Source organism: Oncorhynchus nerka, linkage group LG28, assembly GCF_034236695.1.
Source record: "Oncorhynchus nerka isolate Pitt River linkage group LG28, Oner_Uvic_2.0, whole genome shotgun sequence".
NCBI classification, from domain to species: domain Eukaryota; kingdom Metazoa; phylum Chordata; class Actinopteri; order Salmoniformes; family Salmonidae; genus Oncorhynchus; species Oncorhynchus nerka.
The window spans coordinates 6,212,287-6,500,644 of NC_088423.1; the positions used below are offsets into that span (position 1 = coordinate 6,212,287).

General features: G+C 47.5%; 2 protein-coding genes and 1 long non-coding RNA gene across 4 annotated transcripts; 1 reads left to right on the top strand and 2 right to left on the bottom strand.

The window, feature by feature from the left end:
* Window positions 1-37,831: 37,831 nt before the first annotated feature.
* On the bottom strand, window positions 37,832-45,850 carry dync2li1 (dynein, cytoplasmic 2, light intermediate chain 1). 2 transcript variants are annotated; one of them, XM_029648459.2, is made up of 13 exons: window positions 45,711-45,850; window positions 45,357-45,489; window positions 44,661-44,695; window positions 44,497-44,566; window positions 44,325-44,413; window positions 44,001-44,196; window positions 43,827-43,895; window positions 41,817-41,894; window positions 40,329-40,408; window positions 40,102-40,172; window positions 39,873-39,970; window positions 39,678-39,773; window positions 37,832-38,878 (listed from the first exon to the last, which is right to left on the bottom strand). In XM_029648459.2, the coding sequence occupies exons 1-13, from the start codon at window positions 45,722-45,724 to the stop codon at window positions 38,816-38,818; spliced, it is 1,092 nt and encodes a 363-aa protein (XP_029504319.1). In that variant the 5' UTR covers window positions 45,725-45,850; the 3' UTR covers window positions 37,832-38,815. The 2 variants fall into 2 exon arrangements, with proteins under 2 accessions (XP_029504319.1, XP_029504318.1); XM_029648458.2 differs by having other exon boundaries at window positions 45,357-45,492.
* A 6,124-nt stretch (window positions 45,851-51,974) lies between these two features.
* Window positions 51,975-151,431, bottom strand: LOC115119609 (centrosomal protein of 170 kDa-like). The gene is made up of 18 exons (XM_029648457.2): window positions 151,259-151,431; window positions 125,502-125,641; window positions 120,807-120,896; window positions 115,547-115,625; window positions 115,242-115,300; window positions 111,668-111,851; window positions 95,003-95,140; window positions 90,383-90,847; window positions 75,731-76,320; window positions 73,181-73,315; window positions 67,857-67,992; window positions 66,140-67,690; window positions 57,173-57,431; window positions 56,235-56,436; window positions 54,781-55,031; window positions 54,579-54,672; window positions 54,385-54,436; window positions 51,975-54,217 (listed from the first exon to the last, which is right to left on the bottom strand). The coding sequence occupies exons 2-18, from the start codon at window positions 125,631-125,633 to the stop codon at window positions 53,961-53,963; spliced, it is 4,674 nt and encodes a 1,557-aa protein (XP_029504317.1). The 5' UTR covers window positions 125,634-125,641; window positions 151,259-151,431; the 3' UTR covers window positions 51,975-53,960.
* Window positions 151,432-151,783: 352 nt separating this feature from the next.
* LOC115119611 (uncharacterized) lies at window positions 151,784-155,290 on the top strand. Its single transcript, XR_003862011.2, has 3 exons — window positions 151,784-151,991; window positions 152,256-152,377; window positions 154,329-155,290. It is a non-coding gene; the product is annotated as an uncharacterized LOC115119611 (long non-coding RNA).
* Window positions 155,291-288,358: the final 133,068 nt, after the last annotated feature.

Below are 288,358 nucleotides of genomic sequence, written 5' to 3' on the forward strand. Positions count from 1 at the left end.
ATGTATTTGGCTAAGGTGTATATAAACTTCTGACTTCAACTGTATATATGATATTTCAGTTTGGGGTCTGAATACTTTCCGAATGCACTGTGTCTTCCTTCTCTGGTCAGCTCTTTGTGTCTTTCCATATGTCTCTATATCTTCCTTCTCTTGTCTTCTGTCTCTTTTCAGCTCTTCTATGATATGTGTATTTACTGTCAGGGCGGAAGTGTAGTCGTCTCACACTGGAGAGCTATGGCTCTAATGACTCACATGTATGACGTTCAGGGTGAAGTTGCCGATGAAAACTGGGTACTTGAGGCCCCTGAACTGGACTTGCAGCATTCCCTCAATGCCCCAGTGCATGACTGAGGCATGGGAGAACCAGGATGACCACTGAGGAAAGTGACACGGGTCAGAGTTCACAGATGTTGAAGAACCATATTATACGCGAGGAAGGGTCACATATTGTCATTCTCATGGAAACTGTCATGTTTCTGAGGGATTGGGATTGCTAGTATTGCATGTTGCACCACAGAATCGCATGACAAAAAAAGGTCTAAAACGCGCCCGATGTATGAAGACTACAGCAGAGACTTGTCCTCCTCTCTCACCTCACCACATGTTCTCCAGGCAGAGGATGAAGCCTCCAGTGAGGTAGAACACAGTGAACAGAGCATTGCCCATGAAGGCTGACGTCTGCAGGGCAGGGCTGCAGCCACAAACAGCCATGCTGCAGTACACCATGAGCCAATCCAGCAGGAAGTTGTGCAGGAAGCGGTCCGGAGGGAGTGGTGTGAGGGAGGAGTGGTGTGAGTGGGGAGTGGTGTGAGGAGGGAGTGGTGTGAGGGTGGAGTGGTGTTAGGGAGGAGTGGTGTTAGGGAGGAGTGGTGTTAGGGAGGAGTGGTGTTAGGGAGGAGTGGTGGGGGTGATGGGGGAGTGGTGTGAGGAAGGAGTGGTGTGAGAGAGGAGTGGTGTGAGGGAGGAGTGGTGTGAGAGAGGAGTGGTGTGAGGGAGGAGTGGTGTGAGGGAGGAGTGGTGTGAGGGAGGAGTGGTGTGAGGGGGAGTGGTGTGAGGGAGGAGTGGTGTGAGAGGGAGTGGTGTGAGGGAGGAGGGTGTGAGGGAGGAGTGGTGTGAGGGAGGAGTGGTGTTAGGGGGAGTGGTGTTAGGGAGGAGTGGTGGGGGGTGAGGGGGAGGTGTGGTGTTAGGGGGAGAGTGGTGTGAGGGGGACTGGTGCGAGGGGAGTGGTGTGGTAGGGAGGAGTGGTGTTAGGGGGAGTGGTGTTAGGGAGGGGGAGTGGTGGGGGGGAGGAGTGGTGGGGGGTGAGGGGGAGTGGTGTGAGGAGAGAGTGGTGTGAGGGGGGAGTGGTGTGAGGAGGGAGGAGTGGTGCGAGGGGGGAGTGGTGCGAGAGGGGAAGTGGTGCAATATCCCCAGTGCATCATCATCTTACCTGATGGTGAACTGGTGTAGTCGGCCTGTCAAGCGGTCCCTGTGTTTGGATATAGTGATCACTTTCTCCTGCGGTGTGGACTGATGTGTGGCGGACAGACAAACATAATTACTTGGTCGTTACAATGATGTAAAGGCAGAAGAAGAGGTTTAATACAATGCATTGAAAGGGGCACATTGAAGAAAAAAATAACATCTCTGAGAAGGTTTTAGAAATATAACTTTTTTTAGGCACTCACCTCATGACAGCCTCCAGGGTTGTACTTGGCTCTTCACCTGTCCCTCTTACCTGCTCCACAAACTTGGCTGACAGCCCCCTAGTCCTCTTCAGACACTCAGCCTCTCTCTCAGGGCTCAGATCTACTGAGGGGATAGACACACACATGATCAGAGACACACACTCTGACACATACACTGACACACCCACATGATCAGAGACACACACTGTGACAAACATACAGTATATCCCTTCTCCCAACCTACCATAGATGTCAGAGGGGTTGCAGTAGCAGGGGTAAACCAGGGCTGTGAAGTTTGGTACCATGTCTTTAGCAGCCCACAGTAGACAGCTGAGCCAGAGGAGAGGAGCACCACCAGATCAAAGAGCTGGAAGATGTCTGAGCATGGCTGGTGGACAGACAGCGGTACCAGCCAGTTCCCTCGGGCCAGCCGGGACAGAGTGATCACCAGGTTATGGGCCGTGAAGCTGTCCAGTGGCTCGTACAGGATCAGGATACCTGCACACAGAGAAAGAGATAAGATTTACTGTGTTCAATACAGGGCTCTGGGTACAGTGATAAACTGAAGTGGTACAGTAACATTGCATAATGGAACCAATATTAATTACAGTGCTGAAGGGAAACATATCCCCCCTGTGGATTATATCAACTCATATAAAATAAGTCCTATTGCTATATTAATGTTTTGCAATCCCTTACTCCAGCTCCCACCAGGGGTCCAGAGCAGCTGCACAGCGATGTTGACCCTCCTCCTCTCTCCCCCAGACACCCCTCTCACGTACTTATTACTAATCTGGGTGTGGGCACAATGACATCATCCACCTAAACAGGATAGCTTAAAAGAGCTGACTAGAGATGGAAGATATGGAGACATATGGATGGACACAAAGAGCTGACCAGAGAAGGAAGACACAGTGCATTCGGGAAGTATTCAGACCCTAAACTGAAATATCACATATTCAGTTGAAGTTGGAAGTTTACATACACAAATTATTCAGCCCCTTTACTTTCAGTGCAGCAAACTCTCTCCAGAAGTTCAGTGAGGATCTCTGAATGATCCAATGTTGACCTAAATGACTAATGATGATAAATACAATCCACCTGTTTGTAATCAAGTCTCCGTATAAATGCACCTGCACTGTGATAGTCTCAGAGGTCCGTTAAAAGCGCAGAGAGCATCATGAAGAACAAGGAACACACCAGGCAGGTCCGAGATACTGTTGTGAAGAAGTTTAAAGCCGGATTTGGATACAAAAAGATTTCCCAAGCTTTAAACATCCCAAGGAGCACTGTGCAAGCGATAATATTGAAATGGAAGGAGTATCAGACCACTGCAAATCTACCAAGACCTGGCCGTCCCTCTAAACTTTCAGCTCATACAAGGAGAAGACTGATCAGAGATGCAGCCAAGAGGCCCATGATCACTCTGGATGAACTGCAGAGATCTACAGCTGAGGTGGGAGACTCTGTCCATAGGACGACAATAGTCGTATATTGCACAAATCTGGCCTTTATGGAAGAGTGGCTAGAAGAAAGCCATTTCTTAAATATATCCATAAAAAGTGTTGTTTAAAGTTTCCCACAAGCCACCTGGGAGACACACCAAACATGTGGAAGAAGGTGCTCTGGTCAGATGAAACCAAAATTGAACTTTTTGGCAACAATGCAAAACGTTATGTTTGGCGTAAAAGCAACACAGCCCATCACCCTGAACACACCATCCCCACTGTCAAACATGGTGTTGGCAGCATCATGGTTTGGGCCTGCTTTTCTTCAGCAGGGACAGGGAAGATGGTTAAAATTGATGGGAAGATGGATGGAGCCAAATACAGGACCATTCTGGAAGAAAACCTGATGGAGCCTGCAAAAGACCTGAGACTGGGACGGAGATGTGTCTTCCAACAAGACAATGATCCAAAACATAAAGCAAAATCTACAATGGAATGGTTAAAAAATAAACATATCCAGGTGTTAGAATGGCCAAGTCAAAGTCCAGACCTGAATCCAATCGAGAATCTGTGGAAAGAACTGAAAACTGCTGTTCACAAATGCTCTCCATCCAACCTCACTGAGCTCGAGCTGTTTTGCAAGGAGGAATGGGAAAAAATGTCAGTCTCTCGATGTGCAAAACTGATAGAGACATACCCCAAGCGACTTACAGCTGTAATCGCAGCAAAAGGTGGCGCTACAAAGTATTAACTTAAGGGGGCTGAATAATTTTGCACGCCCAATTTTTCAGTTTTTGATTTGTTAAAAAAGTTTGAAATATCCAATAAATGTCGTTCCACTTCATGATTGTGTCCCACTTGTTGTTGATTCTTCACAAAAAAATACAGTTTTATATCTTTATGTTTGAAGCCTGAAATGTGGCAAAAGGTCGCAAAGTTCAAGGGGGCCGAATACTTTCGCAAGGCACTGTACATACACAATACATGGACTACTGATATTTATACATTAATGGAATATCTACATAGGCGTACAGAGGCCCATTATCAGCAACCATCACTCCTGTGTTCCAATGGTACGTTGTGTTAGCTAATCCAAGTTTATATATTTGAAAGACTAATTGATCATTAGAAAAACATTTTGTTTCTGGCCATTTTGAGCCTGTAATCGAACCCACAAATGCTGATGCTCCGCATACTCTAAAGAAGGCCAGTTTTATTGCTTCCTTAAATCAGGACAACAGTTCTCTCTTTATCCCTGGCTTTCTGTCTTCCCTCTGTAGAGTGACAACCTGCTGAGTTACCTGACAGTGGATGAGACTCTGGCTTTCTGTCTTCCCTCTGTAGAGTGACAACCTGCTTAGTTACCTGACAGTGGATGAGACTCTGGCTTTCTGTCTTCCCTCTGTAGAATGATAACCTGCTTAGTTACCTGACAGTGGAGGAGATATACAGAGACAGTCAGTAGATGTCATCCACAAGAAGGTGTGAATCGTACAGATTAGAGATAACCTCTAGACCAGGGCTGGCCTACAACAGATACAGACTAGAGATAACCTCTAGACCAGGGCTCGCCTACAACAGATACAGACTAGAGATAACCTCTAGATCAGAGCTGGCCTACAACAGATACAGACTAGAGATAACCTCTAGACCAGGGCTGGCCTACAACAGATACAGACTAAAGATAACCTCTAGGCCAGGGCTCGCCTACAACAGATACAGACTAGAGATAACCTCTAGACCAGGGCTGGTATACAACATATACAGACTAGAGATGACTTCTAAACCAGGACTGGCTTACAACAGATACAGAATAGACCTCTAGCCCAGGGCTCGCCTACAACAGATACAGACTAGAGATAACCTCTAGATCAGGGCTCGCATACAACTGATACAGACTAGAGATAACCTCTAGATCAGGGCTCGCCTACAACAGATACAGACTAGAGATAACCTCTAGATCAGGGCTGGTATACAACAGATACAGACTAGAGATAACCTCTAGATCAGGGCTGGCATACAACTGATACAGACTAGAGATAACCTCTAGACCAGGGCTGGTATACAACATATACAGACTAGAGATGACTTCTAAACCAGGACTGGCTTACAACAGATACAGAATAGACCTCTAGCCCAGGGCTCGCCTACAACAGATACAGACTAGAGATAACCTCTAGATCAGGGCTCGCATACAACTGATACAGACTAGAGATAACCTCTAGATCAGGGCTCGCCTACAACAGATACAGACTAGAGATAACCTCTAGATCAGGGCTGGTATACAACTGATACAGACTAGAGATAACCTCTAGATCAGGGCTGGTATACAACAGATACAGACTAGAGATAACCTCTAGATCAGGGCTGGTATACAACTGATACAGACTAGAGATAACCTCTAGATCAGGGCTGGTATACAACAGATACAGACTAGAGATAACCTCTAGATCAGGGCTGGCCTACAACAGATACAGACTAGAGATAACCTCTAGATCAGGGCTGGTATACAACTGATACAGACTAGAGATAACCTCTAGATCAGGGCTCGCCTACAACAGATACAGACTAGAGATAACCTCTAGATCAGGGCTCGCCTACAACAGATACAGACTAGAGATAACCTCTAGATCAGGGCTGGTATACAACTGATACAGACTAGAGATAACCTCTAGATCAGGGCTCGCCTACAACAGATACAGACTAGAGATAACCTCTAGATCAGGGCTCGCCTACAACAGATACAGACTAGAGATAACCTCTAGATCAGGGCTGACATACAACAGACACACATGAAAGAAGATACACTAGATTTTTTCGAGATTATGGTGTCAACTGTGATAAATTGTTGACACCTGACCTCTTGGCCTGCAGGTGATGGCGGAGCTGAGTCTAGGTCACGTGACCCATAGTGTGATAGGAGGATGCATCTTTGCAGGATCTCTATGGGAGAGAGGAGGAGGGTGTCCATTGCCATGCAGTTCCTTCAGTACCATAGTGAGGACGAAGAAGCTCTTTGATCATTGTCTGTGCACAATGTCAGGAGGCAAAGCATGTAAACGTTCGTTAAACAATCACATAGCTAGCTATATCATACATGACCAAAATATGTGAAGACAAATACAGAATGTTTTACAAAACAAATAATACTCATTTTCAACATCATGGATTATACTGTTCATTGTTAGGATAAGAGTATTTCACCTTGAGCGGAGGAAAACGTTGATCATCAAAAGTCCCCACAAAGTTCAACCACTAACAAAGAGACTTGTGTCTAATAATAGACCGGAAACAGAGAGGAATTGACAGAGGGAGGAAGAGAGAGGGAGAGATGGAGGACGGGGGGCTAATGAAAGGCAGGGTTATCATACACTCTGGATTAAGCTGAGTGAATCCTTTGGGGGGTCCCAGGTGGAGTTTATCAGGGCCTGTGAACACCCAGGGGGGTGAGGGGGTTTTAGGCCTCATTCGGATTAGACGAACCACTCTCCACCCAAACACTGGGCCACATTAATGAAGGGTTCCTGTCCGCTGCCTCGCCAATCAACCAGGAAATTAATAAATCATCACACAATTAATGTATCTGTTAATTCCAGTCATCCTTTACAAAGAAGCAATCTTTTAATTGTGTTAATTGGAGAAATTAACGGAAAAGAACACACTTATCTTAAAGAGTTGTCCCTTAGAGAGCGACTTTGCCAAAGTTCAACTTAGTTTTTAACATTTATACAAATTAATTTGGATTTTATATGTTTTTTCTATGTTAGATATTCCCTGATGTGTGACTTTGCGACATGTGATGTCGTTACAGAGGTCATCCTTCTGGACGAGCCAACCACGAGCCTCGACAGCATGACGGCCAATCAGATTGTTGTTTTACTGGCTGAGCTGACCAGAAGGGACCGCATCTTCATAATGACCATTCACCAGCCAGTGAGGGAACAAGAACGAAGCTACTCAGTGTTATGTTCGTATATTCAGTGGTTATGTCAATCTTCAGACTGTTTTCATCCATGAGAATAGTCAAATAAATCAAATAAAATTTTATTTGTCACATACACATGGTTAGTAGATGTTAATGCGAGTGTAGCGAAATGCTTGTGCTTCTAGTTATATTCTGTTGTTGTTGAGTTATGTTAATGGTGAGGACTAACTCCAGCCCTGTGTGTTCCTCATCTCTTCAGTAGAATAGCCATAATGAGTAAAGGAGATCGGGTGTTCTGTGGCCGGCATGGGGAGATGGTGAACGTTTTCAGCACCTTTGGCTACAAGTATCCAGAATAGTAGATCCCCTTTGATATCTATGATACAGTACTATATTAACTTCACACAATGTATTCATGTACCGCCCCTATCTCTCTATTGACCCTCCCTGCAGTGAGAGAGACCACCACCTACAGTGGATCTGACGTCAGAGGACACGCGCTGCAGTGAGAGAGACCACCACCTACAGTGGATCTGACGTCAGAGGACACGCGCTGCAGTGAGAGACCACCACCTACAGTGGATCTGACGTCAGAGGACACGCTCTGCAGTGAGAGAGACCACCACCTACAGTGGATCTGACGTCAGAGGACACGCTCTGCAGTGAGAGAGACCACCACCTACAGTGGATCTGACGTCAGAGGACACGCGCTGCAGTGAGAGAGACCACCACCTACAGTGGATCTGACATCAGAGGACACGCGCTGCAGTGAGAGAGACCACCACCTACAGTGGATCTGACATCAGAGGACACGCGCTGCAGTGAGAGAGACCACCACCTACAGTGGATCTGACGTCAGAGGACACGCGCTGCAGTGAGAGAGACCACCACCTACAGTGGATCTGACATCAGAGGACACGCGCTGCAATGAGAGAGACCAACACCTACAGTGGATCTGACGTCAGAGGACACGCGCTGCAGTGAGAGAGACCACCACCTACAGTGGATCTGACGTCAGAGGACACGCGCTGCAGTGAGAGAGACCACCACCTACAGTGGATCTGACATCAGAGGACACGCGCTGCAGTGAGAGAGACCACCACCTACAGTGGATCTGACATCAGAGGACACGCGCTGCAGTGAGAGAGACCACCACCTACAGTGGATCTGACGTCAGAGGACACGCGCTGCAGTGAGAGAGACCACCACCTACAGTGGATCTGACATCAGAGGACACGCGCTGCAATGAGAGAGACCAACACCTACAGTGGATCTGACGTCAGAGGACACGCGCTGCAGTGAGAGAGACCACCACCTACAGTGGATCTGACGTCAGAGGACACGCGCTGCAGTTAGAGAGACCACCACCTACAGTGGATCTGACATCAGAGGACACGCGCTGCAGTGAGATACAGCCACCTACAGTGGATCTGACATCAGAGGACACACGCTGCAGTGAGAGAGACCACCCCTACAGTGGATCTGACATCAGAGGACACGCGCTCCAGTGAGATACAGCCACCTACAGTGGATCTGACGTCAGAGGACACGCGCTGCAGTGAGAGAGACCACCCCTACAGTGGATCTGACGTCAGAGGACACGCGCTGCAGTGAGAGAGACCACCACCTACAGTGGATCTGACGTCAGAGGACACGCGCTGCAGTGAGAGAGACCACCACCTACAGTGGATCTGACGTCAGAGGACACACGCTGCAGTTAGAGAGACCACCACCTACAGTGGTGATCTCATTTCCGGTCACAACTTGCAGGCTTGTTTTCGAGTTGCTGTGCGTTTTGTTGCCAACCTATTTTACCTATTTTGCTACCTGACAACTTTACGGTTTTCACTTTTTAATTACCGTTCATATATTTATTTATTTTTTCCTCAACTTTTTCACTCCGGACGCTTTATCTGGACACGATTCGTCAGGACCTCCAACAGCCGAAGCTAAGTAGTAACATTAACATGATGCCTTCTAATTGCAGCCGCTGTGCTCGCCTTACGGCGAGGATAGCTGTACTGCAAGCCCAGCTTCAGACGCAATCGTTAGGCAAGGGTAATTTTAGTGTAGGAAAGGATGAAACAGCGTCTGTGCCACCAGTAAGTACAGATAGTAGTATAAATCCCCTGGCACAGTCCCCGCAGCCGGACAATTTTCTTCGCTCATTCAGCCGACAGAAACTTTCAACCGGTTTTCCCCATTAAGCAGCGGGTCGGTGTCAGAGGCCGAGTCTTCTCTGGTCTCTACTCCTCCCGTTACGGGGTCTGAGACGCCGAAGCTTCCCACCATTAGCTCTGACAAATTGAAAACTCTAGTCATTGGCGACTCCATTACCCGCAGTATTAGACTTAAAGCGAATCATCCAGCGATCATACACTGTTTACCCGGGGGCAGGGCTACCGACGTTAAGGCTAATCTGAAGATGGTGCTGGCTAAAGCTAAAACTGGCGAGTGTAGAGAGTATAGAGATATTGTTATCCACGTCGGCACCAACGATGTTAGGATGAAACAGTCAGAGATCACCAAGCGCAACATAGCTTCTGCGTGCATATCAGCTAGAAAGATGTGTCGGCATCGAGTAATTGTCTCTGGCCCCCTCCCAGTTAGGGGGAGTGATGAGCTCTACAGCAGTCTCACAACTCAATCGCTGGTTGAAAACTGTTTTCTGCCCCTCCCAAAAGATAGAATTTGTAGATAATTGGCCCTCTTTCTGGGACTCACCCACAAACAGGACCAAGCCTGACCTGCTGAGGAGTGACGGACTCCATCCTAGCTGGAGGGGTGCTCTCATCTTATCTACCAACATAGACAGGGCTCTAACTCCTCTAGCTCCACAATGAAATAGGGTGCAGGCCAGGCAGCAGGCTATTAGCCAGCCTGCCAGCATAGTGGAGTCTGCCACTAGCATAGTCAGTGTAGTCAGCTCAGCTATCACCATTGAGACCGTGTCTGTGCCTCGACCTAGGTTGGGCAAAACTAAACATGGCGGTGTTCGCCTTAGCAATCTCACTAGGATAAAGACCACCTCCATTCCTGTCATTACTGAAAGAGATCATGATACCTCACTTCTCAAAATAGGGCTACTTAATGTTAGATCCCTTACTTCAAAGGCAATTATAGTCAATGAACTAATCACTGATCATAATCTTGATGTGATTGGCCTGACTGAAACATGGCTTAAGCCTGATGAATTTACTGTGTTAAATGAGGCCTCACCTCCTGGCTACACTAGTGACCATATCCCCGTGCATCCCGCAAAGGCGGAGGTGTTGCTAACATTTACGATAGCAAATTTCAATTTACAAAAAAAAAAATGACGTTTTACGTCTTTTGAGCTTCTAGTCATGAAATCTATGCAGCCTACTCAATCACTTTTTATAGCTACTGTTTACAGGCCTCCTGGGCCATATACAGCGTTTCTCACTGAGTTCCTGAATTCCTATCGGACCTTGTAGTCATTGCAGATAATATTCTAATCTTTGGTGACTTTAATATTCACATGGAAAAGTCCACAGACCCACTCCAAAAGGCTTTCGGAGCCATCATCGACTCAGTGGGTTTTGTCCAACATGTCTCTGGACCCACTCACTGTCACAGTCATACGCTGGACCTAGTTTTGTCCCATGGAATAAATGTTGTGGATCTTAATGTTTTCCTCATAATCCTGGACTATCGGACCACCATTTTATTACGTTTGCAATTGCAACAAATAATCTGCTCAGACCCCAACCAAGGAACATCAAAAGTCGTGCTATAAATTCACAGACAACACAAAGATTCCTTGATGCCCTTCCAGACTCCCTCTGCCTACCCAAGGACGCCAGAGGACAAAAATCCGTTAACCACCTAACTGAGTATCTCAATTTAACCTTGCGCAATACCCTAGATGCAGTTGCACCCCTAAAAACTAAAAAAAAAAAAAATGTCTCATAAGAAACTAGCTCCCTGGTACACAGAAAATACCCGAGCTCTGAAGCAAGCTTCCAGAAAATTGGAACGGAAATGGCGCCACACCAAACTGGAAGTCTTCCGACTAGCTTGGAAGGACGGAACCGTGCAGTACCGAAGAGCCCTTACTGCTGCTCGATCATCCTATTTTTCTAACTTAATTGAGGAAAATAAGAACAATCCGAAATTCCTTTTTGATACTGTCGCAAAGCTAACTAAAAAGCAGCATTCCCCAAGAGAGGATGACTTTCACTTTAGCAGTGATAAATTCATGAACTTCTTTGAGGAAAAGATTATGATTATTAGAAAGCAAATTACGGACTCCTCTTTAAACCTGCGTATTCCTCCAAACCTCAGTTGTCCTGAGTCTGCACAACTCTGCCAGGACCTAGGATCAAGAGAGACGCTCAAGTCTTTTAGTACTATATCTCTTGACACAATGATGAAAATAATCATGGCCTCTAAACCTTCAAGCTGCATACTGGACCCTATTCCAACTAAACTACTGAAAGAGCTGCTTCCTGTGCTTGGCCCTCCTATGTTGAACATAATAAACGGCTCTCTATCCACTGGATGTGTACCAAACTCACTAAAAGTGGCAGTAATAAAGCCTCTCTTGAAAAAGCCAAACCTTTTCCCAGAAAATATAAAAAACTATCGGCCTATATCGAATCTTCCATTCCTCTCAAAATTTTAGAGAAGGCTGTTGCGCAGCAACTCACTGCCTTCCTGAAGACAAACAATGTATACGAAATGCTTCAGTCTGGTTTTAGACCCCATCATAGCACTGAGACGGCACTTGTGAAGGTGGTAAATGACATTTTAATGGCAACGGACCGAGGCTCTGCATCTGTCCTCGTGCTCTAGACCTTAGTGCTGCTTTTGATACCATCGATCACCACATTCTTTTGGAGAGATTGGAAACCCAAATTGGTCTACACGGACATGTTCTGGCCTGGTTTAGATCTTATCTGTCGGAAAGATATCAGTTTGTCTCTGTGAATGGTTTGTCCTCTGACAAATCAACTGTAAATTTCGGTGTTCCTCAAGGTTCTGTTTTAGGACCACTATTGTTTTCACTATATATTTTACCTCTTGGGGATGTTATTCAAAACATAATGTAAACTTTCACTGCTATGCGGATGACACACAGCTGTACATTTCAATGAAACATGGTGAAGCCCCAAAATTGCCCTCGCTAGAAGCATGTGTTTCAGACATAAGGAAGTGGATGGCTGCAAACTTTCTACTATTAAACTCGGACAAAACAGAGATGCTTGTTCTAGGTCCCAAGAAACAAAGAGATCTTCTGTTGAATCTGACAATTAATCTTAATGGCTGTACAGTCGTCTCAAATAAAACTGTGAAGGACCTCAGCGTTACTCTGGACCCTGATCTCTCTTTTGAAGAACATATCAAGACCATTTCGAGGACAGCTTTTTCCATCTACGTAACATTGCAAAAATCAGAAACTTTCTGTCCAAAATGATGCAGAAAAATTAATCCATGCTTTTGTCACTTCTAGGTTAGACTACTGCAATGCTCTATTTTCCGGCTACCCGGATAAAGCACTAAATAAACTTCAGTTAGTGCTGAATACGGCTGCTAGAATCCTGACTAGAACCAAAAATTTGATCATATTACTCCAGTGCTAGCCTCTCTACACTGGCTTCCTGTCAAAGCAAGGGCTGATTTCAAGGTTTTACTGCTAACCTACAAAGCATTACATGGGCTTGCTCCTACCTATCTCTCTGATTTGGTCCTGCCGTACATACCTACACGTACGCTACGGTCACAAGACGCAGGCCTCCTAATTGTCCCTAGAATTTCTAAGCAAATAGCTGGAGGCAGGGCTTTCTCCTATAGAGCTCCATTTTTATGGAACGGTCTGCCTACCCATGTCAGAGACGCAAACTCGGTCTCAACCTTTAAGTCTTTACTGAAGACTCATCTCTTCAGTGGGTCATATGATTGAGTGTAGTCTGGCCCAGGAGTGGGAAGGTGAACGGAAAGGCTCTGGAGCAACGAACCGCCCTTGCTGTCTCTGCCTGGCCGATTCCCTCTTTCCACTGGGATTCTCTGCCTCTACCCTGTTACGGGGCTGAGTCACTGGCTTACTGGGGCTCTCTCATGCCGTCCCTGGGGGGGGTGCGTCACCTGGGTGGGTTGATTCACTGTTGTGGTCGGCCTGTCTGGGTTGGCGCCACCCCTTGGGTTGTGCCGTGGCGGAGATCTTTGTGGGCTATACTCGGCCTTGTCTCAGGATGGTAAGTTGGTGGTTGAAGATATCCCTCTAGTGGTGTGGGGCTGTGCTTTGGCAAAGTGGGTGGGGTTATATCCTTCCTGTTTGGCCCTGTCCGGGGTGTCCTCGGATGGGGCCACAGTGTCTCCGGACCCCTCCTGTCTCAGCCTCCAGTATTTATGCTGCATTAGTTTATGTGTCGGGGGGCTAGGGTCAGTTTGTTATATCTGGAGTACTTCTCCTGTCCTATTCGGTGTCCTGTGTGAATCTAAGTGTGCGTTCTCTAATTCTCTCCTTCTCTCTTTCTTTCTCTCTCTCGGAGGACCTGAGCCCTAGGACCATGCCCCAGGACTACCTGACATGATGACTCCTTGCTGTCCCCAGTCCACCTGGCCATGCTGCTGCTCCAGTTTCAACTGTTCTGCCTTACTATTATTCAACCATGCTGGTCATTTATGAACATTTGAACATCTTGGCCACGTTCTGTTATAATCTCCACCCGGCACAGCCAGAAGAGGACTGGCCACCCCACATAGCCTGGTTCCTCTCTAGGTTTCTTCCTAGGTTTTGGCCTTTCTAGGGAGTTTTTCCTAGCCACCGTGCTTTTACACCTGCATTGTTTGCTGTTTGGGGTTTTAGGCTGGGTTTCTGTACAGCACTTTGAGATATCAGCTGATGTACGAAGGGCTATATAAATAAATTTGATTTGATTTGATTTTGATTTGATTTGATCTGACATCAGAGGACACGCGCTGCAGTGAGATACAGCCACCTACAGTGGATCTGACATCAGAGGACACACGCTGCAGTGAGAGAGACCACCCCTACAGTGGATCTGACGTCAGAGGACACACGCTGCAGTGAGAGAGACCACCACCTACAGTGGATCTGACATCAGAGGACACGCGCTGCAGTGAGAGAGACCACCACCTACAGTGGATATGACATCAGAGGACACGCGCTGCAGTGAGAGAGACCACCACCTACAGTGGATCTGACATCAGAGGACACGCGCTGCAGTGAGATACAGCCACCTACAGTGGATCTGACATCAGAGGACACGCGCTCCAGTGAGATACAGCCACCTACAGTGGATCTCACATCAGAGGACACGCGCTCCAGTGAGATACAGCCACCTACAGTGGATCTGACGTCAGAGGACACGCGCTGCAGTGAGAGAGACCACCCCTACAGTGGATCTGACATCAGAGGACACGCGCTGCAGTGAGAGAGACCACCATCTACAGTGGATCTGACGTCAGAGGACACACGCTGCAGTGAGAGAGACCACCACCTACAGTGGATCTGACGTCAGAGGACACGCGCTGCAGTGAGAGACAGCCATCTACAGTGGATCTGACATCAGAGGACACACGCTGCAGTGAGAGAGACCACCACCTACAGTGGATCTGACGTCAGAGGACACACACTGCAGTGAGAGAGACCACCACCTACAGTGGATCTGACGTCAGAGGACACGCGCTGCAGTGAGAGAGACCACCACCTACAGTGGGATCTGACGTCAGACGACACGCGCTGCAGTGAGAGAGACCACCACCTACAGTGGATCTGACATCAGAGGACAAACGCTGCAGTAAGAGAGACCACCACCTACAGTGGATCTGACATCAGAGGACACACGCTGCAGTGAGAGAGAGACTACATTTGGTTTGTCTGAACAGGCACCCTATTCCCTGTACCAGTGCACTACATTTGGTTTGTCTGAACAGGCACCCTATTCCCTGTACCAGTGCACTACATTTGGTTTGTCTGACCAGGCACCCTATTCCCTGTACCAGTGCACTACATTTGGTTTGTCTGAACAGGCACCCTATTCCCTGTACCAGTGCACTACATTTGGTTTGTCTGAACAGGCACCCTATTCCCTGTACCAGTGCACTACATTTGGTTTGTCTGAACAGGCACCCTATTCCCTGTACCAGTGCACTACATTTGGTTTGTCTGAACAGGCACCCTATTCCCTGTACCAGTGCACTACATTTGGTTTGTCTGAACAGGCACCCTATTCCCTGTACCAGTGCACTACATTTGGTCTGAACAGGCACCCTATTCCCTGTACCAGTGCACTACATTTGGTTTGTCTGAACAGGCACCCTATTCCCTGCAACAGTGCACTACATTTGGTATGAACAGGCGCCCTATTCCCTGTAACAGTGCACTACATTTGGTCTGAACAGGCACCCTATTCCCTGTACCAGTGCACTAGATTTGGTCTGAACAGGCACCCTATTCCCTGTACCAGTGCACTACATTTGGTCTGAACAGGCACCCTATTCCCTGTTCCAGTGCACTACATTTGGTTTGTCTTAACAGACACCCTATTCCCTGTACCAGTGCACTACATTTGGTTTGTCTGAACAGGCACCCTATTCCCTGTACCAGTGCACTACATTTGGTTTGTCTGAACAGGCACCCTATTCCCTGTACCAGTGCACTACATTTGGTTTGTCTGAACAGGCACCCTATTCCCTGTAACAGTGCACTACATTTGGTTTGTCTGTACAGGCACCCTATTCTCTGTAACAGTGCACTACATTTGGTTTGTCTGAACAGGCACCCTATTCCCTGTAACAGTGCACTACATTTGGTCTGAACAGGCACCCTATTTCCATTTGGTCTGTAACAGGCACTATTTCCTGTACAGTGCACTACATTTGGTTTGTCTGAACAGGCACCCTATTCCCTGTAACAGTGCACTACATTTGGTTTGTCTGAACAGGCACCCTATTCCCTGTAACAGTGCACTACATTTGGTTTGTCTGAACAGGCACCCTATTCCCTGTACCAGTGCACTACATTTAGTTTGTCTGAACAGGCATCCTATTCCCTGTACAAGTGCACTACATTTGGTTTGTCTGAACAGGCACATTATGCCCTGTACCAGTGCACTACATTTGGTTTGTCTGAACAGGCACCCTATTCCCTGTACCAGTGCACTACATTTGGTTTGTCTGAACAGGCACCCTATTCCCTGTACCAGTGCACTACATTTGGTCTGAACAGGCACCCTATTCCCTGTACCAGTGCACTACATTTGGTTTGTCTGAACAGGCACCCTATTCCCTGTAACAGTGCACTACATTTGGTTTGTCTGAACAGGCACCCTATTCCCTGTAACAGTGCACTACATTTGGTTTGTCTGAACAGGCACCCTATTCCCTGTACAAGTGCACTACATTTGGTTTGTCTGAACAGGCGCCCTATTCCCTGTACAAGTGCACTACATTTGGTTTGTCTGAACAGGCACCCTATTCCCTGTACCAGTGCACTACATTTGGTCTGAACAGGCGCCCTATTCCCTGTACCAGTGCACTACATTTGGTCTGAACAGGCACCCTATTCCCTGTACCAGTGTACTACATTTGGTCTGAACAGGCACCCTATTCCCTGCAACAGTGCACTACATTTGGTCTGAACAGGCACCCTATTCCCTGTACCAGTGCACTACATTTGGTCTGAACAGGCACCCTATTCCCTGTAACAGTGCACTACATTTGGTCTGAACAGGCACCCTATTCCCTGTACCAGTGCACTACATTTGGTCTGAACAGGCACCCTATTCCCTGTACCAGTGCACTACATTTGGTTTGTCTGAACAGGCACCCTATTCCCTGTACCAGTGCACTACATTTGGTTTGTCTGAACATGCACCCTATTCCCAGTGTACTAGTGCACTACCCTATTTGGTTTTGTCTGAACAGGCACCCTATTCCCTGTACCAGTGCACTACATTTGGTTTGTCTGAACAGGCACCCTATTCCCTGTACCAGTGCACTACATTTGGTTTGTCTGAACAGGCACCCTATTCCCTGTACCAGTGCACTACATTTGGTTTGTCTGAACAGGCACCTATTCCCTGTACCAGTGCACTACATTTGGTTTGTCTGAACAGGCAACCTATTCCCTGTACCAGTGCACTACATTTGGTTTGTCTGAACAGGCACCCTATTCCCTGTACCAGTGCACTACATTTGGTTTGTCTGAACAGGCACCCTATTCCCTGTACCAGTATTCCCAGGCACCCTATTCCCTGTACCAGTGCACTACATTTGGTTTGTCTGAACAGGCACCCTATTCCCTGTACCAGTGCACTACATTTGGTTTGTCTGAACAGGCACCCTATTCCATGTAACAGTGCACTACATTTGGTTTTGTCTGAACAGGCACCCTATTCCCTGTAACAGTGCACTACATTTGGTTTGTCTGAACAGGCACCCTATTCCCTGTAACAGTGCACTACATTTGGTTTGTCTGAACAGGCACCCTATTCCCTGTACCAGTGCACTACATTTGGTTTGTCTGAACAGGCACCCTATTCCCTGTACCAGTGCACTACATTTGGTTTGTCTGAACAGGCACCCTATTCCCTGTACCAGTGCACTACATTTGGTTTGTCTGAACAGGCACCCTATTCCCTGCAACAGTGCACTACATTTGGTCTGAACAGGCACCCTATTCCCTGCAACAGTGCACTACATTTGGTCTGAACAGGCACCCTATTCCCTGTACCAGTGCACTACATTTGGTCTGAACAGGCACCCTATTCCCTGTACCAGTGCACTACATTTGGTCTGAACAGGCACCCTATTCCCTGTACCAGTGCACTACATTTGGTCTGAACAGGCACCCTATTCCCTGTACCAGTGCACTACATTTGGTCTGAACAGGCACCCTATTCCCTGTACCAGTGCACTACATTTGGTTTGTCTGAACAGGCACCCTATTCCCTGTAACAGTGCACTACATTTGGTTTGTCTGAACAGGCACCCTATTCCCTGTACCAGTGCACTACATTTGGTTTGTCTGAACAGGCACCCTATTCCCTGTACCAGTGCACTACATTTGGTTTGTCTGAACAGGCACCCTATTCCCTGTACCAGTGCACTACATTTGGTTTGTCTGAACAGGCACCCTATTCCCTGTACCAGTGCACTACATTTGGTTTGTCTGAACAGGCACCTATTCCCTGTACCAGTGCACTACATTTGGTTTGTCTGAACAGGCACCCTATTCCCTGTACCAGTGCACTACATTTGGTTTGTCTGAACAGGCACCCTATTCCCTGTACCAGTGCACTACATTTGGTTTGTCTGAACAGGCACCCTATTCCCTGTACCAGTGCACTACATTTGGTTTGTCTGAACAGGCACCCTATTCCCTGTAACAGTGCACTACATTTGGTTTGTCTGAACAGGCACCCTATTCCCTGTAACAGTGCACTACATTTGGTTTGTCTGAACAGGCACCCTATTCCCTGTAACAGTGCACTACATTTGGTTTGTCTGAACAGGCACCCTATTCCCTGTACCAGTGCACTACATTTGGTTTGTCTGAACAGGCACCCTATTCCCTGTAACAGTGCACTACATTTGGTTTGTCTGAACAGGCACCCTATTCCCTGTACCAGTGCACTACATTTGGTTTGTCTGAACAGGCACCCTATTCCCTGTACCAGTGCACTACATTTGGTTTGTCTGAACAGGCACCCTATTCCCTGTACCAGTGCACTACATTTGGTTTGTCTGAACAGGCACCCTATTCCCTGTACCAGTGCACTACATTTGGTTTGTCTGAACAGGCACTACATTTGGTTTTGAACAGGCACCTATTCCAGTGCACTACATTTGGTTTGTCTGAACAGGCACCCTATTCCCTGTACCAGTGCACTACATTTGGTCTGAACAGGCACCCTATTCCCTGTACCAGTGCACTACATTTGGTTTGTCTGAACAGGCACCCTATTCCCTGTACCAGTGCACTACATTTGGTTTGTCTGAACAGGCACCCTATTCCCTGTACCAGTGCACTACATTTGGTTTGTCTGAACAGGCACCCTATTCCCTGTAACAGTGCACTACATTTGGTTTGTCTGAACAGGCACCCTATTCCCTGTACCAGTGCACTACATTTGGTTTGTCTGAACAGGCACCCTATTCCCTGTACCAGTGCACTACATTTTGGTTTGTCTGAACAGGCACCCTATTCCCTGTACCAGTGCACTACATTTGGTTTGTCTGAACAGGCACCCTATTCCCTGTACCAGTGCACATACATTTGGTTTTTGTCTGAACAGGCGCCCTATTCCCTGTACCAGTGCACTACATTTGGTTTGTCTGAACAGGCACCCTATTCCCTGTACCAGTGCACTACATTTGGTTTGTCTGAACAGGCACCCTATTCCCTGTACCAGTGCACTACATTTGGTTTGTCTGAACAGGCACCCTATTCCCTGTCTGAACAGTGCACTACATTTGGTTTGTCTGAACAGGCACCCTATTCCCTGTACCAGTGCACTACATTTGGTTTGTCTGAACAGGCACCCTATTCCCTTACCAGTGCACTACATTTGGTCTGAACAGGCACCCTACCCTGTACAGTTTGGTTTGTCTGAACAGGCACCCTATTCCCTGTACCAGTGCACTACATTTGGTTTGTCTGAACAGGCACCCTATTCCCTGTACCAGTGCACTACATTTGGTTTGTCTGAACAGGCACCCTATTCCCTGTACCAGTGCACTACATTTGGTTTGTCTGAACAGGCACCCTATTCCCTGTACAAGTGCACTACATTTGGTTTTGTCTGAACAGGCACCTATTCCCTGTATGCACTACATTTGGTTTTGTCTGAACAGGCACTTCCCTGTACCAGAACAGGCAGGCGCCCTATTCCCTGTACCAGTGCACTACATTTGGTCTGAACAGGCACCCTTTCCCTGTACCAGTTTACTACATTTGGTCTGAACAGGCACCCTATTCCCTGTAACAGTGCACTACATTTGGTCTGAACAGGCACCCTATTCCCTGTACCAGTGCACTACATTTGGTCTGAACAGGCGCCCTATTCCCTGTAACAGTGCACTACATTTGGTCTGAACAGGCACCCTATTCCCTGTACCAGTGCACTACATTTGGTCTGAACAGGCACCCTATTCCCTGTAACAGTGCACTACATTTGGTTTGTCTGAACAGGCACCCTATTCCCTGTACCAGTGCACTACATTTGGTTTGTCTGAACATGCACCCTATTCCCTGTACCAGTGCACTACATTTGGTTTGTCTGAACAGGCACCCTATTCCCTGTACCAGTGCACTACATTTGGTTTGTCTGAACAGGCACCCTATTCCCTGTACCAGTGCACTACATTTGGTTTGTCTGAACAGGCACCCTATTCCCTGTACCAGTGCACTACATTTGGTTTGTCTGAACAGGCACCCTATTCCCTGTACCAGTGCACTACATTTGGTTTGTCTGAACAGGCACCCTATTCCCTGTACCAGTGCACTACATTTGGTTTGTCTGAACAGGCACCCTATTCCCTGTACCAGTGCACTACATTTGGTTTGTCTGAACAGGCACCCTATTCCCTGTACCAGTGCACTACATTTGGTTTGTCTGAACAGGCACCCTATTCCCTGTACCAGTGCACTACATTTGGTTTGTCTGAACAGGCACCCTATTCCATGTAACAGTGCAATACATTTGGTTTGTCTGAACAGGCACCCTATTCCATGTAACAGTGCACTACATTTGGTTTGTCTGAACAGGCACCCTATTCCCTCTTCCAGTGCACTACATTTGGTTTGTCTGAACAGGCACCCTATTCCCTGTACCAGTGCACTACATTTGGTTTGTCTGAACAGGCACCCTATTCCCTGTACCAGTGCACTACATTTGGTTTGTCTGAACAGGCACCCTATTCCCTGTACCAGTGCACTACATTTGGTCTGAACAGGCACCCTATTCCCTGTACCAGTGCACTACATTTGGTCTGAACAGGCACCCTATTCCCTGTACCAGTGTACTACATTTGGTTTGTCTGAACAGGCACCCTATTCCCTGTAACAGTGCACTACATTTGGTTTGTCTGAACAGGCACCCTATTCCCTGTAACAGTGCACTACATTTGGTCTGAACAGGCACCCTATTCCCTGTACCAGTGCACTACATTTGGTCTGAACAGGCACCCTATTCCCTGTACCAGTGCACTACATTTGGTCTGAACAGGCACCCTATTCCCTGTACCAGTGCACTACATTTGGTCTCTGAACAGGCGCCCCTATTCCCTGTAACAGTGCACTACATTTGGTCTGAACAGGCACCCTATTCCCTGTACCAGTGCACTACATTTGGTCTGAACAGGCACCCTATTCCCTGTACCAGTGCACTACATTTGGTTTGTCTGAACAGGCACCCTATTCCCTGTACCAGTGCACTACATTTGGTTTGTCTGAACAGGCACCCCTATTCCCTGTACCAGTGCACTACATTTGGTTTGTCTGAACAGGCACCCTATTCCCTGTACCAGTGCACTACATTTGGTTTGTCTGAACAGGCACCCTATTCCCTGTACCAGTGCACTACATTTGGTTTGTCTGAACAGGCACCCTATTCCCTGTACCAGTGCACTACATTTGGTTTGTCTGAACAGGCACCCTATTCCCTGTACCAGTGCACTACATTTGGTTTGTCTGAACAGGCACCCTATTCCCTGTACCAGTGCACTACATTTGGTCTGAACAGGCACCCTATTCCCTGTACCAGTGCACTACATTTGGTTTGTCTGAACAGGCACCCTATTCCCTGTAACAGTGCACTACATTTGGTTTGTCTGAACAGGCACCCTATTCCCTGTAACAGTGGACTACATTTGGTTTGTCTGAACTGGCACCCTATTCCCTGTAACAGTGCACTACATTTGGTTTGTCTGAACAGGCACCCTATTCCCTGTACCAGTGCACTACATTTGGTTTGTCTGAACAGGCACCCTATTCCCTGTACCAGTGCACTACATTTGGTTTGTCTGAACAGGCACCCTATTCCCTGTACCAGTGCACTACATTTGGTTTGTCTGAACAGGCACCCTATTCCCTGTACCAGTGCACTACATTTGGTTTGTCTGAACAGGCACCCTATTCCCTGTACCAGTGCACTACATTTGGTTTGTCTGAAAAGGCACCCTATTCCCTGTAACAGTGCACTACATTTGGTTTGTCTGAACAGGCACCCTATTCCCTGTACCAGTGCACTACATTTGGTCTGAACAGGCACCCTATTCCCTGTACCAGTGCACTACATTTGGTTTGTCTGAACAGGCACCCTATTCCCTGTACCAGTGCACTACATTTGGTCTGAACAGGCACCCTATTCCCTGTACCAGTGCACTACATTTGGTTTGTCTGAACAGGCACCCTATTCCCTGTAACAGTGCACTACATTTGGTTTGTCTGAACAGGCACCCTATTCCCTGTACCAGTGCACTACATTTGGTTTGTCTGAACAGGCACCCTATTCCCTGTAACAGTGCACTACATTTGGTTTGTCTGAACAGGCACCCTATTCCCTGTACCAGTGCACTACATTTGGTTTGTCTGAACAGGCGCCCTATTCCCTGTACCAGTGCACTACATTTGGTTTGTCTGAACAGGCGCCCTATTCCCTGTACCAGTGCACTACATTTGGTTTGTCTGAACAGGCGCCCTATTCCCTGTACCAGTGCACTACATTTGGTTTGTCTGAACAGGCGCCCTATTCCCTGTACCAGTGCACTACATTTGGTTTGTCTGAACAGGCGCCCTATTCCCTGTACCAGTGCACTACATTTGGTTTTTCTGAACAGGCACCCTATGCCCTGTACCAGTGCACTACATTTGGTTTGTCTGAACAGGCACCCTATTCCCTGTAACAGTGCACTACATTTGGTTTGTCTGAACAGGCACCCTACACCCTGTACCAGTGCACTACATTTGGTTTGTCTGAACAGGCACCCTATTCCCTGTAACAGTGCACTACATTTGGTCTGAACAGGCACCCTATTTCCTGTAACAGTGCATTACATTTGGTTTGTCTGAACAGGCACCCTATTCCCTGTAACAGTGCACTACATTTGGTTTGTCTGAACAGGCACCCTACACCCTGTACCAGTGCACTACATTTGGTTTGTCTGAACAGGCACCCTATTCCCTGTAACAGTGCACTACATTTGGTCTGAACAGGCACCCTATTTCCTGTAACAGTGCATTACATTTGGTTTGTCTGAACAGGCACCCTATTCCCTGTACCAGTGCACTAATGTTCATCTTTGGAGAAACAATTGATAAAATGTTGAGCAATAACAACAAAATGGTCCAATGTTGTCATAACCTGTGTTTATCTCTAGTAAAACTTTAAAGGGTGATGTCCTGGTCAAGTGGACCTTACAGTATTTGGTTAGAGGACCCTGGTCAGGGACTTTCCTCTGGATCTCTTAGAACCTTGAACCCTTCTCTTTTACACCCCATCTCTCTACGTCCCCAATCTCACAGAGTAGGGATAAGGGATAGGGAAGGAGATAAGGGACTTGGCCAAGAGGCTTAAGGGACACCATGAGTCAATAAGCACCCAAACACCTGAAGATAGCAGCAATGGGTTTATAATGGTTATCGGTCTTGTCATGACTGTCCTGATCAGGTCAGTTTACAGGAGACCACAACCGTACAGATTATCTCTCAACCCCAACAAAGGAGGAGAGATCAAGGGGTCTGAAGATGTTGGGGTTTTATGACCCCTCACGCCCCTGGTAAATCTCAGGCCACAGACAAATTCCTTTGTCCTGTTACTATGGTGAACCAGCCTCAGAACATTAAACATGAAATAAAGGGACTTTGGAACAAATGTTTTCGTCAGCCACAATGGTGGTCATGACGATAGATGGAATATGAAAATGAATGTCATTTTGTTTTGTTATTAAAGGTTAATAGATGACGTTATTACGAAAACATTGTAACGTGAAGAGTTTTCCTAGTATATGTTTGATGTTTATACATTGTATGTTGTGTGGAAAATGTCCAAATCAAAGGGAATGTTTTGGTAAAGATTAAATGTTAAGTTAGTTGTCTAAAATTGGATTTGAGAAAAACCTAGACCTTGCTCTTAACTTGGTACGCCCAGAGAATTGCCCTAAAGGCGGTTACGCCCACTTCTGACCCAAGGGTATAAAACCTGTGAGTAAATAATTTACAGGGAAGACTACGTGACCCAAGCTGCAGCCAAGGTCTAAAAAGTCAACGAACCCAAAACGCGACGCAAGTTTGAAGACAAATAAATATTTTTCTACCCAAGCTACGGATGAGTAGCTGTGTCTAAGCGGGTGAATTCAAGTCGAACCACCTAGCCTCCATCTCCCAGCGAATCGTGGTATCTAAACGGTTTCATCCCTATGCTGTGAGCTCTGAGCTACAGAGCTGTCTGTCCTCAGAAGACCCCTTCCAGAGCAAGGGTGAGGGAACAAACTCCTAAGCCAAAAGGACGCTGACATCGTGAGGACGACCAGAAAGGTGCGCCGGGGAAGTGCGTCATCGAGCAGCCTGAACGGTCCACGCAGATAATCCTCGGAGATCTTCCCCACGTAATTACATCATTATATTCTGACCCATAAGAGCGGCAGTTTGGGGCAAGGCTAGGGTTAGAATAGCATAGCTGACAAATTCACCAAAATGTAAATTTCTCGTGTACTTTCTTTTCTCTCTCTCTTTGAAATCCCCATTTTGGGTAACACCCGCCATAGTGTGTTGGCCCGTTATACTAAGTTCTAATCAATAGCCTATAATGTGTTTTGTCTATGTGTATATTTTATCATCATTTTAGCTTTCTCGTAAATAAATATTCAACTAAGATTGGTACAAACTCATTGGTGAGACACGGGTCCGTGCGGCGAGCACTAGGAAGAGTCTTGGTGGTTCCCAACTTCTTCAATTTAACAGTAACAGAGGCCACTATGTTCTTGGGGACCTTCAATGCTGCAGACATGTTTTGTTATCCTTTCCCAGATCTGTGCCTTGACACAATCCTGTGTCAGAGCTCTACGGACAATTCCTTCGACCTCATTGCTTGGTTTTTGCTCTGCCATGCACTGTCAACTGTGGGACCTTATATAGACAGGCGTGTGCCTTTCCAAATCATGTCCAATCAATTGAATTTACCACAGGTGGACTCCAATCAAGTTGTAGAAACATCTCAAGGATGATCAAAGGAAACAGGATGCACCTGAGCTCAATTTCAACTCCAATAGCGAAGGGTCTGAATACTTATGTCAATAAGATATTAATGTTTAGAAATGTTAATACATTTGGAGAAAAATAAAAAATAAACGTTTTTGCTTTGTTATTATGGGGTATTGTGACGACCCTCCCACTCTGTCTGCCGTATTCTCTCTCTGTTATTTCCTTATTAGGATGCTGGTGGGTGGAGTTGGGAGGGTCGTCAGCTACATGGGAAACACCTGGGCCCGGTGTCTCCCAGGATAAATACACCACTTCCCCATTCATGGGGGAGACTCTCTCCATGCAGACACCTTTATAGATTTGATTGTTTTTCTTGGTGGTTTTTTGGTTGTTTGCTATAGCATCTTTCAACACCCTGCATTATCACATTCATGCATGCAAAACACTCACTTACACTACTGATTACTGATTACACACACCATTGTATATTATACTTAGTTACTTATTTAATCAATATATATTTTGTTACTCCTTATCTCCACGTTGTCTCCCTTTTGTTACGGGCTTTGAGCCGGTTCGTGACAAGTGGGGGCTCATCCGGGATATTTGAACTATTGGTTTGGGAGACCGTGAAGGTACGTGTTTGGTTTGCATATTTTGTTTGAGTTTGATAGGCCCAGTATTGGTTGCCTTTGTTGTTTGGTTTGTGTGCTGTGTTGGAGAGAGTATAATGGTTCGTTTCCAGGCCTTGCCTAGCCTGAACTCTTGTTCTACTTTCTGTTGGGACGTCAGTCTGAGGTGAGTAATCGGCTGTGTACCTGGGTGGGAGATTTGGGTAGGGTAATGGAACTTGCTACCCGGAGCTATAGCCTTTTTCCCCTGATAGGTTTAGCGACGTGTTTCATTTTTTGGAATATGTTGGGAATGGTTAATGTTTGTTATTTTTGTGTGGTGTCTGTGGACTGAGCAGTTGTCTCGGGGGCACATCCGTTGGCTTGGTGGAATTTACCAGCATGCTGGGGAGTTTTTCCTTGCCAGCAGGCTACAGTGCGTAAATTCCCACCGCAAATCTGCACGAAGACTAGGGTTGAGTTATTGTAGGTTTTGGGGAAGCTCCGTATCTCATCTCTCTTCTGTGGTGCTCAGGGTGATTGTCAATTCTTGGGTTGTGGTCTGGTGTGCTCAGCAGAAGGGAAGAGCGAGATTTTTTTGTGTGTGATTATGGCGTCTTATGTAGATAAGTTCATTCGCTCTCCATCAGAGGAATTGTTAGATTTAGGTACTAAAGAACAGCTGTTGAAGGTCGCGGAACACTACAAGGTTGAGATTAGTGATAAACGTCTAAAGAATTCTATTAGGTTGATATTGAAGGCCAATCTGATGGAGAGTGGTATTCTTGAAGTTACCACTGGGCCAGCCTCTGCTGAGGATTTGTTGTCTCCCCATAACGTTACAATGGCCATTCCATCGGTTAGTCCTAGTAGCCTTCTTTTTGAACAGCAGAAAGAACTGCTTTTGTTACAGCTGGAGCATGATCGTGAGAAGAGAGAGCATGATCGGCAGCATGATCGTGAGAAGCTAGAGCATGATCGTGTAAAATATGAAAAGGAATTGGCATTTAAACAAGATATGGAGCGTGCTAAAATCAAGTTGCAACAAGAATGTATAGAGTTGGTTAGGGAAGGAAAGATCTCAGGGGAGAGTTTGTTTTGGGAAGGTGACCCAGATTTACCTAGGGGTAGTTCCGCTTTTGGTCGTGCCCCAGAGACATTTGATATTGTTGGGAACTTACGGTTATTGCCTCGGGTTTAATGAAAGGGACCCCGAGACATTCTTTTCGTTGTTTGAGCGGGTTGCTGACGCTAGGAGTTGGCCTGATTCTGACCGCACTTTAATGTTGCAGTGTGTGCTGACTGGTAAAGCGCAGGAAGCATATTCAGCTCTTAGTGTACACGATAGTGCCAGTTATAATAAAGTTAAAACAGCTGTGTTACAGATTTATGAATTGGTCCCTGAGGCGTACCGCCAACGATTTAGAACTTTAAAAAGGGATGATAAACAGACTCATGTTGAGTTTGCGCAACAGTTATCTTTACAGTTTATTAATCGCTGGTGTTCCGCCTCTGCAGTTGTGACTTTCCAAGGGCTGTGTGATCTGATTATGTTAGAGCAATTTAAGGAGACAATTCCTGATCGTATTGCCACGTATATTAACGAACAGAATGTAAAGAATGTTGCTGAAGCTGCGGTTTTGGCGGACGAGTATGTGTTGACTCACAAAAGTGTCTTTGCAGAGCCCCGTATTTGGAAAGAGTGGGGGCGTTCGGATAGATTTGGGCTTCGCTCACCGAGATACTTTGGTTCACGGGCAGAGTTCTATTCAACTAGGGTTGAGCCTGACTCCCATGGTAAAGCTGACTTTGGGCAGGAGTGTCACTACTGTCAAGGTTCAGGTCGAATGTCCACTTCTCAGGTCAAAGGGTGCTTACGCTAAATCTAAGCCTACCGCGTTAGCTGCACCTGTTCCACATCAGTTCATTCATGACTCATTTCCTCAGGCCCAGGAGAATGTGAAAGTCCATATTGATCCAGACTATTTACCTTTCATTACGGAAGGTTTTGTGTCTATGTTAGGAAGTAAAGACCTAGTGCCAGTGAAGATCCTGAGAGACACAGGTGCCTCTGAATCATTTGTGTTGGAGTCTGTGTTACCCTTTTCTGCTGAGACTGATTCGGGGAATAGTGTTCTAATTAGGGGAATAGGTTTGAACACTCTGTCAGTTCCGTTGCATAAACTGATGTTGGATTGTGGGCTGGTGAAGGGTGAAGTTGTTGTGGGGGTGCGTCCTTCGTTGCCTATTGAGAGTATCGACGTTATCCTTGGGAATAACTTGGCTGGTGAGCGTGCATGGCCTGTCGTGTTTCCATCTCTAGTGGTTTCCACTAAGCCGTCATTTGTTGGGATTCCTGATGAGAGTGTACAGAGTTTCCCAGAGGTGTTCTCTGTGTGTGCAGTGACACGTTCTATGAGCAGTGGCGAACTGGTCACTACGCCGACTAATGATAATAATACAAAGAAGTATGTCACTGTTTTCCCTGTTATCCCGTTATCTGTAACCCACTCAGATCGAATCAATGCGCAAAGGGATGACCCCACGTTGGAAGAGTTGCGTGATCAAATTGTGCCTGTAGAACAGTTGGGAGATGTCGCCCATGGCTATTTTCTCCAAGAGGATGTCCTGATGAGAAAGTGGGTGTTTCATGATAGTTGTTTTCTGGGGGAGGCAATTAGTCAGGTTGTTGTACCAGTTAAGCTTCGTGAGTTGGTGTTGGAAACTTCTCACAGCGACGTTGCTGGACATATGGGGGTGAGGAAAACCTACAATCGCATATTAAGACATTTCTTTTGGCCTAGATTAAAGAGGGATGTTTCTGATTTTATCAAAACTTGTCACACCTGTCAATTAACTGGTAAGCCTAATCAAGCTATTAAACCAGTACCATTGTTTCCTATTCCTGTACTCAGCCAACCTTTTGAGTATCTGATTATTGACTGTGTGGGTCCTCTGCCTCGTTCTAAAAAGGGTAGCAGTTACCTGTTCACTGTGATGTGTCAGACCACTAGGTTTCCTGCTGCCTATCCTCTCCGATCTATCACGACTAAATCGGTGTTAAAAGCTTTGACTTAGTTTCTCTCATTGTTTGGAATCCCTAAGGTCATTCAGAGTGATCAAGGATCTAATTTTTACCTCTAATCTGTTTAGTCAGGTTCTTCAACAGCTCCATATTAAACACAATTTGTCTAGCGCCTATCACGCGCAAAGTCAAGGAGCACTGGAACGTTTCCATCAAACACTTAAGTCTTTGTTGAGAGCTTATTGTACTGAGATGGATAAGGATTGGGAGGAGGGGTTTCCTTGTTTACTGTTAGCCGCTAAGTTTCGGAAGTTTCACAGGAGAGCACAAGTTTCAGTCCAAATGACCTTGTGTTTGGACATAGGGTGCGTGGACTTTTATCTGTTCTCCAGGATGACTGGATGTCTCCCGAGCCTCCTCAGTCCCTGTTATCGTATGTGTGTGATTTCCGGCGACGGCTGTAGCCGCTGATGAAATGGCTAAAGAGAAGTTATCATCTTCACAGGAGAGGATGAAGGGCATATTTGATCGCCGAACTGAGCCTCGTCACTTTAGTCCAGGTGACCAGGTTCTTGCTCTGCTGCCAATTGTTGGTTCTCCTTTTCAAGCCAAGTTTCAAGGTCCATATACAGTGGTGCGCCAGTACACTGAGCAAAATTATCTAGTTGCCACTCCAGAACGGAGGAAAGCACACCAGCTGTGCCATGTAAATCTGTTAAAACCCTATTATGCACGTTCCTCTGAGACTGAACAGTGGGAGTCGACAGAGGACGGTAAAAACCTGTTCTTTTGGCTGATACCGTTGTTTCCTTGGGTTCTTGTCGTGCTAGATCTGTGCATGAGGAGGAAGATGTTCCTGGTCCTGACGATTGTATATTGCAGGGTAGATCGAAAAATTCAGAAACACTGGATATTTTAGACAGTCTTCTCACTCACCTACCTGTTGATGGGCGGAAAGAGATGGTTGGTCTGATTCAGAGATTTCCAGGTTTGTTTTCTGATACACCTGCACGTACAAACTTAATAGAACATGATATTGACATTGGAAGTGCTGACCCCATTTGTCAGCGGTTCTATAGAGTTTCTTCAGAGAAACTACGTTGTCTGGATGCTGAGGTCAAGTACATGCTGGAGAGTAAGATAGCAGAGCCTTCTTTCTCCAGTTGGGCTTCTCCCTGTATCTTGGTCAGTAAACCGGATGGAACAAACCGTTTTTGTACGGACTACCGTAAGGTAAAGTGTCACAAAGCCAGATTCATTTCCTCTTCCTCGGATGGAGGACTGTGTTGATCAAGTCGGTGCAGCTAAGTTTGTGAGCAAATTTGACCTGTTAAAAGGCTATTGGCAGGTGCCACTGACGAGTAGGGCACGTGAAATCTCTGCCTTTATTACACCCTTTGGTCTGTACTTGTATTCGGTTATGAGTTTCGGTCTGTGTAATGCACCTGCCAATTTTCAGCGACTTATGAACAGGGTTGTCGCTGGTCTGACCAGGTGCGCTGTTTATTTGGACGATGTAGTGATATATGCAGATACTTGGGAAGAACATCTGTCCCGTATTCAAGCCTTGTTCGAACGTCTGGCTGCGTATCGCCTCATAATCAATCTGGCTAAATGTGAGTTTGCTCAGGCGACCGTTACATACCTTGGAAAAGTGGTTGGGCAGGGTGAAGTGCATCCTGTACGGGCTAAAGTGGTGGCTATTGATGCTTTTCCACCACCAACTACTAAAAAGGAACTGATGCGTTTCTTGGGCATGATTGGTTATTACCGTAGTTTTTGTAATAACTTCTCTACTGTGGTCGCTCCCTTGACAGATATGCTGAAAGCTAAGGCTGTTTACGTTTGGTCTACTCGTTGTCAACACGCTTTTGAAGATGCAAAGAGGTTGCTTACCTCAACTCCGGTGCTGGCTGCTCCTCACGTGGATTTGTCATTTACCTTGCAGGTGGATGCTAGTCATGTGGGGGCAGGTGCAGTTTTGCTGCAAGCAGATGTGTCTGGGATTGAGAGTCCTGTTACTTTCTTTTCCAAAAAGTTTAACGATTATCAGTAGAACTATTCGGTTATTGAAAAGGAAGCGCTAGCACTCATTTGGGCGCTACAACACTTCGAAGTGTATGTCGGGTTGGGGGTAGTACCCATTGTGGTCTACACCGACCATAACCCCCTCACTTTTGTGAGGTCCATGATGTGTCCAAACCAGAGGATAATGCGATGGTGATTATTTTTTACAATCATTCCATGTGAGGCACATCTGGGGGACTGAAAACGTGATTGCTGATGCGCTCTCTCGTGCGCCCTGTTCCTAAATGTTTACGTGACTGACCATTGTTTCGTATTGTCATGTTCTCTCTGTCCTGTCTGCTCCCTCCTGGTCTTGTTTTCTTCTTTCCTCTTAAATGTTGCTTCCTGTGTGAAGGTCGCTGAGGTCTGGGGAGGAGGTTGGCTGGGGCAAATTGTAAGTGTGAACACGTAAACCCTCATCAATTTGTGGCGCAGAAGCTGTGTCAATTTGGAACTTAGAGGCTGGTATTTTGTTCCGGGGTCCTTGTTGGTCCCCGGTTTTATGGGGGGGGGTGTGACGACCCTCCCACTCTGTCTGCCGTATTCTCTCTGTTATTTCCTTATTAGGATGCTGGTGGGCGGAGTTGGGAGGGTCGTCAGCTACATGGGAAACACCTGGGCCCGGTGTCTCCCAGGATAAATACACCACTTCCCCATTCATGGGGGAGACTCTCTCCATGCAGACACTTTTATAGATTTGATTGTTTTTCTTGGTGGTTTTTTGGTTGTTTGCTTTAGCATCTTTCAACACCCTGCATTATCACATTCATGCATGCAAAACTCTCACTTACACTACTGATTACTGATTACAGACACCATTGTATATTATACTTAGTTACTTATTTAATAAATATATATTTTGTTACTCCTTATCTCCACGTTGTCTCCCTTTTGTTACGGGCTTTGAGCCGGTTCGTGACAGTATTGTGTATAGATTGATGAGACATAGACTATATTTAATCAATTTTAGAATAAGGCTGTAACGTCCCACAATGTGGAAAGAGTCAAGAGGTCTGAATACTTTCCGAATGCTTTGTAAATGTGACATCTCTAATGGAAGTAAGGCAACAAATCTAGTAAATGATTCTGACAGTATAAAGTAGTAATACTACTGTAATGCTGTTATTACTTAAAGGTATATTTAATGTATTTCCACACTCGCAGAAAGTGACATGCCAGTATGTTGTAATCTGTTGGGATCTCATTATAAAAATACATAATTTGTTTTTCTTTCTTGTTGTAAAAATGTCAAGTAAACAATATTTTTCAAAATAGCCTACTTTTAACAGTTGTATGTATGAATAGGAAACTCTATGTACAGTTGACGTCGGAAGTTTACATACACTTAGGTTGCAGTCATTAAAACAAGTAATTTTCCCAACAAATATTTCCAGACAGATTATTTCACTTATAATTGTATGATTTACTGTATCACAATTCCAGTGGGTCAGCAATTTACATACACTAATTTGACTGTGCCTTTAAACAGTTTGGAAAATTCCAGAAAATTATGTCATGGCTTTAGAAGCTTCAGATAGGCTAATTGACATCATTTGAGTCAATTGTAGGTGTACCTGTGGATGTATTTCAAGGCCTACCTTCAAACTCAGTTCCTCTTTGCTTGACATCATGGGAAACTCAAAATAAATCACCTCAGCAAATAAATTGTGGACCTCCACAAGTCGTTCATCCTTGGTAGTAATTTCCAAATGCCTGAAGGTACCACGTTCATCTGTACAAACAATAGTACACAAGTGTAAACAACATGGGACCACGCAGCCATCCTACCGCTCAGGAAGAAGACACGTTTTGTCTCCTAGAGATGAACTTACTTTGGTGCGAAAAGGGCAAATCAATCCCAGAACAACAACAAAAGGACCTTGTGAAGATGCTGGAGGAAACAGGTACACAATTATCTATATCCACAGTAAAACAAGTCCTATATCGACATAACCTGAAAGGCTGCTCTGAAATGAAGAAGCCACTGCTCCAAAACAGCCATAAAAAAGCTAGACTACGGTTTGCAACTGCACGTGGGGACAAAGATTGTACTTTTTGGAGAAATGTCCTCTGGTCTGATGAAACAAAAGTAGAACTGTTTGGCCATAATGACCATCATTATCTTTGGAGGAAAAAGGGGGAGGCTTGCAAGCCAAAGAACACCATCCCAACAATGAAGCATAGGGATGGCAGCATCATGTTGTGGGAGTGCTTTGCTGCAGGAGGGACTAATATCAGGAATTGTGAAAAACTGAGTTTAAATGTCTTTGGCTATGTCTTTCGATGTGATCCTAGATGGCGTAGCAGTCGGACGTCTTGTGTCGTGTCCCTTGTATATATCGTTTTTTTTTTTTTTTTAACATATTTTTCTTCGCATATCTTTTAAAACATTTTGCTAAACCTCAACTTCTAAATACTCTCCTGCAACCCGCCTCACCCAATGTAGCTATTTTTTTCTAAAGTATTTATATCTACTTTGGATCCGGAACCCCTCAACTGAAGCTAGCCAGCTAGCTACCAGCTATCAGTCCCAGCGCAAACGGAACATTTTCAGCTGGATTCTTCACAACTAGCTATCTAGCTAACCGCAACCCCAGATGATTACTCCTGGCTAGCATTTCCACCCACTTAGCTTGAAGCTAGCCCGGCCAGAGCTCCTGTGCTACCACCGAAGCATACTCCTGGGCTACAATATCCGGACCCACGACCGGTCTATCGATGTCACCGCATGAAGAGGAATAAACAGACTCGCCCCATCGCGACGTCCCCCAAAGGCTAACTTTCTAGCCCTTGCTATCTCCTTGCTTGCTAATTCGGCCTGCTAACTGCTAGCTTGTTTAGCCCCGGTCCGCTAACTGCTACCTTGTTTAGCCCTGGCCTACTAACTGTTAGCTTTTTAGCACAGGCCTGCTAACCGTCTGAATCGCCGCGTCCCAAACACTCACTGGACCCATATTTACTTTCTCTTTTCGATTTTTTATTTGTTTATACCTTCCGGTAACCTGCCTCACCCAATGTGATACGGAATCGCTATTATTTTTAATTTTTAGAACACACTCAAGAACCTCCAGAAGCTAACCAGCTAACTAGCTACAAGCTATTTAGTCATTGTTAGCCACTGCTAGAGGCTTTTACCTTTTGCACAGCCAGACAGTTTTTTTTTATTACCTGAATAACACTCGCCAGTCCAGCTTCCCTGCCCCATCCACCGCTGCCCCCCTGGACCCTGATCACTTGGCTACATAGCTGATGCATGCTGGACTGTCCATTTAATCACGGTACTCCATTCTGCTTGTTTATGTTTTATCTGTCGGCCCCAGCCGCACTCAGGCTCTGTGTGTAGTTAATCTGACCCTCCCTGCCTAGTCAACGCCATTTTACCTGCTGTTGTTGTGCTAGCTGATTAGCTGTTGTTGTCTCACCTACTGTTTTAGCTACTGTTTTAGCTAGCTCTCCCAATTCAACACCTGTGATTACTGTATGCATCGCTGTATTTCTCTCTCAAATGTCAATATGCCTTGTATACTGTTGTTCAGGTTAGTTATCATTGTTTTAGTTTACAATGGAGCCCCTAGTTCCACTCTTCATACCCCTGATACCTCCTTTGTCCCACCTCCCACACATGCGGTGACCTCACCCATTACAACCAGCATGTCCAGAGATACAACCTCTCTCATCATCACCCAGTGCCTTGGCTTACCTCCGCTGTACCCGCACCCCACCATACCCCTGTCTGCGCATTATGCCCTGAATATATTCTACCATGCCCAGAAATCTGCTCCTTTTATTCTCTGTCCCCAACGCTCTAGGCGACCAGTTTTGATAGCCTTTAGCCGCACCCTCATACTACTCCTCCTCTGTTCCGCCGGTGATGTGGAGGTAAACCCAGGCCCTGCATGTCCCCAGGCACCCTCATTTGTTGACTTCTGTGATCTGTCATCCCGTCAGTTGAGGATGCCTGGTCATTCTTTAAAAGTAACTTCCTCACCATTTTAGATAAGCATGCTCCGTTCAAAAACTGCAGAACTAAGAACAGATATAGCCCTTGGTTCACTCCAGACCTGACTGCCCTCGACCAGCACAAAAACATCCTGTGGCGGACTGCAATAGCATCGAATAGTCCCCGCGATATGCAACTGTTCAGGGAAGTCAGGAACCAATACACGCAGTCAGTCAGGAAAGCTAAGGCCAGCTTCTTCAGGCAGAAGTTTGCAGCCTGTAGCTCCAACTCCCAAAAGTTCTGACACACTGAAGTCCATGGAGAACAAGAGCACCTCCTCCCAGCTGCCCACTGCACTGAGGCTAGGTAACACGGTCACCACCAATAAATCCATGATTATCGAAAACTTCAACAAGCATTTCTCAACGGCTGGCCATGCCTTCCGCCTGGCTACGCCAACCTCGTCCAACAGCTCCGCCCCCCCCGCAGCTACTCGCCCAAGCCTCTCCAGGTTCTCCTTTACCCAAATCCAGATAGCAGATGTTCTGAAAGAGCTGCAAAACCTGGACCCGTACAAATCAGCTGGGCTTGACAATCTGGACCCTCTATTTCTGAAACTATCCGCCGCCATTGTCGCAACCTCTATTACCAGCCTGTTCAACCTCTCTTTCATATCGTCTGAGATCCCCAAGGATTGGAAAGCTGCCGCAGTCATCCCCCTCTTCAAAGGGGGAGACACCCTGGACCCAAACTGTTACAGACCTATATCCATCCTGCCCTGCCTATCTAAGGTCTTCGAAAGCCAAGTCAACAAACAGGTCACTGACCATCTCGAATCCCAACGTACCTTCTCCGCTGTGCAATCTGGTTTCCGAGGCGGTCACGGGTGCACCTCAGCCACGCTCAAGGTACTAAACGATATCATAACCGCCATCGCTAAAAGACAGTACTGTGCAGCCGTCTTCATCGACCTTGCCAAGGCTTTCGACTCGGTCAATCACCATATTCTTATCGGCAGACTCAGTAGCCTCGGTTTTTCGGATGACTGCCTTGCCTGGTTCACCAATTACTTTGCAGACAGAGTTCAGTGTGTCAAATCGGAGGGCATGCTGTCCGGTCCTCTGGCAGTCTCTATGGGGGTGCCACAGGGTTCAATCCTCGGGCCGACTCTTTTTTCTGTATATATCAATGATGTTGCTCTTGCTGCGGGCGATTCCCTGATCCACCTCTACGCAGACGACACCATTCTATATACTTCCGGCCCGTCCTTTGACACTGTGCTATCTAACCTCCAAACGAGCTTCAATGCCATACAACACTCCTTCCGTGGCCTCCAACTGCTCTTAAACGCTAGTAAAACCAAATGCATGCTTTTCAACCGTTCGCTGCCTGCACCAAGACACCTGACCAGCATCACCACCCTGGATGGTTCCAACCTTGAATATGTGGACATCTATAAGTACCTAGGTGTCTGGCTAGACTGTAAACTCTCCTTCCAGACTCATATCAAACATCTCCAATCGAAAATCAAATCAAGAGTCGGCTTTCTATTCCGCAACAAAGCCTCCTTCACTCACGCCGCCAAACTTACCCTAGTAAAACTGACTATCCTACCGATCCTCGACTTCGGCGATGTTATCTACAAAATTGCTTCCAACACTCTACTCAGCAAACTGGATGCAGTTTATCACAGTGCCATCCGTTTTGTCACTAAAGCACCTTATACCACCCACCACTGCGACTTGTATGCTCTAGTCGGCTGGCCCTCGCTACATACTCGTCGCCAGACCCACTGGCTCCAGGTCATCTACAAGTCCATGCTAGGTAAAGCTCCGCCTTATCTCAGTTCACTGGTCACGATGGCAACACCCATCCGTAGCACGCGCTCCAGCAGGTGTATCTCACTGATCATCCCTAAAGCCAACACCTCATTTGGCCGCCTTTCGTTCCAGTTCTCTGCTGCCTGTGACTGGAACGAATTGCAAAAATCGCTGAAGTTGGAGACTTTTATCTCCCTCACCAACATCAAACATCTGCTATCTGAGCAGCTAACCGATCGCTGCAGCTGTACATAGTCTATCGGTAAATAGCCCACCCATTTTTACCTACCTCATCCCCATACTGTTTTTATTTATGTACTTTTCTGCTCTTTTGCACACCAATATTTCTACCTGTACATGACCATCTGATCATTTATCACTCCAGTGTTAATCTGCAAAATTGTAATTATTCGCCTACCTCATGCCTTTTGCACACAATGTATATTGACTCCCCTTTTTTTTCCCTACTGTGTTATTGACTTGTTAATTGTTTACTCCATGTGTAACTCTGTGTTGTCTGTTCACACTGCTATGCTTTATCTTGGCCAGGTCGCAGTTGCAAATGAGAACTTGTTCTCAACTAGCCTACCTGGTTAAATAAAGGTGAAATAAAAAAAATAAAAAAATGTATGTAAACTTCTGACTTCAACTGTATGAATCCAAAACAATCGATATGAAATGTTCTACAGTATATGATAATGGGAGCAGTTCTCTGGGTTTATTAAATGACTGGACAGGTGTCTGCCATGGCTGAAGTCTGTACGGTCTATTAATTGACTGGACAGGTGTCTGCCATGGCTGAAGTCAGTACGGCCTATTAATTGACTGGACAGGTGTCTGCCATGGCTGAAGTCAGTACGGTCTATTAATTGACTGGACAGGTGTCTGCCATGGCTGAAGTCTGTATGGTTTATTAAATGACTGGACAGGTGTCTGCCATGGCTGAAGTCAGTACGGTTTATTAAATGACTGGACAGGTGTCTGCCATGGCTGAAGTCAGTACGGTCTATTAAATGACTGGACAGGTGTCTGCCATGGCTGAAGTCAGTATGGTTTATTAAATGACTGGACAGGTGTCTGCCATGGCTGAAGTCAGTACGGTTTATTAAATGACTGGACAGGTGTCTGCCATGGCTGAAGTCAGTACGGTTTATTAAATGAGTGGACAGGTGTCTGCCATGGCTGAAGTCAGTACGGTTTATTAAATGAGTAGACAGGTGTCTGCCATGGCTGAAGTCTGTATGGTTTTAAATGACTGGACAGGTGTCTGCCATGGCTGAAGTCAGTACGGTTTATTAAATGAGTGGACAGGTGTCTGCCATGGCTGAAGTCAGTACGCTTTATTAAATGAGTAGACAGGTGTCTGCCATGGCTGAAGTCTGTATGGTTTATTAAATGACTGGACAGGTGTCTGCCATGGTTGAAGTCTGTACGGTTTATTAAATGAGTAGACAGGTGTCTGCCATGGCTGAAGTCTGTACGGTTTATTAAATGAGTAGACAGGTGTCTGCCATGGCTGAAGTCTGTACGGTTCATTAAATGACTGGACAGGTGTCTGCCATGGCTGAAGTCTGTACGGTTCATTAAATGACTGGACAGGTGTCTGCCATGGCTGAAGTCTGTACGGTTTATTAAATGAGTAGACAGGTGTCTGCCATGGCTGAAGTCTGTACGGTTTATTAAATGAGTAGACAGGTGTCTGCCATGGCTGAAGTCTGTACGGTTTATTAAATGAGTAGATAGGTGTCTGCCATGGCTGAAGTCAGTACGGTTTATTAAATGAGTAGACAGGTGTCTGCCATGGCTGAAGTCTGTACGGTTCATTAAATGACTGGACAGGTGTCTGCCATGGCTGAAGTCTGTACGGTTCATTAAATGACTGGACAGGTGTCTGCCATGGCTGAAGTCTGTACGGTTTATTAAATGAGTAGACAGGTGTCTGCCATGGCTGAAGTCTGTATGGTTTATTAAATGAGTAGAAAGGTGTCTGCCATGGCTGAAGTCTGTACGGTTTATTAAATGAGTAGATAGGTGTCTGCCATGGCTGAAGTCGGTCTGTGCTTTAGAACATTCTGTTCTTTTGATCTCATTGGCTGAGAGAGCTGATGAGTCCATTAAGTTAGGTCTCCAGTTCCAGGCCTTTCCAAGACTTGGACGCGTTTCTCTTGTACTGATCCAGTTCCTGTAGAAAAGACAGAAGGCACAATGTTATCATGAGCGTTTTGGGTTCATTCTAGATGGTTTATCTATCCTATAGTGTTAAAACCATGTCAGGATACCATGCAAGGCGACTGTCAAACAACGTAAACTGTATAACAGAAAGCTGTTCTGGATGCTGAGCTCAGGGTTCAGCTGACTGATTCAGTTAGGTGATACATCTGACATGCTGTATATGACAGAGAGTCAATCAGTATTGCTGGTAAAAACATATGAACTCAGTGTGACCTGGAACTGAATTCTGACCTCATAAAAACCCATCTATAAAGGTTGCATCTGAAGCAAGTTCCACTTAATGGCTCTGTCTGGGTTCCTACACTCATCTATCAAGGTACATGTTTGAGTCTTTAGTATCCATATTCTGTGTATTGGCATGGATTCAGTACCCCAGCCTCTCAACTCTTATTGGCTGACTCCACCCATCACATGATCCCTTTCCAATGGGAGTGCCATCTGATTCAGCAACAATAAAACATCATCTGGACTCTTGGCTACAGCCAGATACACACCAGAGTTTACTTTAGTTCAGGGTTATTACGGGGCAATGCAGTGTAACTGGGCTTACTAGAAGACAAGAGATGTTTGAGCTAGATTAGAAGAACAAGATAATCTTGACAATCTCCATGGACCCATACAGTGTGTGCTGTAGCCAACTCTTCTAACCCTTGGGTTGCGTTTACACAAACAGCCCAATTCTGATTTTTTCCCACTTTTTCTTTTGACCAATCAGATCAGAAACATTGGAGTTAAGACAGGGTTCATACGGTGTCTTTCTGGGCCCTCATGGAGTCAATCTGGGGCTCACTATACTGGGGGTCCTTGGCTGGGTCCTTCAGCTCTCTGTGGTGGTCACTGGTGTTCTGGTGGACGACACGAATAATGGATCAGTATCACACACACATATGTATATCAACCTGTGTGTGTGAATGAGAGGGTATTTGTCCGTATGCAGGAATTACCTCAGGAGGGAAAACAACCTCAAACACTTTCTTCCACAGATCTAGAGGGTTTTTAGCATGAAGAGTCCCAATGTCCACATCTGTGGTTGGGGGAGAACCTGGAAAGTAGAGTGACATCAATTGTGTCATGTTACAACAACACACACACAGTATCAGTATGATAAACAGTAGGGCACTTTAACACTGGCGTAATGATTGTTACCACAAGGGGGTGCTAAACACAACTCACCTATCTGGCTGAGGGAGTCCATCCCAGCAGGAATGATTAGAGGCTTACTGAGGTCAGAGGACATAGATTTCCTGTCAGTATAGGAGGAAACATGTACATCTGTGTTAATGTTGAATGAGAGAGGACATTATTTATACTGGGCCTAAGTCTAGTCCTCTCAAATGATGACAAATTGTGGCATTGTAAAAACTGTGGCATGGACAGATGGAGGGTACAACAGCTCTTACCCCTTCTCTGTCCCGAATCCTAGTTGTGTGAATAAGCTCTTAGTTTTGGACATCAAGCTCTCAGACTTGCTGCTGGTAAACTACAGGTGAAAGGATGGACAGATGGTGAGGTAGATAATAGACAGGTGAAAGGAGGGAACAACGGTGAGGCAGAGAGAACAGACAGGTGAAAGGATGGACAGATGGTGAGGTAGATAATAGACAGGTGAAAGGAGGGAACAACGGTGAGGCAGAGAGAACAGACAGGTGAAAGGATGGACAGATGGTGAGGTAGATAATAGACAGGTGAAAGGAGGAACAATGGTGAGGCAGAGAGAACAGACAGGTGAAAGGATGGACAGATGGTGAGGTAGATAATAGACAGGTGAAAGGAGGGAACAATGGTGAAGCAGAGAGAACAGACAGGTGAAAGGATGGACAGATGGTGAGGTAGATAATAGACAGGTGAAAGGAGGGAACAATGGTGAAGCAGAGAGAACAGACAGGTGAAAGGATGGACAGATGGTGAGGTAGATAATAGACAGGTGAAAGGAGGGAACAATGGTGAAGCAGAGAGAACAGACAGGTGAAAGGATGGACAGATGGTGAGGTAGATAATAGACAGGTGAAAGGATGGACAGATGGTGAGGTAGATAATAGACAGGTGAAAGGATGGACAGATGGTGAGGTAGATAATAGACAGGTGAAAGGAGGGAACAATGGTGAGGCAGAGAGAACAGACAGGTGAAAGGATGGACAGATGGTGAGGTAGATAATAGACAGGTGAAAGGATGGACAGATGGTGAGGTAGATAATAGACAGGTGAAAGGAGGGAACAATGGTGAGGTAGATAATAGACAGGTGAAAGGAGGGAACAATGGTGAGGCAGAGAGAACAGACAGGTGAAAGGATGGACAGATGGTGAGGTAGATAATAGACAGGTGAAAGGATGGACAGATGGTGAGGTAGATAATAGACAGGTGAAAGGATGGACAGATGGTGAGGCAGAGAGAACAGACAGGTGAAAGGATGAACAGATGGTGAGGTAGATAATAGACAGGTGAAAGGATGGACAGATGGTGAGGTAGATAATAGACAGGTGAAAGGATGGACAGATGGTGAGGTAGATAATAGACAGGTGAAAGGATGGACAGATGGTGAGGTAGATAATAGACAGGTGAAAGGATGGACAGATGGTGAGGTAGATAATAGACAGGTGAAAGGATGGACAGATGGTGAGGTAGATAATAGACAGGTGAAAGGAAGGAACAATGGTGAGGCAGAGAGGACAGACAGGTGAAAGGATGGACAGATGGTGAGGTAGATAATAGACAGGTGAAAGGAGGGAACAATGGTGAGGCAGAGAGAACAGAACATATTGTGTAATGAAACGATACTATCACTCAAACATAGCATTTGAGATACTTGTTTGATATAGCCTACAGTGAAATACTGATATGCATAGGCACATTGGCAACTGTGATTGACTATGAGGCCTACGGTTCTTACAATTAAAGAAGCTGCGTAGTAATGAGAAATAAACCGAAGGGTCTTGCAGATCACTTTCCTCTTCTCAGAGTCAAAGTCCTACAAAGAAAATGCATTTATCAGTCACATTCGCTAACTTTTCCACAAAAACAGAAATCAACAGAAATAGCCAACAATTGTAAACACAAATCCAACAACTACATTCTTCAGGGTGAATATACACTCAGTCAAAAGTTTTAGAACACCTATTCATTCAACGTTTTTTCTTACATTTCTTTAACATTTTCTACATTGTAGAATAATACTGAAGACATCAAAACTATGAAATATCACATATGGAATCATGTAGTGACATAAAAAGTGTTAAACAAATCAAAATATATTTTATATGAGATTCTTCAAATAGCCAACCTTTGTCTTGATGACAGCTTTGCACACTTTTGGCATTCTCTCAACCAGCTTCACCTGGAATGCTTTCCCAACAGTCTTGAAGGAGTTTCCACATATGCTGAGCACTTGTTGGCTACTTTTCCTTCACTCTGCGGCTCATCCCAAACCATCTCAATTTGGTTGAGGTTGGCGGATTGCGGAGGCCAGGTCATCTGATGCAGCACTCCATCACTCCCCTTCTTGGTAAAATAGCCCTTACACTGCCTGGAGATGTGTTGGGTCATTGTCCTGTTGAAAAACAAATGATAGTTCCACTAAGCCAAAACCAGATGGGATGGCGTATCACTGCAGAATGCTGTGGTAGCCATGCTGGTTAAGTGTGCCTTGAATTCTAAATAAATCACATAAGTCATCAGCAAAGCACCACCACACCTCCTCCTCCATGGTTTACAGTGGGAAATACACATGTAGAGATCATCCGTTCCGCCACGTCTCACAAAGACACGGAGGTTGTAACCAAAAAGATACCATTTGGACTCCAGACCAAAGGACACATTTCCACCAGTCTAATGTCCATTGCTCGTGTTTCTTGGCCCAAGGAAATCTCTTCTTCTTATTGGTGTCCTTTAGTAGTGGTTTCTTTGTAGAAATTTGACCATGAAGGCCTGATTCACACAGTCTCCTCTGAACAGTTGATGTTGAGATGCGTCTTACTTGAACTCTGTAAAGCATTTATTTGGGCTGCAATTTCTGAGGCTGGTAACTCTAATGAACGTATCCTCTCCAGCAGAGGTAACTGGGTCTTCCATTCCTGTGGTGGTCCTCATAAGAGACAGTTTCATCACAGCGCTTGATGGTTTTTGCAACTGTACTTGAAGAAATGTAAAAGTTCTTGACATTTTCTGTATTGACTGACCTTCATGTCTTAAAGTAATGATGGACTTTCATTTTCTTTGCTTATTTGAGATATTCTTACCATAATATGTACTTGGTCTTTTACCAAATAGGGCTACCTTCTCTATACCCCCCTACCTTGTCACAACACAACTGATTGGCTCAAGAGCATTAAGAAGGAAATACATTCCACAAATGACCTTTTAAGTTGGCACACCTGTTAATTGAAATGCATTCCAGGTGACTACCTCATGAAGATGGTTGAGAGAATGCCAAGAGTGTGCAATGCTGTCATCAAGGCAGGTAGCCTAGTGGTTAGAGCGTTGGACTAGTAACCAAAGGTTGCAAGATCGAATCCCCGAGAGGGCAAGGTAAAAATCTGTCGTTTGGCCCCTGAACAATGCAGTTAACCCACTGTTCCTAGGCCGTCATTGAAAATAAGAATTTGTTCTTAACTGACTTGCCTAGTTAAATAAATGAGAAATTTAAAATACATTTTAAAAAGGCAGTGGCTATTTGAAGAATCTCAAATACAAAATGTATTACTTGCTTAATACTTTTTTTGGTTACCACATGATTCCATATGTGTTATATCATAGTTTTGATGTCTTCACTATTATTCTACAATGTAAAAAATAGTCAAAATAAAGAAAAACCCTAGAATGAGTAGGTGTTCTAAAACTTTTGACCGGTAGTGTACTTTTTTTTATATCAATACCTCTCAAATGAGTAGAACACATATCTCACCTGAAATATATCAAACTTGCTGCCAATAATCAGCAGTGGAACTGGGAAGGGGTTGATCAGCTCTCTGTCCTGTTGAGAGACTCAGAGTTAATATCCTATGTAGCAAAGACTCCTTTTACATTAATAATGCTGTGCTTTAAAAAAAATCATAACTACTAGAAAAAGTTGTCTTACCGGGTAGTCTTTAGGGAGGACCATTAGGGGTCTGTTCTGGGCCTGCTGCTTGGACCCAGCTTTGGACTCTACTGTCCTTTGTGGCTTGGAGCAAGCTTTCTCCACCTGGGTCCGTGTTGTCTGAAGCAGCCTCTCCATGGTTCCCCATAGAGCATTGGGCTTGGACAGGTCCAGAACCAGCACCACAGACAGAGACCTGAGAAATCACACACAGACCTCTTTACTTTCATTAGCACAATATCTCTGCAGAGTGGCTTTAGAGAAGAGGTCATGTGATGAACTACTCATTTAAGAAGCAGTTTAGGTGGTGGGACTGGGACTGACCTGACATTCTGAGCAGTGATGGGGATCTGAACCAGGTCTGATAGGGAGGTACCTCCTCCCAGCTCCCACAGGTGAGCTATGTCTTTGGGCTGGAGGAGGAGAACAACAGGTCAGACTGATAATCACACACCATCAGCTCCCTGGAATTGTACAAATGAAAGCGGGGTCATACAGTGTTGTGTCCTCGCGCCCGTCTACCAAAGGTGTACTCCAACGCTAGAGTTGGTTTAGGTGGTTCATCCCTAGAAGAGAACAACATATCATTCACACTACTAGAGACAGCTATACTAGTATCTTACTATAAAAATACATCAGTGGTACTGAGAATAAACTCACCTGTCGAGGCACCGGAGCAAAATTGTAGTTTTACCCTAAGAGGGGGGAATATGATTATCAAGGATATCAACCACCCGAGCCACTGCCTGTTCACACCGCTACCATCCAGAAGGCGAGGTCAGTACAGGTGCATCGACGCCAGGCCTATCTCAAGGCCATCAGACTGCTAAACAGCAATCACTAACTCAGAGAGGCTGCTGCCTACATTGAGACCCAATCACTGGCCACTTTAAGAAATGGATCACTAGTCACTTTATACAATGCACTGTAAATATTGCCACTTTAATAATGTTTACATATCGTACATTACTCATATCACATGCATATACTGTAATACATACCATCTGTTGCACCTTGCCTATGCCGCTCGGCCATCGCTCATTCATATAATTACATGTACATATTCTCATTCACCACTTTAGATTTGTGTGTATTAGGTAGTTGTTGGGGAATTGTTAGCTATTACTGCACTGTTGGAACTAGAAGAACAAGCATTTCGTTACACTCGCATTAACATCTGCTAACCATGTGTATGTGACACATAAAATTCATTTGTAGGTTACTGCTGTGCTGGAACCAAAGCCTTCACACCCAGTAGCTCTCCAGGACCAAATTTAGAGAACCCGGATCTCACTATTAGGAGGACTGTTAGCTAGTTTCTCCAGACACACAGTCATAAAGATGGCTACAGCTTACCCCTGCTTTATTCCCAATGAAGAACACGGTTCTCTCGTTGAGTGACACTGGATCAACTCCGCCATCCTCCTCCCCTCCTGTCCCGTCCTCCCGACTCTGAACCTCCGCAGAGGCCAACTCCCATAGCGTGTCACTACTAGACAAACGTTACGATGTAACCTTATTTGTTCATTCTGATAGTTTGTTGTCGTCCAAAACAATGTTGTTAATAGCTGGGTAGCTAGCTAACATTATATCAAATATACTGGTAACTAGCAAACCCCCCCGTCCTCTGCTGCTACTAGCTAGTTAGCTAACGTTAGTTTAGGAAAAACATGCAAAATTGGAAGACCAAAGTGGCAAACAAGATCATACCTTATCTTTGGCATTGACTACCTTTAAATTAAATGTAAAGACTTGAGTTTGATTGCCCCGTTGTTTGAAAATATGAAGGTCCAGCTTGACGTTTACATGTCAGTCGCCTCGGATCAGTAAACGTTGCGCTGGGCAACGTCGCAGTTCGATGATGGATTTTAGCACTTTGCCCAAAGGGTTTGTGGGAAAGGTAGTTTCAAGAGTCAGAGACTAACGTTAGATCAGGGGTGTCAAAGTCAAATGGACGGAGGGCCAAATAAAAAAATCAGCTACAAGACGAGGGCCGGACTGTTCGAATGTTCATTGAACATTTTTTAAATGACGCATATAGTCTAGTGAACCTAATTGAACCTACTGAAAACCTAACAAATATATTACAATATGATCAGATAAATAAAGCAATATTTTCTTATGGCTCTGTCAGTAATCTTTAATTTTCAACAGACACAAAAGACAAATTTCCTTTATATAAATATCCCCATAACATGAACATTAAATGAAAGAAACCGGTATTCAAGGCACCATCAGTAGACTATATTTTCTATTTTAGCAAAAGTGGGCTAAATTTACTTCAAAAGAAAAAACAATAATAGCAATTTTCTATCATCCACTCAACTGAAATATTTTTAAAATATAATTGGATTGAAATACAAAAAAATAAAGTGCAAAAATCTATTAATCAAAAACAACACTTTGTTTAAGGAGAAGTAACATGCAGTGAAAACAAATATTAAATTTTAACTTTTAAACTTGAACTGAGTAAAAACCTAAATATGTGATTGCACAGTAATGTTCACTTGTTTGAGGTTGAGGGTGATACTTGGTGGTGTCCCATCTTTTCCACAAGTTCATCAATGTTCGTCTGAGCTGAAGAAATCCTCAGAATTGAGTGGAGGTGTTCAGCAGTAAGTCGACTTCTGTGTGATGTTTTGTTCAGGTTCATCAAAGAAAACAGTTGTTCACACAGGTATGTGCTGCCAAACATAGACAACGTTTGAGCAGCCTGGATGCGCAGCTGGGGCATTGTGCCGGGAGGAAACGGCCAGCACCCACTGCCGCATATTTTGCCCTCAGTGCATCATTGCATCGAGGTCAATCAACTCCATTTGGAGGTTTGGTGGTGAGCTTTCCACGTCAACAGCAAATGGGTTACCGAGCAGTTCCAACCTGCTTTTTTGTGCTTCAAAGTCAGCAAATCGGCGTCGAAAGTCAGCGGCAAGCATACCTATTTTATCAGCCAACTGTGTGCTCGTGGTTTCTCTTTCATGGTCTGGCAGCTGGGAAAGTGGCTCAAATTTTCTTTTCCGCATCTGCGTCTCCCACAGAGTCAGTTTGGTTTTAAATGCCTTCACTGTACTGTACATATCAGAGATGACACGATCCCGACCCTGCAGCTGCAAGTTTATTGCATTCAGATGACTCGTAATGTCACACAGAAAAGCCATTTCACACAGAAACATTTCGTCTCGGAGTTGTGTTGTGTCTTTCCCTTTGCTGTCCAAGAACAGACAAATCTCCTCACGAAGCTCGAAACATCTTTGAAGCACCTTTCCTGGCTTAGCCATCGCACCTCTGTGTGATAAGGCAAATCACCATGCTCCGTTTCTAACTCCGTCAGAAATGCCTTGAACTGGCTGATTCAAACCTTTGGCTCTGATAAAGTTAACTGTGCGCGTGATGATGCTCATTACATGCTCCATTTTCAAGGCTTTACCGCACAACGCTTCCTGGTGTATGATACAATGATAAGCTGTCAGCTCACCTGTCTTTTCCTCTTGCATCTTTTCCCCGTATCTTCGCCACCAGTCCGCTCCTGTGTCCACACATCGCAGGTGCTCCGTCGGTTGTCAAACCCACGAGTTTTTCCCAAGGCAGCTCCATCTCATTTACACATCTTGACACCTCTTCATACAAATCATGCCCCGATGTTGTGCCATGCATAGGACGTAAAGCCAAAAACTCCTCTGTCACGCTTAGGTTGGAGTCCACTCCGCGGATGAAAATTGACAACTGGGCAATGTCAGAAATGTCGGTGCTCTCATCCACAGCCAAGGAATATGCAATAAAATCTTTTCCCTTTTTCACAAGCTGCTCTTTTAGATTGATGGACAACTGGTCTACTCTCTCGGCAATGGTGTTTCTGCTCAGACTCACATTTAAAAAGAGTTGCCTTTTTTCTGGGCAAACTTCGTCACAAACTTTAATCATGCAGTTTTTGATGAAATCCCCTCCGTAAATGGCCGGGCTGATTTAGCGATCTCTTCTGCCAAAATAAAACTGGCCTTGACAGCAGCCTGGCCTTGTGATTTGGCTTTTTTGAACAGAGCCTGTCGAGATTTGAGGCCTCGTTTTAATTCCTCTGCCTTTGTAGCCTTTGTTCCATGTCCATATTCTTGTTTTTGTCCGCGTGTTTCGTTTCATAATGTCGTCTCAGATTATACTCTTTCAGTACCGCCACACTTTCTCCACACAGAAGACACACAGGTTTTCCAGCTACCTTCGTGAACATATACTCCGACTCCCACCTTGTTTGAAACCCCCGGTTCTCAGTATCCACCTTCCGTTTTGCCATTTTTGATGGGTATCTGAAAGTTAATTTTACTGTGATGCTGACGACTGCTGTGCCAATAAATATTGAAATGAAGCAGCCTACTGCTCGGAGGCCACCTTTGCATTGTGGGAAATGCTGTGCCGGCTTGCTGCGGCCAGGTTCTAATAATAAATCAAGATCATCCCAGGGGCCGTAAAAAACCTTCTTGCGGGCCGGATGTGGCCCGCGGGCCTTGACTCTGACATATGTGCGTTAGATGAAAAACATAATTTACAGGATGATCCACAGTAATTCTGTACTTTTTGGTGATGGAAGGATGTACGATTTTAGAAGCATAAGGACCTTATCTTTCATATCAGCGAGAAATAAAAAAAATCTATTAAAAGTTTAAAAAAGGTGACACACCTTGATAGCGATTATGGTTAGTGTTCCCATACAGCCAAATCTCCAGAAAACAGACGGAAGACAAGAGACGACCACCTGTGCTAATTAGCTATCTAGCATGTAATGAACACCTGTGTCTAAGCGTAACTAGGGAAGTGTAGTTTGGTCGCATGGAGGCCCCTATAGCTGTATGGATCTGTAACTGCTACAGTGTAGTTTAGTAGGATGGAGGCCCCTATAGCTGTATGGATCTGTAACTGCTACAGTGTAGTTTAGTAGGATGGAGGCCCCTATAGCTGTATGGATCTGTAACTGCCACAGTGTAGTTTAGTAGGATGGAGGCCCCTATAGCTGTATGGATCTGTAACTGCCACAGTGTAGTTTAGTAGGATGGAGGCCCCTATAGCTGTATGGATCTGTAACTGCCACAGTGTAGTTTAGTAGGATGGAGGCCCCTATAGCTGTATGGAACTGGAACTGCTACAGTGTAGTTTAGTAGGATGGAGGCCCCTATAGCTGTATGGATCTGTAACTGCCACAGTGTAGTTTAGTAGGATGGAGGCCCCTATAGCTGTATGGATCTGTAACTGCTACAGTGTAGTTTAGTAGGATGGAGGCCCCTATAGCTGTATGGATCTGTAACTGCTACAGTGTAGTTTAGTAGGATGGAGGCCCCTATAGCTGTATGGATCTGTAACTGCTACAGTGTAGTTTAGTAGGATGGAGGCCCCTATAGCTGTATGGATCTGTAACTGCCACAGTGTAGTTTAGTAAGATGGAGGCCCCTATAGCTGTATGGATCTGTAACTGCCACAGTGTAGTTTAGTAGGATGGAGGCCCCTATAGCTGTATGGATCTGTAACTGCTACAGTGTAGTTTAGTAGGATGGAGGCCCCTATAGCTGTATGGATCTGTAACTGCTACAGTGTAGTTTAGTAGGATGGAGGCCCCTATAGCTGTATGGATCTGTAACTGCTACAGTGTAGTTTAGTAGGATGGAGGCCCCTATAGCTGTATGGATCTGTAACTGCCACAGTGTAGTTTAGTAAGATGGAGGCCCCTATAGCTGTATGGATCTGTAACTGCCACAGTGTAGTTTAGTAGGATGGAGGCCCCTATAGCTGTATGGATCTGTAACTGCCACAGTGTAGTTTAGTAGGATGGAGGCCCCTATAGCTGTATGGAACTGGAACTGCTACAGTGTAGTTTAGTAGGATGGAGGCCCCTATAGCTGTATGGAACTGGAACTGCTACAGTGTAGTTTAGTAGGATGGAGGCCCCTATAGCTGTATGGATCTGTAACTGCCACAGTGTAGTTTAGTAGGATGGAGGCCCCTATAGCTGTATGGATCTGTAACTGCCACAGTGTAGTTTAGTAAGATGGAGGCCCCTATAGCTGTATGGAACTGCCACAGTGTAGTTTAGTAGGATGGAGGCCCCTATAGCTGTATGGAACTGGAACTGCCACAGTGTAGTTTAGTAGGATGGAGGCCCCTATAGCTGTATGGATCTGTAACTGCCACAGTGTAGTTTAGTAGGATGGAGGCCCCTATAGCTGTATGGAACTGGAACTGCCACAGTGTAGTTTAGTAGGATGGAGGCCCCTATAGCTGTATGGATCTGTAACTGCTACAGTGTAGTTTAGTAGGATGGAGGCCCCTATAGCTGTATGGATCTGTACCTGCCACAGTGTAGTTTAGTAGGATGGAGGCCCCTATAGCTGTATGGATCTGTAACTGCCACAGTGTAGTTTAGTAGGATGGAGGCCCCTATAGCTGTATGGATCTGTAACTGCCACAGTGTAGTTTAGTAAGATGAAGGCCCCTATAGCTGTATGGATCTGTAACTGCCACAGTGTAGTTTAGTAAGATGGAGGCCCCTATAGCTGTATGGATCTGTAACTGCCACAGTGTAGTTTAGTAAGATGGAGGCCCCTATAGCTGTATGGATCAGTAACTGCTACAGTGTAGTTTAGTAGGATGGAGGCCCCTATAGCTGTATGGATCTGTAACTGCCACAGTGTAGTTTAGTAAGATGGAGGCCCCTATAGCTGTATGGATCTGTAACTGCCACAGTGTAGTTTAGTAAGATGGAGGCCCCTATAGCTGTATGGATCTGTAACTGCTACAGTGTAGTTTAGTAGGATGGAGGCCCCTATAGCTGTATGGATCTGTAACTGCTACAGTGTAGTTTAGTAGGATGGAGGCCCCTATAGCTGTATGGATCTGTAACTGCCACAGTGTAGTTTAGTAAGATGGAGGCTCCATAGCTGTATGGATCTGTAACTGCCACAGTGTAGTTTAGTAGGATGGAGGCCCCTATAGCTGTATGGATCTGTAACTGCTACAGTGTAGTTTAGTAGGATGGAGGCTCCATAGCTGTATGGATCTCTAACTGCTACAGTTAAATATAACTTTTTTTAAGGATTCTTTCTCGCTGATGAAAGATAAGGGCCATATGTTTCGAAAGCCATATCGCATGCAATGATTATTGATGTTATTAAAAGTTAAAACACAGCATGGACGAAGCTAACGGCTGAGAATTATTTACAAACCTGAGTCTTCCAAGAGTGCAATGTTACCCCTGCTTAGCTAAATCCCAGGCAGTAGCTCACAAGTCTTGGAAATCAGCAATCAAGTTAAGATATGTAACTTTCAAAATACAAAAATCTTCCCCTTATGGGGAAGATTTCTGTATTTTGAAAGTTATATATCTTGAAAACTTGATTGCTGACAAGCAAAATATTTTGGAACTATGTCAACAATGGACTAATGAAACAAATACCAAAATACAGTTTTTGGAGTATTCCTTTAAGTAGGCTAGTTTTAGGGGTATATTTGTAGGGGTATATTTATATTTGTGACAACTTTTGCTTTAACTCCGGTACATTCCTAAAGGTAATTTTACTCAGCATTTTAAAAAGTCAGGAAAAATGTATAAGGCAGAGCAATTATGGATGGCCGTCTACACTATTTAAATGTCCTTTAAATAGTTTCTGTTACAGGTGCATAGGTTACACAACAAGATTACTAGGAGAGATGGAGACCCCTCACACTTTGTGGACAAACCCAAAACGGAGGCTGCAAAAATAGACATTTGGACATGATTATACCCAAAAAGTGCACTGAGCAGAAAAGTGCATAAATGAAAGGTGAAAAACAAAATACAAATGTTTAGGTATCAAACCATCATCAGTGTTAAGGTGAGCACACAAACCAGTCTAAAAATGGCTCAGTATGAAAACGTACGAGTCACCATGAAATAGGTGTGCAAACTATAACTCATTGAATACCAACCTATCTTGTTTCTACAGCAAAAACCCATGTAAATAAGGAAAGAATCTAAACATTTTATTTAATTGAAAAAAAGTAACACAACAAAAAACATGAATTGCAACAATAAAATACATTGAATTAACAAAATAAATAAAATGGTGGTTTATACAAAACAGAAAAGTAAAACACTGATAAGATGTGTAAACTTTCAAATGAACAAAAAGTGTACCGAGCACTTCAGTATCCCCATCACTTTCTTTCTTTAATGTAATATAGTGACAAACATGATGGTGTGCAGAGGACAGGTACAGAGGCATTCTGATATCAGCTGTTCCATTTAGGTTTTTGCTTTTGTCCTTTTGAATCCTAAAACCACTGATGGTGACACTTGAAGAGCCTTTGACACGTTTGACAAATTATACCATTTCATTCCACTCTTGATGATTCCTCATCTTAAAAAACGTTATGCCATTTTACTATTCAAACTGGGCACTTAGTGACATCAAAGTCTGTATATGAAGCAGAAAAGATGGAGCATGTTTTCTGGTACCTAACTTCACTATTGCTTAAGTATCTAAATACGGTTGCACGATCTTGAATACATTTTATATGACGACACATAACTTTACACGAAAGGCTTGTAAAATGGTCAGGCTAACCCTCCAAAAGGGAACTAAAGAGAAGCAGCAAACGCAGTGAGGATGTCAAGTCTATACACACATACTGTATGAGTACATGACCACATCCTCCCGTATGGAAATGTAGAACAGTGAGTGATTCAATAAAAGGTGATTCAGTAAAAGGCTTGCTATAGTCTTATGATCATCATTCATATATGTATTCATATATGTAGTAATGACAGTGGTTACAGTTAATGCAACTTTGACAGTAACTTCTTTAATGACAGTGGTTACAGTTAATGCAACGTTGACAGTAACTTCTTTCTTTAATGACAGTGGTTACAGTTAATGCAACGTTGACAGTAACTTCTGTCTTTAATGACAGTGGTTACAGTTAATGCAACGTTGACAGTAACTTCTGTCTTTAATGACAGTGGTTACAGTTCATGCAACTTTGACAGTAACTTCTTTCTTTAATGACAGTGGTTACAGTTAATGCAACTTTGACAGTAACTTCTTTCTTTAATGACAGTGGTTACAGTTAATGAAGCTTTGACGGTAACCTTGTTGCAGTCATTTTTTTCATACAATTTCAAAGACCAATTTAAAGTCCTTGTAAATCAACACTAAACAGACAGAGGTCCTCTTGGTAGAAGACCAACCTGCTCTCTCCAACAAAGGCCATTCAGGGTGTACATCTGGTACACCATTATGGACTCATGTTACTGTATAAAATACGACAGTAAAGGGGAGGGACTCAGAACAGTCCAAGATGAAAAAGATCCGGTCAATGTCACATTTTCCTTTTCACTTCCAGTTTACAAAGATACTGCATAGTCATAACAGGAAAAATATCAAGTAATGCAAATCATATGAAATATGTCATTCAGGTCAAGGACCAGGCTTAAGGGCTCTAATCAATGTCTATGCAAACGGAGCCAACGGAGGTCCGTTTGCGTCACATTCCAAAAACGAATCGTTTAGGCTACATACAAGCATTACTGTACTGTAACATAGTTTAACATGGTACTGTAACAGTCTTAAATAGTTTCAAACACTAAAAACATGTTTTCATGTGAATTGCATTTCACCATAACAATGTATAAGATTCTCTGGGTACAGAATTGCTCAGAGAAGTTGAAATTCAGTATTTTAGACAAATGTGCAGAAAATAGATAGAAAACAGATTACCAGCAAAACAGATCAATTACCATTCAAAATAGAATAAGAAACATTTTGAGTTTGCTCCACTGTACACTTATTTCACGCTTTGGAAACTTGGCATAAAAAACCTCTTTACTGTTAGCTTTGGTAGGTTACTAGGGTGGTGGAGGTTCATTCTGAAAAATTCCCGAAAGAGGGCAAATTGTTCTTTGAGGCAGGTGTTCTATATATGAAGCATCAGAGGGTGGGAACCTCCTCACTTCTGAGTGATGGCACTCTCTTCTCCACTGGGGTGGATGCGGTTGAAGTGCAGGCTTCCCAGGTCTCTGGCTGACACAGACCCTGACCCCTCAGTGGGTGCCGGGGAGGCGGTGTAGCCCCTGGCTGCAGGGCCTGGGAGCTTCTTCTGGGGCCCCTGAGAACCAGGAGAGGGCTTGGGTGTAAGGGGGCTGGTCAGGTCAAGGCTGCTCATGTCATCCAGGGTGCCTTCAGGATCCACCATGATATTTATCACTGCATGAGAAATACAGGAGAATGGTTGAAAAAGATGAGCTTGTGTTTGGTTGTGATCATATATGTTGAAGCAGGTGGAATGCATGTAGTGAAACTAATGTGTGTATAAGTCTGGATCTATTTGCAATGAACACTCCTCTTAGCGGTGGTCTGCCGCGCTCTCACACCTTGTAGCTGCTTCTCCACTCTCTTCAGCTCCAAGACGATAGAGGAGATGTCCTATTACAAGAGAGGTAAGGGGAAGTCGTGGCATTAGAGAGGAATAACATCTTCCTTATAAAAGTTGCTTTGTTATGATGCATTATTTTTTTTTTAAATAAAAAAAATGTAAAAATACATGTACAACCTGTTTTTTCCTTACCTTGTTGGAGGTTTTGATGAGTGGTATGTCGCTGTCAGATCGGAGTTTGCTCTCAATCTCATCCCAATTCCTGTCCTTGTCTTTGAACAATATTCTGGAAAAATCATAGTTCATAGAGCTAAGACTTGCTTTGCTAACATCTCCTTGATCTCTTGTGAATGTCAGATATAGAGATAAACAACATAAAGAGCTTGATTGTTACCGTATTTTTCCTGCTGTTTTGTCAACAGACTGTCTGATTTGGGCTGACAGCTGAGAGACAGATGTGAGCAGCAGACTGTCCAAAACCGCCTCATCTCTGTTCCATGTGCGTCTCTGGAGGACGCAGTCCAGGCTGTCTGGGGCGCGGGGGCGGCGCTCTACAGGGCGTCCGTTTATCTCAGGGGCCTTGTTCTGCACCATGGGAGGGATCTTCCTGAAGTTGAGGCTCTCGTCAAACACACAGTCAATCAGCTATGAGGGGAAGAGGAAGTGATGAGGGTCAGTTATTTGTGGCATCTGTATGATTGCTGTGGTTTCCACAACTTCACCACGACTGGAGCATGTTATACTGCATCTACTCGCTATTAATGCATACTATCACCATGCTACAGATTATCCCGATTATCATAAGAGTTAGATTGATTAGGTATTAAATAAATTAGCAGAGAAAGGTCATGAAAGCTCAATAAGAACATTTTAATATACACACTTTAGTTATATCTGAACAGTATATAGCAGACTCAAAATGGAATAGAGCAAAGCTCAAAGCATAATGCCAGTTCACAGTCCATACCTTCTGCAGCAGATCAAAACATAATGCCAGTTCACAGTCCACACCTTCTGCAGCAGATCAAAACATAATGCCAGTTCACAGTCCACACCTTCTGCAGCAGATCAAAACATAATGCCAGTCCACACCTTCTGCAGCAGATCAAAGCATAATGCCAGTCCACACCTTCTGCAGCAGATCAAAGCATAATGCCAGTCCACACCTTCTGCAGCAGATCAAAACATAATGCCAGTCCACAGTCCACACCTTCTGCAGCAGATCAAAGCATAATGCCAGTCCACACCTTCTGCAGCAGATCAAAATATAATGCCAATCCACAGTCCACACCTTCTGCCGCAGATCAAAACATAATGCCAGTTCACAGTCCACACATTCTGCAGCAGATCAAAACACAATGCCAGTTCACAGTCCACACCTTCTGCAGCAGATCAAAACACAATGCCAGTTCACAGTGCACACCTTCTGCAGCAGATCAAAACATAATGCCAGTTCAGTCCAAACCTTCTGCAGCAGATCAAAACACAATGCCAGTTCACAGTCCACACCTTCTGCAGCAGATCAAAGCATAATGCCAGTTCACAGTCCACACCTTCTGCAGCAGGTCAAAAGATAATGACAGTTCACAGTCCACACCTTCTGCAGCAGATCAAAGCATAATGCCAGTTCACAGTCCACACCTTCTGCAGCAGATCAAAGCATAATGCCAGTTCACACCTTCTGCAGCAGATCAAAGCATAATGCCAGTTCACAGTCCACACCTTCTGCAGCAGGTCAAAACATAATGCCAGTTCACAGTCCACACCTTCTGCAGCAGATCAAAGCCAAAGTGATGCTAAAGCAGTATGTTGAGCATTAGTAGTAGAAGGAAGGAAGAGGTCAAACACCTTTTGCAAGCCCTCCTGCGTGCCTTCCTGCGTGCGGCCTACCACTTCGTGGGTGTCAATAGTGGAGCCAGGTGTGGTGGCGGTGGTGCTGACTGTGGTGCTGGGAGCCGTGCCAGAGGAGCTGACCGAGTCGATCTCTCCGGCCACATCGTGGATCTCCCGGGCGAGGATGGCCAGGTCCTTGGTCAGGTCTTGACTGATCCTACGCACACAGGGAAATAACCAGACAGGCTGCTGGAACACTTCTCTAAATCAGTACACACACAGATATCTAACAAGGATACAGTATTACCTAAGACTACTCAGACTTAGACATTGAGAAACTTCTGTATGTCAGCCTCAACAAAAAGCACTTAGCCTACTGTATAATCAATTGACACAGCACATAGAACTATTCTAAAGATTGAACATGGTCTAACCTCCATCTAGAGGCCGAAGTGAATTGATATTCACTTGTAAACGACAATATCCTACACAAGCATTGTATGCAGGGGACCTGAACTAAAAAATGTTTACACTAAGAGATACTTGCGATAACATAACGTTATCTTCCACTACTTTCAATCTCCTTGTCTGATGCAGGTCCTTTCTTTTGTAAGACATTCCTTGTGCTTGCTCTGAGGCAGTATGAATCTGTCCTTTTCTCACTGCTGTCTGCCCAGTTCAGTCTCCCTGATCCAAATCCAATCAGTTTTCCACTTAAACAACGTTCATTCAACCAGTTTTTGCCCAGTGGGATGGTTCTATCTCATGACCATCATACTGTGTGAAAGTCCCCGCTGAGTCGGGAACCATTTATTACAGCTTCACAGAACAGAGCACCTCAGAGTGGAATAACTAAAACACACTAACCTATTCCTGGGGATGCCCTATCTCCAGATCATATTTACCACCTGTGCCATGTCCATGAGGCATATAAACTGAACTTAGATGAGTACCTGGCAATCTCCTCGCTGTGAGCGGTCCAGTCCTTGACGTACTCCTCCTGCTGTTCTCTCATGCGGTGTTTCAGGACCACGCCTCCAGGGCCAACCTGACCAGAGTTAAGGATGCCGGTGGAGCCCCCCAGTCTGGTACCCCTCAGGACCGGGTGTGGGCGCAGGGGGCGCCCGGGTTTGGGGGAGGTCCTGTTGGAGCCAAACTCCTCCTCTGAGGTGGATCCATACTCTGGGGGCAATCGTCTCCACCTGTTAGAGGCTAAGGTCAGGGAGAAAGATACAACACAATTATCCCTTGATAACTATTTGAGTTTATTTCAGTTCTTCAAAAAGCAGCGGATACGCACATTGTCTAAAGCATTCTATCTTAAAGCAAGCCAAGCAGACTTCTGTAACTCTGATCTCTACACAAATCATGACAAGATAGCCTGACGTGAGGCTGGTGGAGATGGATGTGGCTCTAACAGTACCACGTAATCAGTGAAGGTATACAGTATCACGTAATCAGTGAAGGTATACAGTACCACGTAATCAGTGAAGGTATACAGTACCACATAATCAGTGAAGGTATACAGTACCACGTAATCAGTGAAGGTATACAGTACCACATAATCAGTGAAGGTATACAGTACCACGTAATCAGTGAAGGTATACAGTACCACATAATCAGTGAAGGTATACCACTTGCTCTGTTCCTCTAGCTGGTCACAATTCAAATACATTATAATAGTGAGTCTTGCAAAAGTTTCCTGTTTCCAGTGACTACTCCTCTTTTAGAAGGTGAGGTCACTGCCACTCATGGTTGATCAAGCCTCTAAAAGTCTTAAGTCATGGGGTGGGGGGCATTAAGCTAACATATATAATTGTTTTAATATGGTCATACCATGGTTCATTTAGCCATTTCATTTTACATTTTAGGTCCCCGGTAGGTATCAAAATACTTATTTGATACAATTTTCAAATTGGCCTTTACTACCATAGCCCATAGAAACACATTGAATAACACATTAATTTAGAAATGTCTGTTCTATATCTAAGAGATATAAGAAAGCGCAGGAAATTGTTTTGGGGACACATATTTCACCCCTTATTTTTGTTGTAAAAGTCCCGTGACACTTGTGAAGGTCATAGAGCAAAACGAAGAACACCATCGTGTCCGTAATAGTTTGTAAGCTAAACCATTCAGACGCTACAGACATTTTTGCAAGATGACCATTTTTTCATGATGTCTCATGGTCTGACAAACACCGCTGTAGCTCGACCACCTTCCGCCGCAGATGTCTCGTGGTCTGACAAACACCGCTGTAGCTCGGCCACCTTCCACCGCAGATGTCTCATGGTCTGACAAACACCGCTGTAGCTCGGCCACCTTCCACCGCAGATGTCTCGTGGTCTGACAAACACCGCTGGGAGGCTAGGCCACCATCCACCGCAGATGTCTCATGGTCTGACAAACACCGCTGTGGTCATCAGAAGGGGGAAAGGAGAAGATTAATTGTGCCACCTTCCACCGCAGATGTCTCATGGTCTGACAAACACCGCTGTAGCTCGGAGAGGGTGGAGAGGAGGATCTGATGGTTCCACCTTCCACCGCAGATGTCTCATGGTCTGACAAACACCGCTGTTTGGATCAGCTCGGCCACCTTCCACCGCAGATGTCTCATGGTCTGACAAACACCGCTGTAGCTCGCCACCTTCCACCGCAGATGTCTCATGGTCTGACAAACACCGCTGAGAGAGAGAGTTAGCTTGACATGCGGAGGGCCTCCATTGATACAGAGGAAAACAGTCTCAGTTGAATGACTAGTCTTGAGCTGATTTGGATCAAAGGTCATTCTGAGAGAGATAGCGGGAGAGCTGGCCAAGGACGGCACGTTCGAGGAGTTTTGGAGAGAAAGAAAAGAGGGATACTGGTCTGTAGTTGTTGACATCGGACAGAAGAAGGGTGCAACTCGGCCACCTTCCACCGGGCAGATGTCTCATGGTCTGACAAACACAGTGCAGAACCAGTAGCTTGACGCAAACGCCACCTTCCAAAATGGTTGACGCAGATGTCTCATGGTCTGACAAACACCGCTGTAGCTCGGCCACCTTCCACCGCAGATGTCTCATGGTCTGACAACCACCGCCATCCACCGTAGATGTCTCATGGTCTGACCACCTTCCACCTTCCACCGCAGATGTCTCATGGTCTGACAAACACCGCTGTTCCAGCTCATGGCCACCTTCCACAGCAGATGTCTCATGGTCTGACAAACACCGCTGTAGCTCGGCCACCTTCCACCGCAGATGTCTCATGGTCTGACAAACACTGCTGTAGCTCGGCCACCTTCCACCGCAGATGTCTCATGGTCTGACAAACACCGCTGTAGCTCGGCCACCTTCCACCGCAGATGTCTCATGGTCTGACAAACACCGCTGTAGCTCGGCCACCTTCCACCGCAGATGTCTCATGGTCTGACAAACACTGCTGTAGCTCGGCCACCTTCCACCACAGATGTCTCATGGTCTGACAACCACCGCTGTTGCTCGACCACCTTCCACCGCAGATGTCTCATGGTCTGACAAACACCGCTGTAGCTCGGCCACCTTCCACAGCAGATGTCTCATGGTCTGACAAACACCGCTGTAGCTCGGCCACCTTCCACCGCAGATGTCTCATGGTCTGACAAACACTGCTGTAGCTCGGCCACCTTCCACCGCAGATGTCTCATGGTCTGACAAACACCGCTGTAGCTCGGACACCTTCCACCGCAGATGTCTCATGGTCTGACAAACACCGCTGTAGCTCTGCCACCTTCCACCGCAGATGTCTCGTGGTCTGACAAACACCGCTGTAGCTCGACCACCTTCCACCGCAGATGTCTCATGGTCTGACAAACACCGCTGTAGCTCGGCCACCTTCCACCGCAGATGTCTCATGGTCTGACAACTACCGCTGTGAGCTCCACCTTCCACCGACCACCTTCCACCGCAGATGTCTCATGGTCTGACAAACACCGCTGTAGCTCGGCCACCTTCCACCGCAGATGTCTCATGGTCTGACAAACACCGCTGTAGCTCGGCCACCTTCCACCGCAGATGTCTCATGGTCTGACAAACACCGCTGTAGCTCGGCCACCTTCCACCGCAGATGCGGAAGTCTGACATAGGCAGATGTGGTGGACTGAGACAGCTTAAACTGATAGATTTTTTATGGGGATTTGTTATATTAAGTTACTTAGATTGATGCACCGAAGAGTCAGTAGACTCCGGCGATAGCTGACACCCGCATAGCTGATGTTTTTCTGTTTTGGCGGTGTCGGAAGCGTAACTGTGTTGGCGCTGTCAGATCAGTCAGCAGCTGCTCTTGCTGCCATTGTCAGGAAGCCACACCCATCCCACTCCCGTTAGAAGTTCAGAAGGAGAAAGTGTAGGATATATAGAAATAATGATGCTGAAATCATGAGGGTTTCTACCCTCATCTTACATTCCAGTATTCAAACTTGTAAACGAGGCTGCATGGGATTTCTCTTAATGTGACTCCATGCAGCCAATGGCAACGTCCGCTTGAGGTATAATGCCAGGAGCTGCGTGTGGATTTGATAACTCTAACGCAGTTCCACCTCCAACACCACCAGAACAACCGCTATGCGGATGTCAGCTAGAATCTAAACCTCTTGTTTCAGTCGATGGGTGTGAATCTGATAGAATCTAAGCCTCTTGTTTTAGTTGAAAGGTGTGGATCTGATAGAATCTAAGCCTCTTGTTTCTGTTGATGGGTGTGAATCTGATATAATCTAAGCCTCTTGTTTTAGTTGAAAGGTGTGGATCTGATAGAATCTAAGCCTCTTGTTTCAGTTGACGGGTGTGGATCTGATAGAATCTAAGCCTGTCGTTTCAGTTTGAAGTTTTCTACTTACATAACGATGAAAATAATATAATTGAAGCAATTTCGAGGCTGTATCTAGAATGAAAGTCTATCATTTGCAGAGCTTGTGTTAATAATGTCATTATTAGGAACAATGACAAACACCAGTTAAAAAGGCAGACTGATTCCCGTCAGCTGACACACAACAAAAGCATCAAATGAGGGCGCCCCATCACCCAAGCATCAAACAAGAAGGTATGGAAATCTTGGAGGACATGTTAAGCTATTGTTTCTCACAATGTCACAGCTGCGCAAAATGTGTAATGTACAGTATTGACCAAATGCTCTCTAAAGATTTAAAATATATAAATTGGATTCACTGTAGTAACATCTTAACTACATGACAAGTTCTAACATGCTATGGTAATGTCTTAAATAACCATTTCCACTAGGGGGAGTACAGCCCCTAAACAACAGAGCCCAGTGCTGATCACAACATTGCTTATGTCTTGCATCAGCAATGAGGCTAGGTTCCCTCAGTGACAATTGTCTTAATCTATTTGGCTCTGCATCGCCAATTAAGATACACTAAAAGATCAGTCAGCTTTGGCCGATAACATTGTCACTTCTAGCCAATTTGAAACTTGTGCCCATAGTATTTAGACCAGGGCTCTCCAACCCTGTTCCTGGAGAGCTACCCTCCTATAGGTTTACACCAGGGCTCTCCAACCCTGTTCCTGGAGAGCTACCCTCCTATAGGTTTACACCAGGACTCTCCAACCCTGTTCCTGGAGAGCTACCCTCCTATAGGTTTACACCAAGGCTCTCCAACCCTGTTCCTGGAGAGCTACCCTCCTATAGGTTTACACCAGGGCTCTCCAACCCTGTTCCTGGAGAGCTACCCTCCTATAGGTTTACACCAGGACTCTCCAACCCTGTTCCTGGAGAGCTACCCTCCTATAGGTTTACACCAAGGCTCTCCAACCCTGTTCCTTGAAAGCTACCCTCGTGTAGGTTTACACCAGGGCTCTCCAACCCTGTTCCTGGAAAGCTACCCTCCTATAGGTTTACACCAGGACTCTCCAACCCTGTTCCTGGAAAGCTACCCTCCTATAGGTTTACACCAGGACTCTCCAACCCTGTTCCTGGAAAGCTACCCTCCTGTAGGTTTACACCAGGACTCTCCAACCCTGTTCCTGGAAACCTACCCTCCTGTAGGTTTACACCAGGGCTCTCCAACCCTGTTCCTGGAAAGCCACCCTCCTGTAGGTTTACACCAGAGCTCTCCAACCCTGTTCCTGGAGAGCCACCCTCCTGTAGGTTTACACCAGAGCTCTCCAACCCTGTTCCTGGAGAGCCACCCTCCTGTAGGTTTACACCAGGGCTCTCCAACCCTGTTCCTGGAGAGCTACCCTCCTGTAGGTTTACACCAGGGCTCTCCAACCCTGTTCCTGGAGAGCCACCCTCCTGTAGGTTTACACCAGGGCTCTCCAACCCTGTTCCTGGAGAGCCACCCTCCTGTAGGTTTACACAGGGCTCTCCAACCCTGTTCCTGGAGAGCTACCCTCCTGTAGGTTTTCGCTCCAACCCGAGTTGTAACTAACCTGGTTCAGCTTAACAAGCAGCTAATTATTAGAACCAGGTGAGCAAGATTAGAGTTGGAGTGAAACCCTACAGGACGGTATCTCTCCAGGAACAGGGTTGGAGTGAAAACCTACAGGACGGTATCTCTCCAAGAACAGGGTTGGAGTGAAAACCTACAGGACGGTATCTCTCCAAGAACAGGGTTGGAGTGAAAACCTACAGGACGGTATCTCTCCAAGAACAGGGTTGGAGTGAAACCCTACAGGACGGTATCTCTCCAGGAACAGGGTTGGAGTGAAACCCTACAGGACGGTATCTCTCCAGGAACAGGGTTGGAGTGAAACCCTACAGGACGGTATCTCTCCAGGAACAGGGTTGGAGTGAAACTCTACAGGACGGTATCTCTCCAGGAACAGGGTTGGAGTGAAACCCTACAGGACGGTATCTCTCCAGGAACAGGGTTGGAGTGAAACCCTACAGGACGGTATCTCTCCAAGAACAAGCACACACTAAACACCACCACACCACACCACACACACTAAACACCACCACACACACATGCTAAGCACCACCACACACACACACGTGCTAAACACCACCACACCACTACACACGCTAAACACCACCACACACACATGCTAAACACCACCACACACGCTAAGCACCACCACACCACTACACACGCTAAACACCACCACACGCAAAACACACTAAACACCAAACACACTAAACACCACCACCCCCACACACCCCACACACTAAACACCAACACACACCCCACACACTAAACACCAACACACACACTAAATACCACCACACCACACCACACACACTAAACACCACCACATACCAAACACACTAAACACACACACTAAATACCAACACACACACTAAATACCACCACACACCAAACACACTAACCACCACCACACACTACAAACACTAAACATCACCACGCACACACACACACAAAACACCACCACCACACACACACACCCTAAACACCACCACACACACACTATACACCACACATACACACAACACCACCACCAAACACACACACTAAACACCACCACACACACCGCATACACACACACTAAACACACACACACACACACACACAAAACACCACACAAAACACCACACACACACACACACACACACAAAACACCACACACAAAACACCACCACCACACACACACACACTAAACACCACCACACAACACACACATGGACAAGGACAAACACTGACCACAACACACACGGACAAAGACAAACACTGACCACAACACACACGGACAATGACAAACACTGACCACAACACGCACGGACAATGACAAACACTGACCACAACACACACGGACAAAGACAAACACTGACCACAACACACACGGACAAAGACAAACACTGACCACAACACACACGGACAAAGACAAACACTGACCACAACACACACGGACAAAGACAAACACTGACAACGACAGGACAGGAAAAAGGGCAAGCCTATCCAAGAATCACAATGATGTAAAAGAGGAACAATTCTAAACATTCCTTCACACCACATTATTTTCATGATTTTATATTTTTTATCTAACCACGTAGGCTAGTTGAGAACAAGTTCTCATTTACAACTGCAACCTGGCCAAGATAAAGCAAAGCAGTGTGACACAAACATCAACAGAGTTAGTTACACAAGGAATAAACTAACATACAGTCAATAACACATTATAAAAAAGTCTAGTGTGTGCAAATGAGGTAAGATAAGGGAGTTAAGGCAATAAATAGGTTATAGTGGCGAAATAACTACAATTTAGCAATTAAACACTGGAGTGATAGATGTGCGGAAGATGAATGTGCAAGTAGAGATACTGGGGTGCAAAGGAGCAAAAATAAATAAATAACAGTATGGGGATGAGGTAGTTGGATGGGCTATTTACAAGATGGGCTATGTACAGGTGCAGTGATCTGTGAGATTTCCTGACAGCTGGTGCTTAAAGTTAGTGAGGTAGATATGAGTCTCCAGCTTCAGTGATTTCTGCAATTAGTTCCAGTCATTGGCAGCAGAGAACTGGAACAAAAGGCGGCCAAAGGAGGAATTAGCTTTGGGGGTGACCAGTGAAATATACCTGTTGGAGCACGTGCTACGGGTGGGTGCTGCTATGGTGACCAGTGAGCTGAGATAAGGCAGTGCTTTACCTAGCAAAGACTTATAGATGACCTGGAGCCAGTGGGTTTGTCGACGAATATGAAGCAAGAGCCAGCCAACAAGAGCATACAGGTCGCAGTGTTGGGTAGTATATGGGGCTTTGGTGACAAAACTGTGATAGACGGCATCCAATTTGCTGAGTAGAGTGTTGGAGGCTATTTTGTAGAAGAGTTTAGAGTCTAACCAGACACCTAGGTATTTGTCCACATATTCTAAGTCAGAACTGTCCAGAGTAGTGATGCTGGACGGACAGGCAGGTGCTGGTAGCGATCAATTGAAGAGCATGCATTTAGCTTTACTTGCATTTAAGAGCCGTTGGAGGCCACGGAAGGAGAGTTGTATGGCATTGAAGCTCATCTGGAGGATAGTTCATACAGTGCCCAAAGAAGGGCCAGAAGTATACAGAATGTTATCGTCTGCGTAGAGGTGGATCAGAGAATCACCAGCAGCAAGAGCGACATCATCGATATAAACAGATAAGAGAGTCGGCCCGAGAACTGAACCCTGTGGCACCCCCATGGAGACTATAAACTACCAAAATAAATTAAGTCGCACACTCCATGTATAATCTCCCAGCAATTGAATGGGTATTTACCAACGTTTCGGCATCACTGTGCCTTCCTCAGGGTAATGTCATGAATACTTGCACCAGGTGCTTGCACTGAGTGTCTACATAACCTGGTTTAAGTATTCATGACATTACCCTGAGAAAGGCACAGTGATGCCGAAACGTTGAAAAATACCCACTACATGTCTGGGAGATTATACATGGAGTGTGCAACTTTATTTTGATAGTTTATAGTTTATTCACCGTTAGTCAGCACCTCCACACAAACTATTATTCTGGGTGTGCACCATCTCATGTTTCTTAACCCCCATAGAGACTTCCAGAGGTCCGGACAACAGGCCCTCCGATTTGACACACTTAACTCTGTCTGAGAAGTAGTTGTTGAACCAGGCGAGGCAGTCATTTGAGAAACCAAGGCCGTTGAATCTGCTGATAAGAATGTGGGGATTGACAGAGTCGAAAGCCTTGGACAGGTCTATGAATACAGCTGCACAGTACTGTCTCTTATCGATGGCAGTTCTGATATCATTTAGGACCTTGAACGTGGCAGAGGTGCACCCGTGACCAGCTCGGAAACCAGATTGCATAGCGGAGAAGGTACGGTGGGATGGAGGGTGTGGGGGATTTGGAAACAACGGGATGAAAAAAACACAGTTGACTTGCTCTTTAAATGTTTACATTAAATAATAAAATACTGAGTGTTTCAATCTGTCCTTTATTTTCTGAGTGAACCTATCAGAGATGAGAGCAGGATCTCACCTGAGGGAGTGCTGTGGATGGAGGAGCTGATTCTGGACTTGGCCTCGGTCAGCTTGGACACACTGTTGGCCCTCATGCGAGGAGCCAGTTTGTTGTCGGTGGGGGAGCGGAGGCCCAGGCGCAGTATGGTCTCTGCAGACAGGCGAGGGGAGGAGGTGCTGCTCCGACCTACTGTACACTCTGAGTCACTACGGGCCGAGATGGAGCCCAGCCGTGTCCTCCTGGGCTGGGCCAACATGTCCAGCCGCGAGGGCCCTTTACGACCAGATGGAGGCTTGGATGTGGAACTGGTGGTGGACACCTCGGAGGCCACAGACATCCTGTCTGCATCGGCCTGGTCCGTGTCGGATGTGTCCCCCAGCCGGGCCCGGCGGAGCAGGGAGGTTCTGGTAGGCCGTGGCTGGGGCAGAGAGGCCTGTTTCCCCAGGGAGGAAGCTGTGGCGGCCTGGAGAGTCTTACTAGACTTATTGGAGCTGGTCTTGCAGCTGGATTTGGCTTCCAGTTTGGAATGTAGCAGGTCATCCGTAGAGGTGAAGTGGCTGCGGCCGTACGTGCGACTATGCAAACTCTCCTGGTCAGAGGAAAGAATGTCGGAGATGGGGAAGGACGAGGTCTGGTCGTCATCTGTGAGATCCTGGGAGGGTTGCCGTGCCCGCGACGAGGCAGGCTGGACGGAGCGGCGAGCATCTAGCCGGCTGGGATCATTTCTGGTCTTGGTCTTTCTCTCCAAGCGCTCGCGAGCGTTGGTGCTGGCAGCCGTTTTGGAGGTTGAGCCCAGGTTGCTCTTCTCCTTGTACAGGCTGCTGAGGGAGCGGCGTTTCTGGTGAGCTGGTTTCTTCTCTCCCTCCCCTGCTGCCTGGTTGTAGGTGCTGGCCGTGTCCACGTCTGACTCAGGGGAGAAGCCTGCACGGTTGGCTCTGTCCAGCTTGTTCTCAGCCCTCAGCTTGGCCTCCAGGAAGGCCATGACAGCCTCTGTGTCCTTCAGCAGGGTGGCTGTGTCCATGCTGCCCACAGAGTCACTGTGCTCGCGGCCCAGGACACCGGCATCACCTTTGATCCGAGGGATCAGCTCGATGGGCACCACACCACTGGGCTTCTCAATGGTGAAGCTGCCCTGACGGACTAGAGGCTTGCCCCCCGACTTCTCCCCCCTGTCCCCTCCTCCTTTGCTGTGGTGCTGAATCCTATCCTCCGCCCGCCTCCTCCTCTCCTCGGACCTCTTCTCACTGCTGCTCATAGGTCTGAGAGAGGGCTTGGAGGAGGCCTGTAGTGGGGCCTTGGTCTGGTTCATCATATCCCCCTCCTCTATGGAGGTAAAACACGCCCTGTCTCCATCATTCTCCACCTGCCTCTCCTTTTCCTGGGGCTCCGTGTCCTGTTTCTCCCCGATCTCTGAGCGATGCAGGCCGAGGCCGCACAAGCTCTTCCCTGGCTTGGCCCGGGGGTCGTCGATGGGGAGCTGGGGGAGGGTCCTGCGTTTACGCTCGGTGAGACTGGAGGTGGCAGAGCTGGTACTTCGGATGGAAACGCCCGACTCAAAGGCATCCGCTTCTGGAAGAAAAAAATAAATAGTAAAGCTACATTTCTTAATCAAATTAAATAAATATTGCTCAACCATAGTAATTTAGTGCCATTATGTGGTGAAAATACACCTTAGTTAAGACAGATGCAGATTGACATTAGCCTGATTTTGGTAAATATAGGAGCCCTACTGTACCTCTCTGCTGATGCACGAAGGCAGGCGACTCAGCACCAGACCCCTCTGGGTCGGTTCTGGTGTGGTTTGCAGCTGGACTGGTCCACTGAGACACCCAGTGACTACTGCCCACTGCCACCGAGTCCTCAGACATACTCTGACAGGAGAGAAGAGAGCGCAGACACAGTTAGCCTAGTCTATTGTCAGACTCGTGGCATTCCACTCCATTTAGAGAAACAGCAGTTGTGGAAAAAGACTGCAGTTAACCTACTAAATCAACCGGATCCCTGCTACTGGCCACCTAGAGCTGGAGGAAGTACTCACATGTAGCGGAGGACACAGAAGACAACTCTGCTGCCATTCATTCACCTCTGAGTGGTCTTATGTTTAAGTGATGAGCCTGAAGAGTTATCATACTCATTACGTATTAGCTGATTCATATTTTAAACCAAGCATGGTGTAGAATAGAGGACCCAGAGTATCCAAGGGAGGTGATAGGTGGGAATGAAGACCCATGATTGTAGAAAACAATACATGAATTTATTACAGATACAGGATTTCAGAATAAATGGCTTGTCTAACACAGTTGTCCATAGCAGCAACATTCAGGATACGAAATCTCACAAAAATGATGGCGTTTCTAAAGCTCAGCCCCTTAATAGGGTTCCTACTTCAGCTTAGACTGGGCTTAAATGCTAAACAGTATACCTAGGGATTACCCCTTTTCCAGCTCTAAACAGAGCAACGCTCTCATTACTGGGACTAAAGAGAGTCTATCAGAACAGCCTAAATCAACTGCCTGTACAAACAGGCCGCAACAAACAAACTGCTATGGAGCACATTATAAAATGGTGTTCAACCCTGAGCTGAGAGAAAAGGACAGCATGTATCCCTTCACTACTCAGCCCCACCAACACTTATTAACCAATGAGAATGAGCATTTCATTTGAAGAACTTTACTTGTTAAATTAGACCAGGTGGCACTTTGGGAAACATTATTTAAGTGAATTGCATGAATTAGTTTAAATTACCATATTTAGTCATGTAATTTAGTCATGTCCACTTCAGTTTAAAAGAGAGAGCTAAATCAAATTGAACATGATTAGAAATACTACTGTGGGAGAAACGATGAATGTGTCACTGTCTGTCACCTCAAATCTTTCTCTCGACCTGTGTGTACCTACAGTTGAAGTATGTAAACTTCCGACACCTTAGCCAAATACATTTAAACTAAAGTTTTTCATAATTCCTTACATTTAATCCTAGTACAAATGCCCTGTCTTAAGTCAGTTAGGATCACCACTTTATTTTAAGCATGTGAAATGTCAGACTAATAGTAGAAAGAATGATTTATTTCACCTTTTATTTCTTTCATCACATTCCCAGTGGTTTACATAAACTCAAAAAGTGCTATCTTTGTCCCCATGTGCAGTTTCAAACTTTAGTCTTGCTTTTTTATGGCAGTTTGGGCAGTGGCTTCTTCCTTGCTGAGCAGCCTTTCAGGTTATGTCGATATAGGACTAGTTTTACTGTGGACATAGATACTTTTGTAACTGTTTCCTCCAGCATCTTCACAGGGTCCGTTGCTGTTGTTATGGGATTGATTTGCAATTTCTGCACCAAAGTACGTTCATCTCCAGGAGACAAAACACATCACCTTTCTGAGCGGTATGATGGCTAAGTGGTCCCATGGTGTTTATACTTGTGTACTATTGTTTGTACAGATGAACGTGGTACCTTCAGGCGTTTGGAAATTGCGCCCAAGGATGAACCAGAGTTGTGGAGGTCTACAATTTTTTTCCAGAGGTCTTGGTTGATTTCTTTTGATTATCCCATGATGTCAAGCAAGTTTGAAGGTAGGCCTTGAAATACATCCACAGGTACACCTCCAATTGACTAAAAGTATGTCAATTAGCCTATCAGAAGCTTCTAAAGTCGTGACATCATTTTCTGGAATTTTCCAAGCTGTTTAAAGGCACAGTCAACTTAGTGTATGTAAACTTCTGACCCACTGGAATTGTGATACTGTGAATTATAAGTGAAATAATCTGTCTGTAAACAATTGTTGGAAAATTACTTACATTACTTGTCTCATGCACAAAGTAGATGTCCTAACTGACTTGCCAAAACTATAGTTTGTTAACAAGAAATGTGTGGAGTGCATGAAAAACGAGTTTTAATGAATCCAACCTAAGTGTATGTAAACTTCCAATATGCAATATGAATGCCAGTCATCCAATATGCTGTAATAGAAAGATGTTCATAAAAAATGTCCATTAAATCAGATCGACGATTGTAGACTATACTAGACTATTGTGGACTATTGTAGACCATACTAGACTATTGTCGACTATACTAGACTGTTGTGGACTATTGTAGACCATACTAGACTATTGTCGACTATACTAGACTATTGTGGACTATTGTAGACCATACTAGACTATTGTCGACTATACTAGACTGTTGTGGACTATACTAGACTGCTGTAGACCATCCTAGACTATTGTGGACTATTGTAGACCATACTAGACTATTGTCGACTATACTAGACTATTGTGGACTATACTAGACTGTTGTGGACTATTGTAGACTATACTAGACTATTGTCGACTATACTAGACTATTGTGGACTATTGTAGACCATACTAGACTATTGTCGACTATACTAGACTGTTGTGGACTATACTAGACTGCTGTAGACCATCCTAGACTATTGTGGACTATTGTAGACCATACTAGACTATTGTCGACTATACTAGACTATTGTGGACTATACTAGACTGTTGTGGACTATACTAGACTATTGTTGACTATACTAGACTATTGTGGACTATACTAGACTGTTGTGGACTATACTAGACTATTGTGGCCTATACTAGACTATTGTCGACTATACTAGACTATTGTGGACTATACTAGACTGTTGTGGACTATTGTGGACTATACTAGACTGTTGTGGACTATACTAGACTATTGTCGACTATACTAGACTGTTGTGGACTATACTAGACTATTGTGGACTATACTAGACTATTGTGGACTATACTAGACTATTGTCGACTATACTAGACTATTGTGGACTATACTAGACTGTTGTGGACTATACTAGACTATTGTCGACTATACTAGACTGTTGTGGACTATTGTAGACCATACTAGACTATTGTGGACTATACTAGACTATTGTGGACTATTGTAGACCATACTAGACTATTGTCGACTATACTAGACTGTTGTGGACTATACTAGACTGCTGTAGACCATCCTAGACTATTGTGGACTATTGTAGACCATACTAGACTATTGTCGACTATACTAGACTGTTGTGGACTATACTAGACTGTTGTGGACTATACTAGACTATTGTAGACTATACTAGACTATTGTCGACTATACTAGACTATTGTAGACCATACTAGACTGTTGTGGACTATACTAGACTGTTGTGGAGTATACTAGACTGTTGTGGACTATTGTAGACCATACTAGACTATTGTTGACTATACTAGACTATTGTAGACCATACTAGACTGTTGTGGACTATACTAGGCTGTTGTGGACTATACTAGACTATTGTGGACTATATACAGTCTCCTTCCTCCCTTTGTGGTTTGTATGGAACTTGCCTGGAGGAGACAGAGCATCATTTCTCATCTCTCTATGAACTAGGTCACAGACTGAGTGGCCTACTCTGTGAATAACAAGGACGTGGGGAGTGCCTGGCTGACACACAACTACTCCCCTTCCAATAGAGTCATCTTAATGCAATCTGGAGCTCTTGCTTTCCTATATTTATAGAACAGATGTAATTAATTTGATCCCCATGTTGTTGCAGGACATTTTGTGTATGTTATTCACATTTTTAAAAGGATCCTAAAGTTTGTAATTTCCACTAACATTTCTGACTTCATTTGCACCAACTAAAATGTATCAATGCCTACAAAAATGTCCATTCATTATAATCCACACAATAATTCACATTTCCTGTTGCTGCAGGATTATTTTCCACCTGTGAGAAATGGATCATCTGTAAATATACTGAACAAAAATGTAAATGCAACATGTAAAGTGTTGGTCCCATGTTTCATGAGCTAAAATAAAAAGCAAAAAAGCTTATTTCTCTCAAATTGTGTGAACAAATGTGTTTACATCCCTGTTAGTGAGCATTTCTCCTTTGCCAAAATAATCCATCCACCCTGACAGATGTAGCATATCAAGAAGCAGATTAAACAGCATGATCATTAACGTATGTAGTTCTGTCCTTAAGCTGTTCTTGTCTAATGATGTTCTGTATTATGTCATTCTATATTATGTTTCATGTTTTGTGGGGACCCCAGGAAAAGAAGCTGTTCATTCATCTTCTGCACATCTATCACTCCAGTGTTTAATTGCTAAATTGTAATTCCTTCGCCACAACGGCCTATTTATTGCCTAATCTCCCTTTTCTTACCTAATTTGCACAGACTGTATATAGACTTTTCTATTGTGTTATTGACTGTACATTTGTTTATTCCATGTGTAACTCTGTGTTGTTGTTTGTGTCACACTGCTTTGCTTTATCTTGACCAGGTCACAGTTGTAAATGGGAACTTGTTCTCAACTGGCCTACCTGGTTAAATAAAATGTTTAAAAAATGTCTGCGCCCCTGCCCAGTCATGTGAAATCCATAGATTAGGGCTTAACGAATGTATTTCCATTGACTGATTTCCTTCTATGAACTGGAACTCAGTCAAATCTTGGAAATGTTTTGCATGTTGCGTTTATATTTTTGCTCTGTCATGAGGAAATCAGCACTAGCATTGTTAACTTTTTGTGATCTCTGCCTCTCATTCCTGCCCACTGGGCACAGACATCAATTCAACGTCTATTCAAATCAAACTATTTGTCACATGCGCCGAATACAACAGGTGAAGACCTTACCGGGAAATGCTTACCTATAAGCCCTTAACCAACAATGCAATTTCATTGAAATTACGTGGAAGCAATGTTGATTCAACCAGTGTGTGTGTAGTGGGTGGTTTGTGCATCACTCCCCTCAGAAAACTAAAACAATAGGAGTTCTACTGGAAAATAAATGGTATTTTGGCATATTAACACTCAACAGTTTTCAGAGGCTGTCCCATCCCTAAGAAGGAGTCTGAGGGTCAAGGGAAGAGACAGCGAGTGACTCAACCCAAGTATGTCAGGGCCATAATAATGAAAGTTAGTGATGGATACATTTCAAGCATCACATCACTGAATGAGATAGATGCCATCAGGTGTTGGTAGCCTGGCAGGCTATGATGACTAAAAGCCGTGAGAGATTGGGTGCAATCATTTTTGTCACTATGGAAGGGGTGTTTTACCTCGGATGGAAGGCAGCTTGGTTTCACCGTTTCTCCCATCTCTGTGGTCTTCCTCTCCTTCTTCCCCCCTCCTCCTTGTTGTAGTTCTACTGGTCCTGAGACAGACAGATCCTGGTTCTGCTCCATCCCGAACACCTGAGTATTAAGGTAATAAAGAGCTCCATGACTTTCCACTGTAATCTACTCTACTCAATAGATAAAGGTGGCTGATATTGGACCAACATGAGGGCCAGAGACAATTAAAGCACAGCCCCATACATCCACACAAGGCCAGTGCCATGGTAACAGCACTAGAAAGAACACACATTACAGCCATGTAAAAAAAACAAAGAGCAGTGTGCCAATTAGTGTGTCAGCTAATTATAGGAATTACCATAATCACACTTCTAGTTTAGAGAAGACTACCCAGTCCATGCTCTGAATAAAACTGACAACCAATTATTTTATTTAACTAGGCAAGTCAGTTAAGAACAAACTCTTATTTACAGTGACGGCCTAGGAACAGTGGGTTAACTACCTTGTTCAGGGGCAGAACAACAGACTTTTACCTTGTCAGCTCAGGGATTCAATCTAGCAACCTTTCGGTTAGTGGCCCAATGCTCTAACCACTAGGCTACCTGCCACCAATGCCATCCCCCAACCCACTCCCCTCTTCATCCATTCCCCAAATACCATATTTTATGTCCCAAATACATGTTTAATGAGTGAATAAAGTACATATCAGGGCAACATGTTTAAACCAAATTTATTTGGGGTAATCTTAAGCCGCAGCAGTAAACTCTCCTCTACTTCCGAGAATCTCCCTTCTAGAAATCTTTTCATTCAGCATGAGAAAGCACGCAGGGAGTTGTTACATGAGCAAATAATGGAGAGAGCTCGTTTGTGAGCCTCAAAATGCCATTTGGAGCCCGTTAGATTTGCTCTACAGCTGTGATCAGACTGAGCACTACACTCTTAGAAAAAAGGCTTCCAAAAGGGTTCTTAGGCTGTCCCCCCTTTTGATTCCAGGTAGAACCCTTTTGGGATTTATGTAGTACCCTCTGTGGAAAGGGTTCTACATGTATCCCAAAAGGGTTCTTCAAAGGGGTACAGTCCCAAAATGTTTTGCATGTCAGCAATCAGGTTTTCAAGATATTGGACTTTCAAAAAGCTAATTGTAACTTGCCACATAACCATGACACAAAATGCACCATATGATGAAAAACGCGGGATGATGTGGCAAGTTATAATTTACTTTTTGAAAGTCATATATCTTGACAAGTTGATTGCTGACATGCAAAACATGTTGGTACTGTATCAGCAGTGGACTAATGAAAAAAATACTAAAATATAGTTTTTGAGTGGATTATTCCTTTAAAGGATTTATGTGGTTTTAATTGTGTTTTTTTATTTACATTTAACATTTACATTTAAGTCATTTAGCAGACGCTCTTATCCAGAGCGACTTACAAATTGGTGCGTTCACCTTAAGACATCCAGTGGAACAGCCACTTTACAATAGTGCATCTAAATCTTTTAAGGGGGGGGGGGGTGAGAAGGATTACTTTATCCTATCCTAGGTATTCCTGAAAGAGGTGGGGTTTCAGGTGTCTCCGGAAGGTGGTGATTGACTGTCGCTGTCTTTTATGATGGCAGCTGTTATGCTGGATTGGGCCAGACAAGTTATACACACTACACTCTTAGGAAAACGGGTTCCAAAAGAGTCCTTTGATTGTACGATAGCCCTTTTTGGTTCCATGTAGAACCCTTTCCACAGAGGGTTCTACATGGAACCAAAAAGGGTTCTTCAAAGGGTTCTTCTATGGGGACAGCTGAAGAAACCTTTAAGGTTCTAGATAGCACCTTTTTTTTTTCTAAGAGTGTATGATAGCCCACTCTCTTAATGTGTATGGCTGTTCATATGAGCTATTCCTAATAAGAACAGAGAGGGAAATAGACCTCCATCTCAGGGCGAGATGTACCATTTCCTAATACTAACAGTGACATTTCTTTATTGCTATACTATTGAAAATTAGAGTATTAGTGAAAGTGCCTGATCAAGAACTTCACTGCACCAAAGTTTGAAAGGAATCTTAGATTACATATTGTACAAGGTAAATATTTGAAATAGTCTCGTAATGACCACATTGTTGGACATGAAATACATTACGAAAAGAAATCCAATTTCCCTTTACCCATGGGTAACAGAGGACTTAGTCAAATGCTTCTCATTCGAAAAATAGCAATGTAACAAATCAATGTGACGACAGGTCATTACAGCTCAAAAGCTCAGCTTAGTGGACGTTATTTTTGGAGGATATTTCAGAAAACTATAGAAAAATAGCATGCCTTTTGAATGCCCCGTTCAATAGAGTTTATTCAATTCTGTTATTTCAAGACACGGAGAACTTGGTCATTCTTACTTTCAAACCAAGTCAACTTTCCTACATGCAATTCAGATAATATAAAAATAAAATGACATTTGTTTTCCTTAGGATTTTCACAGCAACCCAACCCACAATGATATATCCTTGAGTGGAGTGTGAATATACATCAGAAAGCTGACCATACCTTGTCTATCATGCGCCTGGCCTCCTCCTCCTCAGGGTTGCGGTTCTCCAACTCGATGGTGTAGGTTCCCTTATCACTCTGGTCGTCCTCCTGCTCCCTGTCCCTGTCCCCCTGAGACCGAGGGGTCCTCAGACCCTCCTCACTGGGGCTGGGCTCAGTGGTCTGGTGGCCTGTACTGACCGAGCTCCTCCCTATGCTCTGGTCCTCAGACCTCTGCTTCATCAGAACTCGGGCGGCAGTGGGGGCTCCCGCTATCAGGGCCGCTGATAACGGGGCCTTACTGAAGTCTGTGGTCATGGTGGAAGGGGCCTTAGAGTGGGAGGGGGGGGTGGGGCAAAGAGCCTCCCTGGCCGCACCCCCAAGTAGCGGTGCAGTCTGGGAGAAGGAGTAGGAGCGTCGCTTGCGGGGGTTGTCATCGTTGTAGAATTCGATCATGAAGGTAGTCCTGTTGCCGGTAGTCCGACCCCACTGACCTCCCTGTCCTCCCTGCGCCGACCTCAGCCTCTCCTCCAGAGCCAGCCTCCGGCTGCCGAAGCGCAGGCCAATCCCGTTCTCAGAGTCACTCTGGGTACCGTCCTCATGCTTGCTGCCTGGGAGAAGCAAGACAGGAGGAGAGCACAGACCCATAACATCTAACCTCTGACCTTTCAACTGCTAATCATGACCTAGAGAAAGGACATAGTCCTCTATGATGGAATCTAATGTCTCCAGACTTCACCCAGCCACAGTACTACTAGCCCTGCCTCTCTGTGGGCAGAGGGGGAGAGGGGAGGGGGTTGGAGGGTGGAACTGGAGCAGGAAGGGAAGAGGGAGGGAAAGCGGGGGCTCAGGAAGTAGCATGCAGTCAGACGTGACAGTGGTGGGTTCAGAGACAGAATATTACCAGGCCACTCTGGAAACAGAGGCCTTTCATGCAGCAGCAGACAAACTATCTGTTAGGAGCCTCACAATGCTGCGTGTCTCTGAGTGACTAGACACCGCCGGCCCCACATGAGTCAGACTGCATCTCCTCCACTCCACCTCATCACACACAGCACACATCAAGCAAAAACAAAACAGTTAAATCTACTACACAGTACAGAAACAATCAACACAGTTAACTGTACTATACAGTACAGAGACAATCAACACAGTTAACTCTACTACACAGTATAGAGACAATCAACACAGTTAACCCTACAACACAGTACAGAGACAATCAACGTAGTTAACTCATCAATCCACACAAAATACCCCATAATGACAAAGAAAAAACAGTATTTTTAAAAACTGAAATATAAAATGTATATAAGTATTCAGACCCTTTACACAATACTTTGTTGAATCATCTTTGGCAGAGATTACGGGTTCAAGTCGGGGCTCTAGCTGTGCGACTCAAGGACATATAGAGACTTGTCCCGAAGCCACCCCTGCGTTGTCTTGGCTATGTGCTCAGGGTTGCTGTCCTGTTGGAAGGTGAACCTTCGCACCAGTCTGAGGTCCTGAGCATTCTGGAGCAGGATTCCTCTGTACTTTGCTCCATTCATCTTTCCCTCCGTTCATCCCCACAGCATGATGCTGCCACCAGCATGCTTCATCGTAGGGATGATGCCTGGTTTCCTCCAGATGTTCAATCTTGGTTTCATCAGACCAGAGAACCTTGCTGTTATATGCCTTTTACTGAGGAGTGGCTTCCATCTGGCCACTCTACCATAAAGGCCTGATTGGTGGAGTGTTGCATAGATGGTTGTTCTTCTGGAAGGTTCTACCATGTCCACAAAGGAACCATCGGGTTCTTGGTCACCTCCCTGACCAAGGCCCTTCTCCTCCGATTACTCAGTTTGGCTGTGCGGCCAGCTCTAGGAAGAGTCTTGATGGTTCCAAACTTCTTCTATTGAAGAATGATGGAGGCCACTGTGTTCTTGGGGACCTTCAATGTTTTGGTACACTTCCCCAGATCTGTGCCTTGACACATTCCTGTCTCGGAGCTCTATGGACAAGACTTCATGGCTTGGTCAATGATCTACACCTGCATTGCTTGCTGTTTGGGGTTTTAGGCTGGGTTTCTGTACAGCACTTTGAGATATCAGCTGATGTACGAAGGGCTATATAAATAAATTTGATTTGATCAATGGAAACAGGATGCACCTGAGCTAAATTTTGAGTCTCAGAGCAAGGGGTCTGAATACGTAAGTAAATATGGTATTTCTGTTTTTATTTTTAATAGGAAATATTTCTAAAAACCTGTTTTGGCTTCATTATTATGGGGTATTGTGTGTAGATTGATGATTTATGTTTATTCATTTCACAATAAGGCTGTAACGTAACAAAATGTGGAAAAAGTCAAAGGATTTGAATACTCTCTGAATGCACTATATTTCTTTATTGTTTTCCCCTAACCCTACCACCCCTCCCCTAATTGTAGTAAACTAATGGACAACAATACTTAGGCTTCTACTTCCAGCTTATACATACTATATACAATTTTCTGACAAGAAACAAAGTGAACTATAATATAAAATATTGGAAGGTGAACAGGAAACAAAACAACAATTAACCATAGTCCACAGCACAGCAGCGCAAACACTAACACACAGACAAATGTCAAATCTCCATCACACAGTTTTAAAACACACAACATTCACAACATAACATATTGTTAACCTTCTACAGGTTAACAGAGACTAAAACCACCAAAACGTAACAGATTAACCTGTTAACCTGTTCATTTACGTCACAAACAACAAAGTTAACCCTCTGCAGCCCCTTGTCCATCCATTGTATTTCTGAGACCCACCTGAGAACATGAATATAAACACTCAGCAGCTTCACGCTCGTCTTGCTTTCCCGTCCGCACACATGACTGGGGCTGATGACTGCACTGAGCACCACTGAGCACACCTCACACACACACAGCTCTCTGTCCCTGGGGCTGATGACTGCACTGAGCACCACTGAGCACGCCTCACACACACACAGCTCTCTGTCCCTGGGGCTGATGACTGCACTGAGCACCACTGAACATGCCTCACACACACACAGCTCTCTGTCCCTGGGGCTGATGACTGCACTGAGCACCACTGAGCACGCCTCACACACACACAGCTCTCTGTCCCTGGAGCTGATGACTGCACTGAGCACCACTGAGCACGCCTCACACACACACAGCTCTCTGTCCCTGGGGCTGATGACTGCACTGAGCACCACTGAGCACGCCTCACACACACACAGCTCTCTGTCCCTGGGGCTGATGACTGCACTGAGCACCACTGAGCACGCCTCACACACACACAACTCTCTGTCCCTGGGGCTGATGACTGCACTGAGCACCACTGAGCACGCCTCACACACAGCTCTCTGTCCCTGGGGCTGATGACTGCACTGAGCACCACTGAGCACACCTCACACACACACAGCTCTCTGTCCCTGGGGCTGATGACTGCACTGAGCACCACTGAGCACGCCTCACACACACACAGCTCTCTGTCCCTGGGGCTGATGACTGCACTGAGCCACTGAGCACGCCCACACACACACACAGCTCTCTGTCCCTGGGGCTGAGCACTGCACCACTGAGCACGCCTCACACACACAGCTCTCTGTCCCTGGGGCTGATGACTGCACTGAGCACCACTGAGCACGCCTCACACACACACAGCTCTCTGTCCCTGGGTCTGATGACTGCACTGAGCACCACTGAGCACGCCTCACACACACACAGCTCTCTGTCCCTGGGGCTGATGACTGCACTGAGCACCACTGAGCACGCCTCACACACACACAGCTCTCTGTCCCTGGGCTGATAACTGCACTGAGCACCACTGAGCACGCCTCACACACACACAGCTCTCTGTCCCTGGGCTGATGACTGCACTGAGCACCACTGAGCAAGCCTCACACACAACTCTCTGTCCCTGGGCTGATGACTGCACTGAGCACCACTGAGCACGCCTCACACACACACAGCTCTCTGTCCCTGGGCTGATAACTGCACTGAGCACCACTGAGCACGCCTCACACACACACAGCTCTCTGTCCCTGGGCTGATGACTGCACTGAGCACCACTGAGCAAGCCTCACACACAGCTCTCTGTCCCTGGGGCTGATGACAGCACTGAGCACCACTGAGCATGCCTCACACACAGCTCTCTGTCCCTGGGCTGATGACTGCACTGAGCACTAATGAGCTATCCTCACACACACAGCTCTCTGTCCCTGGGCTGATGACTGCACTGAGCTCCACTGAACATGCCTCACACACACAGCTCTCTGTCCCTGGGCTGATGACTGCACTGAGCTCCACTGAACATGCCTCACACACAGCTCTCTGTCCCTGGGCTGATGACTGCACTGAGCTCCACTGAACATGCCTCACACACAGCTCTCTGTCCCTGGGCTTATGACTGCACTGAGCACCACTGAACATGCCTCACACACACACAGCTCTCTGTCCCTGGGGCTGATGACTGCACTGAGCTCCACTGAACATGCCTCACACACAGCTCTCTGGCCCTGGGCTGATGACTGCACTAAGCACCACTGAACATGCCTCACACACACACAGCTCTCTGTCCCTGGGCTGATGACTGCACTGAGCTCCACTGAACATGGCTCACACACACACAGCTCTCTGTCCCTGGGCTGATGACTGCACTGAGCTCCACTGAACACGCCTCACACACAGCTCTCTGTCCCTGGGCTGATGACTGCACTGAGCTCCACTGAACATGCCTCACACACACGCAGCTCTCTGTCCCTGGGGCTGATGACTGCACTGAGCTCCACTGAACATGCCTCACACACACACAGCTCTCTGTCCCTGGGCTGATGACTGCACTGAGCTCCACTGAACATGCCTCACACACAGCTCTCTGTCCCTGGGCTGATGACTGCACTGAGCACCACTGAACACGCCTCACACACACACAGCTCTCTGTCCCTGGGCTGATGACTGCACTGAGCACCACTGAACAAGCCTCACACACAGCTCTCTGTCCCTGGGGCTGATGACTGCACCGAGCACCACTGAACATGCCTCACACACAGCTCTCTGTCCCTGGGCTGATGACTGCACTGAGCTCCACTGAACATGCCTCACACACACACAGCTCTCTGTCCCTGGGCTGATGACTGCACTGAGCACCACTGAACATGCCTCACACACAGCTCTCTGTCCCTGGGCTGATGACTGCACTGAGCACCACTGAACAAGCCTCACACACAGCTCTCTGTCCCTGCTGCACTGAGCTCCACTGAACAAGCCTCACACAAACATGCACACCTCCAAAGCTCACAGTCCTGACCGCCTGCAGCATGAGAACTCCAACCACAACACCGACCCCTGTTTCTTCCTCCCCTCGATCCCACAGCTAGACTCCCACAATAGCCTCTGGAAGGTACAGCTTCAGAATACACCCCATAAATCAAGTACAGGAGAAACGCCTCAAAGTACAGCAGCCAAACATTGTATTTATTTATTTATTTTACTAGGCAAGTGAGTTAAGAACAAATTCGTATTTTCAATGGAACAGTGGCTTACCTGCCTGTTCAGGGGCAGAATGACAGATTTGTACCTTGTCAGCTCGGAGATTTGAACTTGCAACCTTTCGGGTTACTAGTCCAACGCTCTAGGCTACCCTAGGCTACCCTGTCGCCCCAATACAGTATGCGCTGTAGCACTCAGCAGCTCAGCCTCTGACTTCACTTTTGTACGTGCTATGTGCTTCATAAATCTCCATTTATACCACTCTGTCTGCATCCCACCCCCAGGCACAGCTATCGTACACCAGAAATTAGCAGCCATTTAATTAGCCAGCTCCAAAGAGTAGCTAGCGCCCAGCCCACACTCTCTATTGAGTCCTGTCAAACAGCGTCCCACAAAAGGCCCAGACATGGTCATGAAGATGCAGACAGAGATAGTGGCAAGGCTCCAATTAAAATATGAAACAACTAAAGCACTATGTGGATGAATCATTAAGGAGATGGGATGGATGTGGCTTGGCTCCTTGGTGTACAGCAGAAAATGAGTGCCTTAGGCAGGGAGAATGGAGAATGGGGGAGGCAGGCAGAAAGGCAGGTGGCCTACTGTGCCATCCATGCTAAGCTCAGTCAATGGGTGTCAGAGCTGGGAGATGGCTGGGGGATTTAGAAGTGCTGGGGACTAATCCTGAGGAAGAAGACAATTCGGACTGCCATTGACAAAGCCATGCCTAGTCTCTCTTGTATTACTGTAAATGGAAGGCTGAGAGATTTAAGAATGAAGAATCATTAGAATCAGAGTGGGAGGATGTACATAGAGAGTCAAAGGGGTGTGTCTCCGTCACTGACATACAGTACAAAGGAGGGTTGGACTTTATTTGCTTCAGGGTGGGGACCTTAATACAATTACATAAACAGACAATATTTAATATAAGGGACCTTTAGAGTTACATCATTTCATCATGGAGATGATATGACATCACAGTGAATTTTGTCTGCGCAGAGTCACCTTGAGAAGAAGAATCATACAGATAGATACTGTAAGCCATTCAGATGAGTAGCGTGTAAAGCCTTCTAGCAGGATGAAAGTCAGATCAGGCTACAGGAGGAGAAAACACGCCATGGCCTATCCTGCCTTCTCTCCTGTCTGACTGCCTACAGGAGGAGTAAACACGCCATGGCCTATCCTGCCTTCTCTCCTGTCTGACTGCATACAGGAGGAGTAAACACGCCATGGCCTATCCTGCCTTCTCTCCTGTCTGACTGCCTACAGGAGGAGTAAACAGGCCATGGCCTATCCTGCCTTCTCTCCTGTCTGACTGCCTACAGGAGGAGTAAACACACCATGGCCTATCCTGCCTTCTCTCTTGTCCGACTGCCTACAGGAGGAGTAAACACGCCATGGCCTATCCTGCCTTCTCTCCTGTCTGACTGCCTACAGGAGGAGTAAACAGGCCATGGTCTTTCCTGCCTTCTCTCCTGTCTGACTGCCTACAGGAGGAGTAAACAGGCCATGGCCTATCCTGCCTTCTCTCCTGTCTGACTGCCTACAGGAGGAGTAAACAGGCCATGGCCTATCCTGCCTTCTCTCCTGTCTGACTGCCTACAGGAGGAGTAAACAGGCCATGGTCTTTCCTACCTTCTCTCCTGTCTGACTGCCTACAGGAGGAGTAAACAGGCCATGGCCTATCCTGCCTTATCTCCTGTCTGACTGCCTACAGGAGGAGTAAACAGGCCATGGCCTATCCTGCCTTCTCTCCTATCTGACTGCCTACAGGAGGAGTAAACAGGCCATGGCCGTTCCTGCCTTCTCTCCTGTCTGACTGCATACAGGAGGAGTAAACACGCCATGGCCTATCCTGCCTTCTCTCCTGTCTGACTGCCTACAGGAGGAGTAAACACGCCATGGCCTATCCTGCCTTCTCTCCTGTCTGACTGCCTACAGGAGGAGTAAACACGCCATGGCCTATCCTGCCTTCTCTCTTGTCCGACTGCCTACAGGAGGAGTAAACACGCCATGGCCTATCCTGCCTTCTCTCTTGTCCGACTGCCTACAGGAGGAGTAAACACGCCATGGCCTATCCTGCCTTCTCTCTTGTCCGACTGCCTACAGGAGGAGTAAACACGCCATGGCCTATCCTGCCTTCTCTCCTGTCTGACTGCCTACAGGAGGAGTAAACACGCCATGGCCTATCCTGCCTTCTCTCTTGTCCGACTGCCTACAGGAGGAGTAAACACGCCATGGCCTATCCTGCCTTCTCTCCTGTCCGACTGCCTACAGGAGGAGTAAACACGCCATGGTCTTTCCTGCCTTCTCTCCTGTCTGACTGCCTACAGGAGGAGTAAACACGCCATGGCCTATCCTGCCTTCTCTCCTGTCTGACTGCCTACAGGAGGAGTAAACAGGCCATGGTCTTTCCTGCCTTCTCTCCTGTCTGACTGCCTACAGGAGGAGTAAACAGGCCGTGGTCTTTCCTGCCTTCTCTCCTGTCTGACTGCATACAGGAGGAGTAAACAGGCCATAGTCTTTCCTGCCTTCTCTCCTATCTGACTGCCTACAGGAGGAGTAAACAGGCCATGGTCTTTCCTGCCTTCTCTCCTATCTGACTGCCTACAGGAGGAGTAAACAGGCCATGGTCTTTCCTGCCTTCTCTCCTGTCTGACTGCCTACAGGAGGAGTAAACAGGCCATGGTCTTTCCTGCCTTCTCTCCTGTCTGACTGCCTACCGGAGGAGTAAACAGGCCATGGTCTTTCCTGCCTTCTCTCCTGTCTGACTGCCTACAGGAGGAGTAAACAGGCCATGGTCTTTCCTGCCTTCTCTCCTGTCTGACTGCCTACAGGAGGAGCGAGCGGGCGGTTGCACCCGCACTTCGGTCCGCACTTCGGTCCGCACTTCGGTCCGCAGGTAGTATAACTTTTCATTACATTTCATTACATTTCATTATAGTACAACGGTTTGATTTGTCTAATCTTAGCAATTTCTTCTTAGCTAGCTACATAGCCGTCTTTGTATCAAAGATAATTGCGTAATTATCGTATTTCGTCGTCCTAACGTAGTCTACACTGCTATCTGCCCAGCAGCTAGCCAGCTAGCAAACGTCCACCATCTACCGAATAGCAGCACTGTAGAAACTATTACACTCAACTGAACGACTTGATTAGTGTAGTGTTAGCTAGCTACATAGTTGTCTTTGCTGTCTTCGTATCCAAGATAATTGTGTAGTTTAGAGTGTGTAGTCTTAGAGTGATTATCTTAATTTACCGAGGTTAGCTAGCCAGCTATTTGTCGTCCTCAACGTAGGAGACACTGCTAGCTAGCCAACAGCTAGCCAACGCTCTACCGAATAGAACTTCCGCACTCAACAACCTCCGTCGTCGATTCCGCTTCGCTCCACAGGTAGTATCACATTTTCATTTCATCTCATTACAGTACAACGGTTTGATTTGTTTGATCGTAGCTAGCTACATAGCTAGCTACATAGCCGTCTTTGTATCAAAGATAATTGTGTAGTCTAGAGCGATTTTCTAGGTTAGCTAGCCAGCTATTGTCGTTCTTTTAACGCAACGTAACGTAATCAACACTGCTAGCTAGCCAGCTAGCCCCCGAATAGCAGCACTGTAGAAACTACTACACTCAACGGAACGACTCGATTAGTGTAGTGTCAACAACGCAGCCACTGCCAGCTAGCCTACAAAGTCAACAACGCAGCCACTGCCAGCTAGCCTACTTCAGCAGTACTGTATCATTTTAATCATGTTAGTCAATAAGATTCTTGCTACGTAAGCTTAACTTTCTGAACATTCGAGACGTGTAGTCCACTTGTCATTCCAATCTCCTTTGCATTAGCGTAGCCTCTTCTGTAGCCTGTCAACTATGTGTCTGTCTATCCCTGTTCTCTCCTCTCTGCACAGACCATACAAACGCTCCACACCGCGTGGCCGCGGCCACCCTAATCTGGTGGTCCCAGCGCGCACGACCCACGTGGAGTTCCAGGTCTCCGGTAGCTGCGGCCAACAAGGCAGAGTTCATCTCAGCCTATGCCTCCCTCCAGTCCCTCGACTTCTTGGCACTGACGGAAACATGGATCACCACAGATAACACTGCTACTCCTACTGCTCTCTCTTCGTCCGCCCACGTGTTCTCGCACACCCCGAGAGCTTCTGGTCAGCGGGGCGGTGGCACCGGGATCCTCATCTCTCCCAAGTGGTCATTCTCTCTTTCTCCCCTTACCCATCTGTCTATCGCCTCCTTTGAATTCCATGCTGTCACAGTTACCAGCCCTTTCAAGCTTAACATCCTTATCATTTATCACCCTCCAGGTTCCCTCGGAGAGTTCATCAATGAGCTTGATGCCTTGATAAGCTCCTTTCCCGAGGACGGCTCACCTCTCACAGTTCTGGGCGACTTTAACCTCCCCACGTCTACCTTTGACTCATTCCTCTCTGCCTCCTTCTTTCCACTCCTCTCCTCTTTTGACCTCACCCTCTCACCTTCCCCCTACTCACAAGGCAGGCAATACGCTCGACCTCATCTTTACTAGATGCTGTTCTTCCACTAACCTCATTGCAACTCCCCTCCAAGTCTCCGACCACCACCTTGTATCCTTTTCTCTCTCGCTCTCATCCAACACTTCCCACACTGCCCCTACTCGGATGGTAACGCGCCGTCCCAACCTTCGCTCTCTCTCCCCCGCTACTCTCTCCTCTTCCATCATATCATCTCTTCCCTCTGCTCAAACCTTCTCCAACCTATCTCCTGATTCTGCCTCCTCAACCCTCCTCTCCTCCCTTTCTGCATCCTTTGACTCTCTATGTCCCCTATCCTCCAGGCCGGCTCGGTCCTCCCATCCCGCTCCGTGGCTCGACGACTCATTGCGAGCTCACAGAACAGGGCTCCGGGCAGCCGAGCGGAAATGGAGGAAAACTCGCCTCCCTGCGGACCTGGCATCCTTTCACTCCCTCCTCTCTACATTTTCCTCTTCTGTCTCTGCTGCTAAAGCCACTTTCTACCACTCTAAATTCCAAGCATCTGCCTCTAACCCTAGGAAGCTCTTTGCCACCTTCTCCTCCCTCCTGAATCCTCCTCCCCCCCTCCTCCTCTCTGCAGATGACTTCGTCAACCATTTTGAAAAGAAGGTCGACGACATCCGATCCTCGTTTGCTAAGTCAAACGACACCGCTGGTTCTGCTCACACTGCCCTACCCTGTGCTCTGACCTCTTTCTCCCCTCTCTCCAGATGAAATCTCGCGTCTTGTGACGGCCGGCCGCCCAACAACCTGCCCGCTTGACCCTATCCCCTCCTCTCTTCTCCAGACCATTTCCGGAGACCTTCTCCCTTACCTCACCTCGCTCATCAACTCATCCCTGACCGCTGGCTACGTCCCTTCCGTCTTCAAGAGAGCGAGAGTTGCACCCTTCTGAAAAACCTACACTCGATCCCTCCGATGTCAACAACTACAGACCAGTATCCCTTCTTTCTTTTCTCTCCAAAAGTCTTGAACGTGCCGTCCTTGGCCAGCTCTCCCGCTATCTCTCTCAGAATGACCTTCTTGATCCAAACCAGTCAGGTTTCAAGACTAGTCATTCAACTGAGACTGCTCTTCTCTGTATCACGGAGGCGCTCCGCACTGCTAAAGCTAACTCTCTCTCCTCTGCTCTCATCCTTCTAGACCTATCGGCTGCCTTCGATACTGTGAACCATCAGATCCTCCTCTCCACCCTCTCCGAGTTGGGCATCTCCGGCGCGGCCCACGCTTGATTGCGTCCTACCTGACAGGTCGCTCCTACCAGGTGGCGTGGCGAGAATCTGTCTCCTCACCACGCGCTCTCACCACTGGTGTCCCCCAGGGCTCTGTTCTAGGCCCTCTCCTATTCTCGCTATACACCAAGTCACTTGGCTCTGTCATAACCTCACATGGTCTCTCCTATCATTGCTATGCAGACGACACACAATTAATCTTCTCCTTTCCCCCTTCTGATGACCAGGTGGCGAATCGCATCTCTGCATGTCTGGCAGACATATCAGTGTGGATGACGGATCACCACCTCAAGCTGAACCTCGGCAAGACGGAGCTGCTCTTCCTCCCGGGGAAGGACTGCCCGTTCCATGATCTCGCCATCACGGTTGACAACTCCATTGTGTCCTCCTCCCAGAGCGCTAAGAACCTTGGCGTGATCCTGGACAACACCCTGTCGTTCTCAACTAACATCAAGGCGGTGGCCCGTTCCTGTAGGTTCATGCTCTACAATATCCGCAGAGTACGACCCTGCCTCACACAGGAAGCGGCGCAGGTCCTAATCCAGGCACTTGTCATCTCCCGCCTGGATTACTGCAACTCGCTGTTGGCTGGGCTCCCTGCCTGTGCCATTAAACCCCTACAACTCATCCAGAACGCCGCAGCCCGTCTGGTGTTCAACCTTCCCAAGTTCTCTCACGTCACCCCGCTCCTCCGCTCTCTCCACTGGCTTCCAGTTGAAGCTCGCATCCGCTACAAGACCATGGTGCTTGCCTACGGAGCTGTGAGGGGAACGGCACCTCAGTACCTCCAGGCTCTGATCAGGCCCTACACCCAAACAAGGGCACTGCGTTCATCCACCTCTGGCCTGCTCGCCTCGCTACCACTGAGGAAGTACAGTTCCCGCTCAGCCCAGTCAAAACTGTTCGCTGCTCTGGCCCCCCAATGGTGGAACAAACTCCCTCACGACGCCAGGACAGCGGAGTCAATCACCACCTTCCGGAGACACCTGAAACCCCACCTCTTTAAGGAATACCTAGGATAGGATAAAGTAATCCTTCTCACCCCCCCCTTAAAAGATTTAGATGCACTATTGTAAAGTGGCTGTTCCACTGGATGTCATAAGGTGAATGCACCAATTTGTAAGTCGCTCTGGATAAGAGCGTCTGCTAAATGACTTAAATGTAATGTAATGTCTGACTGCCTACAGGAGGAGTAAACAGGCCATGGTCTTTCCTGCCTTCTCTCCTGTCTGACTGCCTACAGGAGGAGAAAACAGGCTATGGCCTATCCTGCCTTCTCTCCTGTTTGACTGCCTACAGGAGGAGTAAACAGGCCATGGCCTATCCTGCCTTCTCTCCTATCTGACTGCCTACAGGAGGAGTAAACACGCCATGGCCTATCCTGCCTTCTCTCCTGTCTGACTGCCTACAGGAGGACTAAACACGCCATGGCCTATCCTGCCTTCTCTCCTGTCTGACTGCCTACAGGAGGAGTAAACAGGCCATGGTCTTTCCTGCCTTCTCTCCTGTCTGACTGCCTACAGGAGGAGTAAACAGGCCATGGCCTATCCTGCCTTCTCTCCTGTTTGACTGCCTACAGGAGGAGTAAACAGGCCATGGCCTATCCTGCCTTCTCTCCTATCTGACTGCCTACAGGAGGAGTAAACAGGCCATGGCCGTTCCTGCCTTCTCTCCTGTCTGACTGCATACAGGAGGAGTAAACAGGCCATGGCCTATCCTGCCTTCTTTCCTGTCTGACTGCCTACAGGAGGAGTAAACAGGCCATGGCCTATCCTGCCTTCTCTCCTGTCTGACTGCCTACAGGAGGAGTAAACACGCCATGGCCTATCCTGCCTTCTCTCCTGTCTGACTGCCTACAGGAGGAGTAAACAGGCCATGGTCTTTCCTGCCTTCTCTCCTGTCTGACTGCCTACAGGAGGAGTAAACAGGCCATGGCCTATCCTGCCTTCTCTCCTGTCTGACTGCCTACAGGAGGAGTAAACAGGCCATGGCCTTTCCTGCTTTCTCTCCTGTCTGACTGCATACAGGAGGAGTAAACAGGCCATGGTCTTTCCTGCCTTCTCTCCTGTCTGACTGCATACAGGAGGAGTAAACAGGCCATGGTCTTTCCTGCCTTCTCTCCTGTCTGACTGCCTGCTGTACTGCAGCTTGGAGTGAGACTGCAGCTACAGGCATTAGAAAAGTGGATGTAATTATTTAATGTCAGAAAGATCAGAACCAAGGCTAAGCAAGGATCTCCTGCTCCAATACACACAGCATACAGTAGATTACATGAAAAGCCTGAGAACAATGACAGGTATGGGCCATATTTAAATCTATATATTTTACCTTTATTTAACTAGGCAAGTCAGTTAAGAACAAATTATATTTACAATGACCAGCCTGAGGACATTGACAGGTATGGGCCATACAGTAGGTTACATGACCAGCCTGAGGACATTGACAGGTATGGCCCATACAGTAGGTTACATGACCAGCCTGAGGACATTGACAGGTATGGCCCATACAGTAGGTTACATGACCAGCCTGAGGACATTGACAGGTATGGCCCATACAGTAGGTTACATGACCAGCCTGAGGACATTGACAGGTATGGCCCATACAGTAGGTTACATGACCAGCCTGAGGACATTGACAGGTATGGGCCATACAGTAGGTTACATGACCAGCCTGAGGACAATGACAGGTATGGCCCATACAGTAGGTTACATGACCAGCCTGAGGACATTGACAGGTATGGCCCATACAGTCAGTTACATGACCAGCCTGAGAACATTGACAGGTATGGCCCATACAGTAGGTTACATGACCAGCCTGAGGACATTGACAGGTATGGCCCATACAGTAGGTTACATGACCAGCCTGAGGACATTGACAGGTATGGCCCATACAGTAGGTTACATGACCAGCCTGAGGACATTGACAGGTATGGCCCATACAGTAGGTTACATGACCAGCCTGAGGACATTGACAGGTATGGCCCATACAGTAGGTTACATGACCAGCCTGAGGACATTGACAGGTATGGCCCATACAGTAGGTTACATGACCAGGTATGAGTAATTGAAGTCTGGTTGGTTAATGGTCATGGTCATTAATAATGGTCATTACTGCATCAGGAGAGCCGCTATTCTAGGCGTTTCGAGGTAAACACTAGTCTTACTTTAGACGATAAGAAAAAAAAATGTAGCCTCTGTTTTTAGCGAGTAAGAGATGAGCTTTATTAAGAGGATACATTTTTCAGGATCTCGCAAAAAACCTCCCAAACCTCTCAAACACTCAGATCAGCAACATTGTGAGGTTAGCAAGGTCAGATGTACAGTTAGTAGATGATACTGTAGTGTGGCTATAGCGAGGAAATACGTGCATTTGCTGATCTGCCAACAGAAACTGTGGGACAGAGAGAAAGACAAGCAGGCAGGATATGGCCCTCACCTTTGAGCCTGTGGAAGTGGACAGGGACATCACTCTTGATGCTCTTGCTGTCCTCCTCTGTGGACTCACTGCGCACCGTGGGGGGGTCATTGTGGGCCAGCCAATCAGCCACCTTGCTCTCAGAGGCCATCATGGCGGCCTGTAGGGTGCTGAGGTCCTTGCTCCCTGGCTGGGGGACCTTCTTAGGCCGGGGCCGGTGGTCCGGAGTCAGTTTGGACACATGGTCCTTAATCCTGACCTTGCCAGGAGAGGTGTCATCAAACTCGATGGTGAAGGCGTGAGGTGAGGCGTGGCCCTGAGCGCTACTGGCGGTGGAAGCAGCAGCCCCCTCAGTGTCTTTAGTAGGGATTTCATGAATGCTGTCCTCAGCCATCTGAGACTCCTTGGTAGGGATCTCAAAGTAGCTGGGCTCAGGACCCAGACCATCCTCCATAGGCCTCTCACTCCTCTTAGGCTCTCTGCCGTCTGTAGGTTCACAAAGAGGAGAACACTGGGGATCAGTATCTAGAGGTCAGAGGTTACGGGCCCCAAATGGGCCACTCAGCTGTGTCTGTTCTGAGTCTCACCATAAGTCTGAATCCGTGTCTGCGGCCCTGGCAGAACACAGCCCTCTCTTTATTTATTTAACCTGTATTTAACTAGGCAAGTCAGTTAAACAACAAATTCTTCTTTACAATGACGACCTACCAAAAGGCTAAAGGCATCCTGCAGGGACAGGGGCAGGGATTCAAATCTAAAATACAGGACAAAACACACATCACGACAAGAGAGACACCACTACACTACATAAAGAGAGGCCTAAGACAACAACACAGCATGGTAGCAACACAACATGACAACAACATGGTAGCAACACAACATGGCAGCAGCACAACATGGTAGCAGCACAAAAAATGGTACAAACATTATTGGGCACAGACAATAGCACAAACGCAAGGTACAGACAATACATCATGCGAAGCAGCCACAGCTGTCAGTAAGAAGGGTTGGAGATAAAATGGTCCAGGTTGAGTGTTTTTTGCAGCTCGTTCCAGTCTCTAGCTGCAGCGAACTGAAAAGAGGAGCGACCCAGGGATGTGTGTGCTTTGGGGACCTTTAACAGAATGTGACTGGCAGAACGTGTGTTGTATGTGGAGGAAGGGCTGCAGTAGATATCTCAGATAGGAGAGAGTGAGGCCTAAGAGTGTATTATAAATAAGCATCAACCAGTGTGACTTGCGATGAGCATACAGAGATGACTAGTTTACAGAGGAGTATAGAGTGCAGTGATGTGTCCTATAAGGAGCATTCGTGGCAAAACAGGTCAGGCTGTGCTGGAGCCCAGGCAGACAGGCACAAAGCCATGTAGTGTAACTTACTTAATAATGTCACTTACTTAGTAATGATTGTGTAACATCCTTTGATTATGTGGCAAGGCATTATGGCATATGTGTAGACCATCTAGTTTATACCTATGACATAGTCAGCAGCTGAGCTGTTCTTGGAAAGTACAAGTTAGTTTTGTACATTTCCTCCCTTATGTAGTAAGGGAACAATATCAAAGTCAAATATTCAAAGTATAATACCTACTGGGATTTAGGAGCCCCCAAGAAGGCCACATCTTTCTCAGAAGTTATATCTTTCAATTCAACTTGAAAGTAAGTCATGTTTGTATCTCTTTGAAAACAGATAAGCTCCTGAAAGCATGACTGCAAATATCTGTGGCTTTCAACAAAGTAAAAAATGGAGTGAAATGAGACACGACGTTGTCCATTTAGAGAACTATATTCAAACTGATACCCCTTGCATCAGGTCCTAGATTATAGTCCCCAACAGGTCTGGTGGTAAATAAGGCTGTGCTTTCAGGTTTCATCCTATCCAAGCATCAAACAAATACCCACTGCTTCCACAAACAAGACCACCACAACTTCATCTTAGAACCTCCCTTTTTTTAAATAAATACTACCACCCTTCCTCTAAAGATTTCAAGATGAATCATTTGACTCAATTCTAAAGCACTGAGGGTCACGGTGGTCCTCCTGAGCAAGCTGGCCATTTTCCCAATATCCATTTAACAGGAACACTGTACATTAGAGCAGTGGTTCCCAACCTTTTTCGGTTACTATACCACCAACTGAATTTTGCTCTGTCCTGAAGTACCCCCTCATGTGCATTTTACCAATAGGTCTATGGTCTCATGAGTCTACTCAAGTACCCCCTCATGTGCATTTTACCAATAGGTCTATGGTCTCATGAGTCTACTCAAGTACCCCCTGCGGATAGGCCAAGTTCCCCCAGGGGTCATTAGAGTACATGAGAGACACACACAGAATAACTAACAACACCCATATTAATACATATTCCTGACAGAGCATTACTAACAACACCCATATTAATATATATTCCTGACAGAGCATTACTAACACCACCCATATTAATACATATTCCTGACAGAGCATTACTAACACCACCCATATTAATACATATTCCTGACAGAGCATTACTAACACCACCCATATTAATACATATTCCTGACAGAGCATTACTAACAACACCCATATTAATACATATTCCTGACAGAGCATTACTAACACCACCCATATTAATACATATTCCTGACAGAGCATTACTAACACCACCCATATTAATACATATTCCTGACAGAGCATTACTAACAACACCCATATTAATATATATTCCTGACAGAGCATTACTAACACCACCCATATTAATACATATTCCTGACAGAGCATTACTAACACCACCCATATTAATACATATTCCTGACAGAGCATTACTAACACCACCCATATTAATACATATTCCTGACAGAGCATTACTAACAACACCCATATTAATACACATTCCTGACAGAGCATTACTAACACCACCCATATTAATACATATTCCTGACAGAGCATTACTAACACCACCCATATTAATACACATTCCTGACAGAGCATTAATAACAACACCCATATTAATACATAATCCTGACAGAGCATTACTAACACCCATATTAATACATATTCCTGACAGAGCATTACTAACAACACCCATATTAATACACATTCCTGACAGAGCATTACTAACACCACCCATATTAATACATATTCCTGACAGAGCATTACTAACACCACCCATATTAATACATATTCCTGACAGAGCATTACTAACACCACCCATATTAATACATATTCCTGACAGAGCATTACTAACACCCATATTAATACATATTCCTGACAGAGCATTACTAACACCACCCATATTAATACATATTCCTGACAGAGCATTACTAACACCACCCATATTAATACATATTCCTGACAGAGCATTACTAACACCACCCATATTAATACATATTCCTGACAGAGCATTACTAACACCACCCATATTAATACATATTCCTGACAGAGCATTACTAACACCACCCATATTAATACATATTCCTGACAGAGCATTACTAACACCACCCATATTAATACATATTCCTGACAGAGCATTACTAACAACACCTATATTAATACAAAATCCTGACAGAGCATTACTAACACCACCCATATTAATACATATTCCTGACAGAGCATTACTAACACCACCCATATTAATACATATTCCTGACAGAGCATTACTAACACCACCCATATTAATACATATTCCTGACAGAGCATTACTAACAACACCTATATTAATACAAAATCCTGACAGAGCATTACTAACACCCATATTAATACATATTCCTGACAGAGCATTACTAACACCACCCATATTAATACATATTCCTGACAGAGCATTACTAACACCACCCATATTAATACATATTCCTGACAGAGCATTACTAACACCACCCATATTAATACATATTCCTGACAGAGCATTACTAACACCACCCATATTAATACATATTCCTGACAGAGCATTACTAACACCACCCATATTAATACATATTCCTGACAGAGCATTACTAACAACACCCATATTAATACATATTCCTGACAGAGCATTACTAACACCACCCATATTAATACATATTCCTGACAGAGCATTACTAACACCACCCATATTAATACATATTCCTGACAGAGCATTACTAACACCACCCATATTAATACATATTCCTGACAGAGCATTACTAACAACACCCATATTAATACATATTCCTGACAGAGCATTACTAACACCACCCATATTAATACATATTCCTGACAGAGCATTACTAACAACACCCATATTAATACACATTCCTGACAGAGCATTACTAACACCACCCATATTAATACATATTCCTGACAGAGCATTACTAACAACACCCATATTAATACATATTCCTGACAGAGCATTACTAACAACACCCATATTAATACATAATCCTGACAGAGCATTACTAACAACACCCATAGCTCATCTAATGTAGAGTACATTTAATTAATCATGTTCTCTAGTAGCTCATCTAATGTACTGTACATTTAATTAATCATGTTCTCTAGTAGCTCATCTAATGTACTGTACATTTAATTAAACATGTTCTCTACTAGCTCATCTAATGTACTGAAACATGTGTGCATGCATCTGATCATCTTGCCAACATTTGGAACATATAATTTCATACGTCAGATATGATGAGGTCAAGTAGGTTCTTACCTGCTGCAGAGCTGTCATGCTTCTTCCCACACGTCTTGGTCTCCTGTTTGAAGGAGTTCTCGTCGTCTGCGTCCCCATCCCCCCACCAAGATGGCTGTCCATACAGAGGAGTTCCCCGGTGCGATGCTGCTATGTCCCCTATAACACAAACACAAGAGGTTTCACACAATTTACATTTAATGTATGACATTCGTCAAGGGGTGTTTGACAAGATAAATGAATTAAGTCAATTGATACAGTAACTGGCGAGTAGTTACTGTGACTGTTCCTGAGCAGCTGCACTGTGTCTTTTTGTAAGGGGTGCGAACTGGCGGCAGAGAAGTCAGACGCAGGAGAGAAATAACTGTTTCCAACAGCGCAGTTCATTAACAAAACCCACCAGAAAACAGAATAATAAAATAAATGGATCCATAACCCAACGCACAGCAGGACAGACGTTCACAAACACTACAATAAACAGTCACCCACAAGGACATGAGGGGGAACAGAGGGGTAAATACACACCAGGACAGACGTTCACAAACAGTACAATAAACAATCACCCACAAGGACATGAGGGGGAACAGAGGGGTAAATACACAGCAGGACAGACGTTCACAAACACTACAATAAACAATCACCCACAAGGACATGAGGGGGAACAGAGGGGTAAATACACAGCAGGACAGACGTTCACAAACACTACAATAAACAATCACCCACAAGGACATGAAGGGGAACAGAGGGGTAAATACACACCAGGACAGACGTTCACAAACACTACAATAAACAGTCACCCACAAGCACATGAGGGGGAACAGAGGGGTAAATACACACCAGGACAGACGTTCACAAAACACTACAATAAACAATCACCCACAAGGACATGAGGGGGAACAGAGGGGTAAATACACACCAGGACAGACGTTCACAAACACTACAATAAACAATCACCCACAAGGACATGAGGGGGAACAGAGGGGTAAATACACACCAGGACAGACGTTCACAAACACTACAATAAACAATCACCGACAAGGACATGAGGGGGAACAGAGGGGTAAATACACACCAGGACAGACGCGTTCAAACACTACAATAAACAGTCACCCACAAGGACATGAGGGGGAACAGAGGGGTAAATATACACCAAGACAGACGTTCACAAACACTACAATAAACAATCACCCACAAGGACATTACGGGGAACAGAGGGGTAAATACACAGCAGGACAGACGTTCACAAACACTACAATAAACAGTCACCCACAAGGACATGAGGGGGAACAGAGGGGTAAATACACACCAGGACAGACATTCACAAACACTACAATAAACAGTCACCCACAAGCACATGAGGGGGAACAGAGGGGTAAATACACACCAGGACAGACGTTCACAAACACTACAATAAACAATCACCCACAAGGACATGAGGGGGAACAGAGGGGTAAATACACACCAGGACAGACGTTCACAAACACTACAATAAACAATCACCCACAAGGACATGAGGGGGAACAGAGGGGTAAATACACAGCAGGACAGACGTTCACAAACACTACAATAAACAATCACCCACAAGGACATGAAGGGGAACAGAGGGTTAAATACACAACATGTAATTGATGGGATTGGAAGCAGGTGTGATGGAAGACAAGACAAAACCAAAGGAAAATTAAAAGATGATCAGCAATGGCTAGAAGGTCGGCGACTTCGACCGCCGAACGCCGCCCGAACAAGAAGAGGGACCAACTTCGGCGGAAGTCGTGTCACTTTTAATTCATCTGTCCTGGATGATGGGACTTGGAGCAATGGTTTGGCTTTAGCCGTTCCCCTGACCTACATTACCCAATCAGCAGAATAATGAGGGACAAACCCATCAACACCAACCTCTGCTCCACAATCTAACTACCTTCTCCTCTCCCCACTTTGGCTCCTCCTCTCCCCACTTTGGCTACCTTCCTGTTTGGCCCTGTCCGGGGGTGTCCTCGGATGGGGCCACAGTGTCTCCTGACCCCTCCTGTCTCAGCCTCCAGTATTTATGCTGCATTAGTTTATGTGTCGGGGGGCTAGGGTCAGTTTGTTATATCTGGAGTACTTCTCCTGTCCTATTCGGTGTCCTGTGTGAATCTAAGTGTGCGTTCTCTAATTCTCTCCTTCTCTCTTTCTTTCTCTCTCTCGGAGGACCTGAGCCCTAGGACCATGCCCCAGGACTACCTGACATGATGACTCCTTGCTGTCCCCAGTCCACCTGGCCATGCTGCTGCTCCAGTTTCAACTGGCCTGGGCCCTAGGACCATGTTCCAGGACTACCTGACATGATGACTCCTTGCTGTCCCCAGTCCACCTGGCCATGCTGCTGCTCCAGTTTCAACTGTTCTGCCTTACTATTATTCAACCATGCTGGTCATTTATGAACATTTGAACATCTTGGCCACGTTCTGTTATAATCTCCACCCGGCACAGCCAGAAGAGGACTGGCCACCCCACATATGCTCTCTCTAATTCTCTCTTTCTTTCTCTCTCTCGGAGGACCTGAGCCCTAGGACCGTGCCCCAGGACTACCTGACATGATGACTCCTTGCTGTCCCCAGTCCACCTGACTGTGCTGCTGCTCCAGTTTCAACTGTTCTGCCTTATTATTATTCGACCATGCTGGTCATTTATGAACATTTGAACATCTTGGTCATGTTCTGTTATAATCTCTACCCGGCACAGCCAGAAGAGGACTGGCCACCCCACATAGCCTGGTTCCTCTCTAGGTTTCTTCCTAGGTTTTGGCCTTTCTAGGGAGTTTTTCCTAGCCACCGTGCTTTTACACCTGCATTGTTTGCTGTTTGGGGTTTTAGGCTGGGTTTCTGTACAGCACTTTGAGATATCAGCTGATGTACGAAGGGCTATATAAATACATTTGATTTGATTTGATTTGATTCACCCAGCTGGGATGTTTATACTTTACAGACTTTAGTTGAAGCAAGGTCTGGGACACAATGTGTAGGCCCATTTACTTCCAACAATGTCACAATAGCTAAATGGAACCCAATATTCACTTCGGGCTGCAGTGTAAGCAAGCACTGACTTTGCATATGAAGAAAACCCAAAGAATGCACTAATTGCAGTGTGCATTCACAGAGGACTGTGTTCAAAATGCATATATGCCTAGTATTGCTACAAGATTAGTGACGAGCCTATAAATGCTGCAAGATTGGTGAGGAGTTTTGCCTGCCTGCATAACATCTCCAGTTAACCTATGGTGGTGTGCTGCAGAGAGGAAAGGGAACATACAGTCTGACTGCAGAGAGGAAAGGGAACATACAGTCTGACTGCAGAGAGGAAAGGGAAAATACAGTCTGACTGCAGAGAGGAAAGGGAACATACAGTCTGACTGCAGAGAGGAAAGGGAACATACAGTCTGACTGCAGAGAGGAAAGGGAAAATACAGTCTGACTACAGAGAGGAAAGGGAACATACAGTCTGACTGCAGAGAGGAAAGGGAACATACAGTCTGACTGCAGAGAGGAAAGGGAACATACGGTAATTGTCAGACTGCAAAGAGGAAAGGGAACATACAGTCTGACTGCAGAGAGGAAAGGGAACATACAGTCTGACTGCAGAGAGGAAAGGGAACATATGGTGACTGTCTGACTGCAGAGAGGAAAGGGAACATACAGTCTGACAGCAGAGAGGAAAGGGAACATACGGTGACTGTCTGACTGCAGAGAGGAAAGGGAACATACGGTGACTGCCTGTCTGCAGAGAGGAAAGGGAACATACGGTGACTGTCTGACTGCAGAGAGGAAAGGGAACATACGGTGACTGTCTGACTGCAGAGAGGAAAGGGAACATACAGTCTGACTGCAGAGAGGAAAGGGAACATACGGTGACTGCCTGTCTGCAGAGAGGAAAGGGAACATACGGTGACTGTTGGACTGCAGAGAGGAAAGGGAACATACGGTGACTGTCTGACTGCAGAGAGGAAAGGGAACATACGGTGACTGTCTGACTGCAGAGAGGAAAGGGAACATACGGTGACTGTCTGACTGCAGAGAGGAAAGGGAACACAGTCTGACTGCAGAGAGGAAAGGGAACATACGGTGACTGTCTGACTGCAGAGAGGAAAGGGAACATACGGTGACTGTCTGACTGCAGAGAGGAAAGGGAACATACGGTGACTGTCTGACTGCAGAGAGGCACGGGAACATACGTGACTGTCTGACTGCAGAGAGGAGAGGGAACATACGGTGACTGTCTGACTGCAGAGAGGAAAGGGAACATACGGTGACTGTCTGACTGCAGAGAGGAAAGGGAACATACAGTGACTGTCTGACTGCAGAGAGGAAAGGGAAAATACAGTCTGACTACAGAGAGGAAAGGGAACATACAGTCTGACTGCAGAGAGGAAAGGGAACATACAGTCTGACTGCAGAGAGGAAAGGGAACATACGGTAATTGTCAGACTGCAAAGAGGAAAGGGAACATACAGTCTGACTGCAGAGAGGAAAGGGAACATACAGTCTGACTGCAGAGAGGAAAGGGAACATATGGTGACTGTCTGACTGCAGAGAGGAAAGGGAACATACAGTCTGACAGCAGAGAGGAAAGGGAACATACGGTGACTGTCTGACTGCAGAGAGGAAAGGGAACATACGGTGACTGCCTGTCTGCAGAGAGGAAAGGGAACATACGGTGACTGTCTGACTGCAGAGAGGAAAGGGAACATACGGTGACTGTCTGACTGCAGAGAGGAAAGGGAACATACAGTCTGACTGCAGAGAGGAAAGGGAACATACGGTGACTGCCTGTCTGCAGAGAGGAAAGGGAACATACGGTGACTGTTGGACTGCAGAGAGGAAAGGGAACATACGGTGACTGTCTGACTGCAGAGAGGAAAGGGAACATACGGTGACTGTCTGACTGCAGAGAGGAAAGGGAACATACGGTGACTGTCTGACTGCAGAGAGGAAAGGGAACACAGTCTGACTGCAGAGAGGAAAGGGAACATACGGTGACTGTCTGACTGCAGAGAGGAAAGGGAACATACGGTGACTGTCTGACTGCAGAGAGGAAAGGGAACATACGGTGACTGTCTGACTGCAGAGAGGCACGGGAACATACGTGACTGTCTGACTGCAGAGAGGAGAGGGAACATACGGTGACTGTCTGACTGCAGAGAGGAAAGGGAACATACGGTGACTGTCTGACTGCAGAGAGGAAAGGGAACATACAGTGACTGTCTGACTGCAGAGAGGAAAGGGAACATACAGTGACTGTCTGACTGCAGAGAGGAAAGGGAACATACGGTGACTGTCTGACTGCAGAGAGGAGAGGGAACATACGGTGACTGTCTGACTGCAGAGAGGAAAGGGAACATACAGTGACTGTCTGACTGCAGAGAGGAAAGGGAACATACGGTGACTGTCTGACTGCAGAGAGGCAAGGGAACATACGTGACTGTCTGACTGCAGAGAGGAAAGGGAACATACAGTCTGACAGCAGAGAGGAAAGGGAACATACGGTGACTGTCTGACTGCAGAGAGGAAAGGGAACATACGGTGACTGCCTGTCTGCAGAGAGGAAAGGGAACATACGGTGACTGTCTGACTGCAGAGAGGAAAGGGAACATACGGTGACTGTCTGACTGCAGAGAGGAAAGGGAACATACAGTCTGACTGCAGAGAGGAAAGGGAACATACGGTGACTGCCTGTCTGCAGAGAGGAAAGGGAACATACGGTGACTGTTGGACTGCAGAGAGGAAAGGGAACATACGGTGACTGTCTGACTGCAGAGAGGAAAGGGAACATACGGTGACTGTCTGACTGCAGAGAGGAAAGGGAACATACGGTGACTGTCTGACTGCAGAGAGGAAAGGGAACACAGTCTGACTGCAGAGAGGAAAGGGAACATACGGTGACTGTCTGACTGCAGAGAGGAAAGGGAACATACGGTGACTGTCTGACTGCAGAGAGGCAAGGGAACATACGGTGACTGTCTGACTGCAGAGAGGCACGGGAACATACGTGACTGTCTGACTGCAGAGAGGAGAGGGAACATACGGTGACTGTCTGACTGCAGAGAGGAAAGGGAACATACGGTGACTGTCTGACTGCAGAGAGGAAAGGGAACATACAGTGACTGTCTGACTGCAGAGAGGAAAGGGAACATACAGTGACTGTCTGACTGCAGAGAGGAAAGGGAACATACGGTGACTGTCTGACTGCAGAGAGGAAAGGGAACATACAGTGACTGTCTGACTGCAGAGAGGAAAGGGAACATACGGTGACTGTCTGACTGCAGAGAGGCAAGGGAACATACGTGACTGTCTGACTGCAGAGAGGAGAGGGAACATACTGTGACTGTCTGACTGCAGAGAGGAAAGGGAACATACGGTGACTGTCTGACTGCAGAGAGGAAAGGGAACATACAGTGACTGTCTGACTGTGAATCAGCGGGGGGAATAATACATTAGCATTAAAAGGACAATTAGCAGCTTCAATATCCAGGTGGTGGAGAAGCCGACAAGGAGGAACACATGTAAACGCTTCCCGCCTCCTATTTTTGAATGGTTGTCGAGTAATAAAGGAGACATATGGGTGGATGTGGCTCCCCCTATCATTACAGGCCCTCTGCTGAAGTCCCCCACTGCAGATGCTGTAATTAAACACATAATGGGTGGCAATCCGGGTTAAATGTAATGTTGGTACACTGGACTTATGTGTTAAGCCTGATGCCCCATATGACAGTGTTAGAACATCTGTTGTTTTGATCCTGATACTATGGACCAGGGTTCCTTAACTGGCGGACCGCGGGTGGTTTACGTTTCTGAGCAAAATAAATCATGTATATATGCAGTACCACTCAAAAGTTTGGACACACCTACTCATTCAAGGGTTTTTCTTCATTTCTACCATTTTCCACTTAGTAGAATAATAGTGAATACATCAAAACTATGAAAAAAACACAGATGGAATCATTTAGTAACCAAAACAGTGTTAAACAAATCAAAATATATTTCAAATTTGAGATTCTTCAAAGTAGCCACCCTTTGCCTTGATGACAGCTTTGCACACTCTTGGCAATTTCTTAACCAGCATGAGGAATGCTTTTCCAACAGTCTTGAATGAGTTCCCACATATTCTGAACACTCATTGGTTGCTTTTCCTTCACTCTGCAGTCCAACTCATCCCAAACCCTCTCAATTTGGTTAAGGTCGGGTGATTGTGGAGGCCAGGGCATCTGATGCAGCCCTCCATCGCTCTCCTTCTTGGTCAAATAGCCCTTACACAGCCTGGAGGTGTGTTGGGTCATTTTCCTGTCTAAAAACAAATGATAGTCCCACTAAGCGCAAACCAGATGGGATGACGTATCGCTGCAGAATGCTGTGGTAGCCATGCTGGTTAAGTGTGCCTTGAATTTTTTATAAATCACTGACAGTGTCACCAGCCCATCACACCTCCTCCTCCATGCTTCATGGTGGGAACCATACATGCAGAGATCATCCTTTCACTTACTCTGTGTCTCACAAAGACACGGCGGTTGGGACCAAACATCTCCAACTTGGACTCATCAGACGAAAGGACAGATTTCAAATCAAATCGAATCAAATTTAATTAGCCAATGTGCCGAATACAACAGGTGCAGACCTGACAGTGAAATGCTTACTTACGAGCCCATAACCAACAATACAGTTAAAAAAAAAATATGGGTAAGAATAAGAAATAAAAGTAACAAATAATTAAAGAGCAGCAGTAAATTACCACAAGCAAGACCATATACAGTGGGTACCGGTACAGAGTCAATGTGTGGGGGCACCACTTAGTTGAGGTAATATGTACATGTAGGTAGAGTTATTAAAGTGACTATGCATAGATTATATCAACAGAGTAGAAGCGGTGTAACGGGAGGGGGGGTAATGCAAATAGTCTGTGGAGCCATTTGATTAGATGTTCAGGAGTCCCTAGGAGGGGTGCGTCACTTGAGTGGGTTGAGTCACTGATGTGATCTTCCTGTCTGGGTTGGCGCCCCCCCTTGGGTTGTGCCGTGGCGGAGATCTTTGTGGGCTATACTCGGCCTTGTCTCAGGATGGTAAATTGGTGGTTGAAAATATCCCTCTAGTGGTGTGGGGGCTGTGCTTTGGCAAAGTGGGTGGGGTTATATCCTTCCTGTTTGGCCCTGTCCGGGGGTATCATCGGATCGGGCCACAGTGTCTCCTGACCCCTCCTATCTCAGCCTCCAGTATTTATGCTGCAGTAGTTTATGTGTCGGGGGGCTAGGGTAGCAGACAGAAAAGTTTATGACTTGGGTGGTCTTTGACAATTTTCAGGGCCTTCCTCTGACACCACCTGGTATAGAGGTCCTGGATGGCAGGAAGCTTGGGCCATTCACACTACCCTCTGTAGTGCCTTGCAGTTAGAGGCGGAGCAGTTTTCAAACCAGGCAGTGATGCAACCAGTCAGGATGCTCACTGTGGTGCAGCTGTAGAACCTATTGAGGATCTGAGGACCCATGTCAAATCTTTTCAGTCTCCTGAGGAGGAATAGGTTTTTGTCGTGCCCTCTTTACGACTGTCTTGGTGTGCTTGGACCATGTTAGTTTGTTGGTGATGTGGACACCAAGGAACTTGAAGCCTCAAAATGCTCCACTGCAGCCCCGTCTATGAGAATGAGGGCGTGCTCAGTCCTCTTTTTCCTGTAGTCCACAATCATCTCCTTTGTCTTGATCACATTGAGGAAGAGATTGTTGTCCTGGCACCACACAGCCAGGTCTCTGACCTCCTCCCTACAGGCTGTCTCATCATTGTCATTGATCAGGCCTACCACTGTTGTGTCATCGGATAACTTAATGATGGTGTTGGAGTCGTGCCTGACCGTGCATTCATGAGTGAACAGGGAGTACAGGAGGGGTCTGAGCACGCACCCCTGAGGGGCTCCTGTGTTGAGGATCAGCGTGGCAGATCTGTTGTTACCTACCCTTAACACCTGGAAACAGCTCGTCAGGAAGTCCAGGATCCAGTTGCAGAGTGAGGTGTTTAGTCCCAGGGTCCTTAGCTTATTGATAAGCATTGAGGGCACTATGGTGTTGAACGCTGAGCTGTAGTCAATCAATAGAATTCTCACATAGGTGTTCCTTTTGTCCAGGTAGGAAAGGGCAGTGTGGAGTGCAATAGAGATTGCATCATCTGTGAATCTGTTTGGGCGGTATGCAAATTGGAGTGGGCCTAGGGTTTCTGGGATAATGGTGTTGATTTGAACCAGCCTTTCAAAGCACTTCATGGCTACAGACACTTGCCAGTTGGTCAGAGCATGCTCGGAGTACACGTCCTCGCAATTCGTCTGGCCCCGCGGCCTTGTGAATGTTGACCTGTTGAAAGGTCTTACTCACATCGGCTGCGGGGTGCGTGATCACACAGTCTTCCGGAACAGCTAGGGCTCTCATGCATGTTTAAGTGTTATTTGCCTCGAAGCGAGCATAGAAGTTTAGCCCGTCTGGTAGGCTCGTGTCACTGGGCAGCTCTCGGCTGTGCTTCCCTTTGTAGTCTGTAATGGTTTGCAAGCCCTGCCACATCCGACGAGTGTCAGAACCAGTGTAGTACAATTTGATCTTAGTCCTGTATTTACGCTTTGCCTGTTTGATGGTTTGCCAGAGGGCATAGCGAGATTTCTTCTAAGCTTCCGGGTTAGAGTCCTGCTCCTTGAAAGTGGCAGCTCTAGCTTTTATCTCAGTACGGATGTTGCCTGTAATCCATGGATTCTGGTTGGGCTATGTACGTACGGTCTCTGTTGGGACGACGCTATCAATGCACTTATTGATGAAGTCAGTGACTGATGTGGTGTACTCCTCAATGCTATCGGAGGAATCCCGGAACATATTCCAGTCTGTGCTAGCAAAACAGTCCTGTAGCTTAGCATCTGCTTTATCTGACAACTGTTTTATTGATCTAGTCACTGGTGCCTCCTGCTTTAATTTTTGCTTTAAGCAGGAATCAGGAGGGTACAATTATGGTCAGATTTTTAAAATGCAGGGCATGGTATGTATGGCTTTGTATGCGTCTCTGTGTGTGGAGTAAAGGTGGTCCGTAGTTGATTTCCCTCTGGTTGTACATTTAACATGCTGATAGAAATTTAGTAAAACAGATTTAAGTTTAAAGTCCCCGGCTACTAGGAGTGCCGCCTCTGGGTGAGCGTTTTCTTGTTTACTTATGGTAGAATACAGCTCATTCAATGCTGTCTTAGTGCCAGCCCCAGTCTGTGGTGGAATGTAAAAAGCTATGAAAAATACAGATGAAAACTCTCTAGGTAGATAGTGTGGTCTACAGCTTATCATGAGATACTCTGCCTCAGGCGAGCAATAGCTTGAGACTTCCTTAGATATCGTGCACCAGCTGTTGTTTATAAAAATAGATAGTCTGCCGCCCCTTGTCTTACCAGACGCCGCTGTTCTATCCTGCCGGTACAGCGTATAACCAGCCGGGAAATTTCGGGAAACATAAGATATCACAGTTTTGAATGTCCCATTGGTAGTTTAATCTTCCGGATAGGTAATCTATTTTATTCTCCAAAGAATTCACGTTTGCAAACGGAATGGAAGTAAGTGGAGGTTTATTCGATCAGCTACGAATTCTCAGAAGGCAGCCCGCCCCTTGGCTCCATTTTCTCTGCCTCCTCTTCACGCAAATCACGGGGATCTGGGCCTGTTCCCGAGAAAGCAGTATATCATTCGCGTCGGGCTCGTTAGATTCGTTAAAGGGAAAAAAGGATTCTGTCAGTCCGTGGTGAGTAATCGCAGTCCTGATGTCCAGAAGTTATTGTCGGTCACAAGAGACAGTAGCGGCAACATTATGTACGGCCGGCCGCCCAACAACCTGCCCGCTTGACCCTATCCCCTCCTCTCTTCTCCAGACCATTTCCGGAGACCTTCTCCCTTACCTCACCTCGCTCATCAACTCATCCCTGACCGCTGGCTACGTCCCTTCCGTCTTCAAGAGAGCGAGAGTTGCACCCCTTCTGAAAAAACCTACACTCGATCCCTCCGATGTCAACAACTACAGACCAGTATCCCTTCTTTCTTTTCTCTCCAAAACTCTTGAACGTGCCGTCCTTGGCCAGCTCTCCCGCTATCTCTCTCAGAATGACCTTCTTGATCCATATCAGTCAGGTTTCAAGACTAGTCATTCAACTGAGACTGCTCTTCTCTGTATCACGGAGGCGCTCCGCACTGCTAAAGCTAACTCTCTCTCCTCTGCTCTCATCCTTCTAGACCTATCGGCTGCCTTCGATACTGTGAACCATCAGATCCTCCTCTCCACCCTCTCCGAGTTGGGCATCTCCGGCGCGGCCCACGCTTGGATTGCGTCCTACCTGACAGGTCGCTCCTACCAGGTGGCGTGGCGAGAATCCGTCTCCACACCACGTGCTCTCACCACTGGTGTCCCCAGGGCTCTGTTCTAGGCCCTCTCCTATTCTCGCTATACACCAAGTCACTTGGCTCTGTCATAACCTCACATGGTCTCTCCTATCATTGCTATGCAGACGACACACAATTAATCTTCTCCTTTCCCCCTTCTGATGACCAGGTGGCGAATCGCATCTCTGCATGTCTGGCAGACATATCAGTGTGGATGACGGATCACCACCTCAAGCTGAACCTCGGCAAGACGGAGCTGCTCTTCCTCCCGGGGAAGGACTGCCCGTTCCATGATCTCGCCATCACGGTTGACAACTCCATTGTGTCCTCCTCCCAGAGCGCTAAGAACCTTGGCGTGATCCTGGACAACACCCTGTCGTTCTCAACTAACATCAAGGCGGTGGCCCGTTCCTGTAGGTTCATGCTCTACAACATCCGCAGAGTACGACCCTGCCTCACACAGGAAGCGGCGCAGGTCCTAATCCAGGCACTTGTCATCTCCCGTCTGGATTACTGCAACTCGCTGTTGGCTGGGCTCCCTGCCTGTGCCATTAAACCCCTACAACTCATCCAGAACGCCGCAGCCCGTCTGGTGTTCAACCTTCCCAAGTTCTCTCACGTCACCCCGCTCCTCCGCTCTCTCCACTGGCTTCCAGTTGAAGCTCGCATCCGCTACAAGACCATGGTGCTTGCCTACGGAGCTGTGAGGGGAACGGCACCTCAGTACCTCCAGGCTCTGATCAGGCCCTACACCCAAACAAGGGCACTGCGTTCATCCACCTCTGGCCTGCTCGCCTCCCTACCACTGAGGAAGTACAGTTCCCGCTCAGCCCAGTCAAAACTGTTCGCTGCTCTGGCCCCCCAATGGTGGAACAAACTCCCTCACGACGCCAGGACAGCGGAGTCAATCACCACCTTCCGGAGACACCTGAAACCCCACCTCTTTAAGGAATACCTAGGATAGGATAAAGTAATCCCTCTCACCCCCCCCTTAAAAGATTTAGATGCACTACTGTTCCACTGGATGTCATAAGGTGAATGCACCAATTTGTAAGTCGCTCTGGATAAGAGCGTCTGCTAAATGACTTAAATGTAAATGTAAATGTACAAAATAAGTAAAAAGAATAAGTCACAAACAACGCAAATAAACAAACAAAAAAACACAATCGGTAAAACATCAGCCTTCCTCTCCAGCTCCAGATAACCACCAGTGTCATGTCCATTACTCGTGTTGCTTGGCCCAAGCAAGTCTCTTCTTATTATTGGTGTCCTTTAGTAGTGGTTTCTTTGCAGCAGTTTGACCATAAAGGCCTGGTTCACGCACTATCCTCTGAACAGTTGATGTTGAGATGTGTCTGTTACTTGAACTCTGTGAAGCATTTATTTGGGCTGAAATCTGATGTGCAGTTAACTACAATTAACTTATACTGTGCATCAGAGGTAACTCTGGGTCTTCCATTCCTGTGGTGGTCCTAATCAGACCCAGTTTCATCATAGCGCATGATGGTTTTTGCAACTGCACTTTCAAAGTTTTTGAAATGTTCCAGATTGACTGACCTTCAAGTCTTAAAGTAATGATGGAATGATGTCATTTCTCTTTGGTTATTTGAGCTCTTCTTGCCATAATATGGACTTGGTCTTTTACCAAATAGGGCTATCTTCTGTATAACACCCCAACCTTGTCACAACACAACTGTTTGGCTCAAATGCATTACGAAGAAAAATAATTCCACAAATTAACTTTAAACAAGGCACACCTGTTAATTGAAACTAATTTCTGGTGACTACCTCATGAAGCTGGTTGAGAGAATACCAAAAGTGTGCAATGCTGTCATCAAGCCAAAGGGTGGCTACACTGAAGAATCTCAAATATAAAATATATTTTGATTTGTTTAACACTTTTTTGGTTACTACATGATTCCATGCGTCTTATTTTATCATTTAGATTTCTTCAACATTATTCTACAATTTAGAAAATGTATTTTTTTGAAAAATCCTGGAATGAGTAGGCGTGTCCAAACCTTTGACTGGTACTATATTATTTTTTAAAAATAATATTCATTGTTTATTCACATAAACTACTGAGAAAACACAAGGAAATCAGCTCCCAAGTTATTTTAATTTTGGAAATCTGTTCCAAACTATTCCCATGCATAATAAAGAAACACGTTATCGTATATAAATGTAAGCTACAGTTGAAGTTGGAAGTTTACATACACTTAGGTTGGAGTCATTAAAACTTGTTTTTCAACCACTCCGCAAATTTCTTGTTTAACAAACTATAGTTTTGTCAAGTCGGTTAGGGACATCTACTTTGCGCATGACACAAGTTATTTTTCCAACAATTGTTTACAGACAGATTATTTCACTTATAAATCACTGTATCACAATTCCAGTGGGTCAGAAGTTTACATACACTAAATTGACTGTGCCTTTAAACAGCTTGGAAAATTAGAGAACATTATGTAATGGCTTTAGAAGCTTCTGTTAGGCTAATTGACACAATTTGAGTCAATTGGAGGTGTATCTGTGGATGTATTTCAAGGCCTACCTTCAAACTCAGTGCCTCTTTACTTGACATCATGGGAAAATCAAAATAAATCAGCCAGAAAATAAATTGTAGACCTCCACAAGCCTGGTTCATCCTTAGGAGCAATTTCCAAATGCCTGAAGGTACCATGTTCATCTGTACAAACAATAGTACGCAAGTATAAACACCATGGGACCACGCAGACGTCATACCGCTCAGGAAGGTGGCGCGTTCGGTCTCCTAGAGATGAACGTACTTTGGTGCGAAAAGTGCAAATCAATCCCAGAACAACAGCAAAGGACCCTGTGAAGATGCTGGAGGAAACGGGTACAAAATTATCTATATCCACAATAAAACAAGTCTTATATCGACATAACCTGAAAGGCCGCTCAGCAAGGAAGAAGCACTGCTCCAAAACCGCCATAAAACGAGCCAGACTACGGTTTGAAACTGCACATGGGGACAAAGATCGGACTTTTTGGAGAAATGTCCTCTGCTCTGATGAAACAAAAATAAAACTGTTTGGCCATAATGACCATCGTTATGTTTGGAGGAAAAGGGGGAGGCTTGCAAGCCGAAGAACACCATCCCAACCGTGAAGCACGGGGTGGCACCATCATGTTGTGTGGATGCTTTGCTGTAGGAGGGACTGGTGCACTTCACAAAATAGATGGCATCACGAGGTAGGAACATGATGTGGATATATTGAAGCAACATCTCAAAACATCAGTCAGGAAGTTAAAGTTGATCTTCCAAATGGACAATGACCCCAAGCATACTTCTGAAGTTGTGGCAAAATGGCTTAAAGGACAAAAAAGTCAAGGTATTGGAGTGGCCATCACAAAGCCCTGACCTCAATCCATAGAAAATGTGTGGGCAGAACTGAAAAAGCGTGTGCGAGCAAGGAGGCCTACAAACCTGATTCAATTACACCAGCTCTGTCAGGAGGAATGGGCCAAAATTCACCCAACTTATTGTGGGAAGCTTGTGGAAGGCTACCCAAAACGTTTGACTCAAGTTAAATAATTTAAAAGGCAATGCTACCAAATACCAATTGTGTGTATGTAAATGTCTGACCCACTGGGAATGTGATAAAAGAAATAAAAGCTGAAATAAATCATTCTCTATACAATTATTTTGACATTTCACATTCTTAAAGTAAAGTAGTGATCCTAACTGACCTAAAACAGGGCATTTTTACTAGGATTAACTGTCAGGAATTGTGAAAAACCGAGTTTAAATGTATATGTAAACTTCTGACCAACTGTATATGTTTGTAAAATATTATATCTGTTTTGGCTTCTTGCAGTCAAATTGCAGTCTTCAAATGTTCTGTAATTTTCCAGCCCCCTGATCATCTGCTCAATAAAATCAGCCCGTGGCTGAATCTCGTTGGTGATCCCTGGTCTAGGGACGATGGCCATGGCTAAAGTAAAAAATGGGGACCAAACCGTTTCCCTTAAATGTTAGTCATTTAGCAGATGCTTTTATCCTGAGCGATTTACTAGAGAAATTAGGATTAAGTGTTTTGCTCAAGGGCACATCGACCGATTTTTCACCTAGTCAGCTCAGGGATTCGAACCAGCGACTAGGGTTTTCCCCAAAGAATGTAAGAGGGCACTGCGCCACCTTGTAGACTGGCTGCACCACTTTATTTGTTATAATTTAAACAATTATTTTCCTCTAGATTGCAGGAAATGGCAGTTACAAGTGTTCAAAAACGCAAAAATCTCTAAGGCACTGCCCACCCACGCTGTACTCAGCAGTACCAGATCATGGAGAAGACCCTGAGCAATATTTCAGTTACTGGCCCAACACTCTTAACCGCTAGGCTACCTGCCACCCCAACGCATAGCAAAAGAGCACTCTGTGTTCCTAATGTAATGTAATGAACCATGTACTGTATGTCACAATCCAAAAGCCCTGTTAAAGTCTTGTGCCATCTATAATACAGTAGCTATTCAACTCCCACAGCTGTACCATCTACTGTAAGAGATATTAAACCGCTATCCACACCAACACCAGCATAAACTCTCCCTCCAGCTGAGTGACTTGATGATAGTGCGTAAACAATGCAAGTGTAGGAGACATTTTCCCTGTCAGCTACACAGGGAGAGACAGGAGCAGCTGCAACCACTCTGCTGCATCCTGTAGATAAATATAGCTCTTTCCCACTGGGCAGACACTTGTTGAATCAATGTTGTTTATGCGTCATTTCAATTAAATTACGTTGAACCAACGTGAAATAGATGTTTAATTGACGTCTTTGCCCAGTGGCTACTGATAGTGGGACCAGGAGCTCATCAGATAAGACACCCAAGTGGTACAGGACAGTAGCTCAGATTAGTGTGATGTTTTTAGTGACAATGTGTTATTTAAACACCTGTCCTAAACCCTCACTCTTTTATTACAGTCAATAGATAAACAGACAAGCCCCCATAAGAGACAGGCAGTGAAAGGTGTATTAGTCTTTTAGATGACTGGTGGTCCATACAAGTGTATCACTGTCCAATCTATGGTAGGATCAGGACATTAATTGCTTACTTATTCAGAATATGGATTCTACAATGCTATTGTTATAAAATGGAATTATGAATCTAGTCACAACTTGGATGCAGATATTGCTTATTTCCAAATACTGTGTCATGATTGAAAATCAAAACTGAAATATCCCATTCATTATTTCCCTGAAATGACTGGGTCATACCGTACAACATATATGTAATATCTTATATGTGCTTCCTGCTCTCACCTGCCATCTTGTCATCTCCCTGGTGTGAATCAGCAGGTTTGGCCGATGGCTCCATGGTGGTCCCCTCGGCTGCCTTGGTCTCGGCTGGTCTGGGGGTCTTAGCGGGGGACTTGGCAGGTGACTTGGTGGGCTCACCGTTGAAGTGCTTCTTACTCAGCTGGAGCTGGCTGGTGAACTTCTCATGCTGATGGAGGGAGGAAGGGATGGAGTGATGGAGAAAGAAAGTGGAACACCGTCAGAGCCAAAAATATAATTTTTCATCTAATGCTGACACACACAGCTTAAAGTTATATTTGCATGGGGCAAGATAAAATCTTATGAACCTACAGTGCCTTCAGAAAGTATGCATAACCCTTGACTTATTCCACATTTAGTTGTGTTACAGCCTGTATTCAAAATGGAACATTTTTCTCACCCATCTACACACAATACCCCATAATGACAAAGTGAAAATATGTTTTTAGATTTTTTGGGGGGGGCAAATGTATTGAAAATGAAATATCTAATTTACATAAGTATTCACACCCCTGAGTCAATACTTTGCAGAAGCACCTTTGGCAGTGATTACAGCTGTGAGCTTTAAATCTCTACGAGCTTTCCACACCTGGATTATGCAACATTTGCCCATTATTATTTAAAACTTCTTCAAGTTCTGTGAAATTGGTTGTTGGTCATTGCTAGACAACCATTTTCAAGTATTGCCATAGATTTTCAAATAGATTTAAGTCAAAACTGTAACTCGGCCATTTAAAAACATTCACTGTCTTCTTGGTAAGCAACTCCAGTTTAGTTTTGGCCTTGTGTTTAAGGTTATTGTTCTGCTGAAGGTTATTGTTCTGCTGAAGGGTGAATTCATCTCCCAGTGTCTGGTGGAAAGCAGACTGAACCAGGTTTTCCTCTAGGATTTTGCCTGTGCTTAGTTTTTTTTTTTATCCTGAAAAACTCCCGTCCTTAAGGATTACAAGCATACCCTTAACATGATGCAGACACTCGATGCTTGAAATTTGAAGAGTGGTACTCAGTAATATGCTGTAATGGATTTGCCCCAAATATAATATTTTGCATTCAGGACAAAAAGTGAATTGCTTTGCCACATTCTGTGCAGTATTACTTTAGTGCCTTGTTGCAAACAGGATGCAGTTATGGAATATTTTCAGTTTTCTCCTATCACAGCCATTAAACTCTGTAGCTGTTTTAAAGTCACCATTGTTCACATGGTTTAATCGCTGAGCAGTTTCCTTTCTCTCCGGCAACTGAGTTAGGAAGAACGCCTGTATCTTTGTACTGACTGGGTATATTGAAACACCATCCAAAGTGTAATTAATAACTTCACCATGTATTTAATAAAGTTTTACCCATCAATAGGTCACCTTCTTTGTGAGGCATTGGAAAATCTCCCTGGGGTACAGAGATGAGGTAGTCATTCAAAAATCATGTTAAACACTATTATTGCACACAGAGTGAGTCCATGCAACTTATTACGTGACTTGTTAAACACATTTTTACTCCTGAACTTATTTAGGCTTACCATAACAAAGGGGTTGAATACGTATTGACTCAAGACCTTTTGCTTTCATTTTTTATTAATTGGTAAAAATGTCAAAAGACATAATTTCACTTCCACTTTGGCATTATAGGGTATTGTCTATAGGCCAGTGACCAAAAATCTCAATTTAATCCATTTTAAATTCAGGCTGTAACACAACAACATTTTGAAAAAATCGAGGGGTGTGAATCCTTTCTGAAGACCCTGTACTTACAGACAGTGTGTTATACTATGGTATAACTGTTGTTATTTCATATTTAGCAGACATTAGCACCCCAGATAGCCCTGATATTCAGTACAACATAGATATTCTGATATACAGCGCCTTCAAACAGTATTCACACCCCTTGACTTATTCCACATTCTGATGTGTTACAAAGTGAGAAAAGGTTACATACACTACCGCTCAAAAGTTTGGAGTCACTTAGAAATGTCCTTGTTTTCCATGAAAACATACATGAAAGGAGATGCTAAATGAATAGAAATTATAATAAAGACATTGACAAGGTTACAAATAATGATTTTAAGTCGCTCTGGATAAGAGCGTCTGCTAAATGACTTAAATGTAAATGTAAATGTTAATTTAAATAATAATTGTGTCCTTCAAACTTTGCTTTCGCCAAAGAATCCTCCATTTGCATCAATTACAGCCTTGCAGACCTTTGGCATTCTAGTTGTCAATTTGTTGAGGTAATCTGAAGAGATTTCATCCCATGCTTCCTGAAGCACCTCCAACAAGTTGGATTGGCTTGATGGGCACATCTTACGTACCATATGGTCAAGGTGCTCCCACAACAGCTCAATAGGGTTGAGATCCGGTGACTGTGCTGGCCACTCCATTATAGACAGAATACCAGCTGACTGCTTCTTCCCTAAATAGTTATTGCATAGTTTGGAGTTTGGAGCTGTGCTCCAATAAAGCGCCGTCCACAGGGTATGGCATGGCGTTCTTCAAGATCCCTTTTACCCTGTACAAATCTCCCACTTTAGCACCACCAAAGCACCCCCAGACCATCATCTTGCCTCCACCATGCCTGACAGATGGCTTCAACCACTCTTCCAGAATCATAAAATTGTTCTGCTTCTCACGAATGTTCTTCTTTGTGATCCGAACACCTCAAACTTATATTAGTCTGTCCATAACACTTGTTTCCAATCTTCCTCTGTACAGTGTCTGTGTTCTTTTGCCCATCTTCAACTTTTATTGGCCAGTCTGAGATATGGCTTTTCATTGCAACTCTGCCTAGAAGGCCAGCATCCCGGAGTCGCCTCTTCACGGTTGACGTTGAGACGGGTGTTTTGTGGGTACTTTTTAATGAAGCTACTAGTTGAGGACTTGTGAGGTGTCTGTTTCACAAACTAGATACTCTAATGTACTTGTCCTCTTGCTCAGTTGTGCACCGGGGCCTCCCACTCCTCTTTCTATTCTGGTTAGCGCCCTTCTGTGAAGGGAGTAGTGCACAGCTTTGGACGAGATCTTCAGTTTCATGGTAATTTCTCGCATGGAATAGCCTTCATTTCTCAGAACAAGAATAGACTGACGAGTTTCAGAAGAAAGGTATTTACTTCTGGCCATTTTGAGCCTGTAATCGAAGGCTCAACAAAATTTGATGCTCCAGATACTCAACTAGTCTAAAGAAGGCCAGTTGAATTGCTTCTTTAATCTGCACAACAGTTTTCAGATGTGCTAACATAATTGCAAAAGGATTATCTAATGATCAATTAGCCTTTTAAATGATAAACTTGGATTAGTTAACACAACGTGCTATTGGAACACAGGAGTGAGTGATGGCTGCTGATAATGGGCCTCTGTACGCCTATGTAGATATTACATAAAAAATATGTTGTTTCCAGCTACAATAGTCAGTTACAACATTAACAATGTCTACACTGTATTTCTGATCAATTTGATGTTTTTTTAATGGATAAAAAAATGCTTTTCTTTCAAAAACAAGGACATTTCTAAGTAGTGTACATTCTATCCCAGTACAACATGTAATTGTTTGTATGTACTGTGTAGTGTCCTACCTGAAGAGCCTCATCTGGGACAGTCATCTCCTCTCGCACCACCGTGAACAGGTTGATATGTGGAGCAGGTTAAGGGAATACACTTTCACACTGTTTGCATCGATCCTCACAGCCACTTCATTATACACACAACAGTCAGGCCGAAGCCACAGCGGATGACAGTTTGACATTTGCAGATTATACAGTTTGACAAATGATCAGTGGACGAGAGCAATGAAGTGAACTGATGCCTCATGTAAAGGTTATTTAAATTGCGGTAATGTTGTGTCATTGAAATGTTAAGGACTGAATGATTGAAAGGATATCATATCCAAACCTCAGCTTGTCATCAATCTTTAAAGTGACATACATCTGCTCCTGAATTCGGACATCATTCACAAATGTCTGTGTGGAGAGAAAAGAGGGAAAACCTGTTTGTAAGTTATAAATAGCACATTATAAATGCACTGCCCTCCACCTCTCTCCAGTGCCAGGCGTGCCAGCCCAGTTCTCATTGCTTAAAACCCTTGTGGCTCAGACTTTACTTACATAATGAATTTAGGGAAACTGTTCCCTGCAAACGTCATTTCAGGCTACATTTAAACCAGAATACATTGCCTTTCATTCTCAGTTACAAATCACCACAACCCTGCAGGCAACAGGTGATGGCGAGAAATTGGATTAGGGTTGTATTACACCGGTACTGTAAAAATCTTAAGTAAATGTGATTTCTGTCTTTCTTGCAGATCTCTCCAACCCCCCATAAGAACCAGCCATAGTGCCATTATAAAAGGAAAGACAGCGCCTTAAATAATCAGGTGATGTGAAAAATGTCCAACACTGCAGCCAGAGACATTGAATCAGCTGATGGGGTCTGTTTATGGAAGGTATGTCAGATGATGGGGTGCAGAGCGGGGCAAGGAAAACATTGGCAGCTCTGGCCTCACTGACCAAGCATTTTCAATCATCACTGCCAGCGATTAAGTTTCCTGACTCTGTGCCGGTCTCTGTCTGACCTCTAATAGTGTGACAGAACTTGATGAAAGGGACAAGCGGTACTTTTTTATAGTCACAAGTCCAGTTTAAAGTCATTCTAAAAGAGAAGAACGGTTACATTGGGTAATATAAGCTGAGAGGTGGGTGCAGTGTCTAATTAGAAGATACAGTTATGACTGTAGGCTAGCTGTGGTTGCTATCAGGATTTATCAAAACAGAGTCCTGGACAAATAGATTGAACATACACTGTTGACTTCTCTTATGAATCAAAATTGATCCTCAAGATGAGTAAGATGTGCAGGGCATTCAGTAGTCAGGCTCTGATTGGCCCAGCATGTGATGTAGATCCATCCTAAAGATGAGTAAGATGTGCAGGGCATTCAGTAGTCACTTCCTGATTGGCCCAGCATGTGATGTAGATTCATTCTAAGATTTATTTTGTATTTTTTTATTTCACCTTTATTTAACCAGGTAGACCAGTTGAGAACAAGTTCTCATTTACAACTGTGACCTGGCCAAGATAAAGCAAAGCAGTGTGACACAAACAACACAGAGTTACACATGGGATAAACAAAATGTACAGTCAATAACACAATAGAAACATCTATATACAGTGTGTGCAAATGTAGTAAGATAAGGGAGGGAAGGCAATAAAAAGGCAGAATTGGCGAAATAATTACAATTTAGCAATTAAACACTGGAGCGATAGATGTGCAGAAGATGAATGCACGAGCAGAGATACTGGGATACAAAGGAGCAAAAAATATAAAAAACAACAACATGGGGATGAGGTAGTTGGATGGGATATTTACAGATGGGCTGTGTACAGGTGCAATGATCGGTGATGCTCAGACAGCTGATGCTTAAAGTTAGTGAGGGAGATATAACACTCCAGCTTCAGTGATTTGTGCAATTCGTTCCAGTCATTGGAAGCCCAGAACTGTAAGGAAAGGCGGCCAAACGAGGAGCTGGCTTTGGGGATGACCAGTGAAAAATACCTGCTGGAGCGCGTGCTACGGGTGGGTGCTGCTATGGTGACCAGTAAGCTGAGATAAGGTGGGGCTTTACCTAGCAAAGACATATAAATGACCTGGAGCCAGTGGGTTTGACGACGAATATGAAGCGAGGGACAAACAACGAGAGCATACAGGTCGTAGTGATGGGTAGTATTGTCACGCCCTGACCGTAGATTGCTTTGTATGTTTCTATTTTTAGTTTGGTCAGGGAGTGATGTGGGTGGGTATTCTATGTTTGTTCTATGTTTGTATTTCTATGTGTTTGGCCTGGTATGGTTCCCAATCAGAGGCAGCTGTCAATCGTTGTCTCTGATTGAGAACCATACTTAGGCAGCCTGGTTTGGCCCTTGAGTTGTGGGTAGTTGATTTCTGTTTTGTGTGTATTTACCTGACAGAACTGTTTCGTTCTCGTTATTCGTCGTGGTTATTTTGTTTAGTGTTTAGTTTTGATTAAATTTACAACATGAACACTTACCACGCTGCACCTTGGTTCTCTCCTTCTTCCACCTACGACAATCGTTACAAGTATATGGGGCTTTGGTGACAAAACTGATGGCACTGTGATCCAATTACATCCAATTTGCTGAGTAGAGTGTTGGAGGCTATTTTGTAAATGACATCGCCGAAGTCAAGGATGGGTAGGTTAGTTAGTTTTAAGAGGAAAAGTTTGGCAGCCTGAGTGAAGGATGCCTTGTTGCGAAATAGGAAGCCGACTCTAGATTTCATTTTGGATTGGAGATGGTTAATGAGAGTCTGGAAAGAGAGTTTACAGTCCAACCAGACAACTAGGTATTTGGTTGTTCTGCTCCTGAACAAGGCAGTTAACCCACTGTTCCTAGGCTGACATTGAAAATAGGAATTTGTTCTTAACTGACTTGCCTAGTTAAATAAATGTAAGATTGTAGGGGTCCAGATTTTGCAGCTATTTCAGAACACCAGCTATCTGGAATTGGGTGAAGGAGAAATGGGAGAAGATTGGGCAAGTTTCTGTGGGAGCTGTTGACCGGAGTAGGGGTAGCCAGGTGTAAACCATGGCCAGCTGTAGAAATATTATTTTTGAAATTCTCGATTATCGTAGATTTATCGGTGGTGACAGTGTTTCCTAGCCTCAGTGCAGTAGGCAGCTGGGAGGAGGTGCTCCTATTCAAATTAAATCAAATCAAATCAAATTTATTTATATAGCCCTTCGTACATCAGCTGATATCTCAAAGTGCTGTACAGAAACCCAGCCTAAAACCCCAAACAGCAAACAATGCAGGTGTAAAAGCACGGTGGCTAGGAAAAATTCCTATTCTCCATGGACTTTACAGTGTCCCAGAACTTTTTGGAGTTTGTGCTACAGGATGCAAATTTCTAAAGCTTGAACTGTTTGGGCACAGACCTGGAAAGCATGACAGTAGATTGCAACTCCACCCCCGTTGGCAGTTCTATCTTGGTGGAAAATGTTGCAGTTGGGGATGGAAATTTCAGAATTTTTTGTGGCCTTCCTAAACCCGGATTCAGACACGGTTAGGACATCAGGCTTGGCGGAGTTTGCTAAAGCAGTGAATAAAAAAAACTTATGGAGGAGGCTTCTGATGTTAACATGCATGAAACCAAGTCCAGAAATGATAGCAATTGGGGAATAGGAGTGGAACTGGGGGGATAAGGGTACGGCTAAAGGCTATAAGAACTGGTCATCTAGAGCGTTGGGGAGAGGGAATAAAAGGAGCAGAATTATGGGCGTGGTAGTATAGATTCAGGGCATAATGTGCAGACAATGATACGGTAGGATGTGAGTACAGTGTAAATAAACCCAGGCGTTAAGTGACAATGAGAGAGGTTTTGTCTCTGGAGGCACCAGTTAAGCCAGGTGAGGCCTCTGCATGTGCGTGGGGTGGGACAAAAGAGCTATCTAAGGCATTTTGAGAGGGACTGAGGGCTCTATAGTGAAATAAAACAATAAGAACTGGCCAAGACAGCAGCAGACAAGGCATATTGACATAAGAGAGAGGTATAAAGCAATCACAGGTGTTGATCAGGAGAGCTAAGACAACAACGGGTAAATGGCGATGAATGGGCAGAGTGGGTCAGTTAGGTACATACAGGGCCTGAGTTCGAGGCTGGGGCCGACAGATAAACAAAATGAGGTACTGTGTTATTGAAACAGTCCAGGGGGCATCAGCTGTGTAGCCGAGTGATAATGGGGTCAAAAGAGCAGCAATAGGTGAGTCAGGGTGCCGTTCGGTAGTCACTACTACGTTAGGCGAGCAGGGGACACAGCGTTCAGAAAAGCTAGCGGGCCGGGGCTAGTAGATGGTACTTCGGCAACATAACAGAATAGCCTTTTGAGACCACATCGGACGATCACCTCGGCAGTCCAGTCGTGATGGATTGGCGGGGCTCCGTGTCGACAATAAAGGGTCCAGGCCAATTGGCAAAGGGGGTATTGTAGCCCTAGAATTAGCTGGTATATGGGCCTAGCTCGAGGGTATCTCAAGGCTAGCTGGTGCTTGCTTCTGGACAGAGGCGTTAGCTAACGGTAGCCACTCGTTTGCAGCTAGCTAGCTGCGATGATCCGGTGTAATGAGTGGCAGGAATCCGGAGTGGCAGGAATCCGGCGATGTGGTAGAGAGAAGCAGTCCGATGTGCTCTGGGTTGATATCGCACTGTAGAGAATGGCAGGTGTTGTCCGAGCTAAGGCTGGCTTGGTGACCGAGAAAAAGGTGAAGACCACTAGCCGTGGCTCACAAAGACTAGTAACTAGTTAGCTGGCTAGCTCCCGATGGAAGTTCTAGTTATAAGGAATAAAAATAGCAGCTCCGTACCACATTGGGTTAGGTGGGTTGCAGGAAAGTATATTTTGTTTGTTGACAGAAAGTGAGATTAAGCTATATGCGAAAAAGACTGGTTAATTATGGCTATTTACACGGGATAAGACATGGGATAAAACAAAGACAAACACACACGTCCTACTGCTACGCCATCTTGGTCAAGATAAGTAAGATGTGCAGGGCATTCAGTAGTCAAGTTCTGATTTGCCCAGTATGGGATGTAGATCCATCATAAAGATGAGTAAGATGTGCAGGATATTCAGCAGTCAGGCTCTGATTGGCCCAGCATGTGATGTAGATCCATCAGAAAGATGAGTAAGATGTGCAGGGCATTCAGCAGTCAGGCTATGATTGGCCCAGTATGGGATATAGCGCTACTTCCTGTCGCCATGGGCCCTCAAACGACAGGGGAGGAATCCTGAAGCATGACTCAGGAGGAAGAGCTTATGACTCCAGCTTCCTGCCTGGGAGAATGCTTCACAGTTGTTCCAAGCTAGTGGGTTAGCCTAAACACTGAGTAAGTTACACAGCCATCAGCAGAACTAGGATAACTAACACATGACTCACACACACCATGTGGCAGGAAGAGCACTTCAACATGGTTTTTCTCTGCCGTGAAAAGATAATGGTGTGGAATAAAGGGGTAATTATCTCAGCCCTGTCAATTCCTCTCAAGTCAAAGCTGGAGCAAATTTGATTGGCCTAAAGATGAAGCACAACCTCTGACCCTTTTACATGTCTTCTCCTCCCCTTTTACTCACCCCGTTCAGGCTGCCCAGGTCCTTGACTTTGTGCTCATCGCTGGTCACCTCATAGTTGATGACCGCATGCTGCTTGTCAACACTCCGCGACTGTAAACACAAACCCAACAGTCACAGTCAGTAATGGTGTTACATATTGTTGAATGGTAACTTGACATCAATGATGAACTTGAAATGTTTTTGACATGATGATAACAGTGTGTGCATGAAAGTTTAAACATCAACATTGTGACAATGTCAGTGTTTGGAGGAGGAATCACATGTATTGTTTACACAATTCTGCTTTGAAGTCAGATTCTATTTCCATTCATAAAGCAGTTAGGCCCTGTTTAATTCTCTCACAGACAGAGATGGAAGCACTAACACACACACCAAGAAAGATACAACATGTAGGGAAAGTAGAGGGAGGAAGAGAGATAGTACAGAAAGCTATGGCATCCACACAGAGCTACGGCATCCACACAGAGAGCTACGGCATCCACACAGAGCTACGGCATCCACACAGACAGCTACGGCATCCACACAGACAGCTACGGTCTCCACACAGAGAGCTTTGGCATCCACACAGACAGCTAACTACGTTTCATGGTGAACATGAGTTGTCATATATAAGTGTCAAATATAAAACAGTGTTTACACTAACATAAGTCTACTGTAGATAGCATAGCCTATTATAGAAACAGCATGACAGATGAATGCCTTCATGGAATAAATCATTTCAAACACAAACATGGCCCTTTGATTTGACTGTGGCCTAGTTGTGAGTGGTCCAGATTTGACTGTTATTAACTAGATGAGGCCTAGTTGTGAGTGGTCCAGATTTGACTGCTATTAACTAGATGAGGCCTAGTTGTGAGTGGTCCAGATTTGACTGTTATTAACTAGATGAGGCCTAGTTGTGAGTGGTCCAGATTTGACTGTTACTAACTAGAAGTGGCCTAGTTGTGAGTGGTCCAGATTTGACTGTTATTAACTAGAAGTGGCCTAGTTGTGAGTGGTCCAGATTTGACTGTTACTAACTAGAAGAGGCCTAGTTGTGAGTGGTCCAGATTTGACTGTTACTAACTAGAAGAGGCCTAGTTGGGAGTGGTCCTGGTTTGAGTATGATACCCTTGCGTTGGGAATCCATGCAACGGCTCTTAAACCCGTACATTCCTGAGACACCCATGTGACACCAAAAAGACTGAGGCCAGTAAAAACAGTCACATGGCCCGGATCTCTTGGCGTATTTTCCATTGGCAGACTCACACTAAACAAAGTACCCAGTCTTCTCCTCTCTTTCCCCCAGGTCATCAGAGAGACAAACCCTAGAAAACAGGATCCCTGTTTGGAAAAACAGCCTTCTTGTTCCATTCCTTGCAACCCTGCTGATTTCAGCAGTAAAACTGCAGAGTGCCAGAGAGAAGTATCTTGCTGCACTCTGAACTGCTTGTTCTTTAGAAACGGCTGCTTCTTTCTTTTAGCATGGCACCTTCTAACTCCTATTGGTGATGTGCTGATGTATTAATGACCTGCTGCTTAATTATAGGCTCATTTGTAGACATGGACAAACTGAGGATTGAGGAGGACGAAGGGGGACTCCTTGATTAGTGTCTCCAAGAGTGTCTGTGAAGTCAGGGTTTCTAGTGGCTCAGAGTTAAGGACTGAAGCACTGTCAGTATTGTCACATACAGGCAACTCAGTTCCTTGAAAATAAATGTACTCTTCGTTATACAGAGCCAGGGCCTGGCAGAAACCTGACCAGTGAGTAATCAACTACTTAAGTTGCCTTGGAAAGTGTCATTTAGTTAGATTCAGAGTTGACATCAAGGAGCACGGAAAGTACATTAATATGTTCTATTTAAGTTGTACTGTGACACTATTTTAAGGGTTGACATACAAACAATAGGTTTAACAATTAGTTTTACTACCATTGCTGTTGCTTTGAAACTTATGTCTAAGGCCTAGATTCAAACCGTAGCACTAAAGATCCACGCTGTAGTGAGATTCAAATTGAAAGGTAACGTCCCAAATGAGATGGCATATGCAGCATGTACAGTCAATACAGTTTCCGTGAACGTGGGAGAATTCCCTTTAAATTTCACTAGTGCAATACCGCGGATCTTCCACGATACCGATTGAATCAAGCCCTAAAGATATTCCATGATATATGCAGCTACACCACACCCATGCTACACCACACCCATCATTCTCTGCTCCACACTTGGCAATGCAGCAGCCACTCTACTTCCTAAGGAGCCCTCCTGTCTGGATGGACCTAACTCAACATGTATCTGCCCCACTTTCTAGAAACATCTCTGTCTGAGACTCGATCACACACATGCATGCGCGGAGACACACACACACACATAGACACACGCACACACGTACAGACACAGGCACACACATAGACCCATATACAGTTGAAGTCGGAAGTTTACATACACTTATGTTGGAGTCATTAAAACTCGTTTTTCAAGCACTCCACACATTTCTTGTTAACAAACTATAGTTTTGGCAAGTCGGTTAGGACAACTACTTTGTGCATGACACAAGTCATTTTTCAAACAATTGTTTACAGACAGATTATTTCAATTATAATTCACTGCATCACAATTCCAGTGGGTCAGAAGTTTACATACACTAAGTTGACTGTGCCTCTAAACAGCTTGGAAAATTCCAGAAAATGATGTCATGGCTTTAGAAGCTTCTGATAGGCTAATTGACATAATTTGAGTCAATTGGAGGTGTACCTGTGGATATATTTCAAGGCCTACCTTCAAACTCAGTGTCTCTTTGCTTGACATCATGGGAAAATCAAAATGAAATCAGCCAAGACCTCGGGAAAAAAATTGTAAACCTCTACAAGTCTGGTTCATCCTTGGGAGCAATTTCCAAATGCCTGAAGGTACCACGTTCACCTGTACAAACAATAGTACGCAAGAATAGACACCATGGGGCCACTTAACCATCATACCGCTCAGGAAGGAGACGTCTCCTAGAGATTAACCTCTGAGTGTAGGGACCAGTATTTTGATGTTTGGATGAAATTTCTCAGGACCAGAATCTAGAATATGCATATAATTGTCAGATTAGGATAGAAAACACTCTAACGTATCCAAAACTGTCAAAATATTGTCTGTGAGTATAACAGAACACCAAGTTAAAGCTTGGACGCAAATGGGTCTCCCAAATGGACGATGACCCCAAGCATACTTCCAAAGTTGTAGCAAAATGGCTTAAGGACAACAAAGTCAAGGTATTGGAGTGGCCATCACAAAGCCCTGACCTCAATCCCATAGAACATTTGTGGGCAGAACTGAAAAAGCGTGTGTGAGCAAGGAGGCCTACAAACTTGACTCCGTTACACCAGCTCTGTCAGGAGGAATGGGCCAAAATTCACCCAATTTATTGTGGGAAGCTTGTGGAAGGCTACCCAAAACATTTGACCCAAGTTAAACAATTCAAAGGCAATGCTACCAAATAATTATTGATTGTATGTAGACTTCTGACCCACTGGGAATGTGATGAAAGAAATAAAAACTGAAATGAATTATTCTCACTGATATTATTCTGACATTTCCCATTCTTAAAATAAAGTGATGATCCTAACTGACCTAAAATATGGAATTTTTACTCAGATTAAATATTCAGGAATTGTGAAACTGAGTTTAAATGTATTGAGGCTGAGGTGTATGTACAGTTGAAGTCAGAAGTTTACATACACCTTAGCCAAATACATGAAACTCAGTTTTTCACAATTCCTGACATTTAACCCTAGTAAAAATGTAATGTGTATCATGTTGCGTTGTGTTGTATTATGTTGTGTTGTGTTGTATCATATTCTGTTGTGATGTGTCATGTTGTGGTGTGTCATGTTGTGTTGTATAATTTTGTGCTGTGTTGTGCTATGTTGTTTTGTGTCATGTTGTGTTTGGTTGTGTTGTATCACGTTGTGTTGTATCATGTTTCTTGTGTCATGTTGTATGATGTTGTGTTGTATGACGTTGTGCTTTGTTGTATCCTGTTGTGTTGTATCATGTTGGGTTGTATCATGTTGTGTTGTATCATGTTGGGTTGTATCATGTTGGGTTGTGTTGTATCATGTTGTGCTGTAACATGGTGTGTTGTATTGTATCATGTTGTATCATGTTGTTTTGTGTCCTGGTGTGTTGTATCATGTTGTCTTGTATCATGTGTTGTGTTATGTTGTATCATGTTGTTTTGTGTCCTGGTGTGTTGTATCATGTTTTTTGTGTCATGTTGTGTTGTATCATGTTTTTTGTGTCCTGGTGTGTTGTATCATGTTTTTTGTGTCCTGGTGTGTTGTATCATGTTTTTTGTGTCATGTTGTGTTGTATCATGTTTTTTGTGTCCTGGTGTGTTGTATCATGTTTTTTGTGTCCTGGTGTGTTGTATCATGTTTTCTTGTGTCATGTTGTGCTGTATCATGTTTTCTTGTGTCATGTTGTGTTGTATCATGTTTTTTGTGTCATGTTGTGCTGTATCATGTTTTCTTGTGTCATGTTGTGTTGTATCATGTTTTTTTGTGTCATGTTGTGTTGTATCATGTTGTACTGTAACATGTTGTCTTGTATCATGTTGTGTTGTTCATGTTATGTTGTAAAAGGTTCTGTTGTATCATGTGATGCTGTAAAAGGTTGTGTTGTATCATGTGATGCTGTAACGTGTTGTATCAATTGGAGCCATGCTCACCTGCAGCATGAGCTCGCAGTCGTCTCGGCCGACGAAGATCATCTCCAGGGGCAGACGGTGACGAGTGCCCCCGCTGCTCACCAGGAACCATGATGTGAGACTCATCTCTGCTACGCTACTCACTCCAACCATATGTCATCCTGAGAGAGAGAGCGAGAGATTGATTGAAAAAGCTTCTTCTACTTTCCCAATCTCCACCTTGCTACCACAAAAATACTTCCACCCTGCTACCATTCAGCGAGTCAATGCAAGTATTTCCCGTGACTGTACCTCAAAACCAAATGTTTAACTGGCCCACCACTCCACCCTGGACTTGAACAGCCTTTACGACCAGGTCCACCTGTACAAGGCAGCAGTGCCCACCTTCGCCCGGACCCTAAAGGACACCGCTCTCAAACGCAGCCCCAACACTTCACACAGGAGCAACAGATTAATAGACACCCACACCCCAACCAATCAATACCCCACAAGTCAACCATGCCCACACCTCATTTAGGCCCCCTCAGATCAGACCTATGCCCCTCCTACCCACCCCATGCCTCCCACTCCCACAAAGAGGGCCCCAACATGGAACTCACACATACGCCCAGGCCGTGAGCAGGCAAACTGGCCCAACCCCCACTCTTACACTATCCCAAGCCATTGGCAATGTACCATATGCTCAGCAGGCCCTGCTAACACTTACTGGTCTGAGGCCAAACCACACAACCAACAACATTTGGCACTTTATGGAACACAAAGTCTTCACTATATCTTCCTAGAATACCCGAGGCCTGAGGTCATCTGCCTTTGGCCTAAAGAGCGGGAACCTTGACTTCACCAAAGAAATCAGAAATACAGACATTGTCATCCTACAAGAAACATGGTATAGAGGAGATGGATACACTGGTTGCACTATAGGTTACAGAGAGCTGGAAATCCCATCCACCAACCTACCAGGTGTGAAACAGGGAAGGGACTCAGGGGGTATGCTAATTTGATATAGAGCAGACCTAACTCACTATATTAAATTTATCAAAACAGGAACATTTTACATTTGATGAGAAATTCAAAAGGAAATTATCTTACCTACAGTTGAAGTCGGAAGTTTACATACACCTGAGCCAAATACATTTAAACTCAGTATTTCACAATTCCTGACATTTAATCCTAGTAAAAATTCCTGTATTAGGTAAATTAGGATCACCACTTCATTTTAAGAATGTGAAATGTCAGAATAATAGTAGAGAGAATGATTTATTTCAGCTTTTATTTATTTTATCACACTCCCAGTGGGACAGAAGTTTACATACCCTCAATGTCACGTTCTGACCTTAGTTCCTTTGTTTTGTCTTTTGTTTTAGTATGGTCAGGGCGTGAGTTGGGTGGGTTGTCTATGTTACTTTGTCTATTATTTTTTATTTCTGTGTTTGGCCTGGTATGGTTCTCAATCAGAGGCAGCTGTCAATCGTTGTCCCTGATTGAGAACCATATTTAGGTAGCCTGTTTTCCATTGTGTTTTGTGGGTGGTTGTTTTCAGTCTTCGTGTGTCTGCACAAGACAGAACTGTTCATGGTTGTTTCTTAGTTGTTTTGTTATTCAGTGTTCAGTTTACTTTATTAAAAAGATGAACACGTACCATGCTGCGCATTGGTCCTCACCTTCTTCCCACGACAGCCGTTACACTCAATTAATATTTGGTAGCGTTGCCTTTAAATTGTTTAACTTAGGTCAAACGTTTCGGGTAGCCTTCCACAAGCTTCCCACAATAAGTTGGTTGGATTTTGGCCTATGCCTCCTGACAGAGCTGGTGTAACTGAGTCAGGTTTGTAGGATTCTTTGCTCGCACACGGTTTTTCAGTTCTGCCCACAAATGTTCTATATGATTGAGGTCAGGGCTTTGTGATGGCCACTCCAGTACATTGACTTTGTTGTCCTTACGCCATTTTGCCACAACTTTGGAAGTATGCTTGGGTTCATTGTCCATTTGGAAGAACCATTTGCGACCAAGCTTTGACTTCCTGACTGATATCTTGAGATGTTGCATCAATATATCCATATAATTTTCCTTCCTCATGATGCCATCTATTTTGTGAAGTTCCCCAGTCACTCCTGCAGCAAAGCACTCCCACAACATGATGCTGCCACCCCTGTGCTTCACGGTTGGGATGGTATTCTTTGGCTTGCAAGCCTCCCCCTTTTTCCTCCAAACATAACGATGGTCATTATGGCCAACGATCTTTGTCCTCATGTGCAGTTGCAAACCGTGGTCTGTTTTGGAGCAGTGGCTTCTTCCTTGCTGAGCGGCCTTTCAGGTTATGTCGATATAGGACTCATTTTACTGTGGATACAGATACTTTTGTACTTGTGTCCACCAGCATCTTCACAGGGTCCTTTGTTGCGATTGATTTGCACTTTTCGCACCAAAGTACATTCATCTCTAGGAGACAGAACACGTCTCCTTTTTTATTTGATTTATTTCACCTTTTTTTAACCAGGTAGGCAAGTTGAGAACAAGTTCTCATTTACAATTGCAATTCCTTCCTGAGCGATATGACGGCTGAGTGGTCCCATTGTGTTTATACTTGCGTACTATTGTTTGTACAGATGAACGTGGTACCTTCAGACATTTGGAAATTGCTCCCAAAGATGAACCAGACATGTGGAGATCTACAATTATTTTTCTGAGGTCTTGGCTGATTTCTTTTGATTTTCCCATGATGTCAAGTAAAGAGGCACTGAGTTTGAAGGCAGGCCTTGAAATTCATCCACAGGTACACATCCAATTGACTCAAATAATGTCAATTAGCCCATCATAAGCTTTTAACCTGTTAGTACTCTAGGGGCAGTATTTCATTTTTGGATAAAAAGACGTGCCCGTTTTAAGCGCAATATTTTGTCTTGAAAAGATGCTTGAATATGCTTGGAATTGATAGTTTTGGAAAGAAGACAGTCTTACGTTTCCAGAACTGCAAAGATTTTCACTGTGAGTCCCTTAGAACAAATGCTTCGGGCAAAACCAAGATGTATGACCGACCAGGAAATGCACAGGATTTCTGAGGCTACGTTTTCCATGATCGCCTTATATGGCTGTGAATGCGACAGGAATGAACGGACTCTTTATCTTGTTTCCCCAAGGTCTCTGCAGCATTGTGACGTATTTGTAGGCATATCATTGGAAGATTGACCATAAGAGACTACAATTGCCAAGTGTCCCTCTTGGTGTCTGCGTGGCATTTGGTGCGCAAAACTCAGCTCCCAGTATTTTTCCATTCGAATCTCAGAACAAACCAGGCTACAAGGACGGTGCTTTCAATGGAGAGATATATGACAAACCACCTTCAGGATTGATTCAAACAACGTTTTCCATGTTTCAGTCGATATTATGGAGTTAATTCGGAAAAAAGTTCGACATGTAGGTGACTGAATTTTCGGTTAGTTTCGGTAGCCAAATGCATAGTAACAAAAGGGAACGATGTGTCCTACACAAGAATCTTTCAGGAAAAACTGGACATCTGCTATGTAACTGAGAGTCTCCTCATTGAAACATCTGAAGTTCTTCAAAGGTAAATTATTTTATTTGATTCCTTGGCTGGTTTTTGTGAATATGTTGCGTGCTAAATGCTAACGCTAAATGCTAAGCTAGCTATCACCACTCTTACACAAATTATTGATTTTCTCTGGTTCTAAAGCATATTTTGAAAATCTGAGACGACAGGATTGTTAAGAAAAGGATAAGCTTGATAGCAGGCATATTTATTTCATTTCATTTAAAATCGCTAACGTTGCATTATGGTAATGAGCTTGAGGCTGTAGTTACGCTACCGCATACGGGTTTGGGCGGACTATGAGGTTAAAGCCAAGACATCATTTTCTGAATTGTCCAAGTTGCTTAGAGGCACAGTGGAATTGTGATACAGTGAAATAATCTGTAAAAAGTTGTTGGAAAAATTACTTGTGTCATGCAGAAAGTAGATGTCCTAACCGACTTTCCAAAACTATGGTTTGTTAACAAGAAATTTGTGGAGTGGTTGAAAAACGAGTTTTAATGACTGCAGCCTACGAGTATGTAAACTTCCGACTTCATCTGTATGTATATACTGTATTCTGCATCCTACACTAAGTTTTCCCTAATCTTGGGGGAATGGAACTGGGTAGTAATATAGAGTGGTGAGAATTCTGGAGAAGACAGCTCTCCTAATGTTAGTGTGCATGTGTGTGCGTAAATAAGAAGCATGGTATAAAAGGAATGTCTTTGTATATGAACTGCAGAGCTCTCGTGAATAAACATTTGATATGACTTTTGTAAGCTGGGAATTCTGTCTGTTTCATTTAAACCAGAACTTTACAAACTCTGAGTTGCTGACCATTTAGAATAATTGAAATTTATAACAAAATTCCATATCAAGTCAAAATTGTGATTTTCCGTTGTTTTATCTATATTTCTACACTATGAGTTTGGAATAATACTGTGAACTTGTGAACATTATAATAATGCCCTTTTAGTGTAAGAGCTGTTTGAAAACACCACCTGAAATTTCAGCCTGTTTTTGTGGGAGGGATTTTCGGCCTTCCATGGCGACATCACCATATGGTAAATGAGTTAATAGACCAATAAGAGATCCAAACTAGAGGTTGACCGATTAAACGTAATGGCCGATTAATTAGGGCCGATATCAAATTTTCTTAACAATCGGAAATCTGTATTGTTGGGCGCCGATTTTGCCGATTAAAAAAATAATAATTATACCTTTATTTAACTATGCAAGTCGGTTAAGAACACATTCTTATTTTCAATGACTGCCTAGGAACGGTGGGTTAACTGCCTTGTTCAGGGGCAGAATTTTCTGACAGATTTTCACCTTGTCAGCTCGGGGGATCCAATCGTGCAACCTTACAGTTAACTAGTCCAACGCTCTAACCACCTGCTTCTCATTGCACTCCACGAGGAGCCTGCCTGTTACCCGAATGCAGTAGAAGCCAAGGTAAGTTGCTAGCTAGCAACGTAATAACACCTTTGATTGGGATCGATTTCCCTGATAATTTATTGTTAAAACGAGAGGCTGCCTGGATCTTTAACTTAAAGACCCTTGCGCCCTTCGGTCTCAACGTAGACTTTGATCTGAAGCCATTCTTGTGATTATTGTGACTTTGCCATTGTAATTGTTAGTAAGCTTGTGTAGTCAAATGAATTTATGATTGAATGCTATCCATTTGTTGTTTGTATGCTGTTCTTTGTATGACATTTTAATATTTGATAATTAACCAATGATATTAGGCCACTCTTGGCCATGATTAAAGACCCCTGTGTCTTTTGACACTATATAAACGAGTCATCCCGCAGTGTTTGTGATTATACCCTGATGAAGACAGCTTGGCTGTTTTTGCATCTGAGCTCCTAGAGTGTGCGGCTCTCTTTTATTTTATAATCATGAAACATACACCTACGCCTTTCTTCCTACCGGAAAATTATTTATTCCTATCTACACAATGTATTGAAAAACCAGCTGGCTGTATGGACGAGGACAGTATATCCAGAGAGAGCCATGATTCTGTGAAACAGAGTATGTTACAGTCCCTGATATCTATCTGGAAGGAGATCCTCGCCCTGAGCTCGTCAACTTTATTGCTCAGGGACTGAACATTAGCGAGTAATATACCCGGAAGTGGTGGATGGTGTGCACGCCTCCTGAGTCGGACTCAAAGTCGTCTCCAAATACCTCTTCTCCGCCGGCGGAATCTTGGAGCTGCCTCTGTGATAAGTTAAATCGCCTTGGAAGGTACGAAAAAAGGATCCAATTCAGGAAAGTCGTATTCTTGGTCAAAATGCTGGTGAGTTACTGCCTCTCTGATATCCAAAACTTCTTTCCAGCTGTATGTAATAATGCAAAGGACGTTCTGGGCCAATAATGTGAGAAATAACATTACACATAATACTGTAAAGTTGCTTAGAAGCCTGAAACAAGTCCATCGGCGCCATCTGCAATGACTCATTTATATAACGCAACATTTTTTGAGTTGAAAATGTGATGGAAACCCATTTCACTTGTATTTTGTATTCAGTTCAAGGGAATTTCAACGCAAAGTTGTTTTCATGTGCACTGCATCCTCACGCACAGCCTTTTATCCACAACAAATCAATTTGATGGAAACACATCTCTGGTGGGAAAATGTGCATTTTGTTTTTATGAAGATTTTTGAATATTCACATTGAAAATCTGTCACCAATTGTATGGCAACCTAGCTAGTAAGGTACTTAATTGTTACAAATAATTTGATAATAAGATTTTTTTTAAACAGCTGCATTGAACCTTTAACTTCACTAGGGTAGGGGGGACTATTTTCACCTCCGGATGAAAAGCGTGCCCAAAGGAAACTGCCTGCTACTCAGACCCAGAAGCTAGGATATGTATATAATAGAAAACACTCTAAAGTTTCCAAAACAGTTCAAATAATGTCTGAGTATAACAGAACTGATTTGGCAGGAAAAAACCTGAGAAAAATCCATCCAAGAAGTGGGATTTTTTAAATGTTTGTAGTTTTCTATTGAATGCCATTACAGTATCCATTGACGTAGGATTCAAATTGCACTTCCTATGGCTTCCCCTAGATGTCAACAGTCTTTAGAAATTGTTTCAGGCTTGTATTCTGAAAAATGAGAGAGTAAGACCACTCTGCATGACTGGACCCTACAGTGTCCCAGAGGTTTTTCATACGTACGACCGAGTGCGCGCTTTTCTTGTTTACCTTTTATATTGACAACGTTATTGTCCGGTTGAAATATTATCGATTATTTAGAATAAAAAACCTGAGGATTGATTATAAACATCGTTTGACATGTTTCTACGAACTTTACGGACACTATTTGGATTTTTCGTCTACCTTTTGTGACTGCGTTTGAGCCTGTGGATTGCTGAAGAAAACGTGTGAACAAAACTGAGGTTTTTGGCTATAAAGTGGGACTTTATCGGACATTTATTAACTGTTTGTAATGATTTGTCTGCTGGGCGCTGTTCTCAGATAATCGCATGGTATGTTTTCGCTGTAAAGCCTTTTTGAAATCTGGCACCGTGGTTGGATTAACAAGAAGTTCATCTTTAAACCGATGTACAACACTTGTATGTTTTATGAATTTTTATAACGGGTACCCTAGTGAGGTTAACTACTTGTGGGCCGGTGGCAGTATTCAGTATTTTGGATGACTGACGTGCCCAAAGTAAACTGCCTGTTACTCAGGCCCAGAAGCTAAGATATGCATTTAAGTGGTATTATTGAATAGATAACACTCTGAAGTTAATGTCTGTGAGTACAACAGAATTGATATAGCAGGTGAAAACCCAAGGAGAATCCATCTGGGAATTTATTTTTTGAGCTCACCACTCATTATAATGTCTGTCTATGGGAATACCAAAGGAATACCTCCCAGATTGCAGTTCCTCGGGCTTCCAGTTGATGTCAGCAGTCGTTAGAAAGAGTTTCAGTGCTGTTTTTATGAAAAATATGCTAGAATTTGTATTTTTTCTAAGTGGCTCCCATTTGGCTGTAGTGTTGTGGTACGAGTCAGTGAGGGCGTGCACTTCGTTATTTATCTCCGGTAATGAACATACGATTCTCTGGCTTAAATTGTTGAATTTTTTTACATTTAGGGTACCTGAGGATTGATTAGAAATGTTGTTTGACTTGTTTGGACTAAGTTTATTGGTGACTTTTGGGATTCATTTGTATGCATTTTGAACGAGGGAAACCGGTGTATTATTGAATCAAACGTGCCAAATATACTGACTTTTGGGGGATATAAAGGAGGACTTTATTGAACAAAAGGACCATTTGTCATGTAGCTGGGACCCTTGGGATTGCAAAAAGAGGAAGATCTTCAAAGGTAAGTGATTTATTTTATTGCTATTTCTGACTTTTTTGACGCCTCTGCTTGGTTGGTAAATGTTTGGAATGCTTTTGTATGCTGGGCGCTATCACAAAACATCACTGTTCTAGAGGAGATCTGCATGGAGGAATGGGCCAAAATACCAGCAACAGTGTGTGAAAACCTTGTGAAGACTTACAGAAAACATTTGACCTCTGTCATTGCCAACAAAGGGTATATAACAAAGTATTGAGATAAACTTTTGTTATTGACCAAATACTTATTTTCCACCATAATTTGCAAATAAATTCATTAAAAATCCTGCAATGTGATTTTCTGGATTTTTTTTCTCATTTTGTCTGTCATAGTTGAAGTGTACCTATGATGAAAATTACAGGCCTCTCTCATCCTTTTAAGTGGGAGAAATTGCACAATGGGTGGCTGACTAAATACTTTTTTGACCCACTGTATATGAATTCATGCAGGATTTCCTCAGCATCCATCTGCAAAACTCCCTGAAATACAGTGAAAGACAGGATTGTGTAGTTCAGGATAGGTCTAGTATACAATCAATGTAAAAAAAAGTAATGTGTGCAGTATGCAACATCACAGTGCTAAAGTGAACAATACAAACCTCCACATACTCATGCCACAGCCGTTTGACCCACTCTGAATTCCGCTCAAAAGGCACTCGATAAAGTTGTTTCATTTGAACCAGATGTCTTTTCCGGATGCGTGCCAGTGTTGACTGAGAGACCTGATGGACATTATTGAAAATGGCATGGTCACCGATAATGTTGGCTTGTAGTTCTCTGAGCCTGATAGCATTATTGGCCAAAACCATGTTTATTATCTCCCTCTCTTGTTCTTGCGTGAATGTGGGCCCCCTTCCTCCTTGTCATTCCCGACCCTCAATCCTATGTAGAGAATAATACATGTAACTTACTGTACAATGTCACAGGAAGGGGTATCACAAGTGCTGATATGGTGCAGACAATAGGCTGCTGATTACTGTAACTGTAGACAGATCTACCTGTTTTCCTGTCAAAAAGTCCTTATGACAGATGCCACTGTATATCTGCTAAGATTTGGCTGAACTCTCAGTCCAGCCTCCCTCAGCGTCAATCCGTGGTTCACAACATGGTCCACTAGTGTTGCACGAATGTCGTTTGATAAGTTTGGTCCTCTTCTTCTTTGTGCACGTTCTCTTCCTGCTTCAGGTCTTCCTCGGCCTCTGCCTCTTCCTCTACATCCTTCTTACATCCTTCTCCTCCTGTGTACTCCTCCTCTCACGCTCACTCTTCTTCTGACACCTTCCATTTTGGTTGAAGACTGGTGAACCTACCTGCTGCATTTTTATAGTGCTTAAACCTGATTGGTGTGTCTACAATTTAGCAATCATGTGTTTGTGCACCTGATGGCTGTGTTTAACAGATTGGCTCTTAGGTGTGGTAATTTGACAGTCAGTTCTTTGGAATTGCAAGGAAGTTACATCATGATATACTTCTGTGTCTGATGTATACAAGTGTGTTTAGTGTTGTGCAAATCACTGTGTGTAATGTTTTGCAAATAGTGTGAAGCTGACAATGTGCTTACAGTTGTGCAAATCTAGCCTTGTGTTTTGCTCCTTGAGTGTAAGGTTTTGCTAATTGTGGGAAAAGTTCAATTTTAGTGTGTAAGCAATCGTAAACAACTGTAACATGAGTCTTCAATATTCCCAGGTAAGAAGTTTTAGGTTGTAGTTATTATAGGAATTATAGGACTATTTCCCTCTATTTTTGTATTTTATTTTATTTATCCATTATTTTACCAGGTAAGTTGACTGAGAACACATTCTCATTTGCAGCAATGACCTGGGGAATAGTTACAGGGGAGAGGAGGGGGATGAATGAGCCAGTTGTAAACTGGTGATTATTAGGTGACCGTGATGGTTTGATGGCCAGATTGGGAATTTAGCCAGGACACCGGGGTTAACACCCCTACTCTTACGATAAGTGCCATGGGATCTTTAATGACCGCAGAGAGTCAATCGATTAATCGGAATGGCCGATTAATTAGGAGCGATTTCAAGTTTTCATAACAATCGGAAATGGTATTTTTGGGCCCCATGCAGAGCAAGGGGTATAACTACTAGAAGGCTCAGAGCGAGTGACGTTTGAAACACTATTAGCACGCGCTAACTAGCTAGCCATTTCACTTCGGTTACACCAGCCTCATCTCGGGAGTTGATAGGCTTGAAGTCATAAACAGCGCAATGCTTGACGCACAACGAAGAGCTGCTGGCAAAACTCACGAAAGTGCTGTTTGAATTAATGTTTACAAGCCTGCTTCTGCATACCACCGCTCAGTCAGATACTTAAATACTTGTATGCTTGTATGCTCAGTCAGATGATATGCAACGCAGGACACGCTAGATAATATCTAGTAATATCATCAACCATGTGTAGTTAACTTAAGGTATAGGGGTCAGCATTTTCACTTTTGGATAAATAGCGTGCCCAATTTCAACTTCCTGCTACTCATGCCAAGAATATAAGATATGCATATTATTAGTAGATGTGGATAGAAAACACTCTGAAGTTTCTAAAACTGTTTGAATGATGTCTCTGAGTATAACAGAACTTATGTAGCAGGCAAAACCCAGAGGACTAACAGTTCAGAATTTTTTGTTTTAGGTCTCTGTCTGTTCAGTGGGGTTCTCATTGGGAAACAATATTTCTTAGGCAGTTGTTTTCAGTTCCTACCGCTTCCACTGGATGTCACCAGTCTTTGGAATTTGGTTGAGGTTATTCCTTTGTGCAATGAAGAAGTACGGCCATCTAGGAAATGGGTAACACTGTTGAGAGTTGCGAAAGACTTTTCCTCCCAGCCAAGACAATGAAGTCATCCCTTAAAGGACAAAAATAATTGGAGAAAGCACAAGCGAATCTAGCATAATCAGCTCTTTGGCTAATCCCCTTCTAAGCCATAGCATTACTTTATCTAAATACAACATGACAAATTGTATAAGTAGTATAGTGATCAAGACTAGTCATTCAACTGAGACTGCTCTTCTCTGTATCACGGAGGCGCTCCGCACTGCTAAAGCTAACTCTCTCTCCTCTGCTCTCATCCTTCTAGACCTATCGGCTGCCTTCGATACTGTGAACCATCAGATCCTCCTCTCCACCCTCTCCGAGTTGGGCATCTCCGGCGCGGCCCACGCTTGGATTGCGTCCTACCTGACAGGTCGCTCCTACCAGGTGGCGTTGCGAGAATCTGTCTCCTCACCACGTGCTCTCACCACTGGTGTCCCCCAGGGCTCTGTTCTAGGCCCTCTTCTATTCTCGCTATACACCAAGTCACTTGGCTCTGTCATAACCTCACATGGTCTCTCCTATCATTGCTATGCAGACGACACACAATTAATCTTCTCCTTTCCCCCTTCTGATGACCAGGTGGCGAATCGCATCTCTGCATGTCTGGCAGACATATCAGTGTGGATGACGGATCACCACCTCAAACTGAACCTCGGCAAGACGGAGCTGCTCTTCCTCCCGGGGAAGGACTGCCCGTTCCATGATCTCGCCATCACGGTTGACAACTCCATTGTGTCCTCCTCCCAGAGCGCTAAGAACCTTGGCGTGATCCTGGACAACACCCTGTCGTTCTCAACTAACATCAAGGCGGTGGCCCGTTCCTGTAGGTTCATGCTCTACAACATCCGCAGAGTACGACTCTGCCTCACACAGGAAGCGGCGCAGGTCCTAATCCAGGCACTTGTCATCTCCCGTCTGGATTACTGAAACTCGCTGTTGGCTGGGCTCCCTGCCTGTGCCATTAAACCCCTACAACTCATCCAGAACGCCGCAGCCCGTCTGGTGTTCAACCTTCCCAAGTTCTCTCACGTCACCCCGCTCCTCCGCTCCCTCCACTGGCTTCCAGTTGAAGCTCGCATCCGCTACAAGACCATGGTGCTTGCCTACGGAGCTGTGAGGGGAACGGCACCTCAGTACCTCCAGGCTCTGATCAGGCCCTACACCCAAACAAGGGCACTGCGTTCATCCACCTCTGGCCTGCTCGCCTCCCTACCACTGAGGAAGTACAGTTCCCGCTCAGCCCAGTCAAAACTGTTCGCTGCTCTGGCCCCCCAATGGTGGAACAAACTCCCTCACGACGCCAGGACAGCGGAGTCAATCACCACCTTCCGGAGACACCTGAAACCCCACCTCTTTAAGGAATACCTAGGATAGGATAAAGTAATCCTTCTCACCCCCCTTAAAAGATTTAGATGCACTATTGTAAAGTGGCTGTTCCACTGGATGTCATAAGGTGAACGCACCAATTTGTAAGTCGCTCTGGATAAGAGCGTCTGCTAAATGACTTAAATGTAAATGTGATCTCATTCCAGCCATTCAAAATCATTCCCTCCTCGCTAAACCAATCAGATTTCAGGCTCCCTCTGAGAGAAAGTGACATATGAATGGAGCGTTCTCTTCCGGGTGTCTCTAATGTGTTTCTCTCCTGTGACCATGGATCCTCCAAGTAGCGCCATAGTCACATGATGCAACAGTCCCTCAGCCTCCTTATCCCATCATAGGCCAGGGCTACTGACTCAGACCACCTATCACTGCCAGATGCGCACACACACACACACAAAATAATGCATAGGCAATCTGTGCAAGCACTCCCACATATATCCAAGATGCTGAGGCATGTGTTTCAGTAAAGGCTGTCATGTAAAATGTGGCCTCCTGTCAACTAAAAGGAACTAGATTGTAAAACCTCATAAATGAAATAGCTTGTAAAACCTCATGAATGAAATAGCTTGCCTGATCTTCTTATTTGCTTCAGCAGGCCCAAAGCTAATGAGAGCCCTTTACTTTGATACATGGCTGCATCGACAGTCAGAAAGAATAGGGAGGCAAGACAACAGCCCAGGGCAATAAACAACTAAAAGGACTGGATCTTATTCTGGTCCCAGATGACTGCACTATTATTTACAGTCAGGCCAGACCAGACCATACCAGATGAGGCCAGACCAGACCATACCAGATGAGGCCAGGCCAGACCATACCAGATGAGGCCAGGCCAGACCAGACCATACCAGATGAGGCCAGACCATACCAGATGAGGCCAGGCCAGACCAGACCATACCAGATGAGGCCAAGCCACACCAGACCATACCAGATGAGGCCAAGCCAGACCAGACCATACCAGATGAGGCCAGGCCAGACCAGACCATACCAGATGAGGCCAGACCAGACCATACCAGATGAGGCCAGACCAGACCATACCAGATGAGGCCAGGCCAGACCAGACCATACCAGATGAGGCCAAGCCAGACCAGACCATACCAGATGAGGCCAGGCCAGACCAGACCATACCAGATGAGGTCAGGCCAGACCAGACCATACTAGATGAGGCCAGGCCAGACCAGACCATACCAGATGAGGCCAGGCCAGACCAGACCATACCAGATGAGGCCAGGCCAGACCAGACCATACCAGATGAGGCCAGGCCAGACCATACCAGATGAGGCCAGGCCAGACCAGACCATACCAGATGAGGCCAGGCCAGACCAGACCATACCAGATGAGGCCAAGCCAGGCCAGGCCATACCAGATGAGGCCAAGCCAGACCAGACCATACCAGATGAGGCCAAGCCAGACCAGACCATACCAGATGAGGCCAGGCCAGACCAGACCATACCAGATGAGGCCAGGCCAGACCAGACCATACCTGATGAGGCCAGGCCAGACCAGACCATACCAGATGAGGCCAGGCCAGACCAGACCATACCAGATGAGGCCAGGCCAGACCAGACAAGGCCAGGCCAGACCAGACCATACCAAGCCAGACCAGAAAACACAGAGGTATATATCTAACTTTTCACAAAAGGAAAGATCAAACACAAGGATCCTTTCTTTAAAGGCATCAATCTGTTTGTTTTCGGTATGGGAGTGATTACTCATCACTGGCAGGCTACATCTTATATAACCACACAATCAACTGATCTTCTGTATCCATTCCTTGAGGGCACCGTGGCCTCAGACAACATCCCTTGCTAATATTAGACGTGATTAAAATACCAACAGAGAGCGCAGACACTGGCCGTGTCCAAAAACCAATACTAGCTTACTACATACTTAAACAGCATACTATGTACTCATTGTTGCATACTATGTAGCATATACCGTTTAGTAAAATGTATGCAGTATGCCACGGCCGCAACGCAGTAGAGGCTCCTGACTGGCTGAGTAGATGGGACGGGGTCAAGTGCGGGTAGATCTTTCCAAATTCAACAGACATGCATCGCATTAGCCAGCCTGATAATAGTTTGTTTTCAATTCGATACATTTCTCTAAACTGGTTATAGGCAGACTATCACATTGGACCCAATGGAGTCATAAACCTACTCAGGCTGGTTATAGGCAGACTATCACATTGGACCTATACTGTAGTAGACCATATAGCACATCAATCCTATTTAAAAAGGACTGAAGATGGAGACAGATCATTTGGGTCCATTTCAACATATTTATCAGTGAAACCAAAGTCCTGTAACATATATAAATGAAATCAAATAGCCCAGTACACACACAAAAACGTTTCAAATGTTCAAATCAAAAGGCTATTGCACAGACAAACGTAGACAGTCGGGTGTGTGTCGCAAATTCAGAACCGTTGGACGGCAACATAATAAACTAAAGCAATGTTCATTGGGAACAAGATCAGAATGACTGCTAAGGCTTGATCCATGAATGTAATAATTAAATAGGTAGCCACGCCTACAAAACTAAACCAATCCATATGTTCCCTTTCTGCATCCTTTGACTCTCTATGTCCCCTATCCTCCAGGCCGGCTCGGTCCTCCCCTCCCGCTCCGTGGCTCGACGACTCATTGCGAGCTCACAGAACAGGGCTCCGGGCAGCCGAGCGGAAATGGAGGAAAACTCGCCTCCCTGCGGACCTGGCATCCTTTCACTCCCTCCTCTCTACATTTTCCTCCTCTGTCTCTGCTGCTAAAGCCACTTTCTACCACTCTAAATTCCAAGCATCTGCCTCTAACCCTAGGAAGCTCTTTGCCACCTTCTCCTCCCTCTTGAATCCTCCTCCCCCCCCCCCCTCCTCCCTCTCTGCAGATGACTTCGTCAACCATTTTGAAAAGAAGGTCGACGACATCCGATCCTCGTTTGCTAAGTCAAACGACACCGCTGGTTCTGCTCACACTGCCCTACCCTGTGCTCTGACCTCTTTCTCCCCTCTCTCTCCAGATGACATCTCGCGTCTTGTGACGGCCGGCCGCCCAACAACCTGCCCGCTTGACCCCATCCCCTCCTCTCTTCTCCAGACCATCTCCGGTGACCTTCTCCCTTACCTCACCTCGCTCATCAACTCATCCCTGACCGCTGGCTACGTCCCTCCCGTCTTCAAGAGAGCGAGAGTTGCACCCCTTCTGAAAAAACCTACACTCGATCCCTCCGATGTCAACAACTACAGACCAGTATCCCTTCTTTCTTTTCTCTCCAAAACTCTTGAACGTGCCGTCCTTGGCCAGCTCTCCCGCTATCTCTCTCAGAATGACCTTCTTGATCCAAATCAGTCAGGTTTCAAGACTAGTCATTCAACTGAGACTGCTCTTCTCTGTATCACGGAGGCGCTCCGCACTGCTAAAGCTAACTCTCTCTCCTCTGCTCTCATCCTTCTAGACCTATCGGCTGCCTTCGATACTGTGAACCATCAGATCCTCCTCTCCACCCTCTCCGAGTTGGGCATCTCCGGCGCGGCCCACGCTTGGATTGCGTCCTACCTGACAGGTCGCTCCTACCAGGTGGCGTGGCGAGAATCCGTCTCCTCACCACGTGCTCTCACCACTGGTGTCCCCAGGGCTCTGTTCTAGGCCCTCTCCTATTCTCGCTATACACCAAGTCACTTGGCTCTGTCATAACCTCACATGGTCTCTCCTATCATTGCTATGCAGACGACACACAATTAATCTTCTCCTTTCCCCCTTCTGACGACCAGGTGGCGAATCGCATCTCTGCATGTCTGGCAGACATATCAGTGTGGATGACGGATCATCACCTCAAGCTGAACCTCGGCAAGACGGAGCTGCTCTTCCTCCCGGGGAAGGACTGCCCGTTCCATGATCTCGCCATCACGGTTGACAACTCCATTGTGTCCTCGTCCCAGAGCGCTAAGAACATTGGCGTGATCCTGGACAACACCCTGTCGTTCTCAAATAACATCAAGGCGGTGGCCCGTTCCTGTAGGTTCATGCTCTACAACATCCGCAGAGTACGACCCTGCCTCACACAGGAAGCGGCGCAGGTCCTAATCCAGGCACTTGTCATCTCCCGTCTGGATTACTGCAACTCGCTGTTGGCTGGGCTCCCTGCCTGTGCCATTAAACCCCTACAACTCATCCAGAACGCCGCAGCCCGTCTGGTGTTCAACCTTCCCAAGTTCTCTCACGTCATCCCGCTCCTCCGCTCTCTCCACTGGCTTCCAGTTGAAGCTCGCATCCGCTACAAGACCATGGTGCTTGCCTACGGAGCTGTGAGGGGAACGGCACCTCAGTACCTCCAGGCTCTGATCAGGCCCTACACCCAAACAAGGGCACTGCGTTCATCCACCTCTGGCCTGCTCGCCTCCCTACCACTGAGGAAGTACAGTTCCCGCTCAGCCCAGTCAAAACTGTTCGCTGCTCTGGCCCCCCAATGGTGGAACAAACTCCCTCACGACGCCAGGACAGCGGAGTCAATCACCACCTTCCGGAGACACCTGAAACCCCACCTCTTTAAGGAATACCTAGGATAGGATAAAGTAATCCTTCTCCCCCCCCCTTAAAAGACCTAGATGCACTATTGTAAAGTGGCTGTTCCACTGGATGTCATAAGGTGAAAGCACCAATTTGTAAGTCGCTCTGGATAAGAGCGTCTGCTAAATGACTTAAATGTAAAATGTAATGTTCAAATAAACAGTCCTGGGCTGGTTTTCCCAAAAGCAATGGGAAAAATAATTCCATTGAAACTAAAAGGACGAAAGATGGTCTTAGTGCTACGAAGCTTTTGGGAAACCCAATAACTCAATAACTCAGTCACATCCCGAGTCCCCGGTGCCGACACATTCAGAAATCAAAAGGTGGTTTAGTATTTTCTTTAAAAGCTCGGGCAAAGGCCAAGAGAACAAGAAACACTTTTCAATGAAAACAGAAATCCACTCTGGGTAAAAAATACATTTCCTGTTTTCTAAAATGTAGCCTATACAATACTCGATACGATTCAAAAACGGCTTAGCCTACATTTGAACACCATCGCTATTCGGCATCTTCCCAATTATGTAGCCCAGTTCTGTTGTCTGGCTACTTGAAGAGAACTAGGGCCTATCACTCGCAGCCCACCTCTTCCAAATCACTGAGGAAAAGTATGCATCTAATTCTACTAGATGAAGAGCTGAAATTATAAGAACGTCCTGGCATTTAAACCATACTAGATTTGAAAGAATTCACATACTTAAAACTTTCTCTTTTGGTATCATGTGAATGCTCTATTGTGTTGTTTTGCATTAATTTGTGCATTTTGGGAGCTCATCCCAATATCTAATTGATCAGCTGTTGTAAAAGCCTTAATGAGTATGAAATCCGGGACCATTTGGGGGGAAATGTGACTATGCAATAGGAAGACTTCCAACTAAACTACTGGGCACACATTGAGGGTACAATGGCTTATTCCCAGGGGCGTGTTGCTGCTTCATCCTGACTGTCTGTATGGAGACAATTCACTTTGAAGTTTGTACCAGAATGGACTACTTTTCCTGTGCTCATACATGAAAAACACATTGTGTCACTTGCTTACCTAACCACAATGTGCCACTATGCCAACTGCTCACATAGAATAGTATTTGTATTGCCATCCTTTAATCAGCATATCCTTATATGATCTCAGTTAGACTATGGATCCGTAATAACATGGCTTTATTCATAAATGTAAAAATTATTATTTGGTGACAGAACAAAATAACTATCACAAAGGACTCAGCACTTACATGGCTCTCTAGGTGAGATAGGTCTAGGTGAGATAGGTCTAGGTGAGATACAGTAGGTCTAGGTGAGATAGGTCTAGGTGAGATACGTCTAGGTGAGATAGGTCTAGGTGAGATACATCTAGGTGAGATACGTCTAGGTGAGATACGTCTAGGTGAGATACGTCGAGATACGTCTAGGTGAGATACGTCTAGGTGAGATACAGTAGGTCTAGGTGAGATAGGTCTAGGTGAGATACGTCTAGGTGATAGGTCTAGGTGAGATAGGTCTAGGTGAGATACGTCTAGGTGAGATACGTCTAGGTGAGATAGGTCTAGGTGAGATAGGTCTAGGTGAGATAGGTCTAGGTGAGATACGTCTAGGTGAGATAGGTCTAGGTGAGATAGGTCTAGGTGAGATAGGTCTAGGTGAGATACGTCTAGGTGAGATACGTCTAGGTGAGATAGGTCTAGGTGAGATAGGTCTAGGTGAGATAGGTCTAGGTGAGATACATCTAGGTGAGATACATCTAGGTGAGATAGGTCTAGGTGAGATACAGTAGGTCTAGGTGAGATAGGTCTAGGTGAGATACGTCCAGGTGAGATACGTCTAGGTGAGATAGGTCTAGGTGAGATACGTCTAGGTGAGATAGGTCTAGGTGAGATAGGTCTAGGTGAGATAGGTCTAGGTGAGATACGTCTAGGTGAGATACGTCTAGGTGAGATACAGTAGGTCTAGGTGAGATAGGTCTAGGTGAGATACGTCTAGGTGAGATACGTCTAGGTGAGATACGTATACGTCTAGGTGAGATAGGTCTAGGTGAGATACGTCTAGGTGAGATAGGTCTAGGTGAGATACGTCTAGGTGAGATACGTCTAGGTGAGATAGGTCTAGGTGAGATAGGTCTAGGTGAGATAGGTCTAGGTGAGATAGGTCTAGGTGAGATACGTCTAGGTGAGATACGATACGTCTAGGTGAGATACGTCTAGGTGAGATAGGTCTAGGTGAGATAGGTCTAGGTGAGATAGGTCTAGGTGAGATAGGTCTAGGTGAGATACGTCTAGGTGAGATACAGTAGGTCTAGGTGAGATAGGTCTAGGTGAGATACGTCCAGGTGAGATACGTCTAGGTGAGATAGGTCTAGGTGAGATAGGTCTAGGTGAGATAGGTCTAGGTGAGATAGGTCTAGGTGAGATACGTCTAGGTGAGATAGGTCTAGGTGAGATACGTCTAGGTGAGATACGTCTAGGTGAGATACGTCTAGGTGAGATACGTCTAGGTGAGATACAGTAGGTCTAGGTGAGATAGGTCTAGGTGAGATAGGTCTAGGTGAGATAGGTCTAGGTGAGATACGTCTAGGTGAGATACGTCTAGGTGAGATACGTCTAGGTGAGATACGTCTAGGTGAGATACGTCTAGGTGAGATACGGTGAGATACGTCTAGGTGAGATACGTCTAGTTGAGATAGGTCTAGTTGAGATAGGTCTAGGTGAGATAGGTCTAGGTGAGATACGTCTAGGTGAGATACGTCTAGGTGAGATACGTCTAGGTGAGATAGGTCTAGGTGAGATAGGTCTAGGTGAGATAGGTCTAGGTGAGATAGGTCTAGGTGAGATAGGTCTAGGTGAGATACATCTAGGTGAGATAGGTCTAGGTGAGATAGGTCTAGGTGAGATACAGTAGGTCTAGGTGAGATACGTCTAGGTGAGATACGTCTAGGTGAGATAGGTCTAGGTGAGATAGGTCTGGGTGAGATAGGTCTAGGTGAGATACATCTAGGTGAGATAGGTCTAGGTGAGATAGGTCTAGGTGAGATACGTCTAGGTGAGATAGGTCTAGGTGAGATAGGTCTAGGTGAGACATCTAGGTGAGATAGGTCTAGGTGAGATAGGTCTAGGTGAGATAGGTCTAGGTGAGATACATCTAGGTGAGATACGTCTAGGTGAGATACGTCTAGGTGAGATACGTCTAGGTGAGATACGTCTAGGTGAGATAGGTCTAGGTGAGATACAGTAGGTCTAGGTGAGATAGGTCTAGGTGAGATACGTCTAGGTGAGATAGGTCTAGGTGAGATAGGTCTAGGTGAGATAGGTCTAGGTGAGATACATCTAGGTGAGATAGGTCTAGGTGAGATACAGTAGGTCTAGGTGAGATACAGTAGGTCTAGGTGAGATAGGTCTAGGTGAGATACGTCTAGGTGAGATAGGTCTAGGTGAGATACGTCTAGGTGAGATAGGTCTAGGTGAGATAGGTCTAGGTGAGATACGTCTAGGTGAGATAGGTCTAGGTGAGATACAGTAGGTCTAGGTGAGATAGGTCTAGGTGAGATACGTCTAGGTGAGATACAGTAGGTCTAGGTGAGATACAGTAGGTCTAGGTGAGATACGTCTAGGTGAGATACGTCTAGGTGAGATACGTCTAGGTGAGATAGGTCTAGGTGTGATACGTCTAGGTGAGCTACGTCTAGGTGAGATACGTCTAGGTCAGATACGTCTAGGTGAGATACGTCTAGGTGAGATACGTCTAGGTGAGATAGGTCTAGGTGAGATACGTCTAGGTGAGATACGTCTAGGTGAGATACAGTAGGTCTAGGTGAGATACAGTAGGTCTAGGTGAGATAGGTCTAGGTGAGATACGTCTAGGTGAGATACGTCTAGGTGAGATACAGTAGGTCTAGGTGAGATACAGTAGGTCTAGGTGAGATACAGTAGGTCTAGGTGAGATACGTCTAGGTGAGATACGTCTAGGTGAGATAGGTCTAGGTGAGATACGTCTAGGTGAGATACGTCTATGTGAGATACGTCTAGGTCAGATACGTCTAGGTGAGATACGTCTAGGTGAGATAGGTCTAGGTGAGATACGTCTAGGTGAGATAGGTCTAGGTGAGATACGTCTAGGTGAGATAGGTCTAGGTGAGATACGTCTAGGTGAGATACGTCTAGGTGAGATACGTCTAGGTGAGATACGTCTAGGTGAGATAGGTCTAGGTGAGATACGTCTAGGTGAGATAGGTCTAGGTGAGATAGGTCTAGGTGAGATAGGGTCTAGGTGAGATAGGTCTAGGTGAGATAGGTCTGAGAGGTGAGATACGTCTAGGTGAGATACGTCTAGGTGAGATACGTCTAGGTGAGATACGTCTAGGTGAGATACGTCTAGGTGAGATAGGTCTAGGTGAGATACGTCTAGGTGAGATACGTCTAGGTGAGATAGGTCTAGGTGAGATACGTCTAGGTGAGATACGTCTAGGTGAGATACGTCTAGGTGAGATAGGTCTAGGTGAGATAGGTCTAGGTGAGATACGTCTAGGTGAGATACGTCTAGGTGAGATACGTCTAGGTGAGATACGTCTAGGTGAGATAGGTCTAGGTGAGATAGGTCTAGGTGAGATAGGTCTAGGTGAGATAGGTCTAGGTGAGATACGTCTAGGTGAGATACGTCTAGGTGAGATACGTCTAGGTGAGATAGGTCTAGGTGAGATACAGTAGGTCTAGGTGAGATAGGTCTAGGTGAGATAGGTCTAGGTGAGATAGGTCTAGGTGAGATAGGTCTAGGTGAGATAGGTCTAGGTGAGATACGTCTAGGTGAGATACGTCTAGGTGAGATAGGTCTAGGTGAGATACATCTAGGTGAGATACAGTAGGTCTAGGTGAGATAGGTCTAGGTGAGATACATCTAGGTGAGATACATCTAGGTGAGATACAGTAGGTCTAGGTGAGATAGGTCTAGGTGAGATACGTCTAGGTGAGATACGTCTAGGTGAGATACATCTAGGTGAGATACAGTAGGTCTAGGTGAGATAGGTCTAGGTGAGATACGTCTAGGTGAGATACGTCTAGGTGAGATACATCTAGGTGAGATACATCTAGGTGAGATACAGTAGGTCTAGGTGAGATAGGTCTAGGTGAGATACGTCTAGGTGAGATACATCTAGGTGAGATACATCTAGGTGAGATACAGTAGGTCTAGGTGAGATACGTCTAGGTGAGATAGGTCTAGGTGAGATACGTCTAGGTGAGATACGTCTAGGTGAGATACGTCTAGGTGAGATACGTCTAGGTGAGATACATCTAGGTGAGATACAGTAGGTCTAGGTGAGATAGGTCTAGGTGAGATACATCTAGGTGAGATACATCTGGTGAGATACAGTAGGTCTAGGTGAGATAGGTCTAGGTGAGATACGTCTAGGTGAGATACGTCTAGGTGAGATACGTCTAGGTGAGATACATCTAGGTGAGATACAGTAGGTCTAGTAGGCCAATTGTAAACTGGAGGATGATTAGGTGACCATGATGGTTTGAGGGCCAGATTTAGCCAGGACACCGGGGTTAACCCCCCTACTCTTACGATAAGTGCCATGGGATCTTTAATGACCCATTTAATGATCCATATGACCTACATATGGAAATATATGCTGGGCATACTGTATGTTTACTCAGATAGGCTTCAACGTATAGACTGTAATTGATGCCTGTAATACTATTGACATTCAAATGTCTGTACATATTTTAAGTGCAGCATGGCATAATTGTTTACATTAAAAATAGCAATGAAAACTTATATTCAAGTGAATCCCGATTGGGCATCCGTTCACATCCATTCACATCAAACAATAGATTACAATCCTTTTCCAACGTCATTGATAGATGTTCTTAGAAATCCCTAATTCAACAGCAGCACGGAAAAATGACCAGCTATGAACAATAAGGTATATATTATTATTATTATTATTAATCATAGTATTATTATAAGATACATTTATATAGGTCACTGGTGATTTAGCACACATGCAACAATGTCATGATGGATATAATCATAACATTCTCTAGGGATATGGGGAACCTGCACTAATGGTGACCCTACTGGCTGGTGCCAGACATAAGGATGTGGACATCAGTAGATGACATGGGACAATGAATTCATTGGTCACAGTCATGCACCAGCGGTAGCAGTGAAAGGAGGCTACATTACTCCAGACACAAAAATACATGTATGTTTTATTTTAGAAAAACATGATGCATAAGCGGAAAAGTGAATGTTAAGCTCATACAGGTTATTATAGAGCAAGTCAAGAAAATGTTTGATTCAGTAAATACACTGACCACAGCCTGTGAAGCTGAAACATTAGCTCCACCTTGCTCGGCTCTGGCCTTATTCGTGACATTAGCACTTAACTAGCCATTCCAAGTTAACTATGACCCCACCTCTAATGTTGTCCAGAGATGGCCTTACTATTTTCACAGTACAATAAAAATAGCCATGTCACTCACACAGAAACAGAGACTGGCACACGGAAATAAATTATCCATACTGGCAAAGATAATAGGCCAATGTCACACCCCAAAACGGATGTGAAGTTGATTGCATGTAGTTTGAGACACTTATTCTACATGTGGAAAAAGTGGATGTTATTGTTCTATAACACGGCTGATGAAATAGATGCAACTAGCCTACCCATGGTATAACTACAATTATAAACTGGTGGTTCGAGCCCTGAATTCTGATTGGCTGACAGCCGTGGTATATCACACTGTATACCACCGGTATGACAAAGAATGCATTTTTACTGCTCTATTTCCGTTCGTAGCCAGTCTATGATAGCAATAAGGCACCTCGGGTTTGTGGTATATGGCCAATATACCACGACTAAGGGCTGTATCCAGGCACTCCGAGTTGCGTTGTGCATAAGAACAGCCCTTAGGCGTGATATTGGCCATATACCACACCCCCTTGGGCCTTATTGCTTAATTATCCCTCTCCTTGAAAATAAGAGCCCATTATTCTTTCAGGCAATTAACCCATAAACCTCTAGTAAAATAGACCTGGTGGAAGCTTCAGTTATATTCTTAGTGTGTATAACAACACTATTATAACAACACACTATTATAACAACACTGAAAAGGGAACTGGCCTCGTGGCAGTGTCTATGGCAGAGTGAAGTAGGAGGGTCTCATGAACAACATACAAAATACTGTAGTAAAGTGAACTCATTTCCCAAGCTTCCTCTTGGCTGTTAAGAAACAATGGCAGGGCTGGACAACAAAGTCCTCAAACATAAAAAATGAAGATATTCTTGAAGAAAACAACCTTGTTGTTAACAGGAGGTCATTGAGACTAGACTCCAAAAAGAGCTTCATGAGTGGCATGATGACCTTGATAATAGTTTACAGTATACTGTATACCTTGTTGTTACCAGGAGGTCATTGAGACTAGACTCCAAAAAGAGCTTCATGAGTGGCATGATGACCTTGATAATAATTTACATTATACTGTATACCTTGTTGTTACCAGGAGGTCATTGAGACTACTCTAAAAAGAGCTTCATGAGTGGCATAAGGACCTTGATAATAGTTTACAGTATACTCTCAAATTGATGCAGAACTATATTTAAAGTACTCTAACTAAAGTATGGTAAAATGGGTCAGTACTTAGGCGTAGGCTACTTCAGTGTGCTGCCTCTCCAGTCATCCAATGAGTCGGACACAGCTGCCTACAGCCAGTGGTTACAGTTGGAGTGCTGGCTATGATTATCAGTGGCACAGACCCAACACTTGAATTCCTGCAGGAGGAGACAACGATTCAAAAGCAGATGGTCACTGTCCCGCTCTCAAAGAATTCCAGTCTGTTTCACGCAGACAAATGGCTGTTTAATGCAGGAGCTGTACCAGAAGTTCTGTGTAGCTTTAATACATCGGTGTATTAAGGTACTAGCTATTGTAAGCCAATCAATTTGTCTGACTATTGTGTTTCTAAAATGTTTGTATAGTATTATTTCACAGACCACCGCCTGCCTGATTCACATTAGTTTATCACTTTTCATGAGCATAATGGACAAAGCAGAATCTCGAGCTTTACTGATTAAAAAAAAGAGAGAGCTCTTTTCGAAACACCCCTCTAAATCATGGGAAGTTGACATTAGGTGACGTCTTGAAAGAGGTTCGAGATTGTCTCATGGAGAGGACTATGCATCCAAACTAAACCAAAAATATAAAATTATTCAGATGCATTGGCAGCACTTTTTAAGTTGAAGTCTTGTGTGGTGAAAAAACCTATACATTACACAAAGAGAGCCGATATGAAGTAAACCAGGTCACTGAGGCAAGCTGTCTGGCTTCAAAATAAAGCCCCCACACTACAGAACACACAAGGGCTTCATCTCGGGAAAGAAACAACTGACCGAAAAGAAATGGATATACTCAGAAAAATCCTCTGACATTACAAATAGACGAACCAATCGGATAAAAGCCCTGGTCCGTAAACTCCACTGATTAACTGGAAACAACAGGACATTCAGATAACCCGACCGGTCCAGTACTGCCTAGCCTGAACATAGCCTGGTTGGCTAAAGCTAAAGGCAAGCATTAGACTATCAAATTGTATCAACTAAAGGAAATGTAGCAAATAATCTAACACTACAGTAGCTACAGGTCAGCGTTATCTTCTCAGATACACAGTAGCCGATTACATGGCAGGGGAGATTTGCAACAATGCAGCAAGCCCACAAAAGCTGGAGAAGTGGCCATGCATGCAGCATGACAATACACTGCAACCAGCCTAACCAGTCTCACTACTCTCTCTATATAACGTTAGCCAATAAAACATCAGCCTTTATAGGCGAATCATTCTGCATCGCCCCATTGTGAATTTTGAGTTGTATAATTTAAAACGTTCATCTGCTCTTTCATAATTCACAAATATGCCCTGGAATGAAAACCTTGTCGCCAATTGTATCATTGTTCCAGTTACATTGTCAGAAAGTAGGCCTAAAAACATAAAAGATGGAGTGGGAATTCCAAGAACTGCATTTATTTATTCATTTGTACAGTTGGTTTACTTGGAAGCAATACAACATTCTCTCCAAGACAATCATACAGCTGTGGAAAAACGTTTCATTATCTTGCATTTCTCACTTACCTTTTATTTACTGCTCTATTTCGCTGGCTTTTATGGTGGAGGCTTGCAATATCCAATGGAACTGTACACTGATCTCGGTGCCCAGACCTAGTAGCCTATATACGTTATTCTTCTCTCAGTTGCTCAGCAATAACGCTTTTCCTTACAAATAGCAGTTTCCTACATCCTCCACGAGTCGCCAGCGTCTGCGGTTCCAGCTCGACCCGGTGGGCGTGTTTTCCACGTTGGTTGGCAAATACAATAAATGCAACTATCAAAAACAAAGATGTTCAAAAATGTTGTTACAATATGCTAATAAATTCGATACATATGTATTAGTGTACATTGTTTTGGCCGAATAAAAGCTATTTTATGTGATTGTGAAGACCAATCTGATAGGCCTACCAACGCGATATTGTGGTTGTAGTTTTTATTTTAAACAGTTCAACAAAAATTGAGCATCACCTAAAACTACAAGTTCCAAGGCCCCTTGCTTGGTTCGGGGAAGTATTTGGAAAGCTGCTTGATTCAACGGTTGACAGCTGAATTTAAGCTAGACATGCATCAACTCTGCTGATATCTACATGGTAGCAACGTTTTTGGTCAGACTTATTTTGTATGTGTAACTTAGCTAGCTAAATACATCAAGGACACACATATAGATACGTTCACACGTTATCCATGAAGCCACAGTTCGATTCTGTTGAGCCTAGGAGGAAGAAGAGTTGGGAGCGTATCAAACTAAACTGAAGAGGTAACGTTAGGCTAGCTAGCTAAAGATGAGGGTTGAGTTTAGCCATAACATTTTGGGCTATAACTAACGTTTAGCTAGCTGGTCTTTTTGTTGTATTTGTGGTTGACATTAGCCATAGGCCTAGCCACTTAAGGTGTTGCAAGAGCTGGCTAAATAAGAAAACATCCCCAAATGTACTCTCTAGTCTGTCTCTTTAAAATATAGATACAATGTAATTTGTTTGTTATTGAGCCGTGCAAATACACAGTCATATCCGTTACACAGTAAACCTTTCAACATGATGATTTGACCCCGAAAGAGAGCCAACCGCAGCATCCAGCAGCTCAGATGCAGAAGGCAGCACGACTGGAGAGGACTCATGAACCGAAGGCAACAGAGTGAAGCTGGTACTTTAGCCACAACCCCACTCACTGCCTGTGATCAATGGCATCACTTCAGTACCATAGACCAGGGGTCTCCAACCCCAGTCCTGGAAAGCTACTGGGTGTGCAGGCTTTCATTCCAGCCCTGCAGTAACACACCTAGCTAATTTAATTGATCATAGTCCAGATTGAGGACTCCCATACTCCAGACTCAGGACTATGCTGAGCTGAATACTTTAATCAGATGTGTAAGGGATGGGCTGGAGCAAAAACCTGCACCCCTCTTGCAGCTCTCCAGGACTGGAATTGGAGAACCCTGTAAAAGACACAAGGCATTATGGATCAGGGTGATTCCATGCCAGGATAGACCCAGACTATTTTTGGTATCTCCAATTGTTCTGGCAATTCTCACAGAGAAGCTTCACTGGGAGGAACAATTTTTGATATGCTTTTTACATCTGTAACACAGTTCTTTTGAAAATCATAAATAAAGTGGCCATATAAGGCCCCGTTTAGACCTATACATGCTTCCTGTACAACCCGTTTAGACCTATACATGCTTCCTGTACAACCCGTTTAGACCTATACATGCTTCCTGTACAACCCGTTTAGACCTATACATGCTTCCTGTACAACCCGTTTACAACCATGCTTTTAGACCTTTATACATGCTTCCTGTACAACCCGTTTGACCTATACATGCTTCCTGTACAACCCGTTTAGACCTATACATGCTTCCTGTACAACCCGTTTAGACCTATACATGCTTCCTGTACAACCCGTTTAGACCTATACATGCTTCCTGTACAACCCGTTTAGACCTATACATGCTTCCTGTACAACCCGTTTTGACCTATACATGCTTCCTGTACAACCCGTTTAGACCTATACATGCTTCCTGTACAACCCGTTTAGACCTATACATGCTTCCTGTACAACCCGTTTAGACCTATACATGCTTCCTGTACAACCCATTGATCTGTGAACCATACACAAAAAAACAAAACCTTGGTGTCAATATTCTCCAAATAGTGTGCTTTATTTGCAGAAGTTTTTGTGTGGGCTTTATTTGCCAATGTTTGTATATGAGAATTACCAGAACAATCTGAGATACCAAAAATATTTTCTGGCCAAGCTGGCGTGGAATCGTCCATCAGCACTGATTTCCCAGAATGACATGCTCACTTCATTATACATATCCTTGGATGTTTTGTAGCTAGTGTAACGAACCTGGGTTTATATGCACGGATATTGATATCAGAAGTGATCGTATCTTGCATCCACGACATTGTAGGTGCTTGGCCGGTGAGCGCATTCCTATAAGACGTGGAGTCTCTAGCTAGCGCGAGGATGCGCTCTTTGAAAGGAGGGAGTAGTGTAACGACTCTGGGTTTATAAGCGAGGATATCGACTCTGCCGCTTGAGCATGCTTTTGGGGCACAGTCGATAGCGCGCTGGACTTCGGGCTAGAAGGTTGAGGGTTCGAGATCTGCTCCCTGCCTGTTTCCTTACAATTACATTGGTGTCAGAAGTAGGATTAGTGTCACAATCAACCTTTTACCTTTGTATTTGTAAAGGTACCTATACTAATTCATTATGTTGTGTTTCAGTCAATCAACTGCGATCACTACTGCAAAAGAAACAAAAATATAAACTTTTCCTTCAAAGAAAAAGTATTTTCCAAAGGTACTATCTTCAAGACTGCGTAAGCATCTATGATAAGACTTAAGACAATTAACACAACGCAGATGTCTAGATGTCCTTTCCCTTTATCAGCCTAGGGCAATGTATTTATTGATCACCAAAAACCCAATTGGAAATGTTATCACATCATGATTGCATTATTGAGTTTAGACACTGGTGGTGTGGCAGACTAACTAGGTTTTCCCCCACTTTCGGTGGGTGCAGCACTGTTATTGTCCCATTGTGAATTTGTTCATGACTGACACAGACAATCTGTAATCCATTTTACCAGAGTTGTCAAGATAATGTGAGCATGCCTGCCGTTCAAGACCTGGTCCACATTCTGCACAACCAGTCAGTACATCAAGCACCTGGAGGCTGAGGTCAAGTTCAGTAAGGTCTGTCTGATGAGCCCACCTCAGAGTCTCGTTACCACTGAGTCTCATGAAAGTTCTTCTTACGCAATTTGGTCACCAATGGATATTCATGTCATGTAATGAATTACAGTGGTAGATTTTCATCTTGTTGGATGTTTATAATCCATGAAGTTTCTACTGTTGTCTATTGTCCTAAGAAAGCACAGTTGTTTGTAGGTCTGTGTATTTCTTGTTGTTTGTGACTGTATCTGTTGTTTGTGACTGTATCTGTTTGTGACTGTGTACAGTGCATTCATTTTGTTACGTTACAGCCTTATTATAACATTGATTTAATTGTTTTTTCCCCCTCACGAATCTACACACAATACCCCATAATGACAAAGCAAAAACAGGTTTTTAGACATTTTTGCAAATAAAAAAATAAATAATAAAAAATGGAAATATTACATTTACATAAGTATTCAGACCCTTTACTCAGTACTTTGTTGAAGCACCTTTGGCAGCGTTTACAGCCTCAAGTCTTCTTTTGTATGACGCTACAAGCTTGGCACACCTGTATTTGGGGAGTTTCTCCCATTCTTCTCTGCATATCCTTTCAAGCTCTGCCAGGTTGAATGGGGAGCGTCGCTGCACAGCTATTTTCAGATCTCTCCAGAGATATTTGATCGATCGGGTTCAAGTCCGGGCTCTGGCTGAGCCACTCAATGACATTCAGAGACTTGTCCCGAAGCCACTCCTGCGTTGTCTTGGCTGTGTACTTAGGGTCATTGTCCTGTTGGAAGGTGAACCTTCGCCAGAGGAAATCTTCAACAGAGAAATGCTGGAGTTCTGTCAGAGTAACCATTGGGTTCTTGGTCACCTCCCTGACCAAGGCCCTTCTCCCCCGATTGCTCAGTTTGGCCTGGCTGCTAGCTCTAGGAAGAGTCTTGGTGGTTCCAAACTTCTTCCATTTAAGACTGATGGAGGCTACTGTGTTCTTGGAGATCGTCAATGCTGCAGAAATGTTTTGGTACCCTTCCCCAGATCCGTTCCTCGAAAAAATCTAAAATCCTCTTTTTGCTTCGTAATCTGGTATAGTGCTGTAGATTGATGAGGAATAAACAACTATTTAATCAATTTTAACGCTGTAACGTAACAAAATGTGGAAAAAGTCAAGGGGTGTGAATACTTTCTGAATGCACTGTATCTGTTGTTTGTAACTGTGTCTTTGGAAGTTTTTGGAGCTGGTCAAAATAGGATTATATCTGGTCCCAGGTGGAATACAATGTTGGTTGACTGTCAAATGGTATACTTAATTTTTTTGAACTTTAGGAATAGCATAAAATCTTTGAGCCAAAGAGAGGTTAAGGGAGGATTGACAGATTTCCAATTCAATAAAATCCTTCTGCGGGCTAACAAGGAGGCAAAGGCAATAGCATCTAGTTTTCTATTGGACTGGAAAGGATTTTCTTGTGGTACTCCAAAAATAGCTGTTTCTGCTCTGGGCTGCAAGTCTATAATAGCTGTTTCTGCTCTGAGCTGCAACTCTATAATAGCTGTTTCTGCTCTGAGCTGCAACTCTATAATAGCTGTTTCTGCTCTGGCCTGCAACTCTATAATAGCTGTTTCTGCTCTGGCCTGCAACTCTATAATAGCTGTTTCTGCTCTGGGCTGCAACTCTATAATAGCTGTTTCTGCTCTGGCCTGCAACTCTATAATAACTGTTTCTGCTCTGGGCTGCAACTCTATAATAGCTGCTTCTGCTCTGGCCTGCAACTCTATAATAGCTGCTTCTGCTCTGGCCTGCAACTCTATAATAGCTGTTTCTGCTCTGGCCTGCAACTCTATAATAGCTGTTTCTGCTCTGGGCTGATCAGATCAGATTTTACTAAGTGATGGGTTATCAAGAGACATGATTGTCTAAAAAATATGAGTCCCTTTAGTTGAAAGAGTGTTCTCAAAAGGGCTTCCAAACCCAATCCGGGTGGTAGAATTGGAAAGGTGGGGTTTTGAGTGCGAATAAACTGGCGAATTTGGGAATACCTAAATAAACTTAAATGGTTAGATAACGTTTTTTGGCAAAGTCGTCAAAATTGGCAAAGTTGAGGTAAGATAGAGGTAAAACAAAACGTAGTAAGGCCATTCTTCTGCCACAGCCTAAAAGCTGAATCCAGTTTAGCTGGAAGGAAGAGGGGATTATGACATATAGGACCTTGAATAGGAATTGAGTCCACATTTCAACAGTACTGAAACCAATTGGATTAGATGTGTAGCGCGAAGCTGAGAGAGAGAGAAGAATGGAGGTGACTAAAGCTGCCAAAGAGGAACAGGAGTTGGCTTCTTTTTGAAATGTCTATTCAATACAGCTACACCCCAATTATTTGTTGTTCAAATTATCATGGCAATGAATGATTGTATTCCCTCCCAGGTAAACAGCCTAGAGCAGACAATACTCAAACACCAACACCCATACCAACAGTGTCTTTCAGCAAGCAGAGGAACAGAAGTGGAAGAAAGAACTGGTGGGCCTGTATCACTATTGTCACCTCTCTCCTTCTGTAACAGTATAACTTTAGACCGTCCCCTCGCCCCTACCCGGGCGCGAACCAGGGACCATCTGCACACATTAACAACAGTCACCCACGAAGCATCGTTACCCATCACTCTACAAAAGCCAAGGAGAACCACTACTTCAAGGTCTCAGAGCAAGTGACGTCACCGATTGAAACGCTATTTAGCGCGCACCACCGCTAACTAAGCTAGCGTTTCACATAACTTGCACCTATACTGTACACTCACCCCCCTTTTGACCTCCTCCTTTTCCGCAGCAACCAGTGATCCGGGTCAACAGCATCAATGTAACAGTATAACTTTAGTCCGTCCCCTCGCCAATACCCGGGCGCGAACCAGGGACCCTCTGCACACATCAACAACAGTCACCCACGAAGCATCGTTACCCATCACTCCACAAAAGCCACAGCCTTTGCAGAGCAAGGGGAACCACTACTTCAAGGTCTCAGAGCAAGTGACGTCACCGATTGAAACGCTATTTAGCGCGCACCACCGCTAACTTGCACCTATACTGTCACCTCTCCTTCCATACTGCCACCTCTCTCCTTCCATATTGTCACCTCTATCCTTCCATACTGTCAGCTCTCTCCTTCCATATTGTCACCTAACATCTAACATCACATTTTCAACTTGGCCTCAGGAGCAGCTCAAATCCCTCTATCTAGCCCAGACAGGGACACTGGAGGCTCAAATAAGGTCACTGAAGGAAGTGAACTGTATGACTTTAGAGATTAGCATTAATGCACAGAGATCTTGCATATCTGATTAATCAGGATTTCATTTTTCATCATCCTCTTTTCGTACATCCTGTTTATGTTGTTTTGATCATTCCATTTAGGAAAGACCTGGCCAGCAGTCAGAATGAGTGTGAGGAGGTGAAAGGTCATCTGTGACTTTAGGGGGTGATGGCAGTGCATAGGCTGCCTCTGTCTGAAGTGTGCCCAGAACGAGGTAGTGCAGGGACACGCTCCAAAGTCCAGGCCATCCAGAGAGTCACCAAGTCAGTGTGATCATGCATTTGTTTCCTGATCTTTTGTTCTTTATTGATCAGCGTAGTTGGGTTCCTTCAATGTTTCTTCCATCTCATAACAGCAAACTACCAAGCAAGGGACATTTTTCCTGCCCATTGACGCCTAAGGTTTTGCCATTGATCACACTTTATTGATTCCCATGTTGACTGGTAAGAGTCTCTGAGCTATGTCAAGGGAAGGATGTTCAAATTGAGATGTCATCTCAATCAATCCAGTTTGCATCTGACATAATGCAATCAATTCTCATCCCCCCTTTAGCAAGGTTGTCAAGAATTTTAGTCTCCATCTCAATCACAAATGATACATCTGGCTTTGACAGGGCATGGCATGTCTACAAGTGACATTGTTAGAAAACATTTGCCCACATTGAAAAGTGTGTGTGTGTCCCACATAAAGCATGATGAGCTGATGAGTGTGCTTTGCTCGGAGGGAGGCCCAGCAGAGGGTGCCTACCAGCAGGTCAAACTGGCTGAGGAGGCCAACCTGGAAAAGACCAGGGTGTCAAACAACCACTCACTAATGGAGCATTACTGAGCAACAGCAACATCTACTGGTCCGGCTCCTCAACCACACACTTTAATGGACCCCCCTGTACCTGATAGAATACAGTGCCTTGCAAAAGTATTCATACCCTTGGATTTCTTCTACAAATTGGGATTAAAATTAGTTTCATTGTTATTTTTTGTCAACTATCTGCACAAAATACTCTGTAATGTTAAAGTGAGTTTTTTTATATATATTTGTTTTTAGATAAGTGTCACGCCTTGGTCAATATGTTTTGTGTTTTCGTTATATATTTTGGTCAGGCCAGGGTGTGACATGGGTTATGTGTTGTGTTCGTATTGGGGTTTTATAGCATTGGGATTGTGAATGATTAGGGGTGTGTCTAGTTAGGCTTGGCTGCCTGAGGCGGTTCTCAATCAGTCAGGTGATTCTCGTTGTCTCGGATTGGGAACCGTATTTAGGTAGCCTGAGTTTCACTTTGTATCTTGTGGGTGATTGTTCCTGTCTTTGTGTAGTGTGCACCAAATAGGCTGTAATAGGGTTCACGTTCCGTTTGTTGTTTTCATAGTATTAAGTTATTTCATGTATCGTTCCTTTTTCCTTTATTAAAGATCATGAGTAACCACCACGCTGCATTTCGGTCCGCCTCTCTTTCAACAACAGACGAACGTCGTTACAATAAGTAGAAATTAAATAACTAAAATATAGTGGGTAATATACATTGCGTAATTATTCTGCCCCTTTGTTTAGGAAAGCCTAAATTAGTTCAGGACAAATCACATAATAAGTTACATGGATTTACTCTGTGTGAATAATAGGGGTTGACATTGATTTTTTCATGACTAACCCTTCCTCTGTCCCCCATAGGTAAAACATATGTAAGGTCCCTCAGTCAAGTATTGAATTTCATACAGATTCAACTGCAAAGACCAGGGAGCTTTTGGAAAGCCTCATAAAGAAGGGCGGTGATTGGTAGATGGGTAACAATAACAAATCAGACGTTGAATATCTCTTTAAGCATGGTCAAATTAATAATGATACTGTGGATGATGTATTAAACCATCCAGACACATCAAATATCCATCTGAACTGAGCTGCAGGACAGGAATGAAACTGATCAGGGATGTTACCATGAGGCCATTGGTGATTTTAAAACAGTTACAGAGTTCAATGCCTGTGATGGGAGAAAACTGAGGAGGGATCACAATAATGACTTAAATTACAAAGTGAAAAGAGTAATACAGATATACAGAATAATACAATTCTAATCAAATCAGTTCATTCAAGTTGCCTCTAATTCACCTGCCCCCTAAACAAGGTGATGTAAAAACGGGCCTGATATTCTAAGAATGTATTCATTTTGGGCCGTCCCAGGTTTATGGTTTGTGCAGATGCTATTTTAGCATGTCAATCTTGGTGGGGCAAACTACGTTTTTTTAGATGCATGCCAGCGAAGCCACCTCACAACTCTAAACATTACTTTAAATGCACTATAACGGTGACAAACAGTGCCCACATACTTTTAGGGTCTACATAAAGCTGTCCCGAGGATGGAGTTTATGGCTGACTTGGTTTCTATTGGTTTCTGAGTCCTTGTGGATTTATATAACCTGATAAGAACCATAATGAATATCGACATGAGTTTTGACTTTTCAACCATACGCAAACATTATTGCATTTATGTTCAGTAAATTCACAATGTTTGTTCTTATATATTTAACACTTAGGTCTTAAGTATAAGCAAGTGCAAGCAAACGAGTTGCAATGAGGTAGGCCTGTTTGTTCAGCAATTTCGAAATGGACACAGACTAAAATTCAGATAGATATTAGTTCAGATAAATTCAGCAAGATGTTGAGGCCTTAACTTTACTCTTCTTTAAGTCACCACAGAGAGAGAAAGAGACAGCGCGATCCAAACTCAGCGGTTAGCCTACCATTAGAAGTGTTTTATTAGGCCTATGTGGTCTAAAAAGGAAAGACTATACAAACACGAGGATCAACTTTTATAGACAATATACAGACGCACTGAAATCACATTGCGCAAACAAAACAACCCTCGCAATATGAACTGGAATTGCATGAGTCTATTACTGAACCTTTTGATGAACAAAAATATTGGAAGAGACTGTCACTGGCAAACATGGTTACGAGGAGGGCATACTATAATATAATGTTGGGTCTGTAACTTTAATTTACCACCCATTTACCATCTTCATGGAGAAAAGCACCAGAGCTAATTCTAACACACAGTGAAGATTTTTTTTTTATGCATCATTCTAACATTGTCTATAATTATTAATAAGATACTAATGAGATATACATAAGCATTATAACAATGCAGATGTACAAACTATGACATAAGCGGTTAAGAGGCAAACCGGAAATGTAGATTAAGACATGGGCTAGCTGAGACTGATGTAGCCTAAATGCCTATTTGTTCAACACTTATGAAATAGACTGTGACATAATTCAGTACATGGGCCATTCTTACAGTATTCTCCCTGTACACCAAGGGGGCAGATAAGCATAAGCAGGCAATGAAAGTTACAATAGGGGTAGGTAAGCAGGCAATGAAAGTTACAATAGTGTCACGTTCTGACCTTTATTTCCTTTGTTTTGTCTTTATTTAGTATGGTCAGGGCGAGAGTTGGGGTGGGCAGTCTATGTGTGTTTTTCTATGTTGGGGTTTTGAGTTCAGCCTAGTATGGTTCTCAATCAGAGGCAGGTGTCGTTAGTTGTCTCCGATTGAGAATCATACTTAGGTAGCCTGGGTTTCACTTTTGAGTTGTGGGTGTTTGTTTCCGTGTGAGTGTTTGTTGCCACACGGTACTGTTTCGGTCGTTTCACGTTTATTGTTTGGTAGTGTTCAGTTTATGTCTTTAAATAAACATTATGGACACTTACCACGCTGCACATTGGTCCTCTGATCCTTCTCGCTACTCCTCCTCAGAAGAGGATGAAGAATTCCGTTACAAATAGGTGTAGGTAAGAAGGCAATGAAAGTTACAATAGGGGCAGGTAAGCAGGCAATGAAAGTTACAATAGGGTCAGGTAGGCAGGCCATGAAAGTTACAATAGGGGCAGGTAAGCAGGCAATGAAAGTTACAATAGGGGCAGGTAAGCAGACAATGAAGGTTACAATAGGGGCAGGTAAAAGGCGATGAAAGTTACAATAGGGGCAGGTAAGCGGCCAATGAAGGTTACAATAGGGGCAGGTAAGCAAGCAATGAAGGTTACAATAGGGGCAGGTAAGCAGGCAATGAAAGTTACAATAGGGGCAGGTAAGCAGCCAATGAAGGTTACAATAGGGGCAGGTAAGCAGGCAATGAAAGTTACAATAGGGGCAGGTAAAAGGCGATGAAAGTTACAACAGGGGCAGGTAAGCAGGCAATGAAGGTTACAATAGGGGCAGGTAAGCAGGCAATGAAAGTTACAATAGGGGCAGGTAAGTTACAATAGGGGCAGGTAAGCAGGCAATGAAAGTTACAATAGGGGCAGGTAAGCAGGCAATGAAAGTTACAATAGGGGCAGGTAAGCAGGCAATGAAGGTTACAATAGGGGCAGGTAAGCAGGCAATGAAAGTTACAATAGGGGCAGGTAAGCAGGCAATGAAGGTTACAATAGGGGCAGGTAAGCAGGCAATGAAGGTTACAATAGGGGCAGGTAAGCAGGCAATGAAAGTTACAATAGGGGCAGGTAAGCAGGCAATGAAGGTTACAATAGGGGCAGGTAAGCAGGCAATGAAAGTTACAATAGGGGCAGGTAAAAGGCGATGAAAGTTACAATAGGGGCAGGTAAGCAGGCAATGAAGGTTACAATAGGGGCAGGGGCAGGTTACAATAGGCAATGAAAGTTACAATAGGGGCAGGTAAGCAGGCAATGAAAGTTACAATAGGGGCAGGTAAGCAGGCAATGAAGTTACAATAGGGGCAGGTAAGCAGGCAATGAAGGTTACAATAGGGGCAGGTAAGCAGGCAATGAAAGTTACAATAGGGGCAGGCAGGCAATAAAAGTTACAATAGGGGCAATAAATAGAGGTAAGCAGGCAATGAAGGTTACAATAGGGGCAGGTAAGCAGGCAATGAAAGTTACAATAGGGGCAGGTAAGCAGGCAATGAAAGTTACAATAGGGGCAGGTAAGCAGGCAATGAAGGTTACAATAGGGGCAGGTAAGCAGGCAATGAAAGTTACAATAGGGGCAGGTAAGCAGGCAATGAAGGTTACAATAGGGGCAGGTAAGCAGGCAATGAAAGTTACAATAGGGGCAGGTAAAAGGCGATGAAAGTTACAATAGGGGCAGGTAAGCAGGCAATGAAAGTTACAATAGGGGCAGGTAAGCAGGCAATGAAAGTTACAATAGGGGCAGGTAAGCAGGCAATGAAAGTTACAATAGGGGCAGGTAAGCAGGCAATGAAGGTTACAATAGGGGCAGGTAAGCAGGCAATGAAGGTTACAATAGGGGCAGGTAAGCAGGCAATGAAGGTTACAATAGGGGCAGGTAAGCAGAAGGTTACAATGAAGGTTACAATAGGGGCAGGTAAGCAGGCAATGAAAGTTACAATAGGGGCAGGTAAAAGGCGATGAAAGTTACAATAGGGGCAGGTAAGCAGGCAATGAAGGTTACAATAGGGGCAGGTAAGCAGGCAATGAAAGTTACAATAGGGGCAGGTAAGCAGGCAATGAAGGTTACAATAGGGGCAGGTAAGCAGGCAATGAAAGTTACAATAGGGGCAGGTAAGCAGGCAATGAAAGTTACAATAGGGGCAGGTAAGCAGGCAATGAAGGTTACAATAGGGGCAGGTAAGCAGGCAATGAAAGTTACAATAGGGGCAGGTAAGCAGGCAATGAAGGTTACAATAGGGGCAGGTAAAAGGCGATGAAAGTTACAATAGGGGCAGGTAAGCAGCCAATGAAGGTTACAATAGGGGCAGGTAAGCAGGCAATGAAGGTTACAATAGGGGGTAAGCAGGCAATAAGGGGCAGGTAATGAAAGTTACAATAGGGGCAGGTAAGCAGGCAATGAAGGTTACAATAGGGGCAGGTAAGCAGGCAATGAAAGTTACAATAGGGGCAGGTAAGCAGGCAATGAAAGTTACAATAGGGGCAGGTAAGCAGGCAATGAAGGTTACAATAGGGGCAGGTAAGCAGGCAATGAAAGTTACAATAGGGGCAGGTAAGCAGGCAATGAAGGTTACAATAGGGGCAGGTAAGCAGGCAATGAAAGTTACAATAGGGGCAGGTAAAAGGCAATGAAAGTTACAATAGGGGCAGGTAAGCAGGCAATGAAGGTTACAATAGGGGCAGGTAAGCAGGCAATGAAAGTTACAATAGGGGCAGGTAAGCAGGCAATGAAGGTTACAATAGGGGCAGGTAAGCAGGCAATGAAAGTTACAATAGGGGCAGGTAAGCAGGCAATGAAGGTTACAATAGGGGCAGGTAAGCAGGCAATGAAAGTTACAATAGGGGCAGGTAAGCAGGCAATGAAGGTTACAATAGGGGCAGGTAAGCAGGCAATGAAAGTTACAATAGGGGCAGGTAAGCAGGCAATGAAGGTTACAATAGGGGCAGGTAAGCAGGCAATGAAAGTTACAATAGGGGCAGGTAAAAGGCGATGAAAGTTACAATAGGGGCAGGTAAGCAGGCAATGAAAGTTACAATAGGGGCAGGTAAGCAGGCAATGAAAGTTACAATAGGGGCAGGTAAAAGGCAATGAAAGTTACAATAGGGGCAGGTAAGCAGGCAATGAAAGTTACAATAGGGGCAGGTAAGCAGGCAATGAAAGTTACAATAGGGGCAGGTAAGCAGGCAATGAAGGTTACAATAGGGGCAGGTAAAATGCAATGAAAGTTACAATAGGGGCAGGTAAGCAGGCAATGAAGGTTACAATAGGGGCAGGTAAGCAGGCAATGAAAGTTACAATAGGGGCAGGTAAGCAGGCAATGAAGGTTACAATAGGGGCAGGTAAGCAGGCAATGAAGGTTACAATAGGGGAAGGTAAGCAGGCAATGAAAGTTACAATAGGGGCAGGTAAAGGCGATGAAAGTTACAATAGGGGCAGGTAAGCAGGCAATGAAGGTTACAATAGGGGCAGGCAATGAAGTTAAATAGGGGCAGGTAAACAATGAAGGTTACAATAGGGGCAGGTAAAGGCAATGAAAGTTACAATAGGCAGGTAAAAGGCAATGAAAGTTACAATAGGGGCAGGTAAGCAGGCAATGAAAGTTACAATAGGGGCAGGTAAGCAGGCAATGAAGGTTACAATAGGGGCAGGTAAGCAGGCAATGAAAGTTACAATAGGGGCAGGTAAGCAGGCAATGAAGGTTACAATAGGGGCAGGTAAGCAGGCAATGAAAGTTACAATAGGGGCAGGTAAAGGCAATGAAAGTTACAATAGGGGCAGGTAAGCAGGGGCAATAGTAAGCAGGCAATGAAAGTTACAATAGGGGCAGGTAAGCAGGCAATGAAAGTTACAATAGGGGCAGGTAAGCAGGCAATGAAGGTTACAATAGGGGCAGGTAAGCAGGCAATGAAAGTTACAATAGGGGCAGGTAAGCAGGCAATGAAGGTTACAATAGGGGCAGGTAAGCAGGCAATGAAAGTTACAATGAAAGTTACAATAGGGGCAGGTAAAGGCATAAAGTTACAATAGGGGCAGGTAAGCAGGCAATGTTACAATAGGGGCAGGTAAGCAGGCAATGAAAGTTACAATAGGGGCAGGTAAAGGCAATGAAAGTTACAATAGGGGCAGGTAAGCAGGCAATGAAAGTTACAATAGGGGCAGGTAAGCAGGCAATGAAAGTTACAATAGGGGCAGGTAAGCAGGCAATGAAAGTTACAATAGGGGCAGGTAAGCAGGCAATGAAAGTTACAATAGGGGCAGGTAAGCAGGCAATTTACAATAGGGGCAGGTAAGCAGGCAATGAAAGTTACAATAGGGGCAGGTAAGCAGGCAATGAAAGTTACAATAGGGGCAGGTAAGCAGGCAATGAAGGTTACAATAGGGGCAGGTAAGCAGGCAATGAAAGTTACAATAGGGGCAGGTAAGCAGGCAATGAAAGTTACAATAGGGGCAGGTAAACAGGCAATGAAAGTTACAATAGGGGCAGGTAAAGGCAATGAAAGTTACAATAGGGGCAGGTAAGCAGGCAATGAAGAGTTACAAAGCAGGCAATAGGTTACAATAGGGGCAGGTAAGCAGGCAATGAAAGTTACAATAGGGGCAGGTAAGCAGGCAATGAAGTTTACAATAGGGGCAGGTAAGCAGGCAATGAAAGTTACAATAGGGGCAGGTAAGCAGGCAATGAAGGTTACAATAGGGGCAGGTAAGCAGGCAATGAAAGTTACAATAGGGTAAGCAGGCAATGAAGGTTACAATAGGGGCAGGTAAAATGAAGGTTACAATAGGGGCAGGTAAGCAGGCAATGAAAGTTACAATAGGGGCAGGTAAGCAGGCAATGAAGGTTACAATAGGGGCAGGTAAGCAGGCAATGAAAGTTACAATAGGGGCAGGTAAGCAGGCAATGAAGGTTACAATAGGGGCAGGTAAGCAGGCAATGAAAGTTACAATAGGGGCAGGTAAAAGGCAATGAAAGTTACAATAGGGGCAGGTAAGCAGGCAATGAAGGTTACAATAGGGGCAGGTAAGCAGGCAATGAAAGTTACAATAGGGGCAGGTAAGCAGGCAATGAAGGTTACAATAGGGGCAGGTAAGCAGGCAATGAAAGTTACAATAGGGGCAGGTAAGCAGGCAATGAAAGTTACAATAGGGGCAGGTAAGCAGGCAATGAAGGTTACAATAGGGGCAGGTAAGCAGGCAATGAAAGTTACAATAGGGGCAGGTAAGCAGGCAATGAAGGTTACAATAGGGGCAGGTAAGCAGGCAATGAAAGTTACAATAGGGGCAGGTAAAAGGCGATGAAAGTTACAATAGGGGCAGGTAAGCAGGCAATGAAGGTTACAATAGGGGCAGGTAAGCAGGCAATGAAAGTTACAATAGGGGCAGGTAAGCAGGCAATGAAGGTTACAATAGGGGCAGGTAAGCAGGCAATGAAAGTTACAATAGGGGCAGGTAAGCAGGCAATGAAGGTTACAATAGGGGCAGGTAAGCAGGCAATGAAAGTTACAATAGGGGCAGGTAAAGGCAATGAAAGTTACAATAGGGGCAGGTAAGCAGGCAATGAAGGTTACAATAGGGGCAGGTAAGCAGGCAATGAAAGTTACAATAGGGGCAGGTAAGCAGGCAATGAAGGTTACAATAGGGGCAGGTAAGCAGGCAATGAAAGTTACAATAGGGGCAGGTAAAAGGCGATGAAAGTTACAATAGGGGCAGGTAAGCAGGCAATGAAGGTTACAATAGGGGCAGGTAAGCAGGCAATGAAAGTTACAATAGGGGCAGGTAAAAGGCAATGAAGGTTACAATAGGGGCAGGTAAGCAGGCAATGAAGGTTACAATAGGGGCAGGTAAAATGCGATGAAAGTTACAATAGGGGCAGGTAAGCAGGCAATGAAAGTTACAATAGGGGCAGGTAAGCAGGCAATGAAGGTTACAATAGGGGCAGGTAAGCAGGCAATGAAAGTTACAATAGGGGCAGGTAAGCAGGCAATGAAGGTTACAATAGGGGCAGGTAAGCAGGCAATGAAAGTTACAATAGGGGCAGGTAAAAGGCGATGAAAGTTACAATAGGGGCAGGTAAGCAGGCAATGAAAGTTACAATAGGGGCAGGTAAGCAGGCAATGAAAGTTACAATAGGGGCAGGTAAGCAGGCAATGAAAGACAATAGTTACAATAGGGGCAGGTAAGCAGGCAATGAAAGTTACAATAGGGGCAGGTAAGCAGGCAATGAAGGTTACAATAGGGGCAGGTAAGCAGGCAATGAAAGTTACAATAGGGGCAGGTAAGCAGGCAATGAAGGTTACAATAGGGGCAGGTAAGCAGGCAATGAAAGTTACAATAGGGGCAGGTAAGCAGGCAATGAAGGTTACAATAGGGGCAGGTAAGCAGGCAATGAAAGTTACAATAGGGGCAGGTAAGCAGGCAATGAAGGTTACAATAGGGGCAGGTAAAGCAGGCAATGAAAGTTACAATAGGGGCAGGTAAGCAGGCAATGTTACAATAGGGGCAGGTAAAGGCAATGAAAGTTACAATAGGGGCAGGTAAGCAGGCAATGAAGGTTACAATAGGGGCAGGTAAGCAGGCAATGAAAGTTACAATAGGGGCAGGTAAGCAGGCAATGAAGGTTACAATAGGGGCAGGTAAGCAGGCAATGAAGGTTACAATAGGGGCAGGTAAGCAGGCAATGAAGGTTACAATAGGGGCAGGTAAGCAGGCAATGAAAGTTACAATAGGGGCAGGTAAGCAGGCAATGAAAGTTACAATAGGGGCAGGTAAGCAGGCAATGAAGGTTACAATAGGGGCAGGTAAGCAGGCAATGAAAGTTACAATAGGGGCAGGTAAGCAGGCAATGAAAGTTACAATAGGGGCAGGTAAGCAGGCAATGAAGGTTACAATAGGGGCAGGTAAAGGCGATGAAAGTTACAATAGGGGCAGGTAAGCAGGCAATGAAAGTTACAATAGGGGCAGGTAAGCAGGCAATGAAAGTTACAATAGGGGCAGGTAAGCAGGCAATGAAGGTTACAATAGGGGCAGGTAAGCAGGCAATGAAAGTTACAATAGGGGCAGGTAAGCAGGCAATGAAGGTTACAATAGGGGCAGGTAAAAGGCGATGAAAGTTACAATAGGGGCAGGTAAGCAGGCAATGAAAGTTACAATAGGGGCAGGTAAGCAGGCAATGAAGGTTACAATAGGGGCAGGTAAGCAGGCAATGAAAGTTACAATAGGGGCAGGTAAGCAGGCAATGAAAGTTACAATAGGGGCAGGTAAGCAGGCAATGAAAGTTACAATAGGGGGGCAGGTAAGCAGGCAATGAAAGTTACAATAGGGGCAGGTAAGCAGGCAATGAAGGTTACAATAGGGGCAGGTAAGCAGGCAATGAAAGTTACAATAGGGGCAGGTAAGCAGGCAATGAAAGGTTACAATAGGGGCAGGTAAGCAGGCAATGAAGTTACAATAGGGGCAGGTAAGCAGGCAATGAAAGTTACAATAGGGGCAGGTAAGCAGGCAATGAAGGTTACAATAGGGGCAGGTAAGCAGGCAATGAAAGTTACAATAGGGGCAGGTAAGCAGGCAATGAAAGTTACAATAGGGGCAGGTAAAAGGCGATGAAAGTTACAATAGGGGCAGGTAAGCAGGCAATGAAGGTTACAATAGGGGCAGGTAAGCAGGCAATGAAAGTTACAATAGGGGCAGGTAAGCAGGCAATGATTACAATAGAAATTTACAATAGGGCAGGTAAGCAGGCAATGAAAGTTACAATAGGGGGCAGGTAAAGCAGGCAATGAAGGTTACAATAGGGGCAGGTAAGCAGGCAATGAAGGTTACAATAGGGGCAGGTAAGCAGGCAATGAAGAAAGTTACAATAGGGGCAGGTAAGCAGGCAATGAAAGTTACAATAGGGGCAGGTAAGCAGGCAATGAAAGTTACAATAGGGGCAGGTAAGCAGGCAATGAAGGTTACAATAGGGGCAGGTAAAATGTGATGAAAGTTACAATAGGGGCAGGTAAGCAGGCAATGAAAGTTACAATAGGGGCAGGTAAGCAGGCAATGAAGGTTACAATAGGGGCAGGTAAAAGGCGATGAAAGTTACAATAGGGGCAGGTAAGCAGGCAATGAAGGTTACAATAGGGGCAGGTAAGCAGGCAATGAAAGTTACAATAGGGGCAGGTAAGCAGGCAATGAAAGTTACAATAGGGGCAGGTAAGCAGGCAATGAAAGTTACAATAGGGGCAGGTAAGCAGGCAATGAAGGTTACAATAGGGGCAGGTAAGCAGGCAATGAAGGTTACAATAGGGGCAGGTAAGCAGGCAATGAAAGGTTACAATAGGGGCAGGTAAGCAGGCAATGAAAGTTACAATAGGGGCAGGTAAGCAGGCAATGAAGGTTACAATAGGGGCAGGTAAAGTTACAATAGGCAGGTAAAGGCAATGAAAGTTACAATAGGGGCAGGTAAGCAGGCAATGAAGGTTACAATAGGGGCAGGTAAGCAGGCAATGAAAGTTACAATAGGGGCAGGTAAGCAGGCAATGAAAGTTACAATAGGGGCAGGTAAGCAGGCAATAGAAGGTTACAATAGGGGCAGGTAAGCAGGCAATAGAAAATAAGTTACAATAGGGGCAGGTAAGCAGGCAATGAAGGTTACAATAGGGGCAGGTACAATAATGAAAGTTACAATAGGGGCAGGTAAGCAGGCAATGAAGGTTACAATAGGGGCAGGTAAGCAGGCAATGAAAGTTACAATAGGGGCAGGTAAGCAGGCAATGAAAGTTACAATAGGGGCAGGTAAGCAGGCAATGAAGGTTACAATAGGGGCAATAAGGGGCAGTAAGCAGGCAATGAAGGTTACAATAGGGGCAGGTAAGCAGGCAATGAAAGTTACAATAGGGGCAGGTAAGCAGGCAATGAAGGTTACAATAGGGGCAGGTAAGCAGGCAATGAAAGTTACAATAGGGGCAGGTAAGCAGGCAATGAAGGTTACAATAGGGGCAGGTAAGCAGGCAATGAAAGTTACAATAGGGGCAGGTAAGCAGGCAATGAAGGTTACAATAGGGGCAGGTAAGCAGGCAATGAAGGTTACAATAGGGGCAGGTAAGCAGGCAATGAAAGTTACAATAGGGGCAGGTAAGCAGGCAATGAAGGTTAAATAAGGTTACAATAGGGGCAGGTAAGCAGGCAATGAAAGTTACAATAGGGGCAGGTAAGCAGGCAATGAAGGTTACAATAGGGGCAGGTAAGCAGGCAATGAAGGTTACAATAAGGGCAGGTAAGCAGGCAATGAAAGGGGGGCAGGTAAGCAGGCAATGAAGGTTACAATAGGGGCAGGTAAGCAGGCAATGAAGGTTACAATAGGGGCAGGTAAAATGCGATGAAAGTTACAATAGGGGCAGGTAAGCAGGCAATGAAAGTTACAATAGGGGCAGGTAAGCAGGCAATGAAAGTTACAATAGGGGGCAGGTAAGCAGGCAATGAAAGTTACAATAGGGGCAGGTAAGCAGGCAATAAGAAATGAAGTTACAATAGGGGCAGGTAAGCAGGCAATGAAAGTTACAATAGGGCAGGTAAGCAGGCAATGAAAGTTACAATAGGGGCAGGTAAGCAGGCAATGAAGGTTACAATAGGGGCAGGTAAGCAGGCAATGAAAGTTACAATAGGGGCAGGTAAGCAGGCAATGAAGGTTACAATAGGGGCAGGTAAGCAGGCAATGAAAGTTACAATAGGGGCAGGTAAGCAGGCAATGAAGGTTACAATAGGGGCAGGTAAGCAGGCAATGAAAGTTACAATAGGGGCAGGTAAGCAGGCAATGAAGGTTACAATAGGGGCAGGTAAGCAGGCAATGAAAGGTTACAATAGGGGCAGGTAAGCAGGCAATGAAGTTACAATAGGGGCAGGTAAGCAAACAATGAAGGTTACAATAGGGGCAGGTAAGCAGGCAATGAAAGTTACAATAGGGGCAGGTAAGCAGGCAATGAAGGTTACAATAGGGGCAGGTAAGCAGGCAATGAAGGTTACAATAGGGGCAGGTAAGCAGGCAATGAAGGTTACAATAGGGGCAGGTAAGCAGGCAATGAAAGTTACAATAGGGGCAGGTAAGCAGGCAATGAAGGTTACAATAGGGGCAGGTAAGCAGGCAATGAAGGTTACAATAGGGGCAGGTAAGCAGGCAATGAAGGTTACAATAGGGGCAGGTAAGCAGGCAATGAAAGTTACAATAGGGGCAGGTAAGCAGGCAATGAAGGTTACAATAGGGGCAGGTAAGCAGGCAATGAAGGTTACAATAGGGGCAGGTAAGCAGGCAATGAAAGTTACAATAGGGGCAGGTAAAGGCAATGAAAGTTACAATAGGGGCAGGTAAGCAGGCAATGAAGTTACAATAGGGGCAGGTAAGCAGGCAATGAAAGTTACAATAGGGGCAGGTAAGCAGGCAATGAAGGTTACAATAGGGGCAGGTAAGCAGGCAATGAAAGTTACAATAGGGGCAGGTAAAGTGCAATGAAAGTTACAATAGGGGCAGGTAAGCAGGCAATGAAAGTTACAATAGGGGCAGGTAAGCAGGCAATGAAAGGTTACAATAGGGGCAGGTAAGCAGGCAATGAAAGTTACAATAGGGGCAGGTAAGCAGGCAATGAAGGTTACAATAGGGGCAGGTAAGCAGGCAATGAAGGTTACAATAGGGGCAGGTAAGCAGGCAATGAAAAAGTTACAATAGGGGCAGGTAAGCAGGCAATGAAAGGTTACAATAGGGGCAGGTAAGCAGGCAATGAAGGTTACAATAGGGGCAGGTAAGCAGGCAATGAAGGTTACAATAGGGGCAGGTAAGCAGGCAATGAAAGTTACAATAGGGGCAGGTAAGCAGGCAATGAAAGTTACAATAGGGGCAGGTAAGCAGGCAATGAAAGTTACAATAGGGGCAGGTAAGCAGGCAATGAAAGTTACAATAGGGCAGGTAAGGGCAATGGTTACAATAGGGGCAGGTAAGCAGGCAATGAAAGTTACAATAGGGGCAGGTAAAGGCAATGAAGGTTACAATAGGGGCAGGTAAGCAGGCAATGAAGGTTACAATAGGGGCAGGTAAGCAGGCAATGAAGGTTACAATAGGGGCAGGTAAGCAGGCAATGAAAGTTACAATAGGGGCAGGTAAGCAGGCAATGAAAGTTACAATAGGGGCAGGTAAGCAGGCAATGAAGTTACAATAGGGGCAGGTAAGCAGGCAATGAAAGTTACAATAGGGCAAAGCAGGCAATGAAAGGTTACAATAGGGCAGGTAAGCAGGCAATGAAGTTACAATAGGGGCAGGTAAGCAGGCAATGAAAGTTACAATAGGGGCAGGTAAGCAGGCAATGAAGTTACAATAGGGGCAGGTAAGCAGGCAATGAAGGTTACAATAGGGGCAGGTAAGCAGGCAATGAAAGTTACAATAGGGGCAGGTAAGCAGGCAATGAAGGTTACAATAGGGGCAGGTAAGCAGGCAATGAAAGTTACAATAGGGGCAGGTAAAGCAGGCAATGAAGGTTACAATAGGGGCAGGTAAGCAGGCAATGAAGGTTACAATAGGGGCAGGTAAAGGCAATGAAAGTTACAATAGGGGCAGGTAAGCAGGCAATGAAGGTTACAATAGGGGCAGGTAAGCAGGCAATGAAGGTTACAATAGGGGCAGGTAAGCAGGCAATGAAAGTTACAATAGGGGCAGGTAAGCAGGCAATGAAAGTTACAATAGGGGCAGGTAAGCAGGCAATGAAGGTTACAATAGGGGCAGGTAAGCAGGCAATGAAAGTTACAATAGGGGCAGGTAAGCAGGCAATGAAGGTTACAATAGGGGCAGGTAAGCAGGCAATGAAAGTTACAATAGGGGCAGGTAAGGCAATGAAAGGTTACAATAGGGGCAGGTAAGCAGGCAATGAAAGTTACAATAGGGGCAGGTAAGCAGGCAATGAAAGTTACAATAGGGGCAGGTAAGCAGGCAATGAAGGTTACAATAGGGGCAGGTAAGCAGGCAATGAAGGTTACAATAGGGGCAGGTAAGCAGGCAATGAAAGTTACAATAGGGGCAGGTAAGCAGGCAATGAAGGTTACAATAGGGGCAGGTAAAGGCAATGAAGGTTACAATAGGGGCAGGTAAGCAGGCAATGAAGGTTACAATAGGGGCAGGTAAGCAGGCAATGAAAGTTACAATAGGGGCAGGTAAGCAGGCAATGAAGGTTACAATAGGGGCAGGTAAGCAGGCAATGAAAGTTACAATAGGGGCAGGTAAAAAGGCAATGAAAGTTACAATAGGGGCAGGTAAGCAGGCAATGAAGGTTACAATAGGGGCAGGTAAGCAGGCAATGAAAGTTACAATAGGGGCAGGTAAGCAGGCAATGAAAGGTTACAATAGGGGGCAGGTAAGCAGGCAATGAAAGTTACAATAGGGGCAGGTAAGCAGGCAATGAAGGTTACAATAGGGGCAGGTAAGCAGGCAATGAAAGTTACAATAGGGGCAGGTAAGCAGGCAATGAAGGTTACAATAGGGGCAGGTAAGCAGGCAATGAAAGTTACAATAGGGGCAGGTAAGCAGGCAATGAAGGTTACAATAGGGGCAGGTAAGCAGGCAATGAAGGTTACAATAAGGGCAGGTAAAATGGCAATGAAAGTTACAATAGGGCAGGTAAGCAGGCAATGAAGGTTACAATAGGGGCAGGTAAGCAGGCAATGAAAGTTACAATAGGGGCAGGTAAGCAGGCAATGAAAGTTACAATAGGGGCAGGTAAGCAGGCAATGAAAGTTACAATAGGGGCAGGTAAGCAGGCAATGAAAGTTACAATAGGGGCAGGTAAGCAGGCAATGAAAGTTACAATAGGGGCAGGTAAGCAGGCAATGAAGTTACAATAGGGGCAGGTAAGCAGGCAATGAAAGTTACAATAGGGGCAGGTAAGCAGGCAATGAAAGTTACAATAGGGGCAGGTAAGCAGGCAATGAAAGTTACAATAGGGGCAGGTAAGCAGGCAATGAAAGGTTACAATAGGGGCAGGTAAGCAGGCAATAGAAAGTTACAATAGGGGCAGGTAAGCAGGCAATGAAGGTTACAATAGGGGGCAGGTAAGCAGGCAATGAAAGTTACAATAGGGGCAGGTAAAAGGCAATGAAAGTTACAATAGGGGCAGGTAAGCAGGCAATGAAGGTTACAATAGGGGCAGGTAAGCAGGCAATGAAGGTTACAATAGGGGCAGGTAAGCAGGCAATGAAAGGTTACAATAGGGGCAGGTAAGCAGGCAATGAAGGTTACAATAGGGGCAGGTAAGCAGGCAATGAAAGTTACAATAGGGGCAGGTAAAGGCAATGAAAGTTACAATAGGGGCAGGTAAGCAGGCAATGAAGGTTACAATAGGGGCAGGTAAGCAGGCAATGAAAGTTACAATAGGGGCAGGTAAGCAGGCAATGAAGTTACAATAGGGGCAGGTAAGCAGGCAATGAAAGTTACAATAGGGGCAGGTAAGGCAATGAAAGTTACAATAGGGGCAGGTAAGCAGGCAATGAAAGTTACAATAGGGGCAGGTAAGCAGGCAATGAAGGTTACAATAGGGGCAGGTAAGCAGGCAATGAAAGTTACAATAGGGGCAGGTAAGCAGGCAATGAAGTTACAATAGGGGCAGGTAAGCAGGCAATGAAAGTTACAATAGGGGCAGGTAAAAGGCAATGAAAGTTACAATAGGGGCAGGTAAGCAGGCAATGAAAGTTACAATAGGGGCAGGTAAGCAGGCAATGAAGGTTACAATAGGGGCAGGTAAGCAGGCAATGAAAGTTACAATAGGGGCAGGTAAGCAGGCAATGAAAGGTTACAATAGGGGCAGGTAAGCAGGCAATGAAAGTTACAATAGGGGCAGGTAAGCAGGCAATGAAGGTTACAATAGGGGCAGGTAAGCAGGCAATGAAAGTTACAATAGGGGCAGGTAAGCAGGCAATGAAGGTTACAATAGGGGCAGGTAAGCAGGCAATGAAGGTTACAATAGGGGCAGGTAAGCAGGCAATGAAGGTTACAATAGGGGCAGGTAAGCAGGCAATGAAGGTTACAATAGGGGCAGGTAAGCAGGCAATGAAAGTTACAATAGGGGCAGGTAAGCAGGCAATGAAGGTTACAATAGGGGCAGGTAAGCAGGCAATGAAGGTTACAATAGGGGCAGGTAAGCAGGCAATGAAAGTTACAATAGGGGCAGGTAAGCAGGCAATGAAGGTTACAATAGGGGCAGGTAAGCAGGCAATGAAAGTTACAATAGGGGCAGGTAAAAGGCGATGAAGGTTACAATAGGGGCAGGTAAGCAGGCAATGAAGGTTACAATAGGGGCAGGTAAAGCAGGCAATGAAGGTTACAATAGGGGCAGGTAAGCAGGCAATGAAGGTTACAATAGGGGCAGGTAAGCAGGCAATGAAGGTTACAATAGGGGCAGGTAAGCAGGCAATGAAAGTTACAATAGGGGCAGGTAGGCAGGTAAGCAATGGCAATAGGGGCAGGTAAGCAGGCAAGAAGGTTACAATAGGGGCAGGTAAGCAGGCAATGAAAGTTACAATAGGGGCAGGTAAGCAGGCAATGAAAGGTTACAATAGGGGCAGGTAAGCAGGCAATGAAGGTTACAATAGGGGCAGGTAAGCAGGCAATGAAGGTTACAATAGGGGCAGGTAAGCAGGCAATGAAAGTTACAATAGGGGCAGGTAAGCAGGCAATGAAAGTTACAATAGGGGCAGGTAAAGGCAATGAAAGTTACAATAGGGGCAGGTAAGCAGGCAATGAAAGTTACAATAGGGGCAGGTAAGCAGGCAATGAAGGTTACAATAGGGGCAGGTAAGCAGGCAATGAAATAGGGGCAGGTAAGTTACAATAGGGGCAGGTAAGCAGGCAATGAAAGGTTACAATAGGGGCAGGTAAGCAGGCAATGAAGGTTACAATAGGGGCAGGTAAAAGGCAATGAAGGTTACAATAGGGGCAGGTAAGCAGGCAATATGAAAGTTACAATAGGGGCAGGTAAGCAGGCAATGAAGGTTACAATAGGGGCAGGTAAGCAGGCAATGAAAGTTACAATAGGGGCAGGTAAGCAGGCAATGAAGTTACAATAGGGGCAGGTAAGCAGGCAATGAAAGGTTACAATAGGGGCAGGTAAGCAGGCAATGAAGGTTACAATAGGGGCAGGTAAGCAGGCAATGAAAGTTACAATAGGGGCAGGTAAGCAGGCAATGAAGGTTACAATAGGGGCAGGTAAGCAGGCAATGAAAGTTACAATAGGGGCAGGTAAGCAGGCAATGAAGGTTACAATAGGGGCAGGTAAGCAGGCAATGAAAGTTACAATAGGGGCAGGTAAGCAGGCAATGAAGGTTACAATAGGGGCAGGTAAGCAGGCAATGAAAGTTACAATAGGGCAGGTAAGCAGGCAATGAAAGTTACAATAGGGGCAGGTAAGCAGGCAATGAAGGTTACAATAGGGGCAGGTAAGCAGGCAATGAAAGGTTACAATAGGGGCAGGTAAGCAGGCAATGAAGGTTACAATAGGGGCAGGTAAGCAGGCAATGAAAGTTACAATAGGGGCAGGTAAGCAGGCAATGAAAGTTACAATAGGGGCAGGTAAGCAGGCAATGAAAGTTACAATAGGGGCAGGTAAGCAGGCAATGAAGGTTACAATAGGGGCAGGTAAGCAGGCAATGAAGGTTACAATAGGGGCAGGTAAGCAGGCAATGAAGGTTACAATAGGGGCAGGTAAGCAGGCAATGAAAGTTACAATAGGGGCAGGTAAGCAGGCAATGAAAGTTACAATAGGGGCAGGTAAGCAGGCAATGAAGGTTACAATAGGGGCAGGTAAGCAGGCAATGAAGGTTACAATAGGGGCAGGTAAGCAGGCAATGAAAGTTACAATAGGGGCAGGTAAGCAGGCAATGAAGGTTACAATAGGGGCAGGTAAGCAGGCAATGAAAGTTACAATAGGGGCAGGTAAAGGCAATGAAAGTTACAATAGGGGCAGGTAAGCAGGCAATGAAGGTTACAATAGGGGCAGGTAAGCAGGCAATGAAAGTTACAATAGGGGCAGGTAAGCAGGCAATGAAAGTTACAATAGGGGCAGGTAAGCAGGCAATGAAGGTTACAATAGGGGCAGGTAAGCAGGCAATGAAGGTTACAATAGGGGCAGGTAAAATGTGATGAAAGTTACAATAGGGGCAGGTAAGCAGGCAATGAAAGTTACAATAGGGGCAGGTAAGCAGGCAATGAAGGTTACAATAGGGGCAGGTAAGCAGGCAATGAAGGTTACAATAGGGGCAGGTAAGCAGGCAATGAAGTTACAATAGGGGCAGGTAAGCAGGCAATGAAGGTTACAATAGGGGCAGGTAAAGGCAATGAAAGGGGCAGGCTACAATAGGGGCAGGTAAGCAGGCAATGAAGGTTACAATAGGGGCAGGTAAGCAGGCAATGAAAGTTACAATAGGGGCAGGTAAGCAGGCAATGAAGGTTACAATAGGGGCAGGTAATTAGGCAATGAAAGTTACAATAGGGGCAGGTAAAAGGCAATGAAAGTTACAATAGGGGCAGGTAAGCAGGCAATGAAGGTTACAATAGGGGCAGGTAAGCAGGCAATGAAGGTTACAATAGGGGCAGGTAAGCAGGCAATGAAAGTTACAATAGGGGCAGGTAAGCAGGCAATGAAAGTTACAATAGGGCAGGTAAATAGGCAATGAAAGTTACAATAGGGGCAGGTAAGCAGGCAATGAAGGGGGCAGGTACAATAATAGGGGCAGGTAAGCAGGCAATGAAAGTTACAATAGGGGCAGGTAAGCAGGCAATGAAGGTTACAATAGGGGCAGGTAAGCAGGCAATGAAAGTTACAATAGGGGCAGGTAAGCAGGCAATGAAGGTTACAATAGGGGCAGGTAAGCAGGCAATGAAAGTTACAATAGGGGCAGGTAAGCAGGCAATGAAGGTTACAATAGGGGCAGGTAAGCAGGCAATGAAAGTTACAATAGGGGCAGGTAAGCAGGCAATGAAAGTTACAATAGGGGCAGGTAAGCAGGCAATGAAGGTTACAATAGGGGCAGGTAAGCAGGCAATGAAAGTTACAATAGGGGCAGGTAAGCAGGCAATGAAGGTTACAATAGGGGCAGGTAAGCAGGCAATGAAGGTTACAATAGGGGCAGGTAAGCAGGCAATGAAAGTTACAATAGGGGCAGGTAAGCAGGCAATGAAGGTTACAATAGGGGCAGGTAAGCAGGCAATGAAGGTTACAATAGGGGCAGGTAAGCAGGCAATGAAGGTTACAATAGGGGCAGGTAAATAGGCAATGAAGGTTACAATAGGGGCAGGTAAGCAGGCAATGAAGGTTACAATAGGGGCAGGTAAGCAGGCAATGAAGTTACAATAGGGGCAGGTAAGCAGGCAATGAAAGTTACAATAGGGGCAGGTAAGCAGGCAATGAAGGTTACAATAGGGGCAGGTAAGCAGGCAATGAAAGTTACAATAGGGGCAGGTAAGCAGGCAATGAAGGTTACAATAGGGGCAGGTAAGCAGGCAATGAAAGTTACAATAGGGGCAGGTAAGCAGGCAATGAAGGTTACAATAGGGGCAGGTAAGCAGGCAATGAAAGTTACAATAGGGGCAGGTAAGCAGGCAATGAAAGTTACAATAGGGGCAGGTAAGCAGGCAATGAAAGTTACAATAGGGGCAGGTAAGCAGGCAATGAAGGTTACAATAGGGGCAGGTAAGCAGGCAATGAAAGTTACAATAGGGGCAGGTAAGCAGGCAAATGAAAGTTACAATAGGGGCAGGTAAGCAGGCAATGAAAGTTTCAATAGGGGCAGGTAAGCAGGAAATGAAGGTTACAATAGGGGCAGGTAAGCAGGCAATGAAGGTTACAATAGGGGAAGGTAAAAGGCGATGAAGGTTACAATAGGGGCAGGTAAGCAGGCAATGAAAGTTACAATAGGGGCAGGTAAGCAGGCAATGAAAGTTACAATAGGGGCAGGTAAGCAGGCAATGAAGGTTACAATAGGGGCAGGTAAGCAGGCAATGAAGGTTACAATAGGGGCAGGTAAGCAGGCAATGAAAGTTACAATAGGGGCAGGTAAGCAGGCAATGAAAGTTACAATAGGGGCAGGTAAGCAGGCAATGAAGGTTACAATAGGGGCAGGTAAGCAGGCAATGAAAGTTACAATAGGGGCAGGTAAGCAGGCAATGAAGGTTACAATAGGGGCAGGTAAGCAGGCAATGAAGTTACAATAGGGGCAGGTAAGCAGGCAATGAAGGTTACAATAGGGGCAGGTAAGCAGGCAATGAAGGTTACAATAGGGGCAGGTAAGCAGGCAATGAAGTTACAATAGGGGCAGGTAGGCAAATGTTACAATAGGGGCAGGTAAGCAGGCAATGAAGGTTACAATAGGGGCAGGTAAGCAGGCAATGAAGGTTACAATAGGGGCAGGTAAGCAGGCAATGAAGTTACAATAGGGGCAGGTAAGCAGGCAATGAAGGTTACAATAGGGGCAGGTAAGCAGGCAATGAAAGTTACAATAGGGGCAGGTAAGCAGGCAATGAAGGTTACAATAGGGGCAGGTAAGCAGGCAATGAAGGTTACAATAGGGGCAGGTAAGCAGGCAATGAAAGTTACAATAGGGGCAGGTAAGCAGGCAATGAAAGTTACAATAGGGGCAGGTAAGCAGGCAATGAAAGTTACAATAGGGGCAGGTAAGCAGGCAATGAAGTTACAATAGGGGCAGGTAAGCAGGCAATGAAGGTTACAATAGGGGCAGGTAAGCAGGCAATGAAAGTTACAATAGGGGCAGGTAAGCAGGCAATGAAAGTTACAATAGGGGCAGGTAAGCAGGCAATGAAGGTTACAATAGGGTCAGGTAAGCAGGCAATGAAAGTTACAATAGGGGCAGGTAGGCAGGCAATGAAGGTTACAATAGGGGCAGGTAAGCAGGCAATGAAGGTTACAATAGGGGCAGGTAAGCAGGCAATGAAAGTTACAATAGGGGCAGGTAAGCAGGCAATGAAGGTTGCAATAGGGGCAGGTAAGCAGGCAATGAAAGTTACAATAGGGGCAGGTAAGCAGGCAATGAAGGTTGCAATAGGGGCAGGTAAGCAGGCAATGAAGGTTACAATAGGGGCAGGTAAGCAGGCAATGAAAGTTACAATAGGGGCAGGTAAGCAGGCAATGAAGGTTACAATAGGGGCAGGTAAGCAGGCATTGAAAGTTACAATAGGGCCAGGCTATGAAAACTGTTAAAATATTCAATTATTACATTTATCTAAAACTGGCAATAGGCTATATGTGCACAATCAAGTCCGAACAGTAGGCTAAATTAACAGGGTCACATAAGCAGACAACGAAACCTCTTACAATGGGGGCAGGTATTTGAAGATGAGACTTCTCTAAAACAGGCTATAGGCTACATGTGCACCACCGAGTCAGGACAGTAGGCTACGTTCTAAGGGGAGAAAGGGACCACATTTCCAACAAGCCTATTGGATGACAATTTGTTCTTTACTAATACAAAATAACTCATAATTTACTTTTCTTGTACAACACAGGTACAGCAGATCCCCTTATTGTATGGGACACTTTTAAATGTACTTTTAGAGGTCATTCAATACAATACTCATCGTTAAAACAAAAGCAGTTTAGGTCAAAAGAGATTAGACTTATAAAGGAAATAGAGGAAGTAACAGAGCAGGTAGATGGTAATAGGTTAGAGGAAAAACAAAAATAATTGGAGGTGCTTATTCAAGAATGATCAAGTGTAATGTATTACAAAAATTTCAGGTTTCAGGTTTCAAGACTAGTCATTCAACTGAGACTGCTCTTCTCTGTATCACGGAGGCGCTCCGCACTGCTAAAGCTAACTCTCTCTCCTCTGCTCTCATCCTTCTAGACCTATCGGCTGCCTTCGATACTGTGAACCATCAGATCCTCCTCTCCACCCTCTCCGAGTTGGGCATCTCCGGCGCGGCCCACGCTTGGATTGCGTCCTACCTGACAGGTCGCTCCTACCAGGTGGCGTGGCGAGAATCCGTCTCCACACCACGTGCTCTCACCACTGGTGTCCCCCAGGGCTCTGTTCTAGGCCCTCTCCTATTCTCGCTATACACCAAGTCACTTGGCTCTGTCATAACCTCACATGGTCTCTCCTATCATTGCTATGCAGACGACACACAATTAATCTTCTCCTTTCCCCTTCTGATGACCAGGTGGCGAATCGCATCTCTGCATGTCTGGCAGACATATCCGTGTGGATGACGGATCACCACCTCAAGCTGAACCTCGGCAAGACGGAGCTGCTCTTCCTCCCGGGGAAGGACTGCCCGTTCCATGATCTCGCCATCACGGTTGACAACTCCATTGTGTCCTCCTCCCAGAGCGCTAAGAACCTTGGCGTGATCCTGGACAACACCCTGTCGTTCTCAACTAACATCAAGGCGGTGGCCCGTTCCTGTAGGTTCATGCTCTACAACATCCGCAGAGTACAGACCCTGCCTCACACAGGAAGCGGCGCAGGTCCTAATCCAGGCACTTGTCATCTCCCGTCTGGATTACTGCAACTCGCTGTTGGCTGGGCTCCTGCCTGTGCCATTAAACCCCTACAACTCATCCAGAACGCCGCAGCCCGTCTGGTGTTCAACCTTCCCAAGTTCTCTCACGTCACCCCGCTCCTCCGCTCCCTCCACTGGCTTCCAGTTGAAGCTCGCATCCGCTACAAGACCATGGTGCTTGCCTACGGAGCTGTGAGGGGAACGGCACCTCAGTACCTCCAGGCTCTGATCAGGCCCTACACTAAAACAAGGGCACTAGGCTCATCCACCTCTGGCCTGCTCGCCTCCCTACCACTGAGGAAGTACAGTTCCCGCTCAGCCCAGTCAAAACTGTTCTTCTGGCCCCCAATGGTGGAACAAACTCCCTCACAACGCCAGGACAGCGGAGTCAATCACCACCTTCCGGAGACACCTGAAACCCCACCTCTTTAAGGAATACCTAGGATAGGATAAAGTAATCCCTCTCACCCCCTCCCTGAAAAGATTTAGATGCACTACTGTTCCACTGGAGGTCATAAGGTGAATGCACCAATTTGTAAGTCGCTCTGGATAAGAGCGTCTGCTAAATGACTTAAATGTAAATGTAAATGTAAAATGAAGCAAATTGTACGGAAAATGGTTAAAAAAAATGCACAAACATTTTCTTGAATATTCAATAGAAATTCTACCAAAAATATTTGACAGAAACTCGTTACAAATGATGGAGTTATCCATGATTCAACAAATTATATTTTGAAAGAGGACGCAAACTATTTTAAGCATGTTTTATTTTCAGTCTCCTCCTCCACTGAATGATGTTAACTGTAAGGATTTCTTTCCTAATAATAATAATGATGTAAAATTATCAAATTTACAGAAATACCTGTGTGAAGGCCAACTTATAGAAGAGGAACTTTTTGAGGCAATAGGAAAAACAACAGGGGCTTGACGGAATACCAGTAGAGGCATATCAGACCTTTTTTGATGTACTCAAAGATCTATTATTAGCATGTTTTAATTACTCCTATACAAATGGTAGACTTTCAGGTACTCAACAAGAAGGTCTGATTTCATTACTACTAAAACAAAGTTCCAGTCCATTTAAAAAACTGGAGGCCTCTTCAATGATGTGAAAAGTCTGGCGAAATACATAGCACATAGAATAAAAAGGGTTTTACCAGATATTGTTCATCCTGCTCAGACAGGTTTTTGACATGGACGATATATTTGAGATAATATATGACAGTTACTTGAAACAATTGAACATTATGAAACATTGGAGATACCAGGCCTGGTTTTCATAGCAGATTTTGAAAAGGTGTTTGATAAAGTATGACTAGAATATATATATAAATGCCTGGATTCTTTTAATTTTGGTGAATATCTTATACAATGGGTTAAAATTGTGTAACCCAGATGCAACCCCATATGTAAAATAGTAAGTAATGGTTACTTCTCAGAAAGTTTTGCGCTTTTAAGAGGAGTAAAACAAAGCTGTCCGTTGTCTCCATATCTATGTATCATGGCCATTGAAATGCTAGCTATTAAAATTAGATCAAACAAGAACATTAAGGGGTTAGAAATCCAGGGGATAAAAACAAAAGTGTCAATGTCTGCTGATGACTCTAGTTTTTACTTAAGTCTGCAATCTGGATCCCTGCACAGCCTCATTGAACATCATGTGTCTAGCCTCTCTGGATTAAAACCTAATTATGACAAGTGTACCATGTTACGTATTGGGTCGTTAAAAACATAGTGTTTAAACTACCTTAATAAAATGGGTGGATGGTGAAATAGACATATTTACATATTCACATCTAAAAAAATATAAATTAACCCACCACAATTAATTTCAATAGAAAGTTAGCAAAACTAGATAAGATTCTGCAACCATGGAGAGGTAAATACTTATGTATTTATGGAAAAATCCCATTGATTAACTCTTTGGTCCTATCACAGTTTACTTACTTAATAATGGCACAGCCTACTCCAGATGACTTGTTTTTTAAATCATATGAGCAAAATATATTTAATTTTATTTGGAATGCAAAGCCAGACAATATTAAACCAATTTATATAATGAATATGGGTTTGAGGGGCTACAATGATTAAATATTAAAGCTTTAAGCATCTCACTAAAAGCTTCACTCATACATAATATATACTTAAACCCCAAATGGTTTTCCAGTAGATTATTAAGTAAGGCTCATCCTTTGTTCAAAAATGGCCTTTTTGCCTTTATACAGATTCCAACGTATCATTTCCGACTAATTGAACTTTAAAGAAAATTTAATTTATCACCCTTTCTTAAACAAGCCATTCAAAGTTGGTTACAATTTCAGTTTTATCCTCCAGAAAAGATAGAACAAATATTACAACAAATGTTATGGTTAAACTGAAAGATACTGAAAAACATTTTTATAGATTTGTTTTATTGTATTATATAATTAAGGATATTATGAATAGAAATGGAGGAGTTATGTCACATATGCAGTTATCGAAAATATATGGGACTATCTGCTCAATCCAAATTTACAACCAACTGATTGCAGCACTACCACAAAAATGGAGGAGGCAAGTGGAAAAGGGAGAAGGTAAGGAACTTGTTTGCCTGCCATATATTAAAGATACAAATTGGCTGAAAGGAACTGGCTCAAATAGAAAAATATACCAGTTTCATCTGAGGACAAAAACTGCCATACAGGTTGCAAAATAAATGGTAGGAGATTTTCAATGTACCAATTCCATGGCATATGGTTTATGATCTGATTGTAACAATCTGGGTGTGAAGTCAAGCACAGGAAGCAGAGAGTTCAGGGTAGTGCTATTTAATGCACAAACGGCGAACATAAGCCACCCCACGAAACACAGGGTGCACACAAAACAAATGCCCCAAACATGGGGACTTAAACAGTCCAGCAAAACCCCACAAAATGGGAAACACACTCAGACGTGCACTCAGACGTCACACTGATGTGCACACTAGTCACACAAACAATCACGCACAAAGAGCAGACTGGTTAACATAGCCCGACTAATCAGCCTAAACACAAAACAGGTGAAACCACTAAACAGAAAGGGGGAAAGGGATCAGTGGCAGCTAGTAGGCCGGTGACGACGACCGCCGAGCGCCACCCGAACAGGAAGGGGAGCCGAGTCGTGACACTGGTACAAAAAACGACACTTGAATCAACACTTAGTGTTTTCAATTTAAATTATTATATAAAATTATTGCCACCAACAGAGTGCTATATATATGGGGCATACAACAATCTCAGCTCTGTAGATTTTTCCACGAAGAGACAGAATCAACAGATAATGTATTCTGGTATTGCCCCTATGTAGCTTGTTTCTGGTCACAGGTTCAGGAATGGTTACAAAATCACAACATGCACTTAAAATGAACCTTACAAATAGCAGTGTTGGGCGATTTGGAAAGCCATAGTCAGTCAATAAATAATATAATAATACTCATAGGAAAGGTTTTCATCTTTAGCTCACAATCTGTTTCAAATATATACGATTAGAAAGGTTCAGAAATGTTGTAAAACATCACAGCACAATTGAAAAATATAAGGGTGGTCTTCGTGATAGGTGGGATGGGCTGAGAGTGGCTGAGGGGTGGGATTAAAAATCTTATGTTTGGTAATGTATTATTGTTATGTGACTGCTTTATATAAAAGTACCATGTATGTAAAATGGATATGTAAAATGTATGTATATGTAGAAAAAAAGCTGTAAAACAACTAAGATATTTGTCCTCCGAAGAGGGGTGGTGGAGGGGTTAAATATACTGTATATATGTTTAAACATTTCATTTACTCTATGGCAGCATCCATGAGTTTGAGTTTTCGAGCTCTGTGGGTAGATTTTGCGGTGACGTAGAGTCCACATGAGTGACAGAACACTGAGCCAATCACGGAGCAACTAGAGAACATTACCAACCCCTACGCTCTGTATTTCAGCTGGCTGCCCCACCACCACCACAGAAAGCACCGATCTAGGCTGAAACACCTGCATTTTTGTGCTGCCTTACTCAAGAAAGCAAAAATACCATGTTTGTATGTGTTTTATTAACTCAATATGACATTTTTTACATTGTTTGCAAACGGATATGTGACACTTGCCCTGAATGATGCGTCGCCACTGGGTTTGGGGAACATTAAAGCCTAGAGACAAACTCATGGCCATATTCCAATAGCACCAAGAATAGAACATATTGAAGATGCAATATCAGATGATTTAAAAAGTATCTTTGATATGTAACTACTTTGTCAAACAAGTACCATGTACTGTATGTAAATGTATATGTAAAACAAAGTTACTTTTATTCCTCTGAATAAATTATTATTGACCTCTGACCTATTGGCCAGAGTTATCATATTTTCCACCATATATGTCTCCACATACCTAGTAGAATAACTATGCAATTACACCCATTTAAAATTGATGGAGTGTTCTTCAAGACAGTAGGATTTCAGTTGGATAAATTTGTTTGTGTCTCCACTCACAGGTGGCCAGCTTGTCCCAGAGGGTAGCAGAGCTGGTCAGTCAACTGCAGGACACCAGCAGCAAGGTACTGGAGTCACCTCACTGCTGTCAACACCTAAAGAGGTTCCAGGTTGTAGCCTGTTGATGGAACGGTTAAGCTTTTGAACTGGCAGTTGCAGACACAGTACACACTACTATCACAGAGTTTTCAAAACTTGAGGAGAGTGATTTCAGTAACATTGTTGTAATGCATTTTACTGCCACTCGGTGGCACCAAAGCCTTGTCTATTTTAAAAATGTTATTTGAAGTGTCAAGCTCTATGTAGGTCTAGGAGGCAGTTGAGTTTATTGAGGATAGATCATTACAACCCGTGCTTAATTTGAACAGGATCCTGTGGCACCTCTCACTTTTGGAAGCCATTTGCCAGGATTCGGTACCCTGTGGCATACAAAATAATGTTCACTGTTTGCAAATTAACAATTAGAATAAAATCAATCAGTTAATTCAAGTTGCCTCCTCTGTAATTCAGCTGCCCACTAAACAAATGTGCCTGACATTCTAAGAATTGATTCATTGGGCCGCCTAATAATTGACAAATTAAGCACGGATTACAACCAACGCAATCATTATTTACTGAATGAAGACTGTGCAATGATCTCCAATTAGGTCAATTCTGTCTCTTATTACTGATCAATTTACAGTAATATAAAGTCACCATCGTCCTCTCTGTCACACAAAAAAATGTCACAATATTTGTATTGATAGTCTGCTGATGATATGAAGGAATCTTTTAGAAAGTTGACTGTTGTCAGGTGTTTGTGTAAAACATTGACAGCCTCTCTCAATCTCTGCCTCAGTATTTCTGTTCATATTTGGGATTGATTTATGATTCATCCTCATTTGGGATTGAGTTATGATTCATCCTTATTGGTCATGTTGAAAACATGAGGATGCCTTTCCCTTTTTCAAATTGGAGAACTTGGCATATCTGAGGTTGTATGGTGTTGCAGTGTAACCGGTGTGAAATGGCTAGCTAGTTAGCGGGGTGCGCACTAATAGCGTTTCAATCGGCGACGTCACTTGCTCTGAGACCTTGAAGCAGTTGTTTCCATTGCAGCGAAAGTATTCACCCCCCTTGGCATTTTTCCTATTTTGTTGCCTTGCAACCTGGAATTTAAATATATTTTGGGAGGGGTTGTATAATTTGATTTACACAACATGCCTACCACTTTGAAGATGCAAACTATTTTTTATTGTGAAACAAACAAGAAATAACAAAAAAAAACAGAAAACAGTATGCATAACTATTCCCCACCCCAAAGTCAATACTTTGTAGAGCCACCTTTTGCAGCAATTACAGCTGCAAGTCTCTTGGGGTATGTCTCTATAAGCTTGGCACATCTAGCCACTGGGATTCTTACCCATTCTTCAAGGCAAAACTGATACAGCTCCTTCAAGTTGGATGGGTTCCGCTGGTGTACAGCAATCTTTAAGTCATACCACAGATTCTCAATTGCATTGAGGTCTGGGCTTTGATTAGGCTACTCTAAGTCATTTAAATGTTTCCCCTTAAACCACTCAAGTGTTGCTTCAGCAGTATAATTAGGGTCATTGTCCTGTTGGAAGGTGAATCTCCGTCCCAGTCTCAAATCTCTCGAAGACTGAAACAGGTTTCCCTCAAGAATGTCCTTGTATTTAGCTCCATCCATCATTCCTTCAATTCTGACCAGTTTCCCAGTCCCTGCTGATGAAAAACATCCCCACTGCATGATGGTGCCACCACCATGCTTCACTGTGTTGATGGTGTTCTTGAGGTGTTGGGTTTGCGCTAGACATAACGTTTTCCTTGATGGCCAAAAAGCAACATGCCCTCCTTGCCTGGTCCATAAGTTTTGGTGGGCAGCCCTCTCTTGGCAGGTGTGTTGTGGTGCCATATTCTTTCCATTTTTTAATAATGGTTTTAATAGTGCTCTGTGGGATGTTCAACGTTTCTGATATTTTTTTATAACCCAACCCTGATCTGTACTTCTCCACAACTTTGTCCCTGACCTGTTTGGAGAGCTCCTTGGTCTTCATGGTGCCGCTTGCTTGGTGGTGCCCCTTGCTTAGTGGTGTTGCAGACTCTGGGACCTTTCGGAACAGGTGTATATATTCTGAGATCATATGACACAAAGATTGCATACAGTTGGACTTTATTCCAAGGATCTGTCCTAATTTCCCCACTCTGTTCAGCTCCTTCTGACAGCTGAGTATCTGTCCTAATCCCCTACTCTTTTCAGCTCCTTCTGACCGCTGAGGATCTGTCCTAATCCCCCACTGTGTTCAGCTCCTTCTGACAGTTAAGGATCTGTCCTAATCCCCCCACTGTGTTCAGCTCCTTCTGACAGAAGAGGATCTGTCCTAATCCCCCCACTCTGTTCAGCTCCTTCTGACTGCTGAGGATCTGTCCTAATCCTCCTACTCTGTTCAGCTCCTTCTGACTGCTGAGGATCTGTCCTAATCCTCCTACTCTGTTCAGCTCCTTCTGGCAGCTGAGGTTCTGTCCTAATTACCCCACTCTGTTCAGCTCCTAGTTCCTTGGTTTGTTGGTTTGCTTGCTCCTGTTTTTTTGTCATTCCCTTTCCCTCCTCTGCTCTACTCGGGGGACCCCATAGCGGGCCTAAAAACCGACAAAAAACTCCCATCACTAAAAACCTCTTTCCGTTACCTAACAGGCTTGGAAGGAAACATACTGAACTCCCCCATTTCATCTACATTAAATGTTGCAAAATATTGGTGTTTGCCTATCTTTCCGTTAGGATGGCAATCATTGGAAAACAAACTGGACATTCATGATGCCTCTGATTTAAAATATCCTACCAACAGATGGACAGAACATTCTAAAAGCACTCTCAGAGAAGGTAATCTGGCCATCCTGGATCAGTTTGTTTGTGTGGTTAAATTGAGACGTGGCTGAATGACAAGAGTCTGAGACAGCTATATTGATACTATTCACCCATTGCAGATGGCTGTGTCTGGCTGCCATTTTACGGGCTCCTAATCAACTATGCTGTTTTGTTTGTTTTTTCGCATTGTTTGTAACTCATTTTGTACATGTTGCTGATACCATCTCTTATACCATCTCTTATGACCAAAAAGAGCTTCTGGACATCAGAACAGCGATTACTCACCTCAAATTAGACAAAGATGTTTTATTTAATGACTCCGACACAAAGAATATATTGCTTTGTCAAGGCAAGGCCCAAATCCATGTCATTAGCGTGAAGAAAAGATGGAGGAATAGGGGGAGGAGGGCATGGTGCCTTGTAATAATTTGCCGTTGATTGGAAAACAAACTGGACATTCTACGATTTAAGAATATCCTACCAACAGAACATTAAAAACTGTAATATCCTATGTTTCACCAAGACGTGGCTGAATGACAAGACGGATAATATAGAGCTGGCTGGCTTCTCCATGCATCGGCAGTACAGAATAGAAGTAGAATACCTCATGATAAGCTGTAGACCACACTATCTACCAAGAGTTCTCATCTGTATTATCCGTAGCCGTCTATTTACCACCACAAACCGATGCTGGCACTAAGACCGCACTCAAAAAGGCCATAAGCAAACAAGAAAATGCTCATCCAGAAGTGGCGCTCCTAGTGGCCGGGGACTTTAATGCAGGCAAACTTAAATCTGTTTTATCTCATTTCTACCAGCATGTCACATGTGCAAACAGAGGGAAAAAACTCTAGACCACCTTTACTCCACACACAGAGATGCATACAAAGAGAAGAGGTATTCGGAGTGGACTAATAGTCCAACTCAGGAGGCATGCACACCATCCACCACTTCCGAGTATATTATTCGCTGATGTCCTGTCTCTGGAAAATGAAGTAGATGAGCTCAGGGCGAGTATCTCCTTCCAGAGAGACTTCAGGGATTGTAACATACTCTATTTCACGGAAACATGACTTTCTCGGGATATACTGTCCCCATTCATTCAGCCATCTGGGTTCTCAGTACATCTCGCAGACAGAAATAAAGACCTCTCCGGGAAAAGGAAAGGCGAGGGTGTATGTTTCATGGTTAACCACTCATGGTGTGATTGTGATAACATACAGTAACTCAAGTCATTTTGTTCACCCGACCTAGATACCTCACAATCAAATGCTAACAATATTACCTCCCAAGAGAATTCTCTTTGGTTATAGTCACAGCCGTGTATATTCCTCCTCAAGCCGATGCCATGACAGCCCTCAAAGAACTACACTGGGCTTTATGCAACCTGGAAATCAGATATCCTGAAGCCGCATTTATTAGGAGGGAAACATTAACAAAGTTCTACCAACCCATTGACTGTAGTACTCGAGCTGGTAAAACAGTTGACCACTGCTACGCAACTTTTAAAAATACCTACAAGGCCCTCCTGCACCCTCCCTTTGGAAAATCTGATCACGACTCCATTTTGCTCCTCCTTTCCTATAGGCAGTAACTCAAACAGGAAGTACCCGTGCTAAGGTCTATTCAACGCTGGTCTGACCATAGGAATCCATGCTTCAAGACCGTTTTGATCACGTGGACTGCAATATGTTCCGGGTAGCTTCTGAGAATAACATTGACGAATACATGGATACAGTGACTGAGTTCATCAGGAAGTATATAGGAGATATTGTTCCCACTATGACTATTAAAACCTACCCAAATCAGAAACTGTGGATAGATGGCAGCATTTGCGCAAAACTGAAAGCGCGAACCACCGCATTTAACCATGAAAAGGTGACTGGGAATATGGCCGAATACAAACAGTGTAGTGTCATAACTCTCATGTGAAGATCTGAAGGATCAGGTTACAGTGGGTCCGCTCTACAGTGTGCTCTCTCTCGTAGAGGGGGGAAAACAGGAAGTCGGCTGTTTTATGGCAGTCGTAAAATATGCTGCCTCTATGGTCTGTAGTGTTCGAGTTTGCACTGTAAACTGTAGAACACAGAGAGACACTTGGACAATCAAATGTTTTGATTATTAAACAATATTTATATATTTGAGAATGTGGGAATGGTCCGTGGGTATTTAAAGAGCAGATGGACAGGCGACCACAGAGAGAGACAACAAGACATACACTCGTCAATATGTAAATTGCAATTTCTTTTGAGTGTAGTTATCAGCTATGAGTCTCCCACTCTTGAGCGGTCCCCACCCCCTTTCCTTTGTCTACCAAGCCGTCATGTCGGTTTCGTCCGCCAGGGATTTTTTCTTTATCATGCAGTAACCCATGTATGAACTAATTGTGTTTCATTATGTAATTCTGTATTTGATTAAGTTAGGTTTAAAAATGGCTTCAATTATTTATTTACTAAATTAATAATTTAGGTAGGGCCCATTCGATCAACACATGGTGCCCTGTGCTAGGAATCTAAGATAGAATGAGACATTTATTTTGATTCAGCCTATATAAAATTGGAAAGCAAATTGCATTATGCACCCAGATTATGTTATACAACATGGGAGTTGTAGACAGGATTTGTTGACGTGTGCTGCATTTGAACAATACAAGGAGGTTCCCTCCATCTTGTTTCTCTGACATAGTCAGTGTTGGGTTAGATTACATTTTTAGTGCTAGGACACGATCCAGCTAATTATAGAAATTTGACAAATAGTTGCTTTGGGCCAAAGGTGCTATTTCTGTCTCTTGTGTTTCAGAAGTGTGTAGACTCAGTTATTATTCATTTCTCGAGCGAGGACATGGGGCCAGCCGATTCAAATTTGAGGATATATTAGCTTGACCAAGCAATAATTCTCTGTCCCGCTCGTTTTCAGTAGCGTCTGTTGTTTTCTGCGCGTTCCGGTTAAAACATCGCAAAAATAATGGGTTTGATCGTAAGACATTATTAGTAAAACTATTCCCTTGTTTGAAAGTGTACAAAGTAGGATTAGATTGCACGAGATGCTACAGCTAACAAAGGGAACCATTTTGTTATTCCTGTGTTACTTTGAAATTCCTCTGTGGAAGTCCCGCCCTTTGTACTTCCGTTTGACTTGCGATCAGTGACCCCCTTTTTTTAAATAATTATTTGTGACACCCAACGTGTGTCACGTTTATATCAAGTGGCTAACTATGACATCCAGCCAATCTCAATAGATTGGATATCAACGTCTCATTCAATTTAATAAGTTAAATTGTTGAACATAACTATTCAGGTTATTTCAATGAAATGAGACAATTTAAACTTTTCCACATTATCCTTGATACAGCTACATTTCCAGGTTAATTCAAGTTTAAATCCCAAATAGCCTATACAGGTTTGATTTATCAGTAACATTGATTAATCAGTAAAATTTGCTTTCGCAAAGCTCATTGAGTACTACCAGGTACTGACGGAAGTCCCGCCTTCGCGGGAATCGCATGTGGCTTCTTCCTTAGGGATATGTGAACCTGGTGGTGAATGTGTTCTTACATTTACATTTACATTTAAGTCATTTAGCAGACGCTCTTATCCAGAGCGACTTACAAATTGGTGCATTCACCTTATGACATCCAGTGGAACAGCCACTTTACAATAGTGCATCTAAATCTTTTAAGGGGGGTGAGAAGGATTACTTTATCCTATCCTAGGTATTCCTTAAAGAGGTGGGGTTTCAGGTGTCTCCGGAAGGTGGCGATTGACTCCGCTGTCCTGGCGTCGTGAGGGAGTTTGTTCCACCATTGGGGGGCCAGAGCAGCGAACAGTTTTGACTGGGCTGAGCGGGAACTGTACTTCCTCAGTGGTAGGGAGGCGAGCAGGCCAGAGGTGGATGAACGCAGTGCCCTTGTTTGGGTATAGGGCCTGATCAGAGCCTGGAGGTACTGAGGTGCCGTTCCCTCACAGCTCCGTAGGCAAGCACCATGGTCTTGTAGCGGATGCGAGCTTCAACTGGAAGCCAGTGGAGAGAGCGGAGGAGCGGGGTGACGTGAGAGAACTTGGGAAGGTTGAACACCAGACGGGCTGCGGCGTTCTGGATGAGTTGTAGGGGTTTAATGGCACAGGCAGGGAGCCCAGCCAACAGCGAGTTGCAGTAATCCAGACGGGAGATGACAAGTGCCTGGATTAGGACCTGCGCCGCTTCCTGTGTGAGGCAGGGTCGTACTCTGCGGATGTTGTAGAGCATGAACCTACAGGAACGGGCCACCGCCTTGATGTTAGTTGAGAACGACAGGGTGTTGTCCAGGATCACGCCAAGGTTCTTAGCGCTCTGGGAGGAGGACACAATGGAGTTGTCAACCGTGATGGCGAGATCATGGAACGGGCAGTCCTTCCCCGGGAGGAAGAGCAGCTCCGTCTTGTCGAGGTTCAGCTTGAGGTGGTGATCCGTCATCCACACTGATATGTCTGCCAGACATGCAGAGATGCGATTCGCCACCTGGTCATCAAAATGGGGAAAGGAAAAGATTAATTGTGTGTCGTCTGCATAGCAATGATAGGAGAGACCATGTGAGGTTATGACAGAGCCAAGTGACTTGGTGTATAGCGAGAATAGGAGAGGGCCTAGAACAGAGCCCTGGGGGACACCAGTGGTGAGAGCACGTGGTGAGGAGACAGATTCTCGCCACGCCACCTGGTAGGAGCGACCTGTCAGGTAGGACGCAATCCAAGCGTGGGCCGCGCCGGAGATGCCCAACTCGGAGAGGGTGGAGAGGAGGATCTGATGGTTCACAGTATCGAAGGCAGCCGATAGGTCTAGAAGGATGAGAGCAGAGGAGAGAGAGTTAGCTTTAGCAGTGCGGAGCGCCTCCATGATACAGAGAAGAGCAGTCTCAGTTGAATGACTAGTCTTGAAACCTGACTGATTTGGATCAAGAAGGTCATTCTGAGAGAGATAGCGGGAGAGCTGGCCAAGGACGGCACGTTCAAGAGTTTTGGAGAGAAAAGAAAGAAGGGATACTGGTCTGTAGTTGTTGACATCGGAGGGATCGAGTGTAGGTTTTTTCAGAAGGGGTGCAACTCTCGCTCTTTTGAAGACGGAAGGGACGTAGCCAGCGGTCAGGGATGAGTTGATGAGCGAGGTGAGGTAAGGGAGAAGGTCTCCGGAAATGGTCTGGAGAAGAGAGGAGGGGATAGGGTCAAGCGGGCAGGTTGTTGGGCGGCCGGCCGTCACAAGACGCGAGATTTCATCTGGAGAGAGAGGGGAGACAGAGGTCAGAGCACAGGGTAGGGCAGTGTGAGCAGAACCAGCGGTGTGGTTTGACTTAGCAAACGAGGATCGGATGTCGTCGACCTTCTTTTCAAAATGGTTGACGAAGTCATCTGCAGAGAGGGAGGAGGGGGGGGGGGAGGAGGATTCAGGAGGGAGGAGAAGGTGGCAAAGAGCTTCCTAGGGTTAGAGGCAGATGCTTGGAATTTAGAGTGGTAGAAAGTGGCTTTAGCAGCAGAGACAGAAGAGGAAAATGTAGAGAGGAGGGAGTGAAAGGATGCCAGGTCCGCAGGGAGGCGAGTTTTCCTCCATTTCCGCTCGGAGCCCTGTTCTGTTCTAACATTTAAACTACTGGTTTAGTAGTAGTTTAAATAGCACCTTTAGCCCAACGCAATGTTTATGATAATCCAACCAATCTCAATTGATTGGATATCATCGTCTCTATCAGAACCAAGGTAAGACCCAGATGCAGACTGATGAGATAGGCTATCTTGGAGTGATCCGAGGGGAAGGAGGAGGCCTGAAGCTCAAAGATGAGGGCACACTGAGCTAGGAATGCCCAACAGGTGCAGGTGCTTGACTCTCCACTGAAGCGTTCCAGAGGTGGTAAACGGGGATCCCGAGAAGGTGGAGTGACCGATGAGACAGCGCTGCTAGCCGCTGCGAGTCGCTGAGGGGCTGTGGGGTTACCACCGTGGTAGGAGGCCTCTCAGATAACCTGTGGAATTGCTCCAACAAACTGTCCAACGCCCAGTCATGGCGTTTAGCCAACGTTTGGACCCCCCTCCCAAGGCCACGAAGCAATTACTCGTACATACCGATGGTGGCTCCATGGGTGGAGATGGTGTTGCACAGCTGGTCCGGGTCTGCTGGGTCAGTTCGTACTATCAGAACCAAGATAAGACCCAGATACAGACTGTCGAAGTAACAATGTTTATTGTAGCAACAGGGGCAGGCAAAAACAGGTCAAGGAAGGCAGGGGTTGATAATCCAGAGTCTGGGGGCGAGGGTACAGGTCGGCAGGCAGGCAGGCTCATTGTCAGGGGAGGCAGAGGTCGCTAATCCAGAGGGCGGCAGAGGTACAGATCGGCAGACAGGGACAGGCAGATGGGCTCAGAGTCAGGACAGGCAAGGGTCAAAACTGGGAGGACAGGAAAAGAGAGACTGGGACAAAACAGGAGCTGAGAAACAAAACGCTGGTTGACTCGAACAAACAAGACGAACTGGCAGACAAACAGAGAACACAGGAATAAGTACACAGGTGATAATGGGGAGATGGGTGTCACCTGGAGGGGTGTGGAGACAATCATAAAGACAGGTGAAACAGATCAGGGTGTGACTGTCTCATTCAATTTAATAAGTTAAGTTGTCGAACATACCTAAAGTTTAATTCCCGGATAGCCTATCCAGGTGCAGTATCCAACGCATCCAAACCCGAACTTTGAAAATAGCGGTCGGTGGTCCCCGCTAATTAGTGAACCCTCACCCATAAATGGATTGATCACTGACCTCAGCAGCGATACAAATCCTAATTATGCCATTAGCGGAAAAACATCAGAAATTGCGAACTTCGCTCTCCAAAATCAACCATCGAACACCGGCTTTGTAACGGTTCTCTCCTCTTTAGTCCTTATGTATTGCCATCAAAGATTAGCATTGGTCCAGTACCGCAGTGCTCAGCAGAAGCGTGTGCAAGGCATGGCTGACATGAAAGGACAGGTGGAGAGATCCGAGCAACTATTGACAAAAGCAGGAAATGAAAACATTCTGCTAGCAAAGGAACTTTGTTTGAAATCTGAACAATTGAAAGTAATTGCAAATACTTATGACAATGAACGAGCACAAACTCCTCAACAAAATTGTTTTCTACAGGAACCACTCGATTTAGCCAAAATTAAATAACTCCAAACTAGATAGATTTATCTAATTATCTACAAACATCTTGGCCATTCAGGCACCGAGTAATATGGTGCCTCTCCACCAATAAAGCCCAAGCACTCCTCTTGGCCTTTCAGCCCCAATTTTCCCACAAGATGAAGCCAACCCTCTCCGCCCGCTTAGCGTGGAATGCCTTTACAAACTCGTCAATTTTGTTCCGTTCCAAGTCAGCCAAACGTTCCTAGCTGACATAGAGGACGCATTGGATGGCTACCTGAACACTACACGGTTTACCTGTTGAAGCGAACGTTGAATAGACACGTGACAGGGTTCATTCGTCTACAACAGAAACACGTGCTCAATGACAATGCTAAACTTGCCACAGCTTTAACCTCTTCAGTCGACCCTCTACTTTTTTGAACATTCTGTTAAAAATCGCGCAACATTTCAGCGCCCTGCTACTCATGCCAGGAATATAGTATATGCATTTGCTTAGTCTGTGTGGATAGAAAACACTCAGACGTTTAAAAAACTGGTTAAATCACTGCTGTGGCTTTACCAGAACGGCATTTACATCGAAAAGCACAGGAAAAACTGATCACTGAAAATGGGAAAATATATCCATGCGCTACTTGATCCCATTGATAAAGGTGAACCACAATTAATTGACTGAGGTTGCAGTACCTACAGCTTCCACACGGTGTCTAGAGTCTTGTCATTTCCCTTCGAGTTTTTTCTTGGTCAAACACATGCAGGACACCGTATCTAATCCGGTCTAGGACCGGATATTTTCGTTGAGTTTCTAGCCGGACATTTTTCCAGACGGACAGCTAATAATCTTTACATCGCCTCCTGATGAATTTTATCGCTTATTAACGTTTACTAATACCTAAAGTTGCATTACAAACGTATTTCGAAGTGTTTTGTGAAAGTTTATCGTCGACTTTTTGAATTTTAAAAAATTACGTTACGTTTTGAAACGATGTTTTTTTCGTTTATCACACAGTCTACATATAACGATATCTAGGCTTTATATGGACCGATTTAATCGAAATAAAGACCCAAATAGTGTTTATGGGACATCTAGGAGTGCCAACAAAGAAGATGGTGAAAGGTAATGAATGTTTTCTATTTTATTGTGCGGTTTGTGTAACGCCGAAATGCTAATTATTTTGTTTACGTCCCCTGTGGGTCTTTTGGGGTGTTGCATGCTATCAGATAATAGCTTCTCATGCTTTCGCCGAAAAGCATTTTAAAAATCGGACTTGTTGCCTGGATTCACAACGAGTGTAGCTTTAATTCGATACCCTGCATGTGTATTTTAATGAACTTTTGAGTTTTAACTAATACTATTAGCATTTAGCGTAGCGCATTTGCATTTCCAGAGCTCTAGTTGGGACGCAAGCGTCCCGAGTAGAAGCAACAGGTTAAAATTAGAATGAAGTGGTTCTGTGACTCGCAAACACGACAACTCAATGTCAAACAAGCTCGGAATGAACACCCACAAGCTTAGTGTCATAGGCTTTGTTCAGCTTACTTTGGCCTACTCACTGAAACAGGAATGGAAGAGCTGTTACGATTCAAAAAAGTGTTTCTGTCAAACATGTATTCCACCTTCATTACCTACTTTTGCCCTACAACCCACGTTGGCTTGCCTATCTTTTCAAAAGCTCACCACGCTAAGAGCCCTGACATCTCGGTTTTGAAGTTTGACCAGGAGCACTCACTCCACAACAAAAGTTTCTACCACGAAACCATGACTCCAATAACTGTAATAACTGTACGTTGCCATCGAAACAACTACCACTACAATCGTCAGGTTCGCTACGTTCCTACACCCAACACACACAGTGTCAGAGCACAAGCGTATCAAATGGTTAAAGGACGGTCAAAACATAGACCAATGTTCTCTGGAAGTTCCACTACGTGAAGAACTAAAGCGAGAAAGATTTGAGAAAAGGGTCAAAGTGAAGTCACAAGGACTAGACAGGGATTTACCGGACATCAGGTCCACAGGAATTAACACCCATAGCTAGGATGTTAAAAATCAGATTTCTCCCTCGAGACCCTTTTCAGGGCCCGCTCGATCAAGAAACAAGCCCACAGGCTTTGTCTATAGATTCTGATACAAAGGTTGCAAAGAGACATATCAAAAGCTTCGCTAAAGCCAAGCCCACTCAAAATCCGAAAAGTTGATCTGCTTTCACCTTGAACAGAAATGGCACATCACGTCGTTGCGAACGACCACTCCACTTTGTGGAGAATATGTCCACTAAACACAATTCTAACCGGCCATACATGGAAACAGTCCTGAAGGACTGCTTAACTTGTCATGCGCTAATTGATTCGGGCGCCACAATATCGCTCACCTCTCAAACATTGTTCAATGATCTCAAAATGGCTTTGAAGCCAACTAAACGTTGGTTAAAAGTGGAACGATGTGCAACTACACTTCAAGGTTTTATCAGACTACCTCGCCTCTCACATTGAGAATCATGCTGAAACTACACTTCCAAAACGTATTGCTCATTCACCCTGTGTATGTTACCAGCCTGGAATCTGGACCCCTGCTACTCGGGGCAGACTTGATGGATCAGTTTCTCCCACTGATGGATTGGAACACCAACCATGTATGGTCGCAGGTCACAGTGCCTTCTCCACTGACCACACTGTCTTCCCCTAATGCTAGCTGGAATGCAGTCATTCACGAGGGATGTCTGTAAAAAGCACCCCTTGGGAAAAAGACATTTCGAAACCTCTTGGTGCAGAATCCGATCCAAGGAGATATTATGATATCTCGACACATTCCACCAGCAAACCTGATTGACCATTATTTTCATATCGAGCCAGGAGTCTCTGTGAATGAGCAACTTCCCTCCTCCTTGAAGTTGTGCAATACTGTAGTTGAGATGAACTTCTCTTGCCCTACATACACTTCCGCAAGCACTGCGGCCGTCTCAACAAGAAAAACATTGATGCGCAGAGTGTACTCTGCTTCAGATGATACACCTTCGGCTTTGTGGGGGACTGTCACCCCTTACAATGATACTAATGGCGTCAGTCCAGCAGCTGACCCGATGACTCCCACTGGTGAAACACTTTGCTAACATCACAGTCAGATATCCTCGTCTCAGTTCGCAAGTACTGAAGAGGTTGCCACACACGGAAGCTATGGTGACTGACAGGCCTCGCCAGCCACTGAGCGTTTTGAAGCATAAACACCAGGAGATTTGATTTAAATGTTACCGCCATTCTCATAACAACACTGACAACTCGTGCATAGGGTCCGATTATTTTCCTTTTTGCCTCGGATACCAACACCAAGCGCTGCTGGGGAGGTCCCGAGATACAAAGGGGAGAACACAAGTCCAGACCCATGTTGAGCCTCATCGAGGCCGTTGGGGGGCCGAGACTGCGTGCAACACTGTACTAGGCCGCCAGTGCAGAAAACAAATCTAGTTGTAAACTTCCCTATGAGAACAGTGAAGAGCAGACAGGCCCCTAGATGGAATAATCTTAGAACACATCTAAGATATTACTGAGGTGTACCACACTGGTCGTAAAAGAAGTCCAGTGGACTTCCACCTCCAAAACGAATGGAAAAAATAGTAATACCTTGCCATGTGTATGTTCAACCACAATACAACTAGTAAAACGCTCTAATCATGTGTTCCGGTAGGATAACATTTCAGAATAAATCGGTAGGATAACTGGTCCCCTTGAGCACCAGTACCAATGCCAGCACAGTCAGTCCAGCAACAATCAGTAAGAGGATTAGAGACCTCACAAGTCAAATTGCTATTGATAATAGCGACAGAGGAGTTAGTAGTCACTCAGATTGCAACAAGTGTAAGGGAATCTCCAGAACACTCTTCAGATGGTCAACACACATGCCACTAATAAAGAGAACCCTCCATTCAGGAGGAAAGTTATTAGAAGTCATGATCACACCGCGTACGACTGGTTCAGTGCTTAGAGAGTACTTCCGTTGTGAGGTTAGGTCCTCCGTGGATAACAAAACTATAAAGAAGACTCCTTCATACCACTACAATGGTAAAACTACTACAGGTCCCCTTAACACATGTCTCACACAAGCGTAAGCACAAACACACACGTACAACAGAACATTTCATGAGGATTTATGCTCGGATCACTTAAAGGTCCGAGCAAAATACCAACCTTAGTAAAGTTGAAAATGTACTTTGAGGCCATTCACTCTACAGCTACAGTACTCACCAGTTTCTCCACAGAGGTCCATAGGTCATCCCTGTAGACTGCCCGAAGCTGGTGCCTTGCAGCTCTAGACTTATCATGTAGTTATCAACTTAGGATAGTGCCCTAAGCAATTTTGGAACGCCCTAGATATTAGACAATGCCATGATAGGGTCATTTGCCAAGACCTTTAACATATGTAGAATACAGTCCAATTAGTACCGGAGCGCCAAGTCTAGGACCAAAACGCTCCTTAACAGCTTCTACCCCAAAGCCATAAGACTGCTGAACAATTAATCAAATGGCCACCCAGACTATTTACATTGACCCCCCCCTCCCCCACCTTTTTTTAGACTGCTGCTACTTGCTGTTCATTATCTATGCATAGTCACTTTACAATTGACCTCGACTAACCTGTACCCCCGCACATTGACTCGGTACCGGTAACCCCTGTATATAGCCTAGGTATTGTTATTTTAATCTGTTACTTTTTTTTACTTTAGTTTATGTAGTAAATATTTACTTAACTCTATTTTCTTAAAACGGCATTGTTGGTCAAGGGTTTATAAGTATTTCACGGTAATGTCTACACCTGTTGTATTCGGTGCATGTGACAAATGACACTGGATTTTGATTTGAATAATACCACACAGAGATTTGAACCCACACAGACATAGAAGGATATTCAGTTATCTTATTTTCCAGTTGATGTGACACAGACACCTTGGCTACACTATGAACTGTCTGAGAAGCCCCATCTCTCCTTGGTGTGACCTTCCACCCCTACAGCAACAGGAACCATTTTGGCGACAGAAACAAAGCCGAGACCCACCACTGTGCCTGTGGTCAAAACCTGACATGTTGCTCTGCCCTCTCGCCCTCTCTCTCTTTTTTTCTCTCTCTCACATTGTTTTTTCTTTCTCTCATCCTCTCTCTTTCTCTCTATTTATCTCTATCTCTCTATCTCTCTTCTGTTAGTATGGAGAGGGGAAAACAGGCCCTGAAAGGGTGGGAATATGAAAATGAATTAAATAGTGAACAGGTGCAGCTAGATACCAAAGGGAGATTTCTGTGGAGAACCAAACTGCTGCAAACCAAGTCAGTGGGAGGTGGTTGTACAATCAGAGGCAGGATAAAAGAGCCAGTGGCACACAGGCCTCGCTCTTGTCAAAGTAGTAGCAATGAAATCCTGTCCACTGTGACCGCTGCCAGCCGAGAGAACCTGTGTTAACACTTTGGGGTAAGCGCAGGCGCTGGCGCTGTCAGGTAGGAGGACGGGCACTGAGTGGGAGCTGGGAAGCAGCCATCTTGTTCAGGAGCAGATGGTGGCAAGGCTGGCAGGGGAGGGGCTGCTTAGCAGAACTAATCAGACAGTAACGGATAGGGCAGCTGGGAAGCCTGGCAGCCAGGCGGGAGTGTGCAGGAGAACTGCAGAGTGTCATGATGTTGACAGTGGTTTGCCCATTGGCCTGGGATGAGACCTTGCCATGTCTTCTCGCCTTTCTGTTGCGTGCCCCTCTCCCTGCCACTGTGCCCCAGCGCCTCGGCCAGCCTGGCCCTCTCACGTGGCAAGGTACAAATAACAACCTTCTCCAGAGAATGTCCGCTCTCTCTCTGTCTCTCTTTCTCTTTCTCTGTCTTTGTTTCTTTTTTACCTTGTCGAGGAAGGTACAGAGGACATCAGATATTGAGTCAGGTCTGCATATAGGTGCTATAACCACATAGAAATAGATTAAAATGTGAATGTTCCTTCTGTTATTTTACTTTCTATGCACTAATGAATTAATGCAGGTGGAGTATATTGGCATATTGATTTCGGTGTTTTATGAGGTTTGCTTTTTATCACAGAATAATTAGCTGTTCATTCAGAATTGAGCTGGTAATGCCGATCTAAAGGACTGGTGCTGAATACAAACCACAGCATTATCTTACATTTCAGAGTGGGATGTATCTAGAAAACATATATTGTAATAAACACAGAATGTCATGAAATTGGTGCTGACTTATCCATACTTACTTTAATTCATTCAACATTTAAAAAACATTTGTTGGACCCATTTCGTGGCAAATCAACTCCATTCAGGCCCACTTTCTTTTGACCAAACTTCTGTAGTTTTAGGGATGAAATATCAATGAGCAGTACCACTCTTCCTCAGTAGATAGGGCAACAGTCCCTGTCCCATCTCTCTATCTCTCCATGTTGTCAGGTGGTACAGAATAGAACGCTGAGTGTCCTCAGGCAAAATGGAGGCAAATCTGTTGGGTGCAACTTTTCCCGCTCGGGCCAACTGCCCTACTTACGGTTTCTGGAAGTTGGGTTGCCATCCCTGCTTACCTCCTTCTCTCCCCAAGATACAGGCACACATTTTAATTCATTTACTCCATGGTCATGGTCTTTCTTCTATCCTGTGGTGGAGGTAGGCAGGGGCTGGGTTGTTGCAGGTACAGCTATTCTCTCTTTTTATATACTGTAGCCTTCTACATTTAGTATGAATACAGCTAGTATACACTTATTTTGTAAAATGATTTAAATGACTTCAATTATTTTGTTGTTAGTGTGCGTCTAAAGGTTAGACTCTAACCCCACAATTGAAATGCCTCATAAAATATATTCTGCCATTTCAGATCCTGTGAGAGTGTCAGTATGTCACACAATGGCCTCACAGTATGCTGGAATGTGTAAGTGCACCTGCTGTTTTTGGTGTGTGTGTCTGTGTGTCTGTGTGTCTGTGTGTGTGCTCGCGCGTGTGTGTGTGTGTGTGTGTGAGAGACAGAGAATGTGTTGAAAGATGAAAAGCGGAGAGTGTGTGTATTTGAAAGACCGAGAGGTATCATCTGTGTGTCTTTGTGACTACACATAACCCTGCTGTCTGTCTCTCTGTCTGCCTGACTGACTGCCTGTCTGTCTGTCTGTCTGTCTGTCTGTCTGTCTGTCTGTCTGTCTGTCTGTCTGTCTGTCTGTCTGTCTGTCTGTCTGTCTGTCTGTCTGTCTGTCTGTCTGTCTGTCTGTCTGTCTGTCTGTCTGCCTGTCTGCCTGTCTGTCTGTCTGTCTGTCTGTCTGTCTGCCTGTCTGTGGCAGGTAGCATCAGTGGCTCTCTCATTCCTGTGGGACCATTGCTTTTATTCAGGGGGACTGAACCACTCTCGCCTTCAATCTCTCCCTCTCTTTCCTGTCCTGGCTGGGCTCCCATCAGGGCGTCATATGACAGTGTGTGCCAAAGTTCAGGTGTTGTCACGAGCTTGTTTCACAGAAAAACTCTATATTACTTCTGTCTTAGGTATCACTGCCACAATCTGTCACTCATTAGCTTAGGGTTATGGTTAGCTTCCTCTCTCTTTCTCTTTTCTTAATTTTATTTCTGACTCATAATGACATGTGGCTGTTGTACCAATTGTTTATCATGTCGTGCCATTTCAGTGAATGAAATTTGATATGTGCATATATGGAGTACAATAGTTGTGGTTTTACATAGGGCTTCAGTGGTGGTTTTACATAACCCATAGGGCGTCAGTGGTGGTTTTACATAACCCATAGGGCTTCAGTGGTGGTTTTACATAACCCATAGGGCTTCAGTGGTGGTTTTACATAACCCATAGGGCTTCAGTGGTGGTTTTACATAACCCATTGTCACGTTCTGACCTTACTTCCTTTGTTTTGTCTTTTGTTTTAGTATGGTCAGGGCGTGAGTTGGGTGGGTTGTCTAAGTTCGTTTGTCTATGATTTTCTATTTCTGTGTTTGGCCTGGTATGGTTCTCAATCAGAGGAGGCTCTCAATCGTTGTCCCTGATTGAGAACCATATTTAGGTAGCCTGTTTTCCTTTGTGTTTGGAAGGTGGTTATTTTCAGTGTTTGTGTGTCTGCACCAGACAGAACTGTTTCGGTTGTTTCTTTGTTGTTTGTTATTCAGTGTTCAGTTTTTTCATTAAATAAGATGAACACTCACCACGCTGCGCTTTGGTCCTCACCTTCTTCCCACGACAGCCGTTACACCCATAGATCATTACTCGTGGTTTTACATAACCTATTTGGAATTAGTTGTGGTTTTACATAACCCACATGGAATTAGTTGTGGGTTTACATAACCCACATGGAATTGGTTGTGGGTTTACATAACCCACATGGCATTACTTGTGGTTTACATAATCCACAGGGCATTAGTTGTGGTTTTACATAACCCACAGGGCATTAGTTGTGGTTTACATAACCCACATGGAATTAGTTGTGGGTTTACATAACCCACAGGGCATTAGTTGTGGTGTTACATAACCCACATGGCAGTAGTTGTGGTTCTACATAACCCACATGGCAGTAGTTGTGGTGTTACATAACCCACATGGCAGTAGTTGTGGTTCTACATAACCCACATGGAATTAGTTGTGGGTTTACATAACCCACATGGCATTAGTTGTGGTTTACATAACCCACATGGCATTAGTTGTGGTGTTACATAACCCACATGGCAGTAGTTGTGGTTTTACATAACCCACATGGCAGTAGTTGTGGTGTTACATAACCCACATGGCAGTAGTTGTGGTGTTACATAACCCACATGGCAGTAGTTGTGGTTCTACATAACCCACATGGCAGTAGTTGTGGTTCTACATAACCCACATGGCAGTAGTTGTGGTTCTACATAACCCACATGGCAGTAGTTGTGGTTCTACATAGCCCACAGGGCAGTAGTTGTGGTTCTACATAACCCACATGGCAGTAGTTGTGGTGTTACATAGCCCACAGGGCAATCCTAATACACTGACAAAATATATAAATACAACATCTGAAGTGTTAGTCCCATGTTTCATGAGCTGAAATAAAAGATCCAAGACATTTTCTAAATGCACAAAAAGCTTATTTCTCTCATATTTTGTGAACAAATGTGTTTACATCCCTTTTAGTGAGCATTTTGCCTTTGCCAAGATAATTCATCCACCTGACAGGTGTGGCATATCACGAAGTTGATTAAGCAGCATGATCATTACACAGGTGCACCTTGTGCCGGGGACAATAAAAGGCCACTAAAATGTGCAGTTTTGTCACACAACACAATGCTACAGATGTCTCAAGTTTTGAGGGAGCATTCAATTGGCATGCTGAATGCAAGAATGTCCACCAGAATTTTTGCCAGAGAATTGAATGTTAATTTCTCCTCCATAAGCCACCTCCAACTATGCTTTAGAGAATTTGTCAGTACGTCCAACCGGCCTCACAACCGCAAACCAAGTGTTTGGCGTCATGTGGGTGAGCAGTTTGCTGATGTCAACGTTGTGAACAGAGTGCCCCATGGTGGCGGTGGGGTTATGGTATGGACAAGCATAGCTATGGACAACGAACACAATTACATTTTATCAATGGCAATTTTAATGCACATAGATACCGTGAAGAGATCCTGAGGTCCATTGTCGTGCCATTCGTCTGCCTCCATCGCTCATGTTTCAACATGATAATGCACGGCCCCATGTTGCAAGGTACTGTACACAATTCTTGGAAGCTAACAATGTCCCAGTTCTTCCATGGCCTGCATACTCACCAGACATGTCACCCATGTTCGGGATGCTCTGGATCAACGTGTACGACAGGGTATTCCAGTTCCCGCCAATATCCAGGAACTTTGCACAGCCATTGAAGGTGAGTGGGACAACATTCCACAGGCCACAATCAACAGCTAAATCAACCAGATGTGAAGGTGATGTGTCACGCTGCAAGAGGCAAATGGGGTCACACCAGATACGGACTGGTTTTCTAATCCACGCCTCTACGTTTTTTAAAGGTATCTGTAACCAACAGATGCATATCTGTATTCCAAGTCTTGTGAAATCCGTAGATAAGGGTCTAATTAATTGATCTCAATTGACAGATTTTTTTGAATGTACTGTAACTCAGTAAAATCTTTGAAATTGTTGCATGTTGCGTTTATATATTGTTGTTCAGTATATTTTCTAACCTAACCCTAACGAAAATAAATAACATATGATGAAGGATATACGGTTAAATGCATTTACATAAGATAGTTAATGAATTAATGTATATTACAGATATCAAAATAGAAGAAAAAAAACGGACTTATGCATGAGGTCATCAACACTATAACATGTGTTTTTATACGACCACAGATGTCCATACCGAAATGATCTCTCTGCTTAGAAGACAGTGATCGTCGTTCTCCCTTTAAGCTGTTCAGATTTGTTTAACTTTACAACAGCGGGAAAAACATGTTTTTTTAAGTTGCAGAGGAATTAAATATTTTTCTGTAAGAGAATGTACTCTCCATCCGTGGGTTGTGGGTATGGGGGTGTGTGTAGCTGTCCTGAATCAGGGGAGTGTTTGTTAAATTGGTGGCGACTACATTTCACTCTGCCCGTGACCTTGAGGGGGCTTTGCCGCTCCTTGATGAAGAAAAGCAGAAACTGACAGTAAACAAAGTTCACTTCTGACAGATGGATTGAATGACAGAGAGGTTGCGGGTGCCAGAACAGCCCTGGCAGCGGAGGACATGTTCAATGCGGTCCAACAGGAGAGGAGGTGTGAACAGGTGCAGAGCTGCTGAAGGAAGAGGGACCAGATGGAGAGAGCCAGAGACAGTTTAGTTAAAGAAAAAAGGGAGGGAGGGTAAAAAAATAGAGAATACAGCCCCAGGACAGAGAGGAGCGGAGAAGACAGCCCCCAGGACAGAGAGGAGCGGAGAAGACAGCCCCCAGGACAGAGAGGAGTGGAGAAGACAGCCCCCAGCAGAGAGGAGTGGAGAAGACAGCCCCCAGGACAGAGAGGAGCGGAGAAGACAGCCCCCAGGACAGAGGGGAGCGGAGAAGACAGCCCCCAGGACAGAGAGGAGTGGAGAAGACAGCCCCCAGGACAGAGAGGAGCGGAGAAGACAGCCCCCAGGACAGAGAGGAGTGGAGAAGACAGCCCCCAGGACATAGAGGAGCGGAGAAGACAGCCCCCAGGACAGAGAAGAGCGGAGAAGACAGCCCCCAGGACAGAGAGGAGTGGAGAAGACAGCCCCCAGCAGAGAGGAGTGAAGAAGACAGCCCCCAGGACAGAGAGGAGCGGAGAATACAGCCCCCAGGACAGAGAGGAGCGGAGAAGACAGCCCCCAGCAGAGTGGAGTGGAGAAGACAGACCCCAGCAGAGTGGAGAAGACAGCCCCCAGGACAGAGTGGAGTGGAGAAGACAGCCCCCAGGACAGAGTGGAGTGGAGAAGACAGCCCCCAGCAGAGTGGAGTGGAGAAGACAGCCCCCAGGACAGAGAGGAGTGGAGAAGACAGCCCCCAGCAGAGAGGAGCGAAGAAGACAGCCCCCAGGACAGAGAGGAGCGGAGAATACAGTCCCCAGGACAGAGAGGAGCGGAGAAGACAGCCCCCAGGACAGAGTGGAGTGGAGAAGACAGCCCCCAGGACAGAGAGGAGTGGAGAAGACAGCCCCCAGGACAGAGAGGAGCGGAGAAGACAGCCCCCAGGACAGAGAGGAGCGAAGAAGACAGGCCCCAGGACAGAGAGGAGCGAAGAAGACAGCACCCAGGACAGAGAGGAGCGGAGAAGACAGCCCCCAGGACAGAGAGGAGCGGAGAAGACAGCCCCCAGGACAGAGAGGAGCGAAGAAGACAGCCCCCAGGACAGAGAGGAGCGGAGAAGACAGCCCCCAGGACAGAGAGGAGTGGAGAAGACAGCCCCCAGCAGAGAGGAGTGGAGAAGACAGCCCCCAGGACAGAGAGGAGCGGAGAAGACAGCCCCCAGGACAGAGGGGAGCGGAGAAGACAGCCCCCAGGACAGAGAGGAGTGGAGAAGACAGCCCCCAGGACAGAGAGGAGCGGAGAAGACAGCCCCCAGGACAGAGAGGAGTGGAGAAGACAGCCCCCAGGACATAGAGGAGCGGAGAAGACAGCCCCCAGGACAGAGAAGAGCGGAGAAGACAGCCCCCAGGACAGAGAGGAGTGGAGAAGACAGCCCCCAGCAGAGAGGAGTGAAGAAGACAGCCCCCAGGACAGAGAGGAGCGGAGAATACAGCCCCCAGGACAGAGAGGAGCGGAGAAGACAGCCCCCAGCAGAGTGGAGTGGAGAAGACAGCCCCCAGGACAGAGTGGAGTGGAGAAGACAGCCCCCAGCAGAGTGGAGTGGAGAAGACAGCCCCCAGGACAGAGAGGAGTGGAGAAGACAGCCCCCAGCAGAGAGGAGCGAAGAAGACAGCCCCCAGGACAGAGAGGAGCGGAGAATACAGCCCCCAGGACAGAGAGGAGCGGAGAAGACAGCCCCCAGGACAGAGTGGAGTGGAGAAGACAGCCCCCAGGACAGAGAGGAGTGGAGAAGACAGCCCCCAGGACAGAGAGGAGCGGAGAAGACAGCCCCCAGGACAGAGAGGAGCGAAGAAGACAGGCCCCAGGACAGAGAGGAGCGAAGAAGACAGCACCCAGGACAGAGAGGAGCGGAGAAGACAGCCCCAGGACAGAGAGGAGCGGAGAAGACAGCCCCAGGACAGAGAGGAGCGAAGAAGACAGCCCCAGGACAGAGAGGAGCGGAGAAGACAGCCCCCAGGACAGAGAGGAGTGGAGAAGACAGCCCCCAGGACAGAGAGGAGTGGAGAAGACAGCCCCCAGGACAGAGAGGAGTGGAGAAGACAGCCCCAGGACAGAGAGGAGCGGAGAAGACAGCCCCAGGACAGAGAGGAGCGGAGAAGACAGCCCCAGGACAGAGAGGAGCGGAGAAGACAGCCCCCAGGACAGAGAGGAGTGGAGAAGACAGCCCCCAGGACAGAGGAGCGGAGAAGACAGCCCCCAGGACAGAGAGGAGCGGAGAAGACAGCCCCCAGGAGAGAGAGAAGACAGCCCCAGGAGAAGACAGCCCCCCAGGACAGAGAGGAGCGGAGAAGACAGCCCCCAGGACAGAGTGGAGCGGAGAAGACAGCCCCCAGCAGAGTGGAGAAGACAGCCCCCAGGACAGAGTGGAGTGGAGAAGACAGCCCCCAGGACAGAGTGGAGTGGAGAAGACAGCCCCCAGCAGAGTGGAGTGGAGAAGACAGCCCCCAGCAGAGTGGAGTGGAGAAGACAGCACCCAGGACAGAGAGGAGCGGAGAAGACAGCCCCCAGGACAGAGAGGAGCGGAGAAGACAGCCCCCAGGACAGAGAGGAGCGAAGAAGACAGCCCCCAGGACAGAGAGGAGCGGAGAAGACAGCCCCCAGGACAGAGAGGAGCGGAGAAGACAGCCCCCAGGACAGAGAGGAGTGGAGAAGACAGCCCCCAGCAGAGAGGAGTGGAGAAGACAGCCCCCAGGACAGAGAGGAGCGGAGAAGACAGCCCCCAGGACAGAGGGGAGCGGAGAAGACAGCCCCCAGGACAGAGAGGAGTGGAGAAGACAGCCCCCAGGACAGAGAGGAGCGGAGAAGACAGCCCCCAGGACAGAGAGGAGTGGAGAAGACAGCCCCCAGGACATAGAGGAGCGGAGAAGACAGCCCCCAGCAGAGTGGAGTGGAGAAGACAGACCCCAGCAGAGTGGAGAAGACAGCCCCCAGGACAGAGTGGAGTGGAGAAGACAGCCCCCAGCAGAGTGGAGTGGAGAAGACAGCCCCCAGCAGAGTGGAGTGGAGAAGACAGCCCCCAGGACAGAGAGGAGTGGAGAAGACAGCCCCCAGCAGAGAGGAGCGAAGAAGACAGCCCCCAGGACAGAGAGGAGCGGAGAAGACAGCCCCCAGGACAGAGAGGAGCGGAGAAGACAGCCCCAGGACAGAGAGGAGCGGAGAAGACAGCCCCAGGACAGAGAGGAGCGGAGAAGACAGCCCCAGGACAGAGAGGAGCGGAGAAGACAGCCCCAGGACAGAGAGGAGCGAAGAAGACAGCCCCCAGGACAGAGAGGAGCGGAGAAGACAGCCCCCAGGACAGAGAGGAGCGGAGAAGACAGCCCCCAGGACAGAGAGGAGTGGAGAAGACAGCCCCCAGCAGAGAGGAGTGGAGAAGACAGCCCCCAGGACAGAGAGGAGCGGAGAAGACAGCCCCCAGGACAGAGGGGAGCGGAGAAGACAGCCCCCAGGACAGAGAGGAGTGGAGAAGACAGCCCCCAGGACAGAGAGGAGCGGAGAAGACAGCCCCCAGGACAGAGAGGAGTGGAGAAGACAGCCCCCAGGACAGAGAGGAGCGGAGAAGACAGCCCCCAGGAGTGGAGGGAGAAGACAGACCCAGCAGAGTGGAGAAGACAGCCCCAGGACAGAGTGGAGTGGAGAAGACAGCCCCAGCAGAGTGGAGTGGAGAAGACAGCCCCCAGGACAGAGTGGAGTGGAGAAGACAGCCCCCAGGACAGAGAGGAGTGGAGAAGACAGCCCCAGCAGAGAGCAGAAGACAGCCCCAGGACAGAGAGAGCAGAATACAGCCCCAGGACAGAGAGGAGCGGAGAAGACAGCCCCCAGGACAGAGTGGAGTGGAGAAGACAGCCCCAGGACAGAGAGGAGTGGAGAAGACAGCCCCAGGACAGAGAGGAGCGGAGAAGACAGCCCCCAGGACAGAGAGGAGCGAAGAAGACAGCCCCAGGACAGAGAGGAGCGGAGAAGACAGCACCCAGGACAGAGAGGAGCGGAGAAGACAGCCCCCAGGACAGAGAGGAGTGGAGAAGACAGCCCCCAGGACAGAGAGGAGTGGAGAAGACAGCCCCCAGCAGGACAGGAGAGAATACAGCCCCAGGACTGAGAGAGCAGAAGACAGCCCCAGGACAGAGTGGAGTGGAGAAGACAGCACCCAGCAGAGTGGAGAAGACAGCCCCCAGGACAGAGTGGAGTGGAGAAGACAGCCCCCAGGACAGAGTGGAGTGGAGAAGACAGCCCCCAGCAGAGAGGAGTGGAGAAGACAGCCCTCAGGACAGAGAGGAGTGGAGAAGACAGCCCCCAGCAGAGAGGAGCGGAGAAGACAGCCCCCAGGACAGAGAGGAGCGGAGAAGACAGCCCCCGGGACAGTGAGGAGCGGAGAAGACAGACCCCAGCAGAGTGGAGTGGAGAAGACAGCCCCCAGCAGAGTGGAGAAGACAGCCCCCAGGACAGAGAGGAGCGGAGAATACAGCCCCCAGGACAGAGAGGAGCGGAGAAGACAGCCCCCAGGACAGAGTGGAGTGGAGAAGACAGCCCCCAGGACAGAGAGGAGTGGAGAAGACAGCCCCCAGGACAGAGAGGAGCGGAGAAGACAGCCCCCAGGACAGAGAGGAGCGAAGAAGACAGCCCCAGGACAGAGAGGAGCGAAGAAGACAGCCCCAGGACAGAGAGGAGTGGAGAAGACAGCCCCAGGACAGAGAGGAGCGGAGAAGACAGCCCCCAGGACAGAGAGGAGCGGAGAAGACAGCCCCCAGGACAGAGAGGAGCGGAGAAGACAGCCCCCAGGACAGAGAGGAGTGGAGAAGACAGCCCCCAGCAGAGAGGAGTGGAGAAGACAGCCCCCAGGACAGAGAGGAGCGGAGAAGACAGCCCCCAGGACAGAGGGGAGCGGAGAAGACAGCCCCCAGGACAGAGTGGAGTGGAGAAGACAGCCCCCAGGACAGAGAGGAGCGGAGAAGACAGCCCCCAGGACAGAGAGGAGTGGAGAAGACAGCCCCCAGGACAGAGAGGAGTGGAGAAGACAGCCCCCAGGACAGAGAGGAGCGGAGAAGACAGCCCCAGGACAGAGAGGAGCGGAGAAGACAGCCCCAGGACAGAGAGGAGCGGAGAAGACAGCCCCCAGGACAGAGAGGAGCGGAGAAGACAGCCCCCAGGACAGAGAGGAGCGGAGAAGACAGCCCCAGGACAGAGAGGAGCAGAAGACAGCCCCCAGGACAGAGAAGAGCGGAGAAGACAGCCCCAGGACAGAGTGGAGTGGAGAAGACAGCCCCAGGACAGAGAGGAGTGGAGAAGACAGCCCCAGGACAGAGTGGAGTGGAGAAGACAGCCCCCAGCAGAGTGGAGTGGAGAAGACAGCCCCAGGACAGAGAGGAGTGGAGAAGACAGCCCCCAGCAGAGAGGAGCGGAGAAGACAGCCCCCAGGACAGAGAGGAGCGGAGAATACAGCCCCCAGGACAGAGAGGAGCAGAAGACAGCCCCCAGGACAGAGAGGAGTGGAGAAGACAGCCCCAGGACAGAGAGGAGTGGAGAAGACAGCCCCCAGGACAGAGAGGAGTGGAGAAGACAGCCCCAGGACAGAGAGGAGCGGAGAAGACAGGCCCCAGGACAGAGAGGAGCGAAGAAGACAGCCCCCAGGACAGAGAGGAGTGGAGAAGACAGCCCCAGGACAGAGAGGAGCGGAGAAGACAGCCCCCAGGACAGAGAGGAGTGGAGAAGACAGCCCCCAGGACAGAGAGGAGTGGAGAAGACAGCCCCAGCAGAGAGGAGTGGAGAAGACAGCCCCAGGACAGAGAGGAGCGGGAAGACAGGAGAAGACAGCCCCCAGGACAGAGGGGAGGGGAGAAGACAGCCCCCAGGACAGAGAGGAGTGGAGAAGACAGCCCCAGGACAGAGACAGCCCCAGCAGAGAGAAAGACAGCCCCCAGGACAGAGTGGAGTGGAGAAGACAGCCCCAGGACAGAGAGGAGTGGAGAAGACAGCCCCCAGGACAGAGAGGAGCAGAAGACAGCCCCCAGGACAGAGAGAGAAGACAGCCCCAGGACAGAGAGGAGCGAAGAAGACAGCACCCCAGGACAGAGAGGAGCGGAGAAGACAGCCCCCAGGACAGAGAGGAGCGGAGAAGACAGCCCCCAGGACAGAGAGGAGTGGAGAAGACAGCCCCAGGAGAGAGGGAGTGGAGAAGACCCCCAGGACAGAGAGGAGTGGAGAAGACAGCCCCCAGGACAGAGAGGAGCGGAGAAGACAGCCCCCAGGACAGAGAGGAGTGGAGAAGACAGCCCCAGGACAGAGAGGAGCGGAGAAGACAGCCCCCAGGACAGAGAGGAGTGGAGAAGACAGCCCCAGGACAGAGAGGAGCGGAGAAGACAGCCCCCAGGACAGAGAGGAGTGGAGAAGACAGCCCCAGGACAGAGAGGAGCGGAGAAGACAGCCCCCAGGACAGAGAGGAGTGGAGAAGACAGCCCCAGGACAGAGAGGAGAGAGACAGCCCCCAGGACAGAGAGGAGAAGACAGCCCCCAGGACAGAGAGGAGCGGAAGACAGCCCCAGGACAGAGAGGAGTGGAGAAGACAGCCCCAGGACAGAGAGGAGTGGAGAAGACAGCCCCCAGGACAGAGTGGAGTGGAGAAGACAGCCCCAGGACAGAGAGAGAAGACAGCCCCAGGACAGAGAAGACAGCCCCAGGACAGAGAGGAGCGGAGAAGACAGCCCCAGGACAGAGAGGAGTGGAGAGAGACAGCCCCAGGACAGAGAGGAGCGGAGAAGACAGCCCCAGGACAGAGACAGGAGCGGAGAAGACAGCCCCCAGGACAGAGAGGAGTGGAGAAGACAGCCCCCAGGACAGAGAGGAGCGGAGAAGACAGCCCCCAGGACAGAGAGGAGTGGAGAAGACAGCCCCAGGACAGAGAGGAGCGGAGAAGACAGCCCCCAGGACAGAGAGGAGTGGAGAAGACAGCCCCCAGGACAGAGAGGAGCGGAGAAGACAGCCCCCAGGACAGAGTGGAGTGGAGAAGACAGCCCCCAGGACAGAGAGGAGCAGAAGACAGCCCCAGGACAGAGGAGAGAAGACAGCCCCCAGGACAGAGAGGAGTGGAGAAGACAGCCCCAGGACAGAGAGGAGTGGAGAAGACAGCCCCAGGACAGAGAGGAGCGGAGAAGACAGCCCCCAGGACAGAGAGGAGCGGAGAAGACAGCCCCAGGACAGAGAGGAGCGGAGAAGACAGCCCCAGGACAGAGAGGAGTGGAGAAGAGAAGACAGCCCCAGGACAGAGAGGAGTGGAGAAGACAGCCCCCAGGACAGAGAGGAGACAGGGACAGCCCCCAGGAGAGGGAGCGGAGAAGACAGCCCCAGGAGAGAGGAGCGGAGAAGACAGCCCCCAGGACAGAGAGGAGCGGAGAAGACAGCCCCCAGGACAGAGACAGCGAGAAGACAGCCCCCAGGACAGAGAGGAGTGGAGAAGACAGCCCCAGGACAGAGAGGAGCCAGCCCCAGGACAGAGAGGAGTGGAGAAGACAGCCCCAGGACAGAGAGGAGTGGAGAAGACAGCCCCAGGACAGAGAGGAGTGGAGAAGACAGCCCCCAGGACAGAGAGGAGTGGAGAAGACAGCCCCAGGACAGAGAGGAGTGGAGAAGACAGCCCCAGGACAGAGAGGAGCGAGAAGACAGCCCCCAGGAGAGGAGCGGAGAAGACAGCCCCAGGACAGAGAGGAGAAGACAGCCCCCAGGACAGAGAGGAGTGGAGAAGACAGCCCCCAGGACAGAGAGGAGTGGAGAAGACAGCCCCAGGACAGAGAGGAGCGGAGAAGACAGCCCCAGGACAGAGAGGAGCGAAGAAGACAGCCCCAGGACAGAGAGGAGCGGAGAAGACAGCACCCAGGACAGAGAGGAGTGGAGAAGACAGCCCCAGGACAGAGAGGAGCGGAGAAGACAGCCCCCAGGACAGAGAGGAGCGGAGAAGACAGCCCCAGGACAGAGAGGAGTGGAGAAGACAGCCCCCAGGACAGAGAGGGACAGCGGAGAGTGGAGAAGACAGCCCCAGGACAGGACAGAAGACAGCCCCAGGACAGAGTGGAGAAGACAGCCCCCAGGACAGAGAGGAGTGGAGAAGACAGCCCCCAGGACAGAGAGGAGTGGAGAAGACAGCCCCCAGGACAGAGAGGAGAGAAGACAGCCCCCAGGACAGAGAGAAAGACAGCCCCCAGGACAGAGAGGAGTGGAGAAGACAGCCCCCAGGACAGAGAGGAGCGGAGAAGACAGCCCCCAGGACAGACAGCCCCAGGACAGAGGAGCGGAGAAGACAGCCCCCAGCAGAGTGGAGTGGAGAAGACAGCCCCAGCCCCCAGGACAGAGTGGAGTGGAGAAGACAGCCCCCAGGACAGAGTGGAGTGGAGAAGACAGCCCCCAGCAGAGTGGAGTCGAGAAGACAGCCCCAGCAGAGTGGAGTGGAGAAGACAGCCCCCAGGACAGAGAGGAGTGGAGAAGACAGCCCCCAGCAGAGAGGAGCGAAGAAGACAGCCCCCAGGACAGAGAGGAGCGGAGAAGACAGCCCCCAGGACAGAGAGGAGCGGAGAAGACAGCCCCCAGGACAGAGTGGAGTGGAGAAGACAGCCCCCAGGACAGAGAGGAGTGGAGAAGACAGCCCCCAGGACAGAGAGGAGCGGAGAAGACAGCCCCCAGGACAGAGAGGGAGAAGACAGCCCCCAGGACAGAGAGGAGCAGAAGACAGCCCCAGGACAGAGAGGAGCGAGAAGACAGCCCCCAGACAGAGAAGACAGCCCCCAGGACAGAGAGGAGTGGAGAAGACAGCCCCCAGGACAGAGAGGAGTGGAGAAGACAGCCCCAGGACAGAGAGGAGTGGAGAAGACAGCCCCCAGGACAGAGAGGAGCGGAGAAGACAGCCCCCAGGACAGAGAGGAGCCCCCAGGAGAAGACAGCCCCCAGGACAGAGAGGAGCGGAGAAGACAGCCCCAGGACAGAGAGGAGTGGAGAAGACAGCCCCCAGGAGAAGACAGCCCCAGCAGAGACAGCCCCAGGACAGAGAGGAGTGGAGAAGACAGCCCCAGGACAGAGAGGAGCAGAAGACAGCCCCAGGACAGAGAGGAGTGGAGAAGACAGCCCCAGGACAGAGAGGAGCGGAGAAGACAGCCCCCAGGACAGAGAGGAGTGGAGAAGACAGCCCCAGGACAGAGTGGAGTGGAGAAGACAGCCCCAGGAGTGGAGTGGAGAAGACAGAGCAGAGTGGAGTGGAGAAGACAGGAGAAGACAGCCCCAGGACAGAGTGGAGTGGAGAAGACAGCCCCCAGCAGAGTGGAGTGGAGAAGACAGCCCCCAGGACAGAGAGGAGTGGAGAAGACAGCCCCAGGACAGAGAGGAGCGGAGAAGACAGCCCCAGGACAGAGAGGAGCGGAGAAGACAGCCCCCAGGACAGAGAGGAGCGGAGAAGACAGCCCCAGGACAGAGTGGAGTGGAGAAGACAGCCCCAGGACAGAGAGGAGAAGACAGCCCCAGGAGAAGACAGCAGCCCCAGGACAGAGAGGAGCGGAGAAGACAGCCCCAGGACAGAGAGGAGCGGAGAAGACAGCCCCAGGACAGAGAGGAGCGGAGAAGACAGCCCCAGGACAGAGAGGAGTGGAGAAGACAGCCCCCAGGACAGAGAGGAGTGGAGAAGAGCCCCCAGCAGAGAGGAGAGGCCAGCCCCAGGACAGAGAGGAGCGGAGAAGACAGCCCCCAGCAGAGTGGAGTGGAGAAGACAGCACCCAGCAGAGTGGAGAAGACAGCCCCCAGGACAGAGTGGAGTGGAGAAGACAGCCCCCAGGACAGAGTGGAGTGGAGAAGACAGCCCCCAGCAGAGAGGAGTGGAGAAGACAGCCCTCAGGACAGAGAGGAGTGGAGAAGACAGCCCCCAGCAGAGAGGAGCGGAGAAGACAGCCCCCAGGACAGAGAGGAGCGGAGAAGACAGCCCCCAGGACAGAGAGGAGCGGAGAATACAGCCCCAGGACAGTGAGGAGCGGAGAAGACAGCCCCAGCAGAGTGGAGTGGAGAAGACAGCCCCAGCAGGAGAAGACAGCCCCAGGACAGAGAGGAGCGGAGAAGACAGCCCCCAGGACAGAGAGGAGCGGAGAAGACAGCCCCCAGGACAGAGAGGGAGAAGACAGCCCCAGGACAGAGAGAGCGGAGAAGACAGCCCCCAGGACAGAGAGGAGGGAGAAGACAGCCCCAGGACAGAGAGGAGTGGAGAAGACAGCCCCAGGACAGAGAGGAGTGGAGAAGACAGCCCCAGGAGGAGGGAGCAGAGAGGAGGACAGAGAGAAGACAGCCCCAGGACAGAGAGGAGCGGAGAAGACAGCCCCCAGGACAGAGAGGAGTGGAGAAGACAGCCCCCAGCAGAGAGGAGTGAAGAAGACAGCCCCAGGACAGAGAGGAGCGGAGAATACAGCCCCCAGGACAGAGAGGAGCGGAGAAGACAGCCCCCAGCAGAGTGGAGTGGACAAGACAGACCCCAGCAGAGTGGAGAAGACAGCCCCCAGGACAGAGTGGAGTGGAGAAGACAGCCCCAGGACAGAGTGGAGTGGAGAAGACAGCCCCCCAGGACAGAGAGGAGTGGAGAAGACAGCCCCAGGACAGAGAGGAGTGGAGAAGACAGCCCCCAGGACAGAGAGGAGTGGAGAAGACAGCCCCAGGACAGAGAGGAGCGGAGAAGACAGCCCCAGGACAGAGTGGAGCGGAGAAGACAGCCCCCAGGACAGAGAGGAGCGGAGAAGACAGGACAGCCCCCAGGACAGAGAGGAGCGGAGAAGACAGCCCCAGGACAGAGAGGAGTGGAGAAGACAGCCCCCAGGACAGAGAGGAGCGGAGAAGACAGCCCCAGGACAGAGAGGAGCAGGAGAAGACAGCCCCCAGGACAGAGTGGAGTGGAGAAGACAGCCCCAGGACAGAGTGGAGAAGACAGCCCCCAGCAGAGTGGAGTGGAGAAGACAGCCCCAGCAGAGTGGAGACAGCCCCAGGACAGAGAGGAGTGGAGAAGACAGCCCCCAACAGAGTGGAGCGGAGAAGACAGCCCCAGGACAGAGAGGAGTGGAGAAGACAGCCCCCAGGACAGAGAGGAGCGGAGAAGACAGCCCCCAGGACAGAGTGGAGTGGAAGACAGAGGACAGAGAGGAGAGAAGACAGCCCCAGGACAGAGAGGAGCGGAGAAGACAGCCCCAGGACAGAGGAGTGAGAGAGAGGAGGGAGCCCCCAGGACAGAGAGGAGTGGAGAAGACAGCCCCAGGACAGAGAGGAGCGGAGAAGAAGAGCCCCCAGGACAGAGAGGAGCAGAGACAGCCCCCAGGACAGAGAGGAGAGAAGACAGCCCCCAGGACAGAGAGGAGTGGAGAAGACAGCCCCCAGAGAGGAGTGGAGAATACAGCCCCCAGGACTGAGAGGAGCGGAGAAGACAGCCCAGCAGAGTGGAGTGGAGAAGACAGCACAGCAGAGTGGAGAAGACAGCCCCCAGCAGAGTGGAGTGGAAGAAGAGCAGAGTGGAGAAGACAGCCCCCAGCAGAGTGGAGTGGAGAAGACAGCCCCCAGCAGAGTGGAGTGGAGAAGACAGCCCCCAGCAGAGAGGAGCAGAAGACAGCCCCCAGGACAGAGAGGAGTGGAGAAGACAGCCCCCAGGACAGAGAGGAGCGGAGAAGACAGCCCCCAGGACAGAGAGGAGTGGAGAAGACAGCCCCCAGCAGAGAGGAGCGAAGAAGACAGCCCCCAGGACAGAGAGGAGCGGAGAAGACAGCCCCCAGCAGAGTGGAGTGGAGAAGACAGCCCCAGCAGAGTGGAGAAGACAGCCCCCAGGACAGAGTGGAGTGGAGAAGACAGCCCCAGGACAGAGAGGAGTGGAGAAGACAGCCCCAGCAGAGAGGAGTGGAGAAGACAGCCCCAGGACAGAGAGGAGCGGAGAAGACAGCCCCCAGGACAGAGACAGAGACAGGAGCAGAGTGGAGTGGAGAAGACAGCCCCAGCAGAGTGGAGAAGACAGCCCCAGGACAGAGTGGAGTGGAGAAGACAGCCCCAGGACAGAGAGGAGCGGAGAAGACAGCCCCCAGGACAGAGAGGAGCGGAGAAGACAGCCCCAGACAGAGTGGAGTCAGAAGACAGCCCCCAGGACAGAGAGGAGAGAAGACAGCCCCCAGGACAGAGAGGAGCGGAGAAGACAGCCCCAGGACAGAGAGGAGCGGAGAAGACAGCCCCAGGACAGAGAGGAGCGAAGAAGACAGCCCCCAGGACAGAGAGGAGCGGAGAAGACAGCCCCAGGACAGAGAGGAGCGGAGAAGACAGCCCCAGGACAGAGAGGAGTGGAGAAGACAGCCCCAGCAGAGAGGAGCGGAGAATACAGCCCCCAGGACTGAGAGGAGCGGAGAAGACAGCCCCAGCAGAGTGGAGTGGAGAAGACAGCCCCAGCAGAGTGGAGAAGACAGCCCCAGCAGAGTGGAGTGGAGAAGACAGCCCCCAGCAGAGTGGAGAAGACAGCCCCCAGCAGAGTGGAGTGGAGAAGACAGCCCCCAGCAGAGTGGAGTGGAGAAGACAGCCCCCAGGACAGAGAGGAGCGGAGAAGACAGCCCCCAGGACAGAGAGGAGGGAGAATACAGCCCCCAGGACAGAGAGGAGCGGAGAAGACAGCCCCCAGCAGAGTGGAGAAGACAGCCCCCAGGACAGAGTGGAGTGGAGAAGACAGACCCCAGGACAGAGTGCAGAGGAGAAGACAGCCCCCAGCAGAGTGGAGTGGAGAAGACAGCCCCCAGCAGAGAGGAGCGGAGAAGACAGCCCCCAGGACAGAGAGGAGTGGAGAAGACAGCCCCCAGCAGAGAGGGGCGAAGAAGACAGCCCCCAGGACAGAGAGGAGCGGAGAATACAGTCCCCAGGACAGAGAGGAGCGGAGAAGACAGCCCCCAGCAGAGTGTAGTGGAGAAGACAGCCCCCAGCAGAGTGGAGTGGAGAAGACAGCCCCCAGCAGAGTGGAGTGGAGAAGACAGCCCCCAGCAGAGTGGGGTGGAGAAGACAGCCCCCAGGACAGAGAGGAGTGGAGAAGACAGCCCCCAGGACAGAGAGGAGTGGAGAAGACAGCCCCCAGGACAGAGAGGAGAAGACAGCCCCCAGGACAGAGAGGAGCGGAGAAGACAGCCCACAGGACAGAGAGGAGTGGAGAAGACAACCCCAGGACAGAGAGGAGTGGAGAAGACAGCCCCCAGGACAGAGAGGAGCGAAGAAGACAGCCCCCAGGACAGAGAGGAGCGGAGAAGACAGCCCCCAGGACAGAGAGGAGCGAAGAAGACATGCCCCAGGACAGAGAGGAGCGAAGAAGACAGCACCCAGGACAGAGAGGAGCGGAGAAGACAGCCCCCAGGACAGAGAGGAGCGGAGAAGACAGCCCCCAGGACAGAGAGGAGTGGAGAAGACAGCCCCCAGCAGAGAGGAGCGGAGAATACAGCCCCCAGGACTGAGAGGAGCGGAGAAGACAGCCTCCAGCAGAGTGGAGTGGAGAAGACAGCAACCAGCAGAGTGGAGAAGACAGCCCCCAGCAGAGTGGAGTGGAGAAGACAGCCCCCAGCAGAGTGGAGAAGACAGCCCCCAGCAGAGTGGAGTGGAGAAGACAGCCCCCAGCAGAGTGGAGTGGAGAAGACAGCCCCCAGCAGAGAGGAGCGAAGAAGACAGCCCGCAGGACAGAGAGGAGCGGAGAAGACAGCCCCCAGGACAGAGAGGAGGGGAGAATACAGCCCCCGGGACAGAGAGGAGCGGAGAAGACAGCCCCCAGCAGAGTGGAGTGGAGAAGACAGCCCCCAGCAGAGTGGAGAAGACAGCCCCCAGGACAGAGTGGAGTGGAGAAGACAGACCCCAGGACAGAGTGCAGAGGAGAAGACAGCCCCCAGCAGAGTGGAGTGGAGAAGACAGCCCCCAGCAGAGAGGAGTGGAGAAGACAGCCCCCAGGACAGAGAGGAGTGGAGAAGACAGCCCCCAGCAGAGAGGGGCGAAGAAGACAGCCCCCAGGACAGAGAGGAGCGGAGAATACAGTCCCCAGGACAGAGAGGAGCGGAGAAGACAGCCCCCAGCAGAGTGTAGTGGAGAAGACAGCCCCCAGGAGAGTGGAGTGGAGAAGACAGCCCCCAGCAGAGTGGAGTGGAGAAGACAGCCCCCAGCAGAGTGGGGTGGAGAAGACAGCCCCCAGGACAGAGAGGAGTGGAGAAGACAGCCCCCAGGACAGAGAGGAGCGAAGAAGACAGCCCCCAGGACAGAGAGGAGCGAAGAAGACAGCACCCAGGACAGAGAGGAGAAGACAGCCCCCAGGACAGAGAGGAGCGGAGAAGACAGCCCACAGGACAGAGAGGAGTGGAGAAGACAACCCCCAGGACAGAGAGGAGTGGAGAAGACAGCCCCCAGGACAGAGAGGAGCGGAGAAGACAGCCCCCAGGACAGAGTGGAGTGGAGAAGACAGCCCCCAGGAGAGAGAGGAGCGGAGAAGACAGCCCCCAGCAGAGAGGAGCGGAGAAGACAGCCCCCAGCAGAGTGGAGTGGAGAAGACAGCCCCCAGCAGAGTGGAGTGGAGAAGACAGCCCCCAGCAGAGTGGAGTGGAGAAGACAGCCCCAGGACAGAGAGAAGACAGCCCCCAGCAGAGAGGAGCGGAGAAGACAGCCCCCAGGACAGAGTGGAGTGGAGAAGCCCCCAGCAGAGTGGGGTGGAGAAGACAGCCCCAGGACAGAGAGGAGTGGAGAAGACAGCCCCAGGACAGAGAGGAGTGGAGAAGACAGCCCCCAGGACAGAGAGGAGCGAGAAGACAGCCCCAGGAAGACAGCCCCAGGACAGAGAGGAGCGGAGAAGACAGCCCCCAGGACAGAGAGGAGTGGAGAAGACAGCCCCAGGACAGAGAGGAGTGGAGAAGACAGCCCCAGGACAGAGAGGAGCGAGAAGACAGCCCCAGGACAGAGAGGAGCGGAGAAGACAGCCCCCAGGACAGAGAGGAGTGGAGAAGACAGCCCAGGACAGAGAGGAGCGGAAGAAGACAGCCCCAGGACAGAGAGGAGCGGAGAAGACAGGAGAAGACAGCCCCCAGGACAGAGAGGAGTGGAGAAGACAGCCCCCAGGACAGAGAGGAGCGGAGAAGACAGCCCCCAGGACAGAGAGGAGCGGAGAAGACAGCCCCAGCAGAGTGGAGTGGAAAGACAGCCCCCAGCAGAGTGGAGCAGAGTGGAGTGGAGAAGACAGCCCCCAGGACAGAGTGGAGAAGAGCCCCCAGGAGAAGACAGCCCCCAGCAGAGTGGAGTGGAGAAGACAGCCCCAGGAGAGAGACAGCCCCAGGACAGAGAGGAGTGGAGAAGACAGCCCCCAGGACAGAGAGGAGTGGAGAAGACAGCCCCCAGGACAGAGAGCCCCAGCAGAGTGGAGAAGACAGCCCCCAGGACAGAGTGGAGTGGAGAAGACAGCCCCCAGGACAGAGCCCCCAGCAGGAGTGGAGAAGACAGCCCCAGGGACAGAGAGGAGTGGAGAAGACAGCCCCAGGACAGAGAGGAGCGGAGAAGACAGCCCCCAGGACAGAGAGTGGAGAAGACAGCCCCAGGACAGAGTGGAGTGGAGAAGACAGCCCCAGGACAGAGTGGAGGACAGGACAGAGGGAGTGGAGAAGAGAGAGACAGCCCCCAGGACAGAGAGGAGCGGAGAAGACAGCCCCCAGAGAGGAGCAGAAGACAGGGACAGAGAGGAGGAGAAGACAGCCCCCAGGACAGAGAGTGGAGTGGAGAAGACAGCCCCCAGGACAGAGAGGAGTGGAGAAGACAGCCCCCAGGACAGAGAGGAGCGGAGAAGACAGCCCCCAGGACAGAGTGGAGCACCCCAGGAGAAGACAGCCCCCAGGACAGAGAGTGGAGAAGACAGCCCCCAGGACAGAGAGAGTGGAGACAGCCCCAGGACAGAGAGGAGTGGAGAAGACAGCCCCAGGACAGAGAGGAGTGGAGAAGACAGCCCCAGGACAGAGAGGAGCGACAGAGAAGACAGCCCCCAGGACAGAGAGGAGCGGAGAAGACAGCCCCAGGACAGAGAGGAGTGGAGAAGACAGCCCCCAGGACAGACAGAGCAGAGTGGAGAAGACAGCCCCCAGCAGAGTGGAGTGGAGAAGACAGCCCCAGCAGAGTGGAGTGGAGAAGACAGCCCCAGCAGAGTGGAGTGGACAGCCCCCAGGACAGCCCCCAGAGGAGGAGTGGAGAAGACAGCCCCAGAGACAGAGAGGAGACAGAGTGGAGACAGCCCCAGGACAGAGAGGAGTGGAGAAGACAGCCCCCAGGACAGAGTGGAGTGGAGAAGACAGCCCCAGCAGGACAGACAGCCCCCAGGACAGAGAGTGGAGAAGACAGCCCCAGGACAGAGTGGAGTGGAGAAGACAGCCCCAGGACAGAGAGGGAGTGGAGAAGACAGCCCCAGGACAGAGAGGAGTGGAAGACAGCCCCCAGGACAGAGTGGAGAAGAGCCCCAGGAGAAGACAGCCCCCAGGACAGAGAGGAGTGGAGAAGACAGCCCCCAGGACAGAGAGGAGCGGAGAAGACAGCCCCAGGACAGAGAGGAGTGGAGAAGACAGCCCCAGCAGAGTGGAGTGGAGAAGACAGCCCCAGGACAGAGTGGAGTGGAGAAGACAGCCCCAGGAGTGGAGTGGAGAAGACAGAGTGGAGCCCCAGCAGGAGAAGACAGCCCCCAGGAGAGGGAGTGGAGAAGACAGCCCCAGAGAGTGGAGTGGAGAAGACAGCCCCCAGGACAGAGAGGAGTGGAGAAGACAGCCCCCAGGACAGAGAGGAGTGGAGAAGACAGCCCCAGCAGAGAGAAGACAGCCCCCCCAGGAGAGAGGAGGAGACAGCCCCCAGCAGAGTGGAGAAGACAGCCCCCAGCAGAGTGGAGTGGAGAAGACAGCCCCAGGACAGAGAGGAGTGGAGAAGACAGCCCCAGGACAGAGAGGAGCGGAGAAGACAGCCCCCAGGAGGAGCGGAGAAGACAGCCCCCAGGACAGAGAGGAGCGGAGAAGACAGCCCCCAGCAGAGTGGAGTGGAGAAGACAGCCCCCAGCAGAGTGGAGTGGAGAAGACAGCCCCCAGCAGAGTGGAGTGGAGAAGACAGCCCCCAGCAGAGTGGAGTGGAGAAGACAGCCCCCAGGACAGAGAGGAGTGGAGAAGACAGCCCCCAGGACAGAGAGGAGCGGAGAAGACAGCCCCCAGGACAGAGAGGAGCGGAGACAGCCCCAGGACAGAGAGGAGAAGACAGCCCCAGGACAGAGAGGAGCGGAGAAGACAGCCCCCAGGACAGAGAGGAGTGGAGAAGACAGCCCCCAGGACAGAGAGGAGTGGAGAAGACAGCCCCAGGACAGAGAGGAGCGGAGAAGACAGCCCCCAGGACAGAGAGGAGTGGAGAAGACAGCCCCCAGGACAGAGAGGAGCGGAGAAGACAGCCCCCAGGACAGAGAGGAGCGAAGAAGACAGCCCCAGGACAGAGAGGAGCGGAGAAGACAGCCCCCAGGACAGAGAGGAGCGGAGAAGACAGCCCCCAGGACAGAGAGGAGTGGAGAAGACAGCCCCCAGCAGAGAGGAGCGGAGAATACAGCCCCAGGACAGAGAGGAGCGGAGAAGACAGCCCCCAGGACAGAGTGGAGCGGAGAAGACAGCCCCCAGCAGAGTGGAGAAGACAGCCCCCAGCATAGTGGAGTGGAGAAGACAGCCCCAGCAGAGTGGAGAAGACAGCCCCCAGCAGAGTGGAGTGGAGAAGACAGCCCCCAGCAGAGTGGAGTGGAGAAGACAGCCCCCAGCAGAGAGGAGCGAAGAAGACAGCCCCCAGGACAGAGAGGAGCGGAGAAGACAGCCCCCAGGACAGAAGACAGCCCCCAGGACAGAGAGGAGCGGAGAAGACAGCCCCCAGCAGAGTGGAGTGGAGAAGACAGCCCCAGCAGAGTGGAGAAGACAGCCCCCAGGACAGAGTGGAGTGGAGAAGACAGCCCCCAGGACAGAGTGGAGTGGAGAAGACAGCCCCCAGCAGAGTGGAGTGGAGAAGACAGCCCCAGCAGAGAGGAGCAGAAGACAGCCCCAGGACAGAGAGGAGTGGAGAAGACAGCCCCAGCAGAGAGGGGCGAAGAAGACAGCCCCAGGACAGAGAGGAGCGGAGAATACAGCCCCAGGACAGAGAGGAGCGGAGAAGACAGCCCCAGCAGAGTGGAGTGGAGAAGACAGCCCCCAGGAGAGTGGAGTGGAGAAGACAGCCCCCAGCAGAGTGGAGTGGAGAAGACAGCCCCCAGCAGAGTGGGGTGGAGAAGACAGCCCCCAGGACAGAGAGGAGTGGAGAAGACAGCCCCCAGGACAGAGAGGAGCGAAGAAGACAGCCCCCAGGACAGAGAGAGGAGAAGACAGCCCCAGGACAGAGAGGAGCAGAAGACAGCCCACAGGACAGAGAGGAGTGGAGAAGACAACCCCCAGGACAGAGAGGAGTGGAGAAGACAGCCCCCAGGACAGAGCGGAGCGGAGAAGACAGCCACCAGGACAGAGAGGAGCGGAGAAGACAGCCCCCAGGACAGAGTGGAGTGGAGAAGACAGCCCCCAGGAGAGAGAGGAGCGGAGAAGACAGCCCCCAGCAGAGAGGAGCGGAGAAGACAGCCCCCAGCAGAGTGGAGTGGAGAAGACAGCCCCCAGCAGAGTGGAGTGGAGAAGACAGCCCCCAGCAGAGTGGAGTGGAGAAGACAGCCCCCAGCAGAGTGGAGTGGAGAAGACAGCCCCCAGGACAGAGAGGAGTGGAGAAGACAGCCCCAGCAGAGAGGAGCGAAGAAGACAGCCCCAGCAGAGTGGAGTGGAGAAGACAGCCCCCAGGACAGAGTGGAGTGGAGAAGACAGCCCCCAGGACAGAGAGGAGCGGAGAAGACAGCCCCCAGGACAGAGTGGAGTGGAGAAGACAGCCCCAGCAGAGAGGAGCGAAGAAGACAGCCCCAGGACAGAGTGGAGTGGAGAAGACAGCCCCCAGCAGAGTGGAGTGGAAGACAGCCCCAGGACAGAGAGGAGTGGAGAAGACAGCCCCCAGGACAGAGAGGAGAGAAGACAGCCCCAGCAGAGTGGAGTGGAGAAGACAGCCCCCAGGACAGAGTGGAGTGGAGAAGACAGCCCCCAGCAGAGTGGAGTGGAGAAGACAGCCCCCAGCAGAGTGGAGTGGAGAAGACAGCCCCCAGGACAGAGTGGAGTGGAGAAGACAGCCCCCAGGACAGAGAGGAGGGAGAAGACAGCCCCAGCAGAGAGGAGCAGAAGACCCCCAGGACAGAGTGGAGTGGAGAAGACAGCCCCAGGACAGAGAGGAGCAGAAGACAGCCCCCAGGACAGAGAGGAGCGGAGAAGACAGCCCCCAGCAGAGTGGAGTGGAGAAGACAGCCCCCAGCAGAGTGGAGTGGAGAAGACAGCCCCCAGCAGAGTGGAGTGGAGAAGACAGCCCCCAGGACAGAGAGGAGTGGAGAAGACAGCCCCAGAGAGGAGTGGAGAAGACAGCCCCCAGAGAGAGGAGCTGGAGAAGACAGCCCCCAGGACAGAGTGGAGTGGAGAAGACAGCCCCAGGACAGAGAGGAGAAGACAGCCCCCAGGACAGAGAGGAGCGGAGAAGACAGCCCACAGGACAGAGAGGAGTGGAGAAGACAACCCCCAGGACAGAGAGGAGTGGAGAAGACAGCCCCCAGGACAGAGAGGAGCGGAGAAGACAGCCCCCAGGACAGAGAGGAGGGAGAAGACAGCCCCCAGGACAGAGAGGAGTGGAGAAGACAGCCCCAGGACAGAGAGGAGCGGAGAAGACAGCCCCCAGCAGAGAGGAGTGGACAGCCCCCAGCAGAGTGGAGTGGAGAAGACAGCCCCCAGGAGTGGAGTGGAGAAGACAGCCCCCAGCAGAGTGGAGTGGAGAAGACAGCCCCCAGCAGAGTGGAGTGGAGAAGACAGCCCCCAGGACAGAGAGGAGTGGAGAAGACAGCCTCCAGCAGAGAGGAGCGAAGAAGACAGCCCCCAGCAGAGTGGAGAGGAGAAGACAGCCCCCAGGACAGAGTGGAGTGGAGAAGACAGCCCCAGGACAGAGAGGAGCGGAGAAGACAGCCCCCAGGACAGAGTGGAGTGGAGAAGACAGCCCTCAGCAGAGAGGAGCGAAGAAGACAGCCCCCAGGACAGAGAGGAGTGGAGAAGACAGCCCCCAGCAGAGTGGAGTGGAGAAGACAGCCCCCAGGACAGAGAGGAGTGGAGAAGACAGCCCCCAGGACAGAGTGGAGTGGAGAAGACAGCCCCCAGGACAGAGAGGAGTGGAGAAGACAGCCCCAGGAGCAGAGAGGAGCGGAGAAGACAGCCCCCAGGACAGAGAGGAGTGGAGAAGACAGCCCCCAGGACAGAGAGGAGCGGAGAAGACAGCCCCCAGGACAGAGAGGAGCGGAGAAGACAGCCCCCAGGACAGAGAGGAGCGGAGAAGACAGCCCCCAGCAGAGAGGAGCGGAGAAGACAGCCCCCAGCAGAGTGGAGTGGAGAAGACAGCCCCCAGCAGAGTGGAGTGGAGAAGACAGCCCCCAGCAGAGTGGAGTGGGGAAGACAGCCCCCAGCAGAGTGGAGTGGAGAAGACAGCCCCCAGCAGAGTGGAGTGGAGAAGACAGCCCCCAGGACAGAGAGGAGTGGAGAAGACAGCCCCCAGCAGAGAGGAGAAGACAGCCCCCAGGACAGAGTGGAGTGGAGAAGACAGCCCCAGGACAGAGAGAGCGGAGAAGACAGCCCCAGGACAGAGAGGAGTGGAGAAGACAGCCCCCAGCAGAGTGGAGTGGAGAAGACAGCCCCCAGCAGAGTGGAGTGGAGAAGACAGCCCCAGCAGAGTGGAGTGGAGAAGACAGCCCCAGGACAGAGAGGAGTGGAGAAGACAGCCCCAGCAGAGAGGAGCTGGAAGACAGCCCCAGGACAGAGTGGAGTGGAGAAGACAGCCCCAGGACAGAGAGGAGCGGAGAAGACAGCCCCCAGGACAGAGTGGAGTGGAGAAGACAGCCCCCAGCAGGACAGAGAGGAGTGAGGAGAAGACAGCCCCAGGACAGAGAGGAGCGAAGAAGACAGCCCCCAGGACAGAGAGGAGCGGAGAAGACAGCCCCCAGGACAGAGTGGAGTGGAGAAGACAGCCCCCAGCAGAGAGGAGCGAAGAAGACAGCCCCAGGACAGAGAGCAGAGACAGGAGAGAGGAGTGGAAAGACAGCCCCAGGACAGAGTGGAGTGGAGAAGACAGCCCCAGGACAGAGTGGAGTGGAGAAGACAGCCCCAGGACAGAGTGGAGTGAGAAGACAGCCCCCAGGACAGAGTGGAGTGGAGGACAGCCCCCAGCAGAGAGGAGTGGAGAAGACAGCCCCAGCAGAGAGGAGCGAAGAAGACAGCCCCCAGGACAGAGAGGAGCGGAGAATACAGCCCCCAGGACAGAGAGGAGCGGAGAAGACAGCCCCCAGGACAGAGTGGAGTGGAGAAGACAGCCCCCAGCAGAGAGGAGCGAAGAAGACAGCCCCCAGGACAGAGAGGAGTGGAGAAGACAGCCCCCAGCAGAGTGGAGTGGCGAAGACAGCCCCCAGGACAGAGAGGAGTGGAGAAGACAGCCCCCAGGACAGAGAGGAGTGGAGAAGACAGCCCCCAGGACAGAGAGGAGCGGGGAAGACAGCCCCCAGGACAGAGAGGAGTGGAGAAGACAGCCCCCAGGACAGAGAGGAGTGGAGAAGACAGCCCCCAGGAGTGGAGAAGACAGAGAGGAGGAAGAAGACAGCCCCCAGGACAGAGAGGAGCGGAGAAGACAGCCCCCAGGACAGAGAGGAGTGGAGAAGACAGCCCCAGGACAGAGAGGAGCGACAGACAGCCCCAGGACAGAGAGGAGCGGAGAAGACAGCCCCAGGACAGAGAGGAGCGGAGAGACAGCCCCCAGCAGAGAGGAGAGAGCCCCAGCAGAGTGGAGTGGAGAAGACAGCCCCCAGCAGAGTGGAGACAGCCCCCAGGACAGAGTGGAGTGGAGAAGACAGCCCCCAGCAGAGTGGAGTGGAGAAGACAGCCCCAGGACAGAGAGGAGTGGAGAAGACAGCCCCCAGGACAGAGAGGAGTGGAGACAGCCCCCAGCAGAGAGGAGCGGAAGACAGCCCCAGCAGAGTGGAGTGGAGCAGAGTGGAGTGGAGAAGACAGCCCCCAGGACAGAGTGGAGTGGAAGACAGACCCCAGGACAGAGAGGAGTGGAGAAGACAGCCCCCAGGACAGAGTGGAGTGGAAAGACAGCCCCAGCAGAGAGGAGCAGAGAAGACAGCCCCAGGACAGAGTGGAGTGGAGAAGACAGCCCCAGCAGCCCCCCAGGACAGAGTGGAGTGGAGAAGACAGCCCCAGGACAGAGAGTGGAGAAGAAGACAGCCCCAGGACAGAGTGGAGTGGAGAAGACAGCCCCCAGCAGAGAGGAGTGGAGAAGACAGCCCCCAGCAGAGAGGAGCGACAGCCCCAGGACAGAGAGGAGCGGAGAAGACAGCCCCAGGACAGAGAGGAGCGGAGAAGACAGCCCCAGGACAGAGTGGAGTGGAGAAGACAGCCCCAGCAGAGAGGAGTGGAAGAAGACAGCCCCAGGACAGAGAGGAGTGGAGAAGACAGCCCCAGCAGAGTGGAGTGGAAGACAGCCCCCAGGACAGAGGGAGCGGAGAAGACAGCCCCAGGACAGAGAGGAGTGGAGAAGACAGCCCCAGGACAGAGAGGAGCGGAGAAGACAGCCCCCAGGACAGAGAGGAGCGGAGAAGACAGCCCCCAGGACAGAGAGGAGTGGAGAAGACAGCCCCAGCAGAGAGGAGCGGAGAAGACAGCCCCAGGACAGAGAGGAGCAGCCCCCAGGACAGAGAGGAGCGGAGAAGACAGCCCCAGCAGAGTGGAGTGGAGAAGACAGCCCCCAGCAGAGTGGAGTGGAGAAGACAGCCCCAGCAGAGTGGAGTGGAGAAGACAGCCCCAGCAGAGTGGAGTGGAGAAGACAGCCCCCAGGACAGAGTGGAGTGGAGAAGACAGCCCCCAGGACAGAGAGGAGTGGAGAAGACAGCCCCAGCAGAGACAGCCCCAGCAGAGTGGAGTGGAGAAGACAGCCCCCAGGACAGAGTGGAGTGGAGAAGACAGCCCCCAGGACAGAGAGGAGCGGAGAAGACAGCCCCCAGGACAGAGAGGAGTGGAGAAGACAGCCCCAGCAGAGAGGAGCGGAAGAAGAGGACAGCCCCCAGGACAGAGAGGAGTGGAGAAGACAGCCCCCAGCAGAGTGGAGAAGACAGCCCCCAGGACAGAGAGGAGTGGAGAAGACAGCCCCCAGGACAGAGTGGAGTGGAGAAGACAGCCCCCAGGACAGAGTGGAGTGGAGAAGACAGCCCCAGCAGAGAGGAGCGGAGAAGACAGCCCCAGGACAGAGAGGAGTGGAGAAGACAGCCCCCAGGACAGAGTGGAGTGGAGAAGACAGCCCCCAGGACAGAGAGGAGCGGAGAAGACAGCCCCAGGACAGAGAGGAGGGGAGAGACAGCCCCCAGGACAGAGAGGAGCGGAGAAGACAGCCCCCAGCAGAGTGGAGTGGAGAAGACAGCCCCCAGCAGAGTGGAGTGGAGAAGACAGCCCCCAGCAGAGTGGAGTGGAGAAGACAGCCCCCAGCAGAGTGGAGTGGAGAAGACAGCCCCCAGTGAGAGGAGCGGAGAGAAGACAGAGAGGAGTGGAGAAGACCCCCCAGGACAGAGAGAAGACAGCCCCAGGAAGACAGCCCCCAGGAGTGGAGTGGAGAAGACAGCCCCCAGCAGAGTGGAGTGGAGAAGACAGCCCCAGCAGAGTGGAGAGAAGACAGCCCCAGGACAGAGTGGAGTGGAGAAGACAGCCCCCAGCAGAGTGGAGTGGAAGACAGCCCCCAGGACAGAGTGGAGTGGAGAAGACAGCCCCCAGGACAGAGAGGAGTGGAGAAGACAGCCCCCAGCAGAGAGGAGCGAAGAAGACAGCCCCCAGGACAGAGTGGAGTGGAGAAGACAGCCCCCAGGACAGAGAGGAGCGGAGAAGACAGCCCCAGGACAGAGAGGAGAGAAGACAGCCCCAGGACAGAGAAGAAGACAGCCCCAGGACAGAGAGGAGCGGAGAAGACAGCCCCCAGGACAGAGAGGAGTGGAGAAGACAGCCCCAGGACAGAGTGGAGTGGAGAAGACAGCCCCCAGCAGAGAGGAGTGGAGAAGACAGCCCCCAGGACAGAGTGGAGTGGAGAAGACAGCCCCCAGCAGAGTGGAGTGGAGAAGACAGCCCCCAGGACAGAGAGGAGTGGAGAAGACAGCCCCAGGACAGAGAGGAGCAGGAGAAGACAGCCCCAGAGAGGAGCAGAGACAGCCCCCAGGACAGAGAGGAGTGGAGAAGACAGCCCCCAGCAGGAGGAAGAAGACAGCCCCCAGGACAGAGAGGAGTGGAGAAGACAGCCCCAGCAGAGTGGAGTGGAAGACAGCCCCAGCAGAGTGGAGTGGAGACAGCCCCCAGCAGAGTGGAGTGGAAGAAGACAGCCCCCAGCAGAGTGGAGTGGAGAAGACAGCCCCCAGGACAGAGTGGAGTGGAGAAGACAGCCCCCAGGACAGAGAGGAGCGGAGAAGACAGCCTCCAGCAGAGAGGAGCGAAGAAGACAGCCCCCAGCAGAGTGGAGTGGAGAAGACAGCCCCCAGGACAGAGTGGAGTGGAGAAGACAGCCCCCAGGACAGAGAGGAGCGGAGAAGACAGCCCCCAGGACAGAGTGGAGTGGAGAAGACAGCCCCAGCAGAGGAGCCAGCCCCCAGGACAGAGAGGAGTGGAGAAGACAGCCCCCAGCAGAGTGGAGTGGCGAAGACAGCCCCCAGGACAGAGAGGAGCGGAGAAGACAGCCCCCAGGACAGAGAGGAGTGGAGAAGACAGCCCCCAGGACAGAGAGGAGTGGAGAAGACAGCCCCCAGCAGAGAGGAGCGAAGAAGACAGCCCCCAGGACAGAGAGGAGTGGAGAAGACAGCCCCCAGGACAGAGAGGAGCGGAGAAGACAGCCCCCAGGACAGAGAGGAGCGGAGAAGACAGCCCCCAGGACAGAGAGGAGCGGAGAAGACAGCCCCCAGGACAGAGAGGAGCGGAGAAGACAGCCCCCAGCAGAGTGGAGTGGAGAAGACAGCCCCCAGCAGAGTGGAGTGGAGAAGACAGCCCCCAGCAGAGTGGAGTGGAGAAGACAGCCCCCAGCAGAGTGGAGTGGAGAAGACAGCCCCCAGCAGAGTGGAGTGGAGAAGACAGCCCCCAGGACAGAGAGGAGTGGAGAAGACAGCCCCCAGCAGAGAGGAGCGAAGAAGACAGCCCCCAGGACAGAGAGTGGAGAAGACAGGAGAGAGGAGCGGAGACAGCCCCCAGGACAGAGAGGAGCGGAGAAGACAGCCCCAGCAGAGTGGAGTGGAGAAGACAGCCCCCAGCAGAGTGGAGTGGAGAAGACAGCCCCCAGCAGAGTGGAGTGGAGAAGACAGCCCCAGCAGAGAGTGGAAGACAGCCCCCAGGAGAAGACAGCCCCAGGACAGAGAGTGGAGAGAGAGAAGACAGCCCCAGCAGAGAGGGAGCCCCAGCCCCAGGACAGAGTGGAGTGGAGAAGACAGCCCCCAGGACAGAGAGGAGCGGAGAAGACAGCCCCAGGACAGAGTGGAGTGGAGAAGACAGCCCCCAGCAGAGAGGAGAAGACAGCCCCAGCAGAGAGGAGCAAGACAGCCCCCAGGACAGAGAGGAGCGGAGAAGACAGCCCCCAGGACAGAGAGGAGCGGAGAAGACAGCCCCAGGACAGAGTGGAGTGGAGAAGACAGCCCCAGCAGAGAGGAGTGGAGAAGACAGCCCCAGCAGAGTGGAGTGGAGAAGACAGCCCCAGGACAGAGTGGAGTGGAGAAGACAGCCCCAGGACAGAGAGGAGCAGAAGACAGCCCCAGGACAGAGTGGAGTGGAGAAGACAGCCCCAGGAGAGAGGAGCAGAAGACAGCCCCCAGGACAGAGTGGAGTGGAGAAGACAGCCCCCAGCAGAGTGGAGTGAGAAGACAGCCCCCAGGACAGAGAGGAGTGGAGAAGACAGCCCCCAGGACAGAGAGGAGTGGAGAAGACAGCCCCCAGGACAGAGAGGAGTGGAGAAGACAGCCCCCAGCAGAGAGGAGTGGAGAAGACAGCCCCCAGGACAGAGAGGAGTGGAGAAGACAGCCCCCAGGACAGAGAGGAGCGGAGAAGACAGCCCCCAGGACAGAGAGGAGCGGAGAAGACAGCCCCCAGGACAGAGAGGAGCGGAGAAGACAGCCCCCAGCAGAGAGGAGTGGAGAAGACAGCCCCCAGCAGAGTGGAGTGGAGAAGACAGCCCCCAGCAGAGTGGAGTGGAGAAGACAGCCCCAGCAGAGTGGAGTGGAGAAGACAGCCCCCAGGACAGAGTGGAGTGGAGAAGACAGCCCCAGGACAGAGTGGAGTGGAGAAGACAGCCCCCAGCAGAGTGGAGAGAAGACAGCCCCAGCAGAGAGGAGTGACAGCCCCCAGAGAGGAGTGGAGAAGACAGCCCCCAGCAGAGAGGAGCGAAGAAGACAGCCCCCAGGACAGAGAGGAGCGGAGAAGACAGCCCCCAGGACAGAGAGGAGCGGAGAAGACAGCCCCCAGGACAGAGTGGAGTGGAGAAGACAGCCCCCAGCAGAGAGGAGGGAGAAGACAGCCCCCAGCAGAGTGGAGTGGAGAAGACAGCCCCCAGCAGAGTGGAGTGGAGAAGACAGCCCCCAGGACAGAGTGGAGTGGAGAAGACAGCCCCCAGGACAGAGAGGAGTGGAGAAGACAGCCCCCAGCAGAGTGGAGTGGAGAAGACAGCCCCCAGCAGAGTGGAGCGGAGAAGACAGCCCCCAGGACAGAGTGGAGTGGAGAAGACAGCCCCCAGGACAGAGAGGAGTGGAGAAGACAGCCCCCAGGACAGAGAGGAGTGGAGAAGACAGCCCCAGCAGAGAGGAGTGGAGAAGACAGCCCCCAGGACAGAGAGGAGTGGAGAGACAGCCCCCAGCAGAGTGGAGTGGAGAAGACAGCCCCAGGACAGAGGAGTGGAGAAGACAGCCCCAGGACAGAGAGGAGTGGAGTGGAGAAGACAGCCCCCAGGACAGAGAGGAGTGGAGAAGACAGCCCCCAGCAGAGAGGAGCGAAGAAGACAGCCCCCAGGACAGAGAGGAGTGGAGAAGACAGCCCCCAGGACAGAGAGGAGCGGAGAAGACAGCCCCCAGGACAGAGAGGAGCGGAGAAGACAGCCCCCAGGACAGAGAGGAGTGGAGAAGACAGCCCCCAGCAGAGTGGAGTGGAGAAGACAGCCCCCAGCAGAGTGGAGTGGAGAAGACAGCCCCCAGCAGAGTGGAGTGGAGAAGACAGCCCCCAGCAGAGTGGAGAGAGGGAGTGGACAGAGTGGAGAAAGACAGCCCCAGGACAGAGAGGAGTGGAAGACAGCCCCCAGCAGAGAGGAGCTAAGAAGACAGCCCCCAGGACAGAGTGGAGTGGAGAAGACAGCCCCCAGGACAGAGAGGAGCGGAGAAGACAGCCCCCAGCAGAGAGGAGCGGAGAAGACAGCCCCCAGCAGAGTGGAGTGGAGAAGACAGCCCCCAGCAGAGTGGAGTGGAGAAGACAGCCCCCAGCAGAGAGTGGAGAAGAGAGAAGACAGCCCCCAGGACAGAGTGGAGTGGAGAAGACAGCCCCCAGCAGAGAGGAGTGGAGAAGACAGCCCCAGGACAGAGAGGAGTGGAGAAGACAGCCCCCAGGACAGAGTGGAGTGGAGAAGACAGCCCCCAGGACAGAGAGGAGCGGAGAAGACAGCCCCCAGGACAGAGTGGAGTGGAGAAGACAGCCCCCAGCAGAGAGGAGCGAAGAAGACAGCCCCCAGCAGAGAGGAGCGAAGAAGACAGCCCCCAGGACAGAGAGGAGCGGAGAATACAGCCCCCAGGACAGAGAGGAGCGGAGAAGACAGCCCCCAGGACAGAGTGGAGCGGAGAAGACAGCCCCCAGCAGAGTGGAGTGGAGAAGACAGCCCCCAGGACAGAGTGGAGTGGAGAAGACAGCCCCCAGGACAGAGAGGAGCGGAGAAGACAGCCCCCAGGACAGAGTGGAGTGGAGAAGACAGCCCCAGCAGAGAGGAGTGGAGAAGACAGCCCCCAGGACAGAGAGGAGTGGAGAAGACAGCCCCCAGCAGAGTGGAGTGGAGAAGACAGCCCCCAGGACAGAGAGGAGTGGAGAAGACAGCCCCCAGGACAGAGAGGAGTGGAGAAGACAGCCCCCAGGACAGAGAGGAGTGGAGAAGACAGCCCCCAGCAGAGAGGAGCGAAGAAGACAGCCCCCAGGACAGAGAGGAGTGGAGAAGACAGCCCCCAGGACAGAGAGGAGCGGAGAAGACAGCCCCCAGGACAGAGAGGAGCGGAGAAGACAGCCCCCAGGACAGAGAGGAGCGGAGAGCGGAGAGACAGCCCCAGCAGAGAGGAGCAGAAGACAGCCCCCAGCAGAGTGGAGTGGAGAAGACAGCCCCCAGCAGAGTGGAGTGGAGAAGACAGCCCCCAGCAGAGTGGAGTGGAGAAGACAGCCCCCAGCAGAGTGGAGTGGAGAAGACAGCCCCCAGCAGAGTGGAGTGGAGAAGACAGCCCCCAGGACAGAGAGGAGTGGAGAAGACAGCCCCAGCAGAGAGGAGTGAGAAGACAGCCCCAGCAGAGAGGAGCGGAGAAGACAGCCCCCAGGACAGAGAGGAGCGGAGAAGACAGCCCCCAGCAGAGTGGAGTGGAAGAAGACAGCCCCCAGAGAGGAGTGGAGAAGACAGCCCCAGGACAGAGTGGAGTGGAGAAGACAGCCCCCAGGACAGAGTGGAGTGGAGAAGACAGCCCCAGGACAGAGACAGCCCCCAGAGAGGGAGGAGAAGACAGCCCCAGCAGAGTGGAGTGGAGAAGACAGCCCCAGGACAGAGTGGAGTGGAGAAGACAGCCCCAGGACAGAGAGGAGCGGAGAAGACAGCCCCCAGGACAGAGTGGAGTGGAGAAGACAGCCCCAGCACAGAGACAGCCCCAGGACAGAGGGAGAAGACAGCCCCCAGGACAGAGAGGAGCGGAGAAGACAGCCCCAGGACAGAGTGGAGAAGACAGCCCCAGGACAGAGTGGAGTGGAGAAGACAGCCCCCAGCAGAGTGGAGGGACAGAGAGGTGGAGTGGAGAAGACAGCCCCCAGCAGAGAGGAGTGGAGAAGACAGCCCCCAGGACAGAGAGGAGTGGAGAAGACAGCCCCCAGGACAGAGAGGAGTGGAGAAGACAGCCCCCAGGACAGAGAGGAGCAGAAGACAGCCCCAGGACAGAGTGGAGTGGAGAAGACAGCCCCAGCAGAGTGGAGTGGAGAAGACAGCCCCAGCAGAGTGGAGTGGAGAAGACAGCCCCAGCAGAGTGGAGTGGAGAAGACAGCCCCCAGCAGAGTGGAGTGGAGACAGCCCCAGCAGAGTGAGTGGAAGACAGCCCCAGGACAGAGTGGAGTGGAGAAGACAGCCCCAGGACAGAGAGGAGTGGAGAAGACAGCCCCCCCAGGACAGAGAGGAGTGGAGAAGACAGAGGACAGAGAGGAGTGGAGAAGACAGCCCCAGGACAGAGAGGAGCGGAGAAGACAGCCCCAGGACAGAGAGGAGCGGAGAAGACAGCCCCAGGACAGAGAGGAGAGTGGAGAAGGCCCCCAGAAGACAGCCCCCAGGACAGAGAGGAGCGGAAAGACAGCCCCCAGCAGAGTGGAGTGGAAAGACAGCCCCAGGACAGAGTGGAGTGGAGAAGACAGCCCCCAGCAGAGTGGAGTGGAGACAGCCCCAGGACAGGAGGAGTGGAGAAGACAGCCCCCAGGACAGAGAGGAGTGGAGAAGACAGCCCCCAGCAGAGAGGAGTGGAGAAGACAGCCCCCAGGACAGAGAGGAGCGGAGAAGACAGCCCCCAGGACAGAGAGGAGCGGAGAAGACAGCCCCAGGACAGAGAGGAGCGGAGAAGACAGCCCCCAGGACAGAGTGGAGCGGAGAAGACAGCCCCAGGACAGAGTGGAGTGGAAAGACAGCCCCCAGCAGAGTGGAGACAGCCCCAGGAGAAGACAGCCCCCAGCAGAGTGGAGTGGAGAAGACAGCCCCCAGCAGAGTGGAGTGGAGAAGACAGCCCCAGCAGAGTGGAGTGGAGAAGACAGCCCCAGGACAGAGTGGAGTGGAGAAGACAGCCCCCAGGACAGAGTGGAGCGGAAGACAGCCCCCAGCAGAGAGGAGTGGAGAAGACAGCCCCCAGGACAGAGAGGAGTGGAGAAGACAGCCCCCAGGACAGAGAGGAGTGGAGAAGACAGCCCCAGGACAGAGAGGAGTGGAGAAGACAGCCCCAGGACAGAGAGGAGCGGAGAAGACAGCCCCAGGACAGAGTGGAGTGGAGAAGACAGCCCCCAGGACAGAGAGGAGTGGAGAAGACAGCCCCAGGACAGAGAGGAGTGGAGAAGACAGCCCCAGCAGAGTGGAGTGGAGAAGACAGCCCCAGGACAGAGTGGAGTGGAGAAGACAGCCCCCAGGACAGAGAGGAGCGAGAAGACAGCCCCCAGGACAGAGAGGAGTGGAGAAGACAGCCCCAGGACAGAGAGGAGTGGAGAAGACAGCCCCAGCAGAGAGGAGTGGAGAAGACAGCCCCAGGACAGAGTGGAGTGGAGAAGACAGCCCCAGGACAGAGAGGAGAAGACAGCCCAGCCCCAGGACAGAGAGGAGCGGAGAAGACAGCCCCCAGGACAGAGTGGAGAGAAGACAGCCCCAGCAGAGTGGAGAAAAGACAGCCCCCAGCAGAGTGGAGTGGAGAAGACAGCCCCCAGGACAGAGTGGAGTGGAGAAGACAGCCCCAGCAGAGTGGAGTGGAGAAGACAGCCCCCAGGACAGAGAGGAGTGGAGAAGACAGCCCCCAGCAGAGAGGAGCGAAGAAGACAGCCCCCAGGACAGAGAGGAGCGGAGAAGACAGCCCCCAGGACAGAGAGGAGCGGAGAAGACAGCCCCCAGCAGAGAGGAGCGGAGAAGACAGCCCCCAGCAGAGTGGAGTGGAGAAGACAGCCCCCAGCAGAGTGGAGTGGAGAAGACAGCCCCCAGCAGAGTGGAGAGAAGACAGCCCCCAGGACAGAGTGGAGTGGAGAAGACAGCCCCCAGGACAGAGAGGAGTGGAGAAGACAGCCCCCAGCAGAGAGGAGTGGAGAAGACAGCCCCCAGCAGAGTGGAGTGGAGAAGACAGCCCCCAGGACAGAGAGGAGCGGAGAAGACAGCCCCCAGGACAGAGAGGAGTGGAGAAGACAGCCCCAGGACAGAAGAGTGGAGAAGACAGCCAGAGAGGAGCCAGCCCCCAGGACAGAGTGGAGTGGAGAAGACAGCCCCAGGACAGAGAGGAGCGGAGAAGACAGCCCCAGGACAGAGAGGAGTGGAGAAGACAGCCCCCAGCAGAGTGGAGAAGACAGCCCCCAAGACAGCCCCCAGGACAGAGTGGAGTGGAGAAGACAGCCCCAGGACAGAGTGGAGTGGAGAAGACAGCAGCCCCAGGACAGAGAGGAGTGGAGAAGACAGCCCCAGGACAGAGAGGAGCGGAGAAGACAGCCCCCAGGACAGAGTGGAGCGGAGAAGACAGCCCCAGAGAGGAGCAGAAGACAGAGAGAGAGGAGCGGAGAAGACAGCCCCCAGCAGAGTGGAGTGGAGAAGACAGCCCCAGCAGAGTGGAGTGGAGAAGACAGCCCCCCAGCAGAGTGGAGTGGAGAAGACAGCCCCCAGCAGAGTGGAGTGGAGAAGACAGCCCCAGGACAGAGTGGAGTGGAGAAGACAGCCCCCAGGACAGAGAGGAGTGGAGAAGACAGCCCCCAGGACAGAGAGGAGTGGAGAAGACAGCCCCCAGGAGAGAGGAGCGAGAAGACAGCCCCCAGGACAGAGAGGAGCAGCAGCCCCAGGACAGAGAGGAGTGGAGAAGACAGCCCCAGCAGAGAGGGAGTGGAGAAGACAGCCCCCAGGAGAGAGGAGAGAAGACAGCCCCAGGACAGAGGAGTGGAGAAGACAGCCCCCAGGACAGAGAGGAGTGGAGAAGACAGCCCCCAGCAGAGTGGAGTGGAGAAGACAGCCCCCAGCAGAAGACAGCCCCCAGGACAGAGAGGAGCGGAGAAGACAGCCCCAGGACAGAGTGGAGTGCCCCCAGAGAGAGGACAGCAGCCCCAGCAGAGAGGAGCGAAGAAGACAGCCCCCAGGACAGAGAGGAGCGGAGAAGACAGCCCCCAGGACAGAGAGGAGCGGAGAAGACAGCCCCCAGCAGAGTGGAGTGGAGAAGACAGCCCCCAGCAGAGTGGAGTGGAGAAGACAGCCCCCAGGACAGAGTGGAGTGGAGAAGACAGCCCCCAGCAGAGTGGAGTGGAGAAGACAGCCCCCAGGACAGAGTGGAGTGGAGAAGACAGCCCCCAGGACAGAGAGGAGTGGAGAAGACAGCCCCCAGGAGAGAGGAGTGGAGAAGACAGCCCCCAGGACAGAGAGGAGTGGAGAAGACAGCCCCAGCAGAGAGGAGTGGAGAAGACAGCCCCAGGACAGAGTGGAGTGGAGAAGACAGCCCCCAGGACAGAGTGGAGTGGAGAAGACAGCCCCCAGCAGAGTGGAGTGGAGAAGACAGCCCCCAGGACAGAGTGGAGTGGAGAAGACAGCCCCCAGGACAGAGAAGACAGCCCCAGCAGAGAGGAGGAAGAAGACAGCCCCCAGGACAGAGAGGAGCGGAGAAGACAGCCCCAGGACAGAGAGGAGCGGAGAAGACAGCCCCCAGCAGAGAGGAGCGGAGAAGACAGCCCCCAGCAGAGAGTGGAGAAGACAGCCCCAGCAGAGTGGAGTGGAGAAGACAGCCCCCAGCAGAGTGGAGTGGAGAAGACAGCCCCCAGCAGAGTGGAGAGAAGACAGCCCCCAGGACAGAGAGGAGTGGAGAAGACAGCCCCAGGACAGAGAGGAGTGGAGAGACAGCCCCAGGAGAGAGGAGTGGAGAAGACAGCCCCAGGACAGAGTGGAGTGGAGAGGAGAGAAGACAGCCCCCAGGACAGAGTGGAGTGGAGAAGACAGCCCCCAGCAGAGTGGAGTGGAGAAGACAGCCCCCAGGACAGAGTGGAGTGGAGAAGACAGCCCCCAGGACAGAGTGGAGTGGAAGACAGCCCCAGCAGAGTGGAGTGGAGAAGACAGCCCCAGCAGAGAGGAGTGGAGAAGACAGCCCCCAGGACAGAGTGGAGTGGAGAAGACAGCCCCAGGACAGAGTGGAGTGGAGAAGACAGCCCCCAGGAGAAGACAGCCCCAGGACAGAGAGGAGTGGAGAAGACAGCCCCCAGGACAGAGAGAGTGGAGAAGACAGCCCCCAGGACAGAGAGGAGCGGAGAAGACAGCCCCCAGGACAGAGAGGAGCGGAGAAGACAGCCCCCAGGACAGAGTGGAGTGGAGAAGACAGCCCCCAGGACAGAGTGGAGTGGAGAAGACAGCCCCCAGCAGAGTGGAGTGGAGAAGACAGCCCCCAGGACAGAGAGGAGTGGAGAAGACAGCCCCAGGAGTGGAGAGAAGACAGCCCCCAGGACAGAGTGGAGAAGACAGCCCCCAGGACAGAGAGGAGTGAGAAGACAGCCCCCAGCAGAGTGGAGCCAGCCCCAGGACAGAGAGGAGTGGAGAAGACAGCCCCAGGAGAGGAGCAGAAGACAGCCCCCAGGACAGAGAGAGCGGAGAAGACAGCCCCCAGGACAGAGAGGAGCGGAGAAGACAGCCCCCAGGACAGAGTGGAGTGGAGAAGACAGCCCCAGCAGAGAGGGAGTGGAGAAGACAGCCCCCAGGACAGAGAGGAGTGGAGACAGCCCCCAGCAGAGTGGAGTGGAGAAGACAGCCCCAGGACAGAGTGGAGTGGAGAAGACAGCCCCCAGGACAGAGAGGAGTGGAGAAGACAGCCCCCAGGACAGAGAGGAGTGGAGAAGACAGCCCCAGCAGAGAGGAGTGGAGAAGACAGCCCCCAGGACAGAGAGGAGCGGAGAAGACAGCCCCAGGACAGAGAGGAGCGGAGAAGACAGCCCCCAGGACAGAGAGGAGTGGAGAAAGACAGCCCCAGCAGAGTGGAGAAGACAGCCCCCAGGACAGAGTGGAAGACAGCCCCAGGACAGAGAGGAGTGGAGAAGACAGCCCCCAGCAGAGTGGAGTGGACAGCCCCAGCAGAGGAGTGGAGAAGACAGCCCCAGGACAGAGAGGAGCGGAGAAGACAGCCCCCAGGACAGAGAGGAGTGGAGACAGCCCCCAGCAGAGTGGAGTGGAGACAGCCCCCAGGACAGAGAGTGGAGACAGCCCCCAGACAGAGTGGAAGACAGCCCCCAGCAGAGTGGAGTGGAGAAGACAGCCCCCAGGACAGAGTGGAGTGGAGAAGACAGCCCCAGGACAGAGAGGAGTGGAGAAGACAGCCCCCAGGACAGAGAGGAGGAGTGGAAGACAGCCCCAGGACAGAGAGGAGCGGAGAAGACAGCCCCCAGGACAGAGAGGAGTGGAGAAGACAGCCCCCAGCAGAGAGGAGCGAGACAGTGGAGTGGAGAAGACAGCCCCCAGCAGAGTGGAGTGGAGAAGAAGACAGCCCCCAGCAGAGTGGAGTGGAGAAGACAGCCCCCAGCAGAGTGGAGTGGAGACAGCCCCAGGACAGAGAGGAGTGGAGAGACAGCCCCCAGGACAGAGAGGAGTGGAGAAGACAGCCCCAGCAGAGAGGAGTGGAGAAGACAGCCCCAGCAGAGTGGAGTGGAGAAGACAGCCCCCAGCAGAGAGGAGTGGAGAAGACAGAGCAGAGAGGAGTGGAGAGACAGCCCCAGGACAGAGGGAGTGGAGAAGACAGCCCCAGCAGAGAGGAGCGGAGAAGACAGCCCCAGGACAGAGACAGACAGCCCCAGGAGAGGAGCGGAGAAGACAGCCCCAGCAGAGTGGAGTGGAGAAGACAGCCCCAGAGAGAGAAGACAGCCCCCAGGACAGAGTGGAGTGGAGACAGACAGCCCCCAGGACAGAGTGGAGTGGAGAAGACAGCCCCAGCAGAGAGTGGAGAAGACAGCCCCAGCAGAGTGGAGTGGAGAAGACAGCCCCAGCAGAGTGGAGTGGAGAAGACAGCCCCCAGCAGAGAGGGAGTGGAGAAGACAGCCCCAGGACAGCCCCCAGGACAGAGAGGAGCGGAGAAGACAGCCCCAGGACAGAGTGGAGCCCCAGGACAGAGAGGAGTGGAGAAGACAGCCCCAGCAGAGAGGAGCGGAAGACAGCCCCAGGACAGAGTGGAGTGGAGAAGACAGCCCCCAGGACAGAGAGGAGAGGAGCGGAGAAGACAGCCCCAGGACAGAGAGGAGTGGAGAAGACAGCCCCCAGCAGAGTGGAGTGGAGAAGACAGCCCCAGCAGAGAGGAGTGGAGAAGACAGCCCCAGCAGAGTGGAGTGGAGAAGACAGCCCCAGCAGAGTGGAGTGGAGAAGACAGCCCCAGGACAGAGAGGAGTGGAGAAGACAGCCCCAGAGAGGAGTGACAGAGAGAGTGGAGAAGACAGCCCCAGGACAGAGAGGAGTGGAGAAGACAGCCCCAGGACAGAGAGGAGTGGAGAAGACAGCCCCCAGGACAGAGTGGAGTGGAGAAGACAGCCCCCAGCAGAGAGGAGTGGAGAAGACAGCCCCAGGACAGAGAGGAGTGGAGAAGACAGCCCCCAGACAGAGTGGAGTGGAGAAGACAGCCCCCCAGCAGAGTGGAGTGGAAAGACAGCCCCCAGGACAGAGAGGAGTGGAGAAGACAGCCCCCAGGACAGAGTGGAGTGGAGAAGACAGCCCCCAGCAGAGTGGAGTGGAGAAGACAGCCCCAGGACAGAGTGGAGTGGAGAAGACAGCCCCCCAGGACAGAGAGGAGTGGAGAAGACAGCCCCAGCAGAGTGGAGTGGAGAAGACAGCCCCAGGACAGAGAGGAGTGGAGAAGACAGCCCCAGGACAGAGAGTGGAGAAGACAGCCCCAGCAGAGAGAAGACAGCCCCAGGACAGAGAGGAGTGGAGAAGACAGCCCCAGCAGAGAGGAGTGGAGAAGACAGCCCCAGGACAGAGTGGAGTGGAAAGACAGCCCCCAGGACAGAGTGGGTGGAGAAGACAGCCCCAGGACAGAGTGGAGTGGAGAAGACAGGAGTGGAGAAGACAGCCCCAGGACAGAGTGGAGTGGAGAAGACAGCCCCAGGACAGAGAGTGGAGTGACAGCCCCAGCAGAGTGGAGACAGACAGCCCCAGGACAGAGTGGAGTGGAGAAGACAGCCCCAGGACAGAGAGGAGTGGAGAAGACAGCCCCAGCAGAGAGGAGCAAGAAGACAGCCCCAGGACAGAGAGGAGCGGAGAAGACAGCCCCCAGGACAGAGAGGAGCAGAGACAGCCCCCAGGACAGAGTGGAGTGGAGAAGACAGCCCCCAGAGTGGAGAGAAGGAGCGGAGAAGACAGCCCCAGCAGAGTGGAGTGGAGAAGACAGCCCCCAGCAGAGTGGAGTGGAGAAGACAGCCCCCAGGACAGAGTGGAGTGGAGAAGACAGCCCCAGGACAGAGACAGCCCCCAGAGCAGAGTGGAGTGGAGAAGACAGCCCCCAGGACAGAGAGGAGCGGAGAAGACAGCCCCCAGCAGAGAGGAGTGGAAAGACAGCCCCAGGACAGAGAGGAGTGGAGAAGACAGCCCCAGCAGAGAGGAGAGAGACAGCCCCAGGACAGAGTGGAGAAAGACAGCCCCAGGACAGAGAGGAGTGGAGAAGACAGCCCCAGCAGAGTGGAGAGAAGACAGCCCCAGCAGAGTGGAGAAGACAGCCCCAGGACAGAGTGGAGTGGAGAAGACAGCCCCCAGGACAGAGTGGAGTGGAGAGAGTGGAGAGAAGACAGCCCCCAGGACAGAGTGGAGTGGAGAAGACAGCCCCAGCAGAGAGAGCGGAAGACAGCCCCAGGACAGACAGCCCCCAGGACAGAGAGGAGCGGAGAAGACAGCCCCCAGGACAGAGAGGAGTGGAGAAGACAGCCCCAGCAGAGAGGAGTGGAGAAGACAGCCCCAGCAGAGTGGAGTGGAGAAGACAGCCCCCAGGACAGAGAGGAGTGGAGAAGACAGCCCCCAGGACAGAGAGGAGCGGAGAAGACAGCCCCCAGGACAGAGAGGAGTGGAAGAAGACAGCCCCAGGACAGAGAGGAGTGGAGAAGACAGCCCCAGGACAGAGAGTGGAGTGGAGAAGACAGCCCCCAGCAGAGACAGCCCCCAGCAGAGTGGAGTGGAGAAGACAGCCCCAGGACAGAGTGGAGTGGAGAAGACAGCCCCCAGGACAGAGAGGAGTGGAGAAGACAGCCCCAGGAGTGGAGTGGAGAAGACAGCCCCCAGCAGAGAGGAGTGGAGAAGACAGCCCCCAGAGAGTGGAGAAGACAGAGAGGAGTGGAGAAAGACAGCCCCAGGACAGAGAGGAGTGGAGAAGACAGCCCCCAGGACAGAGTGGAGTGGAGAGACAGAAGACAGCCCCCAGGAGAGAGGAGAAGACAGCCCCAGGACAGAGAGGAGAAGACAGCCCCAGCAGAGTGGAGTGGAGAAGACAGCCCCAGGACAGAGAGGAGTGGAGAAGACAGCCCCCAGGACAGAGAGGAGCGGAGAATACAGCCCCCAGGACAGAGAGGAGCGGAGAAGACAGCCCCCAGGACAGAGTGGAGCGGAGAAGACAGCCCCCAGCAGAGTGGAGTGGAGAAGACAGCCCCAGCAGAGTGGAGCCCAAGACCCCCAGGACAGAGTGGAGTGGAGAAGACAGCCCCCAGGACAGAGAGGAGTGGAGAAGACAGCCCCCAGCAGAGTGGAGTGGAGAAGACAGCCCCCAGCAGAGTGGAGTGGAGAAGACAGCCCCCAGCAGAGTGGAGTGGAGAAGACAGCCCCCAGCAGAGTGGAGTGGAGAAGACAGCCCCCAGCAGACAGAGGACAGAGTGGAGTGGAGAAGACAGCCCCAGGACAGAGAGGAGCGGAGAAGACAGCCCCCAGGACAGAGTGGAGTGGAGAAGACAGCCCCAGCAGAGAGACAGCCCCCAGCAGAGAGGAGTGGAGAAGACAGCCCCCAGCAGAGAGGAGCGAAGAAGACAGCCCCCAGCAGAGTGGAGTGGAGAAGACAGCCCCCAGGACAGAGTGGAGCGGAGAAGACAGCCCCCAGCAGAGAGGAGCGAAGAAGACAGCCCCCAGGACAGAGAGGAGTGGAGAAGACAGAGCAGAGAGTGGAGAAGACAGCCCCCAGGACAGAGTGGAGTGGAGAAGACAGCCCCAGGACAGAGAGGAGCGGAGAAGACAGCCCCCAGGACAGAGAGGAGTGGAGAAGACAGCCCCAGCAGAGTGGAGTGGAGAAGACAGCCCCAGCAGAGTGGAGTGGAGAAGACAGCCCCCAGGACAGAGAGGAGCGGAGAAGACAGCCCCCAGGACAGAGAGGAGCGGAGAAGACAGCCCCAGGACAGAGTGGAGAAGACAGCCCCAGCAGAGAGGAGTGGAGAAGACAGCCCCAGGACAGAGAGGAGTGGAGAAGACAGGCAGAGTGGAGTGGAGAAGCCCCAGGACAGAGAGGAGCAGAAGACAGCCCCAGGACAGAGAGGAGTGGAGAAGACAGCCCCAGGACAGAGAGGAGCGGAGAAGACAGCCCCCAGGACAGAGAGGAGAGTGGAGAAGACAGCCCCAGGACAGAGAGGAGTGGAGAAGACAGCCCCCAGGACAGAGAGGAGCGGAGAAGACAGCCCCCAGGACAGAGAGGAGGGAGAAGAAGAGGACAGAGAGGAGCCCCCCCAGCAGAGTGGAGTGGAGAAGACAGCCCCCAGAGAGTGGGAGTGGAGAAGACAGCCCCCAGCAGAGTGGAGTGGAGAAGACAGCCCCAGCAGAGTGGAGTGGAGAAGACAGCCCCAGGAGTGGAGAGTGGAGCGGAGAAGACAGCCCCAGCAGAGTGGAGTGGAGAAGACAGCCCCCAGCAGAGAGGAGTGGAGAAGACAGCCCCCAGCAGAGAGGAGTGGAGAAGACAGCCCCAGGACAGAGAGTGGAGTGGAGAAGACAGCCCCCAGCAGAGTGGAGTGGAGAAGACAGCCCCCAGGACAGAGAGGAGTGGAGAAGACAGCCCCAGCAGAGAGGAGCGGAGAAGACAGCCCCCAGGACAGAGAGGAGTGGAGAAGACAGCCCCAGGACAGAGAGGAGTGGAGAAGACAGCCCCCAGCAGAGTGGAGTGGAGAAGACAGCCCCAGGACAGAGAGGAGTGGAGAAGACAGCCCCCAGCAGAGTGGAGTGGAGAAGACAGCCCCAGGACAGAGAGAAGACAGCCCCAGGACAGAGTGGAGTGGAGAAGACAGCCCCAGAGTGGAGTGGAGAAGACAGCCCCCAGCAGAGTGGAGAAGACAGAGGACAGAGACAGCCCCCAGGACAGAGTGGAGTGGAGAAGACAGCCCCAGCAGAGTGGAGTGGAGAAGACAGCCCCAGGACAGAGAGGAGTGGAGAAGACAGCCCCAGCAGAGAGGAGCGGAGAAGACAGCCCCCAGGACAGAGAGGAGCAGCCCCAGGAGAAGACAGCCCCCAGCAGAGTGGAGCGGAGAAGACAGCCCCCAGGACAGAGTGGAGTGGAGAAGACAGCCCCAGGACAGAGTGGAGTGGAGAAGACAGCCCCAGCAGAGTGGAGTGGAGAAGACAGCCCCAAGAGTGGAGTGGAGAAGACAGCCCCAGGACAGAGAGGAGTGGAGAAGACAGCCCCAGGACAGAGAGGAGCGGAGAAGACAGCCCCAGGACAGAGTGGAGTGGAGAAGACAGCCCCAGGAGAGAGGAGCGGAGAAGACAGCCCCCAGGACAGAGAGGAGAGAAGACAGCCCCAGCAGAGTGGAGTGGAGAAGACAGCCCCCAGCAGAGTGGAGTGGAGAAGACAGCCCCAGCAGAGTGGAGTGGAGAAGACAGCCCCCAGGACAGAGAGGAGTGGAGAAGACAGCCCCCAGGAGAGGAGTGGAGAGAAGACAGCCCCCAGGACAGAGAGGAGCGAGAAGACAGCCCCAGCAGAGAGGAGTGGAGAAGACAGCCCCAGCAGAGTGGAGTGGAGAAGACAGCCCCCAGCAGAGTGGAGTGGAAAGACAGCCCCAGCAGAGTGGAGTGGAGAAGACCCCCAGGACAGAGTGGAGTGGAGAAGACAGCCCCAGCCCCCAGCAGAGAGGAGCAGAAGACAGCCCCCAGCAGAGAGGAGCGAGAAGACAGCCCCAGGACAGAGAGGAGTGGAGAAGACAGCCCCAGGACAGAGAGGAGCGGAGAAGACAGCCCCAGGACAGACAGCCCCAGGACAGAGTGGAGAAAGACAGCCCCAGGACAGAGAGGAGCGGAGAAGACAGCCCCCAGCAGAGTGGAGTGGAGAAGACAGCCCCCAGCAGAGTGGAGAAAGACAGCCCCAGGACAGAGTGGAGTGGAGAAGACAGCCCCCAGGACAGAGAGTGGAGAAGACAGCCCCAGCAGAGTGGAGTGGAGAAGACAGCCCCAGCAGAGTGGAGTGGAGAAGACAGCCCCAGCAGAGTGAGTGGAGAAGACAGCCCCCAGGACAGAGTGGAGCAGCCCCAGGACAGAGTGGAGTGGAGAAGACAGCCCCCAGCAGAGTGGAGTGGAGAAGACAGCCCCAGGACAGAGAGGAGTGGAGAAGACAGCCCCAGGAGAGGAGGAGAAGACAGCCCCCAGGACAGAGTGGAGTGGAGAGACAGCCCCCAGGACAGAGTGGAGTGGAGAAGACAGCCCCCAGCAGAGAGGAGTGGAGAGACAGCCCCAGCAGAGTGGAGTGGAGAAGACAGCCCCCAGCAGAGTGGAGTGGAGAAGACAGCCCCAGGACAGAGTGGAGTGGAGAAGACAGCCCCCAGGACAGAGAGGAGCGGAGAAGACAGCCCCCAGGACAGAGAGGAGTGGAGAAGACAGCCCCCAGCAGAGAGGAGTGGAGAAGACAGCCCCCAGCAGAGAGGAGCGGAGAAGACAGCCCCCAGGACAGAGTGGAGTGGAGAAGACAGCCCCCAGGACAGAGAGGAGCGGAGAAGACAGCCCCAGGACAGAGAGGAGTGGAGAAGACAGCCCCCAGGACAGAGTGGAGTGGAGAAGACAGCCCCAGGACAGAGTGGAGTGGAGAAGACAGCCCCAGCAGAGTGGAGGAAGACAGCCCCCAGCAGAGAGGAGTGGAGAAGACAGCCCCCAGGACAGAGAGGAGCGGAGAAGACAGCCCCCAGGACAGAGAGGAGCAGAAGACAGCCCCCAGGACAGAGAGGAGACAGCCCCAGGACAGAGAGGAAGACAGCCCCCAGGACAGAGAGGAGCGGAGAAGACAGCCCCCAGGACAGAGAGGAGTGGAGAAGACAGCCCCCAGGACAGAGTGGAGTGGAGAAGACAGCCCCAGGACAGAGTGGAGTGGAGAAGACAGCCCCAGGACAGAGTGGAGTGGAGAAGACAGCCCCCAGGACAGAGAGGAGTGGAGAAGACAGCCCCCAGGACAGAGTGGAGTGGAGAAGACAGCCCCAGGACAGAGAGGAGTGGAGAAGACAGCCCCCAGGACAGAGAGGAGTGGAGAAGACAGCCCCCAGGACAGAGTGGAGTGGAGAAGACAGCCCCAGCAGAGAGGGAGCGGAGAAGACAGCCCCAGGACAGAGAGTGGAGAAGACAGCCCCCAGCAGAGTGGAGTGGAGAAGACAGCCCCAGCAGAGTGGGAGTGGAGAAGACAGCCCCAGCAGAGTGGAGTGGAGAAGACAGCCCCCAGCAGAGTGGAGTGGAGAAGACAGCCCCAGGACAGAGTGGAGTGGAGAAGACAGCCCCCAGAGACAGAGAGAGAGTGGAGAAGACAGCCCCAGGACAGAGTGGAGTGGAGAGACAGCCCCCAGGACAGAGAGGAGTGGAGAAGACAGCCCCCAGCAGAGAGGAGCGGAAGAAGACAGCCCCAGGACAGAGAGGAGCGGAGAAGACAGCCCCCAGCAGGTGGAGTGGAGAAGACAGCCCCAGGACAGAGTGGAGTGGAGAAGACAGCCCCAGGAAGAGAGGAGCGGAGAAGACAGCCCCCAGCAGAGTGGAGTGGAGAAGACAGCCCCCAGCAGAGTGGAGTGGAGAAGACAGCCCCAGGACAGAGTGGAGTGGAGAAGACAGCCCCCAGGACAGAGTGGAGTGGAGAAGACAGCCCCAGCAGAGTGGAGTGGAGAAGACAGCCCCAGGACAGAGAGGAGTGGAGAAGACAGCCCCAGCAGAGAGGAGCGGAAGACAGCCCCCAGGACAGAGAGGAGCGGAGAAGACAGCCCCCAGGACAGAGAGGAGCGGAGAAGACAGCCCCAGCCCCAGAGAGAGGAGTGGAAGAAGACAGCCCCCAGGAGAGTGGAGTGGAGAAGACAGCCCCAGGACAGAGTGGAGTGGAGAAGACAGCCCCAGGACAGAGTGGAGTGGAGAAGACAGCCCCCAGCAGAGTGGAGTGGAGAAGACAGCCCCCAGGACAGAGAGGAGTGGAGAAGACAGCCCCCAGGACAGAGAGGAGCGGAGAAGACAGCCCCCAGGACAGAGAGGAGCGGAGAAGACAGCCCCAGGACAGAGAGGAGCGGAGAAGACAGCCCCCAGCAGAGAGGAGCGGAGAAGACAGCCCCAGCAGAGTGGAGTGGAGAAGACAGCCCCAGCAGAGTGGAGTGGAGACAGCCCCCAGCAGAGAGTGGAGAAGACAGCCCCAGGACAGAGAGGAGCGGAGAAGACAGCCCCCAGGACAGAGAGGAGCGAGAAGACAGCCCCCAGCAGAGAGGAGCGGAGAAGACAGCCCCAGCAGAGTGGAGTGGAGAAGACAGCCCCCAGAGAGGAGTGGAGAAAGACAGCCCCCAGGACAGAGTGGAGTGGAGAAGACAGCCCCCAGCAGAGTGGAGTGGAGAAGACAGCCCCGAGGACAGAGAGGAGTGGAGAAGACAGCCCCCAGCAGAGAGGAGCGGAGAAGACAGCCCCCAGCAGAGAGGAGCGAAGAAGACAGCCCCCAGGACAGAGAGGAGTGGAGAAGACAGCCCCCAGCAGAGAGGAGCGAAGAAGACAGCCCCCAGGACAGAGTGGAGTGGAGAAGACAGCCCCCAGGACAGAGAGGAGCGGAGAAGACAGCCCCCAGCAGAGTGGAGTGGAGAAGACAGCCCCCAGCAGAGTGGAGAAGACAGCCCCCAGGACAGAGTGGAGTGGAGAAGACAGCCCCCAGGACAGAGTGGAGTGGAGAAGACAGCCCCCAGCAGAGTGGAGTGGAGAAGACAGCCCCCAGCAGAGTGGAGTGGAGAAGACAGCCCCCAGCAGAGTGGAGTGGAGAAGACAGCCCCCAGCAGAGTGGAGTGGAGAAGACAGCCCCCAGCAGAGTGGAGTGGAGAAGACAGCCCCCAGGACAGAGAGGAGTGGAGAAGACAGCCCCAGGACAGAGAGGAGTGGAGAAGACAGCCCCAGGACAGAGAGGAGTGGAGAAGACAGCCCCCAGCAGAGAGGAGAAGACAGCCCCCAGGACAGAGTGGAGAAGACAGCCCCCAGGACAGAGAGGAGAAGACAGCCCCCAGGACAGAGAGGAGTGGAGAAGACAGCCCCCAGGACAGAGTGGAGTGGCCCCCAGCAGAGAGGAGCGGAGAAGACAGCCCCCAGCAGAGTGGAGTGGAGAAGACAGCCCCCAGCAGAGTGGAGTGGAGAAGACAGCCCCCAGCAGAGTGGAGTGGAGAAGACAGCCCCCAGGACAGAGTGGAGTGGAGAAGACAGCCCCCAGGACAGAGAGGAGCGGAGAAGACAGCCCCCAGGACAGAGTGGAGTGGAGAAGACAGCCCCCAGCAGAGAGGAGCGAAGAAGACAGCCCCCAGGACAGAGAGGAGCGGAGAAGACAGCCCCCAGGACAGAGAGGAGTGGAGAAGACAGCCCCAGCAGAGAGGGAGTGGAGAAGACAGCCCCCAGGACAGAGAGTGGAGAAGACAGCCCCAGCAGAGTGGAGTGGAGAAGACAGCCCCCAGCAGAGTGGAGAAGACAGCCCCCAGGACAGAGTGGAGTGGAGAAGACAGCCCCCAGGACAGAGAGGGAGTGGAGAAGACAGCCCCAGCAGAGAGGAGCGGAAGACAGCCCCCAGCAGAGTGGAGTGGAGAAGACAGCCCCAGGACAGAGTGGAGTGGAGAAGACAGCCCCAGCAGGACAGAAGACAGCCCCCAGCAGAGTGGAGCGGAGAAGACAGCCCCCAGCAGAGAGGAGCGAAGAAGACAGCCCCCAGGACAGAGAGGAGTGGAGAAGACAGCACCCAGCAGAGACAGCCCCCAGGACAGAGAGGAGTGGAGAAGACAGCCCCAGGACAGAGAGGAGCGGAGAAGACAGCCCCAGGACAGAGTGGAGTGGAGAAGACAGCCCCAGGACAGAGTGGGAAGAGACAGCCCCCAGGACAGAGTGGAGTGGAGAAGACAGCCCCCAGGACAGAGTGGAGTGGAGAAGACAGCCCCCAGCAGAGTGGAGTGGAGAAGACAGCCCCCAGCAGAGTGGAGTGGAGAAGACAGCCCCCAGGACAGAGTGGAGTGGAGAAGACAGCCCCAGCAGAGTGGAGTGGAGAAGACAGCCCCCAGCAGAGTGGAGTGGAGAAGACAGCCCCAGGACAGAGGGAGAAGACAGCCCCAGGACAGAGTGGAGTGGAGAAGACAGCCCCAGGACAGAGAGGAGTGGAGAAGACAGCCCCAGGACAGAGAGGAGTGGAGAAGACAGCCCCCAGGACAGAGAGGAGAGAAGACAGCCCCCAGGACAGAGAGGAGTGGAGAAGACAGCCCCAGGACAGAGAGGAGTGGAGAAGACAGCCCCCAGGACAGAGTGGAGGAGAAGACAGGAGTGGAGTGGAGAAGACAGCCCCAGCAGAGAGTGGAGAGACAGCCCCCAGCAGAGTGGAGTGGAGAAGACAGCCCCAGGACAGAGAGGAGTGGAGAAGACAGCCCCCAGCAGAGAGGAGCGAAGAAGACAGCCCCAGGACAGAGAGGAGCGGAGAAGACAGCCCCCAGGACAGAGAGGGAGCGGAGAAGACAGCCCCAGCAGAGAGGAGCGGAGAAGACAGCCCCCACAGAGTGGAGTGGAGAAGACAGCCCCCAGCAGAGTGGAGTGGAGAAGACAGCCCCCAGAGAGTGGAGTGGAGAAGACAGCCCCAGGACAGAGAGGAGTGGAGAAGACAGCCCCCAGCAGAGAGGAGTGGAGAAGACAGCCCCAGGACAGAGAGTGAAGACAGCCCCCAGAGAGTGGAGAAGACAGCCCCCAGCAGAGGAGGAGTGGACAGCCCCAAGACAGCCCCAGCAGAGTGGAGTGGAGAAGACAGCCCCAGGACAGAGAAGGAGTGGAGAAGACAGCCCCCAGGACAGGAGAGAAGACAGCCCCCAGCAGAGAGGAGAAGAAGACAGCCCCAGGACAGAGAGGAGTGGAGAAGACAGCCCCAGCAGAGAGGAGCGGAGAAGACAGCCCCCAGGACAGAGAGGAGTGGAGAAGACAGCAGAGAGGAGCCAGCCCCCAGCAGAGTGGAGTGGAGAAGACAGCCCCCAGCAGAGTGGAGGAGAAGACAGCCCCAGGACAGAGTGGAGTGGAAGACAGCCCCCAGGACAGAGTGGAGTGGAGAAGACAGCCCCCAGCAGAGTGGAGTGGAGAAGACAGCCCCCAGCAGAGTGGAGGGAGAAGACAGCCCCAGGACAGAGAGGAGTGGAAAGACAGCCCCAGGACAGAGAGGAGCGGAGAAGACAGCCCCCAGGACAGAGAGGAGCGGAGAAAGACAGCCCCAGGACAGAGAGGAGCGGAGAAGACAGCCCCCAGGACAGAGAGGAGTGGAGAAGACAGCCCCCAGGACAGAGAGGAGTGGAGAAGACAGCCCCAGGACAGAGGGAGTGGAGAAAGACAGCCCCCAGCCCCAGGACAGAGAGGAGTGGAGAAGACAGCCCCAGGACAGAGAGGAGCGGAGAAGACAGCCCCCAGCAGAGAGGAGAGAAGACAGCCCCAGCAGAGTGGAGTGGAGAAGAAGACAGCCCCCAGGACAGAGAGGAGACAGCCCCAGCAGAGTGGAGTGGAGAAGACAGCCCCCAGCAGAGTGGGAGTGGAAGACAGCCCCAGCAGAGTGGGAGGGAGAAGACAGCCCCAGGACAGAGAGGGAGTGGAGAAGACAGCCCCCAGCAGAGAGGAGGAGAAGACAGCCCCCAGGACAGAGAGGAGCGGAGAAGACAGCCCCAGGACAGAGAGGAGCGGAGAAGACAGCCCCCAGCAGAGAGGAGCAAGACAGCCCCAGGACAGAGTGGAGAGAAGACAGCCCCCAGCAGAGTGGAGGGAGAAGACAGCCCCCAGCAGAGTGGAGAAAGACAGCCCCAGGACAGAGAGGAGTGGAGAAGACAGCCCCCAGCAGAGAGGAGTGGAGAAGACAGCCCCCAGCAGAGTGGAGTGGAGAAGACAGCCCCAGCAGAGTGGAGTGGAGTGGAGAAGACAGCCCCCAGGACAGAGTGGAGTGGAGAAGACAGCCCCAGGACAGAGAGGAGTGGAGAAGACAGCCCCAGCAGAGTGGAGAGAAGACAGCCCCCAGGACAGAGTGGAGTGGAGAAGACAGCCCCCAGCAGAGAGGAGCGGAGAAGACAGCCCCAGGACAGAGAGTGGAGAAGACAGCCCCAGGACAGAGAAGACAGCCCCAGGACAGAGAGGAGCGGAGAAGACAGCCCCAGGAGAGAGGAGTGGAGAAGACAGCCCCAGAGAGGAGGAGAGAGGAGTGGAGAAGACAGCCCCCAGGACAGAGAGGAGTGGAGAAGACAGCCCCAGCAGAGAGGAGTGGAGAAGACAGCCCCCAGGACAGAGAGGAGTGGAGAAGACAGCCCCAGGACAGAGAGGAGCGGAGAAGACAGCCCCAGCAGAGTGGAGTGGAGAAGACAGCCCCAGCAGAGTGGAGCCCCAGTGGAGAAGAAGACAGCCCCCAGGACAGAGTGGAGTGGAGAAGACAGCCCCCAGGACAGAGTGGAGTGGAGAAGACAGCCCCCAGGACAGAGAGGAGTGGAGAAGACAGCCCCAGGACAGAGAGGGAGTGGAGAAGACAGCCCCCAGCAGAGAGGAGCGGAGAAGACAGCCCCCAGGACAGAGAGGAGTGGAGAAGACAGCCCCCAGGACAGAGAGGAGTGGAGAAGACAGCCCCAGGAGTGGAGCGGAGAAGACAGCCCCAGAGAGTGGAGTGGAGAAGACAGCCCCAGAGAGTGGAGTGGAGACAGCCCCCAGGACAGAGAGGAGTGGAGAAGACAGCCCCAGGAAGCCCCAGAGAGAAGAAGACAGCCCCCAGGACAGAGACAGAAGACAGCCCCCAGCAGAGTGGAGAAGACAGCCCCAGGACAGAGAGGAGTGGAGAAGACAGCCCCAGCAGAGAGGAGAAGACAGCCCCAGGACAGAGAGGAGCGGAGAAGACAGCCCCCAGGACAGAGAGGAGTGCCCCAGAAGACAGCCCCCAGCAGAGAGGAGCGGAGAAGACAGCCCCAGGACAGAGTGGAGTGGAGAAGACAGCCCCCAGGAGTGGAGTGGAGAAGACAGCCCCAGGACAGAGAGGAGTGGAGAAGACAGCCCCAGCAGAGAGGAGCAGGAGAAGACAGCCCCAGGACAGAGTGGAGTGGAGAAGACAGCCCCAGGACAGAGTGGAGAAAGACAGCCCCCAGGACAGAGTGGAGTGGAGAAGACAGCCCCAGCAGACAGAGCCCCAGGAGAGTGGAGAAGACAGCCCCAGGACAGAGTGGGAGTGGAGAAGACAGCCCCCAGCAGAGAGGAGCGAAGAAGACAGCCCCCAGGACAGAGAGGAGTGGAGAAGACAGCCCCCAGGACAGAGAGGAGCGGAGAAGACAGCCCCCAGGACAGAGAGGAGCGGAGAAGACAGCCCCCAGGACAGAGAGGAGTGGAGAAGACAGCCCCCAGCAGAGAGTGGAGACAGCCCCAGGACAGCGGACAGAGAGGAAGACAGCCCCAGGACAGAGAGGAGTGGAGAAGACAGCCCCCAGGACAGAGTGGACAGACAGAGCAGAGTGGAGTGGAGAAGACAGCCCCAGGACAGAGTGGAGTGACAGCCCCAGCAGAGAGTGGAGAAGACAGCCCCAGCAGAGTGGAGTGGAGAAGACAGCCCCCAGGACAGAGAGGAGTGGAGAAGACCAGACAGCCCAGCAGAGAGGAGAGAGACAGCCCCCAGGACAGAGAGGAGAAGAAGACAGCCCCCAGCAGAGAGAGAGAAGAGAAGACAGCCCCAGGACAGAGAGGAGTGGAGAAGACAGCCCCAGGAGAGAGGAGACAGCCCCCAGGACAGAGTGGAGACAGCCCCAGGACAGAGTGGAGTGGAAGACGCCCCCAGGACAGAAGACAGCCCCCAGGACAGAGTGGAGTGGAGAAGACAGCCCCCAGGACAGAGTGGACAGAGTGGAGAAGACAGCCCCCAGGACAGAGAGGAGCGGAGAAGACAGCCCCCAGGACAGAGAAGACAGCCCCAGGACAGAGTGGAGTGGAGAAGACAGCCCCAGCAGAGAGGAGTGGAGAAGACAGCCCCCAGCAGAGTGGAGTGGAGAAGACAGCCCCAGCAGAGTGGAGCGGGAGAAGACAGCCCCAGCAGAGAGGAGCGAAGAAGACAGCCCCCAGGACAGAGAGGAGTGGAGAAGACAGCCCCAGCAGAGAGGAGCGAAGAAGACAGCCCCCAGGACAGAGAGGAGCGGAGAAGACAGCCCCCAGGACAGAGAGGAGGGAGAAGACAGCCCCAGCAGAGTGGAGTGGAGAAGACAGCCCCAGGACAGAGTGGAGTGGAGAAGACAGCCCCAGGACAGAGAGGAGCGGAGAAGACAGCCCCCAGGACAGAGTGGAGTGGAGAAGACAGCCCCCAGCAGAGAGGAGCGGAGAAGACAGCCCCCAGGACAGAGAGGAGCGGAGAAGACAGCCCCCAGCAGAGAGGAGCGGAGAAGACAGCCCCCAGGACAGAGAGGAGTGGAGAAGACAGCCCCCAGCAGAGAGGAGCGAAGAAGACAGCCCCCAGGACAGAGAGGAGCGGAGAATACAGTCCCCAGGACAGAGAGGAGCGGAGAAGACAGCCCCCAGCAGAGTGGAGCGGAGAAGACAGCCCCCAGCAGAGTGGAGTGGAGAAGACAGCCCCCAGGACAGAGTGGAGTGGAGAAGATAGCCCCCAGGACAGAGAGAAGCGGAGAAGACAGCCCCCAGGACAGAGTGGAGCGGAGAAGACAGCCCCCAGGACAGAGAGGAGTGGAGAAGACAGCCCCCAGCAGAGTGGAGTGGAGAAGACAGCCCCCAGCAGAATGGAGTGGAGAAGACAGCCCCCAGGACAGAGAGGAGCGGAGAATACAGTCCCCAGGACAGAGAGGAGTGGAGAAGACAGCCCCCAGCAGAGTGGAGTGGAGAAGACAGCCCCCAGGACAGAGTGGAGTGGCGAAGACAGCCCCCAGGACAGAGAGGAGCGGAGAAGACAGCCCCCAGGACAGAGAGGAGTGGAGAAGACAGCCCCCAGGACAGAGAGGAGTGGAGAAGACAGCCCCCAGTAGAGAGGAGTGGAGAAGACAGCCCCCAGGACAGAAAGGAGTGGAGAAGACAGCCCCCAGCAGAGAGGAGCAGAGAAGACAGCCCCAGGACAGAGAGGAGCGGAGAAGACAGCCCCCAGCAGAGAGGAGCGAAGATGAGAGCGAGATAATGCACAGAGCAAACGCCAGGCTACAGACGGTTGATTTTGACATTTCTCTCTCAGAGAGTGAGGGGAAATGTGTTAGATTGAAGGATATGGGTGAATGGAATGCAATTGACACACCAGCACCTGAATAAATGTGTTAAAACATACAAGGTTTACTGCATAGCCTGTGCTTTGATACTTTAGTCTTCCCTGAGCTGAGTAACCAGTGTCATTAGACCACATTCCTTGCATGGCACATACTGTATATTCCCCAGTTGGCAGTGCCACACCAAATCAGCATTCATCTTTCTACTGTTATTCTTAGCATCAGCATTTCTTTGTAGAGCTCATTTGACATAATTATACATGCATGAATGAGAGTAGTGAATTGCAACTAGTACAATTAAGTAAATTAACATATACATTTGCTGGATACAATGTAATTACAATAGAGAATGTTGTTGTGATAATTATTTACAGTTTTTAGAGTTAGTCATTGAATAAGTCATTGAATGAGTGAGTGAGTTTGTGATTGAATTTGTTTGGGAACATGCGGTCTGTTGTGCACTGAGCACTGCTAAATAGCTACTATTAATACACATTGTTCATTTGCTCTATTTTGGGATGGATAGGAACACCAGGCCTAATGTGCATTTTCAACACTGATTCGATTCCTCATTCAAACACATAGGTCGATATAATATATACACTGAGTATACAAAACATTAGGAACAGCTTTCTAATATTGAATTGCAGCCCTCCTTTTCCAATCAGAACAGCCTCAAGTCGTCGGGCGTGGACTCTACAAGGTGTCGAAAGCGTTCCACAGGGATGCTGGCCCATGTCGACTCCACTGCTTCCCACTGTTGTGTCAAGTTGTCTGGATGCCCTATGGGTGGTGGATCATTCTTAATACACACGGGAAACTATTGAGCGTTTTTTTTAAACAGCAGCATTGCAGTTCTTGACACAAACCAGTGTGCCTGGCAACTACAACCAAGGCACTTAAATATTTTGTCTTGCCCATTCACCCTCTGAATGACACATACACAAACCATGTTTCAATTGTCTCAAGGATTAAAAATCCTTCTTTAACCTGTCTCCTCCCCTTCATCTACACTGACTGAAGTGGATTTAACAAGTGACATCAATAAGGGATCATAGCTTTCACCTGGATTCACCTGTTCAGTCTGTCATGGAAAGAGCAGGTGTTCTTAATGTTTTATACACTCAGTGTAAATCTGATCCTAAGTCAGATGACAGTTCTGATGTCATCAAATCCTAGTTCCACATACTGGACATGTCCTGTTTTTTCAGTTGACACTTTTCGCTATAAGAAGTTATCTTATATAGTTGACCAACATGTTTACAAAGTTGGGTCTTGTGAGAGAGACGTTGATGCATTATGACACTAAACAGTAGCTGGTGTTGCTGAGCTCTTCTGATGGCAAGCGGCTGACTCCAATCATTTTAGGAACCGGAGCATTTGGTCATTCCTGGCTGTGGATCACGGAACACCGCGGGGTGCTGCAAACTCTGCGCTCGAATGGGCTGTGGTATTCCAAATCAAATGGGCAACACTTAGGCAGCCCTGGGCCCTCACTTAGTGCCCTAGCACCCAGGACCTAGCCACAGAGCCGGGTGCTGGAACGGGGTAGTATAGCTCCCCCTATCAGGCTGGCCAACCCGGCCCTGCCTCCTGACTGACTCACTGACCATTAGGCCTCGGTCAGTCACATCATTACAGACAGTGAGCAAACAGAAGGTAACCCTGGCCTGGAGTGAGAGATACATCTACTCGTTAAAGGAAAAATCCACCCAAAAACTATATTTGGGTATTTGTTTCATTAGTCCATTGTTAACATAATGTTTTGTATGTCAGCAATCATGTTTTCAATACACAGTGCATTCACAGAATGTGTTCATACCCCTCAACGTATTCCACATTTTGTTGTGTTACAGCCTGAATTCAACATGGATATTTGATTTGTTTTTCACCCATCTACACACAATAACGACATGTATTCAAATTGTTTGCACATTTATTGAAAATGAAATACATAAATATATAATTTACATAAGTATACCCAACCCTTAGTCAATACATGTTACAATCCCCTTTTGCAGAGATTACAGCTGTGAGTCTTTCTTGGTAAGTCTCCAAGAGCTGTACACACCTGGATTGTACAATATTTGCACATTATTCTTTTTAAAATTCTTCAAGCTCTGTCAAGTTGGTTGGTGATCATTGCTAGACAGCTATTTTCAAGGCTTGTCCAAGATTTTCAAGTCGTTTTAAGTCACAATAGTAACTAGGACACTCAGGTAAATTCAATATTGTCTTGGTAAGCAACTCCAATGTATTGTATATTTGGACTCGTGTTTTAGGTTATTGTCCTGCTGCGCGGCACAAGTTGTGCTTCATTGACAGCATGGTCAAAATTGAATGTTTAAAAAAAGACCTCATCAAAGAGACCTCACTGCCACTCCATTGAATAGCAGGCTTTGCAATGCTTGCAAATAAGCCACTGTCACGGATTCCATCCAAACCACTCATTGTTGAATTCACAATTTCCAATTTGTTGTGTATTCTTTATGTACAATGGCCGATGAACACGTTTTATCTATCATTTCTCTTCATTATTTCTCTTCATATGACAAGGATTACAAATAATTTGCTAGTAGATTGTCGACTTGATTCATGATGATGACTGCTACCTAAGATTTTGAAAGTATGATGTTGACAGTCAAATCAAATCAAATTATTTATATAGCCCTTCGTACATCAGCTGATATCTCAAAGTGCTGTACAGAAACCCAGCGTAAAACCCCAAACAGCAAGCAATGCAGGTGTAGAAGCACGGTGGCTAGGAAAAACTCCCTAGAAAGGTCAAAACCTAGGAAGAAACCTAGAGAGGAACCAGGCTATGTGGGGTGGCCAGTCCTCTTCTGGCTGTGCCAGGTGGAGATTATAACAGAACATGGCCAAGATGTTCAAATGTTCATAAATGACCAGCATGGTCGTATAATAATAATAAAGAACAGTTGAAACTGGAGTAGCAGCACGGTCAGGTGGACTGGGGACTGCAAAGGAGTCATCATGTCAGGTAGTCCTGGGGCATGGTCCTAGGGCTCAGGTCCTCCGAGAGAGAGAAAGACAGAGAGATTTAGAGAGAGCATATGTGGGGGTGGCCAGTCCTCTTCTGGCTGTGCCGGGTGGAGATTATAACAGAACATGGCCAAGATGTTCAAATGTTCATAAATGACCAGCACGGTCGAATAATAATAAGGCAGAACAGTTCAAACTGGAGCAGCAGCACGGTCAGGTGGACTGGGGACAGCAAGGAGGTCCTCCGAGAGAGAGAAAGAGAGAAGGAGAGAATTAGAGAACGGACACTTAGATTCACACAGGACACCGAATAGGACAGGAGAAGTACTCCAGATATAACAAACTGACCCTAGCCCCCCGACACATAAACTACAGCAGCATAAATACTGGAGGCTGAGACAGGAGGGGTCAGGAGACACTGTGGCCCCATCCGAGGACACCCCCGGACAGTCCAATCAAAGCTACTGTAGCTATAACGTGATTTGACATAATTTTATCTGTGGCCAATGAGGTTGAGCTTTCTTGGATAGGCACTTCTAATTTAACTCTATGGTAGGACCCAAGGGGCTTGAATTTTTTAGGTCTACCCTTAGACTTGGCAGTGACGTACTGTCCCCACGAGTAACAGAACACTGAGCTAATCATGGTGCAACTAAAGAACATAACCAACACCTACACTCCATATTTTCCGCTGGCTGCCACAGAAGGCACTGAGCTAGGCGGAAACAACTGCATTTTGGAGCTGCTTACGCAAGAAAGCAAAAAAGAGAGCATGTTTATATGCGGCTTTATTAACACAATGATTTGCAAACTGATATGTGACACTTATAAATGCCAAAATAACATGCAAAACAGGTAAGGACCACCCCAAAAAATTGTTTTTAGCTACAAATGTGCATCTCAAAACAGGTGCCCTGAATGCCGGGTCGCCACTGACTGTATATAACTTTAATAATTAAGAAATTCAGCCGGTATGATGCATTTCACATCATATGATGCATTATGCACCATACCGGCTGAATTTACATATTTTGAAAGTTAAGTTATCTTGAAAACTTGATTGCTGACATGCAAAACATTTTGGGACTATGCCAACAATGGACTAATGAAACAAATACAAATACCAAAATATCGTTTTTGGGTGGACTTTTCCTTTAAGTGTTAAAATGCATTTAAATGATATCATCCACTCAAATATTGTAAGTTACTTTTAATTACTTTTTTTTAAGCATTACATGTCACTATGGTAAAATGGAACTTGGCAATAGGAACATCTCTAATATTAAAACTTACGTTGCATCATCATTCACGATACAAATGGAAATATGGTTCAAGGCAATCGTCATTAGAGCTTCAAAAGAACAAATGTAACTTCTCATCCACGGCTCATCTTGGCCTTCTGACACAAAATGTCCAACTCACCCCCCCCAAAAAACTCTCTTTAGTCATCATCCTTCTCCAGTCCTCTCAGAATGTTTCTGGACGGCTGTCACATGCTAATTGGTGGATAAACACCACCGGTGCGAGGCTGGGGCCCCCTGGAAACCAACAGTAACAAATGGCTGACTGTGACGGCTCTGCAAGCCCATGCTGGGCACTGGTGTGGGGATGGATGGTGTTTTAGGCCGATGTTCAAGCACTGCAGGGAGCCGGGCGGGTGGCCGCTCTGTCTCTCCTGGTCTCCCAGGCAGAAACACCCCAACCCAACACCAAGCCCCCCCACCGCCTTCACACTCCAGATGACAGCAGGCCTGGAGAGACGGCAACTTTGGAGCCCTGTTCCAAAACCCAGTGTGGGAGACCAGTTTGGTAGCTTTCTTTCATTCTCTCCCTTAATTACTTATTTTTTAAATATTTTTTTTTCACTTTTGTGATTATTAATGTTTTTTTTGCCATTGTCATTCGTTTTCATATTAATCTTGTTTTGTTCAAGTTTGATTTGCTATAGATTGGTTGACTGGGGTATTTGTTTTCGTTTATTTGGTTCGAAATTTGAAGATAAAAGTCTTGATAGAAAATCCGATTTTTGATGTGGGTAAAGAACAACATGACATTGCATTCTATATGCAACATTAGTGGTGCAATAGTTTGATCTTGATTTTCATTACTGCATTGTGTGCATTTCGCTTTGTGTTCTTTGGGTTCTAATTTGATCAACAGCATCAAGGACCTTGCAAGACAAGCTTCAAATACACCTCTGCTGTTTTCAACCAGGATCTCAGCGATCACTGCCTCATTGCCTGCGTCCGTTATGGATCTGCGGTCAAACGACCACCTCTCATCACTGTCAAACGCTCCCTAAATCACTTCAGCGAGCAGGCCTTTCTAATCGACCTGGCCCGGGTATCCTGGTCAGCCACGCTCAAGGTCCTAAACGATATCATAACTGCCATCGATAAAAGACAGTACTGTGCAGCCGTCTTAATCGACTTGGCCAGGGCTTTCGACTCTGTCAATCACCGTATTCTTATCGGCAGACTCAACAACCTTGGTTTCTCTAATGACTGCCTCGCCTGGTTCACTAACTACTTCTCAGATAGCGTTCAGTGTGTCAAATTGGAGGGCCTCTTGTCCAGACTTCTGACAGGGTTCAATTCTCGGGCCGACTCCTTTCTCTGTATATATTAATGATGTCCCTCTTGTTGCGGGTGATTCTTTGATCCACCTCTACGCAGATGACACCATTCTGTATACTGTACATCTGGCCCTTCTATGGAAACTGTGTTAACAAACCTCCAAACGAGCTTCAACACCATACAACACTCCTTCTGTGGCCTCCAACTGCTCTTAAATGCTAGTAAAACTAAATGCAGGCTCTTCAACCAATCGCTGCCCACACCCGCCGGCCCGACTAGCATCACTACTCTGGACGGTTCTGACTTAGAATATGTGGACAACTATAAATACCTAGGTTTTTATTTTATTTTTTATTTTAACTTTATTTAACCAGGCAAGTCAGTTAAGAAAAAATTCTTATTTTCAATGACGGCCTAGGAACAGTGGGTTAACTGCCTGTTCAGGGGCAGAACGACAGATTTGTACCTTGTCAGCTCGGGGGTTTGAACTTGCAACCTTCCGGTTACTAGTCCAACGCTCTAACTACTAGGCTACCCTGCCGCCCGCCTAGCCAGGTGTCTGGCTAGACTGTAAACTCTCCTTCCAGACTCACATTAAGCATCTCCAATCCAAAGTAAATTCTAAAATCGGCTTCCTATTTCACAACAAAGCCTCCTTCACTCATGCTGCCAAACTTACCCTTGTAAAACTGACTATCCTACCGATCCTTGACTTAGGCGATGTAATTTACAAAATTTGCCTCCAACACTCTACTCAGCAAATTGGATGCAGTCTATCACAGTGCCTTCGGTTCTGTCACCAAAGCCCCATATACTACCCACCACTGCGACCTGTATGCTCTCGTTGGCTGGTCCTCGCTACATATTCGTCGCCAAACCCATTGGCTCCAGGTCATCTATAAGTTTTGCTAGGTAAAGCTCCGTCTTATCTCAGCTCACTGGTCACCATAGCAATACTCACCCGTAGCATGCGCTCCAGAAGGTATATCTCACTGGTCATCCCCAAAACCAACACCTCCTTTGGTCTCCTTTCCTTTCAGTTCTCTGCTACCAATGACTGGAACGAATTGCAAGAATCACTGAATTTGGAGAATTATATCTCCCTCACTAACTTTAAGTGTCAGCTGTCAGAGCAGCTTACCTATCTCTGCAGCTGTACACAGCCGAACTGTAAATAGTCAATCCAACCAACTACCTACCTCAACCCAATATTTGTTTTAGTTTTCCTGCTCTTTTGCACACTAGTATTTCTACTTGCACATTCTCATCTGCACATATATCACTCCAGTGTAAATTGCTAAATTGTAATTACTTCGCCATTATTGGCCTATTTATTGCATTACCTCCTTACTTCATTTGTACACACTGTATTCAGATGTTTCTATTGTGTTATTGACTGTACGTTTGTTTACCCCATGTGTAACTCTGTGTTGTTGTTTGTATCGCACTGCTTTGCTTTATCTTGGCCAGGTCGCAGTTGTAAATGAGAACTTGTTCTCAACTATATTTTTTAATTACGGCGATAGAAACAGCACAGTCCGTCACGTGTAAAGTACATCTAGATACAGCTCAGTCCATCATGTGTAAAGTACATCTAGATACAGCTCAGTCCATCATGTGTAAAGTACATCTAGATACAGCTCAGTCCATAATGTGTAAAGTACATCTAGACACAGGTCAGTCCATCATTTGTAAAGTACATCTAGATACACCTCAGTCCATCATGTGTAAAGTACATCTAGATACAGGTCAGTCCATCATGTGTAAAGTACATCCAGATACAGCTCAGTCCATCATGTGTAACGTACATCCAGATACAGCTCAGCCCATCGTGTGTAAAGTACATCTATATTCAGCTCAGTCCTTCATCTGTAAAGTACATCCAGATACAGTTCAGTCCATCATGTGTAACGTACATCCAGATACAGCTCAGTCCATCATGTGTAAAGTACATCTAGATACACCTCAGTCCATCATGTGTAAAGTACATATAGGTACAGCTCAGTCCATCATGTGTAAAGTACATCCAGATACAGCTCAGTCCATCATGTGTAAAGTACATCCAGATACAGCTCAGTCCATCATGTGTAAAGTACATCTAGATACAGCTCAGTCCATCGTGTGTAAAGTACATCTATATACAGCTCAGTCCATCATGTGTAAAATACATCCAGATACAGCTCAGTCCATCATGTGTAAAGTACATCCAGATACAGCTCAGTCCATCATGTGTAACGTACATCCAGATACAGCTCAGTCCATCATGTGTAAAGTACATCTAGATACAGCTCAGTCCATCACGTGTAAAGTATATCCAGATACAGCTCAGTCCATCATGTGTAACGTACATCCAGATACAGCTCAGTCCATCATGTGTAAAGTACATCCAGATACAGCTCAGTCCATCATGTGTAAAGTACATCTATATACAGCTCAGTCCATCATGTGTAAAGTACATCTAGATAGAGCTCAGTCCATCATGTGTAACGTACATCCAGATACAGCTCAGTCCATCATGTGTAACGTACATCTAGATACAGCTCAGTCCATCATGTGTAACGTACATCTAGATACAGCTCAGTCCATCATGTGTAAAGTACAACTAGATACAGCTCAGTCCATCATGTGTAACGTACATCTAGATACAGCTCAGTCCATCATGTGTAACGTACATCCAGATACAGCTCAGTCCATCATGTGTAAAGTACATCTATATACAGCTCAGTCCATCATGTGTAAAGTACATCTAGATACAGCTCAGTCCATCATGTGTAACGTACATACAGATACAGCTCAGTCCATAATGTGTAAAGTATATCTAGACACAGGTCAGTCCATCATTTGTAAAGTACATCTAGATACACCTCAGTCCATCATGTGTAAAGTACATCTAGATACACCTCAGTCCACCATGTGTAAAGTACATCCAGATACAGCTCAGTCCATCATGTGTAAAGTACATCTAGATACAGGTAAGTCCATCATGTGTAACGTACATCCAGATACAGCTCAGTCCATCGTGTGTAAAGTACATCTAGATTCAGCTCAGTCCATCATCTGTAAAGTACATCCAGATACAGCTCAGTCCATCATGTGTAAAGTACATCCAGATACAGCTCAGTCCATCATGTGTAAAGTACATCTAGATACAGCTCAGTCCATCATGTGTAACGTACATCCAGATACAGCTCAGTCCATCATGTGTAAAGTACATCTAGATACACCTCAGTCCATCATGTGTAAAGTACATATAGGTACAGCTCAGTCCATCATGTGTAAAGTACATCCAGATACAGCTCAGTCCATCATGTGTAAAGTACATCTAGATACAGGTAAGTCCATCATGTGTAACGTACATCCAGATACAGCTCAGTCCATCGTGTGTAAAGTACATCTAGATTCAGCTCAGTCCATCATCTGTAAAGTACATCCAGATACAGCTCAGTCCATCATGTGTAAAGTACATCTAGATACAGCTCAGTCCATCATGTGTAAAGTACATCTAGATACAGCTCAGTCCATCATGTGTAACGTTACCTTTAGATACAGCTCAGTCCATCATGTGTAAAGTACATCTAGATACAGCTCAGTCCATCATGTGTAAAGTACATCCAGATACAGCTCAGTCCATCATGTGTAAAGTACATCCAGATACAGCTCAGTCCATCATGTGTAAAGTACATCCAGATACAGCTCAGTCAATCATGTGTAACGTACATCCAGATACACCTCAGTCCATCATGTGTAAAGTACATCTAGATACACCTCAGTCCATCATGTGTAAAGTACATCCAGATACAGCTCAGTCCATCATGTGTAAAGTACATCCAGATACAGCTCAGTCCATCATGTGTAAAGTACATCCAGATACAGCTCAGTCCATCATGTGTAAAGTACATCTAGATACAGCTCAGTCCATCATGTGTAAAATACATCCAGATACAGCTCAGTCCATCATGTGTAAAGTACATCTAGATACAGCTCAGTCCATCATGTGTAAAGTACATCCAGATACAGCTCAGTCCATCATGTGTAAAGTACATCCAGATACAGCTCAGTCCATCATGTGTAAAGTACATCCAGATACAGCTCAGTCCATCATGTGTAAAGTACATCTAGATACAGCTCAGTCCATCATGTGTAAAGTACATCCAGATACAGCTCAGTCCATCATGTGTAACGTACATCTAGATACAGCTCAGTCCATCATGTGTAAAGTACATCTAGATACAGCTCAGTCCATCATGTGTAAAGTACATCTAGATACAGCTCAGTCCATCATGTGTAATCATGTGTACATCCAGATACAGCTCAGTCCATCATGTGTAAAGTACATCTAGATACAGCTCAGTCCATCATCATGTGTAACGTACATCTAGATACAGCTCAGTCCATCATGTGTAACGTACATCTAGATACAGCTCAGTCCATCATGTGTAACGTTACCTTTAGATACAGCTCAGTCCATCATGTGTAAAGTACATCTAGATACAGCTCAGTCGATCATGTGTAAAGTACATCCAGATACAGCTCAGTCCATCATGTGTAACGTACATCCAGATACAGCTCAGTCCATCATGTGTAAAGTACATCAGTCCATCATGATACATCCAGATACAGCTCAGTCCATCATGTGTAAAGTACATCTAGATACAGGTAAGTCCATCATGTGTAACGTACATCCAGATACAGCTCAGTCCATCGTGTGTAAAGTACATCTAGATTCAGCTCAGTCCATCATCTGTAAAGTACATCCAGATACAGCTCAGTCCATCATGTGTAAAGTACATCTAGATACAGCTCAGTCCATCATGTGTAACGTACATCTAGATACAGCTCAGTCCATCATGTGTAACGTTACCTTTAGATACAGCTCAGTCCATCATGTGTAAAGTACATCTAGATACAGCTCAGTCGATCATGTGTAAAGTACATCCAGATACAGCTCAGTCCATCATGTGTAACATACATCTAGATACAGCTCAGTCCATCATGTGTAAAGTACAACTAGATACAGCTCAGTCCATCATGTGTAACGTACATCTAGATACAGCTCAGTCCATCATGTGTAACGTACATCTAGATACAGCTCAGTCCATCATGTGTAAAGTTTTTTATTTTTTTTATTTTTTTATTTTACCTTTATTTTACTAGGCAAGTCAGTTAAGAACAAATTCTTATTTTCAATGACGGCCTAGGAACAGTGGGTTAACTGCCTGTTCAAGGGCAGAACGACAGATTTTGTACATTGTCAGCTCGGGGATTTGAACTTGCAACCTTTCGGTTACCAATCCAATGCTCTAACCACTAGGCTACCCTGACGCCCCAGGTAGGTCCATCATGTGTAAAGTACATCTAGATACAGCTCAGTCCATCATGTGTAACGTACATCTAGATACAGCTCAGTCCATCATGTGTAACGTACATCTAGATACAGCTCAGTCCATCATGTGTAACGTACATCTAGATACAGCTCAGTCCATCATGTGTAACGTACATCTAGATTCAGCTCAGTCCATCATGTGTAACGTACATCTAGATTCAGCTCAGTCCATCATGTGTAACGTACATCTAGATACAGCTCAGTCCATCATGTGTAACGTACATCTAGATACAGCTCAGTCCATCATGTGTAACGTACATCTAGATACAGCTCAGTCCATCATGTGTAACGTACCTCTAGATACAGCTCAGCCCATCATGTGTAAAGTACATCTACATACAGCTAGGTCCATCATGTGTAAAGTACATCTATATACAGCTCAGTCCATCATGTGTAAAGTACATCTAGATACAGCTCAGTCCATCATGTGTAACGTACATCTACATACAGCTAGGTCCATCATGTGTAAAGTACATCTAGATACAGGTAAGTCCATCATGTGTAACGTACCTCTAGATACAGCTCAGTCCATCATGTGTAACGTACATCTACATACAGCTAGGTCCATCATGTGTAAAGTACATCTAGATTACAGCTCAGTCCATCATGTGTAACGTACATCTAGATTCAGCTCAGTCCATCATGTGTAACGTACATCTAGATACAGCTCAGTCCATCATGTGTAACGTACATCCAGATACAGCTCAGTCCATCATGTGTAACGTACATCTAGATGCAGCTCAGTCCATCATGTGTAACGTACATCATGTGTAACGTACATCTAGATACAGCTCAGTCCATCATGTGTAAAGTACATCTAGATACAGCTCAGTCCATCATGTGTAACGTACATCTAGATACAGCTCAGTCCATCATGTGTAAAGTACAACTAGATACAGCTCAGTCCATCATGTGTAACGTACATCTAGATACAGCTCAGTCCATCATGTGTAACGTACATCCAGATACAGCTCAGTCCATCATGTGTAAAGTACATCTATATACAGCTCAGTCCATCATGTGTAAAGTACATCCAGATACAGCTCAGTCCATCATGTGTAAAGTACATCTAGATACAGGTAAGTCCATCATGTGTAACGTACATCCAGATACAGCTCAGTCCATCGTGTGTAAAGTACATCTAGATTCAGCTCAGTCCATCATCTGTAAAGTACATCCAGATACAGCTCAGTCCATCATGTGTAAAGTACATCCAGATACAGCTCAGTCCATCATGTGTAAAGTACATCTAGATACAGCTCAGTCCATCATGTGTAACGTACATCCAGATACAGCTCAGTCCATCATGTGTAAAGTACATCTAGATACACCTCAGTCCATCATGTGTAAAGTACATATAGGTACAGCTCAGTCCATCATGTGTAAAGTACATCCAGATACAGCTCAGTCCATCATGTGTAAAGTACATCTAGATACAGGTAAGTCCATCATGTGTAACGTACATCCAGATACAGCTCAGTCCATCGTGTGTAAAGTACATCTAGATTCAGCTCAGTCCATCATCTGTAAAGTACATCCAGATACAGCTCAGTCCATCATGTGTAAAGTACATCCAGATACAGCTCAGTCCATCATGTGTAAAGTACATCTAGATACAGCTCAGTCCATCATGTGTAACGTACATCCAGATACAGCTCAGTCCATCATGTGTAAAGTACATCTAGATACACCTCAGTCCATCATGTGTAAAGTACATATAGGTACAGCTCAGTCCATCATGTGTAAAGTACATCCAGATACAGCTCAGTCCATCATGTGTAAAGTACATCTAGATACAGCTCAGTCCATCATGTGTAAAGTACATCTAGACACAGGTCAGTCCATCATGAGTAAAGTACATCTAGATACACCTCAGTCCATCATGTGTAAAGAACATCTAGATACAGCTCAGTCCATCGTGTGTAAAGTACATCCAGATACAGCTCAGTCCATCATGTGTAAAGTACATCCAGATACAGCTCAGTCCATCATGTGTAAAGTACATCCAGATACAGCTCAGTCAATCATGTGTAACGTACATCCAGATACACCTCAGTCCATCATGTGTAAAGTACATCTAGATACACCTCAGTCCATCATGTGTAAAGTACATATAGGTACAGCTCAGTCCATCATGTGTAAAGTACATCCAGATACAGCTCAGTCCATCATGTGTAAAGTACATCCAGATACAGCTCAGTCCATCATGTGTAACGTACATCTAGATACAGCTCAGTCCATCATGTGTAAAATACATCCAGATACAGCTCAGTCCATCATGTGTAAAGTACATCTAGACACAGGTCAGTCCATCACGTGTAACGTACATCCAGATACAGCTCAGTCCATCATGTGTAAAGTACATCCAGATACAGCTCAGTCCATCATGTGTAACGTACATCCAGATACAGCTCAGTCCATCATGTGTAAAGTACATCTAGATACAGCTCAGTCCATCACGTGTAAAGTACATCCAGATACAGCTCAGTCCATCATGTGTAACGTACATCCAGATACAGCTCAGTCCATCATGTGTAAAGTACATCTATATACAGCTCAGTCCATCATGTGTAAAGTACATCTAGATACAGCTCAGTCCATCATGTGTAACGTACATCCAGATACAGCTCAGTCCATCATGTGTAAAGTACATCCAGATACAGCTCAGTCCATCATGTGTAACGTACATCCAGATACAGCTCAGTCCATCATGTGTAAAGTACATCTAGACACAGGTCAGTCCATCATGTGTAACGTACATCCAGATACAGCTCAGTCCATCATGTGTAAAGTACATCTAGATACAGCTCAGTCCATCATGTGTAACATACATCTAGATACAGCTCAGTCCATCATGTGTAAAGTACAACTAGATACAGCTCAGTCCATCATGTGTAAAGTACATCTAGATACAGCTCAGTCGATCATGTGTAAAGTACATCTAGATTCAGCTCAGTCCATCATGTGTAACGTACATCTAGATTCAGCTCAGTCCATCATGTGTAACGTACATCTAGATACAGCTCAGTCCATCATGTGTAACGTACATCTAGATACAGCTCAGTCCATCATGTGTAACGTACATCTAGATACAGCTCAGTCCATCATGTGTAACGTACCTCTAGATACAGCTCAGCCCATCATGTGTAAAGTACATCTACATACAGCTAGGTCCATCATGTGTAAAGTACATCTATATACAGCTCAGTCCATCATGTGTAAAGTACAACTAGATACAGCTCAGTCCATCATGTGTAACGTACATCTAGATACAGCTCAGTCCATCATGTGTAACGTACATCTAGATACAGCTCAGTCCATCATGTGTAAAGTTTTTTATTTTTTTTATTTTTTTATTTTACCTTTATTTTACTAGGCAAGTCAGTTAAGAACAAATTCTTATTTTCAATGACGGCCTAGGAACAGTGGGTTAACTGCCTGTTCAAGGGCAGAACGACAGATTTTGTACCTTGTCAGCTCGGGGATTTGAACTTGCAACCTTTCGGTTACCAATCCAATGCTCTAACCACTAGGCTACCCTGACGCCCCAGGTAGGTCCATCATGTGTAAAGTACATCTAGATACAGCTCAGTCCATCATGTGTAACGTACATCTAGATACAGCTCAGTCCATCATGTGTAACGTACATCTAGATTCAGCTCAGTCCATCATGTGTAACGTACATCTAGATACAGCTCAGTCCATCATGTGTAATGTACATCTAGATACAGCTCAGTCCATCATGTGTAACGTACATCTAGATACAGCTCAGTCCATCATGTGTAACGTACCTCTAGATACAGCTCAGTCCATCATGTGTAAAGTACATCTACATACAGCTAGGTCCATCATGTGTAAAGTACATCTATATACAGCTCAGTCCATCATGTGTAAAGTACATCTAGATACAGCTCAGTCCATCATGTGTAACGTACATCTACATACAGCTAGGTCCATCATGTGTAAAGTACATCTAGATACAGGTAAGTCCATCATGTGTAACGTACCTCTAGATACAGCTCAGTCCATCATGTGTAAAGTACATCTACATACAGCTAGGTCCATCATGTGTAAAGTACATCTAGATTACAGCTCAGTCCATCATGTGTAACGTACATCTAGATTCAGCTCAGTCCATCATGTGTAACGTACATCTAGATACAGCTCAGTCCATCATGTGTAACGTACATCTAGATACAGCTCAGTCCATCATGTGTAACGTACATCTAGATACAGCTCAGTCCATCATGTGTAACGTACATCTAGATACAGCTCAGTCCATCATGTGTAACGTACCTCTAGATACAGCTCAGTCCATCATGTGTAAAGTACATCTATATATAGCTCAGTCCATCATGTGTAAAGTACATCTAGATACAGCTCAGTCCATCATGTGTAAAGTACATCTAGATACAGCTCAGTCCATCATGTGTAACGTACATCTAGATACAGCTCAGTCCATCATGTGTAACGTACATCTAGATACAGCTCAGTCCATCATGTGTAAAGTACATCTAGATACAGCTCAGTCCGTCATGTGTAAAGTACATCTCACTCCAACACTGCACACTGTGTGATTGCATTCTATTGTGGACAGCTGCCTCAACACCAAGGAGCCATTGTCTGGGAGGTAACACTTTTACCCAGAGTCCAATTGTCTGGGAGGGGACACTTTTACCCAGGGCCAAATTGTCTGGGAGGGGACACTTTTACCCAGGGCCAAATTGTCTGGGAGGGGACAGTTTTAACCAGGAGCCTATTGTCTGAGAGGGGACAGTTTTACCCAGTGGCCAATTGTCTGGGAGAGGACACTTTTACCCAGGGGCCAATTGTCTGGGAGGGGACACCTTTACTCTGACTTTTCAATGTTTATTTCCCTGTCATTCGCTCTCTCTGTCTGTATCTCTGTTCTCTGTCTTTCTATCCTCTCTCTGTCTCTGTCTGAGGCAGGAGAAGGAGAGTGCAGAGTGCTGCCGGGGTGAGAACATGGATGCTATGACCTCGGTGGCAAAGCTGTGTGATCAAAAGCTGCCACAGAGGTGACCAGCACGAGAGGAGCGGCGGGTGACCGGTGGCACAGCCTGCCAAAAACAACCCCCCCCTTTCTCCACACTGTGTGGTATAGCATCAGGAACACCTGTAACCTTTTGCTGGCCGAAGGGACCAGATGCTTAGCGCATCAGAGATTGACCATTACATATTAGTTAGCGTTTAGAAAGGTAAAAATGGGCTGTATTCTGGGCACACTGCCTGTAGATTTCATAGTGCGGCTCTCACATCTGTTGCACCATCTGGATCCAGCGAGTTTATTTACCTGTGTTTTGAGAAACATAAAGCATGCTGATTGCCAGAACAAAGCCTCGGGAAACCAAAGGGCTTCTTTTTGGCGTGACTCGGCGGCACACATGTTGTCTAAAGATAGATGGCATCAGAAGCTCAGCAGGAAGCTCTTTGGGCCTATGGAATTAGTCCTTTAATACCACAGACCACTTCCTTCTCTAAATGTATAATGGCCACTCTCACTAGCTAATTTTTTCTCTCTCCCCAACTGCCCCATCCATCCATCCTTCTCTCTCTCTCTCCCCCTCCCTCGCTCCCTCCCTCCCTCCCTCCCTCCCTCCCTAAACAGGTTTTAGTAGTTGTAGACAGAATAGCCTCTAGATTGTGTAGTTTTTTCTCCCTTTCTCTCCCCAGTTTATTTTTACTCCCAATTTGTTTGGCATTGTATCTTTTTTGTCTCTATGGCCTATGCATTCCCAGCCGCTTTCAAAGCCTGCTAGCTAATTAAGATTTTAGTGGGCATGTCTTTTTCATCTCCCAGCCTGCAACCAAACTTTTTTGTTTCATTTCGCTCCATGTCCCACCAGTAAAAAAATATTTTTACACAACTTCCCATATATCTGTATGTGTCCAAGCTTTATGGAGTCTTTTCCTCTGTACACTGGCAGACTACATACATAAGCTACCATGACAAAATCCTTTTTTCTTGACCAGTTTAGCTGTGTGGAGTGAGTAATTGATCCCTACTTTATGTACAGTCACAGTTCATTTCCCCCCTCAGTGTTGAGCATCATCCCTAAAGACGCCCTCCCAGTTTAGTGATGATGAACTTGATCAGTGGAATCCAACCTCTTGTCTGAATAGCAGCTTCTTTCACCTCCTCTGAATTAAAAGAATCTGACTAGCATGTCTCAGCAGCTAGAAAAACAACCGTTAATCAGCCAGACTGTACCAGATAAACGTGTCTGTTCTGAAGATTTTGCTGTGAATGCCAAGTGAGGTAAAACACTTTATAAGCCCTTGCATGAAGCACTCGAGATCTAAGCCTGGAAGAGTCATCTGCATATCCACTCGGCTGCTTTTTCACAGAAAAGTAACAGAAACAGTTGAAAGGCTCTTTTTCAAAAGACTGGAGTCCTTCATGAGTTATATTGTGACAGAATGTTAGAGCAGGTGGAATAGTCAGCATTGTGGATGGTGATACCACCACACAACATTTCAAAGACTGATCAAAAGCTGAGCTTTGGATTTTTCCAAAAGAGTCACACGTCAATCTATGAGCACATAGCAACAAGGTTAAAAACCTAGCAAACAGAAAAGAGTTTCGAACAACTCTCTTTACAATACAGTCCTTTTTTAAACAACTTCAATGCATTGTGAATCTGCACAAACATACTACACTTTATTCACGAATTTAGGCATAAAAAAAAATACAGTTTGTAATTCACCATAACTTTCCCTTACCTGTCAAGGATGTGAGATATATTTGATGAATGAATGTACAGTATGCATCATGGCTGTGTTCACTGACTCCGCTATCCCATGTTCCCTTGCAGTGCGTGAGCTGGAGAGTCTTCTCACCTCCCAGAATGCCTAGATAGGGGAACTGAAGAAGGAATGTCTCGGTGTGGGGGCCGGAGTGTGGGGGCCAAGCTGGAGACTGACAGAGGGCAGCAGGTAACACACATGGGACATTTCATATTATTTCATATTATCTGCGTCAGACTTTTTTAATGCAGTCATGATACCCATCAGTTAAAAAAAAATATTCAAAGCATGTTTTTTCGCTGCCTAACGGAACCTGACGTTATTCATTGCATTGTCGGCCAAAGACCTTGACCTGTTTTTGTTGTGGTCTTTGACCATAATGTCAAATATGACATTACATGAGAGGATCCATACAGCACACATCCATTAAGCCACACAAGCTCACTACCAAGCTCCAAACTGCTTCTGGAGGCAACGTCAGCACAAGAACGGTTCGTTGGGAGCTTTATGAAATGGGTTTCCGTGGCTGAGTAGCCACACACAAGCCTAAGATCACCATGTGCAATGCCAAGCGTCAGCTGGAGTGGTGTAAAGCTCGCCGCCATTGGACTCTGGAGCAATGGAAACGCGTTCTCTGGAGTGACGAATCACGCTTTACCATCTGGCAGTCCGACAGACAAATCTGGGTTTGGCGGATGCCAGGAGAACACTACCTGCCCGAATGCATAGTGCCAACTGTAAAGTTTGGTGGAGGAGGAATAATGGTCTGGCTCTGTTTTTCATGGTACGCGTCCCTTAGTTCCAGTGAGGGGAAATATTAATGATACAGCATACAATTACATTTTAGACAATTCTGAGCTTCCAACCTTGTGGCAACAGTTTAGGGAAGGACCTTTCCTGTTTCAGCATGACAATGCCCCTGTACACAAAGCGAGGTCCATACAGAAATGGTTTGTCGAGATTGGTATGGAAGAACTGGCCTGCACAAAGCCATGACCTCAACCCCATCGACCTGGCCAAGATAAAGCAAAGCAGTGCGACACAAACAACGACACAGAGTTACACATGGAATAAACAAACATACAGTCAACACAATAGAAAAAAAGTCTATATACAGTGTGCAAATGGCATGAGAAGGTAAGGCAAAAAATAGGCCTAGTAGCGAAGTAATGACACTTTAGCAAATGAACACTGGAGTGATAGATGTGCAGATGATGATGTGCAAGTAGAAATACTGGTGTGCAAAAGAGCAAAAAAGTTCATAAAAACAATATGGGGATGAGGTAGGTAGATTGGATGGGCTATTTACAGATGGGCTGTGTACAGATGCAGCGATCGGTTAGCTGCTCAGATAGCTGATGCTTAAAGTTAGTGAGGGAGATATAAGTCTCCAACTTCAGCGATTTTTGCAATTCGTTCCAGTCATTGGCAGCAGAGAACTGGAACGAAAGGCGGCCAAAGGGGGTGTTGGCTTTGGGGATGACCAGTGAGAAATACCTGCTGGATGTTGTTATCGTGACCAGTGAGCTGAGATAAGGCAGAACTTTACCTAGCAAAGACTTATACTGGAGCCAGTGGGTTTGGCGACGAATATGTAGCGAGGGCCAGCCGACGAGAGCATACAGGTCACAGTGGTGGGTAGTATATGAGGCTTTGATGAAAAAACAGATGGCATTGTGATAGACTGCATCCAGTTTGCTGAGTAGATTGTTGGAGGCTATTTTGTAAATGACATCGCGAAGTCCACATACTTGGTAATGCTAACACAGAAAACAACAGCTTGTAAACCAACCTTTATACACTAATGCTCTCTCTCTTACTCCCATACACACAAGCACACACATATGTAAAACCACACACATGTCAAATCTGTTGCATAGCTCTCATTCAGTGTAACACTGTGATGGCCTTTTGTTGTGTGTCTGGCTGTTTCAGCTACTGATGCCTCATGCTCAATGTGCCAGATAAAGCGTTGCCGGTCTCCTATCCATATGAATGCACTGAGTTCTTCTGCACCCAACAGTAAACAAGGCCTCCTCCTCCACAGCCCAGTTCAGCCTGTTGAGAGCAAGAGAGAAGAAGAAGAGGAAGATGGGATGCCAATAGCCTGCTGCCCGATTTGGGCTCCTCGAATGGGGGATGAGAAGACCTCAACCTGAGTAAAGGGCTGGAGCTCCTAATCTGGAAGTCTTTATTGTAGGGTGTCTCAAACTCGGTCCTGGGGACCCCAAGGGGTGCACATTTAGCCTTTTTCTCTAGCACTACACAGCTGATTCAAATAATCAACTAATCATCAAACTTTGATTATTTCAATCAGCTGTGTAGTGTTAGGGTAAAAACCCAAATGTGCACCTCTTGAGGTCCCGATGACCGAGTTTGAGACACGCTGCTATATATAGATCTGTTAACACTACAGCTATTCCCATTCGCTCCTCCCATTCGCTCCTCCCATTCGCTCCTCCCATTCGCTCCTCCCATTCGCTCCTCCCATTCGCTATTCCCATTCGCTCCTCCCATTCGCTCCTCCCATTCGCTCCCCTCACTACAAAGTTTGATAAACAGTTTACACACTCGAGGTGCGTTCAGTATGACAAAATGGTGTGCAATGTTGAATTCAACAGAAACGGTGCTGTACTAAACAACTCGTTTTAGAACGCTCTGATTATGGTGGCCCAAAGGGCGATTACCATATGTTGTGCTGCACGAGTTTTGCGATTTGAAAAGGTCACACCAATATTGATAAGGCCAACATTGCAGTAGTATCTAACAATACACACAAATCTAAAAGTAAGAGAATATAATTAAGAAATATATAAATATTAGGACGAGCAATGTCAGAGTGGCTTTGACTAATATACAGCAGAATAGAATACAGTATTTACATATGAAATGAGTAAAGCAGTATGTAAACATTAGTTAATGTGACTAGTGTTCCATTATTAAAGAGATCAGGGATTTCATGTCTGTGTATATAGGGCAGGATCCTCTAAGGTGCAGGATTGAGTAACCGGTTGGTAGCCGGCTAGTGATGGTGTCATTCAGTAGAAACCGTCACACAACATAGCAAACGTTAAATCAAACAGAACGCACCCCTGGTTGGCAACAAAATTACACGTCTGGCGAGACTGACAATTGAACACTCAATGACATAAAAGCAACACATACAATTATAATATTTGTATGTGTTGTTGTCAGGAATGAGGTGGAGCAGCTATTCTTGGAAAAGGAGCATCTTGAGGAGAGTGTTGAGAAGTTGAGAGCTCGCTGTACAGAGATGGAGGAGCAGTGTGTAGAACATGGGAGGATGCACCAGCGCATGAAGAACAGGTGTTGACACACAGGGTTGGGTAGGTTACATTCTAAATGTAATCCATTACATTTACTAGTTACCTGTCCAAAATTTTTATCAGTAACATAACTTTTGGATTACCCAAACTCAGTAACGTAATCGGATTACATTCAGTTAGTTTTAGATGACTTACTCGTTAAGAGGCATTAGAAGAAGACAAAAATGTATGTTATCAATTGAACAACATCTATTGCACAATAAAGATACATCGATGTTAAAGTTTACATAGCTGGCCATATATAGATGCTACATTTTACTTTGTGGGTTGTTTATGTAGGCTTCTTCTAACCCATCACTTTCTACTACAATAATACGATTAAATTACATCTTTACATTAAAAAACAAAGTCTATCAGAATTCTAGTCTTTCCAATAAAAGTTATACCCCTTGATCTTCAAGAAAAGGACTTGGAAATATGGAAGTATAGATTAGACAAATTGTTTTACCTGAGCATAACCCCAAAGCTAAAGACTTATTAGCCAGCGCTCTGTTGTTTATGATTTTGTTATCATGGAGGACTGATTGGGCTCATTGATTCGAGTTGAAAAATAAATGCTGCGCTCATGGAATGGCATGCTTTGAGCACTACTGAAAAGTGCTATTTACATGTGAAAAATGAAAGCAATATGCTGCATTTGATATAGGCCTATTGTTGACCTTTTTTTGGTGACACACTTGTTACCTTGATAAAATCCTGCTGTTTAAAGGGCAAATCCACAGATGAAACAACAACAAAATGGTTGCACCGCCTCTGTTTTGGCAAAAAGCTGAGGGATGGGCCTGGAGAAATGTAACCACTCTCAGATTAATAGACAGAGCAATGGATGCAAGGACTGACCATCAATGATATCAAAATTATTGTTTTAATCATGTTATGAGGCTACAGATTGCCCCTTTAAGTCTATCAAAAGTGTGCGAGTCCATTAGGCCTATGGATTTATTTTATTTTTATCAGCATGAATTAGATTGAGCAATAAAAGCCCCACTTTTATTCCACAGGCTGGGATCCGCACTATGCAGCTGTTGCAAGAGCACATTTTTCACTGGTTGTCCACTGATTTCAAAAACATTGATTGATATGCAACTTAAACTTCTTGAATTCAACCAGTTTGGGTTGAAATACACATTTAGATGTGTGAACATCCATCCACAACAACCACAATCAGTAAGACGCAAATAGCTAAGAGAGAGCAGCAGTGATATCCTTATCTCCGTAAACTACACCACTGCTGTCATCCTTACCTCCAAGCGTTTATTCAAGTTGGGTAATCTTTGGATGCCGACAGCAGTCGCACCATTGGAAGACATGCCTTGGACTGTTGCCTACAAAAGCCTATTCCTGCACTTTTCCCGCGATCGATCAAACACATTTGGTTGCATCATCATAGTGGTCTCTGACTTGTGGTCAGACTCGCTCAGGTGGAACAAACTTAAACTTCAGTCTTTTTTCAATGCTGATTTGAATGTCATTGAGAAAACAGAGGAGTGTCAAAGATTTTTTTTCACAAACATCCTTTCTGAATTTAAAAGTAATTGTTGAATAATCGTCTAGTTTTTCAAAAGTATCTGTAAAGTATTTGTAATCCCTTACATGTAACAGATAACATGTAATCCATTACTCCACAACCCTGCTGACACACACCCTGTATTATGGAAGGATATTGCTAAACCATGAAGTGCGGATAGATTTTCTAGGATCTAGGATCAAACCTTCTCATGTTGAAGAAGTACTGTAGGACATGGAGAGGATGAAGAGTGAACAGAATTTGAAGTCTAAACATTAGTGACTAACAGTAAGTCATCGGTAGAGTTAGAGTATATTGTATCTACTAGTGGCCAGTACAGTACCTGGTCCTCTTCCTATCTGAGTCAGAAGCTGATACATTATGCAGGATACGGCCCACAGCTCCGAGCCCAGGTCCGCCTGGCAAACAGCCTGGTAGTGCCACGTGGGCGAGGGTGTGTGGGCGTCACCACAGCGCTAGTGTTCCACTGAGGCTTCTGCTGGGAGCCTGAATCGCCCCCGCCCACCCCCCCGCTCTCAATGTAACGCTACATATTGTTTAACACCCACTGTCACCAACGTGAAGAAAAAGAGAGAAAAAATTGACAGAAAAAACTTAGTTTAGAGAGAATTGCAGCTGTCAGGTTGTTCACATTGTGAATCTCAGGAGGCACTGTGGGAGAATACGAGGCTGTTTGCTATAGGTGTCTTGCCATTTGAGATATACTAGAGGTCATTTCTTTGTGGTTTACTTGTTTGAGCACTGTTAATGAAACTTTAAGGCAAATTGCATGTCTACTGTAAAGACATTGTTATTGGCTGATGTGAGTAAGACATTTAAGTGTTAACCCTCGCAATGCTTCCGGCCCAGACGGCATCCCTAGCCGCATCCTCAGAGCATGCACAGACCAGCTGGCTGGAGTGTTTACATACGTATTCAATCTCTCCCTATCACAGTCTGCTGTCCCCACTTACTTCAAGATGTCCAACATTGTTACTGTACCCAAGAAAGCAAAAGTAACTGAACTAAATGACTATCGTCCCGTAGCAGTCACTTCTGTCATCATGAAGTGCTTTGAGACTAGTTTAGGATCATATCACCTCCACCTTACCCAACACCCTAGACCCACTGCAATCTGCATACCGCCCCAATAGACCCACAGATGATGCAATCGCCATCGCACTGCACACTGTCCTATCCCATCTGGACAAGAGGAATACCTACACTACCGTTCAAAAGTTTGAGGTCACTTAGAAATGTCCTTGTTTTTCCAGCTACTATAGTCATTTACAACATTAACAATGTCTACACTGTACTTCTGATCTATTTGATGTTATTTTAATGCACAACATTTTTTGCTTTTTTTTCAAAAACAAACACATTTCCAAGTGACCCCAAACTTTTGAAATGTAGTGTATGTAAGAATGCTGTTCATTGACTATAGCTCAGCCTTCAAAACCATAGTACCCTCCAAGCTCATTACCAAGCTTGGGGGCCCTGGATCTGAACCCGCCCCCGTGCAACTGGGTACTAGACTCCCTGACGGGCCGCCCCTAGGTGGTGAAGGTAGGAAACAACACCTCCACTTTGCTGATCCTCAACATGTGTGCTCAGCCCCCTCCTATACTCCCTATTCGCCCATGGCTGCGTGGCCACACATGTCTCCATCTCAATCATCAACTTTGCAGATGACACAACCATAGTAGGTTTGATTACCAACAATGGTGAGACATCCTACAGGGAGGAGGTGAGGGCCCTGGCGGAGTGGTGCCAGGAAAATAACCTTTCTCTCAACATCAAAAAAATAAAGGTGCTGATCGTGGACTTCAGGAAACAGCAGAGGGAGTGTAACCGATGTGAAATGGCTAGCAAGTTAGCGGTGGTGCGCGCTAATAGTTTTTCAATCGGTGATGTCACTTGCTGAGACCTTCTTGTTCCCCTTACTCTGCAAGGGCCGTGGCTTTTGTGGCGCAATGGGTAACGATGCTTCGTGGGTGTCAGTTGTTGATGTGTGCAGAGGGTCCCGGGTTCGAGGCGAAGAGAGGGACTGTCAAATAGCCATCACTAGCCTGCTACCACCCGGTTACTCAATCCTGCACCTTAGAGGCTGCTGCCCTATATACATAGACTTGGGATCACTAGTCATTTTAATAATGTTTGTATGCTGCTTTACTCATCTCATATGTATTTACTGTATTCTATTCTACTGTATTTTAGTCAATGCCACTCCGACATTGCTCGTCCTAATATTTATATATTTCTTAATTCCATTATTTTACTTTTAGATTTGTGTGTATTATTGTTAGATATTACTGCACTGTTGAAGCTAGGAACACAAGCGTTTCGCTACACCCGCAATAACATCTGGTAAATGTCTGTATGTGACCAATAACATTTATTTGATTTGATTTGAAAAATTTGCTTGATTTATTTGTACGTTTGGGGAGAGAATGCCAAGCTGCACAAGGGTTTTATCACAGTGTTTTTGCAGCTACATGTATTTATTACAGTATTTCAGTGTTTTTTTGCCAGGATATTGGGGAGAGATCGGCGAGAAACAAATCCGGTGGTATTATTAATGTTGTAGAAAGGAACACAATTCCCTGATTTGAAATGGCCTAGTTATCTGGCTATAACAACATTTTGCTCAGAGAATGTATCTGGAACAAACATGCATTGTGGTTCGATATTTGATCTGTAATTTTATTACAAGAGGCATATTATACTTAGGTCCTTATTTGAGGCAATGTTTTTAATTATAGTGAAAATGATATCAAATCAATGAGTGATCTATCGAGAATAGAAAAATCCTAAACAAAACAACACTGTTGTCATAAAGGGTTAATAGTGTTTAATGAAAACAAACATTTTATTAGAGTAGGTATTATCTATTCACAGACTCATTTTGATTTAGTTAGTATAATTGCATATGATTATACTATAGAAATAAATCGTTTGTTGGATGATAGAGATTCATCAACAGGTAGATTTTTCCTTCCGTAGCAGGAATTAAGTACAGAAGTAAGAACTTTAACTTAATCAAGCACACTTCAATTCCACTGTAACAGTTTAACTATGCTGTCTACATTAACATTCAAACTCATTCTATAATAGGTCAAACTCTAACCAGTTGTACCATTACATTGGTATAGAAATTCCCTTCAAGAAACCGATCTCCATAAGTGAAGTGAACAGTTCTTTAGGCTGTACACCCATAGAGAACCTAATCCACTATTGCTTCACTTGTTTCACCTGTACGTCTGCCTGTCTGCACAAGAACAACACTGTCCCTTTATCCCCTGCAGCTGCCAGCATGCTCTTTCAGCAATTATCACCAACTCTCACACACATACTCCACACACACACACTGGCGTCTTGCATCACGGACCTTTATAGAGAGCAGTAATGTATACGCAGATGTGCTGCTAAATCTCAAGGCTTTTGTAAACCATATGGCCCCATGAAGACTGATGGTGTGAGTGTCTGGAGAAGAGGAGAGAGAGATGGAGAGAGGGACAGAGGGTCATGTCTGGTAGGGTCCAACAGATGTTGGAGCTGTGTTGGGGAAAAGGCTCCAGGAGATTGGATAATGAAACAGCCTTGCCGCTGCCGGGGGAGACCGAGGGCCCTCGGCGAGGACTGCTTCATCTGGTCCTCTGCCACCAACCCTGTCACCCCTCCTCCTTTCCTTCTCCTCCTCCACAGGAGGCTGCTGAGGGGAGGACTGCTCATAATAATGCCCGGAACGGTTAATCTGACCTCCATTTGCTGTTTATTATACTTGGTTAATCTGACCTCCATTTGGTGGTTATTATACTTGGTTAATCTGACCTCCATTTGGTGGTTATTATACTTGGTTTATCTGACCTCCATTTGGTGGTAATTATACTTGGTTAATCTGACCTCCATTTGCTGTTTATTATACTTGGTTAATCTGACCTCCATTTGCTGGTTATTATACTTGGTTAATCTGACCTCCATTTGGTGGTTATTATACTTGGTTAATCTGACCTCCATTTGGTGGTTATTATACTTGGTTTATCTGACCTCCATTTGGTGGTTATTATACTTGGTTAATCTGACCTCCATTTGCTGTTTATTATACTTGGTTAATCTGACCGCCATTTGGTTGTTATTATACTTTGTTAATCTAGCGTCCACTTGGTGGTTATTATACTTTGTTAATCTAGCATCCACTTGGTGGTTATTATACTTTGTTAATCTAGCATCCACTTGGTGGTTATTATACTTTGTTAATCTAGCATCCACTTGGTGGTTATTATACTTTGTTAATCTAGCATCCACTTGGTGGTTATTATACTTTGTTAATCTAGCATCCACTTGGTGGTTATTATACTTTGTTAATCTAGCATCCACATGGTGGTTATTATACTTTGTTAATCTAGCATCCACTTGGTGGTTATTATACTTTGTTAATCTAGCATCCACTTGGTGGTTATTATACTTTGTTAATCTAGCATCCACTTGGTGGTTATTATACTTTGTTAATCTAGCATCCACTTGGTGGTTATTATACTTTGTTAATCTAGCATCCACTTGGTGGTTATTACACTTTGTTAATCTAGCATCCACTTGGTGGTTATTATACTTTGTTAATCTAGCATCCACTTGGTGGTTATTATACTTTGTTAATCTAGCATCCACTTGGTGGTTATTATACTTTGTTAATCTAGCATCCACTTGCTGGTTATTATACTTTGTTAATCTAGCATCCACTTGCTGGTTATTATACTTTGTTAATCTAGCATCCACTTGCTGGTTATTATACTTGGTTAATCTGACCTCCATTTGGTGTTTTTTATAATTTGTTCATCTAACATCCACTTGCTGGTTATTATACTTGGTTAATCTGAACTCCATTTGGTTGTTATTATACTTGGTTAATCTGACCTCCATTTGCTGGTTATTATACTTGGTTTATCTGACCTCCATTTGCTGGTTATTATACTTGGTTAATCTGACCTCCATTTGGTTGTTATTATACTTGGTTAATCTGACCTCCATTTGGTGGTTATTATACTTGGTTAATCTGACCTCCATTTGGTTGTTATTATACTTGGTTAATCTGACCTCCATTTGGTTGTTATTATACTTGGTTAATCTGACCTCCATTTGGTGGTTATTATACTTGGTTAATCCGAACTCCATTTGGCGGTTATTATACTTGGTTAAAACCTGTTTTGCAACTCGCTGTTGGCTGGGCTCCCTGCCTGTGCCATTAAACCCCTACAACTCATCCAGAACGCCGCAGCCCGTCTGGTGTTCAACCTTCCCAAGTTCTCTCACATCACCCCGCTCCTCCCCTCTCTCCACTGGCTTCCAGTTGAAGCTCGCATCCGCTACAAGACCATGGTGCTTGCCTACGGAGCTGTGAGGGGAACGGCACCTCAGTACCTCCAGGCTCTGATCAGGCCCTACACCCAAACAAGGGCACTGCGTTCATCCACCTCTGGCCTGCTCGCCTCCCTACCACTGAGGAAGTACAGTTCCCGCTCAGCCCAGTCAAAACTGTTCGCTGCTCTGGCCCCCCAATGGTGGAACAAACTCCCTCACGACGCCAGGACAGCGGAGTCAATCACCACCTTCCGGAGACACCTGAAACCCCACCTCTTTAAGGAATACCTAGGATAGGATAAAGTAATCCCTCTCACCCCCCTTAAAATATTTAGATGCACTACTGTTCCACTGGATGTCATAAGGTGAATGCACCAATTTGTAAGTCGCTCTGGATAAGAGCGTCTGCTAAATGACTTAAATGTAAATGTAAATGTTTTGACTAGGGGGCAATATTTTCATTTTTGGAAAAATAATTTTCCCAAAGTAAACGGGATATTTTGTCAGGACAAGATGCTAGAATATGCATATAATTGACAGTTTGGGATAGAAAACACTCTAAAGTTTCCAAAACTGTAAAAATATTGTCTGTGAGTAAAACAGAACTGATATTGCAGGTGAAAGCCTGAGAAAAATCCAATCCGGAAGTGACTCATGTTTTGAATGCTCGGCGTTCCGATGCGTCCCTATTGAGCAGTGAATGGGCTATCAACCAGATTACTTTTTCTACGTATTCCCCAAGGTGTCTACAGCATTGTGACGTAATTTGCTGAACTGTAATTACTTCGCTACTATGGCCTATTTATTGCTTTACCTCCTTACTCCATTTGCACACACTGTATATAGATGTTTCTATTGTGTTATTGACTATACGTTTGTTTATCCCACGTGTTCCTCTGTCTTGTTGTTTTTTATCGCTGTAGTGGCTCTCGTCGAAAGGAAGAGTGGACCAAAGTGCAGCGTGGAAAGTGTTCATGATTCTTTTATTTCAAAAACACTAACAAAATAATGAAAACGAAAGTGCACAGTTCTGTCAGGCAGAAATACTAAACAGAAAACAAGATCCCACAAAACCCAAAAGGAAAATGACAACTTTTATATGTGATCCCCAATCAGAGACAACTACAGACAGCTGCCTCTGATTGGGAACCACACACACACACACGGCCAAAAACAAAGAAATAGAAAACATAGACTTTCCCAACCGAGTCACACCCTGACCTAACCAAACATAGAGAATAAAAAGGATCTCTAATGTCAGGGCATGACAATCGCGCTGCTTTGCTTTATCTTGGCCAGGTCGCAGTTGTAAATGAGAACTTGTTCTCAACTAGCCTACCTGGTTAAATAAAGGTGTTCTCAACTGGCCTACCTGGTTAAATAAAGGTGTTCTCAACTGGCCTACCTGGTTAAATAAAGGTGTTCTCAACTAGCCTACCTGGTTAAATAAAGGTGTTCTCAACTGGCCTACCTGGTTAAATAAAGGTGTTCTCAACTAGCCTACCTGGTTAAATAAAGGTGTTCTCAACTGGCCTACCTGGTTAAATAAAGGTGTTCTCAACTAGCCTACCTGGTTAAATAAAGGTGTTCTCAACTGGCCTACCTGGTTAAATAAAGGTGTTCTCAACTAGCCTACCTGGTTAAATAAAGATGTTCTCAACTAGCCTACCTGGTTAAATAAAGGTGAAATAACATTTTTTTGTAATTATCTTCCATCCCTTGCTCTGCCTCTGTCTCACACAGCTGGCCTGCGTTGATGGGGGCTGAGGCTGGGCAGCCGGCTGAAAGAGCATTGTCAAATGTTGGCTTTACAGCTCCGATGATGCACGCCGGGTCACTTCCCACTAACAGCATCACATCGTCCACTAAAACAGCAACATTAGATATTTTTCAATTAGACTTTTTCCACAGATTTCAGAGCTATGACAGTCATAGGTTTAGTTTGCTTTTCATAGGTTCAACGTTTGCTATTACATTCTTGTGATAAATTGGGTTCATTTTTACCAGCAGACACAGTATGTTTTGATTGGGACTATCTGAAAACGTTATATTGGAGACAGTGTTTCCCCTAGGATTATTTTCAGTAGCAGTTGCAAAGGTAGCTGTTCCCATAGACTTCTAATCACTGAGCTGACACTAGTTAGAAACTTCCTGCAAACTGCATGCAAAGACATTAAAATGGTATCCAAGCACTTTCCATTAAAAGCATGTCTCGGCAGAGTGGTAATGGGCCACCACTGCTTAATGAATATAGGGGAACACTTGGAGAACAGGACTGTGTTAGCAAATACATTTTTCTGGGTCCACCTTTGTTTCTTTTGCCTCCGGAAACTATGAATCATGATTATAATTACATGGATTAAAGAAATGTAACTAATAACAGGCCAGTCTATTCCTAACAGGTTGGGGTTAAGCGATCCATCATGGCCTCCAGGCATGACATACCATGCCAGGTTTAGGCCTAGGCAGGGTGGGTCGGGCTGAGCTGAGCTAGGGTGGGTCCTTTTATATTTAAAGAGGGTGTGGTGGGTTGCTGAGCAGCTGTAGCCGTGCTGCCCCTGGCAGTATGTTTTTAACGAGGCAAGCCAGGGCAGTCTGCCTGCATTCTTCACTCCCTCTCCACTGCCCTCCAGCCCCCATGGTCCCCAATATGGGCTGAATTGTTAGTGTTGGCTCATCTACTTCCATTCAGATGAATATTGCATCATGGCAGATTGAATATGGGATATATCTTTTTTCCTGTGACAGTATAATGACCCTTATGTTACTGCAAGGTGATGCCAAATTCAGATTTCCCTCCTCGCAAAGTTCTTTACTATTCTACTCTATTGGATTAAATTGAGTTGATCGGAGTGTCCTAATGTTATACTGTAGTATGCAGCTCCTGTACTAGCATTCAGTTCCAAAGAGGTTTCCAGGATATCATTTATTTCCAGGATACTCTTCTCATATGGAAAAGAGTGATGATCTTATTAACACTGTCCAAACAGGCCTTATGCAAATCCCTCGCTTTTTTACTTTGTATTAAACCTGTTTCTAAATTCCTGGACCTATTTGTGCTTTCCAAACTGTTGGACAAGCCAAGCCAACACACAACTGATAACACATCCTTCTCAGGTGGCATTGGGTTGTGCCAAGCAGGAGGAAGACTAGAAGCTCCCAGTGTAACTAGAGCCAGCCACACATCCCCAGCCCACAGCAGGGCCAGGCGCGGCTGGGAGAACGGGCTTACCATATGCTCCCCGGGCTGGGCCTGTGTGCCGTCAGCAGGTTCCCAAATACAAACAGAGACACAGACACTGGGTCCCCCCCTGAAACATTGCTTTAGGCCACACACAGCAGTGCTGCTCCACACTTTCCTATACAAACCTGGAGATGCTCCCCTGTCCCACTGGTAGCCTCCATCCTACAAACCTGGAGAAGCTTCCCTGTCACACTGCTAGCCTCCATCCTACAAACCTGGAGAAGCTTCCCTGTCACACTGCTAGCCCCCATCCTACAAACCTGGAGAAGCTTCCCTGTCACACTGCTAGCCTCCATCCTACAAACCTGGAGAAGCTTCCCTGTCACACTGCTAGCCTCCATCCTACAAACCTGGAGAAGCTTCCCTGTCACAGTGCTAGCCTCCATCCTACAAACCTGGAGAAGCTTCCCTGTCACACTGCTAGCCTCCAACCTACAATCCTGGAGAAGCTTCCCTGTCACACTGCTAGCCTCCATCCTACAAACCT

Excerpts from the sequence above, each read along its gene's own strand:
- dync2li1 (XM_029648458.2), bottom strand. Across the intron at positions 44,696-45,356 it reads TCATTGGGAATAAAGCAGGG|GGTAAAACTACAATTTTGCT; the intron begins GTAAGCTGTAGC and ends CCCCCCTCTTAG. Across the intron at positions 44,567-44,660 it reads TTGCTCCGGTGCCTCGACAG|GGATGAACCACCTAAACCAA; the intron begins GTGAGTTTATTC and ends GTTCTCTTCTAG.
- LOC115119609 (XM_029648457.2), bottom strand. The coding sequence starts at position 125,633 with ATGGTTGGAGTGAGTAGCGTAGCAGAGATGAGTCTCACATCATGGTTC. Across the intron at positions 76,321-90,382 it reads CCACTTCCACAGGCTCAAAG|GCAGCAAGCATGAGGACGGT; the intron begins GTGAGGGCCATA and ends TGCTTCTCCCAG. Across the intron at positions 67,691-67,856 it reads CTTCGTGCATCAGCAGAGAG|AAGCGGATGCCTTTGAGTCG; the intron begins GTACAGTAGGGC and ends TTTTTCTTCCAG.